The sequence below is a fragment of the Hippichthys cyanospilos genome, chromosome 3, assembly GCF_059441005.1.
Source record: "Hippichthys cyanospilos isolate Australia breed blue-spotted pipefish chromosome 3, RoL_Hcya_1.0, whole genome shotgun sequence".
NCBI lineage: Eukaryota > Metazoa > Chordata > Actinopteri > Syngnathiformes > Syngnathidae > Hippichthys > Hippichthys cyanospilos.
In genome coordinates, this window is record NC_142371.1 from 24070846 (window position 1) to 24359203 (window position 288358).

Consider the following 288358-nt stretch of genomic DNA (forward strand, 5'->3'; position numbering starts at 1 on the left):
GTAGACCATTAAAACCTTCGTTTCACGCTTTTCCTGCTAAAACTGACACGCTAGAGTGATTTATTGACTATTCCGGGGTCGGTTTTATGGATTTTAACAGCGTTCGATAATTGTTCCTGGTTTGTGGAAAAAAACAATCACGCCACCTCTTTCTTCTTTCATGTTTATCACAGAACCGAATGAGTTTAAATTTTCGACACGGTTTTTTCGGCGATATTAGCTCTCAGTTGTGTCCCACAAAGAAAACCACGGAGCCCCAATTAATAGATGCCATATCATGACCGAATGCGTCTTTTCTAATATATCTGATAACTGTAATGCAATGGCCCTGCAGATTGTTCGAAACAATTGAGCAGGAGGGGGATGTAAGCGTCAAGGTTTAAGCAAGGAGAAAAAGGCAGGCTGCTCCTGATTTCTAATCTGGATTAAAGTGGATCTTGTCCTTCTGAGGGCATGTTTTGACTTCTAAAATCACTGGTCGCAGACTATTGCTGTCTGAAGAGTGTATTAACTGTCCTGTGATTTTTATTATATATTTAGTGCAGTATGTTGATTTTTCACAAATGTAGCTATGTAATTATGGGTAAGAAGTAGCCCCATCTTCGAATTGATCGCCTCTGTGAAATCTAATATTAGCATGTTTTGCCACTTAAAATTACACATAAAATTAAGTCAAGGAAATGTAACATGAATACCCAATGTAGAGTGTCGGCTTGAGTTACGAGGAGCCTGATTTACAAGTTTTTCAAGAGACGAGCTGTTGTGGCTGTTTGTTTTTTTTTTTTTTATTTTTAATTGCATTTGCTTGCCATAAAATGAGACAAAGACTAGATTTTGGTTACAAACTCAATTCTCTTCACAAGCAGAAGTTTGGCAGATGGCGAACTATTCTTCAAAAAAGAGGTTGCAAGGAATTTATTGCCTCTTCCATTTGACAGTTTACTGTCAAACTAAACACAAAACAAAGAGAATTTCACATTGTGTATTTAACCAAACAACGCCATGCAAACCGCCATTGGTTCACTGATAGGCTCACTTAACGAGCATCAATTTCCTATTACAACACTAAACTTTTGACTAATGGTTGAGTACAAACAATATCACGTAATGATTTTATTTATGCTGCCCATTCATTTAAATCTGGAATCTTTAATAGAACATGGATGGATAGTTTTGAAAAAGGTACCATGAATACATAATGGCATCTTGACTTTCAAGATGGATTTGACAAACGGAACAATAAATACGTATTGGCATCTTGTTACTTTTTTTTCACGGAACATGATACTGTATTGCAAATCATCTTTCCCCATTGAAATGCACAAAGATGTCCATCTGTACCAGCAACCGCATACCATCACATCCTTGACAGAGTCAGTCCAAATACTGTGGGTCTACACTATTACAGTGCTACCTTGCCACAACTTCCTCTTGCAAATGTCAGACGCAGTCAGTTGTGGGTGAAATACTGTGCGCGATACGAAACACGAATTTATAAATGACCATCCTGTCGAGCGCACGTGGGCGGCTGCGGGGCCGGAGGAGATGCTCTTCTTCTCGCCTCCAAGCCTGCAGCGAACACAGAAATAAAAAGCCTTTTACTTCAGCACATAAAGGGAGTGCATGTTGTAAAATGTACAGCATGCGGGTCAAATGTCTCCTGCTACTGGAGGATTTACAATATAGCAATATAGGACAGCAATTGTGAGAGCGCCAGGTATGTTTGTCATGTGATCTGATACTCATTTTGTGTTGTTTTTTTTTTTCTCTCCTTTACCTGCTTCCTGGTGCTGGAACGTTCCTCCGCGCTGATCTGCATAAAACAGCTGTAAGTATAAAATTTTTCTTAAGTAGCTTCTTTGCGTGCTTGTATTATAATTGCAGAGTGGAATAATGCAACTGCCCCTAGCAGTCTATCCCAAAATTTGTGTATATTACCAAAAATGAAATCATGGCATCCGTCTGTGAGCTAGGAATGAGAAAAGGTTCCTTGAAATATATTTTATGGAAAAACATTTACATTGTATGTAGGTACATTTGCATATGTAAAAAGAAAATAAGCAATTGAACTTTTCTAATTCAAAATGGACTACAACAGTAAAATTAGAAGGTTATGTCAATAAAATTAGCAGATTGTTATGTCTCTGGTTTTCTACATTTTATGAAGTGTCAGGAGATGAACTGATATTGGACTTGTTTGTTATCTTCTCAACTCCCTCAGTAGCGTGTCTAGTATTTATTTCAAGACATGTTACTTTTGTTAACTCAGGATGCCAAAGATAATAGTCTGTTACATTTTTGTTCAAGTTAGTGTAAAAATGGTTAAAAAAATTCTCGCAAAATCTCAACCTTATTTTTATTACACTTGAAAATTTGAAATTGTGCCACAGATTTGAGTAAGGACCAGTAGATGCCACATTATTTCCTTTTGTGGTCCACAAAATTATCTGGTTAGTCACGAATGGCCCTCAGGCCTTCAGTTTGACACCTGTAATGTTTTATTTGTAAATCTAAGATCTAAAAACATGGGTTCAAAGGATGTACTGGTGTCCACTGTAATTCAATTCCAGTGTTTATTTATACAGTAACAAAAAACGTTCTTTAAAAATGCCATTCAGTGCTGATTTTTTAACAAATTTCAAATCTGGGTCGATTGATTGCCATAACTTTTTTTTTGTTTGTTTTGCAGCAGCAAAAGAACCTAGAAGGATATGTGGGCTTCGCAAGCCTCCCCAACCAAGTGTACAGGAAGTCCGTCAAGAGGGGCTTTGAGTTCACCCTGATGGTTGTTGGTAAGCAAGCTGCCTGCCTTCTTTCTTGTTCTTCTTCCAATTGTCTCATTGTGTCCCCAGAGGCGTTTGGCATTTCAATGTCTTCACTGTGGTTTGTTTTGTAGAGACAAGATTGTGTCTCTTTGTGTGTGTCGTATTTATACACTGAGGACAAGCCCCCCGCTTTGTCCATTCCAAGTGAAAAAGCTGCGGAGGCGGCTCGGAATAATCTGCGACATCATCTTGCAGAAACACTGGTGGCGGAAAAAAATGGCAGAGATTCTTCTCCGGCTCATCAGTTTGGAGGGAAAAAATGTTTGCTCGGGTCAAAAGTATTTCCTGCGCAGGGAGCAAGCGTTCGTAACGGCGCTTCTCTAAGAATAGCTCGAGCTGAACTTTTGCGCAACACGCAATTGGACACGCTCCAAATGTGTTAGTGAGAGCATCATCAACCTTGTATTTTTTTTTTCCAATTTATTTTTATTTATTTTTGTTTTACAAAATATGTGCACATATATATATATATATATGAGCGTCCATACCCAAACTAAGAGGCAGACATGCAAACCATTAGTGCAGATTTTCAAGGCTCACTTTTAGTGCACAGCTTGTTTTCTTTGTGTTGCCACTCTCTCGTTAACACACCAACACAGCGCTTGTCTTGGCCGTGCTTCGCATGGATCCCGCATGGCCCGCGTTGCAATTCAAAATGTCACCAAGGGAGGGATCACTGCCAGCATCCATCAGGTTTCCTATTCTTGCATTGTAGCTATATATATCTATTTTTTATTTTTTTTTGGCTAAAGATCCAAATTCTTCAACTATCTTTTGTTGAACGTTAGTTAGGCAGGACCACCACCAATGTTCATGTGAGCTCATGATCCTTTGGCACATGTCCACGTTGGAGCGCCGCAGCTTGACACAGTTCCAGAGTAGCACAATGAGATGCTCTGTTGATTTTCCCATATTCATTATACACAGATGCTTTTGCATTGCTTTGAGAGTTTTTATTTTTTTCCCCAATTCATTTCGGCACTTCTGAAGTATTGTGGGATTTCTGAAGAGCTCACCCGTCATTCATTTAAATGTGGATTGTTTTGCACCTAATAAGGTGCAGTTCCTTTGAAAGGGAAAGTGAACTCAAAAAATATTTTTAATACTATGTGCTAAAAAGCCCCACTCGTCTATACACAATATTATTTTTATTGTGTATATGGAATATGAATTATAGCAGCAAAATCCTCCTGGTTTTTTTTTTTTTTTTCACCCCCATCTCAGGTGGCCATTTTCTTTTTTGCTCTGGACTGAAAATGACATAACAGTTGCTCAAGGATCATATAATGACCAATCACATGCCATCCTCGCCAATCCTCGTGTCCTAAGCTCATGCTTGTACACAAATAATTCACTGTGCACATCATATTTTTTTTGTATTGCAATTCGTTTTGTGTGTGTGTGTGTGTGTGTGTGTTCAATTCTTAAGACACATTATCGACATTCAATTCCAGATACTTAAATATTTTAAAGTTTGAGACTAAAGGAGGGCCTGAAGTGGCAGGTATCAATTGTGTTTCACATTTAATGTTTTAACAATGTGCTGGAGGATTCATATGGGCCCTTGGGTTGATTTGGAATGGTCCTTAGGATAAAAGAAGATTCACGGTACAGACTGTGTCTATTTGGATTGCGACCAGGCCAATTCCAAATGCGTGTATGATATTTCCCTTCCTGAAAATATTTAAAAATATTGCAGAATAAATATGCTAATCCTTAGGCATCTACATAGGTGGTAGAGATCTAATATATTTTACCACAGTTCCACTCTTTTAGTATTAATTTCTTGACCTGTACTCCTTGTTCTCCAGGTGAGTCGGGGTTGGGCAAATCCACGCTGATCAACTCCCTCTTCCTCACTGATCTGTACTCGTCGGAGTATCCCGGACCTTCGCATCGAATCAAGAAGACTGTCCAGGTACATTTTATGAAAAAAATGCCCAGGCCAAATATTTTTCACTTAAACGGGTCTCGACTGGCATAGCCGATAGTGTGTATATTTCTGATTAGTCACACTTGTGTTCTGTGTCAGCTGCTCATAACCTTGACACCTCAGTAATTGCATAGATGTGACACTTTGTGTTGTCTGTGACGACACCAATGGTTTTATGTTCTACCAGTTCTTCAGCATAGTTAGAAAATAGCAGAGCGTGAGAGTGACCCGCTCTGACATGTCGTCAGCACGCGCACGCACGCGCGTGCGTGTGTGTTCCGATAGCCGGCAGCTCTAAAGCTTTTACAGAGTGACCGTAAAAGTCCAGCGCAATTGCCCATTGAGAGCAATTGTATTGTTCCAGATACCAAAAAAGGTTATAACCGTTCAGGAAATGTTGACATGCTAACATGCCTAATTGCAGAGGACACCCAATACCAATAGAATAAAACTATTTGAAACAGTAATATAAAAACATTGGGGAATGGAATTAAACAATTAGTGGACAACTTACCTATAAATACCCAATAATACATGGTGAACTGTTTTGGTTGAGCAGCTCGCTACAGTAAGTAACTTAGAAATGCCGTCGAGTCAATAGAAAACAAGAAGTTGAAATTCTTCTACTGATGACCTTATCTAGTTAAACTAACAAAAAAATGGATCAACAATACAAAATAATCCAAATGAGGAGCATGTTTTTCATTGAGTGACAGTTCACACTCTAATTTTCTGAAAGTCAGTCTTACACTCCACTTGATGCTAGGTGGAACAGTCCAAAGTGCTCATCAAGGAAGGCGGGGTGCAGCTGTTACTCACGATCGTCGACACCCCGGGCTTCGGAGATGCCGTGGACAACAGCAACTGGTAAGGATTTGGGCGTCCTCCTGACACATTGAAAACCACTTCATCCTTCGCACGTCATAACACCATCCCACTACCTGTAATTCACTCCCGTGAAGGTCTTAACATTTGGTGATTTTGTGTGCACAGCTGGCAGCCAATCATCGACCACATCGACAGCAAGTTCGAGGACTATCTGAACTCGGAATCACGGGTAAACAGACGGCAGATGCCTGACAGCCGAATCCATTGCTGCCTCTACTTCATCGCGCCGTCGGGACATGGGTGAGTGGTACACACTCATCATGCTAGCATGTCAAGCTAAAGTAGCGCTCTGGGACTGTGAAACAAAACAGGAAGTAGAGAACTTAGGAAAAAATAAAAGCACTACAGAGACAATGCTTTTTGTCTATTCAAAAATTTCTGTTGCGGTATTGGGATGTTTTTTGAACTGCGAGCATCAAGTTCATTTAAAGCCTTAAATTTGCCTACTAGTACTGTATTTGCAGTGATCCCGTGAGAAACGCTAGTGAGAATTTGTTCCAGGACAGGTTTCACATTTTTCCTCATCAAATTATCTTTTTCTATTTAAATAAATGAAAATGCCCTTCGTCCACTCCATTGTCTCCTTTTTTTTTTTTTTTAACTTATGGCTCTACATAAAGGTGGGGAAGAGATTTTGCAGAGGATAAAGAAATATGCCTGTTTTCTTGCTACTACAGATTGATTGCTCCATTATTTGTGTTCAAACAACTGTTACTTCTGGGGTAGGACACTGTGACTGATTTTCTGCATTTGCAATGCTGTTTTGCGGTGTTGGTTAGCATTAAGCTAAGCCAAAATTCCTAAGCTATGCGGTTGTTTTAAATGTCCAGCTTTTCTTTGTTTTGAGAGTAAACATCTGGCTAGAAGTAGCAATACACAGTTTGAAGCCTTTTTTTTTTTTTTACTTGTACCTCTAGGCACTATTGTGCCATTTTTTTTAAAAATGCACTTTTTGTATTGGAAGTGTATAACAAAGCTTTTCTAACTATCTCGGTGTGCCAGTTGCCCCTCTATTTCCTTCCAGGCAATTGATTCCAATGATAATGTGAGAGTGAGTCAGCCATCTTATTAAAAAAAAAAATGCTTGCATCTCCGTGGGGGAAGCGTCATCAAAATAGCCCCGGCAGATTAACAGCGTCAGTTTTTTTTACACCAACCGAGTGGCTGTTAATGAACGGAATTTATATGCATGGTAGTTGGCCTGCAGTGTGGCTGTGTGGCGTGGGCACACACTAATAAAGAGGCCTCTGTCCTTCTCTACGAGAGGCCGTGTTTGCGCAAGCTGTGTCCTCAGGCCGCACTCCTGCCTTCAAGCACATGTTGAGACTCATGAGGTTACGCTACACTTTTGCTTTCTCATTTTTTTTGACAGACAATTTGGCTCTTAATCATCCCCAAATTCTTTCCATATAGCACAGCTACCGCACACGTGTTTTTAATAAAAAGGCTCGACATGAAGCCCCGGATAAAACGGCAAACTTGATACTTGGTGGCTTTGCATTTCTGCTGAATGTACTGTGAGGGGGGAAAAAAAAAGAACATAAAAGTCCATCAAACCAAATAGCTTAATACTCGAAAGAAGGAACCCCCCTTATGAATTCAAATGATAAGCATGCTGCTCATATGCATACTTGTGGTTTGTTTTTATTCAATTGAAATGTGTTGTGACTTGCACAAGCTTGTGCTTTCTGAAGGACTGCTAGTTTAGCGATGGCGGCCAGATGAGGGGCAAACGTTTGCATTTCAAGCAGATAACTAAGGCTTTTTTAAGTAATATAGTCTTGTGTCCTCACTAGTCTAAACATTGTGTTCATGAGATAGGAATAAAGCAGATGAAACCATCCACTTTCCTTTCACCACCTCAGTCCGCTGCCATTTTGTCCTCTTATAACCTTCTGCTGTTGATGGAAATTCATGTCAGTGTCCTTGGCCTTGATTCCGTTTAATTTACTTAAATGATATTGAGTCAAAATGTATTGCATATGACTACATTTGATTTTAAAGTACACAAATAAGCATTGAATGGCGTCTTTAAGTTACTGTTTTAACCCTTTTAAGTGCGTTTTTTTTTTACAATAAAATGCTCGTTTTTGTATAACTGTTTCAAAAGGCAGTAACTTGAAAATGGTTAGCAATGGTTAGACCCCAACACATGTAATACAATTCATCCTTTGCAGTTCACCCAGTGTAGTATCGGCATGGACCGGTTACTGGTTTCAGGGAAAACCACTTTCAAAATCGCTAAAACCTTTCGTTTTCTACCTAAAGAGTTCTCAGTGAGTCGTCATACAGTGATAGAAGTCAGTTTGACCTGTTGGTCCTGCATAAAGTCTCATTTGTTCCTTTTTCCTTTCTTTTTTTGTCAACCCTGTGTGCCAATTAATATCCAAACAAAAGTAAAATGATATCCAAACATTCTCTGTGAGCCTGCCATAAAAGTCGTGGGTTATTTATCCAGCGCGCAAACGGGCCAAGAATAACTTTCTTGCCTTTCTCATGACTCGCGAGGTCACTTCAACATGCCGAACATCCGTCTGCTGTCGCAGATGCTTTTTTACTTTGTGCGCTTTACTTCCAAAAATTCCAAAAGGACTAACGTGACCCGTGGGAAGCTTGTTTGCCATCTTTCATTTGTTCATTATGAAATTAAGAACAGCTTTCGTGTTAAATTATGATATTATCTTTATTATGGCTAACATCCAGTTGTTTGTGTGTACGTGGCCCCAGCTTGAAACCCCTGGACATTGAGTTCATGAAACGTCTGCACGAGAAAGTCAACGTCATTCCGCTGATCGCCAAAGCAGACACACTTACGCCAGAGGAATGCCAGCAGTTCAAGAAGCAGGTCAACGCTTTCCATTAACCCCCCACCCCCATAAAAACAAAAAAAAAAAGTCCCTCAGGCGCCCTTGTCTTTCGGCTTCCTGTCATGGACATCCTAAAATGGTGTCTCTCTTGCGTGCAGATCATGCGAGAGATTCAGGAGCACAAGATCAAGATCTATGAGTTCCCTGAGACGGATGACGAAGAGGAAAACCGTCTTGTGAAGAAAATCAAGGTGGGCTTTCTGCCCATGCGCTACTCACAAAAAAAGTTCACTCACTCAGTGTCAGCCATTTTCAGACCCTCCTTTACCTTACCATGTGACTTTTTTTTTTTTAAAGCATTGAAAGTCTAGATTCTTAAACATCAAAATACATTCTTGGCATTGAATGAGTTAATTGGGCTTTTGCTCTAGGAATGGACCACTGCATTTCCAATTCAAGTAGAACGCTTCACCATGTCATTGTCGTTTCCAGGACAAGCTTCCGTTGGCCGTGGTGGGCAGCAACACCATCATCGAGGTCAACAGCAAGCGGGTCAGGGGACGACAGTACCCATGGGGGGTCGCAGAAGGTTTGTAATCACACTTGGTGTTGACAAAGACTGATAAACAGGGAAATACAAATGAATTATGACTGGGAATCGCTATCAATGTCCTTTTTTGTTAACTTCTTTTTTTTTTTATGGGAATAGATAAAGTGAATTTTTTTCAAAACTATGGTCAGTCATGTATATTCAAGTTAAGAATTCAGAATGTTTTTTTTTTTTTTAAATTGGCTGTGGTTAGACATGAAATTAAAGCATCTTCTTAAAAATAATCTATGGCTGTGAGTGCACGTCCTGTGCACTTGAGATCATTTTAACCAAATTTTGTTTTTCTTCTAGTTGAGAACAGTGACCATTGCGACTTCACCATCCTCAGGGACATGCTCATCAGGTACTCCTCCATTACTTTTACTCACTCAATAACAGGCCGATTTAAATGGCTCTTTGGTGCCTATAGCCATTATTGGCAGTGAATAAGTTAACACATTTACCACCAGTCCTGTTTAAATAGCTCTTTGACGTCTATAGCCGTCAATGGCAGTGACAGAATTGTGTCGTCCTTGCAGGACTCACATGCAGGACTTGAAGGACGTGACAAACAGCGTTCACTACGAGAACTACCGCAGCAGGAAGCTGGCTGCCGTCACCTACAACGGTGTGGAGAACAACAGGGCCAAGGGACAACTGTCCACCAAGTAAGATAGGCACACAAGTTGTGCAAAAATACACTTCTCCAAAAAAGTAAGGGATGTGGGGCTCGAAGGAGAAATGTCAGGATGAACATTTCCTGAAATATTGAACAGTTCAGCTCAGAATAGCAAAGGTTTACAGGTAAATTTTAAGTTCAGCTATGAGTTCATCCTGACACTCACTTCCTAGCCCAATACTCAACTTTCAGTGAGTACAATAGTGAGTTTGTGTGTAGAATGAGGTGTTTAACATTACACGATGTAAGGTTTGTAGTTGTAGCAGCCCTCGGCGCTAACACGCTAAGCTAACACGCAGCTCACAATGTGCGACACACCTAGTGCATGAGCTCATCATTGCATGCTCTGTGTTTCTTTTGTGCCGTCTACTTTTTAGACTTGACGCAGTCGAAGGAATGTAAGTGGTCATTTTATTTTTGGTTCTCAACTTTTTTTCCCCACACCTTCTCTCTCTGATTCCTCTGTTTCCTTTTGGCTTTACCGCCTCATTCCTGCGTCGTCCTTCCGACCAGCCGGTGGCTCCTGTTTCTAGGCTAACCGCCAAAGAATCACAAAGCCTGTCAAATGGACAATTTGGCAGCCATTGCACTGTTTATAACCACTCTCCTGTCTTTCCTTGGCCTCTCATAGAGAGAGATGTTGCATTCTAAGCAGTGTACACATTTGACATTTTTTGGGGGATGGGGGGTGTCAGTGCTCGATGACTCTTCTGTCTGTCTTTGGCTTCTCATAGAGAGAGATGTTGCGATCTAAGCAGGGTACACTTTTGAGATTTTTTTATGGGGGGGGGGCACTTGGGGCACGACATAAGCTTGGCTTCCAGTTTGGATTTGAACTCTTACTAACCAACCGCGATGTCTAGCCGTAGCTGCCGACGCGCTTATTTTAAGAGGCTCTGAGCTGGTTCAAAATAATTATGCATTCTTTTCCGCACTTTCACCACTGCTCGGGAACTACTGGAGGAATGCTCGGCTAACTCGCTTGCTGCGAACTGCAGCTGGCTATCATGGCTAAAAACTGCTCTACCACTGCTCATCTAATTTACTCTACCTTGCCTTGATTATGACAAATAGGATGATACCCTTCTAAAATAGAGTAGAGAACAAAATAGCGTGCCTTTATTGTCATTGTACAGCTGGTACAAAACAAAATTGTCATCGTATAATCTTCATGAAGGAAAAGGAATAATTGCATTGTGAAATTGAGCTATGCTAATCGCTAAGCTAATGTAAAATTGAGAGCTGCAAAACACCAGAATAGTGCGACGGAGTACACTTTTAACGGTAGCATGAACTTTTGCAGTGGCGAGAGTAACCGACTATGAACAGCTAATTGACTGGTAAATTAAGCGTAAAGAGAAAATGGAACAGCTGTTCAATAAGCACACGTGACATGTCTGAACAAAGTGTGGGGGGAAAAAAAAAGTCATCACATACTCAAATGAGTTTTCCAAGCAGGTCATTAGAGAGAATTAACTACCACCTGTCATGCTCACCTTTAGTAACGTCACATGATCTGGGCATTACTGTTTTTTTTTGTTTTGTTTGTTTGTTTTTTTTAAGTTTGTGTGTGCGTGTGTACCCTGCTTGGAAAGGGCATGCAATCCAGTCCGCATGTTTCCAGGTCCAACTGCCAATTCTTTATTTCCCCCACTTCTCTCTTCCTCGTCATTCGTGTGCATGAACACGAGAAGAACCGCGGCATTCATGGTTGGTGAAAATTTGTGTTTGTGTGTGTGTGTGCGTGCGCTCATCCAGGAGTCCCCTAGCCCAGATGGAGGAGGAACGGCGGGAGCATGTGACAAAGATGAAGAAGATGGAAATGGAGATGGAGCAGGTCTTTGAGATGAAAGTCAAGGAGAAAGTGCAGAAGCTCAAGGACTCTGAAGCAGAGGTACATAACTAATGATATTCTTGCAGAATAAATTTTACCTAGCCCCCGTTTTTTGCCTGTCCCCATCACTGACGTCGCTTGTGCTCCCTTTGGTTTGCATAGCTTCAGCGGCGCCACGAGCAGATGAAGAAGAACCTGGAGGCACAGCACAAGGAGCTGGAGGAGAAGCGGCGCGTCTTTGAGGAGGAGCGAGCCAACTGGGAAGCCCAGCAGCGCCTGGAGCAGCAGAAACTGGAGGCCTCCAGGTCAGGACACAATCGACAAACTCGCCATCTTTCATCAGTGACAGCAGGCGCCCATTTATTATGATGGATATGTTCCGGACTCAAAAACTGTGTTTACAGTAATATGTGCCATAACAATCAATCACAACTCAGGTTGTGATCATCCCATTAACAAACTCAGAAAACAGGTTAGCCATGATAAAAACGACTGACATTTTGAATTGACAGCAAGCGGTGATTAGAGGCTAGACAAGTGGTGTTGCATTGATATATAGTATATGTATATAATTTATTTATTTTTTGTACTTCCACTTTAAGCAACACATATTTGAACACAAACAGTGGAGCAATCAATGTTGGTAGCTGTTCTTCAACAGAACTGAGTCTATCTGCACTTTACTGCCCTCTGGTGGCCAAGGGGAACTCGCCTGATTTTATTTTCAGTTAAATTGTGAAGTTCAATATATTGTTTTATTTTTAGTTAAATTATGAAGTTCAATATTATACAGTGCTGTGAAATCTCCATATCCTTTCAAAACACAAACTCTGTAATTCATCCGGTAGTATTTTAGTAGATGCCTTTTTGACAAAATGAACTTTTAAAAATGGTATTTGAAGTGCTTGAAAATGACCCGAATTTGTTTGTAATTGATGCCGACTGTCTGCTTTCTCTTCCAGAACTCTGGAGAAGAACAAAAAGAAAGGCAAGATCTTTTAAAGAGACAGTCGTCATGGACCAGCCCGTGTCCGCTTAGTTCTCTTTGCCAACGTTTGCCGCTCAGGGCACAATCAGTGTGTGGCACTGATGCCCCCCCACCCCACCCCACCCCACCCCAATCCATCTTCCGCTTCCCCTTGCTCCTGTTTTTGTTTGTGTGTGACAAATCCATCGAGAAACACCCCTTACACACACTTACACAATCTGGGGGCTCTTCTTCGTTGAAGAATGTGTTTACCTTAACAAGAAAAACATCAAAGTAGAAAAAGGCCAAACCATTGTTATTATTTTAATTATTATTATTGTTGTTGGTGTTGTTCTTACTGTTATATTACTGGCCCGGCCCCTTCCTGCTGCGCTCCCTTTTTCCACCCTTCAAGGTTGCTTTTTAATTTACGCTGCATTTTTTTTTTTTTTTTGATGGTTGTACAATCACAGTTGTTTACAGGACATAAGTAAAAATATTGCATTACAATAAAGCAGACGTTCTTCCATGTTTTAATGCAGCGGGAAGATTATTACTGACGATATTTAACCTCTCCCAGTCGAACAAAAAAAGAATGAAAAAAAAAATGCCTTTGGCCTTTTTATAGACAACTTCTGTCTTAAGCTTATTTCTGCAATAGAAATATTTTTCTCCCCCATCCACCCTTCTGTGTCGATAGCCATCTACCGATAGCAATGGACCACCATTTATATAAAGTTAAAAGTATTATATTTCACTTTAGTTTTATTTTTTTATATAAATATATACCGAGCCAGCTGAAGTAAGGCCTGCTTTTGTATGTGTAGAAGAAAATAGGCAAAAACTCCTCAGACGTGAAAGCTGCGTCCACTGTTTTATAAAGTTTTATAAATCAACAGGCGGCGCAATATGCCAGATTAAGAAAATGATAAGCAAAAATACTGTCACGCTGTGTTCAACTACCAGTGGGAAATGAAGAGTCAACACCATGTTTTTTTTTTTTCCTTTTTTGATTTGCTTTTGGCTATGTACTCCATCTCTTGTATTTTTAATGTTATTTTTCATTTGTATTGTACAAAGTCACTTAATAAACCTGTGATCATATAGTCTTGGACTCTGGTGGCTTCATTGTAGAAGTCAAGACATCCCAGAGGGTTTTGGCCGGCCACACCCCAAGAAATACAAATTCGCTATACAAGAATGAACTTTTTTTAATTGTCCTCTTAAAAGCTGCATTTTTTTTCAAACATTAAATTAGAGCGGTACAGTATGAAGTCTTCAAAGATATACCAGAGAAATAACGGATCGCTGAAGTTGTATTTTAATGTCTAACATGGAAAGAAAATGTAATTATTTGAAAAAAAAGTCATTTTCATACTGTACTATCAAATTTAGCGTGACGTCATATTTCAACGTATGTTTTCAGATCGCCACTAGAGGTCACTACCGCACCACATTTTAATTCATGCTCGTACAAGTAACAAACCACATACAGTACTTAAATATCCACACACGGTACGCCATAATCATATATGGGCTAAAAACATTGAAAACAAGTGCTTTAATCCTTCCTGCAGGTATTAAATGATGCGTCCACAGGCAGGTTGAACTCAGCTTCTCTTGCCCATCAAACCGACAAAGGTTTGAAACCTGTGTCCTGGAAAGTGAAGACGAGGGAAAAAAAAAAACTCAGTAGAAGGTAGGTTTTCCTAAATACTAATGAGGGCTTTACTCACGTCTTCGTGTAGCCTGACTTCTTGGAGCTTGAGAAGAATGTATATTAGAAGTCATGTTTCCAAATCAATGCAGTTTGTATACTGTATTAGGCTTACCAACGTTTTTCCTGAAATATCGCTGAGGTGGTGGTTTTCTGGTCATTCTTGTCAATATATCTTCGATTGAATCTAGCTTTTCACATTTGATCTAGTCGGAAAAAAAGTAATAGGAAAATTTGAGTTTATAATTTTGTACCAACGCGGTAAAAAAAAAAAAAAAAAAAAAAAAAAAAAAAAAAACGTACCTGACTTGCGCACTTCTCTCCTTCCAGACAAAAGACATTCGTCAACAGTAAAAACATAATCACAAGTTTTACCATCTCCATCGCAATCCACTTGTTTTTGTACTTTAGAGAGCTCCTGCCGCGGATCCCAATAGAAAGTGACCACGGTTCGAGCTGATGAGGTTGATGATGATAAAGTTGCATCATGGGAGGGTGTTTACCTCCACGCATAATTGATTACACACACATCTTTCAATTTTCTCTGCGCCTTCATTAAATCAGCAATTTCCACCTTCCTCAAGAGACGTTTATGAATCGTGACAGCAGCTCTACTCACTCACATCCTATTTCATCTTCATACATACGCTGTATCCTTCAGTAAATACTGCCAAGGCACAGTTGTAGACAAAAAATTTAAAAATCTTTGCAGGATTGGATAATATTTTAATTCAGTGAAATAGTTTAACCAATTTAAGAATCGTTGTATTAAATATATATTTAATATTATTTTAAAATGTTACAGAAAAAAAATATCCCCTTTCTTTCATCTTTATTAGTTTGGTAAAGATACTTTGCATTCGGAGAGTACTTTATAGTTCCCAACAATTTTTGATACAATAGGCTACACTGGATCCTTCAATCATTAGTTGGTGGTGCCACTAAATGTCATCCTTCTTTGGCGGCTAAAAATGACGTCGAATTGTCTTCTTACTTCCAATAATGCTAATTTTTGAAAATCAGAGTTTAATTAAATATGCATGCAATAAGAGTCAGTGCGTGAGAGTTTTTGAGATTTGTTCGTCAAAACTTGAAAAATACAAATAGGATTGAATGTTGATTCTTGGAAACGTAACGATGTTGTCCTATGAACTGAATGAGTTTAAACTATAAAAAAAAGTTGTTTACATCCTTTTTGGCCTATTGCGGCCGCCGTCTTCTCCATTCTTCCTGAGTCTACAGCAACCAACGATTAGACGATTATCAGCCGCCGCATTTGACTGCAAATAATTCAAGAGTATGGAGAATAACCTTTAAAAGCAACAAATGCGCTGACATTCCTTCCGGTCGGGAAAATGTTGCACTCAGCAACTGTTGCGCTCTACTTCCTGCTTGTAGCTAGCGTGCACGTGACGTCCGCCGCGAAAACTGTACTGAGGCGGCGGCTGAAATTGGCCGATAATGAGGCGACCCAAGCGGGCTTGGACTTTCGTGGCAACTGGGTGGAGCAGAAACCATCCGGAGGTCTGGAGCCAGGTGAACCGGCTGCTGCGTTCACGGTACCGACTCTGAGTGGGGAGTTTGTGTATCGGCCGGGAGACGTGGGTTCGACGGGGCTGTCGCTGGTCATTCACGCTTTTACCAACAAGTCGGCGTTTCTTGAGTGCTTGTGGAGCTCCTCGGAGTCATTGGCCAGCCTCGTCGAGGGGCTGCCGGCCAGCGCTCAGGTGCTCTTCCTATCACTGGACGACTCTGCTGCCACGGACGCGCTTTGGATGCGGGAAAGACTACAAGCCGCCGCCAGCAAGCATGGGTGACGAAATCACTACTTAACTACAACAACAAAAAATGATTTAAAAAAGATGCATTATTAACAAAAGCAACAATCTAAAATTTGCAATCTAAAAACAATCTAAAACAATCTAAAAATTGCAGTAGGAAAATGAATTTTCTTTTGGTTTTGGTTTCGTTTGATTCGGGTTTCAGTAAATGCTATGTCCAGTGGTGTGCAAACTACGGCCCAGGGGCATTTGCAGCCCACTATCCACATTTTAGTGGCCCGCGGCTTACAAGAAAATTACATTTTGACACAAAAAAGTGAAAAAAATCATAATTTGCCACATCACCTTGAAAGCCTGGAACTAGCAATGGAAAAGAAAAAAAAAATATATATATATATATATATATATATATATATATATATATATATATATATATATATATATATACACACACACACAATAATTACATGAAATGAGAAATCGGCTGCCTAGGAAATGACTTCTCTTTTTACGTAATGATAGCCTTAAGTGTAGTTTATTTATCTTTATACATGTATGTGTGTGTTAACAGTCAGGAGGAAGTTTTGTCCAGACTTCATGTGTCTCCGGTGCCGGTGTTTGCTTTTGGCAACTGGATCGCCAGCATCTTGTACTCCTGGGCTTGCACTGGGCACAACTGCGGCTTGGCCCAGGCTGTGTTCACATCACAGGGTAAGCCACTCGAGAAATTCTGACCAAAAAAAAAAAACAACAACTTTTTTTCTTGCTGTAATTTATCAAGGCAAAGAAAAAAAAATTGTTAACAATGATCTGTCAGTACTAGTGGTATCGGTCTGTTAACATTCAAAGGTGAAAACTCATTTTGATATCAGCCTGGAAAAGAGTTTCATCAACTTCTTCTTACAGGATGGAACGTTCCCCTGATCGTTAAGCGACTGGACGCAAGATACGACTGGCTGACAGCTCGATGGCCGAAGTCGAGGTACGAGCTGAGGGACGCGGGTGACGGCTGCGAGCCGTCCCCGTCTCTGGAGGGCGCCGTAGCCTGGCTGTCGGAGGGAAACTGCTCCTTCTTCTCCAAGGTCACTTGAAAATCATGAGTACAAGCACTTAAAGGGACATTGTGTAAGATTTAGACCCATTTTCATTACGGACAGCAGGAGGTGCTGCATTTACCGTTGTCTGTACCTATAACAAACATGGCCGCCTCTGGAGAAGTGTGTAACACATCTCAGCGTGTCACGGTTGTGATTTTTTTATGTATCATGAGAATAGGAAACCCTGATGGATGCTGGCAGGGATATATAATACAAAAATAATAATAATTAAAATGAATTCATTAAAAATGAATGTAGTGAGTGTCGTGATCTCTCCACAGGTCCAAAACATGGCCAAGTCCAACGCATCTGGCGTTCTGGTCTACGCCCTCGCTGGAAACGCCATCCAAGACATGAACTGCGTGGACGAGGAGTGTCTCACGCCACTGGAACTGCCCGCAGCCATGGTGCACATTCAGCCGGCCGTCGCCGGCGCGCTCAGGTCTGATGGCCACACAAAAGCCTTAATCCACAACCACAAAGGTGACATTTTATTGCCGTTATTAATACTTTTTATGGGATCGGTAGCGGATTCACTTGAAGGTCGTTTGGATTAATGCTGAAGCCAGACAGTTCTAACACAGTGGAACGTGCCAAGTCCACTACCTCCAAAGGGAACAAAAAGTACTCAAAAGTCATCATAAATATTACCAATACTATACTGTCTTTCATTAAAAAAAAGAAAATAAAGGACTGTACATAAGCAACAACAAATACTGTAATGACATATTTGACATATTTTAACTGAATGATTACGTTTGAGCATAGTGATAAATCACTGAGCATTGTGCTGCAGTAAGACACATACAAAAATAAATATTTACCAAATGTTTATCTAGATGTCACTTTTTGAAAGGAAAAAAAAATAAGACACACCTTAAATTTTGTTTTGTTGAATGTGTAATTCTCTTTAATTCTCCAGTTCTGTTTAAGACAGCAATAATGTCCTTCGGTCATTTTGACCCGGGGCTTAAAAACAATCTCAGGAATTTGTAGCACATAGACGGTGATGAAACATGTCAAATAGATTTGTAATATAATTTCAATAGTTAAATAGCCATTTGTAGATTTATGACTATATAAAAAAAAAGTGGTAGGACATTTTTTGCCTACGAATATAATTGATAAATCCTTAGTCACCACTAGATGGTGCTCAAGTTTACACATCGTCCCAATTTGAATGGGCCAATGTCAGTTAGTACTTTTTTTTTTTTTTGACAGGTCAGGTCTGGCGGTGAGGGTGTCTTTCCAGACCACCCCGTCTCCCAACTTCTTCTTCGGCATCGACCAGCAGGGGGCGCTGGCCGAGATGGGCTGGTTCCTCTACCCTTCCTTCAGCTTCGTCAACTGGCAGGCGCAGTGGTGAGAGAGTGCATTCTAGCCTGGCCCGATGGTGACCTAAAATGACTCCGTTGTTGCTTTGTCTTGAAGAAAGCGAGGTCCGACCAGCAGGGGGTGCCATAACCCAGGTCTCAAAGGGATTCATTTGCAAAAAAAAATGTGTTTTGTTGTAGCAGAATGTGGATCGGGTTGTTTTTGACATCGCGACCTCAGTGACGAAAATGGATGGCTTGGATGGATGTTCCACAGCTGTAAAAAAAAAAAAAGTCAATTATGGCTTTTTTCATATTGTTACAGTTATTATTACAGGTGGAAAAGTATTTGAGAGTACAGACAAGCATATCGTGACATATATAAACATTTTTGTGCTCAGGTTTGACTTCTCCACAGCTCTACAGCAGAAACTGAATTCTCCCGCAACCGTGGTGTCTGTCTTTGACAAAGTGCAAATGCAGGGGGGAAAAGGGGCCGTAGCTGACGTCAACATGCCGCCAGGTGGCGCTTTTTTGCCTTTTAATTTGTTTACAGTGATGCCTTGACATTTATGATTTGGGTTTTTTTGTTGTTGGGACGATCACGGCTCAGCCTGTAAACGTCACACGACCAACAAGTGAGCCATGATTGGTCGTTAACCGAACCTGGGCACTGTTGTCATTTTCAGTCCACCGCAAGTGGAAACATGTACAGTATTTTTAAAAGTATTACTTGTACATTAAAAAAAAAGTCTTAGTTAACAAACTAACTCTTCCAGTGCCAACTATTTTCAGACCTTCATCATTAAACCTTAACTTTACTATTAATCGTCAAACATTTCAAGTTTTTCATTTATTGAAAAAATGTAGCCCATTTTTATACTTTACAAAATCATCTCACGTGCCGGATTAAACCCGTATCCGTGATAGAAATGTATGTTTGCCACCCCTGCTCTAAAGACTTATATATACGTCTTTGGTATTGAATGAATGAATTACGATCAACATAGCTGTATATACTGTATTTATTTATCACTGAAAATGGCAAAATAAGTGGGCTGTGCCTTTAATCCATTGTTTTTGCATGAACAGACTTGTCTACGTTTGACACGCTGATGTTGGACGCGTCATTTTCCTGTCCCGGCAGCAGAGATGCATCGTGTCCTCAGTGGGATCACACCGTCCAACTTTTCGTCTGCTGCGATCACCTCGGACCTTACTGCCACGTCGAACTGGGACGCTGGATCACCGCGTTCCGAAGGTGGGGACACATGACAAAAATATTCAATATTAGAACTTTTATTGAAGGTTTTTTTCACGTTTTCATTTGAATTCACTGAATTTACTTCAAGTACTAAATACTCTTTTTCTTTTTTTAATTTGAAAAAAATACCTCCTAGAATAGAGTGTTTTAGGAAATTATTTATTTCTGCCTTGAAAAAGACTTAACTCATCGTGGCCCAAATTTTTATTTAAAAAAAGAAATAACCTCCAAAGTTCTGCTTTTGTACTTCATTATTTTTGTGTGTGTCTCAAATGACAACTTTTCTCACGAATCTAATCTCATAAAAGATTAGATTCACAAAATACCAAATTATCTTATGAATTGCTCACTTTTAATTCAACAAAAAAAACATTTGTTTTCCTTGGAAAAATGCAAAATTTTACCTTGTGAATTACTGACTTTTTATTCGACAACGAATCCCATTTGCTTTTCTCTCAAAAATGTGTTTTTCATCTTTGAAAAATCTTTCTTTGTCTAAAAAAAAAAAAAAAAAAAAAAAGACTTTTTACTACCTCATTGTGGCCCAAATTTAATTTGTCAAAAGCTAAGCGATATCACCTTACCATTTTATCGTGCGTGTGATGTGATCTGCAGAAGGATCGGTCGCTGGCAAACAGATGTGTCCCCGCTCCTCCCTGTGCTGGACGCCGCCATTTGTCGCTTCACCATGAAGACAGCACCGTGGGCTATGCCGTGGGCGGTTTCCCTCAACCTGAGATTCAGCGTCGCCAATTTGACGGGTAGGATTGCTCTCGGTGAAGCGGCATGTGCTTTGAGATCAATAAACAATTTGGAACGCAATGCTCGTTCTTCAACATCCAGGGGACAAGCTCCGCCCATTTCGAGTGATGTCACTGTACGACGGCGGGACCTTCGACAAGACGTACAACCAGCGCTACCCGCCAATCAAGTTCCCCGTGCCCGCCTCCGCCAAAAAGGTAAGACGCGCCATCGACAAGATGGTGGACGATTCTGACAGGGCGCGGCCCACAGGCGGAGCTCTACGCCGTCATCACCGGACACGGCAGCGACGAAAACGGATGCGGAGAGTTCTGCGTCACCTCGCACCACTTTCTGGTCAATGGCGTTCACAACAACACGAGGTCCTTCGACTCTGCCGGTGAGTAGATTTCTCTCATGTTATAAAAGGGGTGTCAAACATACAGCCTTCGGGCCGGATCCGAGAAGGTTTAACTCATTCAGTGCCATGGACGAGAATTTTCGTCTGTTCAATGAATAATAACGATAATATATATATATATTTTATGGAGAGGAGCTGACACCCTTGACTAATGCTTACCTAATTTGAGCCAATTGGGCACTGTAGTGATAACTGTGACCATTAGATGGCAGTGTTTCCACACTTAGAACACAGCTGTTACCTACACGCAAGTCTAACTGAAGAATGGAAGTTTGGTCCTTGTTGGATTTGTCTATTTCTTTTTAAATTTACTATGTTTACAGCTCAGTTGTTAGCACATAGCGCCAATGTATTTGACATGACATTATGACTTCTTCTTCATGAGGTTTTTAGTGTATACCATTATGTGGGTGACACTCAATGTCTGGAATGAGACTATACAGCACAATTTATTTGTTGGATTTATTTGTTTAATTATGTGTTCTCTACTAAATATTTATTTTATGAGTGAATGGCGAAAAAGTCAGACAAAATTCCATTTGCATCTAGCAATTTCAGTAAAAACGCTATATTGTGGTACATAGAGGACCAAAAATAAAGATATCAGTTACTTTTCAACAATATATTTACACTTGGACCCCACTATTCATGACCAGGCCAGTGCGCAGAGCAAAAAGCTACATAGAATTGACATGAATTGTTTTTAAGGTATATAGCATAATTTTACCTCCCCGGCCGGCTTGAGAATAGATTTTCCTCCATGTGCCCCTGAACCGAAATGGGTTTGACACCCCTGAGTTATAAAGACCCCTTGGAAAAAATGCGATTGCGGCCGGCTGGCAGGCTCGGCGCTGGGCTGCGCCGAGCGCGCCAAGGAGGGCGGCGTGCCCAACGAGCACGGCACGTGGCTGTATGGCCGCGGGGGCTGGTGCGACGGGCTGCAGGTGGATCCCTGGAGGCTGGACGTCACGGCGCAGGTACCAACGCTTGACTGCCGTTAATTACTCTCCATTTTGAGATCATTAGGATGAAAAGAAATGAAGGTTTTGCTTGGTTCGCAGCTGGATGTCAGCGGTCAGGCGTCCAACACGATACGCTACTTGGGTCTGTTCAACGGGAAGGATCCCAACCCCACTCAGCAGCCGGGTTACATCGTCATGTCGTCTTTCCTCGTCTTCTATAAATGAACGCCTCCTACTTCAAAATCGATCATTCTTTTGTACTAAGTGGCTGTAATTCATCGTTATTTTGATAGATAATAATAAAAAAAACAGCTAAAAAAATTGAGTTTTAATTCACAGTTACTAAAATATTTAAGTAAATAAAGCCGCTAAATTAATGAACATACATTGAATTTGCCCTCATTGCAGTAGTCAAAAAAATGAATGCAGAATGCATGTTTTGTTTTCATCTGTATGATAATTAAATTTGATGTATGAAGTGCCAAAATTAAATCAATATAAAGCCATAAGCATAAATGAAAATGTAAATTCCCTATTTCGTCCATTCATGATTTAAAATATCAGTATGGAATCCTTTGCATGTCCTAGACAAGACAACAAAAGAGAACTCAAGATTATCATTAATTATTATTAATGAATTACACCAGTAGAAAACTCTAGTTTCATGAGAAAAATTCAAAAATATGTTATATTTATGCCATTACGCTGTACTTAATGTAACATAAAAAAATATGGTAAATTTTTATCGTGTTCAAATTCAACATCATAATTTTTTATCTACTGGTAACAATTCAAATTAAATTAAACATTAATTAATTAGATTGACTAATTCAATGTATTAATTAGATTATAAGTATATAATGATTCGTATTAATTAATTTAATTACCGGTTAGTTAATACAATGGATTAAATTGACAGTGTTTGTTATCATTAATGAATTACTACTGTAAAAAAAAAAAAAACAGTGTGGCAGGGATAGTTCAAAAATAAGCTTTATTTATGCCATAACACAGTAACATTAAAAAAATATAAAGTTAAAAAAAGTTAGTGTTTAAAATTGTTCAAGTACATAAAGTAAGTAATATCTTTTTCATACTTTGATCACAATTAATTTTTCATAATTAGCCATGCTTCACATGAACATTAAAGCACTTTTACCAAGATCATTATTATTATGACGATAATGACATGTACAATATCTCGAAATGAGATTAGACCCGCACGCAGGTTTGTCTGCATCTTCTCTCACTGTCAAACTGGTTGGCGTTGCCTTGGCAACCTCCAAACCAGAACTGAGCGCAGGCGTTGGCCTCGGAGTCGTAGTACCAGCGCACTTCGTAATTCCGACACGGACCCGGGTCCAGCGGCGCGCGGCACAACTCTGAAGGGAATAAAAAAAACATGAAAAAAAATAACATTAAATAAATACACAATTCAAATAATTTTCTTTGAGGTTGTGTAACTGGATTATAAATAAATTCAAAATATTGAAGAAAAGTTAAAAGAAATGAGACAGAAGTTGTCATTTAAGAAAGAAAAAAATATTTATGATGAGGATGTTATGTAATGTTCATAATTATTAAATTTTAGACTGTAAAAAAAGAAAAAATATGTGGTGCAAAACAACATAATCTTGAGGAAAAACTGCAATTTTATGACGATAGTCGTAATTTTATTCAAACTACATCCAAAACATTGAGAAGTCTATATATAATATTGTAATAAATACATTAAAGTATTAGGTAAAAATGTTAGTTGAATTTAAACAATTCCAATAAAAAAAACCTTAATGAAAATTGTCTTTTCAAAATGTAATTTTATAGATTTTAGGGTATTTTTTCAATGAAATGCAGAATTCCTTTTAATAATTTCCAAAAGGTTTTCATTTTAAAAGTACTGTGCTGTAGTTAATGTTCCCAATTTTGTTCAAATTTTACGTGAAGAAAGTCATACCTTCAATAATGATACATTTTCAAAGATTAAAAGTAGACTATTAGCAATTTTAACATTACAAAATTGTATTTTAACCAGACAACAAATCATATCATGACAATGCTTAGTTTGTTTTTTTTTACAGGGTCCAGACATTCAATCTTAAGCACTTAATTGACAGTATTTTTTTTCCAAATATTAGCGTAAATGAGTGTCTGAAAACAGATTGTCCATTCAATCCCAAAGATGTCGTAATACGTATTTACAGTGCCAATTTTTTTTTAAATATCAAGGTAAAGAAGTGTCTTAAAATAGCTGGCGCAGAATGAGTTAAAAGTGTGTAAACGCCGTCACTCACCCGGTGTGATTTTTGGAGCCCCAAGAGGCGTTTTGGCGGTGGGAACGGCGGGGCCGTTGACGACCACCTTTGACGTGTGTCGCGTGGTCGGCCTCCCGTCCGGTCTCAAAGGTTGGCTGTCAAAAAACGGAAGCCTCTGCGCTTCCGATGAACTCCGCTCGTCCGTTTTCGGTCTCTGAGTGGTCACTTGTTTATCGGGATGAGACGGCGCTGGGCGGGGCTATCCAAGAGAAAAGACGTTTGCAACTTAATGATGCTAAGCTATAACAGCAAATGTCAAGGACGGAAATCAAAATCAAGACGCGAAAACCGTTCCTGCTCCTGTCTAGCAACATGCCGCTCAATAGCGCCCCCCAAAAATTGTTTTGAAAGCTCAGCCCTGAAAAAAATGTCCAAAATTGCGTCCAATTGTTATCGTATATGAAGCATGTATACCAGAAATATAAATATTTGATAATACAGTACTAGGTTTTCGAGATTCATTTTTGAGGATAAGCGTTGTTACCTGAACATAAAAGTATCATTGCAATACCATGATGAAAGTTGGTTCATTACATCCTCACCGTTATCTGAATCCGATGGAAGTCTCCCGTAAAGGTGGGCGTGTCGGTCCTTGTCCAAGGAGGCTGTCGGACATCAGTCCCGGAGACCTCAGGACGTCTCGGTGGTAGTCCACCACTTGGGATAGAGCGGAAAAGGACGCTGCTACTATCCTCACAGATGTGGCTCAGGAGTTTCTTTTCCAGGGCTTAAAGGGGGAAATCAAATTATTTGGTATAGAAACAGTTTAGCATAGCCTAGCTAACATGAGGCAATGTGTTAGCATACCTTTAAATCACATCATATTGTCAGGGTTAGCTTGCTAATGGATGATAACCTTCTGCTAAACAAGCATTTGGGACTCCGATTGTAAGATTTCCTTTTCATCGTTGTTCCGCCAAGCATTTTTAGGAGAGGTTTAGCTTAGCACATTAGCGTGCTAGCAGCTGGTAAGGTTCAACAACGAATGACAACACAATCACCTGGCAGCGTTTTGAAGTCATCTATGAGGTGCACGTGGTCTTTGTCTGGTTCCGAGGCCATGAAGTCCAGCTCCTTCTTGAAGTCCCCGAAAAAGGGGTCGCTGGTGTTCACCACCCCGATCACAAACATCTCGATGTCACTCGCCCGGGCCTCCCTCACCGCACTCTCAAGACTAACAGAGTCCCTCTTGTCGGCCTGGCCGTCTGTGATGATCACGGCCACCTTTCGGACGCCCCGCCGAGCCACCCGGAACAGCCTGTTGGCCTGGTGGATGGCGCTGCCCGTGAAGGTGCCCTCGCCCAGGTAGGTCATGGAACGCACCGCAGCCTTCACCTGGTCCCGAGAAGCATCCTGGCTGAGGCTGACCACCACCATGTTGATGTGACTGTAGAGCACCACTCCAACCCGGGTCGTGTCTTGTCCCACCGACGCCCGGTCCACCAGGGCGCTCACAAAGTCCTTGACTACCTCAAAGTTGTCAGGGCCCACGCTCTCTGAGCTGTCAATGACAAAGACCAGCTCCAGGGGACTCTGGCGGCATGTCACCCCACAATCTGGGATGGAAGCGCCAAAAGAGTGAACCAGAGCCAAGAAAACCGAGAAGCCGTTTCGCGACTTTTTTTTGGCTTACTGCAAATGGATCGCACGAGTTTGATGACTTCTTCCCTCTGGAAAAATGGAAAAAAAAAAAGGTCAATCTGTGTGGGTGGACCACGGCGATAAAGTTTGAGGACTGTTGGTAGTGGATCCTGGAAACTTGAAAATTCAGCCCCTATAGCCTGTGACCTACTAACATAATGTTTGGGTGGTTTGTCTACCAACACAAAGCGTCAATGAGCAATGGACAGGAAGCCAGTCATTTTGATTTAAAGGATCAAATTTGAAGTTATCTAAATTTCCAGAGGTTTGTGAATACAAACTCCTAATTTTTCTTAGCTACATGTAATTTGGTTGGGATTAATGTCAAGAGTAGTACTACAGAAATGTTTCAAGAGGCCCAATGACACACAGGAAGTCTGACATTTAGGTTTGAAATCATCATTTTCGGGTGAATTTCTTTATTTCCAGGGTCCTTCAAAGACAAATAAATCGGTTGAGTAGGACAACCTGACGTTTCGTTCAGCTAGAAACCTTAGGTTTCTAGTTGATTGGTTTTGAAAATTTGGAAAGTCCTGTTGCTCATTTTAGAGGTAGTGCAAATTGATCGCAAGATTTTGACAATTTCTGACTGAGTTCCGACCTTAAGTAACACTGCCGGAACCAATTGACCAAAAGTTCAGATGTCAATGTGAGGTCTATTGGATAAGCCCCCACCAAGAGTCATTCCTCCTGTACATGGATGTCTTGTCATGGGAAATTCCTACCGTAAGTCCGGGCTCTCCTTTTTGTCCATCTCTACCCTGTAATTGAAAACAGAATATGTGAGCGGCAATTGTTTGACAGTGGGATTTCCACCGTCAGTCAAATATCAAATGAAAGAATTTGATTCTTATCACTTGGTTGCTGTATCGGACAGTAGTGGCCTAAAGAGATCTGAGATCTGGACCCACCGTCACTTATGCATTCCTGGTACGTATTGTATGCAATAACAGAAGATCTTCCAAAGAAAATCAAAGAAAAAAACTGAATCTGCGCCCCATCCAGAGTCGATTTAACAACAAAGTTGTATACCGAAGGTCCGGTAACTCCTGGTTCTCCAGTGGTTCCTCTGTCTCCCTTTTTCCCTCTCTCACCGGCAAAACCTCGATCGCCCTACAAAAAGTAAGAAGCATCCATCTTGTCAGTCTTGTAGCACAAATCAGCAAAGATAACTGGAATACTGTATATCCACAGTGTGGTGGTACCTTATCACCCTGTAGTCCGACTCCAGCAGGACCCCTTGGGCCAGGGATCCCCTGAAAACCAGGCTCTCCCTGGAAAGGAATTGTCTGTTAATTACACTTTGGCAATGCTTTGCACGGAGAGTCAGTAGGTTCTTGGTTTTACCTTTTGCCCTTGGATGCCCTCGCCTTGGGGTCCCTGTGGACCTGGCGGTCCTATGATACCAATGGAACCCTACAAAGATAAAGCAAAAACTCCGATTGCAGAGGAACCATGTTCGCAATTCTGGATCAGTGTGTACAAAAATAATGAATCCGGTAGTGAGTACCTTTGGGCCATGGAGTCCAATTCCTGGCGGTCCTGCGGGTCCAGATGGTCCAGGCAGTCCTCTGTCACCCTGGATTTAAGGAGACGAAATTATCATCGTCCTATCATTCCTCACCCGAGTTGATCTTTACCTTTGCTCCAGGTAGACCAACACCGTCTGCTCCGGTTTCTCCTGTCAAGCCAGGACGTCCTGGAGGACCCTGAGGCCAAGTTTGGCATGAGGATGTACAATGACTTGATGCTGATGCTGGTCTTTGATACTCACTGGAGGGCCTGGAAAGCCTTCACCTTTAGCTCCAGGCAACCCTGAAGCTCCCGGTGGCCCTCTGTCACCCTTTAAAACAAACTACATAGTCAGCACTATGGCTCACCAACAGATCAAGTACCTTAACTCACCTTTGGTCCGGTTATACCTCGCCCTGGTTCACCCACAGCTCCAGCGAGGCCCTGTGGGCCTGGATCTCCCTGAAGAAAAGAGAACCGACATTGCGATTTAACCAAATTTCCTAAAGTGGAACCTTAAAGTGCCAGAAATGATATGTTTGTTTTGTTTTTTTTAAGTTCAAAATGATGGTGCTTTTTAGGCAGTTACCTTGGCACCAGGTAGTCCCCTCCCTGGTTGTCCAGGTGCACCGGGTGGCCCAATAAATCCGGGATCCCCCTAAATACAAAAACGCAAACTTGGCAAGTCAGAAGCCCTCCTCATAGTGCCTGAGATTACTTTTTGTCAAAGGTCAATCCTTACTTTGGGCCCTATTGGTCCCACAGGACCAACAGCACCTGGCATGCCTCGGGACCCTCGGTCACCTCTAGCTCCCTGGGAAAAGACCATGTGAAATTTTCCAATGACATATCTAACATTCTAACGAGGATAAATCAGCATCGGAGCTATTTTTCTTTCATCAGACGGAAAGGTCGATGACAAGATCTTCATTTGAAGCTTCACCTTCTCTCCAGGGGCACCTTTACCAGGACTGCCATCTGGTCCCCTGGGTCCCGGAAACCCAATGTCCCCCTGGCATTAATACATTACAATGCATGAATTCTTACGTATAAAATGGTAGTAAATTGTGGTTTGGACAACTTGTTGGTGCTACCTTCTGTCCTGGGGTCCCGTCTTCTCCGGGCTGACCAGGTATGCCTGGTCGGCCCTCAGCTCCCACGTCCCCCTGAGGAAGCAACTCAAAGTCAATGGCAGTCAAATGTCAAATATTTCTCAACTTTACAAATGTTTTGAACATTATTGATGACATGTTATGAGGTGAGATTGTGCTTACTTACTTTTGGACCGGGCACTCCGACACCTCTCTCACCGGGTGGTCCTGGTACTCCAGGAAATCCCTGATTCCCCTAATTTCACATAAAAGCATTTAGTTTATTGCTTTTTTCCCCATTATAAGACGTTCTATACACGGGGGAAAAAAATAACAATGAAAAATCACAAATGCGTTGGGAAACACTCACAAGGGCGATCATCTTGGTTTTATTAAACTAAGCCGCCTCATGATGTGAAACACAGTTCTTTACTGTTACATCCAACTCATGGGATAGTTAGCCACATGTTGCATCGCAGTGTCATTAACGACCCGACTAGCCTGACTGGTTTGATTGACGGCGCAGTCATATTCATTTGCATATTTCTACGTGATTGTATGCAGAGCAATTTCAGCGCAATCAAAATGCTAAACGGCTGAAATGTCCATCAGGATTAGCAACGCCGCAAAAACGTACGGCTTTCCCCGCCTTACCTTAGGTCCTGTAATTCCCACACCTGGACCTCCTCTTAGGCCTGCAGGTCCTGGCGGGCCTGGATCACCCTGAGAGAAAGAAAAGAGACTGTTGATTTGCAAAGACACAGATTATGATAATGATATTTCCCCTTTTGTTTTTTATTGTACCTTTTCACCTTGAACTCCGACACCAGAAGCTCCTACTCGACCTGGCAACCCAGGTGGGCCAGCACTGCCCTGAGAATAAAAATGTTGCCCATTTTTGGGGTGAAATTTTCATTCTCATTTGATCCCAAATGCATATTTTATTGAGGGTACAACCAGAATATATCAATATCCCAAGTTTTGTTATCGGAGACATAAGCCTGATTTTGTGAAAACGCATTACAAATATTTTTAAATAACATTCAAAATATAAATAAAACATCTGTGAAAAGGTGCCGAACCACAAGTTTGCCACCGTGTAGCATAGTAGCAGGTTCTATTACCTTGTCACCTTTGAACCCAATCCCAGGTAGCCCCCGATTCCCCCGGGGTCCTTCAAATCCTCGATCTCCCTGTAAAATGTCAAAAATCAATAAGATCAAAATATATTAATCATAGATTGTTATTGTATATGTTACTTAAATGTGTTTATAGCACTTTTAGTACTTAGATAAAGATTCACTTCAAAAATATTGCACACAAAAGTTTAATATGTGCCTAAAGATGTCCGTAAACATCTGAAAAAATAAAGGCCCATGCATTGTACTTAAAATTTAAATGCAACTAAACTGTATTTAGAAAATCTACTTAACTGCCTTAAAACGTCATAAAATGCAATTTGAACCTTGAACTCAGTCATTCTTTCTCCAACCGCTAGAGAGCGCCCACACACAGCATCACACTGAAAATCAGGCTACGTATTTTGCATTTAACACATTCACTGCCATTGACGGTTACAGACGTCAAAGATCCATTTTTACTTGGCTGCCGTTAATAAGTTAAATGGCAATAAAGATCCCCACCTTGGGTCCTGGCAATCCCTCTCCGGGCGGTCCCGGGTTGCCTCGAGCTCCGGGTGGTCCTAGAGGACCCTGAAACAAGACAGCAAAACGAACAACTCTGCTAGCAATTGTGAATATGAAAAGTAAAAGTCTCCTATGGCCCACATTTGCAGTTAGTGTGTAACATTGAGTGCTATTTTTTTTTTAAGTGCTTGTCCGATGACCAGTGTTTCACTCACTGGTCTTTTTCAGTTTTGGACTCTGAAATGTATTTACCTGATGTAGTTTCCTCCCAAATATGATCTTTTTCAAAGCATTATACACTGCATTAAAATAAATTAATTAAAATTATTCAAAAATATGATTATCAGTAAAAATAATTAAATAAAAATGAAAAATAATTGATTAATCACCACTTGTGATGAAGCGCAAACCCTAACCCTAAACAATTTCAATTACAACACCACATAATACAGCATATTAGAGTGCAATATATTATAATAAGTAGACCATGGTTTCAATACGCACCGGTAGTCCTGGTTCTCCAATACCGACAAGACCAGCTGGTCCAGGTCGTCCCTGGTTGCCTTTTTCTCCCTAAAACATCAATATTTTATGTCATTTTACATCATTGTCTATCTATCTATCTATCTATCTATCTATCTATCTATCTATCTATCTATCTATCTATCTATCTATCTATCTATCTATCTATCTATCTATCTATCTATCTATCTATCTATCTATCTATCTATCTATCTATCTATCTATCTATCTTTTTTTTTTACTTTTTTTTAAGTTCAGCAATTTAATCCAATGTACTTATTTATTTTTGGCCTAAATATGGCTCTAAAAATGGCTGCTACTGAATTAATTTAATAATAAATTACTTTCAGTATTTGCTAACTTTAGTGATTTAGTATTTACTATTAAGTATTTACTTTACTTCAGTACATAATCACCTATTTGATTATTTTTCTACTTAATTACCTGAATTAATCACTTAATTCATAGAGGACCAGCCATTTTTAGACCTTTCTTTCTTTAGCCAAATACTTGAATATATATATAAATAAATTACCTGGGATAGACTCTTAAAAATAAATGTAAAAGTATGTCTTTGGGCTTGAATAAGTTAAATATATGATGGTTACCTTGGCCCCTGGGAAGCCAATTCCAAAGTCTCCTGGTGGTCCAGTATTACCACTTGGCCCTCTGTCACCCTAACAATAATAATAACATGTAATTAGAAAATGACAAGTTCTTATAAAATTTAATTGGCTAAACAGTTGAGTCACACAGTTCGTAGTTGCATTTTTTTGGTATGATTTTATCTGAGAAAATATATCAATACTTCTTTGTGAAATCTTTCCTGAATTAATCTCTGAAATTCTCTCATGTGCTATAAATCAATTCATATTTCCCCTCCATAAAGACATCTTTGTCCAAAGGTCAGATATCAGCCGGGGGGCTCGTTCGTTAAAGGTCGTTTACTGTATGTACGCGATTGTGTGACACGAACAAAGTCCAGTGCTTTATGCATTATTTGTGGGAAAATACCCTTTAAAATGTCTCCAAATATTCAATCATGATGCTTTATTTATTTATTTATTTATGCATTTATTTATTTATTTATTTATTTATTTATTTATTTATTTATTTATGTATTTATTTTATTATGACCATCCCAGACAAGTCAATCGTGAAAAAGATTTTTGAAGGACAAACCAGAGTGGGCGAAAACATTTCTAAATTGGCCCCTTCAAACCAAAATGGCAAACTTCCTGTGCATTTTCGCGCATGACATCTTGAGACTTTTTTGTGTGTTTACTCACGATAGACATGTCTAAAAAATTGCAGGATGTTAAGTGAATTTTGAAAAATCTTGAGGTTAAGTCACTCAGCCCAAATGTCAGCTTTAAACCAAAATGTCAGACTTATTGTGAATTGTGGCATGTGGGTCTACTCATTGTAGACGTGGCAAGCAAATTGCATTTTACTGATTGAATTTGGCTCCAAGAGCTGATTTTTTTTTTAGAGTTTAATCCTGGGGGATGCTTACAAGTCAACATGTCCTCCTTTAACGCCCCCCAAAAACCCAGACATCGGATTCTTTTGTGGGTCTTCTCATGATAGATATGCCCACCAAATTTCATGTTTCTAAGTGAAGGTGGTTTCAGGGGATAAAATAATTCTCTAGAATATGCAACAGGGCCCAAGCTTTAAACCAAAATGTCCGACTTTCTTTGAATTGTGTTGGATGACTTCCTGAGACTGAAGCTGAATTTTAAAATTATTCTTGGTTGGCTATCAAGATATCATGACCTCATGCACTGAAGAAAAAAAAATGGAGGTTGCTGAGAATCCAAAAGACAGAAGAAAATTATTTTATCATGTTGTTGTGAGACTTTTTTCGTTGGTCCACTTGTTCCATCTCATCTCATGGACTGAATAATAAAATGAGGGTGGCATGCTCACAGACAAAATGTCTGCTTCCAACCAAAATGGCAGACAACCCGTGCTCATGATAGACATTCCTGCAAATTTGAACTGAAATTGATCTCAGAAACTGAATTACCGTATTTGTTGAACTCTAAGCAGTACAGTATATAAGCAAAAATTGAGCAAAAAAAGTTTTTGTCCCAGATAAGCCTGCATGTTCAGCACCATAGAAAATGGATGGATATTTTCAACATAACACAGAATACTACTGCAAAAAAAAAAAAAAAAACAAGCAGATAAACCGTACTGGACTACAAACCGCAAATCATGAGATAAAAGTTGTAGTTTATAGTCCAAAAAAATACGGTAATAAAATGTAGGTGCGGTGCATGGAGCCAAAATGTTAGTTTTAAACCAAAATGTGCATTTTTCAGTATGGTGTCCTGTGAAGTTTTTGTGGGTCTACTTATGATAGACTTGCCTTCGAAATTCCATGATGCTAAATAAAACTAACCTCAAGGGCTTAAAAAAAAAGAAAAGAAACAAAATCCCAGGGGCCTCCCCACATGTCTGGTTCAGACTAAAAGATTTTTCAGCATGGCTTCTTCAGATTTTTTGGGGAGCTCTACTCACGATAGACATACCCACCAAATTCCCATGCTCTGTGAATCCAGCTTCAGGATTTTCCCACAACCTGGGAGATACTTCAGAGCCATTTTTTTTGCGGCTTGCCAGGTGTCTATTACACCCGAGTGAACATGCCTGCAAAATTTGTCCGGTGGATCCTCAGTTCAAACATGTTTATATAAGCCAAAAATTACTTTTTGTCCAGTCGGTCCCTCGGGTCCCACGTCTCCAGGTGGTCCAACGTCACCCTGAAAAATACATTTAATATCTCAACCCAACGTCGAAATAATGTTTTACCAATAATATCACTTGTGTTTTCCAACACATGGTAACAGTATATTTCAAAGTCAACATCTCTGGCTTCCATGTTCTATAGGTTTTCACAGCAAAACATTTTTTATTCGGGCAAGCTAGCATCCAGGTCGCTGCGCTAATGTCGACACACAAAGTCCAAAAAAAATATCCTGCGAGCCTGGATTCACTGCTTTTGGATGAGGATTAGCCGGAAGCCAATATTCACATTCCATGAGTGCAGAGGTGAATAAAGACAAATTCTGCTTCCACTCCTGATGTATGCTACGCTTTGATGTACACGTTTTGTAGCAAAGAGCATGCCTGGGAGAATATGTTGCCATTTTTTTTTCATACCTGCATAATAGTACAAAGAAGAGGGTAAAATGTTCAAAGTGCCAAGTTGCAAATTTGTGAAAAGAGAATTGTTTTTTTTTAACACTAAAATTAAAAATAGAAACAGATGAAAATGAATACTTTAACAAGAAAAAAAAACACACACACATTCCAATACAGGCTCTGCCTTAAGCTATGAGAATAAAGCCTGAAAAATGATTAATCGAGACACTAGCTGGGAGAATATGAAAAAATTCTGAATATTTAAGACGTGTTGATTTTTTTTTTAGAATGTTTTTGAAATTATAATTCAACATAAGTACATGAATAAATACTTATAATTCCAGAATATTTTTAAACCCTCTGACAACTGACTTACATATTTATCTTGTATAACTAATCCATCAGAAGATTTCCAATATAGGAAGATTTTTTCAAAGACATTTTCAAATAATTTTATTTGTCTCCCGGGAATATGTACATGCATGTACATTTAACATTTTTTTTAATTCTGATTTAAAATTTATTTGATGTAATATTACAACTCCATTCTGGATACATGCTGCCTTTTTATGTGTTATTACAATTTTATCCGCAAAGTTTTTATGAAAAATATTGTGTGGTTCACAACACAAAATGTGTTTTCAGCAGAATGCAAGTTGGGGGGAAAAAAATCTTCTAAAACTGGCCAGAAGCACCCAAAAATTATCTGAATGAGTTGTTTGGATATTCTTATAAAATAATAAATAAATAGTTATAATTCCAGAATATGTTTTTTTTTTTAACTTTCATAATTTTACTAATTTATCTTGTAAGATTAAGCCGTGTTTGTCAATGCCAAAAACCTTTTTCCGGAATATATATATATATATATATATATATATATATATATATATATATATATATATATATATATATATATATATATATATACATAAAATGTAGACTCAAGATGATATTATCATTAGCATTTTTTTATAGAAAAAATGATAAAAAACAAAATATATATTCAGCAGCATGCACATTGAAGTTAAGATGTCAAATAATCAAAACAATAGTGGATATATGAAAACCTATCCTCAATGAATATACCTGTTTTCCTTTCGGTCCTTGTGGTCCCGTCGGCCCGTGAAAACCCTGAAAGATGAAGTCTGATTGATTTTGAGTGCTAATTAAGAACCTTAAATCGAAATAACAGTAAGTCACATACCGGGTCACCTTTCCCGCCCGGAGGCCCGCATTCTCCTCTGTCTCCCTTAAAAGGAAACATGTACATTTAATTGCGTGTATATATTTTGATGACATCATCATTTACAAAATAGACACCCACCTTGCTACCTTTGAAACCCGGACGTCCCTGCAAGACAGCCCATCGCAATTGAAGGCCTTACCTCAAATAAAAGCATGTGACGTGAGATGAGATTTACCTCAGGTCCGTCTTTCCCGAGTTGACCATCCACACCGGGCTCCCCCTTGAGTGGCGACACCAAACTCATAAAAATCCACAAATTTGCTTTTTCAAAAACAGAATTATAATTTGTGACGGCCTACCCTAGCTCCTTTTTGACCAGGTGACCCTCTGAAACCCGGATCTCCTTTTTGACCCTAAAATGGACATTTTCGCCTTATAAATTACGCTAAATTAATGCAGTTATTCTTTGTTACTTCCTAACACTACAACGAACGCTAGACATATAATTTGTATGGATACTACGTGTATAAAACGCTCACCTGAGCTCCCGGTGGGCCCGGCTCTCCACTTTCACACAAACACATCTGCGTTTCGGGGCACTAATCATAAGAACGTGAGAAATATGAGTTAAATCTATTGCTCGCCCTGTTGAATACAAATTAAAGTCATGAGTTATAAAACAAAACTAAAAACACATACCTCTTGTAATACAACTGAGCCCTAGAAGCAAAACAACACACATAAAAATAACACACATAAAACCACAGCGTCTTGAATGCTAAGTTCTAGCATCTTAAATTACCACCAAAATACTTTCTTAAAAACATTCTGCGTACATCCGAGACATGTGGAGACCTAAACTGAACCTACCGCTTTTGTTTTATAAAATTTAAGAAAGGAAAAATGCAGTAACACAAATAGTCATTTTCAACCTAATTTACATGTTGTCCACAACATCTACCAGAGTCTTTGATGAACATACACACACACACACACACACACACATATCATATATCATATTCTTAAGCATGACAAAAAAAGTCCTCAAATAATGGAGGTGGGGGAATTTTTTTTTTCAGTTTTAATATCAGTCACTTTGATGCTTTGATGGTCATTTTTTTCAGGTTCAGACTAATCTGTAAACTGCATAAATGCTGCACCAAAACAGTTTAACAGTTGTTGAAAGTTGATTTTTTAATGTTAAGAAGGATACAGGTTTAGGTCTACCTATACAACTTTTATTGATAATAATCAAATTTACAGTCAGAGCAGCATGTGGAGAGAGCATGAATGATTTTCTCTTTCCTTGCGGGGTTTTGCAAAAAATAATTGCGGAGCACTGGATTAATGTAGTGTTTATACCAAATATTTAAAAAAATAGTTTTTGATCAACCTAAATTTTCAAACATCAAAGAGAATTGAGTAAACATCAAAGACACCCGCACCCTTAAATGAACCATACATAAAGTTTCCCAAAAGGAAAAAAAAACATTTCGTAAACATCAACGGCAAGTAGCATTTTATAGTTTTTATGTTTTCTGAAATACCAAGGAGTCTTTGAATAACCTAAACCAAACATTTTTGTAAATATCAAATACGTGTAGTTTTTTATGAACCAAGTTTCTGATCGAATAAAAGTGTAACCATCAAAAACAAACAGTTTGATTAAGCTACATGTAGCTAAGGTAATGTACACATTTTCCTAATAAACAAAACTAAGTGATTAAATATTTTGCTGAACGTTAAATGTAAGTAAAGCCTTCATTGAAGCTAGCGTACATATTTTACAAACCATAAAAGACAACTATTTGTCCAACCAATCTAACTTTAGGTTCTTTTGTAAACATCAAAAACGTAATAGTCTTTGATGAACCTAAACTACGTGTTTTTGTAAACATCTAAGGCAAACGGTCTTTGATGACGCTAACCTAATTGGCTTTCGAAATATCTTTATTAAAGCTAAAAAAATGTTTACGTAACATCAAAGACGCAGACGCTCACCATTTCTTTGAGCAGCTTCTGCTCCAGCTGAGGGTCTTGAAGGCTTTGCACAAACTGCTGAGCGGGCGCACTGGCCACGGCCCTCAGCTTGGCGCTGTTGGCCCCCTGCTGGGCGATGTGCGTCAGCCCTACTGCAAACATCTTCACGCCATGCTCTTTGGCCTGGACGGCGGCCGCCACCACGTCGGGATTCCTTGGGTGGTCGGCTCCGTCCGTCATCAGCACAGCCACGCGGACGCTTCCCTCTGGGGTCTCCTTCACCAGAAGCTCCGTGGCGTTCCCGATGGCGTAGGTGGTGTACGTACCGTGGCCGATGTAGCTCATGACGCTGACTCGACCGTGGAAGGCGTCCAGGTTGGTCCACGCCGAGAAGCGCTGCTCCACGGACACCGAGCTGCTGTACTGCAAGGCGGCCATTCGCACGTTAAGCGTCCAGCCGGCGACCTGCAGCATGGCCAGACGTGTGCTAAAGCCCAGCACGAAGGCCTTTTGCTTCTCAAACAGGCTGATTTTGGCACTCTCAGAGCTGTCCAGGATGAAGACCACCTCCAGGGAACAAGGTCGACCTCCTGCACACAAATATGCCATTGAAGCCAATGGATGTGTTTCACTGATCAATAACAACTTGGATGGATGGATGGATGGATGGATGGATGGAGAAAACCAATGTTTGGATGGATGGATGGATGGATGGATGATGGATGGATGGATGAATGGATGGATGGATGGATGGATGGAGAAAACCAATGTTTGGCTGGATGGATGGATGGATGGATGGATGGATGGATGGATGGATGGATGGATGGATGGATGATGGATGGATGGATGGATGGATAGATGATGGGTGGATGGAGAAAACCAATGTTTGGATGGCTGGATGGAGAAAACCAATGTTTGGATGGATGGATGGATGGATTGATGGATGGATGGATGGATGGATGGATGGATGGATGGATGGATGGATGGATGGATGGATGGATGGAAGGATGGATGGATGGATGGATGGATGGATGGATGGATGGATGGATGGATGGATGGATGGATGGATGGATGGATGGAGAAAACCAATGTTTGGCTGGATGGATGGATGGATGGATGGATGGATGGATGGATGGATGGATGGATGATGGATGGATGGATGGATAGATGATGGGTGGATGGAGAAAACCAATGTTTGGATGGCTGGATGGAGAAAACCAATGTTTGGATGGATGGATGGATGGATGGATGGATGGATGGATGGATGGATGGATGGATGGATGGATGGAGAAAACCAATGTTTGGCTGGATGGATGGATGGATGGATGGATGGATGGATGGATGATGGATGGATGGATGGATAGATGATGGGTGGATGGAGAAAACCAATGTTTGGATGGCTGGATGGAGAAAACCAATGTTTGGATGGATGGATGGATGGATGGATGGATGGATGGATGGAGAAAAACAATGGTTGGATGGATGGAACCATGAAGCCCTGTCTCTTTGATAAATCTGAGAAAGGTTTTTCAGAATCATCCCAGCACACAAAAGACAAAACATTCGATAAAAATGTATCATATGTGTTTGTAAACATTCCATTTTATTCGCAAGTATCTTCTGTCACTCACTCACTCACTCACTCACTCACTCACTCACTCACTCACTCACTCACTCACTCACTCACTCTTTCAAAGCGACGGAGCGACCAACAAACTGGTTCTTTTCATTCTTACCATTCGGTTCATCTTCATAGAGCTTGTAGTTATTCCTGCGTCCGTTGCGCCTCTGGGCGGTGGCTCGGTGTGGTATAATCCACAGCAGGAGGAGGATCCACACAAGTCCCCTCAATTTACACACCTCCATCCTAAACCGTGATTGCGTTCTGTTTGAGTCAATATCCAAATAAGCAGGCCAAAACAAGAAGGCTGCGTGTCACATTTGAATATTTACTGGCTATGCAAAACAGTGTCAAGGTTTATATTGTAACAAATACAATGATAGAAAAAGTGGTGATGATTTTATATTTAAAGTTACACAGAAATACACAAAAAACCTGTAAAAAAGTTTCTGAAATTTTAAAAAATTTACCCTAAATGTCATTGGGCGGGGGCCACTTGTTGCACTCCGGTCAGCTGGGGTCCTTTTGGGGCATCCCGCCTTGTAAAACCTGACACAGACTGAAGTGGTGAAGCTGTTGTGTGTGTGTATGTGCATGTGCGTGTCAGGGAGGGCGGGGTCATCTCTGATTTACCGTTTAGTTCCATCATAAAAAAAAGATGGACCCCGATACTCCAAAGTAGCACATTTTCCACTAGCTGAAGTGTTTTTCTCTCCCTCCTCCTGTGTTTTCAGCTGTTGCACATTCGATGTTCTACTGTACATGAACAAAAAAAGCAAACAAGCCAATAAGATTTCCACTCTCGCCCCCTGATGTGGAAAACAGACAAGCTGCTGTTTGTACAGATAATAAGCTTATTTCAAGCAAGATCTGCTTATAGTGCTGAAAAGTAGTGTCATTTGTTGACTGTTAATAACTGATAATAATAAAAATAAACTTTTATGATTCAGGTATTTTATTATCATGTATCATCAGTATATTGAAAAGCTATTATAAAGTTATGTACTTCCTCCTTTGATCTGTAATTACAAGGGGAGCACAGCGTTTTGGATCAACTGGAAACACTTCATGGTGCCATGATAAAATAAATTACGGTAATCAAGCCTAGAGGAAAGGAATATATGAACACTATTACTGTGGACTTTTATTACTGTTTCTAAATGCTGTAGTGACAGGAGCCACTTTACTTTAGCAGTCTATGATAAAATGAAAAATAGATTTAACAGCACCAATTTTCCAATTTAATTTAAAATTAGGCCAAATTTGTGTCCAATAATAATACAAAATCTATTTTTGTGTAGAATATCACGTGCAATTGCGTGTCGCTGACGAATAATCAGTATTCCAGTATATATCAGTATATATCAGTATTATAATCAGTAATTCGGTATTTTTTTTTTTTTTATTGTAACGGTGTTGTCTTAATAGCTGGGGGTCTGCAAACAACATTTCTGGACAACAGCGACCTCTAAAGGCTGAATTCCAGAAGACCCTTTTTTATATTGCGCAACAATAAATATGTTAACTTTTTTCAGATTTTCTAATAGTACGTTATTATTATTTTTTTATTATTGAATTTTTTATGAGTTATTTGTAAAGGACATTATCTGGTGGAACCCATTCTATTTGGGACCCAAAGGACTGACGAGTATGTCCCAGACGGACCTGTTTTTATGTTACTAACAACAAAGCGTACTACAACACGAAGTAAGTTTTGGCCGCCTTGCACGTGTATGTTGATATTTATACAACTCAATTATAACATAACTGGAACGATGTTCTGCATATAGCATAGTGATTATAAGCTAGTGCACTGCTAGCTAAATTTAAAACGTGTTCTAAACCCTTGCTTCACTTGCGTTAGCATTAGCTTGTGAGTTTTGTTTTGTATACAAAACTTAAACCTCATACGTATACTTTTGCATTGACAAATTCGCCACAAAAGTTATGTATGGGGGTTGAGTCATTGTTTTTTGGAAGCGCCTGGGTTGGTGTGTAAACTGAATTAAAGTCTTTTGTGCACCTACGTGTCACATTCTTTGAGCGTTTTGACCGCTATGAACAGGATTAGTTAGTTATCAATGGTCGTATTTGGTTAAACGTCAAGACCATTTAGCTGTGTTAATGCAAATGTTATCAAACAACCCAAAAATCTTCTCCCGAGTTTGACATTTTTAACGTTATTTCTTTAATTTACGTTATTTCTTAGTAATTTATAGTTTACGTCAAATTGTAGCTTTTGGTTCCATCGTGGCCAAATGCAATGACATTTTAAAAATATTAATTCTGTTTAATTCCATGTTATATAATGGACTGCGATTTGTATAGAATGGATTTGATTCGACACTCATCACTTCTAAATTATATGTAATTTTTATTTATATATTACTACCATTTAGTATCATTAATAGTTTGGGAAAAGTGAACAAAATTATGTATATTTTTTTTCCTGGAATGAGTTTTATCCAATGTGTCAGTAAATTTATAAACACAACTCTATACCATCCAGCGATCCATTTTCTAAAAACGCTTATCAATAAATCAATCAAATTTGATTAGTGTAGCCCTGAATCACCGAAGTCTCAAAGGGCTTCACAGGTGAAAAGAAGTCTTTAAAGTACGTAAACTTAAGAGCACAATTGTATATTGTTGTGTTAACTACAAAATAAGTAATTTATTCTCTGTTGTATGTTTTGTTTGACAGTAAACCTCTATAGGGAGTGGCAATAAACAGCCCGGAGTCTCTTTTTTTTTTTTAAGAGAGAAGAATGGGCCATATGTGGATTGTCACATGACCAAACTGGAGAACAGGTTGACTGACTGCAATCACTATGATGTCTATGGGCTGATGATGTTATTGAGTTATATGCTGTCCACGAGATAAAGATATCTTTAGCCTGCGCAAATATTAATGTTAAAGCATACTAGCACATTTTCTATGCAACTCTTTCAACCAAACTGCCTATTGTTGGCTCACTACAAGTATACAACAGACACACTAGTTACTTAATTTAGGTCGCAAACTGCTTACTGTTAGCTAACTACTAATATAAAAGTCACACTACTTACTTCTTTTAGGTCAGAATGTTTAAAATTAACTAAATAAAAGGTAGATGCTAATGGTAGATTATGTTAGCAAAAAGACACTTTACACACCCTTCGGATTTCAGAAAGCCAATATATAAATATTGTAATTTCACTGGGTGGGATCTTATGGTGAAGCACACCGTTTGAAAATCATCTAGGCCCCCCCCCCCCATAATCATGAGCGGCTCCAAGCCAGACATCCTGTGGTCTCCCCACCACCCGGACCGCTACGTAATCTGCGACTCAGAGCTGGGGCTCTACCGCATCGGCCCGGCGGGGGGCGCAGAGCTCAAGGCGGGCACGGTGCCCCTCTCGGGAGAGACGGCCGCCACCTTGCTAGCCATCAACTCGGATACGCCCTACATGAAGTGCGTGGCCTGGTACCCCAAGCAGGAGCCTGAGTGCCTGCTTGCTGTAGGCCAGGCTAACGGCAGGGTGGTTCTGACCAGTCTGGGTCAGAGTCCCAACTCGGCGTGTAAGGAGCTAGTAGGCAAGGAGTTTGTACCCAAGCATGCCCGCCAGTGCAACACTCTAGCATGGAACCCGGTGGATAGCAACCTGCTTGCGGCCGGCTTGGATAAACACCGGGCCGACTTCTCTGTGCTCATCTGGGACATCAGTAGCAAGTTCTCCCCAGAGGCCAGCGTCTCCGCTGAAAAGATCCGCTTGTCCTCCTCCGACGTAGACCCAAGCTCAGTAGTAACGAAGCCGCTGTATGACCTGGGCCAGAATGATGCTTGTTTGTCCCTCTGCTGGCTCCTCCGGGACCCCAAGCTCCTCTTGGCCGGAATGCATCGCAACCTGGTCGTCTTTGACCTGAGGAACACCAGCCAGAAGACCTTCGTTAACACCAAAGCCATCCAGGGGGTCACGGTAGACCCCCATTTTCCTGACCGCGTGGCCTCCTTTTTCGAGGGCCAAGTGGCCATCTGGGACCTGAGGAAGTTCGAGAAGCCCGTGCTCACTCTAACCGAGCAGCCCAAGCCTCTAACCAAGGTAGGACCCCAATTTTGTGACATACTGATTGACGATTGGGGAAAAGAACATTAACCAAAAAAGAGCGTATGGTCGTACTACTCTGGGAAAACTTCAATTAACGGCCTGGTTAATACTTGGTGCGTTCATATGTGTGTTTTGGTAAACCTGGTCAGGTGGCGTGGTGCCCGACCCGAACTGGCCTTCTGGCTACGTTGACCCGCGACAGCAACATCATCCGTCTGTACGACATGCAGCACACGCCCACGCCCATCGGAGACGAGACGGAGCCCACCATCATCGAGCGCAGCGTTCAGCCCTGCGACAGCCTGATCGGCACCTTCGCCTGGCACCCGTCCCGGCAGAACCGCATGGTGGTGGTGTCGGCCGCCAACCGCGCTATGACCGACTTCACCGTCTTCGAACGCATCTCGCTGGCCTGGAGCTCCACTACCTCGCTCATGTGGGCATGCGGGCGCCACCTGTACGAGTGTGCCGAGGACGGGCCGGAGGGCGCGCAGGGTGTCCTGGAGCAGGACATCGCCACCAAGATGAGGCAGAGGGCCCAATCCAGGTACGGGCACGACACCGTCCAGGTGTGGAGGAACCACCTGCTGGCTGGTGGCAACGATTCCCAACTCAAGTCGCTGTGGTTTGACCTCTTCTATATCCTTTTTGTGTTTTTTAGTATTGTGACATGTTAGTATCGTTATGGTATAGTTATATTTATAAGCTTTAGAAATGTTTAGTATTTTCCATTTGTGTAATACAATTTAAATTATTGTTAGTTTTTATATCGAAAAAATAATAATAGAAGAAAACTTTGATCTTAAAAATGATCTTAAAATAGTAGAAACTGACAAACTGATCATTCAATTTCTTACAGAACTCTATCATTTCTAGCTTATTATTTGTCTAGTAAAACTAAAAAATATTTCACTCACACGTCTCATGATACTTTGTACATTGATGTATTATAAATGTTAAAATACAAAAAAAATTGTAACATAAAATTTCACATAATTTGTCACATATGTTCTTATAGTTTACTTGGTTGATTTGTCATAATAAAACACAAATATAAATATACTGTCATTGTTTAACAACAAAAAAGATACTACATCATAACAATTTTAATATTCTCCCGTTTCAGTTATCGTATTTGATTTTTGTCGAGAACCAAGACATTTTCCTCGTCAGAGATATTCAACATGATTTTGCTAAACTTTGTCTCATAAACATCCAGGAAAATTTTCGATCATTCTCTTCCTATTATACACATTTGCAAACTGGCTCACTGTGGTTCAGTATGAATTTGTTATAGTGGTAGACTCAAACTCTGCAATAAGAGTTGACGATTCCTTTATGTAAATCTCACATATGAAGCAATGTGCTGAAGATGTCGAGCTGAAACTACAAGGGAACAAGCAGGCTGTGGTCTACTCTGGTATCAAGAATATCGTCAAGGCCAGCTCTGGTAAGACAATTGATAAAATTATCAGGTTTGGTTGATATTCTGGCGTCTAAATATACATTTGTATTGTTTATTTATGTATCTGTTTTGCAGTAAAATCAATATTTTACAAGATGTTTTTTTTTTTAAATAAATTTAAAGGTCTAAAAAGCTTCTGTGGGAAGTCAAGTTATGTAAAACAAATGACATGAGTTTTTTTTAATAGTGGTCGAGCCAGACTTATTCTTGGGGCGGGTCTAACGTTACTTCATTTGAATGCTTGTTTGGCTTTTTTGTATCTAACTAATGGTTGCAACATTTTTAATAAAAATTTGGAGGGTATGGTATTTCAAATTTGAAAAATCAATGATAGAGTAATTTTGAATGTCTCAAAAATATATATTGTTGCCTCTAAGCTAGCGTCAGTTTTATTCCCCCAATTTTATCAAAGCTTCTCTTTCATCCTAAAAAAAAGTCACGATAAATGGAACACTATTGATGTTAAGTATTTTTTCCTTACAGCTAAATGAATCACTGTGGAAGTAATACTGTATTCTGTAAGCTGTTGTGTGGACCTTTCACCACTAGAGAGTGCTAACTTGCATTTAACTCCAAATGTGCACCTGAAATCTTTATTCTAACATACGTGTTCTACGCTGTGGTTTTCACTTTATACATCTTGAATGTATGGCCCATAATAAACGGTGTTCCCTGTAGATATTCATGATGGGTCTCTTGTCATCTCCAGGCACCACGGAGAGCCGCAAGCGCTGGAGCGGCTCGGAACGTCAGACGGAGGCGACGCGTTTCCACAGCGAGGAGCGCAGCCTGGCCCTCCGCCTGTGCGGCTGGATGGGCCGGGCGTCCGATGTGGACGTGGAGCCCTTCCTGCGCTCGCTGGAGCAGGAGCGCGAGTGGGAGCGAGCCGCGGCTGTGGCCCTCTTCAACCTAGACATCCGAAGAGCTATACAGATCCTCAACAGGGGAGCCATGGCTGAGAAAGGTGAGCAAGTTATGTATTCCTTTTACGCACCTGTAATCTTACAGTAGAAAATTCAGGTAATCGTAAGACCGGAAGTGTCATTTCTCTGCAAGCATTGTTTATTGTAAAAAGCACTAGAATAAGATAAGTAAACAAAACAATGCAGATTTTTTTTTTTTTTTAAAGGGCTCTGTGGTTTTGTTTGACTTTCATAAGATGAGCTGTGATTGGCCGTTACCTGAGCCTTGAGCAGACGTGATGTCATCTTCGGTCAACAGCGCAAAATAGCGTCACTTTTGCATGAATAATAATTTAGTCATCAAATAATTATAGACAAAATAGCATCTTTTTACTGTTGAAAATGGATTAAACCCTTTAAAATACGTATTTTGTGGCTTTGATTTTAAAATATGGAAAACAATGTGGAAGGAACGAAGCAAGGAAACAAAACAAGGATGCAAGGAAAATAGGGAGCAAGGTAACAGAGTTGGAGAGAAATAAAAAATAGACGGGCCTTGTTCTATTGTATATAACTCGTTAAGTGTTTACCACAAAAAAATAAGCTTCTTTGAATAACACCATACTTTCTTTTTATTAGACAGTTTTATTAGTACTTTATCATTAGATCTGACCTCTGACTATGTGACCTTAAATGAGACTCTTAACATGTGGCTGTTGTGATTTTAGAGAGATTGCACCGTAGGTGATCGATCTGGCAAAGAATTGATTAAATGTTTCCACTAACCTCTTGCAATTTGTGTGTACTGCTGCTTTGGAAACTTTATCTTGTGTTGTCTTTCTTTGCGGCGGCATTTGAAACCGGCGTCTGGCGTGAAGCAATTGTATTGCAATATCCTGCTGTTTCAAAAGGAAATTGGGCAAGTGGTTTTAGACCCCCCTCCCATCCATGTTGTTGTCAATGCCGGATTGGGATTGTCTGCCATAAATAACCCAAAAATGTTGAAAATCCAATGAAATGAAGCGCCTGAGGAATGTGTCAAACGTTTGCAACACAACAGCACTCCTTTCGGCTGCATGCTGAGCTTTAATGGAAACTGTGCGCTTGCTATTGCTGCTCTTGACTCACAAACATTCCGCTCATGAAGGTCAGATGTTTTTCTGCTGCGTGCGCTAATGCGAGTTTCCTGAAAGTTACTAGTGGCCCACTTCATTAGATAAGACATGTTAACAGTCTGTCTTAAAAGCATCATTCTTACATAGCTGGAGAACATACAGGATGTCAAAGTGTTATCTCTGTTGCAACGCTATATAAAAGCAGAACTTTTTTTTTTATTTTTAAATGTAGCCCCCCTCAACTGGTTTCATTTGACACTGTGAAAAACACCCACAAAAGGTCTGAGGAATCCATGACTGAGAGGACAGGAAGTATGCTGTATTGTTTTGATATTGGTATTTTAGGGTAATTTTGGCCTTTTCCAGGGATCATTCAAAGAGGAACAACAGTAATAATAATAATCCAGCCTCCAAAAAACGGTCTACTCATCAATATGAAATTTGGTAGGCATGTCGGATTCGTCTATTCTGAGAAGATCCACAAAAACATTTCAAAAATCAATGCCTTAAACACACACAAAGCAGTAATTTTCATGATCATCTCTGTGGATCCTTCAAAGACAAAGTTGTCAAATGGGTGGAATAGAAAAAATAATAATTCGGCCCCTAAATCCCACTTCACTCAGCAGCATGAAATTTGGTCGGAATGTCAATCATAAATAACTTATGAAAAAGCAAAACAAAACACAGAAAGTAGCCATTTTAGTAGACATTTGGCAGGATCCTTCAAAAACAAACATGTCAGGATGTAGCACCCACTAGAGTTGAGTCCACTTGGATATATGAAGGCTATGCCTGAAAAAAAGTTGAAGCAGCAATTGTAGTGATCATTTTTCTGGGTAACAACCCAAAAAATATTCATGGACAGAGCAACAAAAACCTCTGAAAAAAACATGCCTAAAAAGAGTTTGAAGCAGCCACTTATGGAATCATTGGATGAAAAAAAAAGCCATGCCTGAAAAGAAGCATGAAGTTTGCCCCTTTTGATTTGAAGCAGCCATTTTAGGCTCCTTCAAGGATGAACTTGTCCTTGAGATATTGTGGTTGCTGAAATTGAGAAGCTTGTTTATGCCCCTCTATAAAACAATAGTTCCAAATTTCAACCGGTTTGGAGGCATTTTCTTGATTGCAATTTCCTTCTTTTGTCCCAGGCGACCTCAACCTGAATGTGGTGGCCATGGCGCTGTCGGGCTACACAGATGAGAAGGCCTCGCTATGGCGCGAAATGTGCAGCTCGCTGAGGCTGCAGCTCAACAACCCCTACCTCTGTGTCATGTTCGCCTTCCTCACCAGCGAGCCGGGAGCCTACGACGGCGTGCTGGTATACAAATTCAATAATAACTTTTCATTTCATTTGAAGTTTGTAGGAAAGTCATGTTTTTGTGTAATTTCTCCGTTTTTTTTTTTCCTGCTACGTCAATAAGCGAATCAAATTTTAATTAAGGTCCGCAACAAATGGAATGTTTCTGTGCCAGCTGCTGTTGAATTCATTTAGCTGTTTTGACCGGTTCAAACAAGATTAAACTGCCAAAGAGCATTTGTTTACTATTGGGCCTACAATTTTATCGAGGTTTTTGGTAAAGTTTAAATAAGAGGAGCTGAACAAAAGAGCTGTGAAACGGATGCCTCTTTTCTCATGCCACCAAATCCAATCCAAAAAATAAGAGAGATTGTTGTACATTAGCTGGTAATAACAGCCAATACTTAATATCAGCTATTTCATGTAGATAACAACTTCTGTATTCTTACCACTGTATAATTCTGTAGCCCAGAGCTACAAGCTATTTTAAATGCAGTCATGAAACACTGGAGAAAATATAATACGCAGACAGGCAGTCTGAAATCCACAAATAAATGAGTACGTTATCGCTTCTGATAAACAGCCAATTGTTTTCAGAAATTCCTGCTGTTCTTTTAATGTTATGATTGGACTAATTTTTCCTTTCCACCAAACTCAATAGCCAAGCCATGTAAAGAAAAAGGTATATTCTTGTACTGTAGCAACTGATAAACAGCTAAAACTCACCAGAAATCTCATCAGTAATTTAATGTGGCTGAAATCTTTTGTTTTTTTACCCTTGCGTTTTACTCTGCAGCCGGTATCCTGTATATGAATAATACAGGAGATTGCTTTTGGATACAGGACACAGCCAGTGCTATAATTACTTAACAGGGAAAAATACTGCTTAGCTATGCTAAACCGCTAGCTAAGCGATTTTAAATGTAGCCATGATACATTACAAAAAATATTATATTATGTACACGTAGACAGACATGCAAGAGGTCTGAAAGGCAGAAATTATTTAATACCTTAATTCTCATGCCAGACAAGCAGGGCGCCCTCTCCGTTTATACGTACTTATAATTAAAAGTATATAATATAATTTAAGTATATATTTATAATAACAACATGTTATGTGTTTGTGCAATATTGTTCAAGGTTTTGGTTTGAACTTTTCTGTGCAACAAATGTTCTCAATGACATATTTTTAGCATATTACAACCAAGACATCTTATTAAAATAAAAAAAGGTCATAACTGAAAAAAAAGCTGTCAGTATTTAGTCACTCAAACGTATTGAAAAACATAAAACATCATAATATTAGGGTTGTGGTGAGCCTTTATGGTGGCGTATGTTTTTTTTTTTTTGGCTCATACACAAATGTTCCTGACAAAATCACAATGTTCTTGACAAAATATCCAGTATGTTCCAGAAGCAGGCTGCATTTCTGATTGTAGGTCACTGCCAGTACTTGCCAAAAATTCTCGCAATTCCATGAATTCTCCTTTCTTGTTGCTGTTGGTTTCTTCTGTCTTATCGGCAAAACCCAAAATGAAGAGTTTGGTAGATTGTTGTCACGTTTCTGACAGGCAGGAACCAAAACTGATGATCTGACGTTTTCACTTTCAGTACGAAAGCAGCGTGGCCGTGCGTGACCGAGTGGCCTTTGCCTCAATGTTTCTCAATGACGTTCAGGTAGCATTCAGCAAAGCTAATACTCACATTATGTTACATCAAGATGTAATTTGATTTTTTTTTAATGTTTTTGGGGCTTTTTGTGGGGGGCTCTTGGTAGCTTCCTCGCTATGTGGACAAGCTGACCAATGAGATGAAGGAGGCCGGCAACCTGGAGGGCATCCTGCTCACGGGCCTGACCAAGGATGGCGTGGACCTGATGGAGAGCTATGTGGACCGGACTGGAGACGTCCAGACAGCCAGCTTCTGCATGCTCAAGGTCCCACTTATTTGCGCTCCCGCTTCATCACAGATCATACACCGTGTTTTCATTGTTTTTTGAGAATTTTATGCAAATTCTGACTGTTGGCTTACATGATTTTTTGTCAGATCTTTTGAGCCGTATAACATTTTTCTCTCCCTGACAGGGTTCTCCAGGTGAGGTGCTGAAGGACCCCAGAGTCCAGTGCTGGATTGAGAACTACCGCAATCTGCTGGACGCGTGGAGGTTCTGGCACAAACGGGCTGAGTTTGACATCCATCGAGGAAAATTGGATCCCACCTCCAAACCTCTGGCCCAGGTACACCCTTCATTTTTTCTTAATCCTCTTAGTTCAAGTCATATTCAGACTGTTGTTTCTTCAGATAATATTTAAAAAAAAAAAAATCAAAAATATAGCTTTATTCTGGAAAATTGTTTTATAACTTATAAAAAAATGACAAACCACATTATTACTACATTATTTTGCAGAAACTACTACTGTTTTGTGACCGTTTCCTGAAAAATTAAAATTATTTTACATTTTTCTTCTTCAAACATAAATTTTTATCAAGGTTTGTTGTGCTTTTTTTTTAATCCCTTGATTAATAATCATGCATTTTATTCCCACAAAAACACTCATAAAACAACTTCTACATATTTTACCACATTTTCACAAAAATGTATTTTTCCATCAGAATTATGTAATGACAATTCTTCAAGTTTCTTGGAGAAACATTACATTATTTTGTAGTAGTACTACTCTACTACTTCATTGCGATAATATCAGCCCCATTTATTGGGGGGGGGGTCCATTTGTTGAACACAAATCCAAATAAGATCATTCGCAGGAGAACCTTACAATCTGACTCACAAGGTCACAGCCCTTGACGGTGCACATATAACACCAACATAGCGCAGTTCGTAAAGTAATGACGCTTTATAAAACCACCCATTCTCTTTTATTTTTCACAATACACGATTTACACCAGACGATTAAGCTACGACTAAAATGGCTTTTATGGGAATTTACCTTGTAAGCCCGTCATAACATCGCCTTATGGCAATCACAGTTGTGCGGCGGTTTGGATTATTGCCGGATTATCTTTTCCTTATCTGTCCTTGGTGCAAAAGCCCCACCAGCTGGCAGGCACGTCGCTCCATTTCCACCTTTCGCCTTATCAAGACCACTTGTGTGTCCCTCTGCAGGTGTTTGTCAGCTGCAACTTCTGCGGCAAGTCCATCTCGTACAGCTGCTCCGCCATGCCCCACCAGGGTCGCGGCTTCAGCCAGTATGGCGTCAGCGGCTCGCCCACCAAGTCCAAAGTCACCAGCTGCCCGGGATGCCGCAAGCCGTTGCCGCGCTGTGCCCTGTGCCTCATGAACATGGGCACGCCCGTGTCCAGCTGCGCCGGTGACCGCCGCGGGCAAATTTCAGCGGTCGCGACCATGTCGTCATTATTGACTCTTTGGTGACTGTTTGCGTTTCTTTGGCAGGAACGGGGAAGTCCGATGACAAGGTCGACCTGACAAAAGAGAACAAACTGGCTCAATTCAACAACTGGTTCACCTGGTGTCACAACTGTCGCCACGGTGGCCATGCTGGACACATGCTCAGCTGGTTCAGGTAAATCAAGACGATAAATGTTCAGAGGTATACTTCGTTTATGATTGAATAAAACATTTTTTAATTCGACATAGCATAATTGAACCAGAGAAACTGTCCCAAAAGCTTTGCTGACCTGGACACTAGGGCTGTCACTGTTGAGTATTTTTAGAATCGATTATTGTCTCGATTATTTTGTCAATTAGTTGAATAATCTTATACGATTTCATTTTGCTTTAAAGTGTATTTTGACCTAATGACCTATGATAACCTAATAACCATTGATGAGTGGTCAATGCACCACAGCTCCAATATAATAAATTATTAGCTCTTATTTTTCAGTTGTAGTCTCAATTTTTAGTAAACACCATAGGAATGAAAATGCACATTGGGGCTGTGTCACTCAAATCTGTGAGAGTCTGACTCATTCAGCTTGCAGAGGGATTGCAATACTCATTATCGCTTCTCCTTTTGCAGAGGCAGGGAAGAGTAAAATTACCCAGACAGGATAGACACATATCCTGGGCAGTAATTAGTAGGGATGGGACGAGATTTTTTTTTTTAAGCTTGTTGGGCCGGAAGGGCAATGAGAGAATGTGCTGCTAGTCAAACCACAGCATTACAGTAAAACAGCCAAATGTTATAAAAGGCAAGCCAATGCTTCAAAATAAACTGCACCATGACAAGTAATTTATGACACAAACGGCCTTGGCATGCTTTTATTTTGAAGTTCCTCCCAGAAGCGTGGTAGCGACAACAATATACTTCTTGTATTGCCAGAGAGTTTGCAGCTCCCGATGTAAACAATACAGTGTTGTTCTGAAATCAAGTTCACTTGTCAAGTTAGGACACTAAAAGAAAGAAAACCCAACAAAATTAAGCAATGACTTTTTTTATTCCATTTTTTTTTCAATTAATTTCACATTTGATTAATTTTTAACCGCTCTACTAGGCACATGCCAACTAGATGTCATTAGTCTGAGGTCAAGCCAAGCTTAGCCATATTGCTAGCTGCTAGAACAAGTTAGCTAACAACCTGCTTTAACTTTCTACAAGTGTGGCTAAAAACATTGCTCAATTTCTCCTAAGTCAATCCTAAACTAGTAATCATTGCCACCAAGATGATAAGGATCACCACAGAGGAAGGACAGAGCTTTTGAAGTCATTGAGTAGCATAAGTGATCCATAAACACAAATGCTATGTCAAAATTATTCCTTATCTATTGCATTATTCGTTTTAAAAATGCAAGATTTTGTACCCAAAAAGAACACGGTGTTCTGTTTTGCTATTAAAACATTTCACCTGCTTCAGGGACCACACAGAGTGCCCGGTGTCAGCTTGCACGTGTAAATGCATGCAGCTGGACACTACGGGTAACTTGGAGCCCTCGGACAGCAGCTGAAACGCGACTGGCCTTGCCGGACCTGCACGTCTACAATCAAGAAGGGAAAACGTAGAGATATTGCGTGGCTTGTCAACCTCTCAGGGCAGTCAACAAGTAGGCTTCACCAGACTTCAGTAAAGGACCTCATACATATGCTAGTTTCAAAAATGTGACTTGTGGTGCCAAACTTGATCGTTCTCGCAGCTCGGAATTCAGATTTGACCATATTTGATCACGAAAGGCTAAGTTATGCAGATGTTATTTTGTGCCATAAAACACATTTTGTTCAAGAAGTCTATATTAGGCTCTAAAAAAAATCATTTTTAGTCTAAAAATGAAGTCAAATAACAAATATTTATTTACATTAATATGTTCTATGCTAGTGGGTTTCAACCTTGTTTTAATCATGTGCCCCCTCTGTTTTTTGTTTGTTTGTTTTGTTTTAGCCAAATGCCCTGGAATCATGTCAAACATTTTTGAATGGGGAGGGGAGCTAAAACAGGGTGTGCCAAATGTATCTGATTTATTAAACTTTGGATCTACATGTGTAATGGTATCTCTAAGCGTATTCTAAAAGATAATGCCAGAAGGCAAAACAGACAGGTTGTTTAACGTCATTTGTTTTACTTCTGTCTAATCTGCTGGAAAATTTCAACACTAATGTCAAATGGGCATCCATATATAACTTATCAGAATTAGGGCACACAATGTTTAACAATTAAGTTCCTTCATGTTCCAAATCATTTGTTCTTAATTTGAAAATAAACATAGATTTTTCTTGTCATAGGAATGAAACGCAAGAAATTTTCTTTGCTGATACCTGCAAAAACCTTGTTAAAATCTCACTTATTGTGCCTTCATGTACCCTGATGTATCTTGATGTCCGTATGGAGTAATAATAGCCTCTCAAAAAATAACTCCACCACGACTATAATGGCATTGATAATTCAAAATATATTAGTAAATATATCTCAGTATTGTGAACAGTAATTTTTCTCCCGATGGGCTTTACATTCCATTTAATTGTTGATGGTTCTGACACCTAATGCAACTCGGAGATAAACCTTTTATAATAGAATATTTATAATAGTATTCTTACTAATCAAAGTATTCAAATTAGGGGCACTTAGCAAGGAGCAATGGATGCAGAAAGCAAGTGTGCAGTGATTGGTGGTTACCTGAGCAACCGTGATGTCATTTTCAGTCGACAGCAAGTTGCAAAATTGCCGCGTGAGTTGAATAAATTAAGTAGATTTTGCTGCTCATATTCTACAAACACAATATTAATCAGAATGCTGTGTTTAGATGAGTGGAGGGCGCATAGAACATATTTTTGTAAAGAACATTTTATACTTGACTTCCCCTTGAAAAGGTTATTTTTTACCACGGAACAGTTGAAACCCATTGTGATATGCTTGTTTGAAATTGACCATTAAAATACAATATTAGATGATAAAACCTCTGTTAAGTTATGGAAATGTTTTGATTTAAAAACTAGCTGTTCAGAAGAACGTTTTTCTTTGCCTCAGTGCTGCTTCAATGTTACATTTTCATTCACGCGTGTTCTAAAATGCAAGTTATATACTCATTGTACATTCATTTAAGATACATAGTAGGCCGCAGCTATACCTTGAAAATCTGCTTAATTATACAACTTTTTTTCCTGAAAGTATCTTCCTAAATGTGAGCATTTTTGGCACTGAAGGGTGGTACCCCAGGTGAAGCTCACTTTTATTACTTGATTTTGGCATTTTTTACATTTTCAGGGGAGGGTTATGGGCCTGGGGGGGGTCGCATTGAGCGACCCACTCCAGTCTTGCGCTCCATGAAAAGAATCTCCTCGGAAAACAGCAGCTGCTCGGCACTCGGACAAGAAGATTGCCCCCCCCTCTTACTTCCCTCCCGCCTCTTAATACAGAAGCTCAGCTGCCCATTGAATGAAAAACACAATCCTACACCCTCTCTTTCTTTCACACTCCCTCCGGTGCCCGCATTGCCCCTTGAAACTATGCATCATCAATCCGAGGACGGGCGCCGTCTGCTCTGGCATTGTAGCTATATTCCCCCCCCCCCCCCCCCCCCCCCCCCTCTCTCTCATTTTTTTCTTTCTCTGAAACCAACCCGAAACAAGCCAGAACTGGATAAATCATTTTAGTCATGGACATGGTGATCGTGGGGTTTTCATTTCTGAAGAACAGCAATTTGAATGTCACAGTGGCCTTTTGCTTTTTCCCTTTTTTTCTTTTTCTTTTCTTTTAATCAGTTTAGACACGTGTGAGTGTTTTATCTCCGTCCAAATACTGTGAAACAGATGGAAACGCAAATGAGTAACATGAATGAGCATGAAAACTGGAAAAATTAAAATAAGAACAAAAGTGGACTACTCTAGTTTTTGTAATAAGCGTAAATGGATTTACTTATTAGATCCAATCTAGTTTTACATTTTTTTCCATTTAAACATTTGTTTACAAAATAGCAATATATGACCACAAAAAAGTGGACTTTCAGCCAAATGCCCCGTAATGGAAAACTTAACTTGCCCTAAAAAGATGTATTATCAATAAAATAATTTATTTAACTTTAGCCTCATAAAACATTGGCTACTAAATGCTAGTTTTTTGTTTGAACAATTCAACTATAGTTTCATATGTACAATAGATGCAAATAGATATAAAACATTAGTAATTGGCCACAAAAAAGCACTTTAAAACTTTATCATATTGGTGCACTGTATAGTGATGCATTTGATTGAAAATAGTAGGTGTGGCTGTGCAACAATTTCACTATTTATGTTCACAAAATGCTATATTAGGCTTCATAAAATGTCATATTTTAGTTTAGATTCAATATTTTACCATCAAAACATATTTTGTGTACAAAAATGCTGAAACTATGGGGGGTCATTTTGGCAGAGACGTGCTATATTTGCCTCATATTTTGTCAAGAGAGTGATATATTTGGCCTGGAAAGTGGTCGTTTCACAAGGAAATGCAATAAGCGTGTAGTCAAATGCTACTGTTGACCACAAAATGTTGTGTTTTGCCACATAATTGGAGTCTTTGCCTCCAATATTTTGTCACAAAAGTTACTCATTTGGTTCGGGGTGTTGGTGGCCCTATAAAAATGTAAAATATGTGCATTTTGACCACAAACGTTGTATATTTGTCCTATATGTTGACACAGACGTTATCAGTTGTTAGATAACTTTTTAACGGTCTTTCTGTATTTAGCAAGTAGCTCCATTATTAAAACCGTAGATGCAGTTGGAAATTGTGAACAAATTTAATAGCTTCATTTCTAACATCGACATCAAGAACTACACAGCTTCAGACATGATTACAACAAGATTTTATGTCATTGGCTACAAGCGCTTTCAATTTAATTGCTCGGACCAATCGGCGGCGTTACTGTACATCGCAGTTGTCCAATCACAAGCCGGTGACCCGCCTATTGTATCCGCCCTCAACAGACTTCAGCTAGTAGTCGGGCCGAAGTAAGTCATTGAGTAGTCGTCGAGATGGATAGAACGTGCATCTTTACTGTACTTAGCTAATACTTTAAAATAAGTTATAAATATAACAAAAAGCTACCTGTGTTATGATTAAAGTCCGAGTTTGCTTTTGTACGTAGCTTAAAGGTAAGTTTCACTTTACATCACGTCTTTTGACTGTTGTTTTTCTTCGAGCGCAAGAGTGGAATAAACACACACACACACAAAAAGAGGAAGCTAACGTGTTGTGCTAACTGTTTCTCCACTCCAGCAGCTGCTGCCGGCGGCCACACTTTTTCTTTCTTTTCTCGCCTCTTTTTCGCTCTGAAAACCCGGCCTCTTTGGCTGAAGATGTCAGTCCCCGGCAACTCGCTCCAGCAGCCCCGTGTGAGGCGCAGCAACGCGGGTTCCCCGGGCTCGTTCGGCAACGGGGGATGCCGCCTGCACCCGCTCCGCGCCACCGTACCCTACCAGCTGCTGCGCGGCGGCCAAGGCAGCCCGACGCGGCCCTCGCACAGCCTCCATGGCGGGGCCGCCGGGGGCAGCCGAGGCTCCAGTCCCCCCTCCAGTCCGACTCTACTCCTCCCAGGAAGCAAACAGGGACTCTCGCCCGAAAACAAGGACGCCTGCTGCCCCCCGGACTCGCCCGTTTCCAGAGGTAAACAACACCACGCTAAAGTATGTCACGCCACCATCTTTAACTTCACTCTAAACAAAAGTGAAAACTCAAAAGTTTCAAGTTGGAAAACTTGGGGGTTCAAATCATTGGCACCTAACGCAAGAGTGTAATTGATAGCGTTTGAAATCGACAGTTTAACAATTGGAACTCAGCCATGATTCTGGGGGAAAGAAACGGAGTCAAATTTGGACCCATCACCTATGTCAAGTCTGACTCAAACCTCCAAAACTTTATTCAAGTTCAAGTCATTCAAAACAAAACTTGGACAATTCACCAAATACTGAAGTGCGTTTTATAACTATAAACTCAAAAGTCGAAAGATGTGGAAGTCTGCCAAAAATCTTGAAAAATGCATATCCAAATTTGAACTTTTAACAGTCATCTTGTCATCGTTACAGTTACAGATGCTCATCTATTTGTATTAGGCTTTACACGATCAGGATTGTGGAGCCAATCAACAAGCTGAGGAGGAAAAAAACAATAACCAAAGAAGAATCTATCTGCTCTGTTTAAACAGCTTGTTTATTTACTAGAGTAGGCTCTCACTTTTTGCAAGGGGTTGTGACAGTGTCAGTCTTTGACTAGCCAAAGGTTTCCTGTAATTGATGACCATTTGAATGCATCTGGAACAAAAACATTTTAATCATTCAGTCCCAAAGACACATTTGTCCATCTTTACAGAGTCCAGACATTCAATCCTAGGTACTTATTTACTTTTTTTTTCTTTCAATTTTAGGGTAAAGAAGGGTCTAAAAAAACAAAGATGTATTTATGTGCACCCCTGAAGACCAGATATTTCATCACAGGCACTTATTCACAGTATTTATTTACTTTTTTAAAATAGCTGACACTGAATGAAACACTGAAAATTCTTGCTTGCTCGCTTATAAACTTTCAGTACATGGAACATGGGGGGGTGTTGATGAGTAAAACAAATGTTTGTGTGTATGCTTAGAAACCTTTTTGTTTTTTAATTATGGCAGCAAAGATAGTCTCTAGAATTACCTGGTTTGTGTTAGCTGTTAAGTCTTATTTTGCAGAACATCTGCCTGGCTTTTGGCATTGTAGTGGGCCACATTGTGTGTATAGCACAAGGTTTGTTGGTGAAATAGTGATCGAAGTAGAAACCACTTTACATCTCATTGAATAAACGTGTTGGACATTTGTAGTGCTGTTTGTGAAGTGTTATTTGTGACATTTTTAGAGTTGTAGATCCTTTATGTGATCTAGTCGTTCACAGAAATGACTCTGTCCCCTCGCTAAGCCCTTTCTGGCTTGTGTTTTCGCCACAGAATCCGTTGCTGGAATACAGATAAGAGTGTGACACCTCTTTCCTGTTACTGGCAGTGCAGTGGTTCACATAGCTGAGTAAATGACCACTCTATGTTCTGACTTGTGTGTCCACCACAGGATTTGTAGCAGGAATACCGTTGGGAGCACAGCAGTTTTACATGCCTGTAACTGCAGTGCTTAAGACACCGGTGTGAGAGCAGTTTGCAGTGTAGCGCTTCACGTAGTTGATTTTTGTGCTTATGCTGTGAGGTCAAGTCATTTCCTACTCAATGGTTCATCTTAATAACATCGTACCAGCGCATTCCTTCGACTGGGATGGCCACCTAGCTTGATCAGTGTAGCGTGTATGGCGGGAAGCAAGAAGGGGCACTTGTCTTCTTCTTCGACTACAGGGCGACCATTTCCCAGCCCGACCGCATGCCGAGCATACTTTGGGCTACGGAGAGCAGCGACCTCTCACCTCCCGGCTGCTGTGCCGGCACCACCTTAATGTTGAAACACACACCGGGGACTGATAACGTAGCCCATGCACATGCTAACATTAGCTTACTTTGTTGCCCGCTTTGCTGAAGTTGCTTTCCACTTCTTAAAATGTGCGTTTTTTTCTTCAGTGTCCCACCGCAGCAAAAGTGGTTCTGCTTTGAAGCTGAAACCCAACAGCGGCAAACCAAGGAGGTACTTTCTGCACCACGCAGTGAAAAAGGGGCATAAGTGTCATATTCCGCATGTCGCCGGCATGACATCACTCGTCCGACATACTTTTTTTGCTGCAACAAAGACCGTCAACAAAGCGCCAGCTGTGCTGAACGGCTCCCGTTTCATTGTGGCCCGGCTCAAAATTGCAGCGTTGGACCGAATGTGAAAAGCGGCGTCCAAAAGGCCGCAGGGTTTTTTATTGCCGTAGTTGGCCCGCCTTTGTTTTTTCTTGCACAGACTCGTTCGTGCTTGATTGTTTTGTTGGAGTTGAACTTGTGCGGTGATGCTAACATAGCTAGCTGGCATGCTGGTTCCTGACCAACTGAGGGATACATACTCATCACAGCCAACATGAACAACATACTAGGCCCTTCATTTTTACATATAAAACTTTTACATTATCAAGAGTGACCTTGTTTTTTATCCAAAACTATTAGACCAAAATTATGTATATGTACAGTTATGTATGTATATGATAGTTTGGCTTAAGGGTTCGATTTGTTTTGTGTGTTACCCAAAACACTGAAGTCTTCCATCGCCTTTTTAAATGGATGGAAATGGCACTTGGCCAAACTCACAAAACAGGTGAGGTGTGATGCAGACCGATGCTGTCATTGTTAGTCGTCAGCTAGTAGCAAAATAGCCACTCCCTTAAAAGAATTTTTTAAGAAAAGCGGTGATTTTTTTTTTTTTTTTTTTATCAGAACTTAATTCTGGAACGTAAATGTTTAACTTGACTTCCCCTTAGAAAATATGTAAGATTTAGACCGTTTTTAATTTAAAATGATTACTGGTACATTAAATCATTAAACATTTAAACATTTAGTGTGTATTGACGCATTTACTGTAATGCCCCTAAAGCTCCCACGGGCGCATGCAGAAAATTAAGGAGTTTCTCGCAATACAATCTGTTGTTGTGCCATTTAATTTTTTTTTTTTTTAACGTTGATTTGCTAGCCAAAAAAAAAAAAATGCCAGTGCTATATGGTGGCAGTGAACTCAACTAATTTTGCAACAACCTGCGGTTTGTTGGATAATGAGCAACATTTCAAAAAAGCGGGCTTCAAATAGTTTATTGCCGCATTCAATTCAAGTTTAATGTCAAACTAAAAGTGTTGGGGAGAAAAAACTGAAAAACATGCAGGATACCGGCCCTCGAGGACTGTAGTTTGACACCTATGTTGTAGAGGTATCTCTTGGCATCGTTTAATCAGTAATTCAAGAAGGTAGATTAGTTAACATCAGATGTTTTTTTTTCTGGCAAAAACCCGTGTCACTACACCGTTCCACTACATTTGCCTCTGATTTGGAAAGACAATACTCTGTTCCTAAAATGCATTAAAACACTGATACTTGCAGAAGCACAGTTTAAATCTCATATACCCCCTAAGTGCCTTCATGCACCCCTATTTGAGGACTACTGCTTTCAGCAATCAATATTTTAACTCACGTTGACAGACATTATAAGACAGGCACATATCTATCATTTGTGACAAACTGCTAATATAACTTCAGCTTCCTGTGTCAGTTGTTAGCATCATCAATGTCATTTCAATGAGGATGGACGACTTGAGACGCAAGTGTTTTGATTTCCAAGTGTGGTCACAGAACCAACTGAGCACCATTGCACCTATGTGCATTATCTGCTTAAAAACCTCTCTGTTGTGCTTTCCCTGATTGACACCACATTTGTTTTCGCCTTTTGCTCTCATAAACCACTCCTTCCTGAAAATGTGGTCACTATTTTTTCCCTATGCCCACTAAAGGGAAAGTTTTTATTACATCTCCAGCCTCAAAATAATCACTCTTCATCCCCCTCTCCCAAAAAAAAAAAAAAAAAAAATCAGGATGCTTTGATCGTCTTGGCCGGGCTCATCGGGGGAGATTATTCTGGTCTGGCAAGTGTAGAGACGGTGGAAAATAACCACAATCCCCTGCTCCGAGAGGCCTGGCCGGCCTGTATCAATATTGATGGAAATGTATTCCGACGTCTTTGTTAGGGGAATTGCACTGTAGCCCGTGAGCTTACTTAGGCCATACCTTTGGCTGGATAGGCCTGTACGTTCTACTAACAATGGCTGCTTGTATGTAGGAGACAGAGGAAGAGAGAGGGGTGCCTCACATTTAGAGTATGTGTTTGTGTATATATGTGTGTACAGAGCAGGGACAGAATGTACAGCAACTTCAGTGGTTATCATATAAAGCCTGTCACGGGACCTCATACTGTCGTTCCAACCTGGCAACACTAATGCACTTCTTGCTAATGTGTTTGTGTCGATGCACTATTTATGACCATTGTATGAGAGTCATTGTAATAAATGCCAAAATATTTGACAGTAAAGAAAAACATATGTGAAACAGCCTATATTAAAAACATTGTATTATTTTTATTATTTTTTTTAACAATACAAAATGTAAGACAAGTGTTTTTGATGAAAAATTCTCTAAGTAATCCTGAGTGTTCAGCAGGCAAGCTTATTAATGCAATTTTTATTCTTGGGCTAATGCCTATGTCTGCATGCAGTATTAATGCACTTTGTGTTTATGAGCTCGACTGTGGTTGGAATGACATCATGGAACCGATTTAGCTTGGTTGTTTGCTTTCTAATGAGCGTGATTGCACAACCGGGTTTTTAGTCCATAATGAACTTTGTCGTAAAACCAAAACTACTTGTTCACTCTGCATTTGTATGCTTGTGGATGTGCTTGCTGAAGCTAGTAACTGCACTGGTGTGAAAATATATGCAAGTAGAGATATATAATAATAAGTACATATATATAATATATGCAAGAAGTATGCGTTGCTAGTACGAATTTGTTAGAAATTTCTGTTACAAGCTAGCTTCAGAGTCACCATTGTACGGGCATATTAAAAAAAAAAAAAGCTGTTTGGTACTGTAATGTAAATTGTAAGCAAGGATTACACTTTCAGACATTAAGTGATTGGTACAAAGAGTCAAAAACAATCAAAATGGACACTCGTCGGAAGCTGCTTTATGCCACAACTCGCATCCAGAAGCTCACTTGCAGAATTTAACGAACTAAATTAGCGGTTGATAGATATTTCCCCTTCAATACGCTCATCCAACACACAAATTCAAGTACATATCGAAAACTAACTTTCATTGACTGGAAATAGTAACACGTTAGCATCACATATGTACATCTGCAGTTAGCCTTTTAGGCCTGTTGTGCTGTTTTTATGTTTGATTTTATTGTGATTGACACATTGAGCAGCCCTGCTTCAACACATACACAATTTACACTTTACCTTCGCTTAACTCATTCACTGCCATCAAAGATGGATATTTACTGGGCTGACGGTGAATTATTGATTATACGACACAGTGTAGGTGTTTTTCAGATTCAATTAAAATAAGTCAGGGTACTATGGTTGAAGTACTTTCGATGGGTTTAACGAAGCTTTTTTCTTTTGTCTACAATCTGTGTTTTTCTTACAGACAGGTCCAAGTTACAGATGCGGAGCTCCAGTGCCATCCGAAGGACATCTTCCCTGGACGCCATCACTGGGCCGTACCTCACCGGACAGTGGCCCCGAGATGCTCATGGGCCCTACCCCTACTGTATGAAAGACAAGTCCACTCAGGTACACAGCAGCAGTAGAAAAGCAACAGGTGGATGTTCTATGTCAGATATAAACATGTTTTTTATCGGGAGTGTATTATACTTAGTGGGAACAAGCCTGAACTTGTTTTCTACCCGGTGTGAACCAGTTGTGTGTATATATCACACCTGATACAATGCATTGGTGGAAGCAACTTCTTGTCTGGCATTAAAACCTTTCTCGTGTGAACTAACTAAAAAAAAAAAGCTATTACTATGTGTACGTTATTGTGACTTGACGGGCGATTATGGAAACAATGTGAGCGCCGAGTGAAGCCCCAGTCCACACATTCACTGCTGAAATGTGAACTCTCGACAGTCCTTCGGCAAATAAATGAGTAAACTTCCTCACAACGATTGGTCAAAGACCGCTTCCTGCACAAAAGAACCTCTGCCCTTTTTTTTCTGAGCTATGCTGGTGGTTTGCACCTGTCCCCCAGGATAAGGACAAATCCCCCTGCTTACCACCTGGCTCTCGTGGCTCAGTGGAACGCCTACCCTTTGTGGGAGAGAGGGCCCATAGACATGCTAATAGCCCCCAGGCCTACCACACATTCTGCATGAACATAAGGAACCGCCGCACAAAGGCCGACTCATCAAACAGCTTCGTTTTTCTTCCTTCCCATCAATTAAAACGTTGCACTCAAGCACACCCGTCATCATTGTTGATGTACGCTCCACTGCAAAGCCTTGTTGAGGAAATCACAGGTTCAAAAGATACAAGTGGAATACCGAAACAATTTCCCAGCGCATTCCTCAAATATGAAAGCAACATCATCCTCAAAGACATGTGGACTTTGTAAACCAAACAAAGGCAAGATCTCTGCTGTAAAATACATTTATGCCTATTATATAACTACCTGTATGAAACACGATTACACTTAATATAAACACATGCACGGCTAATACACAATACTTGGAGTAAAAGACATTCATTCTTTTGCCTTTGTGGCATATTATTAAGATGTGCTCATTCCTAATATAAAACACCTGGTATATAACACATGTTTACGCCACATTTGCCGCGAGTACTAAAACGTGTTCACGCCTAAGATAAAACATGTTCAGACCACATTCATACCTAATATCGTACTTGATACTCTGTAAAACCTGCTTACACCCGGTTATGCACAATCGCACACAATATAAAATATGTTCACACACACAATATAAAACACACTAGCCATATAAAAGCGTACCCGTGATACCTGTGATCTTTACACCTAGATACCAATGTTCACACCCCGTTCTTGCATTTGCACCTATGATTCTGCATGTTTTCACCTGATAACTATTTCACACTAAATATAAATTGTGTTAACACCTGAAAAAAAAATCACACATATTGAACACATTTCCAGTTGATGCCAAACACATTCACAGTTGGTATGAAACACATTTGCACCTCGATTGAAACCCGTTTACATCTCAACATGTAACATGTTGAAACATGCACCTGGTGAACCTAGTTTTATACCTTCACACCTGATAACTGTTCACACATGGTGTAAAACATGTTCCACATTCACACCCAATATAAAAACTCATTCATGCGTGAAATAAAACTAATTTGCATCTGAACATTTTAAAATGTGTTTACGTTTAGTTATATAAAACATTTATGCACCTGTTTACATACCGTCTCCATATGATACACATGTTCACACCTGGTATGAAACATGTTCACGCGACATTCACGCGTAACATGAAAAACCTGTAACATTTGAACACTTTACATTTTTAAAACATGTTTATATCTGGTCAGGCCTAATTTAGATATGTTTACACCTGGTTACACTTCATGTAATACAGATATATGTTCACACGTTTACACATGTTGTTACCTGGTAGGAACTCATTTACATCGGAACACCTTTAAATATTACCTGGTTTTACACCTTCACGGCTGATACCTTCACTGACATATTTTCACACCTGTTATAAAACACATTCGTGCCACATTGACACCTGAAACGAACTCCTTTCATTTCTAAACGCTCAAAACATTTTAAATTATTTTGCACCTAGTTATATAAAACATGTTTACACCTCGTTTTACACCTTCACACTTAATGCAATAATAGAAGTGGATGTTCACGCCTGGTTACACACATTCTTACCTGGTATAAAACATGTTCACACCACATTCACGCCTCATATAAAAACATTCACACTTTGAATGAAAAAATTTTCATCTGAACATGTTTAAAAATGTTTAGCCTGGGTATAGAATACACAAAACACCTGGTTTTATGTTGAAACCTGAAATAAAACCTGTTCACACCACATTCACACCTAAGATAAAAAACACTCACTCCTGAAATGAAACACGTTTACTCAGGATATATAATGCTCACACCTAGCGCAAAATACCTTCCTATCTAACAGAAAACACGTTCTTCACACCCATTCTCACCTAGTACAAAATGTTCTTACAGCATAGTGTTCAGAAGATGACAAACTGCAGTGTCATCTGACTTGATCTGCCAGATCAGAAATTAGCGCACAAAACGCATGTGGTCTTATTGTTTACATTGAACATGTACGCTTCTTCCGGATGTGGTTTAAAACAAGACCTCCCACACACAAACCAAATGGACCTTGTTTTTGACCCATATTTTATGGTGGATACGCCGGCTGATTTTCAGACATGAGCAGCAAACAAAATGGGCCTCTTTCTCCTCCAACAAACTTTAGTGGCGTGCCTGTCCCGGCGTGCAATCTAAACAATCGGAATTCCATGGAAAGTTGCAGCGGTGCCGATTTCCTGCTTTGAATTCTTGAGGATGTCGTCTGCGTGCTGCTCTCTGGGTGGGATCGGCGGCGGGAAGTTTTTATCCGCACGCTGGCTAGCTATCTGGCGTCACACTCGCCGCTGGGTCGGGACTTTTACAAGACAGCGTGAAAGGCGTCAGTGTGTCCAGTAGCATATCTGAGAGCACAAATGAGGAAATGGGGGAATTATGCAAATGTATGCAAAAAGCAGCAGCTACTTGCCCCTCAAACAAACCCTTCAAACAGCACGCTTTTTATGCTCATGTTGGCATTGCTGCGTGTTTGACCCGCAACTTTTTACGACGAGTGTACAAGCCGCTCGTGGCACAGACTATTTCATTGACTTCTTAAGTATAGAGGGAGTGGGATTTAGCACTTAATTTCTTTATGCGATTAAACTCTCACTTGGATTGCAAATCAGCTTTCCCTATTGGACTGCAGTAAGATATAAGAATAAACTACAATCTAATACATACACAACTAATATACTTATATAACTGCAGTTCTATTAGTATAAGAAACACAATAAGAGAGAATAAAACTCCGGGAGCTTTATTTACACAAAATTAGTGTTTTGAGGCAATATTGGTGCCCAGGAAGAACCTAGAAGTAAGATGAGATGCTTCATTCAGACAAAAGCAGTGCTTGCCTTTGCCTTGGAGCAATGAACTATGTTGGAATTAAGTTGAGGTGCCTAATTTAGACAAAAGTAGTATTTTACTGCCTATGTAATTGAGGTGCTTTATTTGGACAAAAGCAATGCTTTGCCACTGAACTATGTTGAAGTGAATTACAGTACCCTGTTTAGAGATAAGATCTTCTTTGTTGCCAAGTTGTTGTAACTTTATGCCTTGGAACTGTGTTGAAATAAGCATCAAAGCTTCATTTTGAAAATGTAGCAGGTTACTACCCTATATCAAACTGCGTTATGGACTTTGATTTTAACAAAAGCAGTTCTTTGCCACCTCATTGGTTCAGGATAATTATATTGCTGACTTTAAGACCATTTTATGTCATGCCTTGCGATCACATTTCTGCCAGCATAATGAAATGGTCGGGGTGTGATGGATGGCTAATCACATTGTACTTTGGTGCGTTTCAGACTCCAGGCATGTGGATGGACGAGGGAGCGGAGAAAGGGACTCCTCACCAGAGGTCCGCCTCCTGGGGCAGTGCAGACCATCTCAAGGAGGTAGACGCAGGCCACTCACTCACTCACTCACTCACTCACTCACTCACTCACTCACTCACTCACTCACTCACTCACTCGCTCGGTCGCTGCGACACGTGTTTTTCGTCATTTTTCTAGAGCTTTCACTCCACGCGTGCCTTTGCTTTTTCCACATAGCTTCTCCTTTTCCAGTGTAAGCACTCTCCGCTATAAGCCGTCTGGCTCGTTTCGGTGTTTCCCTCCCTGAACCACGACGGCACCGCGCGCTCCACTTGGAGCGCTCCTCGAATGTGCGTTGCATTCAAAGTGCGCCACTGCATGTGTGGGAGTTTGCAAAGAGAAGCGTCTTTGTGGTGGCAAGTGGCGAAGACCACACCTTTTGTCTGCATAGCACAAATGCGTCTCTCAGGCCCATAAAGAGCATCCTGTTTTCATCTGATACAGAAGACCCGCCCCCACCACCACCACTATGGCTTAGTAAACTCAGTTCATCATTATACGTCAATGTCCGACTGACCGCATCGCGTCCCGCGTTGTTGCTGACGCTTTTAAGGGTTCAGACAATGTTGACTTGAATAGAGGTGGAGTTTCTGGCCCCAAAATTTGCTTTTGGATCATTGCATCATGGTATGAAGTCATAATGACATAATAGCCTAATTACCGTTAATTTGACATACGACTGAAAGTAGTTTGCGACAAGTACATTTTTGTCATCGGTCCTGGTGGGAAATGGTCTTAAAGTGCGTTTTTCGGTTTCGCTTCAAGCTTTTATGTTAAGATATGATGATATATAATCAATTTGTAAATCCGGTGAATTTTGAGTTTACAAAGCGGTGGCTTTATGTCATCATATTAGATCATTATTGATAACATAGGTAGAGATTATGAAAGCCCACATCATACCTTTCATTTGGAACAGCGAATGATTTGTCTTTTTTCCCGGCCTTGTTTCTTGTGTCATGTGTTTGAATCTGCGCCATCATGCCCTTCTTCCAGCAGATTGCCAAGCTGAGGCTGCAGCTCCAGCGTAGCAAACAAGGGAGTCGGCAGAGCAAAGAACGAGAGGCCGCGACCGCGACGCCGCACGCGCAGCATTCCGCCGCCGGCTCCTCACAGGTTACTTCAAAACACTCCCAGTCAAATCATGTTCAACCCGCGTTCATTTTCATTCATCTGTTTTGTTTGTTTGTTTTTTTTAAATTCCCTTTTAGCATAAGGGATCATCTTGTTCTTTGGCCACAAAGTCGCTCATATGCAGAATGCCGAGCAGCGTGGAGGCCATCAACCACGAGCTGGAAAACGTTTTCATCAGGCATGATTGGGAGCACGGCATACAGGTAACACTACGGCTCTCTTCAGATAGTATCATACAGTAAACATTACAAGGAGTCATATGTTCGTCACAGTTTTTCTTTTTATTGGATTTAAAATGTTGATGGTTTTAAACAACAACTACAAAGTAACTGGGGGTAACTTTCATTAATATAAAAAATGTAATGTGAGGATAATGTATAACAAAAATTTGTAAGAATCAATAATAACATCAATGCTAACAACAAAAAGATTTTCCAATAAATGAAAGTAACTTAATATTTTTCATTCAAAAAGATTTTGACTATTATTGTTCAATAATCAGATTTAATTCACATAGTGACAATTATTTTAAGATTTATATATTTATTACTTCAGATAAATAGATAAATCTTAAAATAATTGTCACTTTTTTAAAAAAAAGTCAAAATCTTGAAGACAAATCAAAATTCCATAAGCTACATTCAATTATTTTAAACCCGACTTAAAATATTACTATTATTTATTTGACATCACAAAAATGTTGTTTCTGTAGAGAAAAAAAAAAACATTTGAAAACAAAACAAAAATAATACAATTCTTGGGATTTTTTTTCTCAGTATAGTTATTTGAAAACGCACGTTAGTGTAAGATTACATTTTTATTTAAAAAAAAAATACAAAAAATAATGAATGAAAAAGTGTTTAAAATGCAGTTAAAAAAATTAAAAGTCTTCATACAGTTCTAATATTGCTCCCTTTCTTGATGTAAGAAAAATAAAACTTAATTCTTGTAAAATGATGATTTTAAGCCTTTTATTCCCCAATTTTTTTTTTTTAATAGATTTGAGGTTAAAAAAAAATCTTAACCTTTCAAAATTGAATCTTCATAAACACCCCAAGCAAGCACATGTGTAATACATACACACACACACACACACCCAAACGTGGAGGCTAAACGCTGGCTTTGGGCTGCGCGCGGCAGGCCACGGACACGGTGGACGGGCGGCGGGCTCCTTTCCCGCTGCAGCGCTACAGCAACATCAGTGAGACGCGCGACACGGACACGCAGGCCCCGTCCAGCGGCGAGTCCAGCCCGTCCCCCCGACCCCTCAGCCCCCAACACCTGCACTCCCCGGACGGGAGCCCCTCGTCCTCCGCCGAGGACGCGGACAAAGGTAAGCGTCTCCGCGAACGCAAGGTGCCATTTTCTTTTCCCAAAATGAAGGCCAAACTCCTATATAGAGCAAAGGCTCGCTGCTTTCGGGACGCTGATTTTTGTGTGTTGTTTGTGCGTGTAGAGGGCACGTGCGGCTCTCCGCTGCCCAAGTTCGCCACGTCTCCCAAACCCAACAACAGCTACATGTTCAAACGGGAGCCGCCAGAAGGCTGCGAGAGGGTCAAAGTCTTTGACGAGATGCTGTAAGTTGACCTTTCTTTCACTTGGCTCCTATCGCGTCACCCTGCTCACCTTTTGTCCGCTTTTCAATGCTGTTGGAGTTCAATATTAGGCGTGTCACCGTGCAACGTTTCGCCGCCGATACCATTCCCATATTGCATCTGAGAATACTGTTCTCGATCCCATATCAACGCATGGAATATTCGAAGGGACTTGGCAGCGTTCAGACGAAGAACAATAGTCTGCAACACTAAGTATGAGGAAAATATGACCCGTTTATTCTAATATTTTGGTCTATATCCGTTTTACGATATCAAATCAGACCGGGGCACTCCTACAAAATATTTGCCTGGTTACTTTTTGATTACCGCCATCATCTAACAATAATAATGGTAATGTCACTACTTTTTTAGACATCTAAGTTTACATTCCATTTTTCTCTTTAATATTAATATTTTAATATATTATATTTATAAAATAACATTTTATTGTATAATTGAAGCGTTTTGTTGCAAAATTACCATTAGGAAAATACTATATTTGTGGTTAAACGTGATTAAGCTTCTATGGCAAAAATTCAACTGTTTCTAAACAATGCAACATTGACAACTTTATTCCTATAAGAATGCAAGCGTTCTTTGAAAAGTTTCACTTTGCAAAATTAGGACTTTTTCTCCCTCCCTGGGTTTATAAATTAATTGAAAAGTAGCTTTTTTTTTATTTAGCTTGTTCTTCATAAAATACAATTATTAAACAAAAAAACCCTGAAATACTTCAAAAACAAGACTATTCTCCAAAAAAAAAGACTCAGCTATACAATATTTGCCAACCATTTGAAATGTTGACAAACATAATGTAGAGCAGGGGTGGGCAACTCCAGGCCTCGGGGGGCCGGTGTCCTGCATGTTTTCCTGTTTTCTCTCTCAAACACTCCTGAATCAAATGATTAGGATTATTCTCAAGCTCCAGCAGAGCTTGTTGATGAGCTAATGGTTTAAATCAGGTGTGTTAGCTAGAGAAAACTGGAAAACATGCAGGACACCGGCCCTCGAGGGCTGGAGTTGCCCACCCCTCATGTAGAGGTTCTCTGATAACTAATCAACAACAAAATGAATATCAAATCAATCTACGGGTAGTTGTTTCATCTAAAATAGGGCCCAACCCATACAAATCTTTTGAGGCCTGTATCAAATTTTTGTCTGGAAAAAACATACAGATTATAGTTTTATTCAGTCTTTAATTTAAAAAAAATGTAAGAATTTTTTTTTTTTCCACTATTCATGAGTCGTGGGAACTTTCCCCCACGAATAGCGGCCGCATAAGGACATTAATCCCAGTCATATGCATGTACATTCAGTTTTAATGAGTGTTTTTTTTATAATTAAGTGACAGTAATTAAAATGTGAAGGTTTACTTGGATGCCACAATCTGGGTAAATTCTTCTTCTTCAAAAAAAAAGCCAGTTAAAAGGAATCGTTTCGAATAAGCCCTTTTGTTTACCCAAGGTGCGGCCAATCGAAAGGCTTCCCTCTCTTCTCGTGTCCCGACAAAAACAAGGTGAACTTCATCCCCCGGGGTTCGGCCTTCTGCCCGGTCAAGCTGCTCTGCACGTCCCTCTTCTCGCCCGTGTCGTGCGCCGGCGACGACGACGCCGGCCTCCACGCAAACGAGGTCCAATCCCAGGATGCGCCCGACAGACAGGAAGCGGAGGCCGCCGTGGGCGCTTTGTCGTCGGGAATATAAAAAGACTGCCGCGTTACGAATGAAAAGCTTTGCACTCTGTTTATCTCCAAATCAAGCTCATGTCCACACATTCGCTAATTTTTGGTTTTTTTCCACTAGCACCCAAACAGCTAAAACTAGCATGTTGTAAAAGAAGCTACACAACTGCAGCCTGTTGGAAATGAGATATGGTTACACTTCCAAATACGCAACTTTTTTATTTACAGCGATCCTTTGCCAATATAATAATGAGCGAAGACAAAAATGTATGCAAACAATCAGACGTTACTTCTAATTACAACATCAACATCATATGAAAATGATCCTAACTGACGTCATCAACTCGAACAGTGGCGTTAAAAAAAATGCCCGTCAGCTCCAGAATGATTGGCTGAGTACTGTGTCACTCAATAGGCACAGTTACAAATACTCGACACTGATTGGCTGCCCCAACAGGCCAAAGGTTGGCTCAGTCACAGACGCTGTATCACTTGAAAAGGTGAGAATAGTCACCCTCTAGTGGACAAAATTAATGCTTGCGCCTCACATGCTTAAAGCTTAAAAATATTTAGAAAATATATATAAAACACTGGAAAATATGACATTATACATTTTATTCTTCAGTAGTAGGAGAATTTTTTTTATTTGAAAATATGTAGCAACGCTTTTGGCCTATCAGAACAATACATGGAAAATGTACATTCAGAAAATATTTGTATTGATGTGGACATGTCCTTTGCAAAGCTTCTACATTTTTTTTTTTTGGTCGACAGTGAATTTACGGTTTCCATGGCAACAGTTTTTAACAGACACAGCTTTACGCTGATCAATCAGCTTCTTCGTAGACAACAACACTGCTGCTCTTGTTCTATGCGATTGGACAACAGAAGTAATTGCACCCATCGTCTTTTTAACCAGTTTTTTTTTTTTTTTCTAAATGCGAATGACCAAATGGGATTTCGTCTCCTGGCCGTCTTTTTAGCAACTCTGAATCTTCTTCTGCCAACGGGCAAACACTAAAACCCGTTGACACATTCCGCAGAGGTCATTTTGTATCATGGGTGAGCGCGGATGCTGGCCCCGCCCTCTTCAAGTCACCAATGTGTTAAATGGACAAATGCAAAAAGCGACGAAATAAAGTTGGATGGCACCCGTGTGTCTGTGTGCTTGCCCATGTGATGAGATTTTTGTTGTTTCCGACTAAAAAGTAAAACTACTCCAAATATTCAAATGAATAATAGTGCCTCTCAGAAAATAAGAACATTTTTTAATACCCCCCCTTCAAAAAGGGACTTGCAATGAAGACCTGGTCTTTTTTAACACCCAAATATTCATTGTCATTTTCCTTTAAACGACTTAACACAAATTTCAATTTTTAGTTGTGATTTTTTTTTTTTTTTTTTAAGAAAACTAGTTTCTTTCAGGAAAAAAAAAACATGTTAAAAAAAAACAACACCTTAATCCCCCATTGTTGTTCTTTCAGAATTAAAACCCTTATTGTACCATGGTTGTTATTTTTAGGAGGGGTATATAATATTTTTAGGACAAAAGACCTGGACAAAAGATACATGGTCATTTTTTTGTTTTGTTTCTTTTTCAAAATTAAAAGCCTTGTTGTACATGGTCGTTTTTCTCGCAAAAAAACAAACAAACAAAAAAAAAAACCTAATACACTTTTTCTTTTAATTCCCAGAAAAGGCTTCCATGGTCATTTGGTCAAATGGTTGGGTTTAAAAAAAAAAAAAAAAAAAGCTTAAAGGCCTGAGTATATATGACTGGATGAATGGTTATTTCGCCAGTTTGAATCTCAAAAACGTTTCAAAAATTTAATTGTGATTTTCAGATAAAAAGCCTTACTTTACATTGTTGTTTTATTTCATTCAAAAAACTAAAATCATCACATGGCCTTTTCCAGGAAAAAAAGCAAATACAATATATGATGGCTATATGTATGTATGTATGAACTGAAAAAATAGCTGACAGTCATTCTTTATTCTAAAAAAAAATATCCTGAGCTAAAATCATATTATGATATGTTTTATTATTTCCAGCAAACCAGCATTAACAGAGCACGTCACCGTCTTCGGCTTAGCCTAAAATAATGAGATCCAGTCTGAAAGTTGATTTTGTTCACATTGTTAGCATTTTTTCCGTATCGACTTGTTTGCTTGTTGATGCTAGCGGGCTAGCTAAACGTTGGGAGCCTGTTGCTCGGCGTGACTTTTGCCAAGCGCGTCCGGATTGGCCAGGGGGTCCAAGTCCGCAAACAGGTTGAACCACGCCGACAAGTCCTGGGATGGCCCGGAAAACTTTGCTTCTACACGCGGAGAGGGCGGGAAAAAAAAAAAAGGTGATTGTGAAAATTCAAAAAAATTTCATAAAAAAAGTATTCATAAAAAAAGGATGCTATTTTCTTTTGCCCTGGGAAAATGAATGATTAGCTTGTAACAAATAACATTGAACTTAATTGTGATGAATAGATGTTTCTTCTCAAGGGAAAAGGAAAGAAAATCAATGAGGAATGAAATTGCATGGATTTGGGGGGGGATTTTTGTCTGAGAATAATGTAGTATTAAGTGAATTTTGTTGAGCAAGACTGTTCAAAATTTTCATGAATTAGGGCAAATTTGATTGGAAAAGTTTGATTTTAAAAATCACCTGTGTTGGTTTAAAAAAAGGCTTGTATATTTTCATTTTTTTCTTTGGGATTTAATTGTTTTTTTTTCCAATTTATATTCTGATGTTTGTTTTTAAGGAGTGTTTAAAAATGGCTGGTACTAATCCGTTGACTAATCAGTTCTTAGAGTAATCAATCGCTTAAGTACGAAAACTAAGTTACTATAGTACATAAATATCTAAAGTAATCAATTACTTTAGTACTTCATTGCCCAAAGTAAATGGTTTAGGAGTGGTTCAGTACTTATAGTTCTAGCCTTTCATAGTCAAAGTAAATAAATTAATAAAATAAAGATAAGCACCTCGAAATACATATGTGGGCAAAAAAAAATTAAATTAAAAAAAAAGGAAAAAATACGTCTTTGGCTATGAATGAGTAAATCACAGGATAGGGATGGTATTTATATATATATTAAAAAAAAAAGGCACACCAGGCAAAATACCCCCTCAAAACAAATTTTTAAATGCCTTTCTCCATGTAAGCATTTTGTTTAAAAAATCAACAAAAATAAGTTCGATTTCTGCGAATTTTGGGGGGAAATTTCGAAAACAAAGTAGTAACGCTGAGGAAATAAATTCACACTATCAGCAAATCAAAAGAAATGCCATGAGCACAGATTTCGAATCCAACTATGAAATCCTGACTGAGGATTGGTTCCTTAAGTTCACACCCAAACAATATCCAAGCTAGTTTCATTAGCCGAAGTACGGCAAGTGTTAAGGTACAAAAGTCATTAAAAACGCTATGTGTAGCCTTTGATGTAAAAATAAATAAAAACTTAACAAAACTCTTGAGATCCTAAATCTTAATTTTGTACCTTTCGGTCTAGCGGCCCCTTGGGAGAGCTCTGTTGCCGTGGCGATGGTGTTCTCGGCTCCCTCTGAAGCGGTCAAACAATTAGGACGTGAATCCCTTTCCGGTGACGTTTTGTTAGCTTGCGCGTACCTGCGAGTCGGGCGGCGGATCGCGGCGCGTTCAGGTCTCGATCCAGAAGCTGAGACGGGAGAAAGGCGGAGGCGGGGCTTCTGTCCCGGGAGTCTCCGAACAGCGGGCTCCACTGTTGGGACGCGGGGACGGGGTCGCGAAGCGGGGTGTGGTCCTGGAGCGACACGCTTCCCAGGATCTCCTCCAGCAGGGCCAAACTGTCTTTGTCCTCATGAGACGATTCACACGCTTCTCCTTCAAAATCCAAAGAAGGTCAGAAACAAGCCACAGAAGCCTTTTGAACCACCGGTGATTTATTTACTCCACTAGATGGTGCTCTTGGTTTCAAGAAAAATGCTAATGCAATGAACATTCAAGAAATTTTCAAGTAAAGCAAGGGAGCCATTTAGAGGAGGAAAAAAAATATCAAAAGTGTTTCATGAAGCTTCATTTTCCACCAATGTCCCCCACCAATGTAACAGATAAACAAAATTGTTCCTATTCATTAAATAGTTCAACATGAATTGAAATGATTTGGACCTTCTCTGGTTGCGGCGTTCTTGTCGTCATTCCCCAGCGAGACGAGTCTGCAAAATAGAAACGGACAGCAAAAATTTGATTTCAGTAAACATCCCAAAAGCAAGAGTGTCTATCGGGACGTACTCTTCATGCGCCGCCTTGTCTTCATCTTTTTTCTCCGCTTGACTTTTCTTCCTCTTCTTCTTCTTCTTCCTTGCCGCCTCCTGTCGGCAACGGTCGCGTGGAAAACGGCATATGAAAAAGTGACGCGAAATATGAAAATGTAATTACAGGGCGGACCTCGTAGCGCGGGCAGCCCTTGAAGCTCTCGTGAATGGCGGCCATGGTGCGTGAGGTCTTCTCCCAGAAGTGCAGCAGGGTGGTCTGGGGTGGAGAGCGATTCAGCGTGCGGCGGGGCGGGGGGCGGGGCCGCCGCTCCTACCTGGTAGGTGGCCAGCACGTGGGACAGGAGGTTGCAGCGGCTGGCTCCCAGCAGGTCCACTTTCTGGCACACGTCCGTTTTCAGCTGGTCGAAGCTCCGCTTGGTGCAGCGCACCTCCGCCTGAACCTGACAAAACACACATGACCCAGGATAGGCAGCGTTATCGCAAGTCTTCTATAGGGAAAGGCTGCCCTCTAGTGGATATTCGTCATAATGGGCCAACCCTACTGGAAAACCTCAGGCCGACTCAAAGCCTCTCCGCCGACTAACCTTGCGGAACTTGTCCATCTCCTTGCACGTTTCCGGGTCCAGCTCGGCGGAGATGTCCTTCATCCACAGCAGGGCTCCTCTGTACTCGGTACGGCTCTGCTCCATGCGCTTGACCGTCAGCCACGTGTCCGAGATGGCCCGGAAGCGGAAAGTCTCCACCTCCTGGTACAGGCGGCTCAGGGGCTTCCTCAGCGCCTGTCTGCGGAGGAAGTTAGCGGCCGTGATCGCTAGGACGGACGCGGAGATGTTGAGAGTCCGCTGCAGATGGACCTCTGCTGGGATGAGAAGCAGAGCGCTTTGCCCGTGGCCTGCATGATCTTCCCCGCCCGGCTTTTGTCCTGAGAGCCCTGAGAGCGCAGGAAGCGACCCAGCTCGTTCTCCTCCTGCGATAGGACTGAAGGCAAACGCTTAGGGCCGAGATCGTCGCTAATCAATAGCCGGGAATTTTTATGCGGACACCTACAACAGATCCTCCTCTGGTACTGCTCGATGACCTTCAGCAGCTCCATGCACGTCCTCTGGATGGAGTGAAACACCTGACACGCAAAACAAGGAATACAAAATTGCAAGCTTTTTTCTTTTTAATTCATTTAGTAAAAGCCATTTTATACACTCCTTTAGTCTAATACTTGAATTTTTTTAAAGATTGAAAAATGCCTTTGGGACCAAATGAGTTAAATGTGTAAGAGAGTTAAGACCCTACTTTGTAACCTCAAATCTGGTTTGAAACTTTCATTCGAAATCCTAAGAGTAGCTTGAAATCCCAATTTGAAAAAAATGCTACTGCCTTAAAAACGTCATTTGAAATCCCAACAGAAAATTGAAATCTTATTTTAAAAGTACAACCCAATTTGGAAACCTAAATTTTAAACCCTGTTTTAAAAAAATCAAGGTTTGAATACCTATTTGGGTGCCCTAACACAGGATTCAACCTCCACTTTGGAACTCTAACCACTGTTTAAATGCCAAAACCAGGCATAACAAATTGAAACACTAATACAGACTGCACACCTAAATTTAAAGCTCTCCCTCTAAAGCCAATTTAAAAAATATAACCTAGTCTTGTTGTCCAAATTTGAAAATATTACTTAAAAGCCAACTTTCAATAGCTAAATGAGGCAGGAAACTTAATTGGAAACCCTAACAGAGGATTTAAAAACCTTAAACCATGTTTGACTCTCAAAACCAGGCTTAAAACTCTCATTCAAATCCCTACCACAGGTTTAGGCTTCATTTGAAATCCTTTTTTGAAAATATTGACCAAGGCTTGTAACCCTAACAGAGGACCACTAGCCAAACTTGAAAATATAACTTGAAACCCAAACTTAATCAAGACTTGAAACCTCATTGGAAACCCTAACCCAGAATATAAAAACCTAACCCCTTGTTTGAATCCCCAAAACAGGGATAAACTCTCAATTAAAACCCTAACACAGGTTTGAAGACTAATTTGATACCCGAACTTGTAACCCTACTTTGAAAATCTTGGGCCAGGCTTGAAATCCTTGAAGACCACAGCCCTTTCTGTAAACTTTAACCCATAACTTAAATCCCGCTTCGTAACCTTAGCACAAAGCTTGAAATCCTACTATGAAACCCTGACTGAAGCAGGTGATGCCCTAATTGGAACCCCTAACCCTTGGCTTCAAATCCGAACCCTTGTGACCTTAATCTGAAACCCTAAATCAGGAATAAAACCCAAATTGGAAATTCGACATTGAATCGTAAACCTACTTTTAAACCCTAAAAATAAATCATAACCCAGAGTTCAAACCCAACCTAAAACCTATGAAACCCGGAGTGAGTCTCAAATCCCTAATTTGAACCCCCGACCTTGACTCCAAACCAAAACTCTGGGTTGAAACATTCATTTGAAACCCTGACCTTAATCTTAAGAGACATTATTTTACACTTCACACATCAAGCCTACCTCCAGCTTGGCATCCAGGTCTGCGTCCGAGGCCACCACGTGCTCGTCCTCCTTGCCGCTGACCCTGATGAGCGCCTGCTTGGTCTTCCAGTAGCGCTGCTGGAAGCGGCTCATCACCGAACGTGGGTCGCCCGAGGAACCACTATTTAGACAAAAGGCACACATGGCGTCAGCAATAGCTTAGCGGCCTCATTTTGCATATTATGCTGACGATGAGATATACTCACAAATTCCCATCTTCCATTTTTTAGGATAACCTACAGGGAAATTGAATCCTTTAGTTATCCTTTCGACTAAAAGGGCTTCAAAAATGAAATTATTAACCAAGAAACCCAAACTTGGAACCTAGACAATGGCTTTAAATCTTACTAGAAACCTTAACCCTGGCTTCAAGCCATACTTTGAATAAGTACTATTTTGAGCCAATATGCACATGAGTTTCAAAACAACGTTGTACACACATGAAGCTGCAGTCCTCCCACCTGTCGCCCACTTGCATTTTGGCGTTAAACCTCACGTAACAACTCCGGGTTAAAAATCAACACGCATTGCTAGATTATGCAAAAACTTTTAATACTGCACTAAAAACAAGCTATCGCTCCAGCAAACCGGTTAGTGACTGAAATTAAAGACGACCAACACTTGAAACAGACAAGTTTCGCCACCGTATAAATTAGTAATATGCTTTAAAAAGTTTTACCATGCCTAAACTCCAAATACACGTCACAATCGCCCTGTATGAGTTCCGGGAAGAAGAAAAAAATCATCGAAAAATATTCAGATTAAATTGTAATCTGATTAAATTGTTAAGTGTGTTTGATTGAAAGATGCTTGATGAAGAATATTGTTAGTTTTGTATTGATGAGGGGTTGCCACGGAGCGGACTACTAATGTTATTCGCCGTTGCAGGAAATGAAGCCACCGGCAGCCATCTTACGTTGCCATCCACTAACCTCGCCTAAATATGGTACACTTGCGCTGAACAAATGAGGAAAGACATTGTTTTTCTACTACGGTTATTGTTTGACTTCTTGGTACGCGAGCGCCCCCTTTGCATTCCGGAGGACCACCAAATAACTACTTCGCAGCTGCAGCAAAAATAAACATCTCATTAGGAAAAATAGCTGTTTAAATGTTGGTTCTCAAAATCAGCAATGATGTATGTTAAACTGGGGATTGTCAATGAAATTGTTATTATAATAATATTTGCCACTGCAGCCTCGTCAAAACTCCTAATTGGTCGTATACGCACCTTTGCACTGAGACGACAACACAAGCATACGTTATTGTTGTTTTTACTATGTTGCAAGCTACACTACACCTTATTCGATCGAAATTCGAGTTGTGGCTGCTATATGAATGCACACCGAATACGCAGAGTATTCGCGTACCTTTTACACCGCAAGCCTAGCTAAAAAAAAAAAGAAGACATTTTCAGATAAAAATATCTAATATGAATACCTAAAAATACGACACAATCACACGCACCTTGCCGTGTTCCCTTATACAGTCACCATCATCTGCCTTCTCCTCCTCATCTTCATCAACACTGCATCCTTTTTTTTGTTGCTTCAATTACGTCACCAAATGTCACGCCCCTCATTCCCTCTCCTTTCTGATTGGCCGCTCCAAGCCAGTATTTGTCTTTCGCAAACAATCATCATAATAAACGAATTGTGTGTCAGTTGGAAAACTCGTTTGACGGCATGCACGTGATCAACAGCATTGGATGTCATCATCAAATATTATAAAAAGAAGCACAGTATTGCAGCTGTGCCTTTTGGAGTTGGTCGTGTTTATGTACATAAACTCAAAAATAAATTAGCAGCCTCGAAAATAATATCTGAAATGAATGTTTTCCTTTTATTTTTATTTTATATGTGTAATTAACCATGGATTAAGGAATGTACAAAATAATGCAACAAAGACAGATTTATTTAGCACAAAAAAGTAGTTTTACGTTAGTTTAAACTTATTGCACACTCGTTTTCTTTTAATAAATGTAATTTTTGCTGAACTTATTCACAACAAATCTATATGCATTCAACAGAGTGACAATTCCATTTATGTATATATTGTTGCATGGGTAACACATTTTTTTAATGAGTTCCACAAAAAGTTTGGAATTAGAAAATCTGAGTTCAAATTAGAATAATGGATATCTATGAAGCCTAAATCAGGATTTGAAAGTAGGGTTTCAAGATTGTGTTAGGGTCCCAAGTTAGTGGAAAATGAAGCCTCGTGAATCAAGACCACCATCTAGAGGACTAAAAAAAATATCACAAATGGCTCAATTTGTTACTGGAAGGAGGTACTTATTTTGTCAGGCAACAGCACAAAGTGTCATGCCACGATCTCATGGAGCCTATTGGAAATTACAATTTTTTTTTCATATTTAGGTTTACTATATAATGTACAGTTTGTTTTTTGTTGTTTTTTTTTTTTTCTAATCAGTTATCTTACTGGGTGCAGTTCCTCACTGCTCCAAATGATGGGACTAGAACACAAAGCAAGCACTCCACTACAAGTGTTCCCCCCACCCCCTTACTGGAAACCCCTTTCCTCCCCCTGTGTGAGCCCCTTGCTTTACTTCATCCTACCGTAGTGCAGCCGATCTAATAGCGTGCAGTTTTTGTTGTCACCTGAAGGCACTTTGTTGTCACGCCCTAAATGGATGTACCTGTTTGGAGAGTTCACACAATTTTACACCTCAGCACACCGCCACATAACACCACCACATGTGTGTGTGTGTGTGTTTTCAAAATTGATTATGTCAGCAGGTGCATGAAGCCCCTTGATCCACGGGCCGCCTCCAGGTCCGCCCTTCACCGTTAACGTGTCGTAAATTAGGGAGCCGCTTTGCATGTCGGCCTTAAACAAGAACCCTGAACCCCTTGCCTCATTTTTGATACTCAGTCTTCAGGCGTCTCCGCCAAGGCCGATGTCCTTCACCCCCGTCTTGAGGTCCATTTCGATGCTATCGGTGGACGTTGGACTTCTTAAATGAGACGGGAAGACAATCGGGATCTCTCAGCAAGCTTCCCGTCGGCTGCCTAATGGTATTAACGATATGGATCAGGGACGTGTGTGTCACTGATGCTTTGCTCTGACGTTGTGTGTCTTATTTGAGTGATTTTCCTCACTATTAGATGAATGAGCTTTTTGTAAGACCTAGCATAAAAGCTAGCAAGACTTCTTCAAACTCATTGTCATCACAGGCCATGTTGTTGTGGCCTGTGATAAAAATGAGTTTGACATTTCAACTGAAATTACGAGTGCCTGTAGGCCTTAAAATAAAAAGTTTTGGTGGTGTGTGGCATACTTCTGTGGCTGCTGCTTCTCGCAGCTGTCATGCTGGATGACTCTGTTAAGATCCGACTGTGTCAAGTTATTTTCCGCTCCTACAAGGCATGTATGACGGACATAAGCGCTGCTTGCTGGGTCCACTGGAAAAGATTACTGAGAACCTGCGGCCATTTTGTGAACCGCAGACACCCATTTAAGGACGCAATGTGGCTAACGTTTTGCCTGACCCCCAAATATCACTTTGGTCAATGTTAGCAAATTAGGGTATGGTGGTAGTGTTAGTGCAGGGTTAAGGGGATGATTTAAAGCCTGTGATGGTTTTTAAAACATTGATTAGTTCTCCTTGTTTGATATGAACTCATTTAATGCCAGCTGTATTAAAAAAAGGGAACCTACTGCCTGTCAATTTCGAGAATTCTCACTGATTTTAGAGAGAAAGGTAATTGACGTGAATTGACGTCAATGGCACGCCTCGGAAGGGTTCCCATTGTTGTCTTTTCATGGTGCTCAATGTCTTAAGTTAAATAGGGAACTTCAAAGGGGGGGTAGCAATAAACTCATTTTAGTCCCTATTTTAAATAAACGGTCACTAAAATATGTCAAGATTGCTTAAAGTATAAAGTTTGACAAGAGACTTTAGTAGGAGTGGCAGTAAATAACTTGAAGCCACTTTTTTTTTAAGCATTGGGCACTAGAGTTGCGATCAGATGAGAGTTTGGAGACCGAGACAAGACCAATTGTTTTAGAGGTCAAGACAGAAACACGACAAAAAAAACACAACAAAAAGAAATAGAACAAAATGAACAGATTGCCTCTGATTCCCAAACCTGTTTCAACCCCAAGGAATGTCTACTACATTATTATTTTCAAAACTGTTGCTGGTTTTCCAGTACGTTAGTCCACTGGCATGAAACAACAATCAAAACCCAACAAAAAAATATCTGAATGATGGGTTTTAAAAAACTCACTCATATCTAATGCACCAATGCATTTTTTTCAAACACCAACAAATTATAAAGTCATCAGACACATAAAAAGTCAATTACTGATACCAGAATAATTGTACTTGTTTAATTCCTGATAGAAAAATGTACAACTTATCTCATTTAAAAATGTGTATTATCTCCATTTGCACAGAGAATGGGAGAAGGTTCATGTTGGTGTTGATCGTGTCACGTTTTTGTCATGTCATGATTTTGCCACTTTCTTGTCCTAAAGGTCAACAAGAGAAGGTCTCTGAGTATTTGGGATGATAAGTAAACTTCCTGAAGGCAAATTGAAGTTACAAAGGTTGTAAACAAACCCCCTGCTTTAGGAAGGAATAAAAAAAACCAAGAACCCGAGCACTGGTCAGAAGAGGTTAGACTGAGCTGACACCGCTCTCTTTTTTTTTTTTGCAGATGATGATTTGTTCTGACTCAGACCGTGTCTTTGTCCACTCTCCTTTATTGATAACACCATTGTCACGATCTGACCCCAAACTCCAGTGAATTGACTTCCACTAGCACGTGGAAGCTTGACATTTACGTCCACAACATTCCTGGCAAGCAGGTCGCCGGATCAAAAGCGGGCGTCCCCCCCTGAAGGACGCTGCGTGGATCCGTTGGGCCACCAAGATGTCACTCCTCCTCCCTCGCCATCCACCCCCCCGACTCCCTTGGCCTGTTTCCCCTTCTATCGCCAGAACACCCGGCGGAACACATTTAGATCCCGCGCAACTCCTTGGTGCCCACTCATCACTCTGCGCCGCGTTTGAAGATTACGCCGCTCAGAGACATCCTCGCTGGGCACCCGGGCGGCTTAGAAGGCCGCAATCCGTAATCCCTTACCCTTCACGGGGAATTCTCCATGCGCTGAAATACGGCGGCCTCTCACGGTTCGCGGGAACTATCGCCGCCTCGGGCCGAGATAGATGGACGACGCGTCGCGATGAATGCGGGAGGAAAGTGGAGGCCGTTAAATTTGAAAGTAACTTCCACACGGCTCAGCGATCCTGTTGGCGAGCGGGCGCTGATGTGAGGGCCTCGCTTAGACGCCGACAATGTTTAGGATGATGGAGCGGACAAAGGGATGTACCCTTGTTCTTAAAAACACCAAAATGATTTCTTTCGCAATCTTCTTGCCGCTGACGGAAAGTCAAACATTCTCAGCATGTTTTAAAAATGCTTAGTAAGTGCTTTGAAAAAACAAGTGATATTTCTTAAATGCGCACCCCAGAAATGGAAACTGTCCAATCATAGCGCAGTACCCATCAACGTCGATGATATTTTTGTAGTAGGACACTCCGAGTATATTTTCACCCTCTCAAAAATTAATTGCAGCAAAGCCCCATTTATTGCTAGTTAGACTATTGCTATAGTCTTACTCCTTCTCCAAATGATAGCAAAATTTTGCTATCTTGATGTAGGAACACATGCATAGCTAATAAACAGGGTAAACGAAATTAGCATAGAAGTTACGTAATTTTCTAAACCACACCCCAGATTCGAATTAAATGATACATTTTAGCAGGACACTGGTACATTCTTACACTTTCAAAACTTAATTACGTGCAAAGAAGTTAATTTATTGTTAGGGATAGGTTTGAGGCTGACTTGGTGAAAAACGTGTGCTAGAGATCATATAAAAATAGTTTCTCTATATTTTTACTCCTTTCTCTGAATGATGACAAAGTTAGCTAGCTTAATGCTATCATAAAATATGTAGCGAACAAGCAGGGTAAACAAAATTAGCATAAAAGTTATGGTAATTCCCTTAGCCACACCCTAGAAATGCAGACTTGGCAACAACAGTGTAGCAACAATCAAATTAAACAAATACATAAATATTATAGGCAGTTGTAAACATGTTAGGGAAAACGTTTCACTATTACTTACAATTTTAAGTCATATATTTCAGGGCTTAGTCTGATCCCCATTGCTATCAACGAATTAGAAGATGAAACAATTAAAATGGCATGGCCTTTGATGAATAACATCTGCAGGACTGAAGGTGAGCTGAGCTGACAGAGATGGACGACTACCGGCATGCTGACAACTGAGAGAAGGATGATACTATGTTTTTTTTGTTTTGTTTTTTTTTTTGCTGTAAAAAATGCATGGAAGCACGACCTTGAGCTGGGCTGGCTCGGGCCGACGCCAACGTGATGACACGCTCTGTCCGCGATGCCACTACGCATGCCAAACAGCCAGGGGCTAACTTCAATACCACTGGATGGAGGGCCAAATCCTGACTGGTCAAGGACATTCACGTGGTAGGAGATCAACATGTAAAGCTCACGTATGGACTTGCTACGATGCAGCAGCGCTGTCCTTGAAAAGCACACGTTTCTTCAAAAACTTTTTACCATGTCGGGAAATATGTGACATTGAAACGTAACATTCTGGTGTGACAAACTAGCATAACACCTTAGAGCATACGTGTCAAACTCAAGGCCCGGGGGCCAGGTCCGGCCCGCCACATCAATTTAGGTGGCCCGGGAAATCCTGAGTAAACTTATAATTTCTGGTTAAAATGCTAAAATTGCAAGTTGTCCTCAACATTTAAAAATTTAGGGGTAAAACTAACAAGCATTCTTTGTTCCCAATATCTCTTTTGAACAGTTTTTACCAGGCTCATATTTTAAAACTAGTTAGAAGGGTGACAAACACACCTAAAATTGATTTGATTTCACAATTATACTGGCCCTCTGACAAAAATTATAACTACAATCCGGCCCCCTATAAATATGAGTTAGACACCCCTGCCTTAGAGTAACATAATCCAGCGGCACCCTGACATACGATTGTAACAAATTTGTAACATTAATTTGTATTTTAATGTCGCAACTTAAAATTGTAGCATAACATCGTAAACATAATTCAGTAGCAGTGTAACATTAACTTGTATTTTAATGTCGCAACTTAAAATTGTAGCATAACAACGTAGCACAACACTGTAGCATGAAATCATAGCGTGACAGTGTACCATTTTAGAGTAACATAATTCAGTAGCAGTGTGACATACATTTCTAACATAATTTTGGAAAGTAAACTTATATCTTGACAACATTATAGCGTAAAAAAGTATCACCGCAATGCAGCACGACGTTGTAGCGTAACTTTGGAGAGTAACATTGTAGTGTAACAATCGAGTGTAAGATTGTTTCAGTGTCATAATCCAGTTGCAGTGTGACATAGCACTGTAACATAATTTTGTAATGTAATCGAGTATTTTGTGTCTAATGTCGTTATTTAACATTGTAGCGTAACAATGTTCCAAAATTTAGCAAAACATACTAGCATACCATTATAGCCTAGCATTGTATTGTGAAAATCAAGCATAGAGTAAGAGTAGGGTCAACGTAATCCAGTAATTCAACATTAAGTAATATAACCTTGTAACTTAATGTCATAATTTAAGATTGTACTCTTACAAGGAAGCATTTTGTAGACTAAGATTGGAGCATAACATTGCAGGGCAGGGGTCACTAATATGGTGCCTGGGGGCACCTATAAGCCTAGAAAAAGCTCATCAGTGATGTGACATTGTGATTTTCTGGAAAAAGTCATCATTTGAATATTTGATCATTTTAAAAAGGTTCTGTAGCCTAATTCAGAGTCCGAGTATTTAAGTAAATAATAATAAACTATTCAACAACCTCATTATTCAAACATAGCACCCCCAAGAACAAAAACTCAATACCACCACTGTATTTAACGTTACTAAAACAAAAGGATTTGAGTTCTCTTTTTGTACATCATTTCAAATCGACCAATATCCTCATGTATTAGCAGCAATCTCGACGGTAAAAAGTCACATACAATACCATGACTACTAAACATGATGATTAAATTCATAAATCAAAATAAGTATACAAACACACACTCACACACACATGCACATTACAGATGGCTGTGCTGTGTCAGCTGTGATGGGGATTAGCGTTAGCTTAGCGTCGAGAGCACACAAATAGCCGGCAGGCGGACAAGTCGACAGCGCGCGTATCAAAACGCTTCAAAACACCACGTTTGAAATATCAGCTCTACAAAATTATTTACACTTTTTTAAAGGCCCTTTGGTGCTATGCTAATGCTACAAGCATGTTAGCTTCGACTACCGTTGTTCTGGATTCATGAAAAACATATTTTGAATTGCAGTAATCTCATTCAGTAACGTTAAACTTTGAAATTTTTTTTTTTGGCAACACCAGCAAATATGGGCGCAGCATGGCATAAAAATTTGATAATTTCCATGATTCTTTTGGAGTGAAATACAATTGAGCCCCTGACAGCAGTTTAGACTAAGGGAATTAACCCAAATGGTGACAACCAACAGACATCCTGGACAGACGGATTACTTTAATTAATTAATTAATTTATTTGCCATCGTGAGCAAAGCATGACACCCTGTTTGATACACTTCAAGGAAAATAGTGGATGTGGTTTCATCTATTAGGCCAGTTGTTCTCAACCTTTTTTCAGTGATGCACCCCCTATGAAATATCTTTTCAGCCAAGTACCCCTTAACCGGTGCAAAGTATTTTTGGGTGTAAAAAAAAAAAATCAACCTAACATGTCCTCCTTTGGATCATAGAAAAAATCAGTTGTCAAAAAAAAATAACTTAATTATTAATAAATATCTTTTCACAAAAAAAATCAATATAATGTGTCAGACCTGTTCTAAAATATATATTATAGATATGTAAATAAAAACTTATCTACAGAAAAATATTAAACAAAGTGTCCCGCTTTGGGGTGACAGTGGAGATCTGTTCACTAAAAGAAATCATTAACTTATTATTAAATATTTCTCCACAAAAAATACTCAACCTAAAGTGTCAGACCTATTCTCAAAAAGAAATAATTAGAAATATTTGTCCACTGAAAAATATTCAACGTAAAGCGTCTTGTTTTAGGATTACAGAGTGCTTCACAAAAATAAATAATTACATTAATTATTAATAAATATTCCCCCCCCAACCCCCCAAAATAATCAACATAAAGTGTCAGATTTTTGGTATCATAGTATAGCACCCCTATTTTGAAAACCACTGTGTTAGGCGATGCCATTTTTTTTTTTCAGACAGATCCTAGTACGTGTGTGAGTAGTCATCAATATTGATATCGCTAATACTTTTGATACACAAAATTTCCCCCAATGACAGTTTTAAAACAAGACTTGTACACTTGCCACTGCAACTGCTAATACCAAAGAAAAAGGCAAATATCGTCCTGATAAAAGTATTTGTTATCGGTGCTTGCTTATTATTATTATTAATTAAACAGACACTTGATTTCATTCGGTTTTTGATTTAATATTGAACTCGATGACCACATGTGCCAACACCTGGCAGTTTTTTTTTTTTTAATTTATATTTTGATGCCATTTGTTTTTGTGAGCTTTCAGTCTAACTCACGCTCTTCTAGCCTTATTAGCAGAATAGTAATCATCTCATTAACTGATAATGAAAATTCACATCAGCCAACAACGCGATTCAAATAAATATTGTTTTAAACAAGCGCACAAAACTCATTACTGCGGCGGCTGCTTTCATGATGTCGAGTATAACACAGAAAATGATGACAAAGAAGTGCAAGATTTTCAGACGTGGACAAGAGTCAAAATATGGACATTACTTATTTTATTCAAGAAAAAAATGGAGGTTTGATAAGTATGTAAATTTAGACATGTACTCGGTTACTTCCGACTACTGAATAAATAAAAGGGCGAGGTGCAGTCGTGTTTACGAAGATTTGTTTCCTCAGCAGAACATTCGGAGTTTTAACGACGTTGTTCGGCGTCTTCCAGCTTTAATAAGATGTTTCATTTATGTGTGCGTCTGCGCTTGTGTGCTGCTTTCATCTCGCAGCGGGGATGCCCCCGAAGCAATTAAGATGACAAAGGTTAATGAATTCTGCAGTTTTACCTGATATGAGTGGAGGACGCCAATTAGTGCAATTAATTAAAAAAACACCATAGGCAGCAAGCGCACACAAAACAGCTCATTAGGTACACGAGCAAATAAGAGAAGAGTACATTTAAAAACAAAGTTTTTTCCACTAATGCTTACTTCTGAAGCAAAGTTTCTTCGCTTGCTTAGAGGTCACGGCGAAGAATATGCGTGTGATTGCCACTTCCAGCAACCCCTGACACCAGAGGAGAGGAATTTTTTTCTAATCCTGCTAAATGTCAACGCGCAGCCACCTTCCCGCCACGTGCCTTAGCTAAAAGGCCAGTGCTAAGTCGTCTGTTTACTCCTACAGCTGCTGCCTGTCACCCACGACTCCCATGATGCTCTCTGCCATTTCTGACATCTCCCACCCACGTTACATTAATCGGGCATTGAGCGCATGGGAAGACATCCCAAACCGAACTGGATTTGTACTTGCTGTCCTGCTTTGAAGTTAGAAGGCTCTATAAAGTCACACATATGCTAACATGACTTATTCATCGCTAATACACAACCGCTAACTTGCTTAACCCCTGACGTGACCGACGATCGGCTGATCAATAACACAGCTGATATCCAACTGTCTGACTGCTAATATAACGTGCCGATAATGTTATTAATTGCTAAAAAAAACTGACTGCTAACACAACTGACCACTCAGAAAATTGAATGACTCTTATCTCGACAAACTAGCTACAAATTACAACTGACAACGAACATAGAATCGCTATATTTGCTAAATGACCGCTAATCCCGCTGACAAGATTGACAGTGACAGTTAACGCAACAGAGCACTTAGAAATTTTAGACCACTAACTCATCAGACTAGTTACTAATTACTTCAGACAACTAATATAGGCTAACAACATTTGCTAACTGACTGCATGAGTATGCAAACTTAGTGACCGTAAAATGACTAAATTGGCTGACCGCTAACCGCTAACACAACAGAATGACTACAAACTCAACCAATCACAGAAATTACTGACTCCTAGCACAACTGACTGACTGACTGCTAAGACCTGAAACGATTGACTGATCAACGACCCAGCTGACGGCTAAGTGATCGCTAACACGACACACTGAAACTTTTACTACGACTAACACAACTGACCGCGTGCAAAATTGCACAGCCACTAACTCCTCAGACAAGCTACTAATTCTAACTGACAACTCACATTGGCGAATGAATTTTGCAAACTGACCATTAGCATATATATGCAAATGGACTGACCTTAAAACGATCAACAACTAAAATGGCTGACCACTAACACGACTTATTAACCACTAACAAAACAGACCAACAGCCTGATTGACAACTGACTGACCGCTAACACAACTGATTGCTAACACTTCAAGCAATTGGCTGATTAAATACACAGCCGCTAACACGACGTGCTAACATTGCTATTAATTGCTAGCAAGACTCATGAGTACCAACACAACTGACCACTTGGACAATTCAATAACAACTAACTCGACAGACTACCTAGCTACTAATGATAACTTACAATTTAGACTAACAATTTTATGCTAACTGATTGTTAGCATAATGCACGTCTATTAAAAGTCACAAAAAGTCGCAAGATGCCATGTCTAAAGATGTGAAAAGACAAAAAAAGTCAGCCATTCGGATTCAAAATTCTAGGATCGACTTGTCCATTTCCGAGTGTCCCTCAACGACATTTCTTTCAGCTATTTTATACATTAACCGCCAAATTTCAGGCATATAAATGAGACCGGCCGATGATGCTAAACTGTGATTTCTTTTCATCAAGTGTGGCTGTATCGTGACTCGGCGAAGGTAATCGAAACTGTAATGACTCCGGCTGTAATTGGATTTCCCACAGAAGTGAACTTCAAAACACAACAGCGTGAAAATAAATAACAACACCGCTGATTGACAGGTGTAATCAAAGCATCAAGTCGAAGTTGCGCTAATTGATTTTAGCGAAGCAAAGAAAAAAAAAGCCTTTACAGTGACTCATTAACATCAAATCTTTTTTAAGCAGCAGGCTCCGGGCAAAGTGGCAATTCATTTTATCACTTTGACCTTTTTTTCCGCCGTCATTTGCACAAGTTTGTCAACGTGAAGTTTGAAGAGTTTGCCGACTTGAAAAGTAAAGAGAAAAAATAAAAATGGTGAAATGTGGTGCAGCGAAGGTGATAATTGTCTCCCAAAGGTGCGGTCTGTCAGTGAGGTGCTTTGTCTTATTTATTGTGGTAGTCGCCACCCTTCGTGGACCATTAGGACCTTTTCATCTCTCCCAAGCAGATATGTGCAAAGTTTACGAGGAAATCATGAAAAGTTACTAACTTGCACTTTTTTTTCCAACAAAGAAAATATTTTAGTTTTTTTCTTGTTGTGCTAGCTTGTCTCTCTGCCTCTACACGGGTTCATCAAACGGGCGTTGTTTTTGTCTTTGTTATTGATGTTATTGCAACAACGACTGAAGTTTTGTTGTGTGTCTGAGTTAGGTCATGTGACGTTTGCAAACCGAGCTGTGATTGGTGAACTGAGCCCTGAGCATCTGCGACGTCATTTTTCGTCAACGGCGAGTGGCAAAATGATATGGATAAAAACAGGAAGATTTTCCCGCTTTATTTATATTCCACAAATGCAATATTGATCAGAACACCGTGTTTAGACTAGCGGGGCCACGTATGACCGTAAATAAATTTTAGGAGTTGACTTCCCCTTTAAGCTAAGTACTGACTGCTAGCATTCCAAACAAGTCAATAAAATAATATGGCTAAACAATAAAGTGGGACTGTGTGAATAAAATTGGCTGAAAAAGCTCCGCAGATGAAGTTTCGCACATAATTTAGTAGCGGAACGACCGTCACATGGGTTCCATATTGGCGTTAACGAGGCTCCGCTGAGAAGACAGAAAGCGGCGAAAATAAAAGTCGGCGGACATTCGTCATCCCGTTCCCATCGCTGAAGGGAGGGAAAAAATGCAGGCAATTTACGAGCCGGCCGCTTCCAGCTTTGTTCCTCGCCGTCGTAAATTCTTTCTTTTTGTGTTGCCTCGTCCTTCAGGAACCGCTCCACGTTACATGGGTGGAAATGGCGAGAAGTGGCTATGTTGGTTTTCTAGTTGACGTTCTCGGGCCGCAAATAAGCAAGTTCATTTCCTTCCAAGAGCTTCGCGTGGAGCCAAGTATTAGTGTAATAACTCAGGTATAATAACCATTAAGCTTAATAGGCAGTCAATCGCATGCTGACTATTCTGGAGGTGTCATCGGCACCCCCTGCTGGTTCTTTACACATCACTCGAGTTCCTTGTGCTACCGCAAAAAACGGTTTAATATAAAACGGCTCCTTGCCTTTGCCGGTGGCATAAAAACAATTATGGAGATATGCAGTAGCTCTATACGAGATTTGAAATTTTGGTATCGATCGATACCAAGTAAATACTGGAGCCAATATCGACAAAACAGATGACAAGGACTTTAGGTTCATAAAACAGGATGGTATTTTATACAACATTTTTATACAAACTTGTTTGCGGTATGATACTAATTTCAACCTTAGTATCGATTCTATTGATACTTGAATCGATCTGCACAGCCCCGATATGTATGGTTAAGTTGTTGTTAGTTGATGTTTACATTTTCAAATTTTTATTAAAGAAAAGGCATATTTTGTATCATTTTGTAGAATAACTTGGATTTTATTCAAGAAAAAGTTATTATTACATGTTGAATTGTTACTCAAAAGTTGTATATCTTTCATAAAAATATTTTTTTTTTGCCAGAAAAGAAGTATTTTTACAGAAAAAGCAAAATTTTTTTTTCTAAAAAATAAAGTTGGAGAGTTTCCAGACAAAAATAGTAATCTAAAAAGATGTTTTAAAAAAAAGTAGCAGAGCATTTATTTCTAAAGAACACATTTTCTAAAAAAAACAAAAGGAAAATGTAGAAAAAATGCCCAATGTTAGTGTTTGATTGTAAAACCTTACCTTTAATGTCTTTGAAGTCATATTTAAATTACTTATGTAATGAAACATATTTTAAAAATACTGTACTGTATTTTCAAGAAAATAAAAGCAAATTTCTAACAAACATGTTTAGAGGAATCAATTCATGTAAAAAAAAGAAACTTACATGATTGAAATATTACTTCTCCAAAAAAGTATATATATTTTGTATTTAAAAAAAAAAAACAACATTTTTTTTCCAGGAAAAAAAATAGTAATCTAACAAGAAAAGGGTTAGGGTTAAAAAAAAAAAAAAGGTAAAGTCTGTTTTTACAAACACATGAATTATTTCTAGGAAAAAAAAGAAAAATTGGGAGAAAAAATGCACAGAAAGGTGTAAAAGCTTACCTTTTGAGCTGCACCACTTTGGACCCATTTTCTTCTTTAGCTTGAAACCTTTATGTAAAGGCAAACACATAAAAAGGAGCAGAAAATTCAACATAATCCATACGTACAGATAGTCGAGAGGGCGTTGTCTCGCTTGGTTTTTATTCCCATATGTTATTCTTTGCTTGATTTTTTTCCCTGCAATGTTCCACAGCAGAATTGTCACATTCTGGATGATAGCTGTACAATTTTAGCTGGAATACGGCAGGAAACAATCTGCATATTTGTTTGTGTACATTTTATTCATTCACTGGATGTGATTGGTCAAACCCCACAGATATCAGGGGATCCTTTAAACACATGACACACAAGAAACACATTTTTAGATGTGACAGCTGGCAAAACAGACTAGGTACAGTGAACCTCTGAAAATAAGAAAAAAATGGCGAGCTTTCAAATGTTTATAATTTCCCACATGAACAGCTTAAAAGGCAGCTAAATTCCCCCAATTATTCATCCTCATTATTTTTTGGGGGCGAGTGGATATGTTTCATTTGTTTTTTTAGCTCACACTCAACAACGCTATATATATATATATATATATATATATATATATATATATATATATATATATATATATATATATATATATATATATATATATATATATATATATATATATTCTTATTTTATTACAATTATACTTTATATGACAAAAACAGTATTGTAACGTCCAAGCTAATTTCAGTTAGCCGCTCTATGGAATCTCGCAATACATGTTAGCATTAAGCTAGTGGACTGTTGTTAGTTACAATGATATCATTCGGTTAAAAAAAATAAAATATAGATTTTATTGTGTTTTGTTTGTCAGTTTTAACTTAAATTTCAACTGAGGAGACAAATAAATGTGGTGTTTTCAGAAAATCTGGTTTAGAAAAGGAAAACGAACATACAGTATTGATATATTGTAATTGTACACTTAATTACCTTTAAAACAATGATAGATGGAGGTAACTCGAACCCTTTACAACAATTTGAATGTCGTCAAGGGGAAATGCCTATTTTGGAGAAAAATGCCTTTAAATTTTCGGCACATTCAAATTTCAATGGTGCACATTGTCTACCAAGCTGTTCATTTCAAAATCTTCCATTACAATTTGATCTGCTGGCAAATGAAAGTCGAGACCTTAAGGAGGCTGTCGAAAATTCATATTTCCATCAATATCTCAAAACTAATATAAGCGACGTAAGACTGGTTCTGTAAAAACGCATCACAAATGACTTGAAGCAAACACACTGTGCTTCTCATTAGTAAAGTCTTTTCTTTTGTTATGTCACTGTGCTAATTTTTTTTTTTAAGCGCAAGACTGAGAACCCGGACATTTTTTTGTCTTATTTAAACGGTCTCCCTTTTGCACAAACTTTCAATCATCACAAGCCGGTCCGCAGCGTAACTCCCGTGATCACTGTAAATCAAAATTTCCTATCAAGCGCCGCCGACTGATTGTTAGCTTCTGATTGGCGTCTGCGATTTAGCCGGAAAAAGCCACGGATGATGACAACCGAAACACAACAAAAAGATAAACGCTGTCTGAGTGGCGTCCGGGTATTTACATGATTAACTTTGAGGGAGATGTCCAAGCTTCCCTGAATGCCCCGTCGCAGGCCGCCAGTCCGGGGACCAGGATGAGTCCGCTTCCTTCTTCCTCCTCGCCGTCAACCGGTGGGCGTGTAGGGCGTGTCGCTGTGGTAGTTGTAGTCGGGACAAACCTTCTGCACCAGCTTGTAGTCGGTGCTGTGGAAGGTGATGAAGATGCAGATGACTTTGAAGGGTTTGGAGCACAGCCAGGAGACGTGGCTCTGGGTCTGGTCCTGAGGGCAGCTCTGCGACGGGTCATGGGCGCACAGCGAGTTCCGAGTGCCGCGTTCCACCTTCTCGTACTCCACGCGGCAGTTGAACAGCTTGTTCTCCTTGCTCTCCACCGCCGTCTGCTGCTGCTGGACGCGCAGCTCGTGCTGGTGGTGGTTCTGCTGCTGGTGGACGTGGAACTCCACCGCCTTGGTGGGCGGTACCAGTCCTACCGACACGTTGCCCTGCCCGGTGGAGTTGTGTCGGAAGTAGACGCTGAATGTACCTGGGAACAACGACAATTCATAAATGCGGCACCTCCTGCTGTCCATAATGAAAAACGGTCGAGATCTTACACACTATTCCTTTAAGTTGATGTTTTTGTTCCCCTCGTGTCACTGTCTCGTGAGTGGGATTGCATCCACCTGTCATCGTTAACCTGCTTCCCAATGTCTGCCAATCAGCTCCCTGCTCCTATTGCGTCATACCCAGGTGATTCTTGGTTGTCTCGTCAGTTTTAAGCGTATTTACTATCCTGTTTCCTTTCAGTTCTTGTCGGGTCATCGTCTTAAGTGTCGTTGTCAATGTTGCTATCAGTTCCTTGTTGTCTTTGTGAGTCACTCGTTGGGATAGACATTCCGGCAAAAATCAGTTGGTCTGACGCTCCCTTTTTGCCAACCGACCATTAATACCTAAATGATCAGTACCTGAAATAATTACTTTGATACCAAAAGTAATCGATTACTGTGGTACATAAAGTAATTATTACCATAGTGCTTAAGAATACAAATCAATTACTTATATCAGCCATTTTTTGGTACACTTTTAGCCACACATTTGAAATATCATTAAAATTCATAAGCGCCTGGATTCTTGCAAACATTCTTACAAATGTTGCCCAAAATATATTGCAAAACCAAGGCTGAGCTCCATACCGTTGCCGTGGTCCACAATCTTGCCGGTGATGAGCAGGTTGAGCTTGACCGTCTTGATGTTGGAGTGGAAGTCGCCCCAGCCAAACATTTTCTTGAACTTTCCCGTCTTCACGATAGGTCTCCTCTTGGCTCGGGAGCGCCCCCCCGAGGCCGAGGACACGGAGGAGTTGGCGAGCCAGCTCCACTGCTTGGAGTCAGAGTCCAAGTCCTCCTCCATGTGGAAGTCCAGGCCCACCGAGGTGAAGTTGTCCTTCCCGTCCAACGTGTGAGCCAGGAGGCGGCTGACTGACAAAGTCTGAGCTGCTTTGCTGTTAGCGGACCAGTAGGACTTCATTTTGGACTTATCGCCGTTTGCTGATCTCGAGTCAGCTCCCAGCACCTGGAAAACAAAAATGAACCTCACTTTTCAATGTCGTTATCCAAGTAAACACAAGTACGTTTGTCAATTCAACAATTCAACACACAATTCAAAGCACTCAAGAAATCTAGAGCCTGAAATTCTTTAAGGACAATTTTAGGTCTCCAAACTATGATTTTCGATATTAAGGTATCAATTTGTCAGTTTGCCGATTGAAGTACTTCCGGTTTTGCAGATGACGCATTTCCGTTTCCAGGTTTGAGCGATTGTTTTCTATTTGTGTTGTTCAATAAACATGCTTGGGGCATTTCATTGAAGTTCATTCAGTATTTGCATTATTCAGTTCAATGCCAATTTTTACACTTTTACTGCAAAAGAATGTCGGTTCTCGCCTCCCCCTACTGTTAATAATCGGTATCGGTCCTGAAAACCCCATATAGGATGAAACCCACACAGGCACGGGGAGCACATGAAAACTCCACAAAGGAAGGGTCGTAGCCAGAATCGAACCCGCGACCGCTGCACTGTGAGTCGGATGCGCTAACCACTCATCCAGCGTGGCGCTAGCTAGACTCAGTTCAACAAAAATTGTTGTAAAGATGCTAATCATGGTAATGAACGGCATCTGATGACCCAAGGTTATTTTTTCAGCGAATCGTTCCACGTGATCGTCCACAGTTATACGTTTGCGATCACGCGGCGGTTCCACGTTCAGCCCAAGTGTGACAGCAGCTTGACTTTGGAGCTTCCTCCGTCAGCGCACGTCGGCGCCGTCCATCACCAGCCGCTCCACACAGCGCTGATGTTCGCCACCGAGGCCCGCCGAGCGCCAAACGTCTTTGGCGTGTCGTCTAAATCAAGACGGAGGGCCTTTTTGCACCCCTGGCCCCGCAGCCGATGATGGATGAGTCATCTGCAACAATCCCGCAGATGACGGCGCCAACTATGCGACGAGACCCTCGCCGCTACGTGACAGCAGATCCATCTGAGCGTAGCCTTCGCCGTTTTTTTTTTTTTTTTGTATCTTCGCCGGGCAGATCAATAGAGTGAAAATAAGGTCTTCTTTCACACGGTTGAAGCGCATTGTGTGAGGCGTCGTGAATGATCTTTCCCCGCGAAGGACGCGGCGGCTTTGTGCACTCGGACTTTCGGAGAAAGATGGCCTCCGGTTGTTTTTGAAGAGAACACGGTGATGGACGAGCCGATTGCCGTGGTAAAAACGTGCATAGATCTTTTTTTTTCCCCCCGCCCTCCCTACAGGAACTCACCGCAGGACTTTTTAAAAGTAAAATATTTGCGCTGACAAGGTGAGATGAGGAATGAATTGGAATGTTTTGTGGCTCAGCGGCGCAGTTAAACGGCGTTAATGAAGCGCGGCTTTTGTCTAACACGCGTTGGCCGCCGTGATGTATTATCCCAAGATATATTCCGCAGTAGGCGTCGGGCGCGACTTCCCGCTCGGGATTTATGGTTGCCATTACGCGTTGACGTAAAGCTCCTTAAGGATGGACAAGTTCAACGAAGTGGCGTCTTACAAAGTGCCGAGCAAGCAGCTGGAAAGTGGACTCTCTTTCATTTTTACATTAAAGTGACAACTTGTGTGTTCATACACACTTTGCGCCGCCTTAACAAGTAAACGTGTTCATTTGTACTGAAAAACAAACAAACAAGGTGCAAACCTCTTTAAAAGGAAAGAAGATATTTGAATTAAAGTGTATGGTGGCAATATGTCATAATATATTTCGATCATATTTTCTTTGCACAGTTTTTGCAAGTTTTTTTTATTCAGTTTTTCTTCTTTGCAGGGATGATGTTCAAGACCACCTCAGCAATAAGTGAAATCCGCGTGTGTAGTCTATTGAAATACTCGCAAAGCATATTTTCTTGGCATTTAAGGCGATTAAAAGGATGCCATACTTATTTCGCCATTATTGAGCAGTAAAAACGTAATATTTTGGGTATACTGTACTTATTCAGTACCATCTTATAACTCTAGACATTCAATCCCTACTGTTTATTTATATGTATTTTTTTTCAAATTTATTTTCAAATGTTTGGCTAAAGAAGGGCCTGAAAATGGCTGGGATTAATCAATCAACTAATCAATTACTTTAGTGCCTAATCAATTATTGAAGTGCAATGGTATCAAAAGTAATTCCCTTGGTATCTGACGTAATCAACTAATTTAGTATTTTAGTACATAAATAATGGTTAGTATCGTATTTAAGCACCTAAAGTAATTGATTACTTTCATATTTGATTACCCAAAGTAATCAATTACTTTACACTTTAAATACTCCTCCTTTAGCCCCCCCCCAAAAAAAAGACAAAAAAGAACCTGGGCAAAAAACAAAAAAAACATAAAAACACGCCTTTGGGATTCAATGATTTAATTTTATATCAATTATTTTTCATGTACACTTAAAACCTTTAAAAACTCATTTGCCTGATTCAAAATAACACGTGTCTTTAAGATCACGTAACAACCGATGATGACTCGGATCGTAAATGTCACATGACCAACAGGTGAGCCGTGATTGGTCATTACCTGCAGCCTTGAGCGCACGTGATGTCGTTTTCAGTCGGCAGCAAGTGGCAAAATAATGACACACTAGACTTTTCTGAAAGACTTTGTTCTTCTTTATCATTTTTTCTCTCTAAAAACTCTCGAAACTACACGGGTTTGCCAGCATCTAGTGGTCAAAAGTGGTATTACACCTATAAATAAGCACTTAATAAAGATAATTATTGAAATTAAGAACGCTGAGCCTCTGAGTAAAATTTGAAGTGTGATTAATCCTAATTATATAGCATAAAGTTACATAAAGTGGTACTGATTGGACCTGGGCAGATTATATTGATTTGACAACACAGACTATGAAATCCGATTGGACAAAAACATCTAGAAGAAACACGACCAAATGGACACAATCAAGTGTTCAGACTAAATGCGCACAATTTCAGGGATCAAATAATATTTTAGAATGTACGAAGGTCAGCGCTTCTGACAGGATCTGTTGGCCACGACCATCCACCGCTGTTGAAAAGTTGTGCTTCAAATAAAGTTTGATGTCGTTTTCTATTCCAAGTCATAAAAGTGATTCCGGAAGCTTCTCAGCTAAGTGGGTTAAGTCTCAACAGAGGCGCTGTCGTCACATGAAGGGATGTCAGGAAGCTGCTTTACACATGAACACGCGTACACACACTCTCTGACACGCACACATACGCACAAAATGGCAGCCAAGAGGACTCAGAAGCTGTGTGGGAGAATGTGCCGCAGAAAAAAATGGGGATGGGATTTTGTCCGATACGCTGTCGCACCTGCGAATTCTTCTTTCCTGTGTGTCTGGGCGACACGTAATTAGCTGGCGCGTAGAAGCACACCTGACAGGATTAGCGGCACAATTGCGCGGTGGATTAGAGCACCAACCTGTAATCCCAATTGGGAGATTAGAACACGTGTGCGTTCGCCTCAAGGTGATTGTGTGGTGCTGTTTAAAGGTCAGCAGTCGCACCGAGATGACTTTGCCCGCACGACCTAGGGAGGTATCGATTGCTTTGCTTTAATGATGCCGCAGTGGTTCCTCCTGGCCAGCGGGGGCAGTAAGAAAATGTGAAGTGAAATTTATTGTACACGGAAGCTGATGTATCACACATTTTCAGGATATATAAATATATATATATCCAAAGTTACACAAGCTTATGAAGGTAGAGGCTTTCAACATCCCATAATACTAATGAAGACTCGGGCAGGGCAAGGAAATATGTCTCTTGTGTATATATATATATATATATATATATATATATATATATATATATATATATATATATATATATATATATATATATATATATATATATATATATATATTTAACAATAATACATTTCTCATCAAATACATTTTTTTTTTAATTGAGGGTGGCTGACACCCTTGACTAACGCTTACTTAATATAAGCCAATTGACCACTGTAGTGATAACTGTGACCATTGGATGGCAGTATTTCCACACTTATAACACAGCTATTACCTACATGCAATTCAAAGTAAGGAATGAAAAGCCATCTTTCATATGATACCACTCAAATTTACATTGACATAGCACAAAATATTCTGTCGGACTTGAAAGGTCGGACTTGAAAGATGGGTAAAAATGCTAAATAATTCCAGAGGTTTCCTTTTCTGATAAAGCTTGGCACGAAAAGTGTTAATTAGTAATGCAAACCGAAATTGAGTACTTTGTATCAGAAGTAATTGATTACTTAAGTACTGTTACTAGTATATGAAGAATTTTGGCAAAACCAGGCTTCCGTCGTTTATGCTGTTGAATGTCTGGACTACAAAAACGTAAAAATATGTCTTTGGCTTGAACGAGTAATTTATTAAGGGTGTTTTATGCTGCCAACAGATGATTAGAGAATAATTCGAAGAATTTCATGGCAAGGGGTCCTGAAGCGTCTTGTTAGCCTTTGTGAGTGGCGAGGGTGTACGTGACGGCCGGAAAAAGTTGTTTTATCGGGCAAAAGCGACAAAGACGAGTGGCAGAAATAATATTGATGGTGACAGCGGGTAACATCATCAGTTATCCGCCAGGAGACTCGCAAACGATCATCTGTCACGCAAACGACCTGAAAGAAAAGCGCCCCGTGGCAGGCATTCATGATGCTGATGCACACCTTTTCAAAGCAACATAAAAAAAAATAGAAGAGCCAAGATCAAAACCACAACTTATTTGGTTGAAAGTATTCCGTTTTGACACTTTTAATTTGTCAATCAAGTGTAATTGTCCTATGAAGAGGGAATTTTTGGGGGGCATTTTTCACGCTGTACATTTATTTTGCTTTTGTTATTTTACTTGTTTTAACTGGGTATTTTTTTAAATTCAAAATCCCCAAATCATGCAAATAGATTTTTTCTCATTTTATGCCAATCCAAATCTAAATCTAAATATTTTACAGAATAACTTAATATTTTACCAAAGTTATGCATTTTTTTCAAGGTCAGTGTGTAAATTTTGCATTAAAATTGTCAAATACGTGCATTTGGTCTTTTTTTCGACCGATGTTGTAGTTAAATTTAGGCAAATTTGTGATATGATTTTGCCACTAAGTACTACGTAAACAATTCATTACAAAAATATTACTTCATGCAAGTATTTTCGTCAAATTTTATTTGCTAACCAACTCAGTTGCATTTGAATTCATGTACACTTGAAATTATTTGACTTGAATCAGTCAACTTAGTCTTTTAATTCATTTAATTCATTAAAATACATCTTTGACGTTCATCGCCATCAACAGCAGTGAATGCATAAAAATGAATTTTATGGCAATATGTGACTTCATTTTGCTAACCATCAATCAAATATTGCCTTATAAATTAATTATTAAACTATGCAAATATTTGCAATTACATTGTTATGCTTCAAGTCCAATTTGAAACATCTACAAAAAAAGGATAACGTTTAAACTGCCGCCGTTGTTTTTGAAACGCATTATTATCATATTTTTTTTAATAATTAAACAAAGAGCATGTGGCGCATCACTAAACATCAGTTCAGACGGCGACCGAGCGCAATGATGTTCATTAGTTTTATCGTAAACCATTCCGCGTTTAGCTTCGCTTTTGAGTCCTCGCTCTCCCTCTCTTTTTTTTTTTTTAATTGCATTTCTCACACGCTGTTTAGAAAAAAAAAAAAAACTCAATGTCCCTTCCAATAAAAAGTGTCGTTATCGCTCCATTGGAACATTTTATTGCTCAAAGCTTGGACACTTCATTTGCATTTACATTTAACGCACTCCCATTTACCACCACAAAGTCTATTTAAGGCTGCTTTAATAATATTCCAGGTTTTTCCAGTAGTGTGGCAGCATCCCGGGCGGGCGGGACAAGAGCAGATAACGCACGCACACACACACGCACACACACACAGGCAAAAGTCCTCGTAGCTTGTTGGACAAACTCAACGTTATCTACACTCTGCCGAGCCGGGAGATAACACATGTATGCCGCCGCGCTTTTAAGATAAACAAGTGCTGCCACGGTCTATATGAACCCCTACACGCACGCAATATCTTGAATAGAAGCACCGGGATGCACAAGACAGAGTGTGTGTGTCACTTTTCATTGGCCTCAATGCTGCAGTGCAATTGTGTGCCATTCCAAATGTGTGTGAATGAAGCGCAGATAGCAGGCAAACGCCACTGGATGCTGAAAAAATTACTGACTATATATATATATATATATATATATATATATATATATATATATATATATATATATATATATGTGTGTGTGTGTGTGTGTGTGTGTGTTTTAGTATATATATGCATATGTATACATAGTGTATATGCATATAAAGATAAATACATATAAATACAGTATATATATGTATATAGATATATACTGGAAGGATAGATGTATATTGTGCAACATATGCAATATATATACATAAATACTTACATATATATGCAGTACATGTTTATACATACATACACGAATATTTCGATCCCCCACTTTATTCCCATTGGGGAATACCACAGGGGTTTTAGGGGCTCCAAAAAAGTTTAGTTTCCCGGCAAAGATGAAGAAATTTCATGAAAGATTTTGCTCCCTGGATAAGTTTTAGGTCTCCTTAAAAACCTTTAGGACTACCACTAAGGCTTTGTGGTATTCCAAAGCTAAGGGGTATTTTAGGGTTTCTACAAATGCAAGCTTGGAGAGTTCCAGAAAGAATTTAAAGGACTTCCATTGAGATTTTAGTACTTCAAGGAAGATTTTACCAAATTTCAGGAGGTTTTAAGACTTCTAAAAACCTTTTTGGACTCTTAATATGACTTTGACAAGTTCCATTAAGATTTTTACCAGCATCGATTTAGAGTTTATGGACTTTCATAAAGATTTTAGGACTTCCATTAAGGATTTGGCGAGTTCCAGAAACGTTTTAAGAACTACTATTATAAGTTGGTGATTTCCACAAAGGTCCTGAGATTCTTCAGGCATCCATTCAGGCTTTATGACACCTAATGCTTTAGAATCCAGACCAAGTATTTGGCGCTCCAAAACCACAAGGGTTTTAGAGGCTTCCATTAAGGTTGCAAATGTTTAAGAAGCTCTACTAAATTTTCAGAGTTTCACTCAGTTTGTAGGAGCTTTCAGGCCCCCACGAAGTGTTTGGGTAGAGCTGTATCAAAGCGCTACCTGAGGGCATCAGAGATGATGACAAATCAGAGTGTCAGGAAATCACAGGTGGACGTGCCTTATCTCCAAAGGAGTCAGGGGCACAATTACCAGTGTGACCTCACACTGGTGATACGAGAGAGGAACCGGTTTGAAGGAGAGGGCCAACAAACTTGCTTGCACTTTTTTAAGGTAGCCACAGGAGAAAACGCATAATCAGACTTCTTCCACACTAGCTTCAAAGACGTTTGGGAGGTTCCCGTAGGGGAAACGCGATGATCACGAGAACATGTGATGTACACGTCTTATGAGCCGTTTTCTTTGCAGTGCCAGGCGGTGCATTTCATACCTCGGACTTAGCCGGGTCATGTTTTCGAAAAATTTTAATTGAGATATTGATATATTCCAATTCCAGACTTAATTCCCTGAAAAAAAATGTAATAGAAGGGGTAGCTAAAAAATGAACAGTTAAAGCAGTTTGAATGTTGCCCAGTTGAAAGTTTTGAGGAAAAACACATTTCAGCTTTCAAAAACAGCAGCTTAGGAAAAATCTATTGACCCAAAACTTTCAGGCCACTGGAAAGTCAATTCCAAGAGCAGTGAAGGACATGATCTCAGATTGGAACACATTCAAATCTGAGGAAATTGGACATCTTCAAGAGATGCAACTCTGTCACATACAATGAACGTACGGCCGTGTTGATCTTCCACACGGCTGTGCGTGCGTCTGGCTTCTGTTCGATGTCATGCTGGAGGGTCACATTATGGTGTTTTCCATTTTTATCGCTTGTTATGTCCATTTATATAAATCATTCGTGAAACGCCGTTCGAGACGAGGAACTCATTTGGAAGCCGCTTCACTGGGCGCGCTTGCTAGCTTGTCAGATGATAGCACCTTTGCAATCATTGATACTAATCCCTGAATTTCATACACTGAGATTATCATGTGAACCTTTTGGCTGCTAAAAAATAAAAGTTGAGACCTTAATTAACCCTATTTTGTCCAATCCTTTGACCTTTAAATAAAAGGTACAGTGGACCCCCTGTTTACGACGTCTCTGCCTTACATTTTTTTCACCTGACGTGGAACACAACGTTTTTTTTGTCCCTCCTTTACGCCATTTATTTCGCCTTATGACACATACAACATGGCAGTCAGTTTGTACTCACACGTCTGTACACGCGTCACCGCTTACGTCACTACAATGCTGGTCTGCTATTGGTCGGGGCACAGGGTCACAAAGATGGCCGCCTAAAGACTTGATCTCCTTTGAGAGTGCTTTCACTATGGTATTCATTGAACATTGTAGTACTTGAATTGGTTAGCCATGGGTCCCAAGATTGCTTGTGATGTTGAAAAGAGAAGTAAGAAGATGATATACGAAGAAATACGAAGAAGGCTAAGCTAGCCTAGCTTAGGCTACCCTCATGAGGGAATATGGCCATAACAAGCTCATCAAGTTGCTTAAAGGTAAATAAATCCCTTGTACATTTTTTACTTATGTTATTTCATTGTATACATGTATATTACATATATGTAGTACTTAGGATACTATTTAATACCAATTGATGTATTTCCATGGGATTTTACATGCATTAGCTAATTAACATAGATTCGAATTGTCAACCATACGGCGAATTCGCGTTACGACCCCAACTGCGTAAGCCGGGGGCCCACTGCATTTCACATCATAGGGAAAGCATTGACAGGAGATGCTAAGGAGCTGAAATTTCACCCAGATGGTGACAACATGGCACGACCACTTAGCTATCTCACTAGCAGGAGTGTGCTAACCATTGGCTAAAATACTGTGAGAATGTGGAGTTTGCATGTTCTCCCCGAGCCTGGGATCTCTCAGGGACCTCATGGCTGGTCTATTGGACGTACTTAAATTGTCTTTAGGTGTGATTGGGTGCGTGAATGGTTGTTGGTCTCCGCGTGCACTGCAATCGGCTGGCGTGGAGTGAATTTGATATGTTCTATGAATCCGATCCGGCAAAATTAGAAAAAAAGTGCAAATTATAGTCCGAAAATTTCGCTACATGTATTAGATGCAACGCAATCAAGAAGAACACTAGCAAATAGGCTGTTGGGACTAAATGAAGTTTCTTTTAATTTGGTAAATTGAAATTGGAATTGTGGGTGGATGCTTGCGGCAGCGTTTAGGCCAGCAGAGTTGGCCTGGCTGGCCCTGACTGTTTACCACTTGTTCTTCAGGAGTTTAGAATCCGGCAATCAATGAGTTGCTTCGCGGCGATGTGTAGCATTAAGGGGGGGAGGCGGCATGTTCGGTTGGGGGTTGGGGGGGGGGCTAAATGATTAGCGAGTTTAGCCAGCTGTGAAATTGAGTTTATGCTTTTCAAGACGGCAAATTCAATTGGATAATGGGAATGAAGTTGTAGAGAATAATTAATAGTAATTGACTTCTTTCCATCACTATGCAAATTAAACACTGATAACGCCGCGGGAGCTTTTTAAGTGAAGTTTTTAACGCAGCTTACGGCCGCTGTTCCCCGCCGATTGCTTTGTTGACACGTTCATCAGAGCAGGCGGGATGGCGGGGTGGCGGGGTTACCGGCTCACACCGGATTAAAGCAATTGGCTTGTCACAAACCGTCAAGACTGACACTTTTTTTTTTTTTTGCAAGTTCCCCCCAAAACAAAACACATTTGTTTGATCTATTTCAGTACATTTTATAATTAATCTAACTGTGACTAATGACTACAGTAATGACTGTTGAGTATGTTTGGGATTGGGGTCTCATCGGTTTTTGTTCCTCCACTGTAGTTTGGTTATAGTTTAGGATTTAAAAATTAATTAAGAATGGTTGGAGCGTTTTTGCTGTACTAAAAATAGGGATATGACTGCAGGTTAAGTTTTGTCACTAAGGAGTTAAGGACTTAAACCACAAGTCTTCTACAGAAGTTCTATACAGAAATTTTAGTACTTCTTTTAAAGGTTACTGACATTCTCTGAGGGTTTACGTTTAGGCCAGCTTTCAGTCACCCACTAAAATTTTACGGAGTTCCTTTATGACTTCAAGATACTATCACGTTGAATTTTAGGGCTTCTGCGAAGGTTTTAGAGGTTCGTGTTGAGGAATCGCGCAAGCATTTCACGAAGGTTTGTGGCCGGTTTTTGTGTACTGAAACATTCGCTTCCCCATTTGGTGGGGAGGAACCCTGTTAAGATTGCAGAAATTCAGTTAAAGGTTTATGTTGATCATTACGGGTTTTAAGACTTTCACAATTGATATAAAAATTCCGTCAAAGATTTTACATGCACCATTGACTTCTATTGAGGGTTTAGTTATCCTGTAAAGATTTTACTACACATATTTTCAATCTTACCTTTCAGTAAGTATGTATAAAAAAAAAACATGGTTTCATATGAGGCATCGTTTGACTTAATGTCATTTAAAAGCAAAGTTAGCTTAGCATTAGCCGAGAAATAACGATACATTGGAGGTATTCTAGTGTCCAAAACATCATTAGCTGAAGTTTGGTTTTTTTTTATTCATCATTTCAAATGAAAGCTATCACAGCTGTCTCAGCATTAGCACTTAAAAAAACAAAAACAAAAAGACAAATTGAATCCCAATAAATGATTAATTCAATTCCAATTGTTTTTGTCCTCAATTAAAAGCTTTTGGTGCTAACACGGCATTTGTGATTTGAAGTTTATTTGTTTGTCTTCAATTAAAAAAACAAAAATGTCCCATCTAGCTTAGCATTAGATTTGGACCTTTAATGGCGTCAGAAAACCAAATTATGTGAAGTTTAATTTATTATTCGGCATTTAAAAATTAAGATATCTTGGATGTTTCAGCATTAGCCTGACTGATTTTAATTCAAGTTGATTTTTTTTCTCAAGAAAAAAACAAAACTTATCACAGCTATTTCAGCATTTGGTTTAAGAAAACATTGGACAGTGATGGTCAAAATCTAGTTATTTAAAGTCCACTTAGTCTTTTGTTTTATATCAGATATCTTAGCGTTAGCTTCTAGAAAACATTAAATTTGTAATGTCATACTCGATTAATCTGCTTTACCTTGATTAAAATTTGATCACATCTATATTCCGTTAGCCTCAGAACAAAACACGCCAGTTTTTTTCTGAACTCTATTTAATGAGCACTGATAATTTAGCATTACTTGTGAGAAAAAAAAACAAAACTACACACTATTTTAAGTGTCAAAAACAATTGTTTCGTGTCTAAAATGCTACACATTCGCACTTTATTGATAATTAAGAAAATCCAAGTTTCATTGGTTTGAGTGTTTTTTTTTCACGCAAGCTAGCCCAACACTAGCGTTTGAGAAACTAAGGACTGGTCCTTTAACTGATTCCAAGTCTAATTGGTTAATATCATTTTCTCAAACACAGTTCTTCATTTTGATAGTTCTTTCTCGGCTGTTTAAATGCGGAGGCATTTTTTTTCAAAGTTATCGCAGTGAGGTTTGAGAACATTACACATTGGATCAAAACACATTGATGATTTCAAGTCGATTCTGGTTCTCTTAACCCAAAAGGACCTCAGCGAGACTCCGTTTGAAGCAAAATGGTGCCAAAAGATGATTATGAATGTGAGCAAGTAAGATAGAATAGAATGCATTTATTGTCATTGTGCAGCTGGTATAAAACGAAACTGGGAAATCTGAGTTATTGAATGGGAGTTACTCACCACAGAGATAACTGACAGCAGCAGAGCCCAGCAGCACCATGTGGTTGGCATGTTCGGACCACCGAGCATCTCGCCTGGCCTCAGTCAAGCCGTTGTCCTCTTTGATATGGGGATAAAAAAAAGGCCCCCCAAAATCTCCTGCTGACCCAACTCGAAATAAAGTGCAGGGCCAGAGTGAGTGGGGGGCGTCCCGACGTAGAGTGATGATGATGATCAAGGTCTTTTTGGTCGGGGGGAGAATGTATGTTGCGTTCAGGGGCAACGCTGCGCTGTTTGTACATGCGAGCGTCAGTGTGGAAGGGATGCTTTATACCCGCACGCAGGGATGCAGGATGGGAGTTGGTGGGCTTGGTGGGGTGGGGGGTTACGAGGGACTTCTGAGAACTTGAGATGTCGTCAGGCTGCCCTCAAGTGGTGCTCGGTCGCACTGCAACTTATTTGGGGAAAATAAAATACATTGTCTGATTTTGGACTGGTCTGACTTAAAGTGACATTGTGTAAGTTTTAGACCGTTTTTTATAAAAATAGAAGGAATTATTAGACTCTTAAAAACTTGCAAATAAATGTGTTTTTAAAGACCAACAGTATGTTTTAAAACAATCGTAGGTCTAGTTATCATTAAATTCTATTATATGGGGGGTGGCACTCCTCCGGAGGTCGTCATGTCTGTTTTAGCTACTAACAGCAGAAGGAGGAGTGTTTATAGCTACATTCCCTCAATGCCCCCAAAGCTCCTACAGGCGCATGCAAAGAATTACTAAACTTTTATTTTTTACAAAATCACTTCCTTTAAAGGGTGAGGAAGCGATGTGAAGGAAGGAAGGAAGGAAGGGAAGAGAGAAAAAGGGACGGAATGTGAAGGATGGATGGAAGGAAGGAAGGAGGAAGAAGGGAAGGAAGTAAAGGGAGAACAATTGAAGGGAGAGAAGGAAGGAAGGAGGGAAAAAGGAAGGATGGAGGGAAAAGGAAGGAAGGAGAGAAAAAAGGAAGGGAAGAAATAAATGAGGAAGAATATGAAGGAATGAGGAACAATTTAAGAAAGGAGAGGGGAAAGGAAGGAAGGAGGGGGAAGGAAGCAGCGAAGGATGAGAAAAGGAGGAAAAATGTAAGGAAGGTATGTAAAGGAACAAAAGAAAAGGAAGAAGACATGTGAAGGAACAAAGAAAGGAATAAAGGAGGAAGAAATGTGAAGGAATGAAGGAAAGCGAAGAAGAAAGGGGGAAGGAATAAATGAGGAAGAATATGAAGGAATGAAAAACAATTTAAGAAGGGAGAGGGGAAAGGAAACAATGAGGGGGAAGGAAGCAGCGAAGGACGAGAAAAGGAGAAAAAATGTAAGGAAGGTATGTAAAGGAAGAAAAGAAAAGGAAGAAGACATGTGAAGGAATGAAGAAAGGAATAAAGGAGGAAGAAATGTGAAGGAATGAAGGAAAGCGACAAAGAAAGAGGGAAGGAAGGTGAACAAAGGAAGGTGGAAGAAGGGAAGGAAGGAAAGGGGAACAATTGAAGAAGGAAGGAAGGAAGTGATGTGAAGGAAGAAAGGAAGGTGGAAGGGGAGGAAGGAAAGGGAGAACAATTGAAGAAGGAAGGAAGGGGAGAAAAAAGGAAGGAAGGAAGGAATATGAAGGAATGAAGGAAGGGGTAGAAAGGCAGGTGGAAGAAAGGGAAGGAAAGAAAAGGAGAACAATTGAAGAAGGGAGAGAGGAAATGAAGGCGGGAGGGAAGGAAGCAGTGAAGGAAGAGAAAAGGAGAAAAAAGGAAGGAAGGTATGTAAAGGAAGGAAAGAAAGGGAAAAAGAAATGTGAAAGAAGGAATAAAGGAGGAACAAATGTGAAGGAATGAAAGAAGGGGAAGAAGGAAGGGGAGAAGGTAAGGAGTGAAGGGAGGAGAGAAAAGGAGACAACTCTCCAGTTTGGTATTCAAGCCAGAAACGAAGTCAAATCAGTCAAAAATGATGTGGCGGGTCGGAGTTTGACACCTGTGCTATAATATAAATACAGTTTTTGATGTAAAATGCTTCACTCTCATGACCTTTTTATGTCCTTCTCCGATACTGCTCCTACAAGTAAATCAATATCTTGTCTTTCGATCTTATCTGAAAAAAAAAAAAAAAAACACAGTGGCAATCTTTGTTATAAGTAACACTCAAAAAAGTATGCATAATAATTCCCAGGTGACATTTGAAAGCGATGATGTCATACATTCAATTTGTCATTCAGGTTGCGAGACGAAACCTTTTCGATACACAAACACGCACAAAAAAGTGCAGTAAGAGCAAAGATAAGAGGAAAGGTCAAAATCAATCACGTAAATGGCAGCACGTCGCACTCCAATGTGGCGCGATAGCATCTGTGCTAAGGTAAAGGGAGCTCTGGGCGCCATAAAGCGTCACGCAACTCAATTAGCGCAAAAATATGCTCTGCCTTCTTTAACGAGCAGCAAACGAACCAATGAAATGGAAGGAAAACAAAAATCGGTCGCTCATCGTGGGTTGTCACCGTGTCCTCGTTTATTATCGCATTTTCTTCCAGCACACACAAACAACCTGTACAAAAACGGACGAGCGTTTCTTTTTTTTGTTTTGTTTTGTTTTTCTTGCTCATTTTTTGTTTTTCCCTCCCATCACATAACTTGCATCAGGACAGCAAAAAATATCATACAGCCACTTTTGCAATATTCAAACTAAACATTTTCTGTGTAATACAAAATAAATGTACACGTACCTTTCAATGAGTTTCCTCTGCACGAGAAACAAGAAAATAAAAAAAAAGTTGCCTTTTTTTCTTGTTTTTATAAATCCACAAGGGTAAACAATGTTTCACATCAGCCTTTTTTTTCCCCCAACTTCATAAATAATAATAAAGCTTATATGAAAAACATATGAGTGTTCATTCGTGATCACTGTGTAAGAGACTGCATGTTAGTTGGAGCCTTTCAAGTAGAAAAACTGCAAGTGATCATCAATAAGGCAGATAAAGTAAAAGTTGGAAAAGAAATGGAAATATAGGAGCTTAGTTGTTGCATTTTCAGCCATTTCAAAGGAACTCATTCAATCCCAAAAACGTGTTTTTTGATTTTTCTTTTGTTTTGTTTGTCCAGACAATAAATTCCAGCTAGTTAGTTATACTTAAAGATTTTTTTGACATTTTTATTTCAAGTGTTTCACTCGAGGAGGCTCTAAAACAGCTGATGAATAAAAAATGAAGTACTTGATAAATACTAAAGTTATTGATTCCTTTAGATACTAAAAATAGTCACATAAACCAAGTTTTGACACACAGATGTGCATTTTTACATCGGCCAAATTCTTTCTTACAATAATTACTGTAACGCAGTGCTTCTGGATTATATGTTGCCAAGCCCGCCCTAGGAAAGAGAAAACTCGATTATTATCTATAAAAATTGAATAAGGACCCCTTTTTAACATCAACAAAAGAAAAAAGCGATATAAATCAATTTTCAACAACTGTTCAATATTTTTTACAGTGTTTATACGGGTTACAGCTTAGTCTAAAACTGACAAAAATAACCAAGTGCATCAAAGTGGCTGAAATTTAAAAAAAAAAGATGAAAATACTTATTTTATTGCAATTACACTTGACCAAAAAAAAGCCCCCCAAGGGGCCCCGCCCCACTATTTGAGAAGCACCGTGGTAACGGGCCAAGCTAGAGGGCAGAAGTCAGTGTGCTGTAAGCGGCCTGTTGCAGCTGACAGAAGCTCGTATTAGCCTAGGTGGTTAATTTTCATTTAAAGAGGCAAGCAGACTGAACCACCGCCCGAGTCGATCATGTAAAAGGTCATGATGTCTCCAGCTGATTCGATTATCTCATTCAATGCTAGGGACGTATTATTACATTTTTTTAATAGTCCAGGCATTCAATCCCAGATACTTAACGCGTGCATTTAACTTATTTTCAGATACTTATGTATCTGAGATTAAATGTCTGGACTCTAAAAAAAACTGAAAATACCTGTATGCATTGTGGTTAGAGAGCACGGAAATTAGTTTTTTTAATCGTGGTCTTCGGCATAAACATACGATCATAAACTTGGTAGAACACAGATGCCGCGTAACTTGGGGTAACTCGAGCTGCATTGAGGCGCGCCCCATATTTGGGGAAATACTGTACTTTGGGGACTTAAAGTACTCAAGTAACTGATTACTTACTTTAGGTGCTAAATGTACTACAGTAATTGAGTAATTGATTACTTTAGGACTCATTTCATTTAATATCATCCATTTTTAAATGCTCCTTTAGCTAAACTCTTGGAAAAAAAAAGAAAAACGTATAATTAAGTACCTGGGATTGAATGTTTGGACTTTATGCCTTTGGGATTAAATGAGTTAAAGTAGCAATGTATCACTAACACCAGTGTTTATTTCAAGAATAAAACATGATGTACTGAGATGACGTCTCTAACTAAAAAAATAAACAAAAAAATAAAAAATAAACCCAACAGCCAGTTTTTTGAACGGCTCTTTTTAGTGAACGGTTCGTGAATGAACGGTTCTCTTGAAAGAGCCAAGATTTTCTTTCAGACATTGGTTCTAGACACTTTTTTTTTTTTTTGGATCTGCTTTTGTTAGATATACATGTCTACCAAATTTCATGTGGCTGAGTAAAATTTTTGAAGCTTTTCAAATTTGTCTTTAAAGAACTGTTGGAAATAGCCATAATGATCCCCAAAATGGCTGCTAAAATAAAAACAACAACAAGTCTGACTTCCTGTATTTGAGAATATAGATTGAGAAAGATGTGTTAGACCTTTTAAGTTTCATCTGGCCAGAAGGAAAGATTACACCAAACACCCTCTACAACAAAGTCTTTTTTCTTTTTTTTTTTTTGCTACTGAAAACAAAATCTATACATATTTTACTATTATTTACAAAGGAGTATTAGGGCCACAATGCAAAGAAAAAAATAGAATCTTTCAAGAAATTTGTGTTTTTAAGTATGATGAGGATAAACTTGTTTTATTTTGGAAAAAACGGGTAAATATAAATGAGAATAAACCTGTATTTTAGAGGTAACCGTTTCTAACAAAAGAAATGGATTTTCTCCAGATAAAAAGTCATATTTGGAGAATACATTAGTATTTTGAGGCAAAAAGTTGTCGGTTCATGAGGATAAGCTATAGATATTTTTTAAAGAAAATCATTATTTATTTAAAAGATAAAACACTGTTGTTAAATATATGTTTTTTTTTTTTTTTAGTCACGTTGTTAGAGAAAAGGGTCTTGAATGGATGGATTTTTGAGAGGTGGCCAAACAGTCCCTATAGGTTGTCGTATAATATATAGATTTTTAAAATGCAACTTAATTACTTATTACTTCATTATTGAATTTTACATAGTGCATATGGAAAGTAATCTAGCGCTTCACTTTTTCCACATTCGGTCATGTTACAGCCTCATTCCAAACTATATTAACCTCTTACCTCAAACTTCAACAATATTCAACAATACCCCATTATAACCATGTGACAAATGTTTTTTGACATTGTTTTGAATTGATTAAAAACAGAAAACTAAGGAATCTCATTTACATAAGTATTCACATCCTTTACGTAATGCTTTGTTGATCCCTCTATATATTGCTCCATCCATTTTCCCTTCTAACCTGACTCCTCTGCCAGTCAATACTGCTGAAAAACAGCCCCGTAGCATGATGCTGCCACCACCATGCTTCACTGTAAGGGATGGCTGGTTTCCTCCTAAGATGAAACCTGGAATTGACACAAATGTGCTCAATCTTTGTCTAATCAGACCCGAGTATTGTGTTTCTCATGGTCTGAGAGTCATTCAGGTGCCTTTGGTAAATTCTAGATGGGCTGCCATGTTCCCTTTACCAAGGAATGACTTTTGTCTGGCCACTTTACCATTCGGCCCTGATTGATGGATTGCTGCAGAGATGGCTGTCCTTCTCTCCACACACAAACACTGGAGCTTTGACAGAGTGATCATGGAGGTCTTGGTCACTTCCTTGACGATGTTTTTTCTATTTGCATCACACAGTTTAGCCGGCCGGTCAGTGGAGTGGTTCCATACGTCTTCCATTTATGAATAATAGAAGCCACTGTGCTCTTTGGGACCTTCGAAGAAGCAAAACTTTTCCTGTATCCCTCCTCAGATTTGTTCCTCAAGACATTAATGTCTCAGAAGTCTAAAGACAAGGCTTGGCGTATGTGCTCTGGCATGTAGGACAACTGTGGAAACCTATATGAACAGCTGTGTTAATTTCCAAATCATGTCCCATCAATTGCATTTAGCACAGGTGGAATCCAATTAAACTGCAGTAATACCTTAAGAATTATCAGGGGAAAAAGACACATGAGCTCAATTTTCAGCTTCAAAGACTGTGAATACTTATTGAATGTAAGTGTGATTTCTTAGTTTTCTACTTTAAATACATTAAAAAAATGTACCCCAAAAAAGAGGCAAGAGATTAATTTAATAGAATTTGGAATGAGATTGTAAAATGACAAAATGTGGAAAAAGTGCTGCCATATGCACTGTAAACACTCTGTTTATCCCTCCCCCACTGTGGCCCTAAAGATCCTTCGCAAATGAACCCCCACATCCTTGCGTTGACCTTTCACCCCCAAATCTTCTTCTTAAATGGCATCAACGGTCATGTGTTGCACTAATATAGTGCACGTTAGCGCCTGAAACACAGCCAGGGTGGAGGCAAGACAGTGACAGAGAAGGGCGCAGTTTCCATGGCAACAGCCGCCCCAATCCAACAACATCCACAAAAGCGCAAGAGAGAGAGCGAGAGTGGCGTCCCTCTTTTGTCCAGAGCGAGGATTTGGCGAAGGAAAGGATTCTAAACCCTTTTATGGAGATTTTCCTCCCCTTCATCCTTCATCCTCATCTTTTTTTTTTTTTTTTTGGCAACAGAGGATGCTATGTATCTCAGAAAGCCTCCAGAGGCGGCTCAGCGGAAAGAAAGTTGATGTGAGAAAAAACAAAGTCTTGGTTGGGTGGGATGACAAAAAAAAAAAAAAAAAAGGCATTTGACTCAACACTCGCAGAGGTCATGAAGGCGAACAAAAAGTGAGTGGAGAGAGAGCACTTTTTTAAAAGAGAGATGTGCTCTAAGAGGATTTGCAGTCTCGCCTTCATGCTGTAAAAAAAGACCCCCCCAAAAAAGCCAAAGAAAAAGCATCCGGCACGCAGCTGCGACTACATGTCCGTGTCGCCGTCGTAGGCCAGCGTCAGAGGTTTGAGGCGGTTGTTCTGTTGCTGCTGCCTCACTCGCTCCGCTCGCTTTGGCTTTTTGCTGCCGGTGGCACACACGGGAAACACATATGATCATTATTAAGTTATTATTCATGAGATGCATCAGTGGACACAACATGAGGTACAATTGCACACTGTTACTTGGATTGTTTGGACTTTGATCTTTATGTAGGTTTTTTGATGGAATCACAGAGAAAACGGTGATATCAAACTCAAAGTGGCAGATTTCTAAAAAAAAAAAGAGAATTTATGTATATTCAAAATAGTTTTGCAAAGTGATTTTTTAAATAAATTAAATTGATCCAATATTTTGTTTCTTTTTAAAAATTAAAGTTCAAATTGTATTTATTTATTTATAATGACGGTTTATCGTCATTATAATTATTATATTATAATTATTGTAATAATCATTATAAATATTGTAATTCAAAAACTAGTTTGTTGGTAATTAAAATTAATTTAATGATTCTGTAATATTTGGCGTTCTTTTGATAACTATTATTGTTGTAATTATTGTAATTATTTTATATTATTCTTGAATAAACAAATGTTATATCCATATTTCTATGATACGTTTAATATGTTGTATTAATGGTATGTTTTTTTATTCTTTAAAATTGAAAAGCAGTATATATTAATATTTTTATATAATTATTTAATGTATTTGATTTCAGCTACATATACATTTCTTATCAAAAGAATGTATTTATTTTAAGTGGTATTTTGTAATATTTTGCTATTTTTCTTATAAATTCATGTTTATCAAATGTATATTTATGTAAATTTCTGTCTATTTTTAAATATTATTTCAAATATATTTACATTTCTTATTAAAAAGAAGGTATTTATTTTTGAGTAATATTTTGATATTGTCTCATGAATTCACATTTGTGAAATGTATATTTATCTGAATGTCTGTCAATTTTTATATATGATTTCAAACATATTTGCAATTCTAATGTAAAAGAATGTACTTATTTTTTAAGTGATATTTTGATATTTTAATATAAATTCATATTTATCAAACGTATATTTGTGACTTTCTGTCTATTTTTGTTTATTTCAAATATAAATATACTTAAATAAATACATTATTGATAAAATAAAAAAATATATAAATACAAATAAAAACCTTTTTTTTTCCATAAGAAATGTACATTTTCTGATGAGATAAATGATGAATTTGTATATATTTTTTTAATATATATTTGGGTATTTTTTTTGTCATAAGAATTGAAAAAAAAAAAAATCCAACACATTTTTGCTGGATTAAGTCTTAAACAGAAACACTTTTGGTGGTGGCCTCGAGACATGCCCCAAAAAGTTGCAAGTAAGACTTTTAGATCCCACGACTTCTAACCAATAAAGCGGGCAATGAGAACTGCTGTCATTCGTTGAACACACAAATATGACAATACTACCCCCTTCTGGTAAGTGAAATATACAGCCGATGAAGTGGACGGGAGACGAGTGCAATGCCATAAATCGGCCACATGAGCGCAGCAAAGCAATATCTATCTCTCAACCTTTTGTATCCAGCGAACTAAGAAAAGCATTGTTTCGGAGTTACAGAACATGAATGAAAAGCGAATGAATCTCATTGCTTTACATCTGCGTTGCATGGAGTCTAGCATTTTGTGGCATCTGTTATTTCAATCCAAAAACAGTGACCTGTATAAGCTAACGTCAAATACTGAACGAATATTTAGCTTTATCAGCAATCCAGAACATTCATTTGTGTCCACCAGGGGTCCCCATCCTCACATTTTACGTCGGAATCCCGAGACTTTAGTGTGCTTGAGACACAAAACCAAAACAACGGCAGACATTGTTAAAAAAAACTTAATTCTTCTCATTTTCAATTTCCTTCTTAAATGTAACAGATTGAAAATATTGTAGCTCGGGTATGACAGACATCGCGTGGTACTTTTATTTGAAAATATGAACGATTGAAAAAAAATCACAAGAAAAAAAAAAGAGGGACTAGAGCATTAAACCCTGCAGTCTTAAAATAATGTAAATGGCGAGACCTGAGTGATGTGGGGGTCAGAATGAGAGCGTAGATTAATGATGGAAAAACGAAGCCTCTTTCTTTTACTTTCTATTTATCTTTTTTCACCATCTAGAGGAGAAAAAAAAATCACAAGTGGTTCATGATGCTTCATTTCCCCATCACTAGTGAAGATCTGCTAGGCAGTTAACTCTTTGTTGAATGATTTGATGTGAATTGCAGCCATTGGCAGCTCCAGTGTGTTTTAGTTTAGTGTTTTAGTTTTCTAACTGTACTTTTTTAAGTTATTCAATTCAATTCACTCATCAAATCCCAAAGAAGTATTTTTATATTTTTTTCATGAGACTTGACATTCAACCCCATATATATATATATATATATATATATATATATATATATATATATATATATATATATATATATATATATATATATATATATATATATATATATATATATATCCCCCCCCCAAAAAAAAAAAAAAAGTTTGGCTAAATGAGGGTCTAAAAATGACTTGTACTTTATGAACCAAGTAATTGATGACTTTAAGTAATTTAGTACCAGAATAATTAATTACTTTACATAATGACAAGCTAAAGAAATCAATCACTTTTGTAATCAAACAGTTACTTTGTTCATCAGTTATTTATATTTCACAGATTCAAGCCATTCAAACATTCCACATCATTCCACGCCTCTCCCTGAAGCGTTTTCACCTTCACACACAATTTCTTCAGGAATTGCACATATTCTAGTTTACATATATGACCACTTTAAGGGAGATTAAATGAACATGCTGAAATTTGTTCGGGTGACAAGGTAAAACCTATTTCCTAAATTCAAACACTACTTTAATACTTAATTCATATGGCACCAGCCATTTTGAAGCTGACAACAATTAAAAATGAAAAAAAATTATTACTTACATGGGATTGAATGTCTAGACGAGAGAGGGTAAAAATCCGTCTTTGGGATTGAACGAGTAAATGGTGAATAAAGTTTCCTTACTTTTCCACTGGTCTACATGCGATCGGGCCTCACCTGCTCCAGGGAGCCCACTGGTTTATCAGGCAGACGGCTTGAGGGGAGGGGCTGCAGGCACTTGAGGAAGGCATGCTGGGAGAATGGGGCTTTCTTGGGCGGGAGAGGACGTGATGCCTCTTTTTTTTTTTTTTTTTTAACTACCGCCGCTCTGAGCCAGCTCCTGGCAGTCGGGACAAGTGTACACCATCCCGTGGGCGTTTTGTTGTCCCGTCCACACCGCCGCCCCGTTGGCATGGCACTCCTGAGAGGCCAGGGAGCTATGCAACCTGGCACAGTAACTGCTACTCTCGCCGTGAGAGAGATGAGGGGTGTGTGGAGAAGGAGGGGACCATGGTGATGATGATGATGATGATGATGAGGACGAGGGTGAGGAGGAAAAGGAGGACTCACCAAGCCAGGTAGATCATAGATACGATGAAGATGAGCAGCACGAAGGCTCCCGCCGCCACGCCGTACACCCAGATCTTCAACTTACCATCTGCGGAGGAAGAAGAGAATAATTAGTGGCTTGTTATCCATCGATCCATTTTCTAGAAAAGCTTATCCTCACAAGGGTCACAGGCTTGCTGGTGCCTATCCCAACTGGCTTCGGGTAAAAGGCGGGGACACCCTGAACTGGTTCCCAGCCAATCGCAGGTCACAAAGAAACGGACGATCATTCACACACCCAAGGACACCTAAGGACAATTTAGTATGTCCAATACACCTGCCATGCATGTTTTTGGAGTGTGGGAGGAAGCCGGAGCGGCTGAAGAGAACCCACGCAGGCTCGGGGAGAACATTCAAACTCCACACAGGGAGGGCCAGAGCCAGGTGGATTTGAACTTGTGTCCCATTAACTTTTTACTTAAGAGAATCTAATTTTTCATAATGGGAGGAAAAATCCACAGAATTCTAACAACACCATTTATATTACATATAATTTTTGGTCAGCAGATGTAAAAATGAGTAAGTAAAAACAATCATCAATTACATTAGGTGCTTAAGTCCTATAGCAATGATTACTCTTGGTATTTAGGTAATCGATAACTAATAGGTACCAAGGTATTTTAGCTTCTAAAGTACTGAAGCGCTATACTAGGTACTAAAGTGATTAAGCTAAATTGAGTTATTCGTACAACCATTTTTCAACCCTCCTTAAGCCAAATATTAAAAAAAAAAAAAAATCAATATGATTAAAAAATATGTGTATGACTACCCATGATAAGAAATTATTGGTCTGTTTGCTTTTAGATGGGAATAATAGATTTTTTTGGAACAGTTAAAATATAAATAATTTACAACATTCACTTTCAGGAACGATCTAGTTTGATAGAAAAATCATATTTTAAAAAACGGAAATATTGCTTAAATATTTATATAATAATTAGTTTATCTATATATTTTGATTTGCATCTTTTAATTTAGCATTTTTTTCAAATAAGGTGGAACTTGTAAAGTTTCATTGATTAAATTATTGAATACCATTTATTCTTATTAGTTTAATCCTAATAAGAGAGAGAGAGAGAGAGAGAGAGAGAGAGAGAGAGAGAGAGAGAGAGAGAGAGAGAGAGAGAGAGAGAGAGAGAGAGAGAGAGAGAGAGAGAGAGAGAGCGCGACAAATAAAAGCCATTAGTGACCTGGTCCGTAGGGTTGCAGGTACCAGGTGCGTCCCGAGCGTCCAGGCTGCGTGGTGGCTGTCAGGGTGGGGTTGACGGCGCGGCTGGTTTTGACGTCCCCCTTCTTGTCTCCGGCCGTGGGGATCTCCAAGACGGGGATGGGCGCGCACTGGTCAAGTAGCCCGCTGGACGACAGCACTTCCGTGTAGCCTTCCTCGCACATGCACACGCCCGCCTGTAGGGGGTAGCACAGGAGTGTCGATTTTTTTGTGTTTGTTTGTTTTGACTGCGACTTCCTGTTTAACACTCTTTACTTCCTGTTGACTGACCTCGCTGCAGTAAGACGTTGGGGGGACGCACGGCGGGTGGCACGGGCCGTCGTCCATTACGGGGTTGGTCGGAAGGCACCCCCCTAAGGGAGCAAAAACAACAGCAGCGTCTAATCAAGCATAATAATGATATGATAACACATTTCAAGATGCAAGATCAAACTGGCTCTAACTTGGTCAGATTGAGTTTTTTTGTCAAATTTTGTTAGGGAGGGGATGGCACTCAGTTTTGTCCATTTGTCAAAAAACATGGTTCGAATTTGGAAGTGATCACACACAATCTTTGGAGGATTTTTTTGAATTGATTCATTTGTGTTCATGGTGTATTTATTTATTTATTTATTTATTTTTTAGAAGGGGGGGGGAGTCACCAAATTTTGCTGCAAAGCTTTGGCCACATGCACTGATTTAAAAAAAAATAATCGCAATTTAGCTTATTCTATATGTTTAATAAAATGTTCCAATTTGCTATTTTGATATTTGATATTACAAATTTTGATTTGAGTGTTTTTGCTATTTTGTGTTACTTCATCTGCTGCTTTGGTCACATGCAATGGCAAAAAAATAAATTAAAAAAAGTCACATTTTTATTTTGTCAATCTGTTTAAAAAACAGTTCCAATTTGGAAGCAATCACACAAAATCTTGCCGTATCCCTGACAATTTCCCTTTAAACAAAGATGGCAACATTTTGGGGCGTGGCTTACTCCACTTGAGTGTGTACTTATAATAAATAAGGAATTTACAAAATTTTATGTAACTAAATGAAAATAGCTTTGGAGGTTTAATGTTCAAAACAAACAGTGTAGCTTGATTTTTGGCAATTTTTTAAAAATCACTTTGCAGTCAAGCTTTAGCCAAATGCAGGATTAAAATAAATAATCACAATTTGGATGTTGTCCACTTGTAAAAAACCCCAAAACAAATCCAAGAAGTAGTAAAACAAAACCTCAACATGGATTTCCAATGTAACATGTATGTTTTTTGATCCTCAGTTGAAAATTGCTGGCATAATGCAAACGTTGTGTACTGCGGCTTAAAAAAACTCCACTTCCTTAATACTCTGTTTATTCCAAAGTGACTGTAATGTTCTTACCAGTGACGTTGAGTCCATCAGAGCGCTGACACCAGATGAACGGTCGTGAGGAGTTGGGCCTAAAGCTGCTCAGCCACTTGTACTCCAAACATTCGCCTCCTAAAATTACAGGGGAAAAAAAAAATAAAAAAATCCCATGAAGACCAATGATCAGCGAGCAGTTGTGAAGTCGTGGATGTGTCATGGCCCAAATGTCAAAAGAGTGCAGCGGAGTGTGTTCTTAATGTTCACCGAGAGCATCGGCTTAATGAGCGTCTATCAGCGGTGCTGAGAGATGATATCAGTATCAGCGTCTCTGCAGACTCAGCCAGAGGAAATGAGCAATTTAACCTTGAACAAAGAAGAGACACGCTCGGCTATCTCTGCGCGTCATCGAGAAGGCTCTCGTTCATCTGAAGGAGCTCACGCCACTTCAACCTCACTCGACATCGCAAGCGTCCTCCTGGAAATTGAGTCGGCTTGGCTTTGATAGCCAACCTGCGCTTCGTGGGAAATTCGGCCAACAAAGCCACTTTGATTTAGCCGAATGAAATTTGATTGGCAAAAAAGAGTCGCAAGAAGCCACGGCCCCTCCAAAATTTGTCATCCATTTTGGATTGGCTCAATAGTGACCCCGCTGTCACTATTGACAGGATTTCAGCAGCATCATTTAAACTGCAAGGGGTGTCTATTAGGATTGGGACGAGACCCAAATCCCACAAGACGAGACGTCGCACGAGATTGAGTCCTCGAGAACGAGAAGAGGCAAGATGTTGGCAAACTAAGTTGTCTTTTATTGAGCAAACTGAAACAAAATTACACATCACTTTTGTTACAGGCACATTTTTCAGCTGCAGCTGATGCACGCGGCTTGTGTTAGCTGCGGTCGTTTTTTTTTCGCAGTGTTTACAAACTGTCTTTGTCGAATGTCTCAATATTTTACCATTGTTTTTTTCATAAGTAGAAAATAAAAATATCGCAACACAGGTGAGTTGAGAGTCATAAGTGCATCCTGTATTGCTCCTGTGTAGGGCTGCTTCTACTGAATATTTTTGCATTTGGATGAAAATAAATAACAGAGGCTAAACAGTAAGATTTTAGACCCATATTGTTTTTTCAATGAAACGAAAAGACATCAGACCTACTGAAGACATATTTGACTGCGCCTGATGTTTTCAAAAGTGATCAGTACCAACGGCAACCATAATCCACATCAAAATGCGCAGTTTTGATTTACGTCTATTTGACTGCGTTTGACAAGTAATCCGGTTGTTTCCGAGGCATTTAAGTGCTACTAGCTAGCGGCTAATTTATTATAGGGGCTGCGGTAAACGCGGGCAACATTTGTCATATATAACAAAATGTCAGCAAAATTATTATTATTTTTTTTGTCAAAGTTTCTTGAATTGGCATAAAGTTGTTTAGTTTATTTTGGCTTCTTTAACACTTGGCACTATTGACGTACGTTTACGTCCAAACAATGTAAATCAACGTGAACTATGTTTTTTATTATGTGAATGGGCAAAAAAAAAAAAAGATTTGGGCAGCTCTGGTTTGATCACAAAGCTAGGAAAAAAACCCTCGAACTATGCTCAGTCAGAATGCTAAAAATTGGCGGACAGGCACTTAAAAAAACCAAAAGGCTGGTATTAAACACGTTACAGAAACTGAGGCTCGTAGGGCTCGAAATCGATCCTTTGATTTCTGCGAAATTCAGCTTCCAAAGCCAGCTTTGATTTACAAAATGGAAAATGCTAAATCCCCATGAAATCTCTAATTGCCATGCAAACACACTTGGAAGTCGGGCTGGGCAATACGGTCTAGAAATAAACGTAAATTTTCTTCACTCATTCTCCACATTTTCGATTTTAATAGAAGAAATAAACTCAACGGAAGAAGCCATGCCTTTAGGGTCCAAAAAGGGGATGATATACTTTACCTGTGCAAGGTTGGGACTCCCAGGCCTGGTCAGGACATAGTTGCAGGTTCTCCGGCTCCTGAGCCAGCACGGCTCGTGAGCGCACCCGCACAGAGCCGAAGTCCACGCCGGCCTCTTTGGCGCAAATACTGACGCAGGAGCTCCAGTCGGACCATTCCATCAAGTAGCACTCTCCTGACAAGACAAAGGCCAATCGCCTTGGTGATTATTTGGCTCGAAATCATTTGAATGGTCTCATACTATGTGACGAATTTGTTTCCGTTTTAATCCCTACCTTTTTACACATCAGCAATTTTAACAAAGCCAAATTTAGGATATTAACCAAATGATTAATAGAATAATAGAATGGTTAGGTCACGCGTTATGGCCAGTCATTAGATTGAAGTAGCTTTTTCATGGCCTAAAAATGACTAGCATAGTACGAAAATATCGTAAAATAAATACGCCTGCAAGTGTTTCATAGGTTTTACAGTTTGTTTATCGATGCTTCCTATGACCTTTTCTGGAACTGACAACCCTGCCAACATGGTGGCCACGTGTTCATACGTTGCCTTTAATGGGAGCAGTGCCACTACCAATATGGCCGCTACGCCGGCGTGTCGGATAGCCTGCTCCAGTCTTGCGTGGGGACACAATTTTCGGTCCGTTAAACCCGGTCTATTTGTTCTGGGTCTGTTAAATCCATTTTAAACACGAGCAGGGTAGTACCATTCAAAAATTTGGAAACATCTTTGAATTCACATGGTCTAAAAAGGTCATTACAAGGTCTCGTAATTCAAGGCATTAACTACTGAATAGCTGTGAACTGAAAGTTATTCCAAGCCAAGTATCGTTCGCGTTATAAAACTGACTGAGAAACTAGAATCAAATCGAAGAGGATACAGCAGAGAATACAAACATATTTTGGTTTGAATTACATTTTTAATTCAGTTAATGATTCCCTGTGTTGAGTGCTTGTCTTCACAACTACTGTGACCTAAGTGGATTTTTCTTAAGGTGCTCCAAACGGCCCGATACTGTGTACATAAATCTTTTTTCGTTTACATTTTATTTCAGTCACTGTCGTCGCTCTTTAGGAACGCTACACGTCAATCATTCTACGCAGTAGCAAGGCTAACTTTCATCAAATGCTTCTATCTTATGTTTTTTTAATAGAGAACGTTGAACGGAAAGATGAATATTAATAATGATGAATTATTATTTTGTGAGAGAAGAAAAATCCATAGGAAAGTAGTCCAATTATGATTGTTATCTCCTTTGACCTGTTGTTTTGGCTTTGATGTGTAAATTCTCCACCCACCGCAAGGCAAACATCGTTACTGCAAGATTACTTGTCCTAACTGGCTGCTGTTTTTCTTCACACCCTTTTAACCGCTTTAAAGGTTAATTACGTGTTTCAATTCTCGGCGGCCTCGACTCGCGGCTTGAGAAAAAAAGGAGCGGACAGAATCAATTAGCTCCAATCTTTGGCGGATAATTGAGGATGACCGTTGCAATGTCTGGTCGGCCTCCAGCCACACGGCCGCACTTCTATTCATTTCCTGTACCCCGTCGCTTTGCTAACAGCCGAGATCATCAGAGGTGAGCTGCGTGGGAAATGGATGAATGAGGTGAGACGTGTCTGGAATCCTTAGCTTTTCATTTGAGGAGGAGGTAGAAAGGAATATGGATGCTGCGCAGGTCGGATTTGACGACAGCTGACAAGTGCAACTCGTCAAATAACGAAGAGGGGAAAAGGAAAGTGGAGCAGGGGTCAAGAGTGCACAGGTGTGTGTGTGACTGTGTTTGGGTATTGCCACGCAGCTGAACTTCCTTCCATCTGATGCGTCTCGCCGGCTGCCAGCCGGCAGACACGCTTCTCACCTCTATATCTTAAGGAGACGAAAAGATTCCCGCTGAGACACTCCAGTTGGTCTCTACTTTCTTTCAGATGCTTCGGCTGGTCGTGAATGCTGCTTGAGTGCAGACTAGAACTAGTACAAAAGTTAGCAATTGTCTCAAACTAACCCTACCTGAAGAAAAAAAACTGCAATACAGTGTTCTCTGTTGTTTGTGTGCATGTGTGCAGTATGTGTATACAGTGATCCCTCGCTGTATCACGGCTCATCTTTCACGGGTTCGCTGCTTCACGGATTTTTTACAGTGTGGATATTTTTTTTTTTTTAACAGCGCATTGTGCTCTGAATTCTGAATGGCTCAGGGGCTTCACCGTTGTCTCGAAATAAAACATCGACCCTGTACTGTATTGTTTTTTCACTTGTCAATTTATTACAAAAAGCAAATAAAAAGCTTGATTTCGTCTCCTGTGTCTCTCCTCTAACTGCCGTGCGCGAACGTAAGCGCTAGTAAGCACAATGATTGACAGCTTGGTCTCTGGGAGCCGATCACGTGACTCGTAGGCGTGCCGAGAGCAAACGCGCACACTATGTAGACACAGACAGCAACGGAGAGATGAGCAGCTTTGGAAATCTGACGTTTACCTAGATTTCTTTTGTAATAAATTGAAATTTCAAGTGTATTGTTATAATATAAGAGGCTTCACTTTAATTCGATGTCCGGGCATATCAGTTTATAAAAATCTTATTGCTCAGAAAAAGAAAGAGTTTAAACAATTACTCATAAAAACGTGCAGGTCCAGGACCAAGAGACATAGCTGGGACTGTGAAATACGTGAGTGACAATGTTTCCAACTTTGTGTTACTATGTTATAATGATTGTTTTAAATAAATTTGGGGCTTTAAAACAGGTTTTGATTTTTGGTTTCATTCTATAGTTTAGTATTGGATTGTAAAATAATTAAAAAAAAATAAAGCTGGCTACTTCACGGATTTCACTTTGCGCGTGTTATTTTTGGAACGTAACCCCCGCGATAAACGAAGGATTACTGTACAGTATGTGTGTGTGTTGTTAGTGCTTTTGTTTAGGTGTTGCATGCCTGTGTATGTTTGAGTTTGTGTACATGTGCTTTTATCGTGGTTAATGAGGACATGAAAAACCCCATGACGGACATTTTCCGTACATAAATAAAGTGTATGAAATGTGCTTAATAAAACATTGCATACGGTTTTTTCATATGCTCACTGATCACCCAGCCGTGTGTGTCTCTTTTTGGGCATAAACTTGATTTTCTTTTACAACACACAGTCCATCTATGGTGATCAGCTCAATCGAATAGGCCCCCACCTACTCCCCACGATGCATGTTTTCTTAAAGGGCCAGGCTCAGTTTGTGTTTTCTGAGAATTCAGTGACAGGAACGGTGCAGCTTAGCGAAGCAGTCCGTTTAAATGTCACATCAGCATGAAGACACGTGACAGTGGTTTGAAAAGTCGATGCCTTCTAAGCTGGCGACTCATGTCGTTGTGTTTGTCTTGACCCGGTGTGCTAACAACTAGTAAAGTGCTTTTGCTTTTTCTTTTCTTTGTGTGGGGTATAAGTTGCCTGTTTTAACTGTATTGTTTAGATTTGCATTCTATGAAGCAGCTGTTTACTGATAGGCGCTTTTTTGTTTGCGATAAACGTTGCTATAATCGTGCCCAACGCACCAAAAGTGCCTGAATGATGTGCGGGTATACTTTGGTATTAAGTAATTTTGTTTGTGTGTATGCCACACGCTTCAATCGCTTGATTTGTTTGATTAAGTGCGAGTTATTAGCATTGATTAAATCAGCAATCGAGTTACTTCCTGATACTGCAAGCATCATGGGTAATGTAGTTGAGTTTTGGCAAACGGCATAATATTTGTGCTAGAGCATTAATGGACCGGTTCATTGATTAGAATGTATTACTCTTATGGATCGCTTCATATTATATATGTATAATTTACATATGTTTCTACACATAAATGTCCTATTTTTGTGTTTATTTTGTAAATATCTACTAAAAACTTGAAACAAATTCCATCCGGCCCGTGGGCTGTAGATTAGAGGGTTAAAGCTAGTCAAGACTGTTAACTTTGAGAAAATCCATCATCTTTAACTTTTACTCTATGAAAGAAACATTCTGTTACTTTTTATTTTAATAGCATTAATCATATATTTATCTTTTATCAGCTAATTTTGTCATTGCTGTTTTTCTGTGTGTCCCCTCTTGAAAGAAACTGATCGCGTTATTCCGCCCCAGAATGCTGAACAATCTGTGATGAGTTAAATTAGACACTTTGGAAACGAAGCAGCAGCTTTGTGTTTGCTCTTTCTGGCAGAGCGAGCTAGCACTAATTTCCCTTCAGGGAGTGCTGACACTGACAAAAAAAAAAGTAACAACACAGATTTAAATGTGAGCTCACTATGTTAACACTCCTCTGGCTTTTATCAAGCACCGTTTTAAATTGGGTTCACCTCGGTCTACCTTCTTGTCTTAACCGAGGCGCTGATGATGGACGTTCAGCTCAAAACGGAAACTATGACAAATTTAAACAGCGCTGCGCTGCGGTGTCCTGTCAGGCTTTTGGGAGCAAAGATCCCTCAAAAGCTGACACATGAAGACAGGCGCCTGTCATCAGGATGCCAACAGCTCACAAGAAAATAAACCCAATACTGTTTGGGTTTATCTACAGCTATGGGAGAAATTAAAAGACCATAGCAAAATGATCAGTGTCTCTGTTTTTGATATTTACAGTGCTGCCTTGACATTGAGTTTAATTTGATCTATGGTTTGTAATTTAAAGGGATAGTGTGTAAGATTTAGACCGTTTTTACGGACAGCGGGAAGTGCTGCAGGTGCAGCATTTACCATTGTCCGTAGCTATAACAAACATTGCCGCCTCCGAAGAAGTGCCACCATCCATGTGATATCCTTTAATGATAACTAGACCTATGATTATATTTAAAACATACTGTTGGTCATTAAGAACACATTTATTTGCAAGTTTTCAAATTTACAATCATTTAATTTATTCCTTTTTAATGGAAAACCGTCTAAATCATTGCACAGTCCCTTTCAAGCAAGACTTAAAAGCTTTCAATTTTCGTTGGTTATGGCAGCACCATATGGACAAAATAGGTGGTGTTTTTGCCTAATGTAGGGGTCTGAAATTTTTAACATTAAAGAGCATTAAAGAGGTTTGGCTGGCTATTAGAGAGTGCGACACGTAATGTGTCCTCACCGGGACAAGGAAGCATACAAGCTTCCTTCAGCCGGATGCGTTTGTCACCATCCACGGACAACTCAAGACCCCCGCACAGCTCCTCATCCACTTGGCCGCCACTGTCCTGCTCGCCGCCGCTGCCGTCCGACACGAAGCAGGTGAGGTTCCGGTAGCGCGTACCGTGCCCGCACACAACGCTCTGAAAGAACACCAAGACCAAGAAGACATTTCTAAAAACGCACAAGTCTGCAATTTTGGTTTCTAAAGCAAATTTTAGCGAGGTCCCAAACACAATCTCATTGAGCAACGTGAAATTGGGGAGGCATGGTTCAAGTTGCAGAAAGTCTGCTATTTTCATTCAAAGTGGCCAATGTACGTTTCTTTTTTTTAACTCCTCAAGATGGTGCTCTTGGTTTGCATGTTGCACATTTCAAATGCATCTTTAAACAAAGTTTGGATGTTAGGGTTGGATGTTGCTATTGGGTTAAAGATAAAGGCTGGTGTAATATAAATGCAATACATTTTCAATGCATTTTTAAACAAAGTGTCTCCTTAAGCAATGTTTCTCAAATGTGGGTCCATGGCCTGACTTCAGGGGGTCTGTGAAATAATTTGGGTTATTAATAAAATTATATATTTGTGTTAATTTCATTAAATGATTTTATTTGTTTTGTTTCCGCACACATTTGCAATGGGGATATTTGGAAAAGTTGCTTTCCAAATAAGGGTCCCTGACTCAAAAAAATGTAAGCAAAAACAATATCAACAATGCTTCATGAAGCTTCATTTTCCCATTGGTAGTGGTCATTATAGAATGTGGGTGGAGCATGGTGACCAAGTTTGATAATCCAGATTGATTTAACATAATATTCCATGCTGGACATGAAAAGTTAATTCACATTGACTTCATATATTATTCCATACTGGACATGAACTGTTAATTCCCCCCCCTAGTGTGTGGATTAGGGAGAGGTTTTGGTAATTGGACCTGCCATAAAATTAATTTAGAGGAACAACTCACCTCAATGGGCCATTGAGCCCACATTCCTCTCAGCTCCTCATTTTGCTTTATAACACCAATGTATTTGATTTACAGCCAGTCATCAAGCGTTTTCTTTTTTTTTTTTTCTCAGTGAGACTGGATAATCCATACATCATTCATTAGTCCCAACCTCAATTGGAAAAATAAAAAAAGTGACCCGTTACTTTGTTTTTTTGTTATATGTCTGAAAACAAACTGATTTTCTAATATTTCACCTTATTTTTTGGGCTAAGATAAAAAATGTGTTATGTTTATGTGGCTGCGACGTTAAATAAGCATCAGTAAAGCTATGCTAGCTAATTAGCCGCTACGTTCTGTCAGGATTGTGATCACTATCCATCAAATGATCTGTCAGTCAGATTAGAGCAATGGCACACTTTTGAATCACATAAACAAGACCAATAAACAAATCAAACTCAGCCATGAATGAAGCCCCTGCGGGAACGAGGAAGAAAGCAGATTTGCTAGATAACTCAGTAGTTTAACCATTCATATTAATAATGTACATTTGGGTCAGTTTGGCCCAACGGCCGGAGTGTAAACAAACACAGCAATGATGGAAGGCAATTACACATGGGAGAAGATGATTAGAGTGACCCAAACTATAAAAACTCCAAAACAGCTCTTTGCTGCAAACGCCGTTTGCTGCGGAGTCCCTGAACGTGATGGGAAAAGAGAAAATGACTTGAATTATGGCGTTCTTAAAATCGGCACACAGAGGAGGGACTCAATGAGAAAGATCTCCCTAATGGACATTATGCACTGGAAACAAGGCAAATTGAGTATGGAATTCATTGTGTAACATACTGTAATATTGCATTATTTTCAGTTCAGTTGTCTTTTTTCAACCGTCATTTTATTTGCTTTCATGTCCCCTTAGGCAGGAGTGTCAAACTCATTTTCATCACAAGGTACATCAGTTCCAACAGCCATTATGGCAGTACAAATCATATACGGTACGATTAAAGCATATTCACCTCAATGTATTGTTGAAGATTGGTGCTGTTGTCACATTTTTTCACAAATTGATATTATTGGTTTGTCTCCATGTTGTCAGTGGTTTTTATACGCTATTAACCAATTTAATGTGTTGAAAAAGCTGGAGAACAAATCTATTAGCGCTCATGAACACTTACAATGTCTGAAAAGTAAAACTCTTCCTTTTCTCTCATTACATTGACATTACATTGACATTATGTATACTCAAGTTTGAAAATCTGGATGTTTTTTAGACAATAATAAGTGAATTTAGTTAGGTTAGATATTACCATACTTTTTCAAGTACAAGTCAAGTTTTTCTTTGTAAATTTCAACCCCCATGTTCAAAACCATTTTAATTTTCTCCACACAACTGTGTTTGAACAGCATTCATTCGATTGGCAAATAAGTAATGTCATGTCATCTACAAGTCATCAAATGATTATATATACTTGCTTGCCTCTAACATTGAAAATATATAGATACATATACATACTTTTGTTATGCGTCGCCATTTTGCTTGTTTATGACCAAAAACGAGAGTCTGCAGTTAATTTTTTTCATCTGACCTTGACGCACTGAGTAGAAAAAGGAAAAGAAACTGTGAAAGAGACGTAGCATGCCCTTATTTTACTATTGACGATGTTAAGCTGGCACTGAACGTCGACGGCCAGCTGAGGTCAGGCTGAGGTCAGGCCGCCTGTTTCAGAATGTGCACAGCACTCGAGAGTCTTGTAATTGTGAAGGAAGCAAAAAGGTGGAAAGGAGCTCCTGCAACTACTACGTATATTGCGTGATATGACATAGAAATGCCTCTTGTGGTAATTTCATTATTTTATTAAAATAAAGCATCATGTGCTTTAATTGGACAGCCATTATATATGTAACCACTAAAATCAGGGATCAATTAATCTCGTTTTTTTTTCAAAAATTCACCCAAAAAATAAAAATACAATATGGTATATTGGAATCATAATTTGGATGTGATATTGGCAGTAGTTCACAACACTACTTAGTTATACCTAAACGTACCCTCACTAAATAAGATGGCAAAATCTGATGTGTAATATTGTACAGACCTCCACACGGCACTCTGACCAGGCGCTGTACTGCCATCGGTAGCACGGCCTCACCGGACACGGCTTCCACTGCACCATCGGCGACGAACATGGACGACCGTCACCCTGCGAGGCCTGGACCACAGACCTCTGACGCCACATCTTGCCTGGAGACCACGCACAATGAAATTACATCAGCGGTCACAATGAATCTATGTGTACTGCGGTGTAGTCTTCTGTCTTCACTGTAAGAAAAAAAAAATCCAAAAAAGCTTCATTTTGTCACTGTGAGCATGTTGTATAATTCGGTTGAGCTCCTGCCATCTGGTGTTTTTTTTTTTTATGACTTCACTTCATCAATCAGAAAACTTTTTCTGAACAAATGAATGCAGGGCATCGATCACATGAGAGACAAGCACGAGTTTAAAAATAGAACTCATTACATAACAGTGCACGATTGAAAGCGACCCCGTTTCCATCTCATGTGCACACACCTTGACAAGCGGTGGAACTTTTCATCCCACGCACATACTTGATCCACAGAAACACACACTTAATCCACAGAAACACACACATGCATATCTGGGCACACATATTTGAATGGGTAATCAAGTCAACATCAATGAGGGGGGAAAAAAAAGGAAGTACATCATCTACCAAATATAAAAGCCAGCAAAATTATGATCTTTTATTCTTTAGTTTCTATTTCCTGTTGGTCATGGCCAAAGACTGTCCAATGTTTTGAAAAGAGTTTGACATGGATCATTTATTTTGGTAGGTTTCTACTTCCTGTTTCTTTTACTCATTACAGGACTACATGAGTGGCCATTTTTTCTGAACAAAGTAGAGAATAAAATGCATGTTTTCATTGTACTGCAGGGGTATAGCAAAATAAATACAAATAATAAATAGAATGGATAATAAATCATAGTTTCGTAGGAATGCGATCTTTGTTGTTTTCAGTATGTTCTTGTTTTGTTGTTATTCAGAGCATTAATAGTAATAATCTGGAAAAAAAGATGTCTTTGAATCTGTTTGTTCTGCTTTTATGAACTCTGTCGAGCTTTCATTTAGATTTTCATTTCAAGGTTGTATTTTTGAATATTTCCCAATTTCAAAGCTTGACTGGTTGACTTTTTGTAACCCTAGGACTTTCATTTATAAATGGATCTTATATTTTGGTAGGTTTTGCCAGTGACTGGATTGGTGTCTTTTTGTGAAGAAAAACAAAACAAACAAACTAACTTTTTGGGTGTTTTTTTTTTTGGGGGGGGGGGGGGGGGGGGGGATTTCCATTTCCAGTTTATTTCCCCCACGTTAGCTTGAATACTTCAGAGTGAATGATGGAATAACTGCATATATAAAACACATTGTTTGTACACCTATTAGCAGGCAAATACACACACAAATATAAACTATTCTTTATGCGATATTACTGTGGAACTTGTAACAGCTTACTTTGTAATCTTGGGAATATAACAAGGAGGAGAACCAGAGAACACCAGAAGACCTTGGTGCTCTCTCCTTCTTTTCACTCAAGCTCTTAGCCTTTTATTCTGTCTCTTTTTATTGATAACTCCGACAGTGAAAATGAAGACTGTCATGGCTGTGTGCTTGCTAGCTGGGGTATAAATGCGTCACTGTTAAGGTTTTATGTACCAATTGTACAACACTTTCATCATTTTGGTGCATCAAAGCATCAGATGAAACTTACCATCGAGACCGCAGGTCTGCGAGCACTCGGACCAGGTCGACCACTCGGACAGCTGGCAGTTCACTGGGCACTCCACTACGCAGGAGATGTTCATTTGCCATTTTTTCTCCAGGTTCAGCTGAATGCACGCACACACGCACACACACACACACACACACCACATGAAATATAACGTAATAAGATAGCATAAAGCGGTGGTTAGATTCGGAAGTCACGCCTTGGTGGTTTACTCCGACCCCCATGCAATGGCAATACAACTCCCAGTAGCCTTTGCAGCTGTCTTATGATATGCAGGAGCATAAGATCGTGAGCTTTGTAAATAACCCAAACATCACAGCAAGCTACAATTACAAGGACCAAAGACTCGTTATAAATGAACACAATTCCCCGGCCTGCAGCAACAACACGGCACCCATGTGAATACTGCACAATATTTCACACGGTCATTAAATAAAATAAGGAGAGGGACAAAGGCGACTCACCTCCTCGCAGAACTTTATGTCCACCGATTTGCCATCGCTGCGAACGCAGTCCAGCATTCGCGTCTTGATCCCCTGCCCGCAGACGGCGTTTGGACTCAGTTGACACGTGCTCCAATCTGAACAAAATATTAAATCAAAACATACAAGACAGCTGTGAGCAGCTATAAAGGGCACTTGCAGCCCTGCCAACCTTGGAGTACTTTTAGGACATACTGTAAGGCAACCTTTGAAAATTTGAAAGGTTTCGACTGGCCTGCAAAGTTTCATGAATGTACGACCCTCAAAAATCGTGTTGCCATGACAACAGTGTGCAACAAAATAAAAAGCGTAAGATAACTATCTTTTAACTCATTCAATCGCAAAGACATATTTTTACGTTTTTTTAACAGTCTAGATGGCTTGGTACTTTGTGAATTAAGTGCAGAAGGAATCAATTCATTTAGGTGAGTAAGTACAAAAGTAATTACATCAGTACCTGGAGTAAATGATTACTTTTGGCTAATTCCGTACCAAAACTAACCGATTCCTTTAGTACATCAGTAGTAAAGTACTAAAGTAATGATTGCAAATAATGATTCTATATGAATAATGTAAATAATTGATTACTTAAGTACTTAATCACTCATATTAATTGTTTACTTTAGTACTTCATTACCTCAAGTAATTAAGGTCCTTCAGTTACCTAAAGTAATTGTTTACTTTAGGCTACTTCAGTACTTTAGCATGAAAACTAATCTATTCGCTTAGTACTGCAGTATCAAGGCAATTAAATACTTTAAACTAAAATAATTGATTACTTTAGCACTTAATCGTCTAAATTAATTGATTACTTGAGTACTTATTTACCTACAATAATTGATTATTTAATTCATTTAGTACCAGCCATTTTTAAAACTTCTATTAGCCAAACAACTGAAAAACTAAAAATATATAAATAAGTACATGTGATTGAATGTCTGTACTCTCAAGAAAATAAAAAAAAAGTATATACGTCTTTGGGTTTGAATGAGTAAAACATTCTAAGATGAAACCCCCAAACAAAATTCAATGTCAATATACCAAACCTTGTTCAACTGTAAACACACAAGAGAAACAGGTAAAGCTTACTTTATCAGTTCATTCCCCATCTACGAATCCCAATCGCAACATTGATCCATACATAAGGCGCACCTGATTATAAGGTGCACCATCAGCTTTTTAAAAAAATTAAGTCTTTTAGGTGCGCCTTATAGTGCGGAAAATACGGTAGAAGAATATACATTTTAGATGATTGGATGCAGTAGCAGTAAAATTCATTTGATCAAGGATGCCTGATTTCCAACCATCTGTATCTAACATAACAGTAATTCAAAGCTCAAACCCAACTTTCCCCGTAGTCCTTGGTTTGGCTAGATAAGATGCAATATTAAAAAAAATGATCCTATGAATTGTTGCATTTTTACATTATTTTAATGCTTCCAACTACATGGTAGGTGCAAAGTGAGTTTCATGCACTTGTGTGGTTCTGCCTCAACATTTTTTCTCCCAAATTCTCTCAGAAATAAAACAATATGTCTGCTTTATAATGTTTCACATGCATGCCACTTTGTGCAAAAACAAAACCCAAAAAACCCTTCACGCAGGCCACCACCAACTCCAAGCTGACAAAAACAAGCGTGTCTGTTTTTAGCCACAGCCAGTTCATTGATGAACACCACAACAATAACACATGCAGTGTGGTGCGTGTGTGTGTGTGTGTTCCTTGTGGGAGGTGAGGTGTGCTACTCTGGGGACTGAAAGGGATAAGAACATTCGATGCGAAGGTGTAGCACAGATGCTTTCCACCGTGGCTTTGATTCAATGATGCGCTTGGCTGGAATGAACCATTATATTTGGATGGTAGTGTTGTGTGAATGTGTGCACATGCGTGAGTGTGTGTGTGTGTGGTGGTGGTGGTGGTGGTGGGTTGTTCCTATATCACCTGGATAAAAATGTATTCACAAAGGGTTGCTGTTAGAATTTAAGGGGCACAGGAGACCGAGAAATTGAAAATAAGAACATAAAGCAACTGTGTGTATCTGTTAAAGGTGTCATTTTATGGAATAACTGAATGAATGAAATAGAGCTGAAACAAAGTGAATTAATGGCTGTGATCAAAAGATCTTTAAAAAATATATAATATTAGAAAAATCTAAAATGTATGTACAGCTGATTGAGATCATGTAGAACCCTCTCAAGGCAAGTGTATATACTGTATGTACATATACATATATACACATCTGACAAGAAGAACATGTATTGTTTATTGTTTTGTTTTTGGATGCATGCTAAAAAAAATGCAATATAACCCAGATGAAATTAGGTTCTGCATGGATTGTTCTACCATCCGTATAGTCTTTTGAAACCCTCAAAAAGCAACAGTCATTTGTCCGCTCCAGTGTATTTATGTCAACAAATAAATGGCCGGTTGTTGGTAGCTATCGCTATGCTAACAAAGCTATAGTTACCTGTGATGTTGTAGAAGTAGTTGAAGCAATTGAGGTTGAGGCTGCAGGGTTCTTCTTCGGTGGTGTCAGGACAAAGTCTTCCAGCGCTAGGCGAGCGTAATGTGTACGCCGCACGAACGCGACCGTTACTTCTTGTGCATGGCTGAAAGCAGAGAAGAAGCGGACATGTACTTTTTGTCCTCGTTTTTAGGTCATTCTGGCGGTATGTCAAACAAGAGATGGCACACTCCTGGGAGTGTGCTAACTAAGTGGTTGTGCCATGTTGAACTTGACATGGTGGAACCATCTTGGTGAAATTTCAGTTGAAAGACTTGGACAAAAACTGCACAAGTGTTAACATGGTTGATTTTTGTTTTTGACACTCATCACCACAAACCTCCACAGAGATATTTGTTTCTATACGCTTTCAGAAACATGGAAGGTAACTTTTTAAAATGTTAAAATTAGGCGGGCACTAGGACCATGTCTCTCATCCAGTAGGCATGTTGCTATGAACCTTTGATGCTTTGAACCTGTTGGCTTTGTCTTTGCATTTTGGACTTTGTTGTGCGAAGAGTAAAGATCTACACTAGCACAGCAACGTGTGGTTTCTTCGCCTCGCCACAATATCAATTAATGAATCAACAGATTGACCAATTAATCAACGGATCGACTGGTCGACAATCTACTGACTCTTGATGGGACTTTTGACGCTTTAAAAAGGAGCTGTTCATTCACTTAAAAGAGCCGTTCAAAAGACTGACTGTCAGCTATTTTTGTTTTGTATATTTTGAAAGGTCAATGTTTTCATCATAGAATAAACACTGCTGTTACTCACCCATTGGTGTCATGCTTTGATTATTTAAGTGTGACCTGGGCTGAATTTATGTCAAAACAAGTTAGCAAATAGGCATGTTAGCAACTGTGCCAAACTTTGCTTAGTTTTGACATGGAAAAGTCATCAAATAAACATTCACACATTTTTCAAGAACCAAGCAAATATACCATTCATGAGACTCGGTTCGTTCACGAACGTCACGTCGCTACTCCTGACCGACTGCCTAACTAACTTACTGAATCAACTAACTTATTGACGCGCCAGCTAAGTCACCATGCTGCTATTTTATCATTACCCATCCTCTCTTCTTCAGATTTCTTTCCTGGGTGAACCTGTCGCCACACTCTGGCTCCCTTCCCGCATCAGTTTCTTTCGGGGAATGTTTCTTCATCAAAATATGAAGATCATACACTTTTTTTTTCTTATGATTTTTTTCTTCTGCTCTTGACTCAAGAGCCCCGCGGTCCAATTAGGCACCGAGAATTGGGGAAGTGCGTTAACGACTCGGAGCGTTGCCTCCTCCTGGGAAACGTTCCCATATCCTACAAGGACACTTACGGAACGAGGAGTGGAAGAGATGAGAGCCAAAATGCTTGAAAAGTTTCAAGGGTGATGATGGTATTGGAGTGCAAGATTCACATTGATTCAGAGCGTTACAACACAAGTCTGGGGAAGGAAGCAGAAGTTTCCCTTATCCCTTTATCTTCAGCCGTGCAAAAACACATTGAATGACTCAAACGTTACCTAAATCTTACATAACCTTTTTGTCTTAGCCACTAAACATTGACTTCTTGGCTTTGTAATAATGGCTGGTTGGTTAGTTAGTTCGTTAGTTACTTCTTAGAAAGTTTGTTGGCTAATATGTTAGTTGGTTAGTGTCAGGCAGTCAGTTGATTGGTCACTTTGATTTGTTTTCGGTTGGTGGTATGAAAATAAGTTGGTTGATCATGTGTCTGGTTGGTTACGTCCGTAGTGGGTTAGTTGGTTAATTATCTGATTAGTTGGACAGTAGGTTGGTCAGTCAGTCAGTGAGTTGATCGATTGGTGAGTTAATGTGGTAGTTTGTTGGCAAGCTAGTTGGAAATTTAGTTGGTAAGTCAATTGTTTGTTGAACGTAATTTGGACAGTTAGTTGTTTGGTCACTCAGCTTGTAGCAGCAACAGACTGCCCCTGCATGACAGCAAACTCACAAGACAATCCAAGTTGGTTCGTAAGTTAGTTGATTGATTATTTGATTAATTGGCCATTAGTTAATGAGTTGATCAATTAAGTTAGTTAATGTAGTTGGTAGGTTGGTTGGCCATTTGCTTACTTAGTTAGATTGGACAATTAGTTGCTTGGACAGTTATTTGGTAGCAGCAACAAACCGTTCCTGTGTGACAGCAAACTCATAAGCCAAGTTAGTTAGTTGGTTAGTGACTTGTTAGTAGGTTTGGTGGCTGATAGGTTAGTTGGTTGGTGGGTCGGTCTGTCACTCGGTCAGTTAGTCAGTTGATTGCTTAGATTGGTTTCAGTTATTATTAAATAGTTGGCCAGTCGGTTGGTAAGTTGATTAATTGGTTTGTTGATGTGATGGTTGATTGCTTGGTTGGTTGACTGTCCGGCAAACTATTTGGCCATTTGGTTGGTTAATTGGTCACTTAGTTGATTGCTCTGTTAGAGGTAGTTTGGACAGTTAGTTGGTTGGTCAGTTAGCTTGTAACAGCAACAACGTGCCCCTGCATGATAGCAAACCCATGAGCCAGTCAGCAATCTAGAAGTCAACCAATGGGTGATCTGTGTAAAATAAAGTCAGCTAAACTGCTGCTAATGAATCGCTGCTTCCAAGCTAAATAGTTGGTTGCTTACTGGATGAGTCATTCAATCGATTTGATTGTTTTTTTATTTTTATTTTTTTTATTATCTTATTGTAACGGGATCAACCGATTAGCCTACTATGTATACTACTACCCCCTACAGGGCATTATCACATGATTTTTTTTTTTCTTCTATCAAATGAGTCATTTACATCTGCGCTCAACTTTAGCCACGTTTAAGTCTTTTTGAGACCATTTTTGAGGCCACTTTGATAACCGGCTCCTTTGGATTTAAGGATTAAGTGTTAAGACTTTTTGAGGCTCTGCAGACACCTTGTACTCGGGGTCGCTGTAGTTATTAATGCGGTTACATTAACACACTGATGTGGGTTTTTGTGTAGTGCGTGCAATGTCGAGTGCGGCGTGTCATCAATCATCTCGCCTCCCGGATGAATACACCATCAAGTGTGTGTATGCGTGATGTACAAGCACTTTTTCTGCAACATCCCAGTGCACACGTCTCTTCTAAAAAAATAAGTCACTCTTGACAAACACAACACAGCTTGCCAGTAAATATTAGTGACATTATGAGAGCTTGTGTGTCCTCACCAGGCTGCAGCGGGTCCAGGGACCCCAGTCGTTGAGGACGCAGTCTTCGGGGCAGGGCAGACGGCTCTCCCGAGCCCCCAGGGGCATCTCCTCAGGGTCGCACAGGTAGTCCTCTACCGCCTCCGAAGGCCCGTCGATGGTGTTGAGCATGCACCTGTCCGCAGCAAAAGCTCAATTAAGAGACCCCAGAACGTTAAATTGATAATTAGGCTGACCGGTGGATGGTTGGCGGGTAAAATGGTCATTTAGAAAGTTTGGTCTATTTTTGAGTTTCTGTAAAACGTTTTAACTAGATCAGATGCTTGCCCTGTGGGGAGTTATTTCATCAGTCAAGGTCATCAGCTATTTTGCTGGTTTTAATTGACTGGTGTTGTCTAGTCAGATGGTAAGTAGTTGTTTAGTTACTCTGTGGTTTGTCTGACAGCATTTTGTTTGGCTGGTTCATCAGTCAGTTTTGTCAGGAAGAGTAGGTGTAGTTAGTTGGTAAATTGGTCAGTTGGATTATTTTCTCTTAAGCTGTTTAACTAGTTTATTGACTGGTTAGTGGGTTATTTAGTTTGGTTTTGTTCAGGCAAGTAAATGCATTTAGTTGGTAAGTTAGATGTTCAGTTGTTAGTTAGCTGGTTAGATTAATTGTTGTTTGACTTACCGCTTTTGGTTAGACGCTTAGTTTGTGAGTTGTTAGTTGACCCGTCAGAGAAGTCAGGTATTTTGTTAGGTTTATTTGTTTGGTGCTGTTTAGTTAGTTAGTTAGTTAGTTAGTTAGTTAGTTAGTTAGTTAGTTAGTTCATTTGGTTTCTCACATGGTCAGTTGGCAGACAACTAATACATTGTTTGGTTAGTTAGTTAATTAGGTTAATTAGTTAGATGATTATTTGATCACTTATTTATTGTTTGGTCAGTCACTTGGTTTGTAGGTTGATTAATCAGTGTAGTCAGTCGTTTTTTATTTTAATTGGTTGGCAGTGTTTAGTGAGTGAGTTCAATGTTTAAAGTGGTCAATTAGTTCAGTCATTTGGTTAGTTTGTTTGGCTTGCTGTTTAGATGATCAATTGTTTGGTTGAGAACTTGGTTAATTGGTCATATAGTTGTTTAGTTAGTAAGTTGATCAGGTGGTTGGTTTGTTTTCTGTCTGGTTAGTTTATTAGTTAATTAGTTAGTTGGGTGATCACTTAATTACAGTCGATGGTTGAACCTTTACCTAAGATGGTCAGTCAGTTAGTTGTTTAAAAAATATATAAGAAAGACAAAGACAAAATTAAAAATGAAAGAGTGAATAGAGTTTTTAATTTTATAAAAGGGCACTTTGACCTGGGTTAAAGGTTAAACTAATCAAATATTTCCAAGAGTGTCTACTAAACTGAAAATGCAAAGTGCAGTATGTGATGCCTACCGGACTTTTCGTGTCTGCACGCCTTCTCCACAGTTCTCCTTCAGGTCCACGTTGCTGACCTTCCACACACTCCAAGGCTCGGCCACCCAAACGTACTGATTACAGTCACTTTGACACGGCACAACCTCATACACCTGAGGACCCCAAGCACAGTTTAATCATTACCCTTTTGATTGGCACCGTCATTTGAAGTTAGAAATAAACAAACGGTGGTAGAAGCAGAACGAGTAGTCATGCTTTATGTTGGAAATGAGGGCAATAGAGTAGTAGTTACCTGAGCCTAGAGCAGTTGATAACATCCAGAAGTCCAGTAGAGCAGGATTAAAAGGAGACATGGATTAATCAACAAAATGTTTACACACAGAACACGGCATCATTGATTTAACAAGGCAAAGGATAACATCAGAACTCACGCATCCAGACAACGAAATACAATCACACAAATACATAACTCTTCAATAATGCATTCATACATCTTCATTTATAAATACATACTGGATGTCATGATTACTATTATTTTTTTTATCTTTGTGTGTATGTGCAAGCATGTGTGAGTCTGTAGCTGTGTGGACAAGTAGGCCATTTATGTATCGATAGTGGAGTGAATAAAGAGTATCCGGAGTACCAATAGGAAGTTATGGTGCAAAGTTGATGAAGAGCATTAGGGTGACATTGTGGCCCTTAAACATTAACATTAGCATTAACATTAAGAGTGTGAAAGGTGGACACTTTCGGCACAGTCGCTACTCAGCATAAAAATGTGCAGGAGCTGCAATAAGAACAGCAAGCTTCAGCTGGTAACTCATTAATAATCAACTCCTCTCTCTGCACCACTCGCATCGTCACACTGTCATAAAAAGCACTCCGCTGCTCATTGGGGGGGGCGAGGCCATTATTTTTGGATTCATTTGAAAAACAATGTTACCTCAATGGAGTTTTACATTATACAGGCAAGTTGAAATTTATAATTAGCGCGCCTTCGTTGTTGTACTGCATTGAACCACAACATGCTAGAGAGTATAGTAGCTGTTGTTTGAAGGTTGGGTATGATTGCAAAATCTAACCTAGTTGCAGCGTTTTATATTATAGCATTAGGCAAGTTGTCTTTAGCAATAGTTTTAATGCAAATGTGGGAGCTTTCACAAATGAAAAACCCTAACCAGGTTTGAAGCAGTCTAACAGGTCTAACACACAATCTTGTTCAAATGAAGGTGCTTTCAACTAAACCACGAGCTCTACGGAGATTTACATGTGACAACACAGTTGGTTGGCCCTTTAAGAACAGTTGCAATGTGGGAATGGGTGGGGGGAGGGGTAGTGGTAGCGGTAGTGCTCTGTGCTGCGGGGAAATTTGAGAGTTAGTGAGCTGTGCTCATCATTCACTGATACACGATGCAATGTGTTGGGAAAAAAAAAAGTTTCCCAAAAAGAGACTGTTTAACCATACTACTGTTAGGAGATCACTGGGCATGGCAAAGAAAGATCGGGAGGGCTTGGGTTTACGAAAGACATTTCATACAATTTATTTACGTACAAAAAATGTCCATAAGGGTGGGGGGCTAGTCTACGTTGTGGAATTCACTTTTTGTAGCGGTTTTCCAGTCCCCACTAATCATGAAAAACAATTGCATTTCTAAGAAGATTTCACACCTGGTTTACATGGTCTAGCTTGGGACAGGGCCTTCCTCCATTGTAGGGTTTCTCCCGAAGCCACTTGGAACGCACTTTGACGCCGCTGCCGCATGACTTACTGCAGCGCGACCAGTTGGACCACTCGCTCAGCTTGCAGTCAGATGGGCAAGGGATGATGCATGCTTCCTCGATGTAACCTGTTAGGAAAAAAGTCTAAAAGTCATTAATCCTGATCGGCTTTGTGTGTGGGTATGTGTTTTTTTGGCTACTCATTAGGAGGTTGAGTAATCAGCTATTGCTACAGTTGAACATTCATTTATTAGCAATCGACTGGAGGCACCAAACTTTGCAGCAACGATGGAAAAACTTCCACAAAAGACAGTAAATGAGTTGATGTGTTTTATACACCAGAAAAAAAAAATCACCAGACATGGACTTTGTTGCATTTAACTCATTGGATGTGTCTCATGCATGTCTTTGATGCTTAACACTCATAGATCACAGTACATGATAAAAAATGTTCACAAATATGTCAGGAAAGCCATCAAAGCTAGCTATGATAAACATTCACTTTCACTATGGAGCGGATAGTACCATCTATCCACCCTGAACTGGTTGCCAACCAATCACAGGGCAGAAATAGACAACAGATCACCAAGAATAGCAATGAACCATTCAAGCTTAATTTTGTTATGTTCTCACAAATTGCCACGGATACATATTTTTATGAAGCTGTGCCTGATATGTAAAACATCTTCTCACATCAGCCTAGAGAACAATGAGGAGGTTTTACTCTCAATATATTTCAGTCATTTCGGATGAGTATGATTTAAATCAAATTTAATCAAAGGACTAAACCCAGCAAACATTTAAAGGGTTAATTACTCGAAAAGACATCCTGTGAAAATTTTTCAGACAACAATAACTTATGCCGATTTATGATTTTAATTGCTTTTAATCAAAGTGACAAACCCAACATTTATTTAAAGGCTTGATTACTCAAAACATCACTCTGGGAAAATTGTTCACACAACAATAACATACGTCAATTTTAAATGAGTTTAAACTTAATCTTAAGATTTGAAAACTTGCAAAAAAAAAAATAAAATCATAGCTTGTGCATAACTTGTTTGAAAGCCACAATTAAGTACTGTAGTTAGTAACTATTGTCAGTACGTCTTAGTAACAACTTAATCTCAATTTCACTAGTTAATAAATCCTCAAATTGTCTGTTTAATAAAATGACAAATAAATTCACTTTATTGTCCAGCTCTACCATAGTCTGTGATGCACCTTTTTTTTTTAATTGTGTTCATAGAGCAATACCAGTAAGACTGAAAGGAAAAGTTATACATTTAATGAAAAGTCAGATTCTAAATGGCTATATTCCTTTAAAAAACAACATTTTGTTGGCACGTTCATCCCCAAAATGCCTTGCGATTAGATCGTAACCGTAATAAGGAGGGGCTGTCTATACGCACTGAAGTCTGACTTAACGTGACTTCCTGTGAAGAAACTCATCAGGGGTGCGATTTGAGCGGCACACAAAGATGTACCCGGAAACAAGGAAATGTGTTCTCAGTGGGGGTTGGTGGTGCAGTTCCCGAACATGAGCATCCGGCCCCTATTTTCACACTGATGCGCCCTCTTTCTTTCTTCTTCTTTCGTATGGCAACCCCACAACCGCAGTGTGCATTGGTGAAGTGAGGCATACACCATCGTAAATCAGGTGCCTCATCTGCATACCGGTCTCGGGGGCAAAAGCACCTGTTGGGCACATTAAATCTCCCATATTACTGTGACTCATCCTCACTCAAGGGCACAGAGGAAGAAACCCGGCAGAGTGCGGCTAGAGAATAAGTCATATTTTATCGCAAGGCCTGGCTATGAAAAAGTGAATTTGGTATCCGAATTTGTTGTTTGTGTTTAAAATGATTAAATCGGGAAAGCTCACCGCAATCAAAACAGGCTAAATTGAGGCACTAGACTAGTCTTATTTGATAGACAAATAAGTGGCAGCAATGGCCTAGTAAATTAACGAAAGCATTAAAAACAAACAAAAAACTATCTCGTGGGATTTTGTCACAGCAGGATTGAAAATCTGTTTACTTTTTAGACAATTACAAGCAAAAATAGTTAGGCTAGCTATGTTTGAGAAGCCCTGATTTTCCGCACTATAAGGCGTACCTAAAAGCCTTAATATTTTTAAAAACCTGATGGTTGCCTTATAATCAGGTGTGCCTTATATATGGATCAATATTGAGATTAGAATTCGTAGATGGGGAATGAACTGATAAAGTAAGCTTGACCTGTTTCTTTTGTGTGTTTACAGTTGAACAAGATTGGTCATATTGACATTGAGTTATTATGCTATTGAGAGTTGTTACTTGAGTTATTATTGTTATTACTTTGAGTATTACTATATTGTGATTGAAAAAGTTTCAAAATATGTCATTAATTGCGGGTACGCCTTATAATCCAGTGCGCCTTATATATATGGAAAAAGTTTTAAAATGTCATTAATTGAGGGTGTGCCTTATAATCCAGTGCACCTTATAGTGCGGAAAATTCAATAGCTATAATGCTCTTAATCCGAAAGAAGCAGTCATACACAAAGGTAAATGATAGAAAATTTACAATTTATCTGATTTAAAAACATACTTGTAAAAACTAGTCGTACTGAGGCTAAGTTAGCCGACTCATTTGTTTTTGATGTTCTTGGAAAACATGACAAAATGTGTACTTTCAGATCTATTGTTGAGGAATAGTGTGTCTTTGCTGGTGACTCAAAATTGTCTTCAGCATTTACAAAAACCCTCAGGCTAAGCTAGGCGAAGACTCTTGCGTCTTTGATGTTTTTCATTCAATTTGTTGAGCAACTATTTCTGTCTATGTTTTTAAGACAGCGCTCGCTGAATTCTTTGATGATGAAGGTGCCTGATTTTCTCACAGAATCACTTGTTTGTCGAGAGTACTTTGTTGTTTTTCTAGAAAAGGAAGAATGTGCAGTGGCTGCAAAGCTTCATCATTACAATTTAGCTTCAGTTGTAGCCAGCACACGAGCAGGTTTTTAATAGCCGGTTGTTTGTCAGACCCAGGGGAGTACAATGTGTTGCTGTTCCGCCTTCGATTAGCAAAATCAATGAGGTGATGAGGCAGCAAAATTGAACATCTCGCTCACAAACATACAAGTGTCACTTGAGCTATTTCACATCCTCAAAATGTCCCTCCATCCTTTATCTGTACCACTAAACTTGATAACCAAAATTCCTTAAAAAAAAAAAGAGGTAGTTGAAATCACTCTGTATGTCATGAAAAAAAAACACAATTGACAAAATATGTTAGTCTATTCATATAAAAAAAAAAAATCAAGCATACTGTTATGCTGAAATCTCCTTTGTTGACGTTTGCGTTAACCTTGTGTTGCTCTCAAATCCCAACACATTCCCAACAATCAACATTAACTTAGCCTAACCCTCAAAGTCAGGTTCGAGCGCTAATTTCATTTGTGAAAAAGTTATCAAACAGTCATTGATTAGAATGTTACGGACACGTTTTCGCCTCCGGCAATGCCAATTAAAGTCTGGTCGTGCCTTTCCGCCCCGACAAGAGAAAAAGCTTTTGATATTATTTAACCGAAGCTAATGACTGTTTACATCATTTTTCCACACTATTTCAAAGCCCTCATAGCCAGGCATGATGTAATACAAAAAGTCGAAGAGCTGACTAGACTGTGTAATAGGTAGAAATTAATCTGTGAGCATCTTATTTTACTATCAGCGTTATCAATAAGAGAGACTGGAGACAAAGACTGCAATCTGAGTCTAGTAATATTCTGCAGAAGAAAGAGGGGTGTCAACTCAGTCTAAACTATTCTCCCTTTTACTCCTTCTCAAGCATGGTGTCAAGAAAACAAAATGAAATTCATCCCCCTTTGTTAAGCAGGTTGGTTCAATTCCCTAGTCGGTCGGGAATCTTCTACTCTCTATATAGAAGTAGTCCATCTGCTTCTCGCTGCCTTTTATACCATCAGCATTCCTTTCATTCACTTTTTTGACCATTGTGTAGTATTTTGACCATTTCTGGGTCATTTTCTTCCACATCATTCTGACAGTATTTTAGCCAAGAGATGACACACTTCTGGTAGTGTGATAGCTAAGTGGTCGCGCCATGTTGAGCTTTGACAAGTTGTCACCATCTGGGTGAAATATCAGCTCCCTAGTGTCTTCTTTCAAAACATTCTCTTTGATGTGAAATGACCTTGACGTAAAGATTAAGGGAAGAGATGAAATACCAGACAAGGGTTAAAAAATATCAAGGCCATGAAGACTTTATACTGTCCTGTATGTTTCGTGAAGGACAATTCCAAAAATAATTTTAATGTAAAATTTTAAAAGCAAATCTGAGTCACTAATCCATAGATTTGTCTTTCTAAACATCTCTGGCCATTTTAACTTTTCAATGCTAGATTTTGACACCCCACCCCCACCATCCCCTGCTCCATCGAAGGCACAATGAAAAAAAAAGATAACAGCAACGAGAAGATGATTGGCATCTTGGCTGCAGGCATCATGTCAAATAAAAAAAGGTCACATCCAACAAGAACAATGAAAGTGAAGACAAACAATAAAGTGAGAGAAATTCAACAAATCCATGCCTTACAAACGTCTTTGTTTTTGTTGCATTCATACAATTTAAATGTCTCGCACGTTCTGTTTGGCGGCAATTTCCCAACCAGTCTCCAGAATTCTCCGCTTGATGTACTTCCCATCCCAGATAAGAGCTGACAAGTCGGACGGGAAGGACGCCGACGGAGCGCGGCGGAAAAGGAGGCCTGCTAAATTGTCAAACAAAAGCCCTTTGCCTCAGATAAGCCTTTAGCAGACCTCGACTTATTGGGATGGTAGCAGCAAAAAGATACGGCTTTGGTCAAAAAATTACGTACATAAAAGCAAACTAATTCGTATATTTTTTACACACGCACAGAGATATACATATACTGTACATATACATACATATATGTGAATACATAAAATAATAAATCTAATAAAATAGTAAATCTAGTTTGTGATATATATATATATATATATATATATATATATATATATATATATATATATATATATATATATATATATATATATATATATATATATGTATCACAAACTAGATTTACCTTAGATTTACCTTAAAATCTAATTGAAATGTGTGAGTTTAAGGCATACAATGGTATTGTATTTTATGTATTGTATTTCATTTATTTTATGGTATTGTTTTATTGAATTAAAAATACTGTAAAATGTCAACTTGATTCTGCAAATAAAATAATGAATAAACAACAGATTTTGTGTTGCTAAAACTATATTTTATGCCTTATAAATGATTTTAAACTGAACTAAACATCCCATAACATGTAAAATATACTTGATTATGCAAATAAAATAAAATGAATGGATGATGGAAAAATCTAAAATAAAAACATTATTTAATCAGCATTATGCAATAATAATAATAATTGTAACAATTTTGATAAGTGAACAAAATGGCATTTTCCTCATTGATGTGGTCAAATGCAAGTCGGCTTAAGTCAAGAAAACCTCATTTTGAGGGTTTTTCTTTTTTTAAGATAACTGAATTTATATGGCAGGCTGACACTTTTTTGTGGGCTCCTAAAAGCTGCCATGTAGCGTCACGCTAACATAAGTGAAAACAACAGAAACAAGTATTCCGACAAACACAAGATCTAAGAGTGTGAAAGTGGGTACAGTAAGTGTGTCGGTGCTGATTCAATCTGTGTGCAACAAAGTGCGTCGGTGTAGAAAGTGTCAAAGACAAAAACATAATCCAAGAAACCCACAAGCAAACAACACAAACAAAAGAGACTATTCAACACTCCATTGCAATGTTGACAAGGGCAACAATTATGTCTGAATTAGAAATCATGTGATTGAAAAATAACATTTATGTCCTGCTGTTGGTACAAGTGCTGCACAAAAAAAATCACTGTGTATAATGCTGTCTATGATGTACATAATATCTATTATATGATTAGTATGTAATGTTGATTCTATAGCATATTATTCTGACTAAAAGACACATCTTTTTTCTCGTGATTTGAGCCCAGCGGTTTATAGTCCACTGTGGCTTATCTGCAGGATTTTTTTTTTTTTTTTTTTGCTGGGCACCTGGACACATACCACTTAAAAAAGCAAATGTGTAAATCTGTTCAAGGTGTCCATTTATGGAACACCTATGAAATAGAATTGAAAATATGTGAATCAATTGTGCTCTGTGCCCAAAAAAGGTTTAAAAATATAGTATTAAACCAAAAAAATTCTGTAATCATTTGTAACGTAACAATCAAAATGATTGATTTTTAGTTTGAACTGCTATTTAACTTTGTAGTATTTTGTCGGTGGTATGTTGAAAATATCCATCCATCTCTTCTGTGGCTCATAGATCGGTGTAGCTTATCCATGACAAAAATAGTTAGCTGCATATATATATATATATATATATATATATATATATATATATATATATATATATATATATATATATATATATATATATATATACAGTGGTACCTCGGTCCTCGAACGCCTCTATACTCGGCCAAATCGGTGCTCGACCAAAAAAATCAAGTAGGTAATGCATCGGACCTCGATCAGATTTTCGGTGCTCGACTAGCCGAGCCTAGCCGTGCTCGACTAGCCGAGCCTAGCCGAGCCGACCCGAACGCGCTCCTCGGCTCTTTTCGGCCAGTTCAAGCGCCAGTTCAACTCAGACCGCCAACGGAGTAGGACTTACGCAGTTTGTTTGAGTACGTATTTCTTCCCAATTTTCAACTTTTTTGTGTTGCGCTAGCCCTTAATGATGGGTCCTAAGAGAGATAGTGATAAGGGGAAGGCAAAGAGAAAAACAGTGAGGACCACTATCGAACGGAAGAGACAAACAAAAAAGGCAGAAGCAACTTACAATGGACAGGTTCCTTCTTAAAGAAAAGAGGAAGGCTACTGCCCAGCCAGATTTACCTCCACAGAAGAGAGAGAGAAGGGAGAAAACCCCTTAAGGCGCGTTACCTAGCGTCATCATGAAAGGGGATTCCCCTTCCAAGGATTAACCCTCCCTCCCGTCCTCGCCGCATCCATTCCCGTATGCCATCAGCCACTCTCCAAAACGTAAGTAAATTATACAAAATGCTTAATAATGCTTTATATATCTTTATCATGTACCGCTTGTGCACATTTACGTCCTCATTGTTGTTTAGATACATGTTCTTATAATATTTTAGGTATTTTTCTTAATGGTAAAAACGGATTAAAATAGTTTCCATTATTTCTTATGGGAAAATTGGTTTCGGTGTTCGACCAAATCGGTGCTCGACCACCACCTCGGAACGGATTATGGTCGAGTACCGAGGTACCACTGTATACACATACACACACACACACACACACACACAAAGTGCCTCTCCCATTTGCATGCTCACATTTTGCCAAAATATTCTCTCATCTCTCGTGAGACACCTCATGTCCTGGGATTTGTGTCTCGTCCATCCTTACTACTTTTCTACCATGCCTAAGATGTCCAAATGTTAATTGACAATATATTTGATGTATTACCGTGACTGTTGCATCTGGCCGTCTCCACCAGGCGTCCGTCCTGGTCGTAACAGACCATAGCTTGGTATCGGTAACCCTGCCCGCACTCCTTGATGTCACCCGTCACCTTCAACCCCAGGGCGCTCTCAATGCGACCCCCTTCGGGGAGGATGCAGTCGGACCAGTTGCCCACCGGCTGAGCGTTGTACTTGTCACATGGGCAGTACTGAGTTTCGCTCAGAGGGTACATCTGCGTGTTTTTGCACTTGTCTTTCTTCTTGCTCCTCCCTGTGGTGGTGGACACAAGGCAGAGTCAATTCTCTGGTCGCTCGTATCTCAAGGTATGTGAAGGGTGAACGGCTTACCGATTAGCGCCCTCTTCCGGGTGCGTACCCCCACGCAGTCGGCCGAACAGGACGAGAACTTGGACCAGTTGGTGAGCTGGCAGTCGTCCTGGCAGGGCAGCTGGCAGCGTTGGGTGAGGGCGGGCATGCTGCGAGCCAGCTGAAGACACTCGCCAACGTCCACCTGCGTCCCGTCCAGCTGCCGACACGACACGGCTGGATGCACCACAGGATGCAATAATATGGAGTCAAAGGAGGCTCTCGGCAAAATATTCGAGGACCAATTAACTTAAAAGGTTTCAGGTCAACAATATGTGAATGAAAAAAAAAACATAACAAGATTAAATAGCTTACAGTGAACAACACATTTCAGTTGGCTTCGGGAAACCCTGAATTGGTCAGCCAATCTCAGGTCACACAGAGACCAACAACCATTGACACACCCAATTACACCTAAGGACAATTTAGTATGTCCAATTCACCTGCCATGCATGTTTTTGCCGTGTGGGAGGAAGCCTCAGAGATCAGAGATTTAAGAGATCAGACTTTTAGACCTTGGTACTTCTTTACATTTCTTTCAATTTTATTCAAGTGTTTGCTTAAAGGAGGCTCTAAAAACGGTTTGAACTAAATTAATGAATTACACTATCTTTTACTTTTGTTAATTGACTACTTTATGTGGTTAAGTATTAAAATAGTCAATTACTTTGAGTAAATAGTACTTGTTTTCCTGGCGATTACTTCAGGTACTAAAGAAAACGGTTACTAAAGTAATTGATTACTTGAGTACTTAAGTAATTGATTACATGAGTACTTAATTCATTTAGTGCCAGGCATTTTTTTAGAACCTCTTTTACCTAAATGCTTGGAAAAAAAGCATAAAAGTACCTAGATGAATAGACTGGACTTAAAAAAAAAAAACAAAAAAAAAAACATAAAAATACCTGTTTGGGATTGAATAGGTTAACAACAAATACAAGTTCGTTTTCAACGTGCCTAATGTTTTTTAAACATTAAAGACAATTACTACAAGTGCATTTAACAACCCAAACAATTATGTTTGGTATGTTTCTCATTTAATTTAGATGTTATTAGTTATTACTTATACTTCTCGTAACTGTGTTAACACTGATTTTCTCTATTTCGTTGAGAGTTTTAAAAACATTAAATGTGTTTCAGCTCAGTTGTTCTGAGAGGAGGCCAAAAAAAAAAAAAAAAAAACCAACAACAAAAAAAACCCTACATGGGCGTATATTCTCGACCTACACAGTAGCAGCGAGGCCAGCAGCGAGGGATGGAGGAGGACTCCGGAGGAGAGAATTCTAGAAATCTACAAGGTGAGCGAGTGTATCGCACGCCTGGAGGGCTCGCTCTCGAGTGGACGTCGGCGTGCCCGAGAGAGCCTTTGCTCGTCCTCCGCCTCGCAGGAGTCACAGAGGTCGACTTAAAAGTTAATGAAAACAGAGCGCCGGCCATTCAAAAAGCCCTCCAGTGGCACGGCGCTTTCAATAAAGGCTGCGACTCGTGTTGCAGGGATTTTTGGTTGACAGATCAATCTTTAGGCCCATTGGCTCCGTGCACATCGTTTGGAGGTCAGCTTTTATCTGCTCGCCTCCGGAGAGTTTCGTCTACTGTCCGCTTCAAGGTAACAAGCGTCGCACTCTGCGGGAACGGTCGCTGCGGTGCTGTCAAATCATTCAAAAGATGCACGGAAAGCGCAACCTCAAAAGTCTTGTTTGACAACGTAACGTCAATGACATTCGCCCAAGGAAAAATCTTTACTTACCACCCAGGCGGGTGATTTTAAAGTTACATTTGACACCTAACCGTAAGACACAAATAAAAATGAATAATAATAAAAAAAAAAAATACGATAAGGTACAATTAGCTTCTGTAAAAATCAGTTTCGTCAACAAACACAACACAGTATATACGTTTTCGAAAAACTCAACTATTACTACTAACTATTTTTTGCATATTAAATTTCCAATTATATTTTATTTGCATAGCCCTGAATCAGGTGAAAAGAGGACATATCCAGACTTCTTTTGCAAAAATGAAGTTGTACAGAGACATCTTTTCATTGTAAGTACACAAAAGCATACCCTGCCCAAAACTCCCAGAAGGGGACGGAAAAACTCAACAACCCCAATTTGGGGAAAATCAGAAACCTTCAGAAGGGACCACAGGCGGGAGGAGGCCGGTAAACCAGACGTGTGTGACAAAAAGACACCATCTTTAAAAAAAATGAGAACACTTGTAGTTTTAAAGAAATAGTGTGACCTATTGATATTCGTCTGGAATGGACCATTCAGAGCAGCGATCGCAATTTTGTTGTATAACTATGTAAAAATGCATTCCATACAATTTTCAAATACTCACTTATAGAACATTCCTAGAAAATCACAATGTGTCATGACTGGTGAGCTGTTTTTAGAACAGGTCCTTAAGGGCTCACAAAGACACACATTAGTGACCCCGGATTTAAAATCATCAACGGACCTATCGTGTTTTGGGAGTAATCAAAAACAATGTCGAGTCTAGAATTTGTTTTTCAAAGCATCAAAGACAATTATGAATCTTCAACAAACTCAGCTGATGTGATTTTCATGCAAAACATGAAACCAAACTAACTATACTTGTTTATGTAAACATCAAACACCATTTGGAGTCTTCACTGTACCTAACATAATGCATGTGGTTTTGTAAGCTTCAAAGTCAATTTATGTTTTCACATAGCAAAGTGCTTTTGAGGTCCCAATGTCACTTTCATTTTGGGAGCGAAAGTCTTTCATGTCACGCTAATGAAATCCAGCGAGGAAAGACCATGGAATATAATATAAGCACTCCTAGTGGTCCTCTATAGGGGCGAGAACATAATGAAATTGATCATTGGGCGTGACCCCTTAAATTGAATTTTTATGAAAGCCACCCAGGATTCCACCCAGCCGTCGTTGTGCATAATAAAGAAACAAGATGACGTTTAGCTTCTCACTTCCTGTTCTGCGCCTCCTCCCAAACATCAAGTAGACACCTTGGATTAAAAATGGATGACACGGGCCTGAAGTGAAGGGAGAAATGAGACTCAAATAATCCAGACTGCCGAGTGAGCCTCCAGAGGCATCGATCCAGATATGAATGCGAGGATCTGAGATGGCGCCGTGTGTGTTTTCAGCTATGACGTCATTTTGCGAGACTTCATTATGCAGAACTAAAATGAAAACTCCCCGGTGTGAAATAGTGTAAGCAAACACAAACCACATTGCCGATAAATATTTAATGTACTATATTTTTTTGTATACGCCAACACACTGATTAATTAGTTGTATTATTTTTTCTCGAGGCACGTAATAATTTGCTGTTCGTAGCAGTAATAAAGTTAGCTTCGCTGTTAGTATGGCTTCCGCGTCTTCTTTTACTGCTCTGCTTTAGTAATAAAATACTGTGGCTTTCAGACCGCAAGGAACAAATCGGGAACTTCCTAATGTTCCCCGGTATTTTCAGTAAATGTTCCGGGTCTGAAACGGTTCCATCAGGCCCTGATTTCACATCAAACGAAAGCATTGAAAGAAGACACTAGGGAGCTGAAATTTCACCCAGATGGTGACAACATGTCAACTGATGATCAGGGTCTACCAACTCCGTATTCTTCTTATGAGCGTTCCGACCATTGCATGCTGATTGGTTAGTTGACCTTTGGTAGTAAGAACTAAAGTAGTGTGGCTTATGCAAAGCCATAAAGGTGAGCATGAGTGACTTTGAGGGTTGACTCCACACCAGGAAGTCACAAATTCAATAAATATTGATTGGGAACTGCTCAAGAGGATGTACAATATGAGGCACAGCTGTGCAACGTCATATCGTGTTTTTGTATAGAACAGATGGTTTCTACAATTGCGTTGACAAGATAGTGGTGGCATTAAGAGATGACTACTGAAACCCAGGGAAAATAAAAGTACTGCCCGCCATGTTGCTTTTCTAAACATGGGGAATCTTGGCTTCTGTACAATACCTCGTGTTTGAAGTCCTGGCCCGCAGTTCTCCTGAGCGCCGGGTCGGTCCTGCCTGAGAAACCATGGAACCAGCTGGCACTTTCTCCACTTGTGGGATTTCCACCTGGACAGATGGGTAAATTGTACTGGTGACACTGCTTTTCTCTTAGATTTTCAGTATAGCAGTAATCTTAGTTATTCTTCACAGAGGATAAAAAAAAATGTGCCTGTGAATGTTGTTATATAATATGGTTTGTGTTGCTGCACCATTTGTGTTCAAATATTCATCGCTTGAAGGGCAACACTGCCACATGATGTCAATGCTAATTTTTAGCCCACGTGATAAAGAAATTTCCCATTGTATGTTAGCATTAATTCTTGTGCAGTATTTTGACCGTTTTTGGGTCATTTTCTCTCACAAAATTCTTGCAATATTTTGGCCAAGAAATCACACTCTTGGTAGGGTGACTATTAAGTGGTCGTGTCATGTTGACATGTCGTTACCACCTGGGTGAAATTTCAGCTCCTTAGTGTCTTCTTTCATTGCTTTCATTTGATGTGAAATGCCCTTGATGTAAAAAGCAAATGATTGGACAAAATACCGCACAAGGATCAAGGTTTGACAATAACGTTTAGATAAAAGTGGCAAAAATATAGCTTGACAACTGTTTTTTTTCCAATATCTACAACTCAGGCATACAGTGCTCTTATCTCAAATGTGTACTCCCAAATCAAAGCAAAATAATCATCCAATCGACATCCCAGGTCTCAAAATACTCCCAAGTTGGGTCACTTGTATCTCAAGACAGCAACATACAGGTACGTATCACACTGTAAAAAATGGTCCAGTGGCGAAGCGAAAGGAAACGTTGTCATATGAATGTGAGGTCATCAAAGACAAGCGATCTTCATGTTTATTAGTGCCGTCTTGGTGCGAGCGCACAGGCAAACAAACAAGAAGGCAGACCTCATCAAAGGCGCTCGCCGCATGGCTGTAACTTAATTAGTCATCTCGACACACGTCCCTTTGCACACATCACTTTTTATTACACCCGACAACACACTCAAACAAGCAGCCACACTTCTTTTAATACACACACACACTGCACGTACACTGCAGATATTTCCAGAGGTGTGAGTGACATATTTTGCATATCTGCAGACAAAAAGCAAAAGTGCGAGGCAAGTAAAGCTTGCTTGAAACCTTCATTTCAAAGTCTAACGTTGTATTGAAACCCTGACCCAGGCTTGAAAGGCTCTTTTGATTCACCGACATTTGATGGAAACACTCACCCTAAATTCAATCTCGAACATTTTCTTGAAACCCTGACCAAGTTTGAAACACCAACTTTTGCTTGTAAGCCTATTTAGAAACTCTTAACACAAGATCAAGATGGAAAATGACATCATATTGACACTTTTTTTCAAACCCCAATCTTGGCTTGAAACCATCATTTGAAACCCCAAGCTTGAAGCCTTAACTATTTCAATGCCAATGATGTATTTTCACGTTTTTTTTTTCAGAGTCCAGACAGTCAATCCCAGAATATTAAGTATCAATTTCATACTTAAATATCTGGAAATGAATGTCCTTAATTTACGTAAGTATCGATTTAAGTATCATTCTAAAAATAAAAATTTGTGATTTTTCTGAATGTGACCCTTGGAGGAAAGGTTTGGACACTTCTGTGTCAAATTAGGAAAGGTTTGGACACTTCTGTGTCAAATTATTGTCCGATGCTTGAGTTTGGGTTTCAAATGAACTCATTCAATGCCAGGGATGTATTTTCATGTTTTTTAAGAGTCCAGACATTTAAATCCCAGATCATGTTTAAGTATTAAATTGATACTTAATTACATTAAGGACATTAAATCCCAGATACTCAAGTATTAAATTACTTAAGTCTCTAGGATTGAATATGTGGACTCATAAAAAATCGAAATTTACCAGTCACAAATTTTTATTTTTAGAATGTGCTGCAGGCCACTTCAAAATAGTCGAAGGGCGCTGCTTATTTGAAACAGCATTTTCTTGAACCCCCAATTTAAAAAAAATTTTTACATTGTCTCGAAATGTTTTATTTGGAACCCTCAGCTTATATGTTACTACTATCAGGTCCCCGCTTGTGGTCATTTTATAATCAGAAATGAGAAAAATGTACAATTTCTAGAAGTTTTATTGAAAATTGCGAAATCGGGATAAATAAGCCCCTCGAAAATGATTTCATTGATTACCTTTTGGGAAATCATATGTATGAAAAGTAATATTGACATTGGTCCTTGGTATCAATGGCTACTCAAGAATTGTAAAATGGGTTTGGTTTACCTGAACCCTGGACACGTTGACGGCGGCTGGCATTCTCTGTCCTCCTCCAGCACTTCAGGACACTCCTGACCTCCGTTGAAAGGCGCTTGGATGACCAGACGCTTCCTGTATTGTTTGGTCTTCACAGCGTTACCAGCTGAGAGATGAGACACATGATGAGAAGGGTATCAAACAAACTTCAGTTTTTCTAAAGCGAATATCTGTAGACCCGATTCAGAGCCCGATATCTAAGAGGACAAGTGTCGGGACAAAAACATCGACTGGTGAGCTAAATTTAGCTTCACGGGTACACAACATCAAAGACAAGAGTAAACAGTGAACAGAACGTTTGCATGCTCAATTTACCTAAAATACATCTTAAGAACTGGCCAGTAGTTTTTGTAAACATCGCAAGTCAAAGCATGTTTGGAAACATAAAAGCATATGGAGTCCTGAAAATTAAAATATTATTCTGGTCACAATCAAAGAGGATTATTTTGGGTCTTCAACGAAAATAGAAAAATATTGATAAACATCAGATGTGACAGTCCTTGTCGAGCCATCAATAAACCAAATTTGTTTTTACAAATCAAAGACCAATCTAACTCGTATACATCTTGAAAGAGACTTGTTTTGAATGTAGTTTTGAAAAGATGAAAGACAATTAAGAGCGCATTTGTCAACATTGAATGTAAGCTAGATTTTTCACTGAACCTTGTCATATGTGTTTTAATAACATCAAGCATCAATCAAACCAAAGAATGTGTTTTTGCACATAAAACAACTTAAAGGGACAATGTGTAAGATTTAGACCGTTTTTCACTAAAAATAAACAATTAAATGATTATAAATTTCAAAAACTTGTAAATAAATTTGTTCTCAATGATCAATGGTATGTTTTAAATATAATCGTAGGATGAGCTAGCATTACATTTCATTACACGGGGGGTGGCACTTCTCCCCAAGCGGCCATGTTTGTTATAGCTACGGACAATGGTAAATGCAGCACATCCTGCTGTCCATAAATCTTACACATTGTCCCTTTAAGTCATGTAATGTTTTTGTAAATATCAGACAACCAAGTGTGTTAAATTGCAGTTTTTTTTTCTTAAATTGCTCTATTTTGCTAATTATTTTGGAGTTTTTACCCAACATATTTTTGAAACTAGTAGAGATAAATGAAACTAAGGTTATTTTGTCAACAAAAACAATTGAGAGTATTTTTTTTCAACCAACAAAACAATTCCGTTTTCCGTAAATCCAAAGCATCTTCCTAAAAAAAGAAGGTACTTATGAGTTTTAGCAGAGTTAACATCTTTTACAACGATCATTTGGAATCTTAACTTGATGAATGCATGTAAATGTGTAATAACAGAAAATTGTCCAATTTTTGCAAAACTTTTCCAAAATGTTTTCTTTTTCTATTCAAACTCTCGTAATCCAGTGAAAAAATGACCATGATTATCTTTGTGCAAGCAGAATGTTTTTGATACGAGCCTTTTATTGTACCTAATAAACTGGCAGGTGCGTATATGTTTATCGACCAAGCTGAAGCGGAGTCCAATTAAAATGCAAAGTTATTGATGCCACGAGGTGGTCAATGTGGACGATAACGAGTGTTTGTGTGACCTCAACCTGAGCGTGTTTTGCTTGGGCAGCGTGGAAACATCAACGACATCTTTGCTGACACGCGAAAGAAAAAAAACAACAAGTTCATCCAGAGGTCGTGGATCTGTCAAATTAATTACGCGTAAGAAGACAAGGGTGCGCGGGGTTGGCTAGCTAATGAGACTGATGCTGCCCGTTCAAGACTGTGACGTCTACCGATAACTCAAGTCAAAATGTCCTCATAAAACTACACATATACATATTTTAAAAGATGTCCAATGGTTAGAATGAAACAATTTTTATAAAACAAGTCACAATTCCTGAATTGCGTGTTTTCATTATCTCTGTCCAGTCCAGGTGTAATGAATTTTTGACTTTCATCGTCGAATGGCATTGCCTTGAAAATGAGTTTTCGACATCTATAGCCGTCAATGGCAGTGAATGAGTTAACATAAACAGGCAAATCAGAGCATTTAAACAGGCAAATCAGAGCATTTAACTCATTCAGTGCCTGCTATTTTCAGACCCTCCTTTACCCAAATGTTTGAAAAAAACATACTGTAAAAGAAAGTACTTGGGGTTGAATGTCTGGACTCCGTAAAGACGTAAAAATACGTCTTTGGGACTGAATGAGTTAATGATCCTAAATGATATTTTCGTAAACATCAATTGTAATTTAGTTTGCAATAAACATCTTATGTGTGCTTTTGTAGAACGACCAAAGAAAAATCTTCAATGAACCAATCATACATTAAATGCAATTTAAATCACATTAAGCACATATTTGGGTGAAATTAAAGCCAACCTGAAATATCCATTTACTGCATATAAATATCATTTTTTACCCTCCATCCGTTTTTTGTAAATAAAGACAATTTAATAGTCCTCAATTGTGTACATTTTTGCAAACATCAAAATCAGTTTCGACTGCATGCTTGTTTTCCCAAAATTAACTGAAAATAAATAAAGGTAATCAATAGTCCTCAAACAGAAAACATTGCATGTCCATTATGATTCCACCATGTAGACTGCATACCTTTCCTGCACTGATTTTTAAAGCTAATTAGAGATGAGGCTTTGACTGGTCAGGAATCAAGTTTGCTATGTTCACTCCCGCAACGGCGCAAACATCTATTTCTAAATATGGAAATCCACCAAAATACCAAAAGAAAGAAAACTCAACCCACGGCGCAGTTTGACTGCACTATGAATTTGACTTGATGACAAAAATAGCAGCCTTAAAGTTCAGTCTTCCTATAGTAAGTTGCTCTAAATAGCATCTGATAAATGAACTGTACAAAGTCTGTCTGAAAAGTACATTGAATGAAAGCAAAATGTCCTGGCACAGACTATAAGAAAAAACAAAACAAAAAAAAAACAACGCTGTCTGTTTTCCAGCCATGCGAATGATTCACCATCAGCAAGGTAATGTGAGCTCAGAAGCAATTTTTTTTTTGTTGTTTTGCTTGGCATACCTGCGTCACAAGAATCGGGGCAGGGCGTCCATTCGCTAAAAGGGGTCATGATGCAATCTTTCTTGCAGGGCAGCTGACACGAACGCACCGTGCTAGGCCGAGGACCGTCTGGACACCTGCGCACAGGCACAGATGGAACTAACTTCAAAAGAAAAGGAGGCTGCTTACTTTTTGTACACCAAAGTCTACCTGTTCTTGACAGCAAAAAAAAAAAAGTGATAATACTTTTGTCGGTTTCTATGCATTGAACCCTTGTGCGGTATTTTGTCCAATCCTTGGATCTTTACAGCAGTATTTCTCAATCTTTTTCAGAGATGTACCCCCTGTGAAATACATTTTCAGCCAGTGCAAATAATTTTTAGGTTAAAAAAAAAAGACTTAAAACATGCCATCGACATCTAAATTAATAACATTTAAAACCTTTCAAACTTCATTTGTTTGTTTGTCCACAAAAAATAATCAACCTAAAGTGTCCTATTTTGGATTATATAAGAGATCTGTTATAAAAAAAGAAACAGCTTAATTATTAGTATATATTTGTCCACAAAAAATAATCAAGTGTCAGACCTTTTCTCAAAAAGAAATAATTATAAATATTTGTGCACACAAAAATATTAAAACAGAAAGTGTCCTCTTTTGGGATCATAGTAGAGACCTTTTCAGAAAATGAAATCATCAACTTAATTATTCATGAATATTTGTCCACAAAAAAATGATCAACCTAAAGTGTCAGACCTGTTGTCAAAAAGAAATACTTATAAATAAATATTTGTCCACAGAGAAATATTAAACATAAAGTTTCCTTTTGGGGGATTTCTGTTGAGAAAAATAAATCATGAACTGAATTATTGACAAATATTTGCCCACAATAAATAATCAACATAAAGGGACAGACCTGTTCACAAAAATAATTAGAAAAAAATATGTTTCCACAGAAAAATATCAAACAAAGTCTCCTTTCCTGGGATCATTGTAAAGATCAAGTTGGGTTGAACCATTCTAGTTATGGGGGAGAATCTGGGTTTTTGAAATAATGAAATCGTACAACCTACTGAACATAACATTTGTTTATTGAATTTAAATTTTCCCAAAACATTTAATTACTGCAATAATTGTTTTTGGATAAAACCCCCAGGGGTAACCCCATTTGAGAACCACTCCTTTCCAGCATTTAAAGAAGACATCAAGGAGCTGAAATTTCACCCAGATGGTGACAACATGTGAAAAATTAATATGGGACGACCACTTCGTTATTACACTACCAGCCATGTGCGACCCCTTGGCCAAAAGAATGCAAGAATGATGTGGAAGAAAATGATCCAAAAATGGATAAAATGCTGCACAAGGATTAAAGTAGAGGGAGTTTATACTACAGTAGCATATTTCTGGTTTCATAATCACACATTTTCTGTTTTCATTCTTCCATGGTGCAAACTGTCATTTAGTCATTCAGTCCTTGGAGCAAAAGCAGAAATATTTATTAGCATCCGTATGCTGATTAAATTGCCTTTAAGTATCAATGCTACTTAATTACTGTCATTATCATCACTGACAAGTGGCACCCGCTAATTAGGCTTCCTGGAAAGCGCACATTTGATTTTTATTTATTCAAGCCTGGCTGCACAGGAAAGATACCACTCGGGAGAGCTAAGGCTGTCATTATTTTTGTTTGTTACAATTTTATTCCGTATTTTTTAAAAACAGCAATTTCACTTTGAGCACCTGTCTTTCGGCGCATTGTGCCTTTCAATTTTTTCAGTTGCCAAACACTGCTGCAAAGTTCCTTCTTGAAATAACAAGTGTATGAATGGTTGAAGTGGAGACCTGGTGTGTGAAATTATTTCTATTGCCTAAGGTTGCATGTATTATGAATAACTGGGAAAAAAAAATCGTGATAAAATTCATATGCATCCCAATGTGAAATATTGTATATGGCAGAAAATACATACCTTTTCATAAAGTTTCATTCTCATACATAAAACATTTTTTCTCAAATTGCATTTTTAAAAAACTTTTATATACAGTATTTCATCTAGTAGTTTTGCATCTTTAATGTTATACTTGTGATTTTTTTAGCGTTTATTTGTGTATTTTTCAGTACAATTTGCGTGATTTTGTTTAAGTCAAGTCAAATTATTTATATAGACCTTAATCACAAAAGAGTCTCAATTGAAAGAGTCACAGAGATCTTCACAAATCATACCATGCCATCTCATGAACAAAGTTCTCACGAGGGCAAGAAAAACCTAAAAATCATACCTGAAGTAGGAGAAACCTTGAGAAAGGGACACGGATTCATTTTTGTATTTTTTAACCCATGTGTAATATTTTGACCATTTTTGGCTTATTTTCTCCAACATCATTCTCTAAGGATTTTAGCCAAATAAACTCTTGTAAATACAGTACAGTGGACTTTTAATATAAATGAATTTGATGCTTTTACAATAAACATCAACAAGTCTAAACATAGCAGACGGCAACAGAACATACTTTTTGGGGGGCACCTGTCCCACGTTGACACGAACGCACATGACTTTTCTTGTCTGGACCCCCTTGGAGCAGCTCCCCAGGTCCACCGTTGCTACCGCCGAGGTGGCGTTGAGGGGCACAGATGAGGGGTCCTCGGCACAGGGCCCCCAGGGGCCCGTCTGCCAGTGGTACACGGTGCAGGCGTGCTCGTTGCAGTTACGGACCTCCTGCAGCGAGCTGCTGTTGGGGCACGTGGCACCACCTTGGGATGAGACACAGTTTGTCAGGGGATATGCAATGGAATAGTCAATCCCTGTTTATATCAGGGGATCCATTCCAGATCCATTTTATCAGTGATTATAAATAACATTGTTTTTAATAATTCTACCGCTCCCACAAACGGTTAAAAATGAAGTTAGTCATTTAGTGTGCTTTTAGTTAAATTGTAGAGTGAATCTTACCTTTGATGATGTACCGTACTTTCCGTACTATAAAGCGCACCCTCAATTAATGACATATTTTAAAACTTTTTCCATATATAAGGCACACCACATTATAAGACACAACAGTAGAAGCACTCAAACTTTATTAGTAGATTACAAACCAGCTTTCTGACAACTCCATTCACTCCCAAAATGAATAAACAACTGTCTAATGTTTTATTTTATTAGTATTTCCGTGACAGTTTTTCTTTTAACAGCAAGGTACAGAATAACATGTAGTGCAACATTTATATCAGGGAACTTTTCCTCCAGTGCAATCACAATAAAGTAATACTCAAAGTACCGGTAATAACAAAGATAACTCAAATAATAACTCTAAACTCTCAATAGCATAATAACTCAAGGTCAATATGACAAACCTTGTTCAAGTATAAACACACAAAAGAAACAGGTAAAGTTTATCTTATCAGTTCATTCATCATCTCTGAATCCCAATCTCAATATTGATCCATATATAAGGCGCACCGGATTATAAGACGCACCATCAACTTTAAAAAAAAAAAAAGGCTTTTAGGTGCACCTTATAGTGTGGAAAATACGGTACTACTTTAAGTTACTCCAATATTTTTTCCCCTTTTGCAGTATACTGATACTCGCGTGAGTATTGTTATCCCTTGTGCACTATTTTAATGATTTCGAGGTCATTTTCTTTCGCAACATTCTGGTAGTATTTTAGCCAATGGATGGCACACTCCTGGTAGTTGAGATAACCAAGTGCACGTGCCTTGTTCAACTATGACATGGTGTCCCCATCTGGTTGAAATTTCAGCTCCCTGTCTCCTTTCAATGCGCTGCATCAAATGATTGGACAAAATACTGCACAAGGGTTAAACATAACAAATACAATAATTAACTAACATTTTCTTTATGTTCAAAGCATCCATAAATCCAGACTGTTCTAAGACAACCACATCTATAACTATTTGTCTATTTACAGCAAATCTTTACCCAAAAGCTCAGGAAATTTGGGCACCCGTGAAAGACCTTTCAGAAGAAAAACTATATTAATCAAGTGAGTCAAACAAACCAATAACAATAAAATAGCCAGAATTCCAACTACAAAACTGCCACTCACGACTGTATTTAGAAAGTGCTAACACGCTAATTAAGCTAACTAGACATCTCAAACTAGTCTGTTATCAATTAAAAAAAAAAAAAAGTCACTTATCAATACCCTCCATTACTGTGATCCAGGCCACAACCATGTCAGTGACTGTGAGTGAGGACAAACAAAACAAACACACACTTGTAATCAGCAAGGACAAACAGGAAATGATGTCACATCTAGCTCACAAAAAGTTGGCAAGATTGGGCTGTGGAAGAAAAATTCAGGATGAAACTAAGGCCCTGTCTACATGTAACCATCTTATTTAAATCCGCATAGTCTCCCCCTCGTCATTGTTGTTTGTTTAAAGAAGTTGCGTCTACGAAACCGCATGGTGCGGTTTCCAATTTGTGTACAAGCATGCCAAGTCGCTAGGTAGCAGTACTTCGCCAAATTCTGTCCAATCAGAAAGAACTTCCGCCTCTGATATCACCAGTATCTGCGTCATTGGCAGGAAAAAAGTAACACTATGACGCAAATCTCCATTCAAGCCATTAAACGCAGGTTTTGAAACATTTGATTACGATGAAAAAAAAAAAAACGGCCACATATAGCAAATAGAGCAAAACGTATGCGTTTGCAAGAACTTCGATCTACATGTAGACAAGGCCTAAAATGTACTTTAGACTTCCAGGTGATCTTAATTTAATCCTCTGTCAGGTTTTGAAAGTCCCACTTTAGAGATTTTCAGATTTTTTTGCATGTTATACCGAAAGAAGCTGAAATACAGGCGATTCTCCCGAAGGGAATCCAATTCTATGTCTTTTTCTGATTTCCGGTCTTTCTGTTAAAACCTTCTGATGACACACTGTGACACTCCAAAGTCAGCGCCACATTGCTTTCGGAAAGTTCCGTTTGAAGCATTGACATTTTAATCTCTAAAAATGACCTTTGAACTCCTTGAATTCCGTGACAATATATAATCATGCATCTTGAAAACTTCACTCAAAACCCAATATCCCAAATTTTTCCGGGGTAGCGTATGAAAAACGTGATGTGATTGGCACTCGAAAGCTCACCCTCGCCGGCGTTGTAAGCCAGAATGGATCGCGTCCTCATCTGTTTTCCCTCAACGGTCTTACTGGAGCAGGTCTGCGAGCAGGTGGACCACGCCGTCCAGTCGCTGAGAACGCAGTCCCTGGAGCAAGGCACCTGGCAGGCCACGGGATCCGGAGGCGGCGTGGACGAGCACAGGCTCTCATCCACTGGGACTCCTGAACAAAAAAGTGACACAAAAAAAAATAAAAAAAGGTGTCAGCTCACAGGAATTTCATTTTGTTGATTTGAGTTTTTCCACAAAGTTTTGAAATTTTCAGGGTTTTTAGATGTAATTCATCATGTTTCTAATATTTGCTATGATCATTTATGTTCCAAATGCGTAGAAATACAGTACTGTATATTTTTACATTTTACAACTCACCTCTGTGCTTGATTTTGTGTTTGTCAACCACATAATAGCCTAATTCACATTTCAATAACGAGAAAAAAACACAGCTTTTAAAATACATTGTTTTGTTTGTTGATAGTCTACCAAAAAAGACCAGGTATGTAAACAAGTAAGCAAAACGAAAATCTAATAAAATAACCAATGCGTGCTCTAAAAATGTTTTTTTTGGTCTTGTTTTCCAAAAAAACTTAAAAAAAAATATGACCCAGGCAATTATGGCATTGCTATGGTCCGAGGAAAAATTATTTTCTTATTTATTATTATTTTTAATTGGATTTTTTGTGAAATCATTTTATATATTACTTTTTTCAATGTAGATTATTCTTTTTTGTTTCAGTTTTTTCCTTTTTAGTATTTTTCTAATATTTGTATATTTATACAAAATATTTTCAAACATTCCTTTTGTGTGAGTCTATTATATTTTTTACCTTTAGTGTGTTTTCCTCAAAATATGGATATTGTCCCTTCATTTAATATTTGCTCATTTTCTTGTCACTTTGACTGCCATTTTACAATTTTTAGTCTTCTTGTCATGAAAAATTGTTCGATTATTTTTCTTTTTCTAACACTGGCATAGCGTTCATTAGCTCTCTTTGTGCCCATGACCTGTTGAGAGTGTTCAAAAGAATAAAGTGGTGTTCCACTACGTAATATCAGCATCATCGACTCTATTTAGTGGACCTCCCTGCAGTAATAATTCAAAAGACTTCACATATGTGGAGCATATTGACACGGCGGCTGAGTTAGACCTCGTTTACGCATTACATTTTTCATATGGATGCACCCTCCATTACTTGAGTGGCAGTGGCATATGGAATAAAATCAAAATGATAAATCCATGTGGAATTTACACCGGGGAGCATATGAATTATTAATAAGGCTGATAAAACCATGGCATCTGTGAGGTCACCATAAGAGAATGCAAGGGAAACCCGTATATTGATTATTTTGATGATCGTTTTAGGATCAAATATCATTAGCATTTGCGTTAGCATACATACATAAAAAACAAGTGTTTTGATTTTAGTTAACCAATATCTTGAGTTTGCAAAACGTCAAAACAAACAACCACAATCCAGTAAATCTGCCATTCACCTATTCTTAAGATGATTTCGAATTTTCTAGGCACAAGTTTTAGTCCTCGGAAATTTCAAGCAGATGGGCATCACTCAAAATTGAAAAATCCCAACGACAAGGAGACCATCTCTATTTTTAATGAGCAACCTTCACTTGTTGCTTGTATGACCTTTTCTCTCTCAGAGGAAGGAGGAAAAAAAAACCAAAGAAGAAGAAAATCCATTTTCATCCGACAGATGAGGGATCGGAGGCGGGCGGATCAATCAATTGTGGTTTGTCTCTTCACTGGAAGCATCAAGGACTAGTCCATTCACGTGCCGAGTGCGAAAATTTACAAGTGAATAACACACTGATAGCTGTGATTTTTCATGAGACCAAATAAAACAAAACATCCAGTGAAGGATACAAGAAAAAAAAAAAGTAGCACTAAAAGTCACAAGAAGGAAGACACGCTTAAAAGCTGATTTGATTTAGTGGTAGAGTTAATTGCTTGTGGAAGGAGAGGAGGTTGGAGTCAGCGTTATGGCGGGCGGCGAGTCGAGAAAAATGTTGTGTCATGCATAAAAATCATCAAAGCGGGGAAGTCTTTTTTTTCACGAAGAAAGAAGTGCAGCGCCCGATCTTTATAGTCCGTTTAGTGTCGTCGCAGAAAGCTGGAGTCGTTCCCAAAGTGATCATCTGTCACTCATACATACCTCCCAACTATTTAGGACCTTCAGTGAATATTTTCATGAACATCAAGGTCAATTTAGAGTTCTTCAAAACGCGTTTACGTGAGGACAATCTAGAGCAGGGGTGGTTTAGTCCGGTCCGAAAGATCCACAATCCGGCCTGTTTTCGATCTTTCCCTTCAACCAATACACCTGATTCAAATGATTAACTCACCAGTATGCTTCACAGAATCCTGATAATGACTCTGATTGGAATCAGGTGTGTTGGTTGAAGGGAAACACAGAAAACAGGCCGGATTCTGACTCTCGAGGACCGGACTTGGCCACCCCTGATGTATACATTTCCAAAAAATCCGTGATGGTTGAGAAACTTGAACCATTTTGCAAATATACAAAAAAAATTTTAAACCCCAAAATTCTTTGTACTGATTAAGGGATACTTGGCTGAAAACATATTTCACAGGTAGTACATCACTGAGAAAGGTTTGAGAACCACTGTTTTAGAAGATGGCGTTAAAAAGGGGGGTTAGCGTCGTCGTGGATGTGAACACAGCCGACTCCATTTGCGGCCAAACGATGTTGTTTTCGGTGTGACAGGTAACCGTGACCGCGTTAGCTCACCGTTGCTGTTGACGCACTGGACCCGAACGAGCTGCGTGCCGGGCCCGCACTGTTTTTGGTCTATGGGAACGCATCGGTCCAGGTCCACTATTCGCCAGGTGTAGCAGCTGGGTTGGTCGCAGGGCAGCGCCTCCACCAGGTGCGGGCAGTTGGCGGGGCCGCCCGTGGGCTCGTTGGTAATCTGGCGTCTTCTCAGTTTGAAGCCTGAAACAAGGAAAATGACTCTTGTGCTTTTGGAATGTTCTCTTTAGCGAAACGTAAAAATGAAGTTTGTGAGTTTTCGTAAACATGATCGATTTGGAGCTTTGGTTGAAAAGTAATCATAATTTTGTTCCCATTTTGGTCTTGAGTGACCTTTACGTACAACATGTTTTGCTCAACATGGACATTAGGACAAGCACGGAAATGGTATACTTCTCATGTTTTTTTAACCAACATGAAAATCATCAACTATTCAGTGCACTCGGAAGCCATATGTTCAGCTGGAATAAGATTAAAATTCCATGACACTCCATCATACATTTGCATTTTTGTGGGATGCTTCGAGATTTTCTGAGACCATTTTAGCAATATACGGCTTCCAGTCATCCGTCTGCGTTATGAAGATTGCATGTTAATTTCAACGAAGTATTTGAGCTATATAAGGCTTCTAGTCGTCCGTCTGCGTTACGAAGATTGCATGTTAATTTTCAATAAAGTTTATTGCGGTGCCATAAGTCAAGTGTGGAAGGCTTTTAGTGCACTGTAAAGCATGAACACTAAATCTTTTACAACAAATGATTCTGCAGGGTACATCTTGCAGGAAAAAGAAAAGATTGCATAGAGCACACATGGAATTCAGTACACAAGATACCATAATTCCCCAAATATAGGAGGCACCTTTAATTTTGGGGTCAAATTCTGGTGTTTTCTTTGTTACCGTGTAAAGGGTGCACCAAAAGTTTAGCGACAATGTAAAAACTATGGCAAAACAGAATACATCTCATCTTTTGTAAATTCTTCATATTTTATTATGTTCATAGCCGTAAGTTATATATTTGTTGCAGGTTAAGATAAGTGTGTTTCAGATTTCCCACATTGTGAGCGGTCAGTGAATGCCGCGCCAGTGTAACGTTAAATGCGCTCGAAGCAGTTGTTTTTTTGTTTTTTTTTCTCGTGACGCAGCTCGAGTTCATTTTGCCATACATACCCTACGTTACGCACCATCTGTGTTTCACCAAGTTTATGATTTTGTTTATATGCCAACAGAGCACAATTCATAAACGGGTTAAATAGAATAACGCGTTCTCTAACTGAGCACTCGGCTGCATACAATTAATTGAATCATTTGGAGACATTATAACATTTACTTGACCCTCTCTGTTTTAGTAATATTCCTGCGTGTGAACAAAGATGGACTCGAACGGCGGTTCAGCCTGTTCACTTCTTTTAATGAAAATAATGCCATGACAACCTAAGCTAACACAATCTGCTGTTAGCTGCAACAGGCACTGGCTGCTGACTTACGCCTCTAGCTTGTCCTGTTATTGTAAGTATCCTAAGAAAGAATACATCCAGAATCAGTGCGTCAAAACTCAGCTTATGTGGCTGTCAGATCAATCTTCCTCGAACGGTGTTGGAAAAAAAAATCCAATCTTTAAGTTATCATTTAGAGGATGCACCCATACTTTTCACATTCATTTTTTGGAAAAAAAAAAAAAAAAGTCTTGTATCGGAGGAATCACGGTATTTGCTACAATTGGCTCAGTGTCCGATGAATTCGTGTTACCTTTCTTGGCGGACTGCTCGTCACAGCTCTCAAAGGTGCACGGCCCCCACGCACCCCAAGGAGACACTTGGCACTCTACAGGACAGGCCAACTGGCACAGCTGCGAGCGGGCGGGAACGGAACCGCCGCACAGACGGTTTTCCACCGGACGGGTCGCTATGAGGTAAAGGATAGAAAGGACATTAATGGGAAGTACTTTTAATTTTCCAGAATGACTTCAAAACATGGCCTGTACAGATTTTATGATGAGGGGCAGATTATTCCAATTTCAATAATAAACCTGGCCAGGTGCTTCAGAACAAATTGCATTGGCCTTTAATTCGCGCTGTTCTTGAAAAGTTAAATATTTCTCTACTCAGGCACGGAGGAAATGCTGATCTCCACTTTGCTCCCACACAGAGATCCTAATATTTCCACCATTGGAAAAAAAAAAAAAAAAAAAATCATCAAAATACAACTTGTGCTCCTGTAAGACATGCAGGGGCTTAAAATCGGAAGAGCTGAATCACAAATCCTCAGCGCACGAGTCAAGTGGGGGCTTTTGAAATGCAAAGAGGCCAATTGCACTTATAAATAATTCCTCTAGTAAACACGCACGCACACACGCGCACGCATGTTAAACGGTGGCTTGTGGAGCCCTGTTAATCCACGCCTCGTTAGGAAAATACACCTAACGAGTGCCCGCTTTGTTTCCTCTTGTGTTGACTGACAGTGCTGAAAGCTCATTTGCATATGGTTTTAGCCAGTGGTGGGCGGCGCATTTAGTGCGTGGGCCTTCAGTTAGGTCTTAACCCGACTTAATCTGCCGCTTAAAGCCAACGTTGGCACGTTCAAGCAATTATTTAAAAGAAAAAAACAAACTTTCTTATAGTACAAAAGTACAATGTAACAACACATAACTGTGCCAGTAATATCATCTGGAGTATGTGACAATATTTACAATATCACACACATTTTTGTTGGGTTTTATGGAAATTTGTTATGAATGGAGAAATAATTAAATTTTTATTCATTTAATTGAAAGATGATTTGATGATTCACCTAAAAAAATTGTATTTGGACACAACTATGCCAGTGATATCATCTGGTGTATGTTACAATGTTTACACTACCATGCAATTTTTTGTTGGGCTTTTTTGGAAACATGTAACAAATGGAAATAATGGCATTTTTATTTATTTAGATGGGGAAAGCTGATTTGACGATTCACTTAAAAATGATGTAATAACAGTGTGCCAGCAATATCACTTGGAGTATGTCACAATACCACATCACCTAAATTTTATGGGAAAAAGAAACAAATGTGAAATAATGACATTTATATTCGTTTATAGGATGATTTGATGATTCATTTGAAAAGTCAAAAAAGGCAAAAAAAATGCACCGGTGAAAAGTTTCGGGGAATAAAAAAAATCAAAATCAAGTTGATACAATCTTAGACACATTAAGAGAAAAGGAAATTCAAGCTGATGTATACCTGTGAACTGAGAGTCATTCCAGGTTATAAAGCATCATCCACATCATTAAGTTGACTGCGAAAACACCAAGATATGCAAAACTCTAATCTGGGAAAGATGTGCCTACTTGAAGGTTTTTGTTTGTTTGTTTGTTTTAGGAAATACTGTAATTCCATCAATATTTCTTGATGATATAGATGACTCAATCTACAACATTTATAAATACTGGGAAAAAAAAAACAAACTGAATCATAGGTTGTATCCAAACTACATTTACTTGAAGCAGTGCAGCCAAACCAAATGTCCTAAAATGATGAGAATAAACTGTTAGAAATATAATGAGGAAAGAAGAAGAGTAGGGATGTAAGGAGAGGATGTGGAAAGAGTCCGCACGAGGCGATGAAGGAATGTGAAAGAAAACAAAAAAGGAGCTGGTGGAGTAGAGATGAAAGTGAATGGCGAGGAGTTGTGAGGATCGGGTGTCAGCAAATGTAAAAAGCAACTTCCAGGAACGTGCACGGTGATGAGGAAGAGCGTGAAGAAGAAGAAGATGAAGGCAGACTACAAGCTGTGATGCGGAAGGATATAGAGAAAAGGAAGAGAAGGACGAGGATGAAAAATGAGAGGGAGGAAAAAAAAAAAGGAAAGGGAAGGGAGAGGAGAGAAGAGGAAGCCGCTAAAGGAAAATGAGGGTTGACGGGAGTATTTAACTCAGACTACCTACCTGTGATGTGGAAGGAGATAGAGAGGAGTGGGGGTACGCTAGGCTTCTGTTGTCTTTGGGTCTGACTCGCTGCAATAACAGGGAGGACAGACAACACTAATTTACTACTAGCTAGGCTAACTACGCAAGCTACGGGCCGTTAGCTATTAGCTACACATACGGGGACAGGGCACTAGCATGGTGAGATGGAAGGTATTGGGCTCATATTAGAGTCTGACGCTGTGATAACCATGAGAAAAATTTGCACACTGTCACGCTAATAAAATAACAGCTCCATTTTTTTTTCATTCAACACAATTTACTTTTTTAAACAAGACAAAATGATGAATATTTGGGACATCAGGAAAGTATAAAAGAGTGACTAAATAAAGCGATATATTACCACTCTTCTTGTTTTTGAATTGTTCTTAGCTAGTCAATGCCCTAAGCGATGTTTAAGACCTAGATTTCCTTGTCCTCCATACATGCCAAGAAAGTATTTGGAAAAAAAAAAAAAAAACAGTAACTGCCCTCCAAGTATTTTCAGAGGCGGCTTGTTCAGTCAACTCTGCAAGCGTCAGCGATACCATATCACTAGCCCTATTACTGATTAACTGCATCGTGTTTTCATGTATGTCCTCAGTGGGAGCCACTAGACTTCTAAACATTTCTGACATTGGCAATATCACTTAGAACCTTTACAATTTAGCACATACAATACCATTTTGAAGTCACGTCTTGAGAGTCATCTTGTGAGATGCAAAAGAGGCCATGCTAAGCATCATGACTTGATTTTGATTGGTAAAGTTTTATCCAATCATCTCTCCAATCATGTCTGGTGACATCATCCAAATTCGTCACATTTATAAGTTTAGACACTTTAACGTGTCATAATCTCCAGCTTGATGTTTCAGTCCGACAAAGATCTCCTCCGTACTCTCCAACAAAAAACAACGTTTGCCATCTACTTATTTTCTGCCACACTTAAACACCTCCTTGTTAGATTAAAAAAAAAGAAAAAGTGTTCTTTACTGGTGATATATTATTAGCGGTTATTGAAAGTTTTACTTTTTATGACCATGGTAAACTAAGGATGACTACATGGATGACTAAGATCTGATCCAAGGTCAGTTTGATCTTAAAGCCATCTCATAAACAAGCGTCATATACATAAATCAGATAAGGCCTTAAGAACGGATTTGTGGTGAGTCAAATCTAATACTATAAATTTGTCATTGACAATTTCAGATCTGATTTGAGGTCAGTCACAGTGTGTGTTTTGCATATGCTGATGTGCTTCTGCATGAAGCTGGATTTATAAATGGTGGACCTCGCTGACTCGCTGAGAGATTATAAGACCCGTGCCCGCTCATGAACACCCGCCAGCCGAGAGAGCTCCTGCTCCTCAGAGATAACCGCGCTACTCATCAAGGTGTGTGTGTGTGTGTGTGTCTGTGCGGGTGTGACAGAGAGAGTGTGCATCAGGGTGTTTAAATCCAACACAACACATTTAAGCTTGTAAGTGCAATTGTATGATATGGTTTTGGAAACATCGATGTTAAAATTGATTTTGTAGTTAATCGTCTTCTCTTATGACACAGTATCGTATCCTTTTCCTTCACCACGAACCTGTACACTTGATCAAGCCTCAGTACTAGGTATTGCTGTTTTAGTTAGCAACAAAGTTGAGCATTTTCACTGTTTACCTTTGTCTCTTTCCTGCATTTCGCTGACATACTTGATGAGCTCAGCGTTGGATTGGACACAGTAAATTTCTCGGGTCTGTAGACCCCCACCACACAGTCCAGTCAGGTTGGCGCGGCGGCGGTCCTGCTGGCCCAGCAGCAAGTCCACACGGCAATCTGACCACTCGGTGGTCCTCCAGGTATAGCTGGGAGGCGAGAAAAGGCTTATCAGGCACAATCCATTTACATTTGATCTGATGTCAGATTACATTAGATAACATTCGGATTAAGTCATACGAGTTCAATTTGATGCTATATCTTTGAGATATGACCTGAACTCAGACAGAACTACTGTAGATTTCGGACTTAGATTGCTATCAATGGCATTTACTGAGTCTAGAGTGAGTCTCATGCATGAATGAGTCAAGTCAGGCAGTTTCATGACGATCTTATCCAAGATACTAGTGAACCCGACCACTCACATGGCGCAGGGCATCACGTCATCCCCCTGGGGCTCACAGGGTTCCCGTTCCTTTAGCGTCGGGCACTCTGCTCCTTCGCCCGTGGGGAACTGCAGCACTTGTCTGCGGCGCTCTCGCCAGCCCCCGGACGAGTCCGAGTCCGAGTCCGAGCAGGACTTGGAACAGGGTGACCAGTCGCTCCAGTCGCTCAGCTGGCAATCTCTTGGAAGTACGCACGACTGGATGGTTAGAGGCGCCTCCCTCGGTGTACACAAACTGAGGGCACAGAGAAGGATCACATTTTACTTATTGTTTGGATTTTGACACAATTTTTTCATTTAAAAGAGATCAACACAAGAATGACATTTAGGTATAAAATTGCTTTGGGGGATAAATGTAAATTAGACAACGAAAAAATTATAACCTGAAATAAATGGGAAAGTGTATCCATTGATGCGTTTGTACACTCATTGGCTGCATCATAATGACGTCATAGCTTGACATTGGAGGCTGACATTTTTCACAAGGCATTGCACTACACCATCATAACACAGCATCATAGCCTGACATTGTAGTGTGACGTCATTGCAAGACATTGTCATGTAACGTCATAAGTAAAATTGTACTGCAACAGCATAGCTAACATCATACCATAATATCATAGCGTGACCTTGTCAGCATATAGTTTAACCAGATGACCTCATATAACATGTTAGCACAGCACAACATCATAGTGTTACATCTTAAAGTACCTTATTTTTCGCACTATAAGGCGCACCGGATTATAAGGCGCACCCTCAATTAATGACACTTTTTCAATTTTCAATCACAATACAGTAATACTCAAAGTAATAATAATAATAATAACTCAAATAATAACTATAAACACGCAATAGCATAATAACTCAATGACAATATGACCAACCTTGTTCAACTGTAAACACAGAAAAGAAACAGGTAAAGCTTACTTTAACAGTTCATTCCCCATCTACGAATCCCAATCTAAATATTGATCCATATATAAGGTGCACCTGATTATAAGGCGCACCATCAGCTTTTTAAAAAAATTAAGGCTTTTAGGTGCGCCTTATAGTGCGGAAAATACGGTAGCTTGACAGCTTAGCGCAACATTGTAGCCAAATGTAACTAACCTCATAACGCAACCTAATTTTAGTATAGCGCCATAACACAACATGGCACCACCACAGTCTAGTACTACAACATAGCACCACATCGTAGAACACCATCGTAGCCTAACACCAAGCATCAGAGTTTAATTTCATAGCGTGTAACAACATCAAGTAATTCTGCTGCATAATACTGCAGCATCACAACATAATGTTACAAGATTTACTTAATCATTGCTCTAAGGCTGCTTAATTCCTTCCTTCTAGCTTGGCATAGCATGAACACTCATATTTCATCTTTAACAATTAATGAAGCACGCAGGAAATGTCTCAGCTCACTGTGTTAAATGAGGGCTAACAAAAAGGTTTTGTGTTTAAACACAGAGCGCTTGCTCGTAGCATTGGTGTGACAGTTCATTGAAAATATTGTCATTTGACACTGTGTGATACAAACAAATAAAACACACGCATAGGCCACACACACTCACGCAATAGATGTGTGTATTGTCCTTGAGGTGGGATGTTTCAATGAGCTTTCAAAATGACATATCATATCATGGCTTGATACTGTAACCTACCATTGTAGCATTGTAATAAGACCTAGGCTAGCAGTATGACATCATAACAAAAGATCGCATGCACACACACGCATAGGTGTTTCAAAATAACGCGTGTTGTGCCTGAAGTGACACGCTTAAACGAGAGCTTTCCAAATGAAGCAGCGGTGGAATTAGCACTAATAGCTCGTCAGCTACGCGGCCTCCGGGGGAAAGAAAATTCAGAGCTGAGAAGTCGTCGGCTTTGGTTTAGAACATTTCTAATGACTCGACGTACACCCTGGGGGGACGGGGGGGGACTTTTGGAAACTGCAGCTTAGACCCTCAAACGATGTTGATGTGAGTTCCACACACAGAGTCACAGTGGATACTAATGAGGCTTACTAGTCACCATGTGGTGGATGATAGCATGGAACTTACAGTATAGTACTGCACAGGCTACAGCTTCATTATATATAAATATAAATATGAATATATATACTGTATATATACTGTGTATATATATATATATATATATATATATATATATATATATATATATATATATATATATATATATATATATATATATATATATATATACACAGTATATATATGGCCATAACGAGGGCTTCCTGCGCGTCAGACATAACGGTGCCAATAGTGTGTGCTGTTAGTTTGAAGTTTTCTGTACTTTTTGCCAAAGTTGTGGAAAAACAAGCATGAATATATCAATGTGAGGAATCAACAAGGCCGGCAGAGGACGGATGAATATTCATGGACGTGGGGGGCCACGCAGCCGCTTGTTCTCTGAAACTTTTGATGGGCGTCGCAGGCGAGAAACATGAATGAACACGTTTAGTGCATAATACATCACATCACATCCTGCACCACTGGGACGCGTGAATGGGGGCTCACGAGAATGGAGGTTCGCCTGCAAAGCTTTCCTGGAGATTAAAGAGCAGAGAAAACAGTGCTAGGAAACAATAGCAGACACTATGGAAGTTCTTTTACGAAGGAAAAGAAACAGAAGACACTGCTTATTAGCTATCATCCGTGACCACCTTACACAACTCACTTTAAACAATGCTTGATGTTTAACACAGCGTAATCTCTTAGCGTTGTAGCACAATGTAAGAGTGTAACATAGTAGCGTGAAATAAACGTGTGAAATTATAACCGAAATTCTTTGTGTAAAATTGCAGCAGAACTTCATGGTCCAACATCTTAGGCTAACATCTTAGCGGCTAAGAGTCCTACACTAAATTAGCATAACAATATAGCCTAGTTTCGTAGCGTAACGTCAGCGTGTAAGATATTAGTGAGACATCATAGCGTGGTATAATTGTCTAGCAAAAAATCACTATACAAGTGTGAGAGTCCATTTGAAATCAGGGAGCAAAATAGTCAAAGAACTTTTGTTAACACAGCATACAATAATATTGTAGCTTAAAAGCATAGTGATAGCTAGCCCAACTTTGTAGCATGACATCATGGCTGAATGTAAATAAAGATTATAATTTTTTAATTTTCACCATCCTAAAATGTCTCCTAAAATCTCATTTTGTTTATCTATGAATTCTTTAACTATATAGCTCCGAGAACCACCATTTTGAGAAAAATGCAAAATATACCTTTGCTGCAAAATTGTCTGTTTTATTCTGTATTTCACGCTTGAATTTCGTTAAAAAAAAAAAGTGTGAAAAATTAACCAATACCACTTCACTGTCTTCAACCTTACTTTTTGTTTTGTCATCTTTTTCTTGGTTCCCTGTAAAATTTGCACTTTCATCAAGTGGTCCCCTCCTTTTGATTGGTGCCCATTTGTCAAAATATTTTCGTTTTCTCATAGTAGGCCAATCCCAATTGAGATCCAGAAGTAACTAAGAACTCGAGAGAGCACAACCGCTAATGTGAAATTTCCATTACTTATGTCTGCGTTGTACATTACAGTTAGGGTTATAAGTTACAGAGAGTGAAATGAGGTGAAATAGTGAAAGTGAAACTCACTTGCGTGGAACTGAGCTGCTGTTCCTGTGAACGCAGTTGACGTCTCGGGTCTGGTATCCCACCTGGACATCCCAGGAGGAACTCTCCTGCCGATTGAGCCGGTTCCTGCTCCGTTTCTTCTGAATCAGCTCCCTGGTCTCTGGATCCTTGGCTCCGCCTCCTCCCTGGCCTTTCCCCTTGCGCCGCTTGGCCTGGCGCACCGTTCGAGTTTGAGGCAGGATGCAGGGTGTCCAGGCGCCCACCCTCAGGCTGTACATGCCCTCCGGTCCTGCGCAGGGCCCCAGTTTGCAAGACTGGAACTCAGTCAAATTGGGACAGATGGATCCTCCAAACAGCGGCGGGACCAGGACGCTTCGGACCCGGTTGCGGAGGCCCGTCCCGCAGGTTTTTGAGCAGGACGTCCATGGGGAGTAGTCGGAAACAACGCAGTCCTGCGGACACGGGATCAGGCAGGCTTGCTCCAAGCGGGGCTGGGGTTCGAAGTACTCGCAAATGGCGTCCTCTGCAGGGGAGCCATCCGACTTGAGGTTGCAGCTCACCTCCCGCGTCTGGATACCCTCCTCGCCCCTGCTGCAGGTCAAGGGCCGCGGGGCCCCCGAGGCCCTGGAGGACACAGAAACGCATGGGTTCCAGGGACCCAGACGCCAGTCGTATAAGTCCTTGTGCCAGTCGCACACGCGGAAACAGTTCCTCTGGTTGGACGGACGTCGCGACTGGTCACAATTGGTGTGCAAAGTAGTCCAGCCCTCTACGTGGGCGCACCACACTGCCCGGCTCTGGCTGCCCCCCGGGCCACAGTCGCTGCCCATGCACCTCCCCCAAGGACCTGACAACAGACAAACATTTATTACAACTAATGGAAATTGTATCAATATCACACCTAAATGAACTGTGAGATATTTCCAAAGAACCGTGCAAATGGTTTTCATTGTATTCTTGAATGTTTGACAATGTTATTTCTTGTGCCTATAGATTGTTCCGTTTTGCTGTCTTTGTTGATGTCATGTCTTTGCCTGACTTGACAGAAGGCTGCCAGTGTAAATAAAAGAATACCACTGTGTGCTCAGGGAGAGGACTAATGGGGAAGCTTTCAAGACTTATTTATGTGATCAGAAGGGGACAGAAATTAAACTCATTAGGCCTCTTCTCTTTGAGTGCTTCAGTAACAGAGCCTGTGACCATTCATCCATGAGAAACATTATATGTTAAATGAAAAAAAAGTAGAAATAGGGATTATTGCAGAAAAAAAAAACACCAGTGTACTTTCCCCTGCGCTGGGATTTGCTTCACTGTGATGACCCGCATGAAGGATTAAAATACAAGATTGTGGTGTTATTTGTGGATGCAATTAATCCACTTTGTTATTGTAATATTTTTGTAGATGTACATGTAGAGCTTCATGGAAGCAATTGTTAAAGAATGCGTGTTATTGAATTCATCTATCCGTCTTCATCTGAGGTTGGGTCACGGGGGCAGCCCATACTTCTCTTTCCCCGGCCACTTCGTCCAGCTTCTCCCAGAAGATCCCCAGGCGTTCCCAGGCCAGCCGAGAGATATGGTCTCTCCAGTATGCCCTGGGTCGTCCCCGGGGCCTCGTCCCACTGGGACATGCCCAGAACACCTCACCAGGCAGGTGTCATCAGGGAGGCATCCTAACCAGACCAAACCACCTCAACTGGCTCCTCAACATGGAGGAGCAACAACTTGACACTGAGCCCCTCCCAGATGAAAGACCTTCTCACCTTATCGCTAAGGCAGAGCCCGGACACCCTACAGAAGAAACTCATTGGCCGCTTGTGTTGAGGTTGTTTTTTTTTTTTTTTAGAAATCCAAAAATGGACATTTCTCCCTCATGTTTGCATTAATGTCAATAACTCAAAACTATGCTTGGTTTTGTCAAAACATGTCACATATGTATTATTATTCATATTCCAATATTGATTTATCACCCTAAACACTCCTGTGTTTTTTTTCCCCGTTATTGATGTATTTCTAAGCATTCCTTGCTTATTCTGCGCTCTTGCACTGGCCGTGCACGTGCAGATCAAGCTTGAAGTGTGCTTATGACGAAAGGAGAAAGACACAATTCCCAACACTCCTGCGGCTCCGCACACCGCTTGTGTAAGAGAAGAAACACGAGGACCTAATCCATGTCTTTCAGTTTTGTTTCGGTTCCGGAGCTGAGGAGGAGAGATTTTGCACCAAGTCAGCCAAGTAAACGGCAACGTTGCATTTATTAGCTACAACAATTTAATATTGAAATACTGAAGTGGCTGAAATGTGTATTTGGAAGCACACAGCCAAACAATAAGCGTCAGTAGTATATCATTCACCAGTGAGCGGAACGATTGTTATGACTGACTTGTTAGGCGGAACCTTTGTTTGTGAGAGTGGTGTATCGACACAGTTTTGCATTTTAATGTCAGTAAAATGCCTGTTTTTGGCCCCACATTCAAACTGTTGGAATAGACTCCATCAGCTGAGAGCCTCGTGAGGATTAGCTCTTAAGACGATGGATAGATGCATATTGCGTGGTCTGCTGCCGTTGAGCTACGTCATGAAAGAGGCAAGGCGGCCACACAGTAAGAAACGTGGTCTCTGCGAAAGAGGCATTTTACTTCCTGGTTGGAAATAGCGGTAGCATAAAACTCCAATTTATTCCGAAATTAATTTGCCAATATGCCCAATGCAATCTATATGCACATTACACATACACTGTGGAAAGAATAAAGTGGGCTATAGGCTCTTAACAATAGTATAAATTATTTGAACTGAAGCATATTAAATAGATGTGACTGAAATAAATTATTAAATAAATGTGCAGATTATTGCTGAAAAATATCACAAAGCAAAAATATGTGTACTGTACATAAGCAGTTTTAATATGAAACGGGGTTGATTAAAGCTTATTTAAATATGACACCTCTGGTTTTTCAATCAAATTAAGTATGGACTTTATCTCAAAATATTTAGGTGCCTCAGTAAGTACTGCTGTTTTGCTTAGCAAAAGTGTTCACTTGGCACACCGCTCTATAAAGGACAGGGTCTATTTGAGGGAGGCATTTAGTGGTCTTAAGTGTATGACGCATCCAGTGACTAATTAGGCCACCTGACATGAACCCTGCAGTCCCGTCACTGAGACATTGTAGGAATTGTTCTTTTTTTTTTTTTAACCCACACACAATCACGCGACACGAGCACGGGGTGAATGTGACACCACTGCAGAGAAGCCGAGCCTGCAGGAACAAGAACAGCGTTCATTAAAAAGACACCGGAGGCCCGGCGAGAGTTCAGCAAAGTTAATCCATTGATGACGACTGAAATGAGGTCTACAGAGGTGATACTCCATCTCGTAAAGCACCATGACGTCAACATGACCAACTCTTACTTGCACTTTTTGCGTTTTTTTCTCGTGAGTGTGGCCACCTTGGGATAGTACAATACAGTTATGTGAATAGACTTTCAAAACAACTGTGACTTTTTAAACTGTTTTAAGAGAGGATAAAGAATATATGCCAGTTAGTGTTGTCATATTGTCTGTCTACATGTGTTGCTTCACCCGAAAACAACCCTGTAATCCAAAATGCCATATACAGTTTAAAATATCTTTGTCAAACAGACATGATTTGGCTTCAGTCCACTAAGAAACGAAGAAAACGATGAACCATCACGGAGTATTAACCCTCCCTGGGGATAATAATCACCATCAAATCTTCCTCAAAACTCAGACAGTCAAGAGTCAGCGTCCAGGCATGGCATCGATACTTCTGCTTTGACTGAAACGTAAGCTGACAAGCCCGAATGTCACCTCCCTCGAGGCCTGCGACGGTCAGAAGTACATGACTGGGGGAAGTTTAGACGTGTAATAGTGACCGACTCCAACATCTGAGACCAGTCCTCACAAAAAGCCGCTAAGCAAACTACGCAGACATACTTTGATTTTATTTTCCCCTCTAGGAGCATGCAAAGGCAGCATACAAGTTAAGGAGTAACCAACACGAAAAAACTGCGATTTGTCCAACACTGGTGAAGACAGACAGACAGGCAGACAGATAAACAGATAGATAGATAGATAGATAGATAGATAGATAGATAGATAGATAGATAGATAGATAGATAGATAGATAGATAGATAGATAGATAGATAGATAGCTTCCCATGTCATTTTTTGTACCAACATAGTTGCATTTAAGAGCCCTCATAATGTACGTCTCCACTTTTACATCCAAGGCTCGAAATCCCTTCCTGACAGCAATATCCCTCAACGTGCATGTCGTTCCCCACTAATCGTTTTGTATTCTACGGATTAAACCATGTGGATTTTCTTTACAATCTGTGAATGAGTTTTACACAACATGGTAAAAAAAAAAAGTGTCAAATCCAGGTTGTAGTTCATGTGTGCGTAGGTCTGTGTGTGTGTGTGTGTGTGTGTGTGTGTGTGTGTGTGTGTGTGTGACTCGAGAGGGAGCGCGGCATTGATGGTGATGATGTGGCTTTATTAAGACAAATTGTCCAATCACGTGGAGGGATGCGCCGCCTTCAGCGTCGGGATTAGATTACCGTCTCCCACAATGCATCACTTTAACATCCCGATCCAATAAAGGGTGGAGGGAGGAAAGGCGGGGTGTGGGAGTGTTTGGTTTCAAAGGCGTGACGACACAGCGGTGGTGAGAACCATGGGTGTAAAATTAGCCGAGGGAGCGTGGTGTAAATCAGGAAACTATACCACAATGTTATCATTCTGATATGCAAAGATGTTGTTGTTAGCTTAAAATGCTAATATTAGCTATAAACCTAGATGAAAGCAGGCTCTGGATTAAATTATGTGGTTAAATAAATGGCTAACAACTTTTGTTGTCAGCAAAGTATATAAATATATTACCCTTATTAGATGTAAAATCATGTTAGGAATTGTTAGCTCTAAATGCTAACTTCCTAATAAACACAGACTTAAGTCATACTACCATGTCAATAACCAAGAAAGTACATAAAATACAAAAAATCTATAGAAATATCTTTATCGCATTTGTGACCAATTTAGTTGAGTCTAAACCTGAAGATGAATGCTACAACTTCCAAGAAGCTAAGGGGGGCACTCTTTTATTTTTTTAAATATTTTCTAGGGGAGGGCGTCATCAGTTGGCAGGTGGAAGGTGTTGGCTGCGAATATGCGTCTTGGTGCCAAGTGTGAACACGCACACCCACGCACACGCACACAAGGCCAAAGGCTGCGACGCATGGACCGCCTTCTGTCAGTCGACTTCACGCTTTGCTTTGGTTTCATGAGGAAAATGAGGATGAAACAAGGAAATAATGAGGTGGAACCTTTTGGACTTTTTTAGTGTTGCTTTTACAGTTTTGGGTTTTTTTTTTTTTTTTTTTTGCATTCACATTCTTTGAATTGCAAAACAGCAACAAAGCTTGGGTTTTACTTTCATGTTAGCTATTATCTCATTTACATGAAAACAAAGACACTGGAATCTCTTAACGCTTATATACTTGTTCATTTTCCATGTACACAGTATGTTTCGGGACAAGAATAGCAAATTGTTAATTGCCTTCATCAAATATTTTTTAAAAATATATTCATAGATTCTGTGATATCAATGCATGGAGGATTAATCCTCAGTGAATTTCAGAAAAAAAAGTATAATTTCATGGATGTGCCAATTTGGTGGAACTCAAACCGTTTCTAAGGTCCAGAAGAACACTTTCCACTCTGTCCTAGCAAGATATAATACAACTTACTCCAAATATGACATGAAGACTCATGGTATGATCCAATCCATCCAATCCAATTCATTTCATTTACAATATGAGAGAGATGAAACTAGTCACTCAAATTCCAGTGTGGTATAAGACAATTCACTCCATTTAGACCAGTGCTTCTCAATTATATTTTGCCCCCCCCATAAGTATACCTAAATCTGTATACTTTTTAATCTGTATACTTTTTAACATTAACAAAAGGAAAAAGAGATATAAATCAACTTTCAACAACTGTTAACTATTTTATACAGCGTGTATACAGGTTACAACTTAGTCTAAATCTGAAAAAAAAAATCATCAAAGTGCCTGAAAAAAAAAAAAGATTAAAGTTCTTGTTTTATTGCAATACATTTCACATGACAAAAACAAAGCCTTTTCCCTGGGGTCATCCGCACCCCCCTGGCATCACCCCTGGGGGGGTGCACCACTAATTGAGAAACACTGATTTAGCGTATAATACTAAAAGATTTGGTACAAAAATCTTTTACAATCCTCACAGGGTACTTAATATTAGCGGGGTTTGAAGCAGTATATTGCGATATTGCTCAAATGATCTCAGTGACACACTTTTCCTGAACTGGGCCATCACATCTTAAAAATTTGACTTGAATTCCTGACGAGTTAAATCGTCTGAGAGTAATACAGTGAGCCTCATTAGTCGGAATTCAAACACACTTCAGTAATCTCACACTTCATTTATGAAGACTAAAGCACAGGAAGAGCGAAGCAAAAGTAGCAGAGTGTCATTTATTCATGGGCGAGACAGAGGGCAGGTGGAGGTAGCTGCTCATTTCTCTGGCTTATTCCTTCCTAATGACTTTTTTCCGTCTTTGTAGAGGAGATCCCTGGCTGAGTAATGAGACGTTTTTGCAGGCATGGCAGCGGCCACACTGACAGCATCACTTGGGAGCTCTTGTTAGCTTGTCCGGCTATAATTGCACAAGATGTTGTCGGAGGTGGGCACAGCGGTAAAAGGCCAAGGAGGACACTCCTGGATATTCCACACGTCATCCAAAATGTAATATATTATACATACCAGTGATCTGAATTATTATGTGCCATATTATTTCTGTGTTACTCTCACCAAAACGAGTGTAGAATCCATACGGTATGACATTTAGATTTGATTCATTGTCGACCTTTAAAAAGACAACAATGCCAAAACAACACTTGGCAGAATAATAGTCATATAGACTGTGTATGTTTATATATTTGTTAATAAATTAAGAATAAAATGCTGCTCAGTACCATATGAGACCTGAGCTATGAGTCTCATACTGTATAAAATCTTGGGTGCCTTTGTTTACATCAGCAATAATCTGTTGCAATTGTTATGTGCATTTAGCTAGCTAGCTACACTCCAAAGAAACATCTTCCCCACATAGAGTCCACTAGCATTTTCGAGCGCCTTGTGAGAGAGCCGCCATCATGTGGAAAAGCCACAATAGTGAGTCACAAACGCACATTTTCCACAAGATCTGATACGCAGGGTCTCCTAAAAAACAAAACGGCCATATTATTAGGCGCAGTCTCCATTTAGGGGTCTAAAAAAAGGTGCACGCTCAAACATAGTTGGCAAGAAACGTTCGTAAAGTTCTCCAATTTGTTTAATTGCTCACAGTGTATATACTGTATGTATTACGTACGTAACCCTAACCTCTGATTGGTTTATCACTGTTAGCATACAGAGTATGTGCGTTTCTTCCCTTACGTCCCAGTGTCAGCGGAAAATGATCCAACACTCAGTTAAGCGGAAGGCTTACCAACGTTTCACAAAAAGATTTTTTCTAGAAAATTAAAGACCTTTATTTGTGCCTCACGGTATGGAAAGTACGGTATTTACCTGCTCGGATATCTACAAAGCTCGCAATTGATAAGAAAATGAATTGATGCTTTCAGTTGTGACTTCCAACTGTTTCTGATGTGTAATCATTCCTCTGCAGTTCGAAAGAATCCAACTACTTTTTTTTTCAGATTTAGTGAGAGGTGCCCTAAAATTATGTGGAGGTGACCACCTCTAAATTTTATATGCATGAAAAACTGTCATATTTTTTGCTGTGGCCAAATCATCTTAATTCTAAAACCCCAGTGACTGCGAGCGGAGCATTGCAAGGAGAATTAACTTGCCGCATTTGATTTTAAAACGCCTACGGGTTGCTTTTTTTACATCCAATAAGTGGCCATAGAGAAAAGAGAAAAGACAAGGTTAAACTGTGGGTATAATGTTACAGACGTAATTAGAAACTCTTTCCATTGCCTTTCCTTTTTTTTCTCTGAGAGAAAAGGTTTCTGTTGACATTTTCATTTTGGTTTGAAGCAGTCATTTCCTGGAGTTCTTCAAAGACAAACCCATCCTTGACAAATGTGAACCTTTACATCATTCGAGAAAATGTAGAAGAAATCAGTCATTTGTGATTAAATTAGGTTTTCTTTGCCTTTTCGAGATGTTAAAAGCAAAATCTTAAAGAGATTTGCTTCAATTTCTACCAAATTCGAAGAGTGTACGCTAGAAGGATAGTGTTAGATTGCCAAGATTTCTATTGCTTGTGGTCTGAAAATGACAAAGATGTTTGATGACTCGCCATAAAGCTTAGGATACAACCAACAAGTAATGCATCTGTCAATTATTTTGTCAATGAAGCAGATTTGAAAAATGTTTTAATTTTTATCTAGTCCCCCCCAAAAATGATATACTTTCCAAATTGACAGCATAAAATGCAAAAAATCGTTTAATGACTCATTTACTGGTTTGGTGAATAGCATTTCTCAAAATTGGCTAAAACATTGATCCTTGCCTTTCAAAATAAAAGCTTTCTTTTGTAATTGTCTCATTTTGATTCAAAACAATGATAAACTGTCTGCTTTTTAGAGTACACGAGAAACCTGAGACTGTTTACTGTTGATAATCTGGAATAAAGTATATATAGACAATCTTAGGTTTCTGAATGCTAATTCATTTATCAAAAATAATCATTGATTAACTTGATTATTGATTGGTTGTTGATTAAATGGATCACTTGTTGCACTATTACGGAAACGCTATTACAATTTGAAGTAGCCATTTATGGTCAGTTTGCCCTTTGCCCTGCGTCCTAAAAAGAAACTCTAGAATTTGTTATAAAATTTGAACAAAGCATACTGGATCAGGGGGTACCAATGTGGTGCCCGCAGGAAGCCCCCATGAATCACACGAGGAGCCCGCAGGCCTGTTCTGCAAATACTGTAGTTTACAAGTGATAGACCATAGGGATAAAGTGATCCCTGTACTAGACAGACAATTTGAAATTGCATTTAAAAAAAGTCTCAATTTGTCCATTTTGAGGCATTCTTCTTTGAATGAATTTTCTCCATCCTGATTATGACAGTAATCGTGTTACTTTTGTAACTTCAATTTTAATATTTACATTTCCACCGAATCCACAGAGGAGGTAAAAACAATTCCGAGATAGCATCAAATAACAGCTTCGCCTTATTTCCCTCGATGTCGCCCTTATCAAATGGCGAGCGCGCCCAGGGACAGATGATTGATTACTATTAAAGCTGTCAGCAGCGGCCTCGCACCAGTCTGCTAGCGCGACGGCTGCCGCTCGCCGAGAATAGATCTGACGACCGACAGCTCGCTGCTCCTCCCGCGGGATGCTGCACGTTTGCTCACTCGTGCTAATTTGTGACCCCCCCACCCCCAAAAAAAAAAGCCCACGGCAGGAGTATATTTTTCTGTACGGAGCCTTGGGCCACATTTGTTGCAACGGGTCTGTCAGATGCTCTATGAAAAAAGACTATCCCAGTATCGCCAGGTCATCTTTTGTGCAATCGCAGTAATCCAAAATGTTCAACTTTTTTGAATGACTTTTTGCAGGGCAAAGGCGATTTCTGAACCAGCATCTGGAAAAAGACCAGATGTCTTCAACTGTTTTAGCGCGACTGATTAATTTCACATCGAGCATCTGCTGATAAATTCTCCTTTCAAAAGCTGTTTCTCCATTTTTCCATTGCCCTTTGGACCATTCGATCGATCTAATTAATGAACAAAACTTCACCATATATAACCTCACACGCTCTAAATTCTCGCAGTTTTATTAAACTGTTTTGTTCCCAAAGTCAGCATAACGTCCCTGTTTTTTATGCCTCAGCGAGCATAGTCTAATAACCAGGTTATTGGTTTACAATAGAGTGAAAAAGTCAAGGTTTCAATCCAATATTATCTATAATTAAAAAAAAAAAAGTATAATACTGCCCATAATGGGTAATGAGTGCTTTTCCTTTTTGCTTAATCTGACTAAGGGGTTGTTGAAACGGAACAGAATTTGATTGGCTGCTTGAAGAGCCGCGGCTTTGAAAATAATTGGATGGAAATCGCTTTATTTTTGTTGGTTTTTTTTTAACCTTGGCGTACATGGAAGATAAGGTGGCGATCTTTGTTTTAACCTCTTGGGATCTGAAGAACATGCTCAAGGATATGACACATTTGCTTGTCTAAACCAATGAATAAGCAGAATTTTGATGATGCTGCCCATTTTTGGGAGATGACTGGGCGAAGTTTTACCAATCGAAATCAAGTTATGACACTTAGCAGGCCTTACGTGCCCTTTTTAGGTCTTATAAGACATCTCTCAATCTCTCAAAGACAATTTTTAGGGTTACAAGTGATTAACATGACGGGGCACTGTGTCTTGATAAAAACTATTAAAAACAAGAAGAGTGTTCATGTATTTATTCATTTATGTCATTGTAGTAAACATGGTACACATTTTTTCAGGTACCGAATATTTAAAAAACGATGTTCAAAAATAGATTGTGTTCAATGGAAAAACCATAGAGCTGGAATTTTCATACCGCAATATTATTTTTGCTCAAGGTAATCATAAAATCCAACTCTGGCATCGGCCTCAGCACAGCATCTCTAATATATGCATATACACATATATACTGTAAATAGCAGCTGTACAGTAGCAAAGTGCATTTCTAAAAATAAACGGGCATGATTTATATTACTCACTCACATCCAGCGCATTGAAAATTTACGGGTAAAAAATGTCAGTGCAGGTTTCTAAGTTCAACTCAGGAGAAATTTTATTGAATTCTTCTATGGATTAATATTAGAATGCCGAAAGCCCGAAGGCGGTTTTCCGTAATGTGGCACTCTCCTGCAATCCGGTGGCCGTCCTTGCAGTTTGTAGTTACGTCCTACCACTGGCTTCGGCTTTGAGGCGATAGACTCAATTATGATTACACAGGAAGCCAGTCATATAAAGCATCCTCGCAGCAGTAAATTCTCCAATGGGACTTGGGAAGTACATTAAACAAAAAGTGACATGCCATCATCTCGGTGTCAGTGATGCAAGCGGGAAGAAAAGCTGTGAATGATTCATGTGGGGATAATAAACAAAACGCGGGCGGGAGATGTTACGCTCTGATTTTCACTCAGGGGCTGAGGAACTGTCAAAGTGCAGAGGAGGCCTTGATGAGTTTTGTTTGATCCCTTGTCAGTCCAAGGCCTAAAGATCTGTGTCCCTAATTGACCTAAGGTGAGGTTGCCTTGATCAACAGGCTCAATGTTCATCGGACTGACATTTTGATTTATCGTAATGCTAATACATGGATGTGGTTGGATCCCAATGGAATTTGGGAGAATTCAGCCCTGAGGGAGGGGCTTGCTTGGCAAAACAGGCGATGGGGTTTCCATCACAAAATGCCTTTCTAACCCCCCTGACGGACGACAATAAATCCACTGCAAAAATGTCCCAAGAAGTCAGTTTTAAAATGAACAAAAGTTTCAACAAATGTGATTTTATAAACAGTGTGTTTATGTGGTGTGTGTATCCTGCATTTTTTATAGTTCTTATTGCTTTTATTTGAAGCGTGCATATCAAAGGTGATTTTACAGGACCTCTACACATTACAGTACAATGTACCGATCTCCATAGCGTTCAATATGGGGTACATGGTTAAAAAAACTAAATAATGTAGTGTAAAGTGTGTAATGACCTCTGTTCCAAAATGTTGTTTTTTGTTTTTGTCTCCCCTGTACTGCTTTGGAGTTTGATAGTTTTTTCTGGGTGTGATTTACAAGTGATTTTGAGAAGATTTTATTTTATTCTTTCTAGTTTCAACTCATACTCTTTCTATTTGTGTATTATCTATTATCGGTAGTACAGGGTAGTCGGTTAAATGTTTTCAGAAATATTAAGTTATGGTCAAAATCAAGTCATGTGTTGGCAGCATGATTGTTTTTCAGAATGAATTCTCCAAATCAGTCTAACTCAGTCCTTCTCAAATAGTGGAGTGAGACCGTGTTGTTTTTGTTTTTGCCATGTGGAGCGTAACTGCAATACAATAAGGCTTGCCATTTTTTTTTTTTTAGATACTTTGATGTTCATGTGTTGTTTTTTTTATTTTTTAGACTAAACTATAACCTGTGTAAACGCTCTAAAAAACAGTTGTTAATGTTAAAAACGATACAGCTTCAGTTATGCTTGTACAATTTTTTAATGATCATAATCTTATTTATAATCGGCGTGGAGTGTGAGGTGGGGGCTTGGTAAAAAAATTTGAGAAGCTCTGTTCTAACTCAACATGAAATTTAAGGCCTATGTGTCTATCATGAGTTGATCTATTAAAAAGTTTCATGAAGCCAAGCCCGAGAAGACACAGGAGATGGAAGGTCGTTTGATTTTGAAGCAGCCATTTGTGGGTCATTTTGGCCATTTCCAGCAAATGCAGTCAAAGCGCACGCTGACATATTTTTAGTCAGTCTGTCAAATCCAGGATAGCAAAGGAACCAAAACCCAGACTGGCAAGCAGCTTCACAGTATCGACAAAAGCACGGATGGCACCTGGGTTGGGCCCCCACAGAAATAGCACGGGTGTCAAATGGAAACGACGAAGCTGCGACCTCCGTCTGGAGCGCGGCATGCGACTCCCCACCTCCTCCCCAGCCTGTTAATTGGCTGGATACGGCACAGATTAGCAAGCCCCTCGGTGACTGTTGCTAGGATATCTCCACGCGGCCGTCTCAGTAACTCCGTCTTCTGCTCTAAAAGTCAATTTGTCTGCGAGCACTGTGAATGATGCCCCTTTAAAGAGGCCATCTCCAGACAACCCCCCCCCCACGCCCACAGACATCATCATTCCGAGGACCCGCTCGATAATTCCGGGGCGGCAATCAATAAGAGCAAGTGAGCGCTTTGTGCGCACACATTTAGACAGCCGCGAATCAACCGGGCGTGCTGCCACAACCTCCATATGGCGACATGTGACGGCATGCGTATGTTTGTGTGCCAGCTGTAAGCGACCAGTCAAGTGGAGCCGGTCTGCTGATTCAGCAGCCGAGACCGCCGTTGAGGCGTATTACTGTCATAACACTGATTCATTAAAAAAAGTGAAGGGGCAATTTTATATAAAAGTGACTTAATTGCTTGTGCAGCGAACGCCAGTTTATCACTGGAAATGCGTTCCAGACTCACCCGTGACAGACTGATTGACTGACATTTTGCAATTATGAGGCTTTGCTGCTGTGTTTATCGGAGTTTTCAGGAAATTAAACGTGTTTCATTTTAGTGCTGTTGTGTACAGTTAACCCTTTATCACAGGGTATATATTACAAGTCCCAACCGTGAGAAAAAGAAACCATCCAATCATGTAAATATGTCAATTTATGTGATGCGTTTTCACAAAACTAGGCTCATGTCTCCAAAAATTAACATTGATATACTGTAATTCATTTTAATAATATATAATACATGGAGGTAGCTCAAAAATTGACGATGCCACAATAATTGTAACAGGCCACTCAAACATGCTTTCAGGAGGGAGATGAGCACTCCTACAGGACACGTGATTGGCTTCCAGCGCGACCATCGACCAACAAAGGCAGTAGTTGTAAACTACACATGGATTCCATTCCAAAAAGTACTTGGAATGGGTGAAATCAGTGGAGTAGATTTTTTTTTCATGCATTATTTATGTTTTACAGCTGTAAATCTGCTCTCACCTTACACATTATCCACCATTATTAGTCAGGCATAAACATTTTGTAACATTTTTTCTTAAACATTCTCCAAGTTAAACCCTTGAAGAAGGTACCAAAATTTTTACACAAAAATCTGCGAAAAGCATGGCCTCATACCACTTTATTGAGAAACAACATTGTTCCTCACACTCTAAGATCAGCACTAGGCCAAAACACGGTTATTCTGATTTATTTTGCATCTGCAAAAAATTATAAAGAGGAAAAATCCATCCATTTGCGTACTGCTCGGAGGCTTACGCGGTTTTTCTGCACTGCCACCTGCTTGCTGAACTTGTCACAGTGCACATGAGTGCAGCTAGTGAACGTCACGGCCTACCTGTTGTCTGTGTTTGATCACGGATAAAAAGCATCGTATAAAAATCAATGTATATGTTTTTAACTAATTCTAACCTTTTGAAAAGACAACAAATGCTTCTTGCATTTCTGTCATCATTTGTTGAGGTTTTAGGCATTCAAAAGGCATTGATGCTAAAAGTGTCGCTGATGAGCCGCCGGCATTGAAAGCGTTCCGCCAACAAAAGAAACGGGAAGCCAGCTATTTTCTGCTTTTTGCACATTGCACAGTCACGCCTGCGTTAATTTGGAGCAAAAAAAAAAAAATAAAAATTGAGCGTTTTTGAGGAAATGAAAAAAAAAGTGCCAAAAGTACCATTTAAATTCAATCAGTTGCCGTTGCTTTTCGGAGTTGTTCGAGGTCAGCGGCATCAAATGAAACATTCATAAACGACTTTGTTTACAATATGTCTTATTTATAGTGTTCCTATTAATAAAAATATGAATAGTAAGAATATTAAAACAGCAGCTGGCTGGCGCCTGCTGTGAAGTGTTCACCCACAGAGACAACATGGAGGGGGAAAGAAAACATTCTATATTAACCACAGATGAGTTTTACCGCCAGCTCAATAACAACATCAATCCGGCACTAGGACAAGTCACAGGCCTCAAAAAGAAGACTGATGTGACTCATTGGGCTGTTTCCATGGAGATCTTTATCGAATATAAACACGATGAACGCAAGCGTTCTCAAAGGCAAAAAAAAAAAGTGTAAGAATAGAAAGGATAGCCTAACACCTGAGTCTCCTAAACCTTCTCACATTTACACACCTGGCTTGTTAATGTGCTGTCTCAGGTTGACAAATGTCAACAAGTTTGTAACGATGTTGTGTTGACGCTGAGGTACTGACTGTTCTGACTCGCCCACGAGATTTGCATTTGGATATGAACATGAAGACCAGGGACAAGGATTACATTTGTGCCTAATATTCTCTCCGCTTTATATAACAGTGGAAAGGCTAGGCTGAGTAAAAAGGTAGCAGCGCCAAAGGCTCGGAGCTGAATATTCATATTCAAATGCCTGGTACAGTGTTCTATATTCAAATGCCTGGTACAGTGTGCTAATATAGGGAGAATTGCAGGCAAATGTTGGGCAGTCAAATACGACATTGCTTTGATTCAGGTGTGTTAACACGCTAGTTTTGGGGAACTCCCATGAAGCTCTGCAGTTACATCTGACCCTAAACAAGGTCGAAAACATTTTGTTGCTTAGCAGATTAACCGAAATGATCGTACGCACAAAAAGGCGGCGGCATCTGAGGCTCAGAGCTAAACCCTTTCAAAGCCCTTGTATACATGTTCATTGGCTTTTATTGACTCAAGTCAATAAAGTAATGACGCTCTGTGAATGAGGAGACATGGATCTACTAACATTGCAAATCCGGGGAACCTTACTTCATACGGACCAAGATTGGACATTCACAAACAATGAAAAAGCCATTTTGCTCGCTGGTCTTGTTAAAGTGCAACAGTGGAGACAATAGTCCAGGGGTGGCCAAGTTCGGTCCTCAAGAGCCACAATCCAGACTGTTTTCAATGTATCTCTTCAACCAACACACCTGAGTCAAATCAGCGTCGTTATCAGGATTGTGCAAAGCATGCTGATGAGCTAATCATTTGAATCAGGTGTGTTAGTTGAAGAGACACAATGAAAACAGGCTGGATTGTGGCTCTTGAGGACCGAACTTGGCCACCCCTGCAGTCTGTACAAAAAGGTGACTGTCCCTGAAGCTCAGAATTAATGCAAACGAAATAAATTGAGCCCTGATGATTCTCAGTCAACAAAACGTTAACTGTTCTCTTCAAACTAATACAACACCACAGCTGTATTGACAAACTCACTTTCCCATTCTGGAGAACCACACTCGTGGATCTTTACAGTTGGGTATGATGTATAGAAGAATTTGACACTGTTACTATTCTCTTTATGGAATAATCACAGAACGAAACTGAGCTCAACACTGGAAAGGAAAGACTGAACAGATCTGTAGAAACGCCCGGGGCTCAGAGCTAACGCTATTTATTGACATGCTAATTTCACCATTCTGAAAAACCTAATTTTCTACATCAAATGCTCTGTCTGTTTTATCACAGCACATGTGTTGTTGGGGTACATTAAATGTACATCAATGCTTCACATGTGTAGTGCACACTCCTCGAATGAGGCGACCCGCATAGGGAACAAAAGCATTCAAAGAAAGCATATAGGGAGCTCCTTTCACACAGAGAAGCCTGCAGAAATGTCACCGATGTACACATAAAATGGGGTGGGGGGTCCATGGGTTGTACACTACACACACACACGTGCACACGCACACACTAAACAAGAGGTGAAATACCAAGCGGCATCCTCCGTGTCAATCACATAAACATCTATGGAATGGTGAAGAATTCCAGTTGTCTGTTAGGCTCCTCTGGAGATGCATTTTAGCACAACGGTTAAAAATTAAAACATTGAACTATTTGCAGCCGAAACAGCTACGGGTCTTCTGGGAAGACTTTCGAAAACAGGCTGCAGTCTTGTTTATTATGATATTATTATATATTTCTTCCCTCTTTACACAAGTGTTGACATATCCACACTGAATTGTTTTTCTCTCTTTTTTTTATAATAAAAACTTTTTTTCCTTGCACAATTAAAGCTTCATTTTTGTATGATTTGGCCATTTTTTCCGCAAAAAAAATTTCACCGGTAATGTAGCTTTTTTTTTTTACCAATTTTGGATTTTCATACACAAGGTTATTCATTTATTGTCATGAATTGATTACTTTTTCAAGCAAACATTATGACTTTCATTACACAAAACATTCAGAATGAATCCTTGAGAGTTTGTGATCATGTTGAATTTAATTACCTTATTTTCGGTCATGTTTGGTTGGGGTTTGTTGTTTTTTGGGCTGTGGGGTTTTGTTCATGTTCTTAAATTAATGTTTCTGTTCCATTTGCGTCTGCCTTTATTGTCTGCGTTCTGCTTAGTTTGATTTGGCTCCCCCTCCTTCCTCACCATGCTCCGCCGTGACATTTTCCAGACTTTGCTACACACTTAAATCCATTCATTTTCTGAAAAATCGACAGTGCACCTTATAATCAGGTTCATCTTGTGTTAGTATGACAAATTAAAGTAGAATAAATTTGGCTCATTTGCCCCACTAGTTTGTTGCCTTTAATTGGCAGTAATGCTGCTTATAACCTGGTGCGATTTATAAGGCAGCGCACCATATATACATACATTTCCCCAAAAATAGACCATTCATTGAGATGGTGCTTCATAATCTGTTAATTTTGCAAAAAAATACGGTAAATGTGGCATATATGTTCGAATTGGACAATTTTTTGCTTCACACACACATGCACCTTACAAATTCTGCACAGTGCAGGAAAGCTGCTGAATACATAATATTTTGCCCTATCATCCTCAAATGTAGACAGTTTCTTCTACTGCATCTACTCCATAATATGCCCAGAATGTAAGTCTATTCATTTATTAGTGATTCATTATTACTGCCCTTCTTGCTCTATTACTGTTTTTTGTTTTTGTTTTATTGCCTACTTTATTATTTGCTCGATTGTGGGATGTAGTCTGCTCGAGCAAGTGAACAGAACAAGAATTTCTTTGTGTAGCATTACTATGCATATGACTGATAAAACTCTTGAATCTTGATTTTTTTTCTCGTTCCCAGATTCATGAAATGATTCTCATACTGCTTTGAAAATACATTTTATATTCTTATGGTATTCTCCAATTAATCTGGCAAAAATTTAGCGTTTTTCTAGGAACATTCTCCGCGTGAAATGTAAGAAAAGATGACAGGGCCACCCGAGCACGATGCATCCAGCAGTTTTGCCAACATTTGAAGGCATAATTGTCCGATGAACTCCCGATCTGAGCTTTGCGGGGAACATAAATCCAGTGAAGATTAGAGAAAGGCTGACTTTGAACTTGCTTTCTACACAGGAACGAAGACGGGTGGCTTCCCCCCTCCCAAATGATCAAGCTGGTCTGAGAGGAAGGCCTCAAAGGCGCAATTTGCCCCGCGCTCCGCGGCATCTTAACCTGTTCTTTTGACAAGCCGGCTTTGACACATTTTGCATACGAAAGCACAGAGATTGAAGGCGACTGACGGGAATGCATTTGTGGATGAAATTCAAGAGCGACTCATCATCTCGTCAAAGGTAGCGTTAATAACTACGCGCCAACTCCGGGCTCCATTTTTCCACCTGGGGAGTCTTATTATCTTCTACCTAAAGACGGAAAAACATCCGTGCGACAAACGGCATTTTGTCAAACTCGTCTCTCGCTCGTCTGTCTTTCTGAGTATAGTCTAGTGGGCAAACTTTTTGACTCTGGGACCGAAAAGGATTCTAAAATTTGACAAAAAGGGCCGGAAGCCAATGGATGGAGTGTTTTGATAACCCGCCTCATAATAGAAAAAAAAAGCAGGATATTTCGATAGAAAATTGTGAAAAGTGTTATAACACTGTTATTCACGTCCCCTATATTTAAATATTTATTGAAATGACTTTTACAACAAACGAAAGTTAAATTAACGAAATAAACCTTGCAATGTCCTTCAAGATATTAACGTTATCATTCTCTTCCTGACTGATAACTGCTTCAAATTGGGAGGCCGGATTAAAAAGCTTGCACCAAATTTTGCCAATCCTGTTCTTGGCTTTTCTGTACTTCAGATAAAATATAATATTTTTCTGTGTAATTGCTAGCATTGTCATCGTGGATCATGACAACAAATCATGTCAAATTTTGGGTAGCGTTTTATCATCAAAACTGTCTTTTTTTCCCCCATTAATACATGAGAGCTATTTTTTGTGATTTCTGATTTCTAAGGATAATTTTAACTATTTATAAACTTTATTTATTTCATTTCACCACTGTGAAGCAACTCCCTGTTTAATTATTCAGTCAAATTCATTGGGTGTGTTTATTTATAAAACTTTCAAGGCAAGGCCTCACACTATCTTATCTTTCTGCTCACCATACTCGTCGTTTCAGTGGCTTTATCAACTTTATCGTTCCGAGTCTGCACTACTTTTGGTTGATCTTTTTCATTTCTGCTCTGAATAACAAGGACCTCTGAATGTCATCATTTTAAAGGTTACTGCTCATGTTTTCGCCACCATTGCTGATGGATCTTTTTAGTTGTATTTGCCATGCGCTAAGTTATGCAATATGTAAATGTGATGCATTTTCACAAAACCAGGTTTATGTTGTGGAGATTGGTTTGGGTTATTGAGAAAAAGGAAACACCTGTTTTATACGTTCTCGACTTTCGAAATTCCCAGCAGCCTGAACGTATACATTTTAATCTAAGTGTTTGAAAATAAACGATTACACGACAATGTGCACCGTTGAAAGATCAATGTGGCAAAACAGATATGTTAAAATCTCAGCTGCTATTGGAATATACTTTCCGGTGGTCATTCAACAATTCCTGAAAGTTTTGAGTCAGAATCATTTTCCTAAGTTACTGGTTTCTTTGAAAATGCGAAAGCTATACGTGCCAAAACTTTAAAAGTATTTTCCTCAAAACTAGTGATTTCAACTTGGCAACATTCCAATTTCTGTAACATTGTCAATTTTTGAGCTACCTCCATGTATTATTCATCATTAGAATTATTTAGAATATATTAATATTGTAATGTTCATTTTCAGATAGTTGAGCTTGATTTAGTTCAAACACATCACAAAATACTATTTGTTACTGTGTCACATCGTACACTTTTGCATGACTTCTGTCTATAGTCACAAATAAATCTTACATCACAAACACAAACCTGTTCTCAGCTGCTTTAACTGGTTAAATAAAAGATAAATCAATACGTTAGATTTAGTGTCCCCCCCCCCAGTAGACAACTGTATTTTTATTGAAAATGTCTTTTAAAGAGGTCGCTAAAGCCACTTTGAATGCAAAACGACTCCTAGAAATACAATTTAGTTCTAAAACCGAAAAGCATATACATTTTCACGGAAATGGAATGTAGTCTGATAGCTTTTGTTTTCTGGTAATCTAACTTGCCTGCTTGTAAATTGATACTAGGGATACTCCCCAGGTTTTGCCTTCTCATTCAACTCTCTGATTCCCCTCATATTCTCTGCTTAGGTGAAATGTGGTGTATTTCTATACGTGAGTGGCATAGAGTAAGAGCACTGTGGAGTCAAGCACCACTTAAGGTTAATACCCTCAATTTTCATGCTGGAGACCCCGCCGTTGACGAGAGACCACTTCTTTTCATAGAGGACGGCAGGGATGGGACTTGAGCGAGTTATGAGTGTTTGCTCTCCGCTTTCAATGCAATTAATAGCCCCTTTTCACACTGCCCGCCAAAGCGGCTTTTTCCCCGTAAGCTTGGGAGATCAAGTGTATCATTGTGTTATATTGCTCTTTTGAAGAAAGAATTTTAAAAAAAATGGAATTTTTGTTGCCATGATGACAGCTGTCAATGGGTGGAGAGTGGACGTGAGCAACTGGAGCGGCACCTCAGCTTGATTGACAGATGTATTAAGCGTGCACTTGCTGTACACATGCAGCAACACCCACCCATACAGGTGAAGGGAGGTTGACAGGAAGGTCAAAGAGTAACAACAGTGATTGAATCTAAATGATCTTTTCTCCTTGTACAATTAAAAGAAAGATAGAGATAGATAGATAGATAGATAGATAGATAGATAGATAGATAGATAGATAGATAGATAGATAGATAGATAGATAGATAGATAGATAGATAGATAGATAGATAGATAGATAGATAGATAGATAGATAGATAGATAGATAAGTACAAGACAGACAAGTACAAGGTATGAAATTTTGACTAAACAAGTTTGAACCATCTAAGAAACATAAAATACGTCAGGATGCGCTAATGCTAGTAAAATTAAAAGTAATATAGTTAAATATTTGCATTAAAATATATATTTATATATATATTCTCATTGGATTCACATTATGAAACAACTGTCTTCTCAGTTGGGTCATGTGATTTGCAAGATGAACCATGATGTCATTTTCAGTGAACAGCAAGTGGCAAAATGGTCACCCTCTTGCCTCAGAGAAAAAAAAAACAAATTTTGCTGTTTAAGTCATTATCCACAAGTCGCTGACGTCAAGCCAAAACCTAGTAAGTCACATTTTGGTGAATTACAGATTTTTGTTCAAACATCGATTCTATTGGTCAGTCCGGATGTGTGGATGACTTGCTCTCTTTCACAATGCGACAGTTAAACAAATTGCCATTTTTGGGGTCTCCTCAAAAGTGGTGGTTTTGGATATGAGAATTCTGCCTGACACCAGCAAAATGCAATAAAAATCATAATGCCATGTTCAGACTATTGGGACAGCACTGAACATTTCATTGTAAAAGTAAAAAAAAAAGACTTGAAACTACAAAAAGACAATTTGCTTGAAATTTGTTGATCACCGAAATTATTTTTTTCGTCAAAGCAAACTGATTGCCCCTGTCAATATGACATTCCATATAATTCAGGCTAGCACGTGTGACTGAAAAATCCCATTTCAAAAACTGATCTGTTTAAAATCCAAATAAATAAATCAAACCCTGACTATCTTATTTAGTTCCCACAAAGCTGTTTTCTGTTCTATTCTGGAATTTTTGGGTGTCCTGGCTTCACTCCAGATGTTGTTTCAGCGCGGATTTTCCACCAGTGTGTGTGTGTGTGTACTAAATGTAGGTCAGTCCGACAGTCGTAGCCTGCTGGTGAACCCTGCAATCACATCGCTGTGGTCAATAGAAGATGGCATGCGAAAATCAGTCATGCCACGGACTCTCTGTGTCCTCATCCTGTCTTGTTCTATGAAAGCAATTCTCGGACCAGTCTTCTTTTGAACACAACTTAAGAGGAGCGATCAAGCTTCCTTAAGTCAAAAATATAAATTGGGCCTGAGCACAAGAAGAAGGGAGTGTCAACATGCCCATAATGACCCCCAAAAACTTTGCAATTGGCTGAATAATTGTGAAATTTTATGTACCCGGGATATTGAATTGGAAGGCTGGTTTGTCTCTCTTTCATTCAGTCGGTCTGTTAACTTGTCAGTTTTTCTTCTCAGTGCATTGAATCGATCGAAACTAGTTTGTTTTCTCTGTCACTTAATCGCTGCATAAGATTGACAGCTGATTTGTCAGTTGCATCGTCATTCAATCAGTCAGTTCATAAGTTCAAAATCGAGATAATTAGCTGGTCAGTCAGTCAAAATAGAAGTGAAAACCATAATAAAGAAAGCTTCATTTAGACAGGATAAATTCATTGAAATTTGTCTTCGAAATGATTGTAAAGAAAAAAAAAAAAGAGTGAGCATTAAAGCACAGCATGTTGCTGAAATTGGATGCTCTTTTCTCGTATTCCCGACGGGTGGTCTAATCAAGTGTACATTTGACGGGCCGGCCGTGGGCTTTCGTGCAATTCGGCGCTATACCATAAGAGCCTGCGGTGAAGGTCGGGGTCAACATAAAGCATGTGCCACATTCAATTTCTGCTTGTCGAGCTGTTTACTGTACTGGTGTGTTTACTACTTGTTTGCCAGCCAGCGTAAGGCGCTAAACAAAGAACGCGGCGAGGGGACAAACATCCTGCAGCGTTAGCGCTCGGCAGGGTGGCGAGTATCGGGCCTGTTTGGGTGGAGGAAGGGCGCGGCGATAAAGGCCCGGCGGCGGCGGCGACGAGGGGAGAGGTCACACGCGCCATGATGAATTACACTCCACGTTGTCGACATTGTCGTTGTCATCTTGTGTGCTGCTTTTCCATTAATGAGACCTCCCGGGGGCCAAGGGGTTCTCCTCAGTTCTACTTACAGTGTATGTGTGTCTCCAAATGAGAACATTAGCATAATTTATGCTTGCGCTCACGTTGCATCAGTGGGATGAGAAATACTACGCTTCTAAAATACAGTACAGTACTATCAGACACTACAGTCGTTCCTCAAAAACTCTTAGGAACACATTTTAGCTTTAAAAGTGTTAGTCAGTTGGTCAATTAGTTGGTTAATTGGCAAGTCAGGTACATGGTTGGTCAGTTTGGTCAGTGGCGTAATTACTTGGTTGGTTTGTCAGTAAGTATGTTTGCTAGTTGGCCTCAGTCATTTAATCAGATAGTAAGATAACAGTACTTTGTCAGTAAGTTAGCAAGCTGGCCGGTTGATTATTTAGTGAGTTAGTTACCTAGTTATTACCAGCGATATAAGCAGTTAATTGTTCAGTCAATTACTAGATGAATCGAGTTTGGGATTGATAATTACTTGACCGACTTGTTAGTTTGTGAATCATATACCTGGTTAGTCAGCTACTCAGTCGTTTTCTCTGACATTTAGTCCGTTTTTAATCTGTCAGTCAACAAGTGAGTTGGTTGGCTAGTCAGTAAGGCAATCAGTCCCTCATTTAGTTAATCCATCACTCAGCTTGTTAAGATTTCAATTGATTAGGCATTCAGTTAGTTAGCAAGTGAAGAAGGTAGTTGGTTGGTCATGTCAGTTAGTCTGTTAGATAGGTTGTCACTCAGTAAGTTAGGTTGTTGGTTGGTCAGATTGTTACATATCTACTAATAATTAGCACAAAAACATGCAAACGCAACTCATTTTGATGAGTCTTTGTTTTGGTTGAGGTATCAATTAATTAAATACCATGCAGTGCCAAAAACCTTTTGGTGATTTAAGTCTGCTTGCAAGGGGCCGAGTAATGCCAAGGTAGTGCATTCCTGCCATATTAGCTATAGAGTGGAACAATCAAAGGATTTTTTGCATCAAATCTGCTTTGGTAGAATTGTGACATTTACGAAATGACAATGACTCATATATGTCACATCAGAGGAAGGTAAATGTAACTACATAACAAATGTAAGAATAAATGTGGGATTAGCACGGCCGCCTCATAATTCGGAGTCTCGAGTTCGATTCTAGCTCGCTCCGGCTTTCCGGTATGGGTATTTGCATGTTCTCCCTGTGCCCATGTGAGCTCTCTCCGGGCACTCTGCCTTTCTCCCGCATTATAAAATATGCATGGTAGGAGTACTAGACACTCTAAATTTTCCTTAGGTATGATTATGGGCATGATAGTGTCCCTGTGTGCCCTGCGATTGGCTGGCAACCAGCTCTGGGTGTCCCCCGCCTTCTGCCCGTGGTCAGCTGGGATAGGCACCAGCAAGCCAGAGACCCTAGTGAGGATAAGCAGCTGGAGAAAGCGGATGGATGGAAGAATAAACGCTGCCAGAAAGAATCTCTGAGCCAAGGTCACACAAGACAGAAGACGAGGTGTGACCAATGCAGACCAAACCACGTGAGAAGCTGCCCAGCTATCGACGCGATCTTTAAGCTAAATGCCAACTTTCTCTCAGTGGATAACACGTGCACTCGGACGTGTGTGCGTGTGTGTGGGTGTGTGTGAGAGAGAGAGAGAGAGAGCATGCTTAAGTTCAAGCTAAGTGCTTTTTCCCTGGATGGAAAAGTGAATACAACAGCCTCAATACAATGGAGGACATAGTAGCTAATGGACAAACACGTGAATAGATAGTGAATCAAAGGATGATGGATGAAGAGCCAGACATTATCCAAGACTTTTTTTTTTTTTTTGTAGCAGGCTACTGTCAGCTACTGAGGACGCATCCACATAAAGCATGAAGCAATACAATCCTGGGAAAGCTTGGAAAATTGGAGGATTTGTCGCGATTCTTGGCATGCTGTGTTCTAGTCTGTCAATTGGACATTCAGGAAACTGGTAAGATAATCAATTAGCTAGTTGCTCAATTAGTCACTAAGACCAACATGTGGTCGTTGCAAAAGACACAGCTGTTGGTCAGTCAGCCAGACAGACTCTTTGACCTAGTCAGTCAAAAAGTTGGTCAGTATGCTAGTCAGTCTGTTACCTGCTCAGTGAGTCAGTTGGTCAGATCATTTGCCAGACAAGGAGTCAGTCAGTTGTTCGGATAATCAGACTAAAAACTAACTACGCTACTCAGTCAGTCAAGTCAGAAGAGACACTGCCACACAGAAACACATTTTAGGGAAAGCGCATAAAATGGAGGATTTGGTGCATGTATCTGGGCGCGTTGTGGAATCTGTTCCAGTCAGCGTGGAACACACGTTTCCCTGATGACTTTCTCATGCTTATTAAAATCAAATGATCTCCATATCTCAGACAAATGCATGAACCCGTCAGAGTTACATTAATAAAAATAGTTTTTGCGCATGTACAACACAGATACCAGTAACAGTTTGATACCAGTAACGAAGACACACGTACAGACAAATATATACTGTACATATACTGTATATACCCATACATACAAAATATATACATATATCCAGAAATATACCTTCATCTTTTGTGTAATGTTAGTATTTGGTGGTGTGCCTTGAGATTTTTCTTCCCGGCTAAGTTTCTTAATGGTCACATGATGGCTTTTTTCAGCCTGAGATTGACAGCTGACACCAAGCTACTGCACCATGCACGTCAGTATTTACTGAAGCAGATCGTGGGGTCGCCACGTTCCGGTAGTCCCAGCCCCGACTGGGCCATCTGCCGGCCTGCTTTTAATCCAAGGCCTTGTCACTGCTGATTAGCCTGCCGCTTCGTCACTGTCACAATCTTGCTCCGAGCAGAGGTGCTGCGAAGTACTGGCATCTTTGGGCTACAGAAGTAAAGGTACAGATACTTGTGGAAAAAAAAAAAGAACTTATTCAACTCCGTTGAAAATGAGACTCTTGAAAAAAGAGTAAACATTGTTTTTTGTAAAGTAATGCCAAAAAGTATCCCTACTAGATATTTGCTTCTACTACAGAGACTGTAACACAATGTAATACTTGGTTACTTATCACAACTGCCTCCAACGTTGGCTACTCGTTTCTTATTGCACTGATACTCCATGCTGATCCTTCTTTTTTCATCTCGCAAATCCTCTCCACCTCGCCTGCCAACATGCTAAGGCGTCCTTTCAGTCACCCCTCTTTCTTGTTTTGTGTCACCACGCAGCTTTAAATGAGGCTCATGATGTCGGTGTTATCGTCCGATCTATAACCGGATGAATCAGCAGCATGTTTGCTGCTGTGGCGGCAGTTTTATGACCCCTCTGTGTGTCGTAAATACTCGTTGTTTGTGGTGATTATGAGGCGAAACACTACAAGAGCAATTTCTATCTAGTAGCCTACTGCACATTTTAGCATTTCGTTTAGACGTTCTGTTATAACAATTATTAATGTATATGAGCAAAGATGCATCATAAATGTTTCAAAGTATTTACAATTGTGGCTATTACTTCAAAGTTCAGCTCACATAACCAGAAAGTTTATCCCATGGAAATGACCCTCAAACTTAAATGGCAGACTTCCATTGTGATTTGGGCCTTGCTTCTTGAGGTTTTTCTTTGTTTTTAGAAGAACAATAATAATGCATCACTTTCATATGACACTTTTGTGGACATTCAAAGACGTTTTACAATGGATACATTTATACACCAGTGGTGGTAAACAACGTTACATAGCCGCAGCTGCCCTGGGGCAGGCTGACGGATGCATGGCTGCCATTATGCGCCTATGACCCCTCCAACCAACCACTGAAGGCAAGATGGGTGTCTCGTCCAAGGACACGACGAAACATGACTCTGACGGAGCGAGATTGGAAACGCCGATCCTTCTGTTACCGGACGACCTGCTCGACTGCCTGAGACATGACCGCCCATGTCAATAAATTCATTTTCTTTAGGGGTGGGGCTACATTTTTTGAAGATCCGTCAAACTTTAATGCCATACCCGACTCAAGCACAGCAACCAACTCGAATTTAGGTAGTGATCGCAATCTTAATCAGCAAAAATTTAAGACAGGCAGACTTTCTGTATTCGTTTACGCATGACTTCTTGATACTTGAACTATGGTAACAAGGGATAAAATTTGTAAGACATTCGTTTTTGAAGGACCCTTGGAAATAGACAAAAATAAACCTAAAATTTCCGCTTCTAACCAAAACATCGTTTGTGTTTTGTAGGTTTAAAGCAAAACCTCTTGGGCGGTTTTGTCTTTAACTGACACCTAAAAACTGAACCTATAATGCGTGCATCAAACGAAACCATTCATGTATATTTTGGTGTCTTGACACGTTGCCATGCATCTACTTATGATTATATGTTAAATACTAATTAGCCATTAGTGTGCAGCTTGGAAGGAATAGTCGCTGTGGTTTTCTTGGGCTAATCATTGCTCATTAGCGGCTTAACTTGGCTATTCCGCAGGCAATGAGAAGAAAAAGCAAAGCGGGCAAAGGGGGCGTCAATGCTATTTCACAGATCGTGGCCATCAATCGAAGGATTGGCAAACACCGTCACTAACAATTAACCCAAGCAAACAGGCTGTCACTTTCACTCTCAGAGCACCTGGCACTTTCTGGGTCACTTTTAATGAGATCCACACAAAAAAAAAAATCTGGCACCTCAGCAGCGCTTTACATTTGTGAGGTGTTGTGATAAGCGGCACATTCATTCTGGATGTACACCTTAAATGTCTGTTATAGGGCCACGAGGTCCTTGACACTGAAAGATTATGATGGATGCCTTCACATAGCCGTGAAATTCCTTCAAGGTCAGGAAGTGGTGATAGCAGGCAAAGCTATTTAACATAAACCTCAAGCATACTAATTCAAACTGTTACTACAGTCGTGCTTTTTTTTTAAGCACTGGTTTCCTATGAAGATGATTTTCACATTTATATTAATAAATATTTTTACATACGTCCCAATCATATTTTTTTGCACCCACGTCTGAGTCAGTCAGTCACCTGATGTTCTAGTGCAGATTCTAGATCAGATATCTTGGCAATTTGTGATTATTATTATTGTCAATATTATTTTAAACAAAATTAACCCACCACTGAGAGTATATACTGTACATATATATGGCCAGTTGAGCAGTGGTTTCGGAATGTGAAACATTAAAACCAGTACCCTATGTTTGAAGGAATGGCACACAGAATATTTGGAAGATCTACTATATTTGTGCAAATTTCATGATGTTTGGGTAAAATGGATTAAGGGGCTAAATTTGAATTTAAAAACTCTATTATGCGCTACAGTTGACTTCCTGTTTCTGTTCTTTGGAACGTCAACAAATGTTGTTGCTGCGCACCGCCAACATCCAATGACAAAAGCTAAAAATTCCTTGAAAATTGAGTGGTCGATCTGTAGAGTGTATATAGAGGGAATCTTTTATCACTTGGACAACTTTTTTAGGATTAATCTGTATTTGAAAGTCTCCTGAAAATGTCTGTACTGACTGAAAATGTCTGTTTCAAAATGGCTGGCTTCCCATGTGTTTTATGGAATGGCATCTTGGAATTTGTGGGGGGTTTTTTTTGTTTTTTTTTGTTTTTTTGTGAGTCTACTGCTGATGGCATTAAAATTAAAATGGCATTAAAGACCAGTACTACAACTGGTACATTTTGCCCAGAACAAGCATCTGTCCATCCAGTCAGTCCCCGGAGCCTCCTTCCAGAGGTACATGGCCGTAACATCGTCCAAGAAGCATCACAACCAGCCAGAGCCACCTCAGCTGGCTCCTCTCAATGCAGAGGAGCAACGGCTCTACTCCAAGTCCCTCCCAGTTACTGAGCTTCTCACACTATTTCTAAGGAAGAGCCTGGACACCCTGCAGAGGAAACTCGTTTTGATTTTTTGTATCCATCATTTCAGTCTTTCAGTCACGACCCACAGCTTTTGACCATAGGTGAGGTTAGGAACGTAGATCGAGTGTGAAATCAAAAGCGTCCCCTTTGTGCTCAGCTCCTTTTTTTTCTTTCCTTTTACTAAAACAGAGTCCGCATAAGAACAGACACTGCTCCGATTCGTCTGTCGTCCTCCCACTCCATCCTGCCCTCATTCATGAAGAAGACCCAAAGATACTTGAACTCCTTCACTTGGAGCAGGACCTCATCCCCAACCTGTCCACTCTTTCCCGACTGTGGACCACGGTCTCAGAATTGGAGGTGCTGATCTTCAACCCAGCCGCTTTACACTCAGCCGCAAACCACTGCAGTGAGATTTGGAGGTCATGGCTTCCACGGCACCAAATCATCTGCAAAAAGCAGCGATGCAATGCTGAGACCCCCAAACCGGACCCTGCTCAACACTACGGCTAAGCCAAGAAATTCTGTCCATACAGGCAATGATCAGGATTCCTGACAAAGGGCAGCCTTGGCAGAATCCAACACTCACTGGAAAATAATTCGACTTAATTGACCAAACTCTGATACCGGTGCTACAGGGACAGAATGACCCACATCAGGGGGTGTTCTCTTCCACAGCTGTCCTCGAAGTCCGCAAAACATGTGGACTCAAATTCACTGCTTTTTTTTAATGATGGGAAACCCTCATTCATTAGTTTAGGAAAGCATCTGAGGCACGCAGCACTACTACGACCTTCAATCAGCCAAGCAATGCTGATTGCGTAAGAGCCAATATACTAATGTCATGCTTTCATATACTGTACTTGCAAGCATAATAGCTTAAATACTCCCTGGCTACATCAAATCACTGTGTTTACATGTCAGTGAGTGAATTACACAGCAAATCGAGACTATCCCTGACTATTCAATTTGGCCTCTACCACGTATTTTACAGCAAACTGTCATACAGAGATGCAGAAACACAACTGACGGACAGGAGAGGAGGAGATGAAAGATTAAGGACAACGCTGCCAGGTGGCGGGATATTTATGCCTGAGCCTTAGCGGCATTATTGGGGGAAAAAAAAAATCAGGAGGCAGCAAAAAGCTCTCTGTAGGTAAATGTCACGGCGGCGGACTCCCGGGAATGATGGGCAAGTTTGAATGACACTTAATTGCTCGCAATACGGCTGCTGGATTTGTTTGTACTTTGACTTGCAGGCGAGTTGTGAAAAAAAGACTCCAGGGCATAGACTTTTGCCTCCAAAAACCATATTACTATCATGACTGAGGCAGGAGTCGAGTAGGAAATTTTGGAAGCAGATGTTTCCCCAAATTCAGCCTGCAGCATTACCTGGAGACTGTGGGAAGGGAAACCCTGCAAAGAGCCTTTGGGCATGCAAATATGCTTCTTCTTTTGTAAGTTTTGCACTAAATTCGAAGTACAAATGAATCTTAACAATCTCTTAGAACACACTTGGCAGGATTTATTATATTTTTAAAAAATCTGAAAGGACAAAAGTCTCAATGGGGAGACTTGATTTTTGAAATTTTGGATGCTTTTAAGGCTGCTTCAATTTTGGAAGTAAGAATAAATATTTCTCTATCCCTACAGGGGTTGTGGAGCGAGGAACAAATGTATACACTAGGACAAAAATATCATATGTTGACATTTCATTTATGCATCATCAACTTCTTACATCCATATTTCATCATATTGCATGTTGATTAGCTCATTTGAGTGAGGAATAAATAAGTTAAATCTGCTAAATTTGTATGTTTCTTTGCCCAGATTTTAATATTTTTTACAATTCTGGGCCAAATTTTAATAGCTTGCCAGTTCAAACAATACTTTGGGTCCATTAAGACAAAATTTTGTTCCTAAACAAGAGAAGATTCTATACTACTATACTCTATACCAGTGGTCCCCAACCACAGGTCCTCGGCCCGGTACTGGTCTGTGGGTCAACTGATACCCGGCCGCACACGAAATGTTTTGGAACTAATCAATTTAACAGATCATTCATTTGTGCTTTGTTTGGCTTGATCTTTGTTTTTTGCGCCCCCTCTGGCCTCTATTGATATTACATTTTGTAGTGAGAAGGATGGTGTGATTTTGAGAGCAGTCAGTCATTACACATTGTTTTGTCTCCTTGAAATCCTGCGCACGACTCTCTGTAAGTTGTACTTTCTTTGTAAGAATGTTGATGTATGATCATTTGCCCAAAATGAGTTAGGGTTAGCATGCTAGCTAATATTAGTTCTTTTTTTCATATTGTTAGATAACGCTGCCCTGTTTGTGTTTAGCTCGTTCACATTTTGGTTTGTGCCGGGTATTTCGCTTGAAATTATTAGCTGTTGTAAATCAGTTTCATGATTGCCATATTAATTTGCGTACATTTTTGTACATTTTGAGCCCCCCCCCCCCCCCCCCCCAAAAAAAAAAAAAAAAACTCAAGCATTAACAGGTCCGTGGTGATAAAAAGGTTTGAGACCACTGCTCTTTACTATACTTTATACTTTATAACAAGAAAAAAAAATATCAGTTGGACTCACTTGGACTTTGTTTTGACCTGTAACGGTTTGAAAACCTAAGTGTAGCTGTGCTTCTCAGATGGTTCGAACAGTGTGAAAGTTGTCTTCGCAATCTTTTCCTGCCTGATAAGGCGGCTTGATTTGACTTGAGATAATCAATCATGACAAAAATAACTTGCAGCTTGCTTGAAATGTTAAGATTAAGACTTATTTGAGACTCGCCCATGACTTTGTTCCAGATCTTGGATACATCGGCATGTAACGTCAACATCTTACATTATTCATCTTCTCTTTTCCGAACATAAGATACTGCAGGTGACTTTCTCAGAAAGAAAAATGATGTGGGACTTGCTAGAGACTTCTTTGAAACTTTTACTTCTAAGACTTGATCCCATTGCTGCCTTCAGCGGCAGAAATTGAGCCTTGTAGCCTTCGTATTCGTGACTAACATTCACAACAACAGCGGATGCAGTCGAGCGGAAATGAAGCAGTATTAAAGTGGAAAAATTAGCTCCTGCCGACTTCTGCTGTTCCGCGTCGTTGCGGCTCTAATGGTTTTCCGACAGAGTGGTGCCATGACAGTGCACTCCATTTAAAAAATATTTTCCACGTCTGAGCCAGATTGATCTGTTTGGTGGCGTAAGAGACGCCTCTGCGCATTTGCTAAACGCGCCCATCCATCCCAGGCAGTGTGCAATGCCAAAGTTTTGTTCTAAATGGCGCAGCTTACACTAAACCTGGCTATTACTGATACAGCAGGCATGCCGCGCTTGGAGATTACACTTCATCCAAAAAACTTTATTTAGAGTGAGATAAGAGGATTCCCGCCATCGCTGCCTCATTTCGTCCATATTGTGACAGCGGCAGAACATATTTTTTTTGGTAGGCCGCTATGTCACAAGCCATGCCGTGCTGATGTATGTCTGAATACAAGACTTGTCCTTAAACACACTGCACGGGGCGAGTTTTTTTCTTTTTTTGTTGTCAACGAGTCAGTTTCTGAATTAAACGACATCTCATTTGAGAGGCTCATGTTTAACAAACTATTGAGTCTCAAATAATGAATAAATACCTCCAGAAAATATGAACTATAAATGATTGTTTTGGTAGTAAATTGAAATACAGATTATCGATATTATTATTTGAGAACGATTAGTCATACGGTACAATTTAGTTAAGTAAATCTTTTGTGAGTTGCTCATTTCACTAAATGCGTCCACAGACAAGCCAATAATGGCTCATTTACATAATACCGCCTCCACACTGAAATTCTACTCTCATGATTTGGCAGCTAGGCCTGGCGAAACTCCTCCATTTCCAAGCAACGATTAGAAAACAATGACACACTGTCATGTCAAAGCCAAAAGCTATGACGAGCTGCAGTATTGGTGAGCCTAGATTCGTGAACATTCTGAAAAGCAGCAAGGACACCAATATTTTAGTTTGGCAAAAATCTACACTAATTGACAAGGGGATATCAATGGAAATCTTTTTCACATCGATGGCTCCAAATTATGGAATGACCTGCAGTTATACACTAAAGCGCCCTCATTGTCAGCTATTGAAAATGCAACTTAAAAGTGCCCTATATTGAAAAATTAACTTTCCTCACCCCTAACACCCCCTGGGTGTTATTTTCCTTCATTGATCCATTTCTAAGCTTTCCTTGCTTATTCTGCACACTCACACTGCCCATCCCCGAGCAGATAAGCAAGACTTGAGAAAAACCTTTGACAACAGAGGAAATTTGTACCTCCCCCGCATCACATCTCTGTACCGTAAATGCACGCTGACCTTATCCGTGTCTGTTAGTTTAGTTTTTGTTTCAAATTGAGGAGGATAGATTTTGCACCGAGTCGGCCAAGTAAATGGAAATGTTTAATTTACTAGTTACGACGGTTTATTGTAAAAATGCAAAAATATGTGTTTGGGAGCGCGCAGCCGGACATTCAATGAGAGTTACCTGCAGACGTAACTGACACTTGTTATGAGTACAGGTTTCCTACGAGGGCCGATTCGATACAGAGAAGGCGTGTCAGTTTGTGTGATCTCTAGACACTGTTTCATATTTTATTATCGGTAAAACACCTGTTTTGGGTTTCTTTTTTCGCTCAGCGAGCCTCGTGAAGATAAGCGGTCAAGATTATGGCTGGTTGGATGTTTTGTGGCCGGCGGCATTGGATGACATCCTAAAGGGGGCGTGACAGCCACATAGTGAAAAGCACAGCTCGCCAACGACACGTTTGACTTCCTTGTTAGAAATGTCGGTACCATTTAAACTCATATTTAATAAGAAATTAAATCACCAAAGGTAATTTATATGCATATATTTAAGTATGGAAAGTGATCCAGGTCCTTTAAGATCAATTTCCCCAATCCCCAGCCCTTGTTTTACTACCTCATTTGTTTTGACCTGATTTGTTTATGTGGTTATAAAATAAGTAATGTTCATTGTCTTCAATCTCATGTTTTATGTTTGTCGTGTATATGTAGAATACTTTGCTTCAGTCTGAGTTGTGTTTGATGAGCGCTATAGATAAAATTGAGTTGAGTTCAATATTTGTCAGCATAATTCATGGACGCCATTTGTGAACTTGGAATCCTGAAATCTGTGCAGTAATTCCTCCAGTCAGACTGAGATGGGATCAACATTTGTCACACGTCTAAGCCAGACAGCCATCTTATTTGGCCATTTATAGCAGTAAAAACGTTGTATATTTTGTTTATAATTCATTTGACATCTATTTTACATTCGCCATAAATACCTTTAAAAACTCATTTTGCCACCTGTCAATCAACCAATCACGGTTAAGCTTGTAAGTGTCTTCAGCAAAGCCAAAACAGGGCATTTTAAAAGGTATTACTTTTACATGAAAAAGTGAAAATGAATTATAGAACAAATACTACTGCTGAATATGGCCAAAAAAGTTTAGGATCCCTTCAAGCTACAAGGTGCTCGCCAATTCTCAGGTTATCTCTTCACCCCAATGTGTAATGCTGCGTTCAGCCTGAACGTGAAAAATTGCTTCGCTACACTCATTCGCTAGGCTGTCAGTCGCCGGGTGTTTACTGCCGGCATTTAGCTTGTTTACATATTCGTGTGAGGGGTGGATTTGAGGTTGTTGTGCAGTTAACAGCGGCTTTTGAATGGAGAGCATCATTAAGAACTTTCACTTCTTTTATGGGATGTAGCAAAGGCGATGTTTTCAACCAGAGCACCTTTTTTTCTTTTCGCACAGCGTTTTTCATGGTTGCAATCAAGTGTCCGATACTGTGCTAAATACTATGCTGTTAATGCTGCAGTATCGCTATCTTGGCACGGTAACTGTATTGAGTGCAGGTGAGTCTATTTTTTGAATTGAAAGCTCAGCTGGCCCTGCTGCATAGCTTCGGGTGTCTGCAAAACCGCCCGTCGAGATTCATTCCTGCCCCCTGACAGGCCTTTTTCTTTTTAAATTTTGGCATTAAAAGAAAATGGTCATCAGAAAAATACAGGTACCTGAATTTATAGGTACAGTAATAAATAAATAATGCGTCCCAAAAGTGACTATACGCTTTGTTTCCGATTTTTTGTCAGGCATCATTTGGACATCTGTGAGGCCATCAGCATTTGACGGCTTAGGTAAGCTTAGCAATTTAGTGCGAATATCATTCCGTTGCCCACGGCTCGCCATCTTGAGCAGCATTGCAAAAATGCCACCTGGCGAAATGCTTTGAAGAGTGATAACGCTTTACAGAACCAACTTCAAGTTATTATTTTTTTTTTAAGCATTATCTAACCCGGATCCTCAGGTATCATGTTTCATGCTGATTATGCGGAAATATGTGCTGTTATGACTATAAATACACTTGCATCATTGACTAATCTTCCTTTTGAAGCCTTTGAGCAAGCTGACGTTGGGAAGAGGTAAGCATTCCCACTGTCCGAGGAGTCAAGCTTTTACTGTATATATGCTACTTTCCGCTCAGTGACTCAAGTCTCCATCGCTCGTAGAAGGTCCCATTGAACCCTCAGTAGAGAGTCACAACAATCAATTAGCCTTAAGTTTCACTCTTACTAATGAATGGAAATAAAAACATTGGCGTAAAAAGAATTTGAATAAAGCCCCAAGGCTGAGTGCGAACCGCCAAATCCCAAGGAGCGCGTCTTAATTCTTATGCGTGGCCTAAATTTGTTGCTAAGTAACTCGTTTGTGTTTGACCTCAGGTACTATGCTAACGAGGGTCAGAGAGAGTCGAACTCAAACTGGTATTCCCAGCAGGGGGATGAAGCCGTACTCCTGTTTTTGTCTCCTCTGGGTAGGAAATAGTTTCCCGCTCGTATGTTTAATGTAAAAGGCCTAGACACCGCACGCATATTGTATGTTTATTTTCTAATAGCTGGCAGCTGCTGTATTGCAGTAGAATGCTTGCTCCGGCTGCACATAGATGACAGCTTTTATTTCAAAACTGAATTGGGTCGCTGATGAGGTTAGTCGAGTTGACGATATCAGTTTGAAACTGAAAATGTCTTTATTGCCAGCAAGGTTTTGCCACGTGCGATTGTGTCGACTGAAAGCCGCAATAATTTGTACCAGGTTTCAAAACGCTGGTAAATAACAGAAATGTAGACGTAAATGTTAGCCTACCAGGTTCGGTCCCAGTCCTTACGACGTCAAAGGTGTGTATGTGTTTTCGCTTGGTTTTTGTGTCACATTTTCTAAAGGTCATTATTTTTTTCTTGGTTAAAAAAAAAGGAAAAAAAAGGAGAAAAAGAAAGCTGTAAGCAGTACTGAATGGACCTCTCCCATCCCCTCAATCATGGAAAATTCTTCAAATAATTATAATCAAATTTTCACACCATGGGTGGCAAACGTATGTCTCGGTAATCTGTCTAAAATACCGGCTTTTGATTTGGATTCTTTTGTGCAAATTCCTTGTAATTGATCATCAATGCACAAAGATCTGGCTCTTTCAAACAAAATTGGTGCATGTTGTTATGATGGAGAAAAGTCTTTTAAAAATGTTGTTTATCAGAAAATTTGGTGTCATGCTGAATTTTGTTTTTAACTTTCTGATAATACTTGAAATGTTCATCAGACTTTGAATTCCCTGGTATGTGTACGTTGAAGTGAGAGCCTGTTGGATTTGATACGCACCACATTCTACTCTTGCTAAATTTCATTACATTTGATTATATCTCAATTACCTTTGATTACTTTCATGTCACATTTATCCCACTTTTATGTGTTACATTTATTCTACCTGTAGTACATTTAATTTATTGAAGGGCTTTACTTTTATCTATGATTTTACATACAAGTAATGTTTAATCAGTTGACTGCTTTATTCTGAGTGCCTGACTTGAAAATAACTGTTAAACGGGTTGTGTTTTTTTTTTTTGTCAAGGTTATAAGCATTCTGGCTGGAGAGTGTTGAGAACTGGGGTTGTTTGGTCATGGATTCAGCTAATCGTGGAAACGGGGGAGTGTAATCTACCCCCTGAAAATTCCAAACGCCCTACAATTGTTTGGCATAGACAAAAAGGCTTAGCCATATAGCATTGCCCATTCATCTAGGTAGCTAAAGAAACAAATCTGTTATATAGTGGAGACGTCAAGGAATAAACGCGATCTATTTGTATTCACAACCTCTGCTGAACTTGTGAACTGGTCACACCTGCCTCTCCCTCAATTTCCGATCCGTCACTCTTCAGTGGTGATTGCAGAGGCAGCCGCTAACGACCCACCGAGCGTAGACGACATCCTTCATTGCCGCGGTGCCAGGTGAAGGCAGGCGGGCTAACAACGGACCTGTCGGGGAACTGCCACGTCTCTCGCTGTACGACCCAAACGCTGTTCGAGATGTGACAGGTCGTTAGAGAGGTGAGCTTGGCAAAGGGAGAAAGCTCCCTACGCAAAGATAGTGACACATAGTCAGGGAACTTGGAGTTTAGCATTAAACGCTCTTATTGCATGCCACTGAGGTGGTGTGGAAAACTCAAGACTGGGTATGAATTTTGGTTTCAAGGTCACTCTTTGCTTCAATTTGAGTACATCAACTGCTTAATTTGTGTGTAGACAAGAGGTAATGCGTTTCCACCTCACCAGGAGTTATTGACAAAAACACATTGTTGACAGGTGTCTACAAAAACAAACTCCTTGAGCTCTCCACTTTCATTTTTCCAGCCGCCAAAAAGTTTAAATTATAATAGAAGTGTGTGCAAAGAATCTGGAACTGAAATCTGAAACAAAGATGAATGTGCCACATCTCAAAACTAGGAATTTCAACTCTGCAACATCAAAACTGCTGTAACCATCAGATTTGGAGCTACCTCCATGTATTACACAGTGATCCCTCACTACTTCACGCCTACCTTATCGCGCTCTCAATGCATCATGGAATGCACACGGTACGGCACTCCTCGGACGTTGAACTACTGCACTACACATATTTACTTGAATCTTGAATGATTAAATCTTATACAGTAACTGTAGTAGTATTAATCTTTAGAGTTGACATTATTTGGCTGTACATAGTCGAGATCACGGAGAGCCACAGTAATCCTACCAGTAGGCGCTCAGATGTCTAATTAGAGTGAAGCAAGTAGCTGACCAAACATGATTAAAAAGCAGAGTTTACACTGGAAATTACAATTTATTACAAAAGATAGGCGGATCCCAAAGCTTTCTTTCCTCCTTGCGCGATCTCTTCAGCTGCTCGTGTGTGATTGACTCCTAGAACTTCCGCGCAATGACAAAAAAAAACAATGTACTACTCTCAACTGATTGGCCATAATCTGGCAATACGATCAAGGGGAACTCCTAGAAGACCTGGGCACTCCTTTACAAGATACGTGATTGGCTCCTGGTGCAACAATTGACCAATGAGGGCAAGAGTTGCAACCCACTTTGCTCAGGAGTTGAAATCCACTCCTCATTGGTGCCCGGGTCTTGTAAGAGTGTCCTTTGAGCTAAATGACAGTTCCCTGGCCAATCATTTGAGAGCACTACAATTTTTTTTTTTTTTTTGTCATTGCAGAGTAAGTTTGCTTAGATCAAGAGATCGCACAAGTGATATAAACCTGAGAAAATGCATTGCATTTAACGACATGCTATCAGTAACTCTGCAATGACTGATTTACAGTATTTATTGGTATATTGAAAGTACAATCCCCTAGTGGGAATTTTGACGTTTAAGGCCTTATTAGTGAAGAGCAAGCAAAAAGGGAAATATCTAACACCTTGACATTTCAAATCAAAAGTTTACAAAAAGTTCAATTGAATTCTCGTACAGGATTAGTTTAGGTTCATCATAACATTTTACCCCAATGACCAATATCCGTATCTTTAGTACTGTATTTTTGAGACTATAGTGCACACCGGATTATAAGGTGCAGTATCAATTTTTTAGAACACCAATGGTTTAAAAGAGTGTTTTATAATCTGCAAAATACAGCAGTGCATACATAGTTCATACTGTGCTACAATCAAGAGAAATAGTTATCTCGCTTGGCGCTGGCACAGTTGCCTTAACGAGCTTTCACGGTGAGGAGATATGACTTACAGTTGGTCTTAGTTTCATGACAAACCTTTCTTTTCTTTTTTTTTTCGCTTTGCTCAGATGTTTTCAAAACTGCAAAGGGAATTTCTGAAAAAGGCTGTGAGACACCTTGGCCAGATATTGCTCATGTAATTGAGAGCATGGAAGGTCTTGACAGCACATGCCTACGGCGAGCATAATGAAGCGCACACAAAACACCGGGGAGAGAATGTAGATCGTCATGGGAGCATGTATGCACTGCTACAGGTAAAACAATGAATTCCCGGTTTGATTACAACATTTGATGACTTGATGATGACGATGTGGCTAAGCAGTTGTGTCCCATGTTGATTCTCCGGAGAGCATACAGTGCAAAAACTGCAGTGTAAGCAAGGTAAAATAGCTGATAAGCAAGGTAAAGTAGCTGAAAATCAAGGTTGTTTTCGACGGGTTAGTGTTAGAGCCGCGCACTGTGGCCACAGTCATTAATAATTGTTTATATTTAGCCTACATTAGCTGTTGTAGGTTCAAAAAAAAGCCTCACAATAATATGCAGGACTACCTGGTTTGGAAGCATTCCCTATGGAATGATCATGTATGGCCTTCAGACTTCTATTGTGTTATGATAGACAGGTCCACCCAATTTGATGTCTATTTGTCATACTAGAATTGGGGAACCATTTTTCCAAACTATGGAAGGATCCTTAAATTTGCTGAAAATTGCTTAGCTTCCTTTTCAACTTCATACATGGCTCATTGTTGCTCTCCTTTGTATTATTGATATATGATAATTAAATGTCCACCAAAATTGTCAAATGATCAAATTGGTGTTGCAGGAGATTTTTTTTTTTAACATCACAAAAGTCCTGAATTTGTGCAGAATGGTTCTGTCATACTCAAATAGCTGACTTTGTAGTTAATTTCGGAGATGGGTCCTTGAGACTTTATGAGTGTTTAGTTATGACTTAAATTCAGTGTGCCATTAAATAAGTGTTGTTTTGGGGAGCTATTCAAGATGCATCTCGTTGTTGTTTAAGCATATTCCTTCTACTCGACAAACCGTGATCAGAACTGTACTTTTCACCTTTGAATTTGTGCTTGGCGGAGGTAAGGTATGCACTCTAGTGTGGCTGAAAAACAAACAAAGCAAACAAAAAAAAACTAGAAATGGAAGGTGGTGTCTCGAAGGGGCCAGAAAAGTGTGTCATGCTTTTATTGCCTTCATCATAGGCTGTGTTAGCCTGGGATCTCTCACTCTCACTCATCTTTATCTGTTATCCTCAGCACCACCTTCAGAGATTTTGTCTCTCAATAGAGAGCTCAGAGCACAAAACTGCTCTGAGCCACCTCACCTTCCAAAAAGAGATATTTCCACACAAGCAAATAAAAAGCGAGGCAGGGAGGCAAGGAAAGGCAGGGCCTATTCCCCACAGTTTCTCAGACAGGCCTCGTACTTGAGCTCCAGACTCATCAATATGCAAAACATCAGTGCATCACTTGCCACAGGAATATTCCCTCCTCGGCGCACAAATGTACACAAACACCATCTCGCTTTACAGATGACGGCAAGAAAGAAAGGAGAAAAATATATATTAAAAAAAAAAAATACAACAAACAGACATAATAGTATTTTGATTTAAAGAATAAAGAAAAACACGATGGGGATTCATTCAAAGCCCGAAATTTTGTGAATGTAATACACGGCGGGGGGGAGAAAGAGACTCCGGGCTCGCAATCAATGCGATACGTTACACTGAGGCCAACTAAACTCCCAGTGGCTGGATTACATTTCAAAGCACGGAGCCCTCCCGGAGCTTTTCCACCCATTGAGAAGAAGCAGAAAGGTGGCGTGGCGTGGGAGCCGAAAAAGGGCTTTCCGTAAATCTTTTGGATGGTCCCCGGAAGAGCCCATTACATTTGAGTGCACATTTTGCCAGTTACAGTCCACTTCCATTGGGGCCCGAGCGGGGCACTGACCCATCAAGACCGTATAACTCAATTTGTGAAACACAAAAGCCAGAAATCGAACGAGCGACTATTTCAGAACTCGAAAAGCTCCTAAATCAAGGTATCTCTGTATTCAAATTTGGATGTAATTAATTAAACGCAACGACTGGGATCTAGCCTTAAATGATGTGAATGGAATACAAAGACCTGGTGCTCGCAATCAATGCGATATGTTCGACTGAAGCCAACTCAACTCCCAGTGAGCCGGATTACATTTCAAAGCACGGAGCGCTCTGAGCTTTTCCACCCATTGAGAAGCAGAATAAAGGTGGTGTGGCGTGGGAGTCGGGACGTAATCGTGGCTGACCTAGAGTGGGGTGGATGTAGGTTAAGTTACTCCTTCTCCGCCGACTGCATGCCGCTCCCCTTCCTCAAGTCCGCTCCCCTTTCCTGTCTTGTTAAATCCCTGCTGCTTTAATCTCCTTAGCGGGCTACATCCTCTTTAAAGATGCAAGAAGAGGCGGCGTGCTGCGTCAAACGTCGAGGTGCGCGAGCGCCACAAAGCACGACAGGCATGAAGTCGGAGTAGAGGGGCGAAGTTTGATGGGCCAAAATCCAACGGCGACATGGTTTGAATGCAAAATACGAAAGGGCAGTAAGGTGGAACACAGTAAATTGTGATGCACACATTCCACATTCACCCACGATTGGCGTATATTCGCCATGTAGGCAGACTTTATGACAAAAGTTTGTTATTATATATTAATATATATTACCATACGTTACGGTAATCAAACACATGCTACTAAAACACAAACAAATTTACAATCAGTACAAATATAGCATAAAACAAAAAAGGACTCAACTTTGTATATTTTAATGACCAAAAAGTTCAACCAACGTCATTTTGCGTGACAAAGAACCGCTAACCATGCTAGCAAATAATAGGAAAGCAATAGCGGGGCTAACAGAAATTTGCATAGATGTTTCAGTAATTCTGAACCTTCAAACAACGGCTACTACAACACACAAAAAAGTTGCAATCTACACTAACACAGTACACAACAAAAGAAAACAAAACATTGTCAATTTAAGCACCGAAAAGTTCAACCATGGCGTTTTATTTTGTGTAACGAACATCCAGCAATTTCATACTAGTAAAAAGAAAAAAGAAAAAAAAACGGCCAAGCCAACAGAAATACTTCTGATACATTCACACACACACACGCACAGTAGCTGTTAATTACGCTACATCTCATCCAATATTGCGCTGAGTTCTGCAATCCCTATGAATCACATTAATGACATTCCCTATGTAGTCAGCTTAACTAAATATATTCCCTGTGTTGCCACGTTAACTAATACTCCATTCTCCCTTGTGAAAGTTCAACTCACGAGAGTCAAAGTGTAGCTATTTTAATTAACAACATGGCTAACAAGCCGTGTAAAGAAATACAGTGATATTTCACTTTTAAATCCAAGTAATGACAAATCATGTCTCGTCATGGAGTCACATCAAATAATGCACATGATCTTATACTGTATGTAAACGTCCCACTCAGTTATTAATAAATTCAACAATAACCCTAAGAAGCCACTTTTGCTAACATCGATCCCCACGTGGCCACCTTCAACGATCATATTCCTTGCGTAGTCATTTTCTAACAACATTTTATGTGTAGCCATGTTACCTGATGCACAAAACCTCACACGGTGAAGTCCAACTAACAACAATCCCACCGTGGCAGCATTACCCCATGGCATTCCCTGTGAGGCCACTTTAATTAACCACAATACCTGCCTAGCCACTTTAATGACATTCAGTACAACGAGAAGCTGTCACGGTGGGGCATGGTAGGAGAGGGTGTGGACTCAAAATGCAGGGAGGCAAATGAGCGGGGTGTGCTCAAAAAAATAATAATAATTAGGACAACATAATAAAACTGGATCAAGAAATGACTCTGACAGTAAGCACAAAACAAGATTTTGAACACAGAACTCGGAAAAAACAAGGATGAAAACTTACGAAAAATCCAATGTGGCAATAATTGCAGTAACAAGAGAACGACCAAACAAGAACTGAACATAAACGAGAAACTAAATACACCCCAAAATGAAGAGACAACAAAGAATACCTTGACAAGACACAAATAGTACGGGGAGCTGATTGGATGACGAGGACAAGTGGACACAATCAACCTAACAAGATACTGACGCAAGGGACGAGAAACACATGAAGAACTCAGACAATACAAACTGAAATCCCGAACATGGTAGAAATACAAAAACCAGCACGAACCCAAAACAAAAAAAGACACCAAAAAAAAAAAAAAAAAAAACACATGGACAAGACCGAAGAGATAGACCAACCCCAAAACCTAAAAAATAACAGAAATCCTCCTCCTCCAAAAAAATGCCCCTCACCCCTCTCTTTCCTCCTCCTCTTCCCATTGTGGACTAATGCCTGAATGGCATCACCTGAGCGAAGCGTAATCCAGTGAACAGATCGCAACGAATTGCTATCAGGGTCCATCTTTACAGCCTAACCATTTCTTTAAACTTTTGCTTTGAAGGAAAACAGATCGAGTTGCTTGATTCGATTTGACAGCTGCAACCCGGGGACACCCGCAAGTTGCATACTAGCACACCAAGAGATCACGTTCAGGTCTACCTGTTTCCCAGAAGTAGACTGACTTGTCGCCATCGTCCATTTGCGCGAGACCCCGCCGAAAAACGCAGCCCAGGAGAAGCAGCAGTGACACCAGGAGGTGCCAGCTACCCCTCCACCACCCCGCCGGCCCCATGGTCCGGGAGAGGAAAAAAAAAAAAAAAGTAAATCCACTCAGCACGGGGGAGGTCAGCTGAGGAAAAACAACTGCAGAAAGAAAAAAAAGCGGTAGTCCTAAAAAGAGGCGTCAAGAAGTGAGGCAGGAGGAGTTGAAGGACGTGCACATGGAGCGGGAAGGATGGAGCTGGAGGAGGAGGTGGTCAGCGGGAGAGCTGCTGTCGGAGGCTCCGGAGAGGCTCCTCCATGGCGTCCTCCCTCCTGCGCTGTCGTCTCCTCTGCTGGCGACAGTGGGCGAGGATCTGCAGTGTGCTCCCTCGCTCTACCGCTCTCTCTATCTCACTCACTCACCTCGCTCTCTCGTTTGCTCTTTCCGCTGCCTTACCCCCCCAACATTCTCATTACCTGTCTTGTCCCCCTCTCACTCTCCTCTTATAAAGGCCCGAGTACACCGCAATTGGCTCCGTTGCGCACTGTGGATTCGTATTTTAAACTCAGCCCCTGAAGCCAGATTCACTGACAAATATGAAATTTGCTAGGCACGAGTATCAGTTAATGAGCGAGCCCGGAAAAAGACTTAGGAAGCCGTGCCTGAAAAGATACCACAAGTCTGCCATTTTGATTTGAATCGCTTCTATTCTAGGGTCATTCCCGGACCCTTGAAAGACTCGTTTTGCGCAGGATTTTGTTTGCTGGCGAATTTGATACGCACAGGTAGTTGATTGCTTGTACGTCAATCTCATTGGATAGCAAGCTGTCAATCAGTGTGCTTTTACAAGCTCTGATTCTTTTTCTGTGCTCAAAATCCACCGGCGCTCGCTCAAACTCTTATCATTACGCGCTCAATAGTTTTTTTCCTGCGCTCAACATCCGTTTTTGCTCGCTCAGTTTTTTTTCTGCGCTCAAAATGTTTTTGGGCGCGCTCGCAATTGCGGCACAAATATAACGCCATATTAATACAGCCAGTGAACTAACATAGCAATTTTTATTTTTTATTTTTTATTTTTTGGGGGGGGGATAAACTACATTTTTTTCCTTCTGAGCGTCACGGGTATGCTTTAACAAAATTGCAATTGGTAGACATGCTTATTAGAAGAAAAATCTCGGATAAAAGATTGCTTCCAACTTTGTATATCTAGGCCTTTGCCTGGCACGCTTATTATTTTACACAGCTCATATTTCTCTCACTGGGCATGAGGAAGGAATGCCCGCTACCCAACTCTTTTTCCTCCGCTGGCTCTCTGCTCATCCTGAACTTGAGGGATGCGGGGGTGGGGGGAACAACAGGAGAACAGCGGGGGCCTGAGAACGGCTGTTCTCAAATCGGAAAGGCAGACGAGTGCGGCTCCATGCAGTGAAGGCGGAGGCTAGGTTGATGATGATGATGGCGGCGGCGGGTGGGAGCAAAAGACTGAAGCAAAAACACAGGCGGCAGTGCAAAGTGATAAAAGAATGAGGCAGTGACGGGGGTGTACGTTGTGAATTAATTCTTTCAGTTCAACGGCAATAACGAGCACACGAGCTGCGACCGACTTCAATTAGAAAATGACTTGTTGCAGACGTGTTGATTCATTAGCAAGCCGAGGGCGTCCCGTTCAGCCGCGTGTCTGCCCATTAAAAAACAATCAAAAAACCAGGCTGTGTTAAGCAAAACATGACACATAAATGGCTTTCGGCCATCAATGCCGACTGTATTTCCGTACTATAAGGCACGCCGGATCATAAGTCGCACCTTCAATGAATGGCCCATTCTAAAATCTTTTTCATGTATAATGCGCACTGTATTATAAGGTGCACAGAATAGAAGCTACAATAGTGGCTAAGTTTGTGTTGAGCCTCCACTTGATGGACAGAATGTCAACAAAATCATATAACTCATCAAAGACATGATAATTCTGATTATGACAATCAGAAATTATAAATGAAGATGATGTGTGGAACGTAATATCTGAAGAATGGGGAAAAAATAACTCTTGATAATATTAAAAGACTGTTTATCTCAATGCTAAGACGAACCAAAAGTTTAAAAGAACAAAATTATGATTCAACTAAATATTAAACTTCAATCTTTTTAAATCAGATTGCAAACAAAAACCTTTAAATATGTTGTTTTAAAAAGAGTTTATGATTTTTTTTTTAAATTACGCATTATTTTACAGAACTTTATTTTGTGCCTTGTCCCCTTATAAATTGCTTCAAAATTGGAGCATATATAGCATTTTAAAATTTCTAACCGTGTGTTATAAGAAAATAATTGTAAAAAATGCATTCATAACTGAAATACAGGGGTAAAAATGTACACGGCAATGAAGTTATTTTATTTTTTCGTTTTGAATTGAAAATTTGAGGTTTATGTACTGTACAAGGCGTACTGGATTATAAGGTGCACAGTCAGCTTCTGAAAAAAATTGAAGGCTTTTAGGTGCGCCTTAAAGTGCGGAAAATACGGCAATTGCATACAGCAAAAGAGGATCTATTGTATTTCTATTTACATTTCTCAAAACTCTATATTTTTTGTTGTTCTGGAGCTGTCCCGATAGTTTCGTAATTCTCAATGATATCCACTATTCACTTCTTGCAAGTGTCCAAGTTCCACATTTTAAAATCCAAAGTCCCCTGCAGTGGGTGTCCCAATACTTTTGGCCAGACTCCCCCCATGTGTCGAAGCTGAGAAATAATGCTCTCCTAATTGCAAACAGCTCGGAGTGGACCGAGCCAGTCAAGCAACAGATTGCATCTCGGACGAAAGGGCACAACTGCTTCTAGGTGCTAAATTTGCGTACACTGTAAAGATTTATCACATTCTGAGCAAGTGCTTAAAGTTTTGGATGCAAGCCATCGGGTTTGTTTAATTCAAGTGTTTGTTTTCTTCAGTGCCGCACAGGCCCTTGAGGAAAGGTCCTGTTTGCATATAACTCAATTATATAACGACACAACACACACGGGTTGGAGCCCTGTTTGCGACGGCACATTTTCTTCATTTTTCACTTCCTGTAGGTGTGACATTAGTTTTGTCTAATCCCTACATTTTCTTTACTTCCTCTATATGTCCCAAATCCTTTGTCCTAATTCCACATTTTCATACTTTCTCCATGTTTCCATTTCCTACTGTGTCTTTAGTCCAATGCTTTTCTCCAAAAGCATTTTTTTTCATGTTCTGTAGCTGTTTCAATACTGTTCTAATGTGTTCTTATGACTTTGTGCAAGTTTCTTACCGTCGGTTAGCCAAAAGAGTGGACCCCAGTTTACGGCGTCCCTGTCTTATGTTTTTTTCACATTACAAAGTGGAATACTACGTTTTTTTGTCCCCTCTTAATGGCATTCATCCCGTTTTACGGCATCAAGAACTGTCACGACCTGTGGGGTTGTCTGTGTTTATGTTGTTTTGCCTCCCTCTTCAGGTGTTTTTAGGTAATAGCTCTTATTTTCTGTTTGTGTCAAACTGCCTGTGCTGCAGGGCGTCACTGAGATGCTTATCTGCTATTGGTCGGTGTCACTAAAATGTCGTCACAGTGTCACTAGGATGCCGACATGCAAAAGACTTGATCTTGTGCTTACAATATCATATTTACTGTTATGTCACAGTCTAGGGGCCTAGGACACAACATGAGCAAAAGGCCCCGCCTTCCCCAACTCCCAAGCTGCCAGCAGACCAACCAGGTGTTTGGCAAACAAAAGATATATTTATTTACATAAAAAGGGGTTACGAAAATAGGAGCAATTAACTCAGGCTGAACCAAGGCCAAAACAACAAACAAACAGTCCTGTCTGGGAAATAACTAAGCTAACCTAACAAAAGAAACAACCAAAAGACAATATGCTTACCTCCCTAGCTTCCATAAACAGGAGAAAAGAAAAGGTACAACAAAAATGGCAGTTCACCCCTACTGCTCTGATTACACCAACAAATATCCTGACAAAACAACTGTGCGGCTGGTTGGGAGCGAAGGAGGACGAGGAGTCGTCCGCCATCTCGGCTCAATATAGTGCAGGTGTGCACTCGACAGCAGCCAATCATGGGCCACTGTGGCACACCTAGTTGCATAAGAGATGCAGGGAAACACAGGGGAAAAAGACCGAGACCCATGAGCGAACCCACCCGTAACATTTAGTGTGCATGTTAGAGCTTAATTCCAACTTTAATTGGTTAGCCATGGGTCCCACATTTTGTTCCAATGTATCAGTCCCAATATTTGTTTTCCTTTAACAAAAATGTCCCGTTACCTCCTTTCAGCATGTTCTTAAACCCTTGTGCTATATTTTGTCCATTACTTACTTCCTTACTTTACATCAAAGGCATTTCACATTAAAGGGAAATCATTGAAGGTGGACATTAGGGAGCTGAAATTTCACCCAGGTGGTGACAACATGTCAAAGTTCAAAATGGCACAACCACTTAGTTATTACAGTACCAGGAGTGTGCCATCCCTTGGCTAAAATACTGCCAGAATGAAGTGGGAGAAAATGACCAAAAAATGGTCAAAATACTGCACAAGTGTTAAGCATCCCTAAAACATTATTCTTAAACACATTTCCTTCATTTTCCACATCCAGTAAGGCACCCATTTTTTTTTGTTGGAATGCCTGTAGGTGTCCCAATATTTTGGCCATTGGTGTCTTAATACTTTTGTCAAAAATCTTGCTTAATTACCACTATGTTTTAATTTAGTGTTGGTGCACCAATACTTGAGTGTAAAATACACTTTTCTTACATTCAAAGGCATACGCCTGCACACAGCTAAAAGTGTTCTTTATCTTTGCATGGGCTCAGTATGAGTTGACAGTCTAACAATGGCGCAAAAGGGTCAGCCAATGGCGCAACAACATTAGGATGAGGCGGAAACGGGGGTAAAAAATGCAGATAAGGCTTTGCGCGTGGGGGTGGGACTTGCAGGGCAAAAAAATCAAAAGCAGAAGGCGCCATAATCTTTATCTGCGTGTGACAAATTGCTTCACAAATCAAATTTTACATTTCTCTGATTTGCCGGATTGAAAAAGGAGCGTCCCTTTTATGGACTGGACTTTTATGGACACAGATTACAGGCGTACTTACTCACATGCCTGTTTTAGTCATTTTTCAAACTCTAACAAAGGCTTAAAACCCTCACTCACTATTTTTAAAAGAAAAACCCAAACCTGGAACCAAAAACCTGCATTGAAAGTTTTGCTTGAAACCAGATTTTCAAATCCTAACTCTGGCTCAAACCGCAAATTTGAAACTAGTGATGAGCGAGTACTGATACCAAGTATCATAAGTGTAATTATAAATGAGAAAATTAACATTAAGAAATTGCTATATTAAAATATATACAAGGCTCAAAACAGGGACAAAGAGACTCAGCGACCGCTCTTTCACCAGAGCTAATAACGCATAATCCATTGCACTTTGTGAAACCATGATTATTCTATAATATTTATTCTATTATTTATTGTTCGTATGTATTTAATATGCAACCCCGAATTTCGTGTACCAGCTAACAGCATTTTATGATATTCGATTTGCTGTAGTTCTTAAGAATTATGTGATTCTTTTATGTTTTGTTTTTAAGATGAAAATCAACCAATTTTGTGTATTGACAATATTTGTGGTGTTGGTACTTAGTATCCAATCAGTGACTACTCATGAGTTCATTACTCATACTTGTATCAGTCTTAAACTGCGGTAAGGAACATCCGTATTCAAAACAACAAGCTTTGTTTGACACTAATTCTTGAATCTTTAACCCAGGTTTGGAAGTTGAATTTTGAACTCAAAATCTGAGAGATCTGAGATCCAAACCCCATATTTTTAACAAACGGTCCCGGTTCAAGAACCCTAATCCTTATTTTAACCCTAACCCATGACAGAGACATTTTACGACCTTACGACATGCTAAAAAGTATAAAAACTGTTGAATTTGTTGTGATACATTTTAAGACAGGCTTAGCAATTATACATGCGCAAAGGCAACGAGTTTTGAATTGTAGTCGCCTTGGATTCGGCACGAAGTGGTTTTTGTTCCCACGGTAAGACTTCACACTGCGCGTGATGCCATCTGGAAGCAAATATGTTGACAAGGTGTACAGTTCGTCTACAGAGCCACACACCACAAAGTCGCATGCATATTTATGACCATCTGTAGCGCTCCTGTTAAAATTCATATCAGATCGCATACATGTCAACGCAACCTCCAATTAAAATGACTGTACTGCTGCTGTATCGTTGATATGGCAATCGTTATACAACATTTCACTCCATTGAGAAACCAGGGGAAATGGCTTGAATGAATGGTGTCTTGTGGGTGCCTACTAGAAGTCTACTTGATTGCTGTATTTTGAATGGGTGAAGTAGCAATCACTGAGAACGAAAATGGGATACCTCCATTTATATCACTCTGCATTAGAGTCATTCAAAATTTAATGAGTGCAATAAAATTGCTTTATATGGCTGCCTGTTTTTTTTATTACATACTAATTTCTTCAGACTTATAGTTTTAGTATATATATATATATATATATATATATATATTATATATAAATAAATGAATGAAATGAAGACACACATTTGGAAAGAAACATGAAGCAGCAACTAATCAATTAAACTAATTATTTTTGGTTAATCAATGAATCGTTTGGCTCTTTTTTTATTTGAAACTGTCTAAATGTCTATTTCAGTCCAATAAATCAATAAAACCCGGTTTCCCAATAAAATAATTGACAGATTAATCGTCTAAAAGAATTCACATTTGCAGCTCTAAATCACATCTAATCTGCATTAATGGGCCAAAACAATGTTGTGGCAGGTGGGATCCGATCCTGAACCTGTGGCTAAATATATTGCCAAGCCACCTTTTAATCATGCATGAAAACAGAAACTGTCCAATGACGTCTTCTTGCACATTTCAAATCTCATGGCTGACATTTCAATCTATTATTCACAGCACATGATGATCTGTTTGTAATTTGCTAATTTGTCCCGTTTGTGTGTTTTTAATGGCTCTCCATTGTGGTTCAGGACCAAATTGCTAAATAACGACGTCTAACGATGCCTCGTAGTCCCGAATGTTATGGGCATACTCCTCTGGTGGGGATTTAAGGACTGGCATCGTGTGCAGGGAGTGACTCGTAATCGCCGTGTGCTGTAGATTCGCATGTGCTTTTGCTTTCTTGAATGCAAAGCATGGAAACTCCTAAGAGGTTGGGACAAGAAGACAGAAACGACGTAACAGTGAAAATGTCTAATGAAAGCATCGATCGTTCTGATATGGAAAGTTGTTTGAACATCGACTCAACATCCCCGATATCCATCTTAGAATAGGTTGGATTAGAATATTTTTTTTGTCATCGTATAGCACGTCTACAATGACATTTGTAGTGCTGCTCTGATTGGTGCATAGGAACAATTTCATGCGACTAGTGAAACAAAATGGCACCCAAGTTGACATGTGCAGCTAAGTACTTCCAGTAAAACGCTAATTGTCAACTAGTAGAATTTTATCATATCCTATGTGCTGTATTAATGATTCAGTGGAATACGTGTTTCACATGTTGGCTATTGTGGTTGATCAAATAATGGTGGGGTTAAAGTACCGTATTTTACGCACTATAAGGTGCACCGGATTATAAGGCGCACCCTCAATTATTGACATATTTTAAAACTTTTTCAATCACAATATAGTAATACTCAAAGTAATAACAATAACTCTAATAATGAAATGTCAATATGAGCAACCTTGTTCAACTGTAAACACACAAAAGAACCAGGTAATGCTTACTTTATTAGTTCAATCCCCATCTACGAATGCCAATCTCAATACTGATCCATATAAAAGGCGCACCTGATTATAAGCCGCACCATCAGCTTTTAAAAAAAAATAAGGCTTTTAGGTGCGCCTTATAGTGCGGAAAATACGGTATATGGGATCCATTCTTGTAAATTTGATTGTTTGAAGAAACAATGTGCTATGAATATTCATCATGCAATTAATGTGCATTGTTTTAATTAAAAAAAAAATTAACAGTCAGAGGTGGTCATTTTGCATTTTTTTGCTTCTTTGTCAGTAGTCAATCGTCAGTGCACCGCCCCTCCTTTAGTCATCATTGATCCGCCATTTTTTTCAAGCCAAAAATGTCCGTCCGTCAGTTAGTCAGCCAATCTCAGTCTTTTGCTTAATCCTGTCATCATCATGATCGCCAACCACCTCCTCACGTCATCATCGCTACCTCACCAAAACAATAATTATCTTTTAGTGCCAAACGTCTCAAAGTGACAAACAAAGCATAGATCTCGTTTAACTGTTAGAGGACAAACATCCAAAACCTCATTATTCCAGATGCGGCCCATGTGGCCCAGTACCAGGCCGCGGACCGGCGGTTGAGGACCCCTGCTTTCGAGTATCACGAGAATAGTGTGCCAGAGTACCACCGGCGAAACCAGACGTTTTAATGCATCAGTACCGCCGTAAAGTGGGGAACTTTTTAACGGCGTTTCGGTGAAACGCATTGTTTTCAGGCGTTTCGACCAATGCGGCGTTGCTAACACAAGCGCGGGGTTAAAACGGATTCAGATGTTCCTCGTTTGGAACAGATCCACCAGCGTGCTTTTACATTTTAGCTGTAAATCCCTGAAAATCCCTTGAGGAAGTTATGTTTTTACCCACATCTCTTAGCAGGATTACACACACAATAAATAGAAGACCAATTTTGAATCCAAATTTGTCTGCTGCGTCGCCGGAGCACTGGTGTGCTCCGTTTGTGTCGTAGTAAGGAGGATATGAGCTCTCGCCCATCTGTCGGTAGGATTATGTCAAATCTGTCGGGCAATACTTGGAGTGCGTGAGCACACACCCTTGTGGGAAGAACATGTCGGAATTTGGGGCAGATCACTTTGAATCGGCCCGAATAAATAAAATAAAACTCCACGCTGACTTTGGCGAAGATCACATCTCTCGCTCTCGCTCTCGCTCTCGATGTGTTACTTTTTTCACAGCAAGACGACAGCAGGATGAAGAAACTGGGACACCTTGGTGGAATGTGCTGTCTTCACTAGGTGTGTGTGTGCGCTTTAGTTTTTTGATGGGGCTCATGTTCCAGGTTTTTACTGTCGTTGTGAGGACCTTCTGGGGCCATTTCAAGGGGCCCCACTAGTCTAAACATCTTTATTAGGGTCAAGACTTGGTTTTAGAATTTAGGTATGAATTGGATTTTGGTTGAAGGCAGAGTAAGGGTTAGGGTTATGCTATCATTTGTGATAGTTAAGGGTAGCGTTAGGTGCTAGTAAATGCATTATGTCAATGGCATGGCCCCACTAAGATAATAAGACCTGTTTGTGTGTGTGGGTGTGTGTGCATCTGTGTGTTCCAAGAAGTTACACGACTGAGATGTTTGCTAGTCAATGATGAAAGTCGAGTTGCCATAAGTCACCAGTTATTTAATTCATATAAATATATTTTTGTATAGCCTTGTAGTAAAAAAAATAAAAATAAAAAATCAAGTCCACTAGCTAAACGCTAACGCAATGTAAAATGTCATAGAGTGGCTAATAAAGCTGGAATCAGTAGCTATTATCCATTAGGCAACAGATAACTGATGTGGACAGGAAATATATGAAAAAAAAATATATATTCTATTTCCCCAACTTACATTCACTTATTTGTGAAACTCTTCTTCATGAATTATCTCCATCGGTACTATACTGCCTCCTGGTGGCTGGCATGCTAGAAGGTTCACGCATGAACCCTTCATACACAAAGAGTTTAACTCTTAATCTTTTTTATTACTATGTTGTTACTCTAAGTCAGAAGTGCAAAAATAAATTGATTGACAACTAAGGACATAAATTGATCATTTATGATAATAATATTCATCTCTAAAAATTGTCCAAATCTTCAAAATTCAGCCTGTTGATGACAAAAAATAATCTCAGATGTATTTAGTCTTCTATGAAAAGAGACTGATTACCATTGTGCCAATTCAATATAAGATTAAGTGTTTACAAAGATATGTTTTACTTTAGAAAACAACAATCAATATTTTTGCCTATTTTCTGGCATGTTATGGTGTTTGAGTACTGTATTTTTTTTAAAAAGTTGCCAATTTTAACTAAATCTGATTTTATATTTATATACAATTGTTTGGAATTTCTATAGTGCTGCAATGGAATTAATCATTTGAGTTATGAGTGTTAAGAGTCACAAGCATAATTGTAGAACACAGCTCTCATCTCAGGTTACCACAGGGATTGGCGATTTTTTTTTTTTAATCATTCGAATTTGACAGGGTTATTAACAACTCTTCACTGGTGTGTGTCAAATTACCAAGACGTTTATTTTTGCTTTAGAGGGACATGAATGCCTCTGATCCCAACACAAGCCTTCAACGACAGAGAAATATTTGGAATTGCGCCACGGCCACATCCAGCTGCCCGCCCACTAGCCCCGATAAGCAGCTGGACTACACCGCCATAGCGTAGATAATGCATCATTTCATTTATACATCCCCTTTAAGGATTTATATAAGACCACAAAGCATGTCATTTAGATGGACTTTAACGTCAGGGATTGCCGTCATGCTAAATCCCAACAATAGCGCACGGCACACAACATGTATGGAACATGTGATTAATGTGATTTGTTTGACTACATTTCCAGTCAAAGCATGTAGAATTGGAGAGTGGTTGTTACACCAAAGAGGATTTGGTGCCAGATGGGAGGGACTTCGTGGAACAGATCGGAAATGATTGGACGTTGCTGGATTTGTAGCTGTTGGTGTGGAATTCACGAGATTGCATTTTTCTGCGACGTGATGACATTTCTGCACACTAGTAGAACTAAAGTATATGTTAGGTAGGTAGTGAGGCAAAACGGAACTAGTTAACGTCTGTGTAAAAATAAAGTCCAAAGAGATTTTTGTGTTAATTTTCTTTTTAAATATGATTTGAATGAATGAATCGCTTGCACATATTTTAACAAAACATTCAGCGATACCTGCGAGGTGACGGCATTCACTAAAATACGGGTAAACTATTGGAGTGCTTGTTTTACTCTGAACATTTTTCTATGTATGCTTCAGTGCAGAAGGAAGGAAGATAAATTTGCATGCAGTTTAATTTGCCCTTATTACACTAAATAGTTTATTATATTATCCACATCATCAATCATGGCCATTTTAGGCTTGGCAAAATGAACCAATATGATAGATGGTATCAATGGTAACATGCTTTTTTTTTATTCCTTTGCTCAATGGGAGGTCTCATTTTGTACGCTTTTCAAGCAAAGGTTTTGATGTTATTTTTTTGTTGTTGTTTTTTTGCGAATTGATTCAAGTTTTTTTTTGAACCGCAAAGTGTCCCGGGAGGTGAAGAGTCCCAGAAAATATGGGGCAGTATCATCATGAGTGAGAGAGTAGAGCAGAACGAGGTCATGTAAAGTACACTTGCTGCTTTTAGCACGACCATTCTGCCAAGCCACTGGCAATACAGGAATAAGGGGGGGGGGTTTACAAAAAAAAAAAAACCTGACCCACATGCCAAATTTCTCAGTGTCCTGCCAGCAATCCTCAGTGTGTGCCACACGAAAGTTGCCTCTGGACCGGCAGTCAAAAACATACGCATAGTGAGACAATAAACAGTCTGTTTTCTGTTTTGTTTTTTGTTTTTGTTTTTTTTTTTTTTTTTTTTTTGGGGGGGGGGGGGGGGGGAAAGGCATGCCAATTCAAAAACAACATCAGGAAAGGTCTACTTTACAACATAAAATCAATATAACTGTCATTAGGAACTAGCAACGTAACAATTCCATTTTTTCCCCCAGGTCAAGTATGAGTAAAAACATTGATATGGCATACTGATTCCACCATCAGTGTAAAAAAAAAAAAAAAAAAAAAAACGATGTGCAAGGCTTAATAATTAATAATTTGGCCGGGCTGGGCTTTGGTCGAGGGGTGCGCCAGGGTGAAGGAGTTATTTGCACATTTGCCTCAAAATTCAGAGGCAAAATTCATTTTCGATCGCAGCTCCAGCCTTCCTGTGTGGAATTTACATGTTCTCCCTGTGCCTGTGTGGGTTTTCTCGGGGTACTACCTTTTCCTCCCACATTTAAATCATACATGGAAGGTATATTATACACTCCAAATTCCCTTTGTCTGTGAGTGTGAATACTGTAGTAGTCTTTCCGATTGGCTGGAAACCGATTCATGGCGTACCCTGCCGAACGCCCCATTGCGCTGGGATAGGTTCCAGCACACCCACGACCCTAGAGAGGATAAGCATCTAAGGGGTGCGCCAGGGTGAAGAAGTTATTTGCACATTTGCCTCAAAATTCAGAGGCAAAATTCATTTTCAAGCGCAGCTCCAGCCTTCCTGTGTGGAATTTACATGTTCTCCCTGTGCCTGTGTGGGTTTTCTCGGGGTACTACCATTTCCTCCCACATTTAAATCATACATGGAAGGTATATTATACACTCCAAATTCCCTTTCTCTGTGAGTGTGAATACTGTAGTACTCTTTCCGATTGGCTGGAAACCGATTCACGGCGTACCCTGCCGAACGCCCCATTGCGCTGGGATAGGTTCCAGCACACCCACAACCCTAGAGAGGATAAGCAGCTAAGGAAACAGATTGCTTAAAAACCTTGGGAAATGCTGTTCAACGGTAAAAAATCATTACAGCGATACGCTACATGAGGTTTGCTTTCTTCAGTGTTTTTTTAAAGGATGGGGTGCGCTTCGGTGAAAATAGCAGCATTAGGGAGAATTAATTCAATAAATGCTTCCAGTGTTGGCACATAAGTATCAAACACAGAACTTGGCAATATGATGTAAATTTTATTGGCACATTTTGACCTGCGTAGTCACTGTTTTGATTTATGCCCAATAAAAGTAGATGCAAATAGCCGATGGGGTTCCTCAGGGCTTTCTGGATACAGGGTGCATGTGTGTGTGTGTGTTGAAGTTAAAAAGGTATTTTATTCAAGGGCCAAACAGGATGAGTTATTTTATGTAGCCTTATTAATCCTGACTCCTAGATTTACTTTTAGAAACAACACTAGGATGTCAAAGTAAACCAGGATTGATGTGCCATAAATGTCATTAACAGACTTGTCTTTAGAGTTTGTTTAAAATCCCCACCACAAAAAATATTCTAGTTGGAAATAGCCTTACTCAACCATTAAACATAAAAAAAAAGTTGTAATGTTCAAGGAAGAAAATGATAATTCACCAAATAACAACTTTATTCTGGTTGTATGACAATTTCACACAATTACAACTTAAGCTTTACTGGTCAACATACATATTTTTTCATATTATAATTATTTTCTGAAATTAAAAAAATTGCACCTTTTTGCACAGTAAAATAACTTACTATAAGAACAATTGATAATTGTATTGTGCAGTAAAACTCCTCTTAAACTCCTCTTGCACCACTTAATACTATGATATTCTCCCATACTATAGGTGGCAGTAAATAGATCCTACAACATACAAACAACACTATAACAGAGGTAAAGAATCCCAGTAAATTCAAAGGCTCCAAAATCTTCCAAACGTTTTTAAACAGACTCCTCATCTCTTCCCAACGTGGTGCTCGCCAGGAGTTGTTTAAGGTATTTAGGTCACAGTAGACCTTTTCAGACGAATCATAATGGTGTTTGTACCAGCGAACTTCCATAAGCAATAGTTTTTCCGTTCGTAAAGAAATTCCGGAAGATACACATTGCGGAAACTCTGTTTTGTGTCGACTACATGCGGAGGGGCAAGGTTGCCGGAATAACGTCATTTAATGTCATTTGACGCAAATTCGCGGACATGTTAAGCTTAAACCAAGCTTAACACTTGAAGACGGGATAAAAGTAATAAAGATAAAAGATGGATGAAGCAAAGTTAAAGGCATTATGCAAGAAATTGATGTAACTATGAAAATGAATGCCTTTGGTAGATTTGGCAAGTATTTTCTTTTTTTTTTTTAAATAGTGGATGGTTTTGTTTTTAACTTCAGTCAGATTGTAGATTGCACAACACATTTTTTATGTTCACATCTGAGTCGTAGATTTGCTGTAGTGAAAAAGTCCCCTTTTGTGAAAAATTTCTGGCTGCAAATATGATTTCGTTGTAGAGGAGTTCTAATGTAAATATATTCTTGTGACATTACAACTGTTTAAATACAAATCTTAAACGTCTTTCACTATAACATGACATTTACTATAAACAATCGACATGTCCTTTTCAGACTTCACTATTAAATTAGAACATCTTTTACCGTAAGAATGTGAACTACAACTTTTACGACAGGTTCCTAACAAAGCTCAAATATTAGTTATTGTTGCCATAGTGCAGAGAACATTTGCCTGTAAATTTTGTATGCTCCGTAAATGTCGCTACTCCGTATTGGTTAAAGTAGCGGCAGTTTCAAGAGTTTACTGTAACATATATGCTAATTTCCCTTAGCTCGTACATAGTATTTCTTGTTATACTGTATGTATGTTAGCATTAAGCTAGCAGAATTTTCTGGGGTCTATTTCATTTACTGTAACGTATCCCCTGTGATAAAGGGACTTCACTGTGCCTAATGAACGGATCTTATTATTTAGGTGGAGGGAGGGGGGGGGGGGGGATTTGTGTGTTCAAATTAAACTCATGTTATTGTAACTGGGCAGCTCAATGATGCATACATTAAGCACAGCGGTGACAGGCAGCAATCCAGTCATCACTCATAGGCATGTTTTTTTTTTCGCTCTGGCTGCCATAGCAACACGCTGGAGAAAAAAAAAAAAAAGCACGCTGACCTGATGTTAATATGATCTGACAGGCAAGAACGTGCATGCGTACGTGTGTGAGTGAGCGTGTTTTAGTGCGAGAGAGACGCTTTTTGTTCACGTTTCTGCCTGCAGTTATTGTGTTTGGGCATGCACACGCCTGTTTGGGTGTAAAGCCCGTTAATGTGCTGTTATTCTGCTTCTTAGCTGGGACAAACAAACCCAAACCACCCAAGCAGCCTCTGCACTCACTCGCACGGTTAGTGCACACATGATGCTAAAATTACTCCATAAGCTCCTTGGCAACTCTTTGTTGTTGTTGGATTTTTTTTTTTTCTTAGAGAAACAGTTGAAAAGTAGCGGCTCGAAATTTAGTGGAGGAGGTAGAATGGGTTGATGTGAACTTGGTGCGCAGAGGCGAATAATGGGCTAGTTCCGACAGAAGTCAAACCAATCCGGGTATGCGTTTAGCTGTGCAGCCAATTTTGAAGACGACTTATGAAAACTTTCTCTGGTTAATTAAAAAAGCCTTGTATAAGTTTGCCCAAAATGCCTTCTTAAAACCAAACTGGCCAACTTCCTATTGAATTTCAGTCTTGAGGCATTTTTCATTTGCATCCCGTGCATCCTGTTATGACAGACCTGTTCATCTATTTAACCCTTTACTGGGCAGAGCAGTTGCTTTCCGTCAATAGTATAAACAGGCAAAAACGGCCTTTATTAGGCACAAGTGTTTCTATTTTTAACAGGTAAGGATTTTCTGGATTTTAGAGAAATTTAGGGGTGTGTTACAGTTTAAGCAACGGCTATTACTGACATCATTGGATGTTTTGCCTGTTTAGACTCGGTTGAAAACTGTGTTTGTTTGTATTTGCAGTTGCTGTTTGCAGATGTTTATGATCTTGCTGCATTTATGTTGGTAAGTTTATTATACCTTCTTGCACTTTGTGACCCAAATATGTATGCGGTTTGTCATTGTTTATTTTCGGGTTGTTTCAAGCAGACATTTGTCATGGTTGTTTTTTATTCCTCTATTTTCCTAGCTTGGCTAAATAAAAGTCTTGTTTAATCGCCTATTCATGATCGATTCCATAACTATATGTTTTCTGACTCTAGGTCTAAAGCAGGGGTGTTAAAAATATGGTCCGCGGACCAGATCAAGGAGGTTTAATTAGGTTTAATTATATATATATATATATATATATATATATATATATATATATATATATATATATATATATATATATATATATATATATATATATATAATTTTTTGTTGTTTTTTTTTTCCTAGTAGAAGTCCACCTAAATGGCTGGGTCAAAGAAACATAGTCGACGTACTGATGAATTTCACTCATGTTTTATTTGTGTGTCCAATCATAATGGACAAAGTGGGAGAAACTGGAGCCATGGGATACATTTTTCTAACTACACTTACTACCATAGTAGAAGTTTCCTCAAAAGACACCTTCAAACCAAAATAAGCAATTTCATATTTAACATTTGCGATCAATGAGTCTTTTAAAAGTTTCCTCTTATGACAAAAAAAAAGAATGAACATACACCCAATTTCATGAGAACGGGAGAAACTGATGTTGGGGACATATCCACCTAGATACGCGCGCTTGCAAAAATATGTGTTTTGGGTCATATTGAGCCTTCCGACGATCTGATTCATTAGAAGGAACAGAGCGATATCAAGAGAACAGAAGCTTCTCTAACTGAACGACGTGGTCACCAAAGACGTCACGTGACCTACGAAGGAGGTCTTTCTGCCATGATTCAAGCCCCTCGTGACGTCTTTCCCTCATGGTCTCTTCGACGTGATGAGAGTCTAGTTGACTTCCTCTCACGCTGCCTGATCAATTTGCTAAATGAGAAGGTGATCAAGAGCCAGCGGAGTCGCCGCATCCGACTGTCACATCCCATTTGTTGTGTCGACCGTCAGGGAGCGACGCCCAGGACTCGTCAGCCTCAAGTTGAAGATCTGACACGCCTTCATCTCGACGCTCCTTTGGTCTCTCTGACAGTACGAGTGCAAGTCATTGCGACAAGGCTGAGAGACAAGAGTGTCTTGTTTCTTTGTGTCAAAGAAGACGAGAATCTTCCAATTATGCTCAATTTAGATTTACAGATGCGCCTTGAGACGCTTTGACATTTTTTTTTTGCTTTTGACTCTTGCAAAGTTTTTTTCTAAAAGTGTAAAAAAAACTGTTTGATTTCGGGGGATTTTTAAGCTTTTGTGTTTTTATTTTTTTTAAAGAAAAGGTTTATTTTTCCTTCATTGTAATAACCTTCGTCCCAACCTGCCATGATTACACTTTACACCAAGGGTATCCAAAACTTTTCCTCTAATTTATTTTCTTACTATAAATAAGAAATTGAATTTACCTTATTTTCCCCACTATAAGGCGCACCTAAAAGCCTTAATTTTTTTTTTTTTTAAATCTGATGGTGCGCCTTATAATCAGGTGCGCCTTATATATGGATCAATATTGAGATTGGGATTCGTAGATGGGGAATGAACTGATAAAATAAGCTTTACCTGTTTCTTTTGTGTGTTTACAGTTGAACAAGGTTGCTCATATTGACTTTGAGTTACAGTATTATGCTATTGAGAGTTGAGAGTTATTATTGTTATTACTTTGAGTATTACTATATTCTGATTGAAAAAGTTTTAAAATGTGTCATTAACTGAGGGTACGCCTTATAATCTGGTGCGCCTTATATATGGAAAAGGTTTGAAAATGTGTCATTAATTGAGGGTGCGCCTTATAGTGCGGAAAATACGGTAATTGATGTTTTTTCCACACTTCTAAAATGGACGGACTTCCTTCAAACATTTTCATATATATATATATATATATATATATATATATATATATATATATATATATATATATATATTATTCATTTATTTATTTACATGCTTCTGTTCTGTTTAATACTCGGTTAATCGACCTTGTTAAATTTACAAATGTCCGCTTGTTCTCTTTTTGGCTTTTCCCCTTCCAGGGTGCCACAGCTAATCACCTGCCTCCATCTAAGCCTTTCTCCTGCATCCCGTTCTCTCACTCCAACTACTTTCATGACCTCTTTCACTACATCTATAAACCTTCTCTTTGGTCTTCCACTAGACCCCCTTCCTGGCAATTCCAAATTCAGCATCCTTCTATGTATTAACTGTCTCGTCTCTGGACATGCCCGAACCGTTGTAGTCCGTCCTCCCAAAGAGAGTGACCAAGATGTATGGCTCTGCTTCTCGCCTTTTCCTCAACAACACTGTCTCCCGTCCAAACAACATCAGTGATCTCACCACAGTCCTGTCCTTTCAATTTAGCCGAAATTCTTCTATCACACCTGACACTTTTGACCACCCATTCCAGTCTGCCTACACAGTCCACACTCTGGACTATTGATCCCTAATACTTCAACTCCACAACCTTCTTTGTCTCCTCTCCCTGTATCTTCACTCTTCCACTTGGGTCCTTCTCATTCAGGCACATATACTCCGTCTTGCTGCGGCTAACCTTCATTTCTCTCTTTTCCAGGGCAAACCACCACCATTCTTCCACCTGTTGCCTATTCTCACTACAGATCACAATGTCATCTGCAAATATTATAGTCCATGGAGATTCTCGTCTGACTTTGTCAGTCTGTCCATCAGCATAGCAAACAAGAAGCGAAATTTATACACGTGTAACTGATCAATTTCGGGATCTTAACAGTAAATATTCTGTCATTTCTCGAATCCTGAACAGTGATTATATTTTTTTGTCCAAAAATAAGATATTTGTAATATCCTCTTCCTACATAGGAAAACTATCAAAATGCAATGTCCATTTTCTAGCTTTCCAGCCCAATCCAGGAACAGAATCATATTATGTTTCCAGTCGAGTCACTGAATCATAATCGATTATGTGAATTTTCTGCACTGTCAATCTGAAACAGTGTCCTATTTTTTTTTCTTAATTCAGGGGATGGAAACTTTTTTTTAAAAATTGCATCCATGTAACCGATTCCTCAACCAAATAATCATTTCAAAAATAAATTCTTAAATAACTGTAAGTTAAAAACGTACACCCATTTTTTTCTCGGGAGCAACATGCGTGCTCAATTTTCAAGCGCATAAGAAGATCCACTGCTGCCAGGTTGAGAGCTCGGCAGATGCAAGCCCAGCTGGTCAAGGGTATACAAGGGCGGCGCATGGGAAGACGAGGTCAAACAAGAGACAACCCAACATGACTGATGTACTTGGAATGATTGCGCAAATGCACACACAACCACCCCTGTCGCGCTCTATTTACTCCCTGAAGTGTCCGAGTGCAGTTTGGTGTCGCATGATTGGACGTCCTGCTGGCTTTTAACGCACGAGTTCAACGGGCCTGCCCAGGTTGGCGCCACGTGACCCCTAAAATGACAAACTTCAATTTATTTGGATTTGTTCAGCATATTAGGCAGAATTAAATACCCAGTGGATATTTTTGTCCTGCTGTGTTGGCCTATTCTCATCCCCGACAAGTGTTTGTTTGTTTTCTGCGTCCTGCGCTGTTTTTCTCCATCCGGCACTAGTTTATCTGCATCCTAAACTGTTTTTTTTTCCACCACCTGCGCTATTTCTACCCCATTCAGCAAAGCATTCCCTTTGAAGGTTTTGGGGTTTAAAAAAAACGAAGTAATAAAATTATAATAAAATGCTACTTTAAGATAACGAGTGGGCCGATTCCACAAGCGGGACCACCACAGTAGGGGAAGCTTGGTAATTGTGCGTGGCCTGCAGGGATTTTTGTTCCATTTATTTTTTTCCTAACGACTTGAGAAAAGTCATTAAAAAGGTTTCTTCCAGTGTGACCAAACAGATTAAGAATGTGATTCATTTAGGAGCTTGTTAAAATTGATGCAGTGTAACCTCGCAAGATAGGAAATCATGCTTGCATAAACCAACCGATACAGAAGACTTGCACTTTTTACAACGGACATTTATATTTAGAACAGATTCAACTCTATAAATAAAATGACATGAGTCCATTCCTGCATTTTAGTTTTTTCAATGAGCGATGGGACAATTACAATTGAGCCCTATGAAATTTGCTTGGCAATATAACACCGCAAACAACAATGTTCTCCTGAGAGAAATACTTAATCGGACTATGTTTTTAGGATGAAAATAACAACAAAGTGTATTTGGATGGACCAGCCGTACGGGAATTTTCCCACATTTCCCTATGACCCTATCTCCAGCATGTTTTTAGACACTTGTAATAATCATTATTTTCCACAATCAGGATTATATACTTGATATTTTTGCATGACATATTTCGTTTTGCTGATCGCATAAAACTGAAATGCTACCCACGCAGCTTTTTCATTTTAACCGTGGCGGCCACACTAATGTTTTTGATGTTCATCTTCTATGCAGACGTCTACTGAGGCATGAAAAAGTAGCTGAACCTTTTGGAATTTCCTCATAGTTCTGCATAAAATTACCATGAAATAGGTTCACATCTTTTTTTTTTTAAATCACACCGATGAAAAAAAAGTCTGTTTTATCTAAAACTGCCCAAACAGTTAAAGGTGTTCATATTTTTTAAATTGAAGAACATTTAAAAATGAAATTAGGGGAAGGAATAAGTAAGTGAACTTTCTGGCCAAGGAAACCTTGACAGAAATTAAAACCATGCATATACATTTTTTTTTTAAATAATTTGTCGGGGCGTATCCAATCACTGAGGAGTTGCTTGAAGCCTCCCTGCTCACAATCAACACAGACCTCCTAAGAATTATGTCTTGATGAGAAACATCATCCGAAGTGCAGAGCTCTCTGAAAACCAGTGATTAAGAATTGATTTGTATAAAACTGATAAAGGTCACAAAATTATCTCGAAAAGTCTGAATGTCGAGCAATCCACAGTTAGAGAAATTATCTACAAAGGGGGAATGCGTGGAGAAAAAAAAATGGAACATCTGACTCACATCAAGGCTTCATACCCACCATGATGCATGGCGGAGGAAGCAGCATGGTTTGGGCATGTTTTGCTACCTCAGGGCCTGGACAAATTGCTATCATTTATAGAAACATGAATTGAAAGGTTGATCGGGCTGTTTTGCTGGGAAATCAGAGGAAAGTTGAAGCCAAATAGAGGATGGATGCTGTAATAGGGTTAAATCAACTTCATATTGGTTTCAAAAGAACTAAATACGCGGAGTGGCCAAGTAAGAGCCCTGACTTGAACGCCGTTGAGATTCTGTGGCATGACCTCAACGCAATGATTCATGGCAGACATCCCAAGAATCTAACTGAACTGTAGTCATTTTAGAGAGATGAATGGTCTCAAATTGATTCTGATCGATAGGCCAAACTGATCTTCAGCTATAGGAAGCATCTGGTTGAAGTTAATGCTGCCAATGGGGGAGCAATCAGCTGATACTTCACTTACTTGTTCCGCTTACTTTTGACACTGTTTGCATGTTATCATCTTTAAAAAAAAAAATAAAAAAATTCTATAAATATTTCTGTGTCTTTAGTTTACACACTAGTTTTCATCAGTGTGATTTTGGAAAAGATGAGATTACACTTAAAGGGGATTTTATGCAGAAATGTGACAAATTCAAATCCAAAAGGTCTTCATACTTTTTAATGCCATTGTTTCTAGCTTGCCTAGTTTCTTTGACTTTGTCAAGAAAAACTCCTGAATAGTTTCTCAGCTTTTTGGCCAAAAAGGGTTTGATCGAGATTGTACCAACGGTGACAAATGACTTCGGCTTGTGCTCACTGTGCCAAATGCAACAGTGTCTTTGAAAAGACAAATCTAGCCATTAAAAAAGCTTGAGATATTGGTTTCGAAATAGGACTGATCAATCAGAAACTTTCTTTACTAAACGTGATCTCTCTTTAGGACAAGTAGACATCTTAAGTTAAAAAAAAAAAAAAAAAGTAAGGGAAGTTAGTATCATAGTGATATTAAACCCTGTGAGAAATTTTGACCCGACACTTTTTGATCTTTTTGATGTGTGTTTGTATCAAAGGAAAAGCATACAAACACAAACACTCGGAGGCTAAACTACTTCATAGACATGACAACTTTCAATATGCCACGCTGCAGACCCTTTTAAAGTCGGCCCAAGTTGGGTGATAAAAAGGCCAGGCTAGAGAAAAATGCCCAGGCACCCAGGGGTTAAAATGACACAAAATTCTCCACAGCGGTGAAGATTTTTTTTTCAATTAAATTTTAGCCTTTAAGAGGTGCTGTCTTTTTTTAACCATCATTTGAAATGAGTAATAGATAGGGCCTGAGAGGCTATTCCTTTTATGAAACGCATTCAATAAAGTGCTGATGATCTGAAATAGCTGCTGGTGAATTCTGAGTCATTTAGTCAAGACATTTTCGCAGCTGCAGATGTGCTCTGAGATTGTCAAAGATTCTCATTTCACTCCTTAATTTATAAATGAACACGCTTCTTACTAACTATGTTACACTAACTAAAAGTGTGAAACTTGAGAGAATTTACAGTTAAAACATTGGAAATGTGGCAGCGCCTGGTCATTAAAAACATATTTGCTGCAAAAAATGATACAGTAAATCCATCTTAGCGGAGGGATATTTTCAGCTTTTGCCTTGATGTCCATTCTTGTCCTTTAGCCCGAGTATTAAGACAGACTCAATGTTGATTGCCAAGTAGGCCATTGTGATGGCCAAACTGCATTTTTATTTTTAGCAATGTTTTCAGGGATGGATGCCAAAACCGCCTGTGCAGGATATTCACGGTGACGTAAAATAAATCTATCCTGCATTAAAATCAAGCGCTTCGTAATCGGACGTTTCAAATAGTGTCGTAAAATTGATTTGATGCGGTGGGGGTGTGTACAGGAGACGTTAACATGAAAATGTTTACCCCCAACAGAATGAGTGTCAAGCGTGGTCGCACACTGCCACCTTCTGGCCAGTCAATGCACATAATTACTGCCAACGCAGTCATTTTTACAGACACAGACGTTGCATTTATTTGTCAACCAAATATAGATGAATGTTTTTTTTTTTTTAAAAAAAAAAGCCAAACTCTACCTGGGGCATTGAGTCAATGTATATTACGTTTAAACAATATTATTTACACGGCGTTTTTTTTTACTCTTTACGGTTGATGTTGGCGTATGTTGTGACGTCACAGTACTGGCAGTTTCTAACCAATGGGAAGAAGGAAGAGGGGCGTTCCTGACTGATAGTTCTCCCCTGCCGATTAGAAGCACAACAAACCCGGCAATCCATCAGCATTACAGGCAATTTCGAGAAACAAACAACGTAATCGCGGGTGAGTTAGTCCGTATTGATTTGACGTTATTCTACAATGTCATTTTTTAAAGTAGAAGACAAAAAAGTGGCAATGTCAAAAACCCTTTGTGGTGACGCATTGGCGTACATTGAGCCTGCTGCGTTTGTCCCGTGAGAATCGCTTGCTCGATGTCAGCACGGAGCGTGTAGACATCACGTTGTCATTTCGATTCACTTTTGAAAAGCAAACATTTGTTGCTCAATTATACGTTTTTGCAAGGAGAACGGGTCGATGGCGGTGATTTTAGGCTGGCGGTACTTTGTGTTCCCGACCGAGTTGGAAGGAACAGCGCGGCGAGCTGGGCCGAAGCCTCATTTCTCGCGTCTCGTGCAAAGTCATGCATGTAATGGTTAACCACCGTGCACAACACTGAATCGGGTAAAATTATTCACCATAGAAAATAAATCACCAATTACCAATTTGAAGGTGGCTCCTGCGGTATGTCATGTTAATAATGTGTTACCTGATTATTAAAACGATCTTTTGAAAAGTTAACCCTCTGTGGCCCCATCTCATTTTATTTTTAAGTGAGAGTCGAAAGTATAGCCGCGACCATCATTCTGATTTATATTTCGTTAGACAAATATGATGAATTAAGCAGCAAAAGACACCTGTTTGTAGCCATTTTAAGGGCAGCCATTTTGTCATTGGCCGTTGATTTAAAAAAATAAAATAAACATCCCGGCCCAATCCCAATAATCGCAGATCCACCCTTGCGCCCGTCCTGTCGGGGTTTAGTGTTTATAGCAATGTAATATGGAGAAAATAACAATTTTGTATTTGTTATTTTCAGCAAGCATTGCGTAAACCCACTCGCCTCAATGCGCACCTTTCAGTAACACAGTGCTTCTCAATTATATATTGCAAAGACCCCCGAGGAAAGAGAAAACTTTTCACACCCCAATCCCTCTCGACGAGCTGACTATAAATAAGATTATTATCAATACAAAGTGTAACAGTCTAAGTGTATAAGTATACCTAAACGTGTATCCTTATAAACATTAACAAAAGAAAAAGGAAATATAAATCAACTACTGTTCATTGTTGTTTGCAGCATTTTACAGCTTAGTCTAAAACTGTGAAAAAATTAAAGTGAATCAAAGTATATATATATATATATATATATATATATATATATATATATATATATATATATATATATATATATATATATATATATATATAAAATTTAGAAGCACTGATTTAGATAAAAGAACCGAGCTGGATTCCTCTTGATGCTGTTCAGCTGTGGCTCTGCTAATGTAAATGAAATTATATCAATGTCTATGGAGCGTGTTTGTTATTAGTCAAGTTACTTAGCATTAGCTAACTAGAGGGAGTGAGAGAGGCTACAACCGCACATTAACATAACACAGGAAGCATGACCCTAAACTAAACTTGAGAAATCCTACATGCTCAAGATGATCAAAAATAAATAATATTGCTCCTGGACTCGAAAATGATGCCTATATCATTGAAAATACAAAACAAAAACCGACAAATAAAATGACCCATACAAAGTTCTTTGCACGCGCCACCAACACGCTAGCGCCATCTCAAGGCAAACAAAAGAGTTGTCTGTTGCTGTCCAGCACACATAGAAATAAACTGGATAACATCGACACTAGTTGTTTTAAAGTTACATACCATGATTTTACCAGTACAACCACCTTGAGAATCAATTTTGCTCCATGCTAGACAAGAGCTTTTTGTTGAGCATAGTTCAGTAATCAAATTTATCGGGGCATTGTGATTTTGTCCGTGCCATTTAGTGAGGGCGTCCGCCATGGGGAAGTTCCAGTCACTGCCAGCCAGGCACAAAGATGACAGTCACGACGCATTGACGCCAAACACGGACGAGTACGATGAAACGGCAACGCAGGACGGGAAGAATGGCGACGTGTCGCAGTTTCCGTATGTGGAGTTCACTGGACGGGACAGCGTGACCTGTCCCACGTGTCAGGGCACGGGTCGCATCCCACGAGGTAAAGAAAAAAAAAAAATCTTCCAAATGTATTCACTATTGAGGACGCTCAACCATGCGAGAGTGTGGTCGGAGGACAATGCGTCATTCTTACTTTTGGTTGAGCAGGTCAAGAGAATCAGCTGGTGGCTCTGATTCCCTACAGCGACCAAAGACTGAGGCCGAGCAGGACGTGAGTGTTTTACCTTCCGATACGCGAACAAACTTAGGTGAGCCTCGCTGATTTCCGTTTCGTTTGGCCCGCAGAAAACTTTACGTGACCATATCGGTGTGCGTTTGCCTGCTGCTGTCCGGCCTTGCCGTCTTCTTCCTGTTCCCTCGCACCATCAATGTCGACTACGTGGGCGTGAAGTCCGCCTACGTGGCCTACGATCAGAGCAACCAGATCATCTATCTCAATATCACAGTAAGATTGTCCAGCGGTGTTACTTTGCACTGTTTTACTTTAGTTTTAAACTAAAAACAACATTTTCTGATTCACTTTCACCCATGACATTTGCTTGTCAAAAGAATGCAGAGAACACAAGATTGCGAGTATTGAAACAAGCTACTGATGAATTATTTTTGTATATTCACAACTATATTCCCACATTTGCTAAACTAAAGTTATTACCCAATACCTCTGGAAACTGTTGGCTCCCCGGCACTCTCGATACTAAAAAGCTATGGGTCCCAACAGAAATGTTTGGAGTCCCAAAAATTGCACAGAAAAAAAGGACAAAGTAAGTTTAAGGTTCAAACTGCAATAAAAAGGCATGAGCACAAACCAACAACAAATATTGACAAATGTCACAGCAAAATTGATCAAAATAATAGAACGAACATATAGCATCTGTCATCATCATCTTCTTCATATTGCAACCGCTTATACTATAACTCAGTCCATTTTGGAAGAAAAGTCCGCTTTACTTTTGAATGTTTGTTTTTTTTAGCTTCAACATCCCTGTTTTGTACTTCTTCTCGATCTTCCGAGGCGTATCATTTTATCTTTTTACTTTCTGGCTCATTGTTACCTGATTGCGGATTATTTGACTTGTGACTGATAGAAAAAAAAATTATATATATATATATATATATATATATATATATATATATATATATAGAGTTAGGTTTTGCTGAATAAATAGTAAAAGGACGTTGATTTGAAAGTGAGAGCACTGATTTCTTATCCGGTATAGAAATCAAACATGTAAATAGTGACGGTTGGGATTTTAAAGCCATAATCTCACAAATCATACATTGTCCTCTTTGCATCCATCCAGAATACTCTGAACATCACAAATAACAACTACTACGCCATCACGGTCACCAACATCACCGCCCAAGTGGAGTTCGCCAAGACGGTGATCGGAAAGGCCAAGTTCAACTACAACAGCACAGTCATCGTACCTCTGGACCAGCGACAGGTCTGTACAGGTTTTCTTTAAGTTATTATAAAAGATGTATGGTCCACAGCTGGTTATTTCAAGAATATGTTCAAAATCAAGAGTGCTCAATGTGTTCATCGCGGTCAACCGGTTCATTTACAAAACTAGTTATGGTCGATCATATGATATTGTACAAGAAGCACCGGGGAGGTCAATTTAAACGAGAAACGGTGCACTGTAAAACTGGTAATAGAATACTTGATTCCTAAAACTATAGTACTCGCTGAAGACTCAAAAGAAATAACTAGAGGTTGTAATGGCAACAAAGTAAAATGTCCAAAACACACACATACACACAAAAAGATTTTAAATGCTCAGTGGAATTAAATTTCTTGATTAGCCTATAGCGAGGATAATGTATTTTTTTTTTTTAACCATAGTACTTTTGTATTGTCCGACATGCTTTCGAGCTCTTTACATGTATTCAAACGAAATTCTCGAAATGCAGCCAGTCCCTCAATGACTCAATTCTGTCTGATTTTTTTTTTTTCAATCAGTCGTAAATACCAGTCACAATTACCTTTTCAAACTATGGTGGGAGAGAAGAAGCCTAGCTGATGTGAGGCAGGTTCGAAAAACGAGCATCAACTGCCCTCTAGTGGTCAAAATCAACACTTAACGACGATGCTACGTGACAGCTTCTCTACAGCATTTGAAGAGCAGATAGGCTTCAGCAAACTTTGGACTTAATGCAAACTGCTTTAAAAAAAAACAAAACAATAACATTGCTAATCTAATCTCTTCACCTTTGAACCTCAAGTTAAAACTTTTCCTTTTGTGTTTTGCAGATTGACTACACAGTTCCCACTGTGATCGCAGATGAATTGAATTACATGTTGTAAGTTGATATTCCTCAAAGTGGATCGTGCGCTTTATGGACTTTTTGTGAGAACATATTGACGTTTTGTCTCACTGTCCACAGTGGCTACTGCACGCTGCAGACCATCAGAGTTCACAACATGGTGGTAATGATGCAGTGAGTAGGACTTCAAATATGCATTTTCAACTAAATTCTGAACTTTGTTGTAAAGAAATACGTATTTGAGGACCGAAAGTAACCTTTTTTTTTTTTTTTTTAAACCAGAGTTACCGTGACTACGTCATACTTTGGCCACTCGGAGCAGGTGTCCCAGGAGATGTACCAGTATGTGGACTGCGGAGGGAATACCACGACCTTGCATGGATGGTCACAATAAGATCTTCTGATTTCAACAACCGTAGACAGCATTGGTCTTCCCAGGAAAGGTCAAGCGCTAGTTTTTGCTTGCTTTCTTTCTAAATTTAACAGCCGGGGAGATGTTTTTAAACCGTGTGGGGTATTTGGTCAAATCCTATGATCTTTACGTCAAACGCTTTTCGAAAGAATTGAAAGAAGACATTAAGGAGCTGAAATTTCACCCAGATGGTGACAGCAAGTTCAACACGGCACGAAAACTTTATCCCACTACCAGGAATGTGTCATCTCTCGGCTAAAATACTGCGAAAATTATGCGGGGGAAAAATGAGCCACAAATGGTGAAAATACCACAAGGTCAATCAACATCACAGCTGCTCATTTGCCATCGACTTTGTGGTAAAACCGAGCAAAACACTACATTAAATAATATTGCAGTTTGGTGTGTTTCTGCCGGCTGGTCTGGACCGCTAAACTCCATCTTTCCGAGGTACTTGTTTAAGTTCCAGTCTAACTTTTTCATTATTTTATTTTAAGGGAGAGAGGTACTTTGTCTAGTTGACACCTCAGATTTGAGTTTTGTCTGTTTTACTTGTACTGTTTATTTTGTCGTATTTTGATGAGTGTTTTCTCTTTGATGTTGTTGTTTATTTAGTGTTACTTCAACCGTTTGAGTAGTTCTCTAGAGTGTGATTTTAACTCAAATGTGATAGCAGTCAAATTTATTTGGAAGGAATGTCATTTCTGCATTTAAAGTGAGAATGGGGGTTTTCCAATTCAAGATGTTTCGGAACCTAAATTTTAACCGAACTGTGGATGCATTTTCTCCATTTTCTAAATCTGTGGTGGCTACCTTCCTTGATTCCATGTTACTTGTGATGTTAAATATACTATCATTAGATTAATTGATTTTCCGTTAAGAAAAAGAAATGCAATGTGATGGATACAATTGGACTTTTGTACACTGGAAGGCCTGAAATAAAATGTTTTACCATTTCTGTTATTTTCTCTGTGGAATCCATGTGGCAATCATAAATAATAATCGTCTTGATAAAAGTTGAAAAACATTGAAGGACCATTTGCTTTTGCACTACGAGGTGTAATTGCACATCTATGGCACCAGATGGTGCTGTAGCGCTCATTGGCAAAATTTGCGGGCGTTAACGTTTAAATCGCTGTCAACATTTCTAATCCACAATGATTAATTTGTTTTTTTCCAGTCACTTTGATCCACTTCAAGCTACCTTTTCCAGTTTAATACCAACCTGTAAAAAATCATATTTATTGAAAGTCAATATTGTTTGTACTTATATCAATATAAAAAATGAACATTTTAGATATATGTAAACAATTCTCATAGCTAATGTGTGTGTGTGGAGGGGGATGAAATGTTTTCTCTTTCTTGGGGGGGAAGCATTGCTCTAAACTAACAAAATACAAAAACAACAAAATGTCTGACAGATCTCGAAACCCACGAATCAACTCGGCAATGCACGTCAACGCAAATGCAAACTCAGCACACATAAATCCCATCACATAACCTTATTTATTAGATGCAGTCAAACTCCCAGCGGTAATTACATGCTATCAAGTCCAAGTTATTCCGACGACTTCCTCGACCTAGAAACCGCGCCAGTGGTCTCCAGAGCATCACAGTATGTTTGCATCTGCTAGGCTCATCAAAACGCCGGCCGGCTTGCTTCCTGTTCCACAGACGCCTCGCATTAGCACAGAAATACACAGATGCAGAAAACAAACGTATATATGTTCAAACTCCACATTCCTTTAAAAACAAGTGAACATACCAGATCACTTGTGATAAGTAAAACTTTGCTATAAAAAGCCATATTAAAATGAAAAAATGTATATTTTACCCCTGCAAGACATTTTAAAATTTTAATCTACTTCTTTATTCAATATTCTTAGAGCAACTTCACTTTGCTATTCTCCAAATAAGAGGTGAAGTGTGCTTGCTACAAGCCGCTTTATTGTGACTTCCAAATGGAGGTTTCCTGTCGACCTGACACTAGAAGAAAATGACACGCTAGAAATTCTAACAATGAAATTATAGAGAAAAATGCAGTGATTTTGCCAGTTTAATGTGAACATACCAATACGTTTTAGGCAAATGCTACTTGAAAGACATGTAAAGCAGCGACACATACAAACAGGGCACACAGCAATACTCACAGATAATTTGGGTTTCCACGTCTTCCTGCTGTTAATTACGACAAATCTTTTCCAGAAGAGCTCAGAGCTGTCCAGAATATTTGCAGTGACACTGAAGACACTATAAGTTTAGACTAACCTGTATACTTTAAAAATCCAGTGAAAATTGGAGATCAACTAACTAACTATGTTTTTTTCCCCCAGGGCTGATAATTGATATTTAAAGTTGATTTTAAGTTTAAGAAATCAAAGAATATTTATTGCAGTAAAAGGAATAACAAACATAAAAACGTTTTTCTTTCGCCATCCCTTCCCTGCAATGCATTTATTTTTATTCACCCCCTGTTAAAGTTAAATACGCGCATTGACGTCGCGAATTAGCAGCTAGCTGAGCGTTAGCCTGCATGCTGTTAGGTCCCAAGTGCAGGTTACCTAACTTCAAAACATGTCGTGTTCTGTGCCTACGTACGAGTCTAGGACCGCTGCCATACACGGTATGGCTCTCACTAATGATTGGCTCTGGCTCTTGCATGGCTAACCAATCAGATGCTGCTACATTGGTGGAACAAGGCAAAGAAGTGCATCCTGATTGGATTTTTAAAAATCTTATCCCAACATTATTCAGTTTACACAGTGAGATTGATATGGAAACGATAACATATTTAGCAACCCGTTTTGGGATTGCAAATCACTGTCAGTTGTCCCATGAACAAATGGCCAATTTTTTTTATTTTTTTTTAATTCATTTTAAAGTAAGAACAAAGAAGACAGCATTCTACTATTGACTGTTGTTGCCGCTCCAGCTGGCCTTCACCGGCAGGGCGTATACTGTAAGCTCAATATATTTCAACAGTTCCTCTCCTTGTGCATTTGCTAATGACCTTTCCACCTGTGCTCTGGTCTGTATGAACTGTTTTTCTCCTTGAAACATTCTTCACAACACTAAGTCACACTGAAAAACATGTATGGATGTCTGGCAAGTTGAATTTGGCAAAAACAAGTTGGGGCCTAACAATGCGCACAACGTGGCTAATTAAAATGGTAGTTTATTCATGAGTAGCTGATTTGTGGTTTGTGGGTGGCGGGGGGGGGGTCAGAAGGAGATGAGAATCATCAATTTATTCCATTTATTATATTTCTAACACGGCAGGTCGAAAGGCTTTAAATAAGCGGTTGGGCATCGGTGTTTGCAGTTAAAAATGTATATCATGCGCCTAATTAGTACATAATGAAAAAAAAACTGTGAAGGGATGACGGGTTTAGATTCTGCTTGCTATGCTAAGATTACCTAGGTAGCGTGTTTTGCAACGTTAAAACAGAGAATATTCATTGCCTATCCTTGATCTCCGTCAGAATACTCCATTTTAGCATTGACAACAACGATGTGGCACAGCAAGTGGCGGGCACAAGCGATGACCCCGTCAACGACTTGACCTCACATCCGCCCCCAAAATGACACACTCATTAAAATGATTTGAACTGTTTGGCAAATAGACCCAAGTATTGGAACACAAGACATGTATCAAACTTTCCAATATTGCACTCTTAACCCAAGACCTCAAATGGGGACCCGAGTCGCTCCAATTTAATTTCGCGACACCATTTTTACTTTTAGGTAACACGTTTGAGGTCCAAATCCGTTTCCCACACAAGCACCAGCAAGGGCCCTCCTCCCCCGCTAGCCAGCCACGCCCGCTTCCCCCTCACTGACCTCCCGCTTGTGTCCGGGCGCGCTGCCGGTGGCGGCGGGGAGCTCCTCCGCTTCTTTTCCTCCATTAGCAGACTTCCTTCGCTCCCTCTTGACTCGGCGATGGGCTTTTTCGGGGCACCGGGGCCGGCCGCGCTGTTGGCGGTGTGCCTGTGCGGGCTGTGTTGCGGCCGGTGCTGGGCGCGTTCGGACGCTCCTCGCGGGGTGGCGTTGGGCTTCGTTTTTGACCCCAAGGCGATTTGCGAGCCGCCCTGCCAGCACGCCGGAGTGTGCATCCGCAACGACACTTGCCTGTGCGCCCGCGGCTACGAGGGCGAAAACTGCCAATACGGTAAGAAATAACTTTTTTGGTGACACCTGCAAAGTGTTTTAAGTAAGATTGCAGGTTTGTGACACCTGCAAACTGTTTAAATCAAGTCAAATTACAAGCATGCGTGTCCATGCAAAGCTCATTTTCATAAAGTGGAATAAACCACAGTTTAGCTTTTACAGTATACCATTAGCAATTAATGATTGCTTGTTTAAATAAAATGTTTTTTGTAGTTTTAACGCAACTTTATTTAAATGGCAATAACGTACGTTTTTTCGTACCCCCACAAAATCGATCAAAAAGAGATTTTTTGTTTTAAAAAAATCGTGTGCATTTTTGTGGGTGTCCTTTGGCTTAATTAAAAAAAAACATATTTGAAAACCTTATTTAAAGTTCTTGTGTTATTAGTATTTTTAGATTTCCTAGTTTAAAAAAAATGAATAATTAAAAATCTCAAAGTTTTCTGTTATATTTATGTATTTATAATTATGTATTTGGATTTTGTTTTAACCTTTTTTGGTTGCAGAAAAAACATTATATATTATATTTTTACCTTATTATTTAATGTATTTTAAATAATACAAAAATACTTTCATATTCTGTGTGCATGCAGCCAACTGCTATCCCAAATGTAAGAACGGAGGTGTCTGTCTTCGTCCCGGAAAATGCAGATGTCCTGCAGGCTTTGGAGGGAGATATTGTCACAAAGGTAATATTTGACGTCATGTCACACAAACGCAAAAAAATAAGCTGTACAAGAACTGTTGTGTATTGTTTGCGTGCACAGTGACATGCGACGACGGCTGCTGGAACGGAGGCGAATGCAACGCTGTCAATGGAGTTGCCAAGTGCATTTGTCCCTCCAGCTGGACAGGCTCAAAATGCCAAGAGGGTTTGTATTGTATTTTTTTTTTTTCTAAACGGGCTTATGTCCAATTACATTAGCAACTCGGTTCCCAGACCTCAAATGTCGCTCAGCAGGGGGAGGAGAACTGCGCGAGGGAAAGTGAAAACATGCACAATGAAACACTTTTAAAAGTGTCTTTTAATACGTTTAAATATATGAAAAGCATGTGAGAGGGGGTAAACTATTTCAAAATGTGAATACATTCTCTTTTCATCACAGAGTTTCACATGTGAGACTAGAATCTATCCCCTGCTATAAATTGGGGTTTATTGTACATACAAGGCTGGTAATAATGTTCATGTGCTGTGTTCCCCGCCAGCAATTTGCCCCCAAGGCTGCAGAAACGGGGGCCTCTGCATGGCCCCTGGAATCTGCAGCTGTCCTGACGGCTGGCTGGGAGGTGCATGTCACATTGGTGAGTTCCGCAAAACACAAATGGCCACAATATCCTCCTTGGACACAGTTTATGTATTTGTATCCAGCAAGACCGCAAAGTCGATTTAATAGCACTCAGCGCTTCCGTATTCAACAACATGACTTTTTCCTGAGTTTTCAACTTCCTCTGTCGTGTATGCTATTATGTGGGTGCCACCCAGTGTCCAAAATGAAACACTAGAGCACCATTTTATTCTGTTAAATTTTCTTTGCACTTCACTGTACACCTTGAAAAGAAGTTGTACTTTGTTTTGCTTCCACTGGATATTTGTTTCGTTGTATTTATTTATTCTTTGTTTATCCTATGTGTTCTATTCCAAATATGTATTTTATGAACAAATGGAAAAAACGATAATAGAAAATATAAATTAATACAATATAATTAATATAATATAATTAATAATCTTAATTATTTTCATACAATTTAAGGAAAAATGCTATCTTGGGATATATATAAGAGTCCAAAAAGGAAGTTATTTGACTTCATTGATCTTTATGCTTTCAAATGGATTTTTTTACCAATATAATTACAGTTGATGGCCACTATTCCTGGGAAATTGGGACCAGGCCGACATGCGAAAAACCAATAGTTTTGAAGTTATGTACCATGATTTTACTAGTCGACCCACTTGAGATTAGATTTTCCTCCATATGGCCCCTGAGCTAAAATGAGTTTGACACTCCTGTTATAGACAAAAACAAATGTCCGCTCCAGTGGCCACATACTATTACTTGTTCACGTTTCCTTGAGACTTTTTTTCTTGTGCATGTCTACTCATAATTTCTGTTGATGTGTTTTACAGCTGAGTGCACTCAGCCGTGCCTGAACGGAGGAAAATGTATTTCCCCCAACAAATGTCGCTGCCGTCTCCCCTTTTTGGGCCCTCGCTGTGAGGAAAGGAAAAGGCGCCACTAGGACCCCATAGTCCAGTCTACTTCTCATATATTCTCATTTTTACTGTACAAACACTGCTTGCTTTGTGTTTCTGTGTAACAGTTGTACTTTGTGTCATTAAATGTAGCGAACTGTGTGATTTTTGTTCAGAAAGCGCTGTTTTTGGTTGACACTGACCCATATCTTACTGAGAGTTACTTTTTCTTTTATTAAAAACGGATAGGGCAAGAACTTGCTACAAACAAACATTTCTGGTGAAAGAAAAATCAACTTTTTCTTTTGGTACGTTCTCTGGCTGATATGGTCACAGAGCACAATATTCTTTTGGTTTAAAATGGTTGGCAAAAATACTGATTTGAAAATGCCTGGCGATGAAGGCATTAAAAGGCTAAATTCGCACCCGATGTGCACCAGCTGTGCTAAAAGAAAGCTTTTTTGAGGTAGAGGACAGCAAGGGGACTAAAATGACAAGTGCAATGCCACAACCCCCCTCTAGGCGGCGCCATTTGTACAATATCTACACAGACATGCATATACACCACAATCTTCGTTCACTTGATTGTTTCACGCTTGCGAAACCTGCAAAACACACACGTTACCTTGTGGTGAGATGGATTCAGCCCCCCTGCCACATTTACACCAACCTGAATGGCGCACGTGAGGCCCTTGTAGCCCCTCCGACAGTAGCAGTAGTCGGGCAGCACGCAGCGCCCCCCGTTCAGGCAGCGCTTTCTGCACACCGCTATATGTCCAGTATGGACACAAATGTCCTAGTTGAATAATTATGAAATGACAAAAGTTGCAACTATGGATGAGACTCACGTGTTTGACACTGCAAACCCTCCCAGCCGGCGGGACAGTGGCATGTGTTGGGCCCCACGCACTCGCCGCCGTTTTTACACTTCTGCAGGCAAACGGCTGTGATGGAAATACAAACACGGTATTTGCATTGTTAGTAGTAGTAGTGATTGCAGTAGTATATTAATAGTAGTGGTGGCGCTAACAGTATTCACTTGCTGTGCTCAGGGCATACATGTCAGTTTGATCTAAGACACAAGTCATTTAAGGATGTTTGATGGATTATTATTAATTTTCAGGTTTTATTGAATTTTTTTATTAATTTAAAGCACATTGATGCATTTGTGATTAATTTTCTTCATGGTGTTCCAGGTATAAAGTCGAGCTGAGTTATTAGTATTGTTAGCAGTGATCACTTACCTAATAGTAGTGGTTGTCGTGGTCATAGTAGTACTAGCAGTAATTAGGAGTAGTAGTAGTAATAATAGCAGTGGTCGCTTAGGAATGGCTGTACAGTCAAAGTAGTAGGTAGTTTTAGTGATCATATGAGTACATTGTACTGTAGTAGTAGGTGGTCTGAATAGTTAGTGGCATAGTAATGGCAGCGTTTACACAGCTTAATCGTGGCTGTAGTTATAAATAGTAATAGTCATCTTAATCATAATAGTAATGGCCGTTGCAGTGACATCCAGGTCAATACTTTGCACAACTTTCTTTCATTGTTCACCTCATTATCAAAATTTCTATTTGCTTCTGCAGTGAGGACATTTTGGAGAAGTGAGGAGATTTAGGCGGGTCCCTACTTGTTCTGACTTCTTTTTGAGGGTCAAGACTTGCTTTTAGAGTATAGATTTGAATTGGGTTAGGCAGGTAAAGGTTAGGCAATCATTTCTGTCAGTGGATGTCTTTACAAGTATAGCCATACAAGCATGTGTGTGTGTGTGAGTGCACTCACGTATGCTACATCTGTTTCCCCTCCAGCCGGACGTACACGAGCAAGTGTTAGCCCCCACACATTTGCCTTTGTTCATACAAGTGGGCTCGCACACACCTGGAACACACACAAACATATAAAGACATTCTTAGCATGTGTCTAATGATAAGTGTGTGCGCGCGACTCACTGGTTTGACACCGTTTCCCTGTGTAGCCTTCAGGACATGAACACACGTTGTTCCTCATGCACTGACCTCCGTTCTTGCAAGGTGGGCTGCACACGGCTAACAGATACACACACACACACACACAGGTGATACATCACAACTATTGATGGCATAATGATGCAACTTTGTAGATAAATAGTCAACATATTACATGTAAAAAAAAAAAAAAGATGTTTGATTCTCACCGATTTGACATTGCGAGCCGTAGAATCCGGCGGGACAAGCGCAAACGTTTGGTTTGATGCACGTTCCTCCGTTCAGGCACACCGGATTGCACTCAGCTACGCACACACAGTGGCGTCACTGTTGCGCAACATTATTATGACTGTTAAGCTTATAGAGTGCCATGTTGAGGTGCGTCATACCCGAGTTGCACGTCGGTCCGTTCCAGCCTGGTTTGCACTTGCATACGTCGGGAGAAACGCACTCGCCGCCATTTTCACAGTGCCTGTTACATACCACTGACACACACACAGAGTTTAGTGGTGGTTAATGAACTATAATTATTCACCATTCAAGTTGGGGGAGGCATTGGTATTTAAAGTGTCATCATATTACAAGTGAATGTTGTAAATGTAACAGGAAATAGACCATAATAATAAGAATATATATATTTTTTTTTTTACTAGGAAAAATGTGTTGTCCTATAAAGAAGGAAGTTGGCCCTTTATGAAAACAAAACAACAGGGCATAATACAAATGAATGGAGAATTTCGATAGAACAAATAATATGGAGAATTTAGGTCAGAAAATACTTAAAATATTATCGCAGTGATTTGGGAAAACAGTGAAAGTTGTAACTGTAACAGGAAATAAACCAAAATAAAAAAAGGGGACAGGGGAGTTCTATGAAAATTTTGTTGTCCCAAAAAGGAGGTTGTCCCTTTATGAAAACAAAACTATTGAGAATAATGCAAATAAATGGATACTTTTCAGAAGAAAACAAATAAGGAAAATTTTGATAAGAAAATACTTTAATATATTGTCACAATGACTGCAAAACTTTATGAAGATGCTTTATTTTGGGGGGGTATGAATTTGGGGAAACAGTTTTAATGTGAGAAAATCAAAACTCTGTGAACACAGTTGTAATTTTACAAGCAGAACAAGTGATCAGAAATATGTTTGTAATTTAAAAATGAGGTATGGCATATTGCAAGTATACAAAGTTGAATTATAAACATCAAAATAAAACTATAATGAATAATATAACAAAAATAAAAATTGAGAATTCATTTTCCATTAAAAAAAAATAAAAATGAGAATTTTACAAGGAAAAGAACATAAAGTGGGTGGAATCATCCTGTAACATGCCACCTGTCAAGATGTGATTTTACCAGAAATAAGAAATTTTAGTAGGTAATCATACCACTATTTTGCAAGGAGTAAAGTCATTGTAATACAACCATAATTCCTCTCCAAGTATAATATTGTAATTTTACTCACAAATGTGTAGGACAGGATGAAACGAAATAACGTCAACTCACTGATTTCACATCTGGGCCCCACGTAGCCGTAGGAACACGTGCAAAGGTTCCTGGCAAGACACGTGCCTCCATGTTGGCACGGCGGCTCGCAGTTTGCTATTCAGTTGGCAAAAAAAGTAGAAATATAAGTAAAAAAAGTCTCCAAACATGTCGTGTCGATGGGATACAACCTTCCTGGCAGGTGGGCCCGCTGTAGCCCAGTGGGCATTCACACACGTTAGGACGCACACACCTGCCCTGGTTCTTGCAGTCGGGTCGGCACACAGCTTGGGTGGCATGTGCAGAAGAAAAGAACCTCAATTCTTCGTTGAAGAAAGGATGATTCTATATTCTTGACTTACCCATGTGACAATTGTATCCGGTGTAACCGTTCTTGCAGGTGCACGTGTTGGGCTGCGTGCACTCCATGTTCTCCCCGCACTGAAATCGGCACACAGCTGGACAAAAGCAAAATGGTGGCCTCACTCAAAAGAAGTGGTGTCTGAGCTCAAAGTGGGGTAAAAGTGTTCCCTCTAGTGGTGCTCCAAAATAATCCATGCCAATTTACAGTTCAGTTGTATTTCACTTTGAAGATTTTTCATCTTTAACTCTTTCAATCTCCAAAACTTTTTTTTTTAATCCAAAGCTTCAATACCAGGTATTTATATCTTTTTTTTATATCTTGTATTTTTCAAGTGTTTTGCTAAAGGAATGTACTAAATGAACTAAGGACTAAAGTAACTAACTACTTGGGTATTTAGGTACTAAAGTAATACAAGAATTTGTGTATTACATTCATCAATTACTGCATGTAGTTTAGTGCCTAATAAAATTGATCACTTAATTACTAGTACCTAAAGTAAAGTATTGGTATTTTAGTACTTATTTCCCCAAAATAATTGGTTTCTTTAGGACTTAATAAACTAGAGTGACTGATTGTTTTAGTTCTTAAGTATCCAAAGGAACAGTATTTTCTGTTCCTAAAATAATCGATTACCTTCATACTTAAGTACCTAAAGTAATTCATTTCGTAATCGTGAAAGAAGTACTAAAGTAATTACTGTATTTTTGGGAATCTAAGCCGCACCTTTTTTCTCATGATTTGAGCCCCAAAGCTTATGGTGCAGTCCAGCTTATCTGCGGGGTGTTTTTTGTTTGTTCGTTTTTTTGTATCTGTTCAAGGTCTCAATTTATGGAACAACTATGAAATAGAATTAAAAAGATTTGAATCAATAGTTGTGCTCAAAAAGTTTTAATAACATGGTATTAAAAATATAAAAATGATCTATAAATGTAATAAGATCTTATATAAAAGACATGCACATTTGATATATATAAATATGATTTTATATATGTATGATTGTATATATTGATTATGTGCAAAGTGTTTGTGTGTTCACTAAAACAAAACAAAGCGAAACGGAATGACTTGAATACTTCATTCACAAATGACTTGATATTTCTTAAGCCAAATGTTGAGAATCTTAAAAAAAGCTAAACGTCTTGGGGATTGAACAAATTAAGGTTGTTAGTTTTTGAACTTTGATTTTAAAGCTTGGCTATGGCTTCCTGTTTTATGGTGATCCTACCTTTGCACGTGACTCCATCGCCCGTGTAACCATGCGGGCAGCCTCCGGTACTTCTCTCCGAAAAAGACAAAGAATCTCTCCGTGGGTTGGAAACGCTGGCATCGGGTCTCCTGCTTCTGTCGGGGGCCCGCCTGGGTGAGTTGGCGGACGCCGATGAGGAGAAGGGGCTGCGCATCATCTCCCAGCCTGAATCGAGTCTGCCGCTGGGAATTTGTTCATCCGTGACGGTCGCTTGACCTGCAAAACACTGCAAGTTAGAAAAGATGACTTGACAAGAAAGCACAAGAGACAAACATACAGATCATTCACTGGCATAAGAGTGCACACCCCCTTATAATAGAAGATCTGAAGTGTCTCTCTTTAACTTTAACGGAGTAAGGTTCAGATGTTCTTGTGAGCATGTTTTCTATTAACATTCAATCCCAGATGCTTCATTGATTTATTGATTAATTATTAACGAGCACTGAATTAGTCAAAAACTAGTCAAAAATTAGCTCAAAAACTTCACTTATCTTGTCTCATTTCTTAAAATCATAAAAATTTAGTAGAGTTGATGCCATTAAAGTACACTTGGTTCCCTTTAGTTAGATGTTACCTAATTTTTCTTTTGTAATTGTATTTTAAAAGCAAGATGTAAACTAAAACTAACACTATGTATATACAGTATACACAGTACATATTAGTTTAGTTGTATTAGATATGTTGTTTGTTGATCCAACTATCAGTATAATAACAAATGAAAAAGTGTTCTGGTAGATGAATGCATTTCATAAATTTAAACTTGCTTCGAATCATTATTTCTCTCAAAAATATGAATCCTGCATAATTTCATTACATTTAATCTTAATTTCATTTACTACAGTTGAATGAACTCCATTAAATTTGATGTATTTAATTTGATCCAATTACTTTACTAGTTGCCATGCAAGTCAATGGGGCCATAAGATCAGAACATTTATAAATTAATTACTATGTCGCATTGAAAAAATTGAAATTGAAAATATTGTACTAAACATTAAATCCAATCAAATTTTATTCTCACTTGATGGTGCGCATGTTGTCCCGTTGCCATGGAGACCAGGCGGGCAGGGTCCGCAGACAAAGCCCGCCGCCACATAAGAGCTCGGGAAGCACATGACGCCAGGGTGGCACGGCTTACGGGAGCACGGTGAGAGCGGCGGGGCTCGGGGTCTTGGGGGGAGTGGCACCACTCTCGTTGGTGTTGTGGTCTCCTTGAAAGCTAAAAATGAACAAATAAATAGCTATTAGTTTTTAAAAAGATCAATGTCATTAAAGGGACTCCATCATGGAAATTCAACTTTGTGGAGGTTTTAAATATGTTTTAATATTATTTTAATGTTAATTCATCGCAATAAACACTCCTTATTTTCCTTGAGTGATGGACAATTTTCCTTGAGTGACAGGTGGACGGACGGACGGACGGATAGATAGATAGATAGATAGATAGATAGATAGATAGATAGATAGATAGATAGATAGATAGATAGATAGATAGATAGATAGATAGATAGATAGATAGATAGATAGATAGATAGATAGATAGATAGATAGATAGATAGATAGATAGATAGATAGATAGATAGATAGATAGATAGATAGATAGATAGATAGATAGATAGATAGATAGATAGATAGATAGATAGATAGATAGATAGATAGATAGATAGATAGATAGATAGATAGATAGATAGATAGATAGATAGATAGATAGATAGATAGATAGATAGATAGATAGATAGATAGCCAAGAGGACTCACCAGTGCAGACAACGCCATCGCCGGCAAGTCCTTGTGGGCAGAGTCCACAGGAGAAGGAGCCCAGCGTGTTGGTGCAGTCCACACCGGGGAAGCACGGATGAGACACACACTCGTCCACGTCCTCTCGACACGTTCCACCTGAGCGCACATGCCACATGCGCTGTTATTACAAAGTAAAACAAGGAAAAACACCTTCTAGCCCTTCATAGGATATTTATATTTAATATTCAAAAATATAATACTTTAACCATCAATTTTCACAGGTGTACTGCAGCCTACCCACCTAACTTGAGGCTGGTGGTGGGGTACCCCTTGGACCTGTACGCAACCCTTTGTTTATTGCAAAGGTGAGGTTCCAGATCACATTTGAAAAAATTAGCAAGTAACACTTACATTTTATTTAATAATACTAAAAAAAGTATGCATTTGGGGTGCATGTATTACATTTTTCCATTTGCAATCACAATCTTCACATTCTACACTATAGTATCAATATTTGCGATAATATTTAGTGACTCAACATGCGTGTGTGAGGTCACCTGTCATTCCGGGCGGGCAGATGCACGTGAAGGAGTCAGGTCCGTCAATGCAGCGTCCCAGCCTGCAGGGGTTGGGTTTGCAGTCGTCTACATCCACCTCACAGCGCTGACCTTTGAACCCTCTCGGGCAGGCGCATGTGTACTCTCCACTGCCCGCAGGTACGTTGAAGTTGCTCACACATGAGCCGCCGTTGGCGCACTCACACGGACGCACCGACACCTGTGACCAAAGGACAATCGTCAAAATATACTCATCAACATCCAAAGCTAACAAGGAAGTGAGCTGAAAAAAACTACACATGTATACTATATACCTGAATACACTATATTATTCGGTCAGTGAGTCTTTTCGGAGTATAAGTTGGACCATTAAAAAAATGCAAGGCGGCTGTAATGCACCAAAAGAAACTGCAAAATAAAGAATAAGTAATGTTCTCTCATTTATCGCATTAAGTGAATTTTTTTAGTTTAGCATCTGGCTTCCACCACTGCAAGGGTTTCCTATTTGTAAGACCAGAAGGCACAAAAACCAGAAGAGACAGCATTGGCTAAACTATGGAAAAAAAAGTGATTAAAAGTCTGAAAAATATGGTAATTCTTCAAATGTTAACTCTTCATGTAGAGCGTATTAAGAATTAGACGGAACTATAGAGCCTGTGCAATAATGTTTGTAGTTCCTATAAAGCAATTCTATTAAAGGTGATGTCCATACGTGCAAAGAAGCAGAGGTCTGGGCGTGGCAGTCATCCGTCATGGTAAATTCGAAGGCGTGTCTGCTCACATGCCGTGGCGTCACCTTCCACCGGATCAGACCGGACGGAGACAAAGACCCACCCTCAGGACCGGAGCGGAGATCGAAGACAAGTGGCGAGCCCTCTGGGTCCTGGACCTGCAGCTGGTAGAGGAACTCCTCTCCCTGGAAGGACTGCAAGAGGGAAGGCAAGGATGACAGTATGGGGGGCTCGTTCTCTGTTGACGGACAAAGTAGCACAAAAGTTCTCTTTAGTATATTACTTTTGCTTAATTATATCTTTTTTTCAAAATTTAATGACTCAATTTAACTATGTAGCATTTCATTTCATGTGTGTGTATGTGCGTTTGTGTGTATTACGCCGTACTGCGATGTGCGGTCCAAGCGTGCTGGGAGGTGTTCGGTTGGCAGGCAAGACAAGGGTTGAAGGGGTGCGGGTGGTCTTCATCATAACAGACCCCGTCGATGCTGCACGTCTTTTCCTTGGGGGAGGTCAAATCAGGTCATGAGCTAGTACAGTCCCTAAGTAGAAAAAGCATTTCAAAGTGCTTACCCTGAGCTTGCAGAGGGGGTCGGCGTCGAGCCCGCACACGTGACATGCCCCGTCGTATACCGTCACGACTTTCGCGTTGCTGAAGCTGTAACCGTCGTTGGACACCTGACATTAAAAAAAATGCAAATGATCCTGTGATCGGAGGGAAAATATTCAGATTCTACTACCAAGGAAGTCATCATTTCATTTTACCCCATTCCACTTTAATAATACATACAAATAATAAATGGAAATAATAAAATAACATTTCTTAACTCCCATCCTTCCCAATTAAGATCAGCTGATGTGATCAGGCGGATTTCCGATCATGTCAACGAGATCCGGACATCCCTGATAATTATATTCATGATGTATGTATTATTTAACGTCATTGTATTGTTGTAATTAACTCTTTGCATTGTATTTGATTTAATTGAATTTTATTTCGTTTTTGATCAACAAAATGTCATTTTACCTTCTGTTATCTTGTTTTATTCAAAACATTTCACATGACAGTAGTAAAATGAAGATTTTGTTTTTTCATCTACTATATTTCATTCTATTCTAGTCAGTTTAAACTCACTCATTACCGGCCTAGTAAAAATGAATCATTGATCTATATAGACATTAATGAGTTAAGAAAAAATGTGATTCTCACTCTTGAATATTGAAAAAAAAAAAGTGCCCAACAACATCAAAACCAACAGCAGTCTGGTTTGTCCTTACTTTGATCTGCCAGCGAGACAGGAACGTTCGCTTGCTCGCTGCTCCATTTGCTTCCACGCCGACAGTAGCTCGATCAAATTCCAGAGGGAATTGGCACTCCACGGCCGATTGGTTCACAAATGCGGCGGCGACGAAACGAGGCTCGGCCACAAGCCATTCACCTTCCACCAACTCACGGCCAGACAATAATACTTAATAATAATATTAAGAAGTAGGAGAAGAGGAGAAAGAGGTAGTACCTTTTCTTGGACAAACTCGCATTTCAGTTGTTGGCCTTCCTTGAAGCCGATACCTGAGACATGGATGCTAGAGCAGTCGCGGTCAGGAACGTTGCAGAGACCGCCTGACTCCAGATCCGTGATCTCTGGAGTGTGCGCTGAAAAAACATACACACAAAAGTTGAACATTTTACAAGTAAAATTATGTATATGCTTTGTAGGTTGGAGTCATAAGCCAAAAAAAAGATAATTAAACATGAAAAAAACATTTCGATAAAAAACTTAAATCAGAGGGAAAAAATAAGGTACGAATAAAAAATTATGAACACTTTCAATTTAAGTTTTAAAATAAAAGAAGAAAAGTACTAAAAAATACAAAGTGGTAGGTAAGGTTTTTTTCTTTCAATTTAAATTGTAGGGGTTATTTTTTTAATGTACAGAGATGTAAAATTTGAAAATGTGCTAAATTGATTTTTAAAAAATCCTAAATTCAATGTAATATGAATTAATTCAAATTTAAGTAAGGATCAGTATTTAAGATCATTTCACAAACATCAAAATACAAAAAAATGCAACTAGCAAAATAATAAAATACCACTTAAAGCACCTTTGAAATTTTTTAAACAAATAGATTAAAATATTTTTCTTAGACACAGACACTGACAAAAAAACTGTGTGTAAAAAAGTGTGTAAAAATGAAAACAATGAAAAAGTGACAAATGTAAACATATTTTAAAATAACAAATGAACATGGTTATATTGTATAAAACATAAAGGGAAGCCAAAAAACAATTGAGGGTATAATGTTTTATGTGCCCCAACTTGTCTAAAAATAGCACCCTGGTGTTTGCGTAATTGGAACCAAGCAGCAAAATCCACCCGTTCTCTTCCTTTTCAAGGGTTGGAAATGTTCCACTTGCTGTTGACAGAAAATAACATCTCAGTTGCTCGAGGTCGAGGTAACGACCAATCGCAAGCGTGATTGGCCATTATCTGAATACCGAGCAAGCGTTATGCCATTTTCAGTCGACAGACGCGAAAGGTGGATTTTGTTACATAATTCACATTCTTAACTCCAATCCTTCCCAACTACACAAACACAATAATAATCCGAATAGTATTTTTTAACTAGTGGGGCCGCATGCAAAATATTATTCTAAATACAATTTTTGGGTTGACTTTTTCCTCAAAAACTAACAAAATGAACAATTTTAATTGAAATTATTATCAGTTTTAGACACAATAAACATACACAACATAAGGTAAGGTAGGTAAAAATGATCACATTTAGAATATTAAGATACAAAAATCAAATGACATCAAACAATAATCTTGTTATCTGACAACTACACGCTCTTCTGACATTGATACTGCCTCAATCTGCAATCTGTGCTCAAACATCCAGGGGTCATCATATCAAGTAAGAACCCCCTAAATTCACCGAGAAAGCTGACAAATCCGTACTCAAACTAATACTTTTTGAGTACTCTATCAATTATTGTATCAGAATGGTTATTCTGATGCAAAAATTGACCACTCTGAACAAGAAGCCTACTTTGGGTTTCCTCACCTGACAGGATGCTGCAGTCATAGGATCCAAATCCGGGAAAACATACACATCCCCACTTCGAGCACTGCCCGTTTCCGTTGCACAGATTGGGGCACTTGAGTACGGCTACGGCGTCCCGGTGGGCCCGGTGATTTCGGTGATCCCGGCGAGGCGGCTCTCCCAGGCCTTCCTCCACCAACCGCCTCTCGCACTCGTTCTCCAGCAAAGGCAGGACGGCGTCCAACCAGGATGGTTCGTCCTTCAGCCGCAAGTCGCCCACACACATTTCCACCGCCGCACCCACCGTGTCGGAACCGATGAGCTCACCGCAGCCAAGGGCCAGGCTGGAGTTAACGATGACTCTTCGACATTCGGCCCGTATCTCTTTTTCAGTCGACCCAGAGGGTGTTGGCCATGTCAGATCAAGGTCGACCCGAGTGTCGGGTTCATGATCTTCGGGGAAGAAATAGGCGAAGGTCTCCAGGTTGGACTGACTAAGGCTTTGGCGTGAGGCGGCGGGGATAAACCGATGAGTGTGCCTGCTACGTCGCTCAGATGGGCGTGCCCTGGGAGTTCCCGTTGGTTCTTCCTCCCTGGCTTGCAAGTCCACAGAGCTGAGGTACTCAGCCGTGACGTCCAGAGACGGGATGACAGCGGGGAGGCGCAAGTTACCATGGTGAGAACAGGCTTCGTCTGGCGGATCTCCGGGCTGTGGTCCACTTGGGGCCAATGATTGACAGTTGCAGAATTTGCGTGACGTGAGCGCACTTGGAGGTGACGATGACAGTGGTGGGACGGTGTCAAATAAGCTGCTTCCTGGGCGGAGCCTTGCAAAAAGGAAGAAAATGCAAGATGCAGTTCCGCAAAGTGTTACAATTCAGTTCAGTTCACTGTATTGTATTTTAGGATGGCATTGCCTACAAAGGTAAAATGGCGGACAGGAGCACGGTGAAGGGTGGACCCTAGACAATGGAAATGCGTACCAAACCAAAACATATTGCTTGTTGGAAAGCAATGTTTCTTTCGCACGCTAACCTCCAATGAGAGATGAAAGCCTGCAAATCCTCCTCTGTGGTTCCTGCCGAGTATTGGATGTCATTGTCGGGTCGTCCGTCGTAGGTGCCGCAAAGACCCTCGGTGTGGCCCCTGTCTGAACCAGGGGCCCTCAGCGTCAGACTCAGTCCCCAATCTGCTACGTCGGCACGCACCAGTGCACCGGATGAGAAAGTCAACTGTGGAAAGTAGGGATGTTAGATACCACTTTTTTTAAATACCAGAACAAGTACCCGGTTTTTGAGTTGTCTCCAATACCAAGTACCGAAACCACTAATGCTTTTGAAACATAGAATTTCCCCCCAAATAACAATGACAGGTCAGTTCAAAGAAAGGCCTACCTATTCCAGTATAAAAATTTCCTTAAAATGACTGTATATGAGATTAACAGCAATATTCTGTTCTTCTACTTTGGAATTTCTTGCTCATGATCATAAAACTACTCCAAAAGAGTGGCCAATGTCTGCCATTGCAGGTAGCGATACCTTAAAAAAAGAGACGGATATTGGCCTTATTCTGATACCATCACTAGTTTTCTAGCAGACCGTGTGATGGCTTCTCAAAATAGAGCCACAAGATGGCGCCAAAGGAATACTCTACGTTAGTCAGGGCAATGGAGAATAGGTTCCAGAAAAAAAGGTCATTTGTAAGTACTGAATTGTTAATTAATATGTAGGGGAATTGTGTAAACTTATTAAATTACACGGATGAACCACTAATATGGATTAAGTGGGCTAATCTAACATAAAAACACAGACAGGCTGAAATTTGATGACAAAAAAAGTAGTCAAAAACACTCTGAAGAAAGTGTGTTGACACTCACAGTGACTTTGCGGCCCTGGTAAGCCTCGTAGACATGCACCCCGCTCTTGCTCAGGTCTCCCTTTTTTACCAAGAGGCGAGGTTTGGTTTGACCTCCTTCCCCGTCGCACATGTCCAAGGTGAACACGTCGTCGCCATCCCGGGCTGCCATGCCGCACGCACATGACGTGGGTGCTGCCCCACCGCCCCCGCACTCCCACTGTCGCACGTGAACCTCAAATGGCCAACGGGTGCTTCTGTACAACACGAATGTGCCCACTTGGTAGTTATCGTAGCGCCTGTGGGTATAGACACAATTCCAGTTCACACTTGAACGTCTCATAAAAGTTACAGATTAACCATTGATCTATCACAGTTCATTATTGAAACTATTATGAGATGCTTATGTTTAATAATAAGAAATATAAAACCCTATAATGTTGTGTTGAATAAAGTAGTAGTGACATTCAAAATAAAATCAAACAATTTCTTGCTACATTTTTCAAGCAATTCAAAGTACATAGTGCTGTTGCTTTTGGTCTGGGCACCATGGCCATCTACAGGCAGTATAATATGGACAGATGGAACATAAGGATTGTGGTTGAAAAGAAAAGTGAAGTACCTGCCATCAAATGTGACGACATGAGGATCGGTGAAGGAGTAACAGTACGCTGAAGGCGCGTCCTGCACTTTGAGCTACAAAAGAAAGAATGCATCAAAACAGTGTCAGTCTACCATTTATATCATGTGTGTTAAACTCAAGGCCTGGGGCCAAATCTTGACCCTATGCATCCCTGTATATGGTCCACAAAAGCTTGCCACAATTTTCCTTGACTTCTCTTCAAAACTAGCCAGCATGCAATTAGCCAAATGCAGTGGACATTAGCATTACTGCAACTACGGAAATTTGAAACTCTCAAATAACAGCTAACTAAACATGACTAAGAAATAATTAAAAATGAAGTGTAAAGACTGAAATATGGGAGGGATACAAATGATAAACCAGACTATACTGTATATTATACACCCTGATGAGATTTACCTGAACAGGCTCTGGCGCATATCCATTCCACACAAAATTGTTGGTGACAAGGGGATGGACAGAGACATTAGTGGTCCGTTCGTCGTCTCTGACAAAGTCGGTGATAGCGGTATAGTGGACAACAGCCCGGCCACAGACGCTGCCCTGGCACGGCCCCCCCGAGAAGTCCACCGAGCATGAGGACAGGGACACATCGGAACCCAGCGCCATTTCATCTGCAACAATTATGCACATTTTCATGGCACTTTAAATAAGTGGTTCTTAAATGAGGGTATAGGGTATGTGGTAGTGACGACACCAAGACAGGAACAGTCCATTTGTGTTTTCAAATTAAGAGCAAATGAATTGAAACATGACACAACATAATGCTAAATTAAGTTATAGTTACCGTTACAGTTTCATTTTTGTATGTACATATGTTTTATACAAACATTGTCTTCGGTGACATATTGTTCCAGCAGACATAAAGTAAAAAAGGTTGGCTGTGTCCAACCATAGCCACCATGTAACTCTGCCTCTAGTTATAAATTTCTACATACAGTATAATACCAGAAAAAGACAATTCAAAATATATATATAATACATAATTTTTGTTAATATATTCAAATTCAATTTAAAAATAAATATATATAGATATATTTGCACATCATTAACAAGTGGGAGCTGCTCGATCGTTGACGCAGCTTATCAAGGGATTCAGCTATGTGTGGAATGTGTAAAATTAATATAACGGCACTTATCTTATAAGCTCTTAAGTGTTTGTGTGTTCACCTTGGCTGTTTGTGCTGAGCATCAAAGTTAGAGTGCAGTGTCCTGACTGAGGAGAGGAGGATGACGACAGTGATTCTTCCAGACACGGTATAGGAACAGTACTCTCGACCACCAGCTCGTAGAGCTTTCCATCCTCGGACAGGACGCTCACCTCAGGTCTCAGCTGTGCTCAGGGCAGAATATAATGGCAGCACACGTGCATTTACATTTAAATAATCATCATCATCGTTTTAATCTGCCCAACCCAAAAAAGTGCCAAAAATAATATAAAGTGAAAAGGCAGTAATGTACCCGAATCCCAGCAAAGAACTCCTGACTTTCTACTGAAGCGCTGTGACTGTCCAGAGAGTCTAAGAAGAAGCTGTAGACGGAGCAGTAAATCTGACAGAAAGACATTCATTCAAAAAATACTCAACAAGAATTACTAGACTCCTATTATTGTTCTTTGAGTAAGGCCTAACCTTATCTCCCAGACGGAGGTTGAAGCCGTCCAGCTCGATGAGGGCCCACGTCTGAATGGTGGTCTCCCGTTTGAGCTCCTCCCGCTTGCCCTTAGGTGAGGCTCGGGACCATGCCACTACGTGTCCTAGGGAGCCGCTGGAGTTGTCGGGGCTGCTGGAGAAGCTGCACTTCAGATGCACGCCACCTGCCGTCCACTCAGGAGTAATTATGGGCTTGGACGGAGGGGCGGGCTGCTTAACTGATGTGAGTGAAGAAGGAAAGAGCGACCATGGATCTAAACGTCTGCTTTTTTGTTCTCTATGGTAATACTTAAGAACTAGTTGATGAGTTATCCGACCAAATGGCTAACTAATTAACCATTCATATGACCAAATGAATCAAATAACTAATAACCAACTAATTAACTAACCACCCATCCAACTACTCAACTGTATCCATTCAACCATCTAGCTAACTATGGAACACTCCAACTAAAATGTCAGCGAACAAGCCACCCAAACAATCAAACAACAGACTAACCAACTGTTCACCATAGCAACAAGGCTTCGAATAAAACAATCAACAACATGTTCATGAAACAACTAAACATTCAAATAATAGCCAAACAACTTCCCGCCCAAAGAACAAACTAAATGACCAAATAATAACAATCTAATTAACCCAAACATTCAGCCAAATCAATATTAAAACACCCATCTACTCATCTAACTAACTCGGTTTTTCATCCATCACTCTAACTATCCAACAATCCCAACCAATTAATCGGCAAAAAAAAACAAAACAAACCAACCAGACAAAACAAAAACCAAATAAGTATTCACCCATCCACCCAGTGCCCCGACCAACTACATAATTAAGTAAAAACTAAAAAAGTAACTAAATTTCCAAAAAAACAACCATTTATTCACTAAAAAAGTAAGCATTTGATAACAACTCACCAATAAACCAAGAAAGCATCCAGCTAGCTAGCCAACTAGCTACCGAAAATAATAGTGAGCTAAGTAATTAATTCACCACAAACCTAAATATATATATCCAAAAGAACATCTACCCACCTAACCAACTCAGTTTTTATTGATATCAACAAATAAAGTAGCAAACTAATCAAAACAATAACCACCTAAGTATTCACCCATCCACCTAACACCCCACCAACTACCTAATTAATTCATCATCATCCACCTACCAAAACATCCAAACAAAGTTTGACATTTGAGACTTTAAACACTATGTACTTCCGACAACCTCGAATTCCAGTTTGGAAGTAAGCCGTCGCCATGGTAACATCATGACCCCCGAAAGACATACAGTATGCCGGGCTCATTACAGGAGAATTCCTGACCACTCCAATATTTTTGAGTTATGACATAATGACAATAGACTTTGTGGTATAGTGACTGGGGAGTAAGTAATAAGAGATAGATAACTCAAAGTCATTCATTGTACAGTGAAAATATACGCATCTCTATAATTTAGCACTTCTACAAAGTGCATAGGGAGTGATTGCCAACTGACATGGATGAAAAGAAAGAAAAACATCCTCACGTTTTGTACATGTTCCGTCCATGTTGACTGCACCATGATCGCAGGTAAGCGAGGTCAAAGGTGATGTGTCGGCCATTTCTGTTAGAAGTGAGAACATGTGGAATTACTGTAATAAGGGCATTTTGTCTGTAACAACAGAATGTTATTGTCCGAGATTAATGACTTTTCAAATACTACTATGCCGTATTTGGCATCAAATAACGTTTTGTATTATATAGTATGTTGTATTCTTACATTTCCCCATGTAAATTTTGACTTTTTCCCCTCATAAAAGAAGATGTATAATATACATTTTGTTTGAAATGTTTGTTTTGTTCTTGAATGTCATTTTTTTCCCCACAATCATAAACACATTATAAAACCACATCCTTATATTCAATTTAACTCTTTCACCGCCATTGATGGCCATAGATGTTAAAAATCCATTTTCACTCTCCTGTTATGTTTGCAAGGAACAATAATGATAGTCCTGGATCACTTTGACACAAGTGTATTCAGTCATCCAAAATCCAAATCTAATATTATTGTTTTAACAGTGATTTATGTTGATTTCGCAAGAGCAGTAATAATATATCTTGGTTAATATGACCCAGAAATGTATGTTTTTATCCAAAAGTGTCAAAACATTTTTTGAAATAGTATTTTTTTTTATGTAATCCACCTGTGATTCCTTTTTCCCTCATCAGAAAGAGCAATAACATTCTTGTACACGTTTTGCTTATTGACCAAAAAAGCTGCATAAATTCAAAACAATTGAAAAAGTAATCCACGTGCCATTTCAAATGCATACGTTTACGCGTATTATACATAAGCCAAGCAGAAGTCTTGTACTGAAAACCAACATTCAACACTGACTTTAATTCCCAAATGGGTCATTATGACCAACAACACAACAGTATTGTTAACTCAGCTGGCAGTAAACGAGTTAAGAGATCTGTCGTCCAACTTACTACACTTTTGTCCACTTAGTTTATGTACTTTCCTGTTTTGGTCGTATACACAATTTTCCAGTACCTTGTGCACAGTAGCCCATGCATCCCTGGGTCGGCTGCAGCAAGTAAACGTAGAATCCTCCGCAGTTTCTCACGGACACCGGGATGCGGAATAGGCAGCATTCCTTGCTGCTGCTCGGGAACAACCGCCAGGCGGCGCAAGCGGTCAAATGCCGAAGCTCGAGAGGACCTGGTAGCGACTGGCCTTCTCCCAGAGACAACCACACTGGAGCCTGGGTCCCGCAGTGGTTCACCTGACAGAATCAGCGCTTCATTCAAACATACTCAACTCCAAAAAGTTATTTTTCTTAATTCAGCCCCTGGTAAAGTAGTGATGAGAAAATAAAACCTCACTTGTGGTATTTTTTTACTCCTCTAGATCAGTGGGAAATATGTTTTCAGCCAAGTACCCCTTTGTATTAACCCACAAAAGAATAATCAACCTAAAGTGTGCTTTTTTTCGATCATAGAAGACATCTCTTATCAAAAAATAACTTCATTATTAATAAATATTTTTCCACAAAAAATAATCAATATAAAGTGTCAGACCTGTTCCAAAAAAATAATTATGAATAAATATTTTTCCGCAGAAACAAATTGAACATAAACTGTCCTGTTTTGGGGTTGCAGTAAAGATCTGTTCATGAAAACAAATCATTAACTTCATTATTAATAAATATTTGTCCTCCCAAAAAATAATCAAAATAAAGTGTCAGACCTGTTCTAGAAAATAATAATAATTATAATTTAATAATAATCATTATTATAATAATTATAAATAAATATTTGTCAAAAATATTCAACTTAAAGTGTCCTCTTTTGGGATCATAGTGGAGATGTGTTGACAAAAATAAATCATTAACACTAGAAAGACCAGTGACAGGTAACGAGAGGTGGCACATGAAGTGGGGCCCAACCATTCCAGTATGAGGGAGAATTTTGCTTTTTACAATCAAGAAATTGAACATCCTACTAAACATAACATTTGTTTTATGAACCTAAAGTATATTTTCCTGAAATAATTAATTCAAGAATTATTTTCAACGTTTTTTTGCATGCTTGTTTTATTTGTTGTATTTAAAATCCAGCGCACCCCCTGAAGTTCCTTCAAGTACCCCCAGGGGTACTAGTACAGCCTTTTGAAAACCACTGCTCTAGATGGTGCTCTTGGTTGAAAGATAAAGGCTAATGTTACGAAAATGTATTAAATGGCAACTGAATCTGTACACCAAGAGAGCCATTTGGGAAGCAAAAGAAATATCAAAAGTGACTCACATGCTTCATTTTCCCATCACTATATCGTAGTAAACTAAACTCATAAAGATGACGTATAAACTATCTGCCCAGTTTTTCCGCTTAGCAGATGAGACTTTTATACCTCCACACACCGGGTGGGCATGCTGGCTGGCTTGTCAAAAATCTGGAAGCGGTACCAGCCGGGCGACAGGGAATGGTCACAGACTAAATCCTGCATGGATGACTGCAGCAACCAACTGGAGCTGAAGGTGGTGCTGCGGTATGGGTTCTGTAGGACACCGTGACCACCTGGGGCGCACTCAGGAGGAAGTGCTGCAAAAGGGGAAAATTCATAGTGGTGAGCAATACATAGAACAACTCTTTATTTGGGCAATGGTTTGCGATGAAAATCATAAAATTTCAGTGTTTTTTTTTTTTAATAGAATAGAATTGAATAGAATGTGCTTGTTGTCATTGTACAACAATTTTTATACAACAAATTAAATAATGCCATAAAAAATTGGAACCCGCAAAAAAAATCACAAAAAGGACAAACATTTACATAACACTGATTAAACGTTGTTAAACATTAACATTAACAAACAACACATATTCCAATCAAAAAGGGATGAAAACAAGGAGAAAAAATGCACTACAAAAGATAATAAAAAGTCCCAACAAAAAGTACCTGGAAAATGGGCAAAGAAAAAAAAAACCATGAATCAAATAAAATCCCAATAACAATAGATCAAAGTTAAATTCCACAAAATATATATAAAAAAAAATCCTACAACAGAAAAAAACCCTGAGACAATCAACTAAAATATCTAAAAAAAAAACATTTGAAAATACAATCAAAATCTCAACAAAGAAAATCATTTTTTTTACTCCACAAATTCAACAATTTCCTCATAAATAATAAGCTCATCATAAAAATCACAAGGACAAAAAAAATTCCAAAATGAAATTCCAATTAGACAAAAAAATCCAAACAAAAATATATTAAAATGGATTAAAAATTACCTCCAGGATGTTTTGAGTTACTAATAAGCCAAAGTATCACTGTACATTCTATTCTATATATTCCAGTAATGAAACGAGGCATTAAAGAGACCGCACGCGTCCCAAAAACATATCTGCTCAGAATGGTTGCCCGAGGATTGACCCGAAAGAAAGGTGATAGCCTGACGGACATAATGGAGACGCACTTGGAGCGCAGCACGTTACTAACAGCCTGGGCACCTGGCCGCCTCGCTCTTCATTCCGCTCCTTTCTTCACCTGACCATGCTGCATACTTGGATGACAGCTTTGGATTCATGTGGTACGATGGACACACTTTAGTGAGTATACAGTACAAAATGTCACTGTTGTCGTTTCTTATCATCTATTCCATAATTGAGATTTGAAAACATCCCTAGTAACAAAGGTAGGCAGTCAGTGCAACAAATAATGCACTCCAGCTTGTTTGAACTGAATCAAATTGTTAATACATTGGGAACGCTTTGTTTTGTTTATGTTTCTAAGACAAAGGTGGTAGGTGAATGAGTATCATGGGTGAACTTTATGCAGGTGGGCTGAAAGAACTGAATGTGTGGGTTGGAGTAGCGACATAAGCGTAAACTGCAGGCCCAGCGTGAATTTGCCAGAATGTTCTGATTATTCATTCCTGGCCTGAAACTTTTTTTTTTTTTGGCATTGATATTGAGTCAATAAATAAAAATTACAAGCAATACATAGTGATAGGGGAGCGTGGCGCTGCCAATGCTAAGTAAACATTTTTGATTTGCGAAATCATTCGAATATATTGATATGTACATTCAAAGTGTTTTTAAAAAACGTTCATACATATTTTCAAATAGATGCGTGTACACACTCAGTATACATATAACTTAAATGTGCAAAATTGTCTAAATGTATTTGTAGTTTAAACGGGAGAAGCACATCAAACAAGTATGTTTGAACCTATTTACAAGCAGTAAAATACAAAAGTAAAAAAAAAATGAGACCCTAATCATTCCAAAGCACAGAACTGTGGAATAAATCTTTTTGACTGAAAAACCTGTTTGAGGATATTTACAAGAATGTTTCAAAGTTTATAGTTGTTTAAGTTTCTATCGGATTTTCAAACACATTCGAACACCTTTTCAAATACGTTCAAACGAGTTTGCCAGTCAAAAATTCTTACAGCTACACACTTCTGCACTATTTCAGCATTTTTTACTTACAGAGCAGTGTCAGTGCTTGCTGTTTTTACTATTATTTACAGGTGAGGAAACCGTATTTCTAATCAGCTTTTTTTAAAGTGGAGAATCAACTGTCTTACTTTATCTTAAGTAGCTACAACACGTGATTTTGTCACCTCTGCTGGCAGGTACAACCCCAACACATTTTTTTCATGGTTTCAGTTCACGCCATTTTCAATCACTTTTCTAACACCCGGAAGTATCACCGTCTGTTGTTTACATAAAGTAAGAGACCAAAATAGACCATCGGCGGGTTTGAAGGGATGCAAAAAGGTTAGAATAAGTGTGCGCAATAACGTACCCGTTTGCGCGCGCACTGCGTCAGGGAGCGCAAATGCGACGCACGCAGCAAGTTTGACAAGCGTCCCAAATTCCAGGCTCGTCGTCTTCCACGCGCTGGTAAATCCTCCTGCGCCCCTTGCCCTCCTCATCATGTCGAGTTCTCGTCTCACGCGTGGAGGTGGAAGTGGGAGTCCGGCTTCGGTGTCCCCCGAACTGCAGCCTGGAGGCAGGCTGAGTTCACTGCGTCAGGCTCCGCCGAACGGAGCGCCAGGAGGGGCGGGAGTGGGCACACAAAACAAACATTGGGGAAACCTAAAAGCACCCAAAACATACTCACATTCGGTACCAAAAGAGAAGTTTGGATAAGTGAAAAAAAATGATGATGAAAAAAAAATTGAAATCTTGAGTAAAACGTATAAAAGTACATAATCTGAAATGCTGAGCAAGAGCAAAAGAAAATTTTGCATGAAAATAAACATTCCCTTAACTTAAACTACATAGCAATTGAAAAATTTGCAAAAACAAACAAAAAAACACCTTAAGTTCACTATACAAACATTTCCATAAACCAGTGTTTCTCAAATATGTAGGCAAAACCCCAATTACAATAGAAAAAACATTTCCCACAACCCCACTCGCATCAGGCATAAGATCATTATCACCTTTCAACAACATTTACTTACTTTTTACAGGGTTTATACTGGTTAGTCTGAAACAGAAAAGTTTAATGCATCAAAATGTCTGAAATAAAACGTTGACAGCTAGCCTACATCAGATATTGTGTTTAACGTACTGTTAACATGAGTTTTGTATGCTTGATCTTGATACATGTTGACCACAACAATTTCTAGATTATTATTAATAGCAATTGTACAGTGAAAATTAACGTTAGCTTCCCTTGTCATTATTGCTAGTTGCGACAGTGATCTTTCTGACTAGATTTCAAAATGCTGATAAATCCACCGTAGAAATCAGATTGCAGGGCGCGTTGACGATTTTTGAGAAAATTCAAGCCATTTATTTGCGCCTTACGATAGAAAAAATACAGTAGTCTATTAAATCGGACTCAACAAAACAGCGAGCTGCACTATTCGGGGTCTCGGGGGTCTGCGTCAAATACTTGGACCCTGTATGAGTCACATATCAAATTCCGTCTTTTTCCGCAGTCCTACGCCAACATATTTAACAGACTGGAGATGAAACTTGTTCTCCCTGGGAAGGAGAAAATCTTTGGGGTTGCGGTGCTTGACTTTCAATTTGAACTCATTTCTACGCTTTACACTGAATTATACCGCTTATGATCGTTTGGCTGACGTCAAAAACGTTCAGAACAATGTTTAGTTGAAAGGCTAGATTGATCATTCAGCCTTTTCCATTCAGGAGGTCAATTGTCATTCAATGATGGGGTTGAGCAAGGCCAGGCGCTAGGAAGCTGCGAGAAAGCAGCCTACTCGATGTCTATTCCAGGCGCCCGTAGCGCCGGCGGTCCGAGGAGATTTACGAGTAAGCGAGGGGGGTTATATTCCTCACGCGGCCTACAAGACAGCCGGGCGACTTCCTGTTACTGCGCCGGGATGCAGCTGTCAACTTGAGCGATCTGCGTTCATGCAGCACTCACTTGTTTGACTGATTTTGTACTCTGCCGCTACATTTCAACGCTTTGACTCTGGCCAACATAATGGCCTAACGAGACACAGCTCACTTCAAAGTGCTTGCTGTTAATGGAGTCGTTTGGTTGACGGACACAGGTGCAGACTTCTACTAAACGGGGTTGAGGGGAATACACGTGATGGGGGGCAGGCCATTCAAAGGACCATCCATCTTAGGCAGATGGACTTGAACTTCATTGTACATTGAAAGTGAATGGCAAAATCTTCCTTACACAACTGCCACAAACACTGCCCAATGGAACCTGTTCTGCATCAACCTTACTTGATGGAAATTTCCATGAAAATTTACATAAAATTCCACCAAAAAAAAAAAAAAAAAAAACGTTTATTTTGGTGTATTTTGATTTTGACAATTTTGGTGCACATGTGATAATGATGGCAAAGTAATAAATGTTGAATTTGAGCTCAATGGACACAGAGGTTTGAGAGACAGGGCCTGCTGAATTTTGGCATTTTTGGTGAAGAAAAGGAGCGTGGCCAAAACCCTCATATTCCAGGAACTACTGTGCTAATTTTCAAGAACAGCTTTCATTGGAAATAGAATTCAACATCAGCAGTCATTTAGAAGATTGATACATATGTTAGTAATTTAACATTTCGACCTATAAATTGACCCAAAAACAAAACATTTTTCAATAAATATAATCTCTCACATGATTTCTGAAAAACAAAATCATTTCAGAGATGTATTTTTAGCAGTAATAAGAAGTCCAAGTATCCATGCACTCAGACTCAATGAATATTCAACTATCAGGGAATATTCAGTGAATACAGAAATTCGCAAAATTTACAAACATCCTTATATTGATTTATTTTTTAACTACAAATATTACTAGTCAAAAAGGACAAAAGTTCCACAAAGATGAATACAAATTACCTTCAAAATGGACAAACATTTAACACATTTAATTCCCATAAAATGTTTTAACTTTTTCTAAATATCCCACATAAAAATTGCAAAAATATATTTAATAAATTTAAGAAATATTACACACAACAAAAATGAAAAAAAAATGGAAAAGCTTCCACCCAAAAATGAACAATTTTAACAAAATTACATAAATACGGCCACAAAACACCCCCCACAATAATTCCACAAAAAATCCCCACAAAAAAATGTTAATTATTCCCACAAAACATAAATGTTTCATGTTACATACCTACCCACATGCATACCATAAAAAAATGTGGTTTGATATTAATGTTCTATTATTTTAAGATTTTTATGTTCTATGTTTTGTAAAGTGCTTCATTACAGGTGTAGCTGTTGTGAAAGGAATATATAAATATTATTGTATTGTATTGTATTGTATTGTATTGTATTGTATTGTATTGTATTGTATACACCGCCACATACAAAATGTGACACTTTGCCTTCCCTGGAAAAGCAAAAATATGACAGAAATTGACAACTTCCCCCACGTAAACTGGGACAAAAGACTACAAATATGGACCTGAATACAACTGACAAAATAAATCACACACAAAAACGTGTATTGGTCAAAATATTACACCAACATTGGAGAACCCCCCCCCCCAAAAAAAAAAAAAAAACACCAATAAATAAATAAATAAATAAATAAAATCCCGTTTATCAAAACCGTGTTGAAAAATAAAAAAATGCAACCTAAAATGGCACACTAAATATGTGCTGCCATCTAACGGAATGATTGAATCATTACATGTAAGGGATCCGGCCATCAAAGGATCCTCCTGTTTCCTTAAGGAGTTGTTTATTTTTGTCACACTGTTTCAGAAGTTGAGCTGGCTTTTGAAAAGACAAGATGTTTTGTATGACATTAATCCACAACTTGGAGGGTTTAAAAAAACAATTGGAATGGTCTATTTTGAAGAATTATTCATGTCTCCTTGTTGTGAGGTGAGTTGATGTAATGGGAAAAAAGTTGGTCTTGTGTAGATACAGGGGGAAAAGTTCATGAGAATATCCCCTCTAAAAAGCACAACGTTTCCCATAAAATTATCTTCCGCTAAGAAAACGCATGTTTTCTCTGTAATCTTTTTCAAATCAAGGCTGTATTACTCAATTTGTATAAGTTCTACTGTATAAATGCAGAATAGCAGGGGGCAATCAATGACTTCAAGCGATCTGTTTAGAGGTCATTTAAGTGGCATGATGAATGCTGCAGGCCAGTGGGTCAGACTTGACCACAGCTGCTCATTTGACACACCCTAAAAAAATAAGCACGTGCATGCTTATAAGCATGTGTTGAATATTTGCATGCCATCCATCTATGAGCACGTGCGCAAGTAGTCACATGCTAAATATAAAATCAAAGATCAGGCAGTGCATTAAGACATCTGTCCTTACGGCTGCTTCGTTTCATTTCTCAATCCCCAAGAATTATATTTTATGTACAGTTTTCAGTACAATATTTCTAATCTAACGCTGACAGAGTATTTAAATCATATAACAAAAGGAAATGCATATTACTGTATTGTACAATTTACCAAAGGCAGCGGTAGTATTTACAATGGCCATCAGTTGGGTGGGAGGCGCTGTTGTGTCATGTGCACTTCCTGGCTTCTCGACCAATTATTTTGAACGCAAACACGCTTGAAGGGAGGGGTAACCGGTGGAGCGCTCACGCATGCGCAACAGACAATAAGAGTGTTGCTAAGGTAGAAAGCAAAGCTAACTGTCGCTATGACCGTATCCAAACATACACATTCGGTCTGCAATACGGCCTTTTACCGGGTATACAGCATTAATCGGAACACTTGAGTTCGACTGTTAGGGTGTGAGCGGTTGTAACGCAAAAGGCGTATTGAAACGAAATGTTTTTTTGGGGGGTCAAATAAAAGTTTATTCATCATTTGTGGAAAGTGCCACTGGGTTTCAACCATGAACACACAACAGCGACAGTATCAGACGAAGACAATGCGCTGAGGAAATTAGCTACCGCGCTGTTATCTTCTAAAGACTTTAATCGGCAAACACAACAACAAGCAAGGTGTGACTCAACAGATTTAAATATTGATAAGGCAAGTTGAGACGACGTTGGTGTATGCCACAACTACAACAGGTGATCCTCGTTCCCGGTCGTATTGTTGATCGACAGCTAAGCGAGCCAATCGGCGGTCAGGCATGTGTACGACTGGGCCAATCGCATGCGGCGCCGGAGTCCATATGGGCGTTTACTCCGCCTGTAGAACTCAGGCGTCGTCAGTCGAGTCTACGCCGAGCTCCGAGCACACGCGGCCACCTCGTTTGTTTCGATCTCATCGGAGAGGTGAAAATTCGACATTATCTATCTTTTAACGGCGAACGACTGCTTTGGAGCTTCCTTAACAACGCCTTTGCCCAACGGAGCTAACAGACGTGGTAGGTTTCAACTAAGCTGGTGCTTTTCTACATTCCCTTGTGTGCAGTCGCCCCCCTGTAATTAAACAGGTTTACGTGTTACGTTAAGCTCTTATGCAGGTATGCACCAAACATTGCGTTAAACTCATCTTGAAAAATGCAACAAGAAAACTAAATAAATCGTTTGAATTAAAATTGTCTGCGATTAGATTAAAAAAAACGAGTCAAACCAACGGCGATCTTTACGTCTTTTACGTGTAAATTTTAACGTGCTTCTGTGCACATGAAATGGTAGTTTGTTTAGTGTTTGCACACTGCCGTAAAGCAGCCTTGCATAATACTGCCTTTGTTGTCTTTTCCCTGACATAATGTTTAGTTACGATCGTGACTAAGTCTTTATTCTGTCGTGGGCTGTGACTCATTGCAAACGATGGTGCATTAAATGTCTTTATCACCCCAACATTTGCATCGGAAAAAAAGAAGAGCCAAATGTTTTGGTGTCCTGAAGATTTAGGAACATATGTAATAATGTGCATTAATACTAATGCCAGTGCATGTTGATTAGAATGAAGTTTTGGATTAGTTTAGTAGTTTGCCTGGAAGCCTCACAGCAGTTCAGTACATGAAGTCAAACTGGTTTATCTTAAACTCAGCAGCATAACTGGGCATCGATCCAAATTTGGGATTTCCATGTCGTTTGGTGCCAGCGTTGCAAAAAAAAAAAAAAAAAAAAAAAAAAAAAGGAATATTATGCCTCTGACCTGTTTTTCCTAAATATACCAGCAATTGCAGTGCAGTTTTCACCTTTATTTCTTTCCAATCCTTTCTGAAATTAGTCTGGTTTGTGTAGGCTGTTCTGGTCGGTTTAAATGAACCACCGCTCACACCACCAACTTTACAGTGGGGGCAAGTACGAAATGAGAAGTGCATGCGAGCCCAGAAAATATCTGAAACTAGTCTATGAATCTAACCACTGCAGGGGTGGGTGGTCACCAAGCCTCATTGCCCTGTCATGGACTGATGAACTCTGTGTGGGCGTGGTATATTGTAAATTGAATTGTATAATCATAATTGGTGGTTTAATATCAATCAAGATGGTTGGGCAGGTTGTCTATAGAGACCAAACTATTTGTATATAAGAGGTGAGTTTTCTCTACTGTACATGGATGATATGTAAATAGCTGCAACGTAATGTTACAAATTGGCAAAATTCTTGCCCACTAACACATTTTGGAAATGGACATTTAATGAAAGAGTTATTTTGCTCTAGAATTTCACACTTGATGGATTGGCGGTTTGCTCCAAGGATGGAACTATTTGTAAATAAACTGTTAGAAAATATTTTTTTTCTTAATGTGCCCTTTTTCAAAATGTTCTGCAATTGATGATTGGTTCTTTAACTTGTTGCCATACCGCACCAGTAAAACTGTGTCATAAAAAATAACCTCCAGTGTGTTTTCAGGTTCCTGCTGCAGCCGTTTCGGATTATAAAATTACACTGAGGATTAGTGGGTGAAAGTTGGCTCCTATCCCGCCGGCCCTTCCCCATGAGGAAAGATGGGGAATGGCTTCTCGGAACAACCTAGCTTCCTGGCGAGCATCCCCTTCTTCCAGTCCTACCACATCGCCATCCTTGGGCTGGACTCGGCCGGGAAGACCACTGTGCTGTACAGGCTGCAATTCAACGAGTTTGTCAACACTGTGCCCACCAAGGGCTTCAACGCCGAGCGGGTGCGGGTGTCCCTGGGTGGCCACCGCTCCGTGACCTTCCAGTTTTGGGACGTGGGCGGCCAGGAGAAGCTGCGGCCGCTGTGGAAGTCGTACACCAGATGCACAGACGGTATCATTTTCGTGGTGGACTCGGTAGATGCCGAGCGCATGGAGGAAGCCAAAACGGAGCTCCACAAGATCGCCAAGACTTCGGAGAACCAAGGGGTGCCCCTGTTGGTGGTGGCCAACAAGCAGGACTTGAGGCACTCCCTGGCGGTGCCGGAGATTGAGAAGCTCCTGGCGCTCAAGGAGCTGAGCCCGGGGACGCCGTGGCACCTGCAGCCCGCCTGCGCCATTATCGGGGACGGACTCAGGGAGGGCCTGGACCGACTCTATGACCTGATCCTGAAACACAGAAAGGTGATCCGGCAACAAAAGAAGAAGCGATAAAGAAAGACTGTGAGTTACTAATGAAGGAATGTCTGGAGTTGAATCCAGCGTCTACATTGTTGTCTCAGATGTCTGAGCTTAAAGGTTTGCAAGGCTGTCTTCACACTTGTTACACTCAAAAAATGAACTCTAGTGCAATTGTTCCCTGAGTACGGTTTGCTTGGTCTATCTGGGCGCCGAGACCATTCCCATTTATCATGTGTATGAACTTTGTCATCTGAAATGAGGAGACTTGGTTTCGATATACATGCAAGTGGACTCTGATCCAGATGGTTTCACTCGAACTCAAATGTGAATGCTAATCAGATGAAAGCAAACCGGCTCAGAGGATTGGTTTCGATTGTATTGTAATTCAACTCTGGTGCAATTTGCCTCATTCAAGACCAAGTGGTGGAAGGGACAAAACGCAAGTAGGTGGACTGAGACCGGTTAAAGACTTGCAAATGAATGGTGATGGTTTGGATCAAGTGTGAATGGGAAATTTTGTCTGTGATGAGTGTGTATGTAAAGTGAAACGGACTGAAATGACTAAACTGTTGAGGATTGGTTCACATAAGCTAAATGGATCAAAGAATCAATACATGTATCATTTGTCTTGTGGTTTTGACCTTTTTGGTCCTATTTACTTCAGTTAAATTTAGGGCTGCAACTAAGGATTTTTTTTAACTAATTAAATGCCAGTGACACATTTCCACATGGTTTATGAATCCATTCAATCCGAGGTACATGCTTATATAATTTTTGCAAGCAGATATTTACTGTTGAGTGGCTGAAATTCTGAGCATTTTTAGAAATTTTAAATTAAACTTAATCTCAAAAATCATTGATTAATTTGATGAACGCTAATGCCTGTTGCCTAATGCTACATTGACCCAACCATAGTAGCAAACGATGAGTGGGAATATTGTTTCTCGGACCGTCTTCTCTCCATGTTCCGTTTTACAAACTGTGGTGCGATTGTGCTGCTCATACTGTTTGTCTTCATCCAGTGTGAACGTTGTTATCTAAACAAGCAGAGTGTGTCCAAAAAGGACAGTGTCTACTTGGAAAAGTTGTCTCCATCCGCTTGCAAGTGAACTTCTGCTGTGGTTTGTTTCACTGTGCGTGGGCCAGGTTACAAAGACAGCAAAAAAAAATAAAAAATCGCTATCCCAAGTGTGAACACAGCCTTTAGTCATGTGACCATGCTGAGGATCAGAAAGTGATGCGTAAATGGAACAAAGTATGACGATGAGAACGTTCTAGATATGTATGGATTTCAAGATGTGATCTAACACTCAGAAGGTTTGGGGTGGAAGGGTGGTTGGTACAAGATGTGATTGGAATGGCAATGGTTTCTCTATTCTTACCAAAAAAAAAAAAAAAACTTTAAATAAAAATAATTTAGACGGGTTAGATCAATCAATGAGATTTTCACTTTTTTATGCTAACTCGTCACATTTTTAACACTTTATAGACTCCATATGTGAAAGCAAAGTATTATTGTGCATTTGGTTGCTCTCCTATCTCCTACCTAAAGCACTTTAGATATTCACTTCTTATGGAGTTTACTGTTTGTTAGCTGGACTTTTTTTTTTTTTTTTTTTTAATATACATCATTTGACATGACAAATGACGTTTTGAGCCAGTTGCTGCATTGTCCTGACTTTTTTTTTCTTTTCTGGGGATAAATAAAAACCTATTTAGCGCACTGGTGAAAATGCTGTCCAGCCTTTTATTATGACCGTTTGCTACTTTGTGCTTCAGTTTGCTTTGCATTTTGTATTTCGTTGTATTTTCATTATAAAGTGAGGCTAAGCTAATCACAATGTTGTTAGATGATTACTCAAATACCACCATCACACGGACAACATTGCCAAGCAAGTAAGCAGTTTATCAGAAGCTAACTAATATTTAGCTTCTAAGAAGCGTCTAAGAAGCTAAATATCACTGTTAGCTTCTGATAAGCGGCTGATACTTGTTTTTGGCAAATGCTAATTTGAGTTTCTCAAAACACTCACTCTCCTTACCATAGCCTTTGACAAGATGGTGCCACACATAGTGTATTCAAGAATGAAACTAGTAGCTCATTATTCGGTCTAGTCCAGGGGTGTCAACCTCATTTTAGCACGGGAGTAACAAATGGAGGAAAATCATTTATATTCACACATTTGGTCCCCTATATCTACAAATATAAAATTGTTCCTAAAATGTATTAAAATGAAGAGAAATTGTTTAGGATCTTGTTCATATAATACATCATGCTTATTTAATAACCCACACAATAAACTGAACTTAGAATAAGTAAACAAAATAAAAAAATACATTGAAACCCAATATCCAGTGGAAGGAAAATGCCCCAATTAAAAAGTGTGGTCGTACAGCTTCTTTTCAAGGAGTACAGTGAAATGCAAGGAAAAACTGAATAAAAGGGTGGTGTGTCTCAATTTGGACACTGGCTTGCTCTTGACGAGTAATGGGTTCAGTCTTCATTTTTTATTGTTTTACAAAATCATCTTGCAGGCCGGATTAAACCTTGTGGGGAAGATCCAGCCCGCAAGCCTTAAGTTTAACACCTCTGGTGTAGTCCTGCTCTGGTGTCTCACTTTAACAAATTCTGAAGAACTGAATGATGACTTCTTAGTTCTTAGTTATTTTCTATTACTTTTGATGCTTGGGCAGACACTCCAAGAAAGCAAAATATTTGTATACAAGCAGTTTAAGGCTACGTGTGTTTACAGTCAATTTTAGTGTCTTGAAATCTTGAAGATGACTTAAGAATAAAACCAGATTGATGTCAAATGAGTTTTGCTTTTGTGAACTTTGCATGCGGACAGAAGGCCAAAATAGTTTCAAAAGAACCACATGTTCTAAATACCTGCATTTGCCTGGACACGCTACACTGAATTTATGACTAACCATCTGTAACGTGCACTTCAAGCTGCGGTCCTTTCAGTACAGAGCACGTTAAGAACCAACAACCGACCAGGTGGCTAACGGTTACGTTGACGCATTCAGGGTTTGAAAGGTGACATTTAAAAAAAAATGACAAGGGAGTTGACTTGGTTCACGCTTGGTTGCAGTCACATGTGTCATGATTACATCCAGTAGAAGGAAGTAAAGTATAAATAGTTACTGTTCCTAAATAGATCTTAGATCATTATTTCAACTTTAATATCTTTCCTGTTTACCTTTGACTTAATCCATACACTTTAAAAGATAGCAGTACTTTTTCTTTTTTTGCCATTTTTCAACTTAAAAGGACATATGGAGGGACAGTCAATTGTTTTTTTTTTTTAAGATTTTGATTGATTGTGAAACTACTAAGTGGGGTAAAAAGGGGGAAGGGCCAAAGAGGCATGAAGGAACATGAACCAGGAAGCATCAAAGACACTGACAAAAGATTCAAGGAAGCAAGATGTCACCACCTGAGAGAATTGTTTGACGTCAGCAGCCCTAAAAAAATATTTTGAAAGCACAGTATTTGTTAACTCAAATCCCACCAGCTTTTGGTGTTCAAATATTCTCCATCGAAAGACACATTTTACGATCTTTTTTCAGCTACATTTTATCACTATTTGTTCATGTCAGTTTAATAAGTTGAAGAGTTACTGCATTAAAACTTGTTGAGCTAATGCTAGCTGGCATACAGTGTAAGTCATTAGCTAATTTGTCATTTATTGTCATTTAGTAGACTGTAAGATTGCTGTATAGGAACACTTTCTATATTAAAAAATGCATGAGTCAAAAGATTGCTAGCTAGCTTTAAAGGGAACTTCAAGTTAAAAATACATGATGAAACTGAAAATGATAATGATAATGGCTGGAAGCCGGCCCAAAAAAAAAGTTACAAAGTTACAGCAATTTGAATGTTGCCATGTTGAAATCTCTGGTTTTGAGAAAAACACGTTTAAACTTTTTGGCGCATTAATCTTTCAATGGTGCGCATCGTCAACTAATCCCTTTGTTTTCATTACATATGGAACCTTTTAGCAACTGGAAGACCAAAGTCTAACACTTTAAGGAGTTTGTTTTTGCAGAAATAGCAACATGCACGTGTGTCAAAAATTCATACTTTGATCAAAAACTCTAATATCCATAACATAAGTCTGCTTTTGTGAAAACGCATTACATATGTTCCTAACCCCACTCAAGAGGCGACCATTTTGCCACTGGCTGTCAATTGATAATGACATCACAAAGGGTTCAGGTAAAGGCCAATCACGACTCAGCTTGCAAATGTCACATAACCAAACTCAAACACTGAATCAGCATTTTTGTTCATCTATTGTTCAATATTTTCCAATTGTGATATTTTCCTTTTTTAACATAACAAAAAATATGGCATTTTTGAAGGCCTAAACCAGGTGAACATCACTTCAAAATGTACATTACTGACACCAGAGTCGTTTTTTTTTTTTTTTGGGGGTCTGCGCATCTAATTAATACTTTTTCCACACTCGATTACGTTACAGCTGCGGACAAGCTTTTCAGTGTTCCAACATGAGCGAAAAGCGCCTGAGGGTAGGTGCTCCCAGCCTTGCAGAAGGTTAACTATTATCTCCTGCCTGGAAGGCTCGGTAATGCGGTCGGGGCAGCCCAAAGCCAGTAGGACAGGCTGGGGCAGGAATGGAGGGAATGGAGCCTCCCCAAGCTGGCTTTACCAACACCGTTAGCGAGTAGGAGTCTCAGTAGCAGCTGGTCTAAAAAGATGCGCTCCACTTTAATGCTGTGACCTTGATGCAGTGCCTTACTCGCAACATTACTGGAATTTAAAAATAGAGACCTAATTAGCACTAAAGTTAATCAGCGGGAGATTAAATATTAATATGAGCTCATGTAGGTCATAGACTAAAATCACATTTTCAAAGAGGAGACAATTTATGACTATTGTTTTTTTTTTCCCAGTCTACGTGTGTTGCTTCACCGTTTGTGTTTGGTTGTTTATCGCCTATTTGATTATAATAATGTTTAGTTTATATGAAACTTCAAAATTCTAATAGTAGAAGTAGCCTTTGAACGTTGAGCCGTGTGGGCACCAAATCATCATCTTTGAAGTTTCACCTGACCGATCACAGCGAGCAGAATCAAGTCAGGTGACTTTCCCGGCTCACGTCCCGGAATGTCGCCACGTTTGCCCATGAATGGCGTCTTTGTGAAGCGCAGGTGGCTCGTCCCCGCTTCCTTACTGGAAAAAGAATGGCGCCGAGAGAAAAGGGCCAGCGCAATCATTCTCCTGCTTCCTGCTTAAAGTCTTCGCTCGCGTTTCCTGTTCCTGTACGAGATGAGCTTCATCTACATGAATTTGTCTCATGTCCTCAGGCTATCCATTAAAAAAAAAAAAAAAAAAAAGCCCTCCAAAAAGCCGCTCATCCGTGCAGGAATTTCCATTATTGCTTTTTATACGAGGCCACACATTGCCTGCAGCGAGATTGCGCTTTATTGTCTTCGTTCGTACTGAAATCACCAGTTCGAAAAGAATGCCGGCATAAAGTAGCTGCCGTTTATTTGAAGTGTGGCTGCAATTTATTAAATAACTTAGTTATTATCCGGAAACAATAAACTCCAGATCCTCAGGGGGGATTAAATATTCAACTGCAAAATATTTAGGCAATTCATTTTTGAGATGGTGGCTTTTAATTGGTTCAAAGGTTTTTAATTTGTAGTATTATTGAGTTAGTTGAGTTTTAGAATATTCACTGATTAATCAACAAAAGAATTTCTATCAGTTATTTTCTAATATTGTTTATGTTTTTCAAAGCTGTAGTCTTCCGTTTTTTTTGTTTTTTTTCCAAATTTCGGGTAATGCTCATGCGAGCCGCCAATGTTTAGGCTTCTTGGACTAATGGTCGCTATGGTTACATGCTGCGTGTAACTGTGGGATCCTCCGTCTTCCCAGCGCCATAATGTGCATTTTATCACGTCATTTTCACGCACAATTCATTTATATTGTACCAATTTCTTTGTAGCGGTCCTCCTATTCTAGTGTATATAGGCTGCCCATCCTAAATCTCCGCTATGGTAT

At 39.5% G+C, this 288358-nt stretch overlaps 12 protein-coding genes and 1 long non-coding RNA gene across 22 annotated transcripts; 8 read left to right on the forward strand and 5 right to left on the reverse strand.

Annotated features, from left to right (window-relative positions):
- The first annotated feature begins 1672 nt into the window (after positions 1-1672).
- Positions 1673-13628, forward strand: septin7b (septin 7b). 2 transcript variants are annotated; one of them, XM_088410212.1, is made up of 14 exons: positions 1674-1828; positions 2690-2792; positions 4637-4743; positions 5525-5625; positions 5752-5886; positions 8374-8491; positions 8612-8704; positions 8946-9042; positions 9355-9406; positions 9582-9710; positions 10099-10119; positions 11480-11615; positions 11718-11860; positions 12518-13628. In XM_088410212.1, the coding sequence occupies exons 2-14, from the start codon at positions 2783-2785 to the stop codon at positions 12555-12557; spliced, it is 1182 nt and encodes a 393-aa protein (XP_088266338.1). In that variant the 5' UTR covers positions 1674-1828; positions 2690-2782; the 3' UTR covers positions 12558-13628. The 2 variants fall into 2 exon arrangements, with proteins under 2 accessions (XP_088266339.1, XP_088266338.1); XM_088410213.1 differs by lacking the exon at positions 10099-10119 and having other exon boundaries at positions 1673-1828.
- A 1824-nt stretch (positions 13629-15452) lies between these two features.
- Positions 15453-22346, forward strand: ngly2 (N-glycanase 2). The gene is made up of 12 exons (XM_088411249.1): positions 15453-16052; positions 16592-16731; positions 16927-17102; positions 17399-17559; positions 18339-18479; positions 18832-18953; positions 19523-19691; positions 20310-20455; positions 20538-20653; positions 20709-20835; positions 21700-21833; positions 21918-22346. The coding sequence occupies exons 1-12, from the start codon at positions 15595-15597 to the stop codon at positions 22041-22043; spliced, it is 2016 nt and encodes a 671-aa protein (XP_088267375.1). The 5' UTR covers positions 15453-15594; the 3' UTR covers positions 22044-22346.
- A 482-nt stretch (positions 22347-22828) lies between these two features.
- col28a1b (collagen, type XXVIII, alpha 1b) lies at positions 22829-39028 on the reverse strand. The gene is made up of 35 exons (XM_088411248.1): positions 38956-39028; positions 38601-38731; positions 36886-37454; positions 35584-35604; positions 35424-35483; positions 35244-35297; positions 35120-35164; positions 35023-35049; positions 34903-34947; positions 34785-34829; positions 33260-33313; positions 31151-31219; positions 30525-30593; positions 30018-30086; positions 29499-29567; positions 29179-29247; positions 29029-29097; positions 28562-28630; positions 28378-28449; positions 28227-28295; positions 28026-28097; positions 27873-27941; positions 27677-27745; positions 27546-27614; positions 27412-27480; positions 27282-27350; positions 27119-27187; positions 26977-27045; positions 26804-26884; positions 26497-26532; positions 25764-25800; positions 25132-25686; positions 24673-24857; positions 24110-24329; positions 22829-23200 (listed from the first exon to the last, which is right to left on the reverse strand). The coding sequence occupies exons 2-35, from the start codon at positions 38728-38730 to the stop codon at positions 23031-23033; spliced, it is 3513 nt and encodes a 1170-aa protein (XP_088267374.1). The 5' UTR covers position 38731; positions 38956-39028; the 3' UTR covers positions 22829-23030.
- Positions 39029-40156: 1128 nt separating this feature from the next.
- mios (missing oocyte, meiosis regulator, homolog (Drosophila)) lies at positions 40157-52813 on the forward strand. Its single transcript, XM_088410408.1, has 12 exons — positions 40157-40192; positions 41190-42568; positions 42724-43213; positions 43926-44024; positions 44749-45003; positions 47208-47377; positions 48968-49033; positions 49134-49292; positions 49441-49593; positions 50481-50685; positions 50769-50898; positions 52190-52813. The coding sequence occupies exons 2-12, from the start codon at positions 41750-41752 to the stop codon at positions 52278-52280; spliced, it is 2637 nt and encodes an 878-aa protein (XP_088266534.1). The 5' UTR covers positions 40157-40192; positions 41190-41749; the 3' UTR covers positions 52281-52813.
- Positions 52814-55022: 2209 nt separating this feature from the next.
- glcci1b (glucocorticoid induced 1b) lies at positions 55023-71556 on the forward strand. Of its 4 annotated transcripts, none has more exons than XM_088410412.1 (9): positions 55023-55899; positions 56024-56410; positions 61882-62027; positions 65922-66011; positions 66990-67106; positions 67202-67327; positions 68265-68457; positions 68581-68701; positions 70184-71556. In XM_088410412.1, exons 2-9 carry the CDS (start codon positions 56104-56106, stop codon positions 70419-70421), a joined length of 1338 nt encoding a protein of 445 aa, XP_088266538.1. In that variant the 5' UTR covers positions 55023-55899; positions 56024-56103; the 3' UTR covers positions 70422-71556. The 4 variants fall into 4 exon arrangements, with proteins under 4 accessions (XP_088266538.1, XP_088266536.1, XP_088266537.1 ...); XM_088410410.1 differs by having other exon boundaries at positions 56027-56410; positions 66987-67106; XM_088410411.1 differs by having other exon boundaries at positions 56104-56410; positions 66987-67106.
- An 865-nt stretch (positions 71557-72421) lies between these two features.
- ica1 (islet cell autoantigen 1) lies at positions 72422-78756 on the reverse strand. Of its 4 annotated transcripts, none has more exons than XM_088410415.1 (13): positions 78651-78756; positions 77390-77419; positions 77163-77304; positions 75696-75768; positions 75503-75626; positions 75233-75431; positions 74963-75088; positions 74821-74904; positions 74665-74744; positions 74542-74588; positions 74023-74256; positions 73895-73957; positions 72422-72717 (listed from the first exon to the last, which is right to left on the reverse strand). In XM_088410415.1, the coding sequence occupies exons 2-13, from the start codon at positions 77404-77406 to the stop codon at positions 72590-72592; spliced, it is 1317 nt and encodes a 438-aa protein (XP_088266541.1). In that variant the 5' UTR covers positions 77407-77419; positions 78651-78756; the 3' UTR covers positions 72422-72589. The 4 variants fall into 4 exon arrangements, with proteins under 4 accessions (XP_088266541.1, XP_088266544.1, XP_088266542.1 ...); XM_088410418.1 differs by lacking the exon at positions 78651-78756 and adding an exon at positions 78554-78574; XM_088410416.1 differs by lacking the exon at positions 78651-78756 and adding an exon at positions 77863-78023.
- A 13610-nt stretch (positions 78757-92366) lies between these two features.
- LOC148426423 (neurexophilin-1) lies at positions 92367-107453 on the reverse strand. The gene is made up of 3 exons (XM_088410618.1): positions 106716-107453; positions 94494-94872; positions 92367-93844 (listed from the first exon to the last, which is right to left on the reverse strand). The coding sequence occupies exons 1-3, from the start codon at positions 106782-106784 to the stop codon at positions 93426-93428; spliced, it is 867 nt and encodes a 288-aa protein (XP_088266744.1). The 5' UTR covers positions 106785-107453; the 3' UTR covers positions 92367-93425.
- Positions 107454-109201: 1748 nt separating this feature from the next.
- Positions 109202-219870, reverse strand: thsd7ab (thrombospondin, type I, domain containing 7Ab). Its single transcript, XM_088410582.1, has 29 exons — positions 219491-219870; positions 176015-176840; positions 172363-172617; positions 171902-172086; positions 170217-170285; positions 168036-168191; positions 166268-166471; positions 163471-163665; positions 160865-161105; positions 158375-158490; positions 155313-155448; positions 153007-153110; positions 149016-149210; positions 148672-148938; positions 141065-141243; positions 139689-139694; positions 139415-139548; positions 138022-138175; positions 134800-134941; positions 132314-132429; positions 131832-131949; positions 130139-130284; positions 127058-127238; positions 121955-122128; positions 120037-120135; positions 118942-119024; positions 118634-118847; positions 117405-117492; positions 109202-113999 (listed from the first exon to the last, which is right to left on the reverse strand). The coding sequence occupies exons 1-29, from the start codon at positions 219621-219623 to the stop codon at positions 113903-113905; spliced, it is 5013 nt and encodes a 1670-aa protein (XP_088266708.1). The 5' UTR covers positions 219624-219870; the 3' UTR covers positions 109202-113902.
- Positions 127025-131361, forward strand: LOC148426425 (uncharacterized). Its single transcript, XR_015865073.1, has 2 exons — positions 127025-127197; positions 130137-131361. It is a non-coding gene; the product is annotated as an uncharacterized LOC148426425 (long non-coding RNA).
- A 13215-nt stretch (positions 219871-233085) lies between the features above and the next one.
- Positions 233086-248246, forward strand: tmem106ba (transmembrane protein 106Ba). 2 transcript variants are annotated; one of them, XM_088411883.1, is made up of 9 exons: positions 233086-233181; positions 235208-235249; positions 244431-244643; positions 244751-244814; positions 244889-245048; positions 245905-246048; positions 246858-246907; positions 246992-247045; positions 247154-248246. In XM_088411883.1, the coding sequence occupies exons 3-9, from the start codon at positions 244445-244447 to the stop codon at positions 247263-247265; spliced, it is 783 nt and encodes a 260-aa protein (XP_088268009.1). In that variant the 5' UTR covers positions 233086-233181; positions 235208-235249; positions 244431-244444; the 3' UTR covers positions 247266-248246. The 2 variants fall into 2 exon arrangements, with proteins under 2 accessions (XP_088268009.1, XP_088268008.1); XM_088411882.1 differs by lacking the exons at positions 233086-233181; positions 235208-235249 and adding an exon at positions 242525-242637.
- Positions 248247-251088: 2842 nt separating this feature from the next.
- seraf (Schwann cell-specific EGF-like repeat autocrine factor) lies at positions 251089-253803 on the forward strand. The gene is made up of 5 exons (XM_088411927.1): positions 251089-251451; positions 252044-252139; positions 252218-252322; positions 252657-252752; positions 253576-253803. The coding sequence occupies exons 1-5, from the start codon at positions 251223-251225 to the stop codon at positions 253686-253688; spliced, it is 639 nt and encodes a 212-aa protein (XP_088268053.1). The 5' UTR covers positions 251089-251222; the 3' UTR covers positions 253689-253803.
- On the reverse strand, positions 252501-275354 carry vwde (von Willebrand factor D and EGF domains). Its single transcript, XM_088409648.1, has 31 exons — positions 275222-275354; positions 272819-273009; positions 271463-271694; positions 270449-270526; positions 268903-269177; positions 268733-268822; positions 268442-268604; positions 267671-267885; positions 267251-267324; positions 266651-266927; positions 265810-266006; positions 264796-265601; positions 263247-263383; positions 263008-263178; positions 262303-262407; positions 262117-262231; positions 261711-261967; positions 260999-261218; positions 260460-260597; positions 259736-259921; positions 258682-258918; positions 257455-257550; positions 257284-257379; positions 257114-257209; positions 255992-256087; positions 255812-255907; positions 255588-255683; positions 255421-255516; positions 254490-254585; positions 254312-254409; positions 252501-254246 (listed from the first exon to the last, which is right to left on the reverse strand). Exons 1-31 carry the CDS (start codon positions 275352-275354, stop codon positions 254232-254234), a joined length of 5178 nt encoding a protein of 1725 aa, XP_088265774.1. The 3' UTR covers positions 252501-254231.
- A 4693-nt stretch (positions 275355-280047) lies between these two features.
- On the forward strand, positions 280048-284054 carry arl4aa (ARF like GTPase 4Aa). Of its 2 annotated transcripts, none has more exons than XM_088410664.1 (2): positions 280048-280215; positions 281646-284054. In XM_088410664.1, exon 2 carries the CDS (start codon positions 281752-281754, stop codon positions 282352-282354), a length of 603 nt encoding a protein of 200 aa, XP_088266790.1. In that variant the 5' UTR covers positions 280048-280215; positions 281646-281751; the 3' UTR covers positions 282355-284054. The 2 variants fall into 2 exon arrangements, with proteins under 2 accessions (XP_088266790.1, XP_088266789.1); XM_088410663.1 differs by having other exon boundaries at positions 281657-284054.
- The last annotated feature ends 4304 nt before the right edge of the window (positions 284055-288358 follow it).

Excerpts from the sequence above, each read along its gene's own strand:
- vwde (XM_088409648.1), bottom strand. The coding sequence starts at position 275,354 with ATGATGAGGAGGGCAAGGGGCGCAGGAGGATTTACCAGCGCGTGGAAG. Across the intron at positions 263,384-264,795 it reads TGACTGCAGCATCCTGTCAG|CGCACACTCCAGAGATCACG; the intron begins GTGAGGAAACCC and ends ATGTTTTTTCAG. Across the intron at positions 257,380-257,454 it reads CGGATACAATTGTCACATGG|CTGTGTGCCGACCCGACTGC; the intron begins GTAAGTCAAGAA and ends ATGCCACCCAAG.
- mios (XM_088410408.1), top strand. The coding sequence starts at position 41,750 with ATGAGCGGCTCCAAGCCAGACATCCTGTGGTCTCCCCACCACCCGGAC. Across the intron at positions 44,025-44,748 it reads TATCGTCAAGGCCAGCTCTG|GCACCACGGAGAGCCGCAAG; the intron begins GTAAGACAATTG and ends TGTCATCTCCAG. Across the intron at positions 49,293-49,440 it reads CCAGCTTCTGCATGCTCAAG|GGTTCTCCAGGTGAGGTGCT; the intron begins GTCCCACTTATT and ends TCTCCCTGACAG.
- thsd7ab (XM_088410582.1), bottom strand. The coding sequence starts at position 219,623 with ATGGGGCCGGCGGGGTGGTGGAGGGGTAGCTGGCACCTCCTGGTGTCA. Across the intron at positions 138,176-139,414 it reads GTGCAGACACGAAAAGTCCG|GTGCATGCTCAACACCATCG; the intron begins GTAGGCATCACA and ends TGCTGCGGACAG. Across the intron at positions 134,942-138,021 it reads CCTGGACCCGCTGCAGCCTG|CCATGCACAAGAAGTAACGG; the intron begins GTGAGGACACAC and ends CTCTGCTTTCAG.
- tmem106ba (XM_088411883.1), top strand. The coding sequence starts at position 244,445 with ATGGGGAAGTTCCAGTCACTGCCAGCCAGGCACAAAGATGACAGTCAC. Across the intron at positions 245,049-245,904 it reads TCATCTATCTCAATATCACA|AATACTCTGAACATCACAAA; the intron begins GTAAGATTGTCC and ends GCATCCATCCAG. Across the intron at positions 246,908-246,991 it reads GATGAATTGAATTACATGTT|TGGCTACTGCACGCTGCAGA; the intron begins GTAAGTTGATAT and ends CACTGTCCACAG.
- arl4aa (XM_088410664.1), top strand. The coding sequence starts at position 281,752 with ATGGGGAATGGCTTCTCGGAACAACCTAGCTTCCTGGCGAGCATCCCC.
- septin7b (XM_088410212.1), top strand. Across the intron at positions 5,887-8,373 it reads ATCGCGCCGTCGGGACATGG|CTTGAAACCCCTGGACATTG; the intron begins GTGAGTGGTACA and ends ACGTGGCCCCAG. Across the intron at positions 8,492-8,611 it reads GCCAGCAGTTCAAGAAGCAG|ATCATGCGAGAGATTCAGGA; the intron begins GTCAACGCTTTC and ends TCTTGCGTGCAG.
- ica1 (XM_088410415.1), bottom strand. Across the intron at positions 74,905-74,962 it reads ACGTGCTGGCCACCTACCAG|ACCACCCTGCTGCACTTCTG; the intron begins GTAGGAGCGGCG and ends TCTCCACCCCAG. Across the intron at positions 74,589-74,664 it reads GACAAGGCGGCGCATGAAGA|ACTCGTCTCGCTGGGGAATG; the intron begins GTACGTCCCGAT and ends TCTATTTTGCAG.
- col28a1b (XM_088411248.1), bottom strand. The coding sequence starts at position 38,730 with ATGGAGGTGTGTAAATTGAGGGGACTTGTGTGGATCCTCCTCCTGCTG. Across the intron at positions 35,605-36,885 it reads AGAAGCTGCTCAAAGAAATG|GGCTCAGTTGTATTACAAGA; the intron begins GTGAGCGTCTGC and ends TTTTGCTTCTAG. Across the intron at positions 34,948-35,022 it reads CGGGTTTCAAAGGTAGCAAG|GGAGACAGAGGAGAATGCGG; the intron begins GTGGGTGTCTAT and ends TTTCCTTTTAAG.
- LOC148426423 (XM_088410618.1), bottom strand. The coding sequence starts at position 106,784 with ATGCTCGGTGGTCCGAACATGCCAACCACATGGTGCTGCTGGGCTCTG. Across the intron at positions 94,873-106,715 it reads TGCTGTCAGTTATCTCTGTG|GTGCTGGGAGCTGACTCGAG; the intron begins GTGAGTAACTCC and ends TTTGTTTTCCAG. Across the intron at positions 93,845-94,493 it reads GATTGTGGACCACGGCAACG|GTACATTCAGCGTCTACTTC; the intron begins GTATGGAGCTCA and ends CGTTGTTCCCAG.
- seraf (XM_088411927.1), top strand. The coding sequence starts at position 251,223 with ATGGGCTTTTTCGGGGCACCGGGGCCGGCCGCGCTGTTGGCGGTGTGC. Across the intron at positions 251,452-252,043 it reads GGGCGAAAACTGCCAATACG|CCAACTGCTATCCCAAATGT; the intron begins GTAAGAAATAAC and ends GTGTGCATGCAG. Across the intron at positions 252,140-252,217 it reads AGGGAGATATTGTCACAAAG|TGACATGCGACGACGGCTGC; the intron begins GTAATATTTGAC and ends TTGCGTGCACAG.
- glcci1b (XM_088410410.1), top strand. The coding sequence starts at position 56,104 with ATGTCAGTCCCCGGCAACTCGCTCCAGCAGCCCCGTGTGAGGCGCAGC. Across the intron at positions 67,328-68,264 it reads ATTGGGAGCACGGCATACAG|GCCACGGACACGGTGGACGG; the intron begins GTAACACTACGG and ends TGCGCGCGGCAG. Across the intron at positions 68,458-68,580 it reads CGCCGAGGACGCGGACAAAG|AGGGCACGTGCGGCTCTCCG; the intron begins GTAAGCGTCTCC and ends TTGTGCGTGTAG.
- ngly2 (XM_088411249.1), top strand. The coding sequence starts at position 15,595 with ATGTTGCACTCAGCAACTGTTGCGCTCTACTTCCTGCTTGTAGCTAGC. Across the intron at positions 16,053-16,591 it reads GCCGCCGCCAGCAAGCATGG|TCAGGAGGAAGTTTTGTCCA; the intron begins GTGACGAAATCA and ends GTGTGTTAACAG. Across the intron at positions 21,834-21,917 it reads GGCTGGACGTCACGGCGCAG|CTGGATGTCAGCGGTCAGGC; the intron begins GTACCAACGCTT and ends CTTGGTTCGCAG.